We start from the raw sequence: 288,358 nt of genomic DNA, 5'->3' as shown, positions 1-288,358 counted from the left end.
AGTCTTCCCCTGTTCATCCTGCATCCACTGGCCTAAGCAGCCTGTTGCGGGTGAACCCATAACTAGAGTCCAGGGCAGGGGTTGGGAAAGCCAAGGTATGCCTGGCCATAGCTGTGGAGGCAAGTGAGACCCAAGGAGTGTCAGGACCTGGGTAGGGGCATGGTGACATATTAGAGGCGGGGCGCCGTCAGTGGGAGTGGCTAGGTTTGGGCTGGGAATTTGGTGAGGTACCTGGATTAGATTTCTAGCTCCACAGGAACTAACTAGGGCCATAGTGAGATTCTGGGAGGAGAGCATGATCCGGGGGGCGGAGCTGCCGGCCAGCAGGGGCGGGGCGGGTTCCGGCAGCGGCGGTTGCCGGGCTACGGAGCAGAGTGGCAGCAGGGCTGCTCTGGATCCCGGTGCAACCTAGTGCCTGCACCCTGCGCTGCCCCATCCTCGGACTGCAGTCGGGCGCTGCTGGGCAGGACAAGGGGAAGGTAGGTGCCTCTGCAACTGGGACTGCAGCGCTGCGGGGCCCAGCTGGCCTGGGGGGGATCTGAGCCGAGGGGAGGCGGCTGCTTGAGGAAGGAGGGCTCACACGCACGTGCGGGGAGAATCGCCCAGGACAGCCAAGTCACTTGAGGGGGCCAAAGCGTGAGTGACAGGACTTAGCTAGGGTCTAGTCTGTGAAGGATGTGTTTGCAAGGCACATGTGCGTGTGTGTGCAGTTCGCGCCTAGCCCACCCACCCTCTCGCTTGTCCCCCGTCCCCGGGCGGGCACCCGGAGCCCCCAGCTGGCGCCCATGCCCTACTGCGCAACTGCGGCCGGGAGGGCCAAAGGGGAACGTTTAGAAGATCCGTCTGTATGTAGCCCAGAATCATTCTCATTCCGTGCAAAAAAGGATTCTTGAATGCCCGAGTTGCTAGTGCATATGAGCAGAGCATGTCAGGGATCGGAGGAGAGGAGCCAGCTCTCACCGGCAAGTCAGCGCCCCCTTGCCATTTCATGAACTAAGAGTTTAGTTACATTATTTCATTATTTTATTCTGTTATTTCATGGGGGGGGGGGTCTCCTCTTTTAGCTCAGGCTGGGCCCAAACTTTTGGTGCTCAGGCTGGCCTTGAACTGAATCCCCCTGCCTCAGCCTTCCGATACTGGGATTACCGGATGTGTTCTTGGATTTCAAGTTTGGCGGCATCCAAAACCTGTGATCAGTTTGAATAGTAGTAAACTAACCACTAAGCCTATAATAATAGGACGCAGTTGGTAAACAAAGCTATAACCACTGGTGGGTATTTCTCTAAGTGAAACAGTTTAATTCAATTTATTTATGAAGATGCGTTTTTTGTTTGTTTTTTACTTCAGCGACATGTCCTTTGACACACAGGGAATGGGTATTGTTAGACACAGCTTATGTAAACAGAAGAACTTATTTTTGTGTTGTCATTTGATGAGCACTTCTTATATGCACAAGGAGGATTGTATTACATTAGTTTGGGATTTGCTTGGGATATTTTCTGTGGAGGAAGATATGTACCTAGAGGGATGAAGAATTAAGTACTAATGTAGAAGACAGTTTTGAAGTATTCAGAGGGATAGGTAACAAAAACGAATGTTTCTTTGCATGTGGACTTGGTGTGAAAGGAATATCACAAATATAAAGAAATACAAAATATAAAAGTGTGTTGTGAAAATATTGCCTTAGCATTAATGCATGAAGCGTTATCATAAGCTCTGTAAGTTCTTTTTAATCGATGAAAATGTCTTATGACGTCTACTTTATTACCGGCGCTCCATGGCTTTATTGACTTTAGAATTTTCTTTTCCATAGTAAATGTTAACTCTTGAGATGGTATGCTAGTACTTTCTGAGACAATTGTAGAAACTGTTCCTTTGGTGGGAGTGACTAATGACAAGTCCAGGCTAGATTTTAATCTGAAGCCAACAGATATGAACTCTTATGCACTGGAAATGGCAGTAACTACAGTGTAAAATGCCTTTCCCAGGAAAAGACTTGTACAAGGGACATTGCTGATGTGCAAGCAGTGTGTGTGTGTGTGTGTGTGTGTGTGTGTGTGTGTGTGTGTGTGTGTGTGTTAGACATGTGGAGGCCAGGGGACAATTGAATATCTTTATTACCATTTGCTTTTATCCCCTTGGGACATGACCTCTCACTGAACCTGAAGATTGTTCTTTCAGGTAAACTACCAGAGAGCCGTGGTCCACCTGTCTCCGATCCTCACACTGGGTTATAGGGAGTTGTGCCCAGGCTTTGTTTTTTAATGTAGGTGCTAGGAATCCAAACTCAGATCTTCGTGTTTGTGGAGCAAACACTCTTCCCTACTGAGCCATCTCCCAGACTCCTACAAAAAGTTTAAAACTATTTTTAACCTTTACTTTTACTTTATGTATGGGTGTATGGGTGTTTTGCTTGCATGTATGTGTAATATGTGCATGTGGTACCTGCAGAGGCCAGGAAATGCACTGGAGTTACAGATGGTTGAGAGCTGCCATGTGGGTGCTGGGAATTAAACTCTGGTCCTCCAGAAGAGCAACCAGTGCTCTTAAGTGCTCTTAACCACTACTGAGCCTTATTTCTAGCCCCTGAAAAGAGTTTTTAACACCTCAAAACAAAAATCCCAGGAAGTCAATGCAGATGATGAAATGATTCAGAACTTAATTGGTGTATATTTCAGCACAAAGATAATGAATGACTTCGACTGGCATTGTGTGTGATTTGGCATGTTCTTAGTACATTAATGGAATTTACTAGTCCCAGCACTTAGGAAATTGAAAGCGGGTTTGAGACTTTAAAAACTAAAGTGAGGAATTGTGGTAACATTCACGAGAATTTCCTTCTCCTTTACTTATTTAAATCTCTGAACCCGGGCCGACTCTAGTTCAGTTCTCTAGCCCAGTTCCACCCCAAACTTAACCTCAGTCGGAAAGCTCCATGCATCTGTAATCACAAAATTCCAAATTGTTTTAAATCTGACAAACCAGCATTAAAAAATCATGGGTTTAAAATTGTAGACAAAATCAAGTTCCACCAGTGCTGAATCTGGTTGACTAAGAGTGTCCTCCTAGAATAAGGGTACACTCCAAATGAGTCAGCAGCTGCCAGAGAGTGGGCAGAGGCCACAGAACAGTTAAATACATGTGTCCCGCAGCAGGTGACTAGTGGATGTCCATAGGCTTTGTAAAGGAAACTCCAGCAGTAGAAAAAGATAAACAAGGCCATAGGAACAGAATTGCCTCTGGTTAGCAGGCTGAGCATGGAGTTCATTCATCATACTTTATTTGTTGGAAGTGTTTACATTTGAAAGTAAGATGTTTAAACAGGACTGGGTTATCTTCTAGTCCACACATCACAAAGCATATACTTTTTGAACTATAGGATTAAAACCCAAGGTTTAAAAAGAAAAGAGTCATCTATCAGCAGTCATTATTGAGCTTCTCTAAAAAAAAAAAAGTTTGGATGGCTCTCATGAGGAAATTCTGAATGAACGGAGACAGCCTGATGGCCTAGGAAGAAGGGCACTCCAAATGGTATAAAGACGCTTTGGAATCTACCCAGGCTTCCTTCCAAAATAAAAATTTAAACAGCTGTGGCGTAGGGATGGCTGTGTACAGTCCTGAGAGCAACTGTCCTCTGAGCACACATCGTCGATGATGCTGTGATTGTTGTATTGTATCTTAGGATAAACATTCAACACATTTCAGGAAAAGGTCATGATTTACTAACTGCATATTTGTTGGGTGGACATCTTGAGAATTCTGACTTTTCCCTAGAGCGAACATGATTGAGTTTACAACTCAAGAGGTAAAAAGAATTCATTTGAGGAAAGTCTACTGTAGGTTAATTCTGTTAAAAACAAAGCAAACTGAGCTAGAAGCCTGATGGTGCCCCCTGGTTAATTTCAACTTTGTTGTGTTGAAAATGGGCAGAAAATCTTAAGGCGTGTAGAGTGTTTAGTCGCAAACATTTTGTTATTTGGAAGACACACAGTGTGCACACTCCTCTCAACCCTTATGCACCTCTGCAAGCTCCCTAGGCTGCCAGGGATGTCGGCTCCCTTGTGTGAATAAGGAGTTTCTGAATACACTGACGTTGAGGTTCAGAATAGCCACAGGCTGAGGCTTATTGTCCTATTTGAAAATGGTGTCCTAAATTTCTGTTTTTTCTTCTGTTAGCATGTGGGACTCAGTGTTTCTAAGCCACTGCTCCCTGGTCACAATGTAAGCATTTGCATTTATTACATGGGCCTCATTTCCACGGCGATTTTTTTTTTCATTTTTTATTGTTAAGAGATTTTCTATTCATTTTACATACCAACCACAGATTCCCCTCTCCTCCCTCCTCCCACGCTCAGCCTTCCCCCACAACCCACCCCCCCATTCCCACCTCCTCCAAGGCATACTGACTCCATGGGGAGTCAGTAGAGTCTGGTACATTCAGTTGAGGCAGGTCCAGGTCCCTCCTCCCTGCACCAACGCTGTGCAAAGTGTCTCACCATAGGTACTAGGCTCCAAAAAGCCTGCTCATGCACCAAGGACAGGTCCTGATCCCACTGCCTGGGGGCTCCCTAAACAGTTCAAGCTAAACAACTGTCTCGCCTATCCAGAGGGCCTAGTCCAGTACCATGGGGACTCCTCATCTATTGGTCCACAGTTCATGCATTTCCACTAGTTTGGCCGGCCATCTCTATACATTTTCCCATTATGATCCCTTGCTCATAGAATCCCTATTCTTTCTTATCAGTTGGACTCCTGGAGCTTAGCCTGGCACCTTGCTTCTACAGTGATTTTTATTAGCAGTAAACTTGTGGATTTGCTTTATTGTGGTCCTATTTCTTTAGTGTTTTATCTTGTTGCACATTAGAAAAATTCACGGGTTGAACACTGATTTGATACATAATATTGTTATATTTTTACTACATGAAAACTTACCTGTTCTATCCACTTCATCTGTGGGTTAATAAATAGTTTTCAAGAGCTAGAAAAATAGGGACTGAGTGTGGTGGCTTGTACTTACACATTCTGTAATAGGAAGAATGAGGCAGGAGGTTTGCTGTGAGTTTGCCCTACAGAGTGACACTCAATCTCAAAAACCTAAAATAAAATAAAGAAAACTACATGATTTAGTCTGTGAAAGATTATGCAGAGTATTCTAAGCATCTCTAGATTTGTATGCTTTGAAAATTTACCAGATTAAATATAAAGACGGTTCTCTGAAGTGTTACTTATTGTTTGAGCTAAGATGATAAATATCAGCTTTTCCTTCTTAGAGGCTAACTGAGGTTGATCATCCCTAGCCCAGAAATCCAGAATCTGAAATTTGCCAAAATCTTAGCCCTGTATCCAAGAATGAGTTCCTGACCTGGAGTTTGTCTTCCACAGTCACTATATTTCAGTCTTATGTCATATTGCTATATATTTTTCACTTACATTACCTCATCCCTTACAACTCTAAGAGATAAATATTATCACCCAGGTGGTGGTGGCTCACACACATGCCTTTAATCCCAGTACTTGGAAGGCAGAGGCAGGAGAATCTTTGAGTTCCAGCACGGCCAGGGCTATATAGAACAAAGAACAAAAACAAAGAACAAAAACAAAAACAAAGCCCAACAAAATACTATCTCTAATTTATTCTTCATTTAGCATATATCAGGTACATACTCTGTGTGAGTTACAATCCTGCACTGAAATTGATGTCCTGGCCTTTAAGTCTCCAGACCCTGACTGGGGGCAAACACACGTGGCTGGTAGGTGATCGGATATGGGAAGGGATCCCAGCAACACAGTAAAAAGGGGAGATGAGAAAACAGTGTGTTCTGACATGTGAAGGACAACCCATGCTTGGCTCTGGTTCATCTCACCTCAATATGGGCCCAGGCCTGACAGATCGGCTAATGTCAAGTAAGTCCTTCATAACACTGAAAATTACTTTTAAAAACCCAAGCACTGGGCCTGGAGAGGTGCCTCAATACTTAAAAGCATTTGTTGCCCTTGCAGAGGACCTGAATTCAGTTACCAAGCACCCACATGGCAGCTCTTGGAACTGCCAGTAACTCCAGCACCAGGAGATCTAACACCCTCTTCTGACCTCCAAAGGTACCAGGCACACACATGGCACACATCCATGAGTGCAGGTAAAACACTAGCTAACACACATAAAGAATGAGTATTTTTTTAAAAGCCCACGTATTGCCTTACCTAAAGAAAGTGTTTGCTAGAGACCAAGAAAGAGAAGTAAGCAGCTATGAATGCTGGGAGGTTCAGTCCAAGGTACATCACACCAAAGTACCCAGGCTACATTCATGGGGTTTGACAGTTAAGCTGGGGCAGACATTGGTTTAGGAACTGCTCTACAGGTCTGTTCAGCCTGGCAGACTGAGAGTCTCCTGGACATTGCTCTCCTGAGCTGCTGCCTCTAAGGCCCCTTTGCCCATGTACACATGGCACAGGTTTTTTTGTTTTATTTCCAACAAGTGCCAGCGGTGTGCATCTACAGCACCTGTTGTATTTCTGTCCCTGCCAAGCTAGGCCGGTGGGGACATATCTGCATTAGTACCCATTCCCATAAATGAGCAAGCTGAGTGGCTTTGTGTGTAAGAGCCTCTAGAGTGCGGCTGGCGAGATGTGTGCCAGCTCTGCACATTGGATTCCTGTACCTTGGCATTCTGGCCTAGATCTGATACCAGGAGCCTGCTTAGTGTGGCTGCAGTCAGGCATCTGGGCAGGACTGCTTCTTCTGAAGTGCCAGCTAGGGGCAGTTTCTCTGCACCTGTTCTGTAGAAGTGAATGCTGGGTGGTTAGAAGGTGTTTCCAGCATGGACATTTTGATAAACTATAGAATCTTCCGACTTACAGGCTATTATACAGGAACACAGCAACTTGTATTTCTGGAGCTTGATGAGTTGATGTCAGATACACGGAACCCCGAAACATAAATGCAGATTATTTGTCTTTGAGCAGAACCCTGAATGCAAAATTTTGAAAACAATTTCACAAATAGCCTTTTTATTGCCTTGATTTTGTTTTACTTTAAATATTATAAACACTAGTTATTTCATTACAGTTTTCTTTTTTTTAATTTTTTAAATTTATTTTATTTTATTTTACAATACCATTCAGTTCTACATATCAGCCATGGGTTCCCCTATTCTCCCCCCTCCCACCCCCTCCTCTTACTCCCAGCCCACCCCCCATTCCCACCTCCTCCAGGGCAAATCCTCCCCCGAGGACTGCGATCAACCTGGTAGACTTAGTCCAGGCAGGTCCAGTCCCTTCCTCCCAGACTGAACCAAGTGTCCCTGCATAAGCTCCAGGTTTCAAACAGCCAACTCATGCAATGAGCACAGGACTTGGTCCCACTGCCTAGTTGCCTCCCAAACTGATCAAGCCAATCAACTGTCTCACCTATTCAGAGGGCCTGATCCAGCTGGGGGCCCCTCAGCCTTTGGTTCATAGTTCATGTGTTTCCATTCATTTGGCTATTTTTTTTCAATAATTGAGTAAAACCAAAATTTATTATAAGCCACAGTCATCCTAGGGACCGCCATGCTATAAATATAGCCTCCATGATTCTATGGGTTGTGGTCTGATTGTTCTTTATTTTATATCTAGAATCCACTTATGAGTGAGTACATACCATGACTGTCTTTCTGGGTTTGGGTTACCTCACTCAGGATGATTTTTTCTAGTTCCATCCATTTGCCTGCAAATTTCATGCTTTCATTGTTTTTCTCTGCTGAGTAGTACTCCGTTGTGTATATGTACCACATTTTTTTTCATCCATTCTTCCGTTGATGGGCATCTAGGTTGTTTCCAGGTTCTGGCTATTACAAATAGTGCTGCTATGAACATAGCTGAGCATGTATCTTTATAGTATGAATCAGCATTCCTTGGGTATATGCCCAAGAGTGGGATGGCTGGGTCTTGAGGTAGTTCAATTCCTAATTTTCTGAGAAACTGCCATATTGATTTCCACAGTGGTTGTACAAGTTTACATTCTCACCAACAGTGGAGGAGTGTTCCCTTTGCTCCACATCCTCTCCAACATTGACTGTCATTGGTGTTTTTGATCCTAGCCATTCTGACAGGTGTAAGGTGGTATCTCAGAGCCATTTTGATTTGCATTTCTCTGATGATTAAGGATGTTGAGCATTTCTTTAAATGTCTTTCAGTCATTTGTGATTCTTGTTTTGTGAATTCTCTGTTTAGCTCTTTAGCCCATTTTTTAATTGGACTGTTCAGTATTTTGATGTCTAGTTTCCTGAGTTCTTTATATACTGTGGAGATCAATCCTCTGTCAGATGTGGGGTTGGTGAAGATCTTTTCCCATTCTCTTGGCTGTCTTTTTGTCTTATTGACTGTGTCTTTTGCCCTGCAGTTTTCTTTTTTTAAATGAATGCCAAATAATTTTATAAGGGATCTAATTTTACTCCAGGAAATTCATGGTCACACTCTTTACATACCACCAGTGAAACTGTTTTGTTTCTAAAGTGCTCCTTGGCCAGGGTATAAAAGGCACGTAGAGGAAAATGATGCCTACTGAGCTGTGAGCTGCTTCCAAATGTACCAGGCCAGTACCGTCCCCATCCACGGCACCCCATGACTCTTCCCTCAGACTGGGCTGAACAAGTGGAGAAATGATTGACTTTGCTATTTTTCTTACATATCTGTCAGCAGCTTTGTTGAAGCAATTCTACTTTGTTAATCAAAGAGGTCACTGGATGCAGCCACACAAGACTCAAGTATGCAGTGACATGACAGAGTGTCTAAGACCCTGTATGGGGTCACCAGACAGGAACTTGATTTGACCTCCATCAGCTCCAGTAGTTTTGACTTTGGACCTTTTGCTTTCTCTCCCACTGTATGGAGATAGAGACCTACTTTAAAGAGAGAAAAGGGTAGTATGCTTTTTTATAAACACAGGACTTGGCCTTGTGTGAGCTTAGTTCGAACAGTGGACTAGTTCTCACTCCCCACAGGCCACACTGTGATGTCCCACTCAGCAGGTGCTGAGTCTTAAGGAGGATTGTCCCATGTAAAGTAATTTGATGCTCAATAAAAATGTCATAACTTAAGGGGGGAGGGGGGAGGAACACAGAAGTAGCATGAAGAGGGAAGGATATCTAGTGGACAGAGGGATGGGAAGGCTGAGCAGAGGAGGGAGTTGGGTGAGAGATGGCTATAACTAAGGATGCTTGAAAAAGCCATATGGAAGCCTACTATTTTATAAGCCTTCTACACACACACACACACACACACACACACACACACACACACACACACGCACGCATGTGCACACACACACTTAATTGGAGGTAGCCTACACAGAGAATAATGTGCCTCCTAGAAGCTGTAGGTTGCCAAATTAAAAGCTCAGTGCCCGGTGTAGGGCACCCACGTTGAGCTGTTGGTTATGGGTGCCCCGAAGACCCTCACACAAAACTGGTTATTGTCATTGTTCTTAGCTGCCCACCAGAACTTGGAGTAAAGACACAAAGATACCATAGACTTTAGTCATGGCACATGGAGAAATCAAGTAGATGCTGGTCAGGAAACTTCCTTCCTGATGGCTAGCTTTCGTAGTACTGGAGGCACTATGTAGATTGTTGGGAGAAAGTCATCAACCGTCTTACCCAGTTGGGAACCCAGTGAACTCCAGTAACAACTGGTGTGACAAGATATGCCTGTGGGCATCATAGTGCCATGGATGTTATGGAGGTAACCAACAATTATCAAATTATATGCGAGGCCTGCTCCACAACATGAAATGCATGCCTAGTATTGTAAATATGGACCCAGACCCATGGTTGGCAAGTTCATGGACTCAGAGGTAAAATGTACTACTACTATTCATAGTCTAAATGACAGAGTAGCAAACAGCCCTACAAATCCATATCTCTATATCCGTAGATCAGTGCAGCTCTCAGACCTCATTGGAGAAGTTTCTTTGTACAGTAGATGACAGTTAACACAGAAATTGTTAACTTTCTGGCCAAAGCCCAGAGAACAACTATCTATGGAATTTTCAGCCACATTTAGGACATCTGTATCACATACGTTCCTACATGGCTCAGAGACCATCAAGGAAGACAGAATGGAAAGGTTGTAAGAGCCAGAGGTCAGTGAGGACTGAGGTGAAAAAGTGTCGTCTTTTTCAGTCAGACAGGACTGTGATACTAGTGAATCACAACATCTGTGCTGGCCCGTGCAAGACCTGCACAAAATCAAGCCATTCAACATGCTGACATGGGGGAGGGTGTCATAGGCCTCCAGCCTCTAACTGAGCAGCTATTAACACTTAGTAGCTTCTTGGGGAGGGAGAGTCGGTTTTTTTTGATGGTAGGTCCACCATCCAGTGGATGACCGCACACCCATTAGTACATGGGCAGCACACATGAGGTGCAGTAGATTATTTTTAAAAAGACTCGAAGCTGGGAGAGGTAGAGAGTGGGAGTGGATCTGGGAGGAGTTAGGAGAAGGAGTGGTGTGGAAATATGATCAAAATGCATTGTCTGCGTGTATGAAAGTCTCCAAGAATTAAAAAAGACTTTTTTTAAACACCGTGACATGATGGGCAGCAGTTGCTAATACTTTATAGCAGTTGTCATGTTCTAGAAACACTCTGTATCAGTGACCTCTCCCACTGTGCTGGAGGACTCCCTGTCCTGCTGGGACTGTTTGGCCGAGGGGCTTGTTCTTGTTCACACTGTGATGCGCCCTGTTAGCAGTGGGACCGGGAGCTGTGACTGTCATTGACTGAACTTTATCCTGAACTGGGCTTCCTTGAAGCAGACCCCTAATCCCAACTGTGTGGGAGACTGAGGAGATGAGTTCAAGACCTGCCTCGGGCAATTTAGCACAGCCTTATCTCAAAATAAATAGAAAACAAAATCCTCATGGGAGGGTTGGGAAGATGGATTAGTAAGTAATTCACATAAAAAGCCAGGCACGACTGTGCCCACAATAATACCAGTACTGGACGGTGGAGACAGGAGGATCTCTGGGACTTGCTGCCCAGCCAGTCTCAAAAAATAGCCTGCTGGCTGAGCCAGCTCAGTAGCCCTGGGTCTCTGCACTCTGAATTCCCCAGCGCTTCGTACAGCATCCCTGAAAAGCCTTCTGTTGATCATGACCTTCACTGACTCAGGCCATCCGTCTCTTTCTCTCTTATTTGGTCTAAGTGCATTGCTTTTCCAGGTTGGAAATTTGAATTGTTTGGGATGCCAGCAAGCTGGGGGTTCCACCCAATGGAGACTCTCTCTGACACACACAATCATTTAAAACCTTCAGGCTATACGTGTAAGTTGTATATGAAACAAATGTAGTTTGAGTTGACTTGGTCCTCACACCCAGCATGGTATATAGATGGATGTGAGCCACCATGTGGTTGCTGGGAATTGAACTCAAGACCTCTGGAGGAGCAGCCAGTGCTCTTAACCACTGAGCCATCTCACCAGCCCCCCCCCCCTTTTTTTTTAAATGTTTCCAAGACAAAGTATCACTATGTAGCTCTGGCTGTCCTTGAACTCACTCTGCAGATCAGGCTGGCCTTGAACTCCTAGAGATCTACCTGCTTCTGCCTCCTGAATGCTGGGATTAAAGGTATACACCACTATGGCCAACTACTAATTACACCTTATTAGCTTTTAGAGAATCACACATTTTTCACATCTTAGGACCATGTCAAGAGATAACCTGTAGTATATACTTCAGGGAATGCAATGCAATTCATCTCCTTAGCCATCCTCCCACCCGCCTCTGCACAGGCAGGGGAGTCCACGAATAAGTCTGAGGTATGTTGGGGAGAGACATGACCAAGAAGGTGAAAGGTTTGAATTCACCCAAAACTGGTATTTATTCAGAGCACTTGCAGCAATGATGTCTGTCCTGACAGTGTGTGTGTCCCAGGGAGCAGCTAGAGTGACACCTCTGGCTCCCAGCATTCCCGGGGCTGCCTGCCTCAGTTTCAGCTCTAGATAGCCGCTCCCAGACCTGCTAGTCCTGCTGTTTTGCTCAAGCTCTATGGCCCCCGATTCTCATGGTTCTAACTAGTAGATGGCATCGTATCCTATCCTAATTAGCTATGGAAGATTCCATTTTAAAAGAAACCAAACTGCTGTCTCCCTTCCTGATAGATGGAACCACCTGGGGAGGCTTTGCTTAAAATAAAAACAATACCAAACAAACAAACAAACAAAAAAACCCAATCACCACAGATCTCCTTTCCTGACCTTATGAACATCTGAAAAACAAAGCAAACAAACAAAGATAGCTTTGTTTTGTTTCTACATTTAAAAAAAAAATCATTCCTGGTGAAAATCAAGAGTCTGGGTTTATGTTGTATTGAAATGTCGTGTCCCTGCCTCGTTGAATCCCTCGTTTAAGTGACATTTAGATATTTTTATTTTTATTTATTTATTTATTTTTGGTTTTTCGAGACAGAGTTTCTCTGTGTAGCTTTGCGCCTTTCCTAGAACTCACTTGGTAGCCCAGGCTGGCCTCGAACTCACAGAGATCTGCTTGGCTCTGCCTCCCGAGTGCTGGGATTAAAGGCGTACGCCACTACCACCTGGCTACTTAGCCATTTCTGATGCTAAGTTTCCCCAGCTCTAAGGTATGATAGTGTTGACGGTCTAGAACAGTGGTTCTCAACCTTAGGTCTTGACCCCTTTGAGGGTTGATTGAACAACCCTCACACAGGGAAAACGCAGATATTTATATTACAATTCATAACAGTATCAAAATTACAGGTATGAAGTAGCAGTGAGATAATTGTATGGTTGGCGTCGCCATAACATGAGGAGCTGTGTTAAAGGGTCGCAGCGTTAGGAAGGTTGAGAACTCGGACTGCTCTGGAAGGTCTCTGGAGCAAGCAAATTAGCACGCTAGAGACACGCTTGTGCTTAGAAGAGTTGCCGCTCTGTGGCTGTCATTACCCTGTTGGCCCCGCCCACCCATGCAGGGAAACCACACATACACATCAATTAAATAAAATAAAATGGTTCCTTTAAAAGATAAGGAACATTCAGTGCCTTGTGTGTACAGAAAGTGGTGGTCACATCACGGTATAGTAAGTAGAGAGTGGTCCCTAAGACTTGAGTAACTGTGTCTTCCTTCTTATCTTTGACTTGTCCTCAGGGAGAAACCCTCTGATGAGAGCCATGGCTTTAAAGGTCCGGCGTGAGCAAGGGAGAGTGCTCTTCATCACCGTGCTTTTCCTAGGCTATTTGGTAAGTACACTCTTATTTCTTTCATATGAATATGTATAAAGAATTCATACAATGGTCCCAGGATTATGAGTGCTGTAATCTCAGCACTGAGATCTCAGTCTGAGGCCAGAAGATTGCAAGTTCAAGACCAACCTGGGCTGTGTAGCAAGATTCTTTCACAAAACAAACAAAAGTACTACCAAGACTATTTTCTATTTATGAGATCATTTTTTAAAAATTTCTTTCAAACTATGCTTGCTCTCTTTTATATTTAGGTAGTGCTGTTAAGCCAGGAAGTTTGCCACAGGTGTTAAAATTATTTCATTTAAATCTGGGTAAAGTCATAAAGTGAGTTGCCTTGTTACTCTTAGTGTTTGTTATATTAGTATAATGACATTATTTTGGGTTTATAGGCATATTTCTATCACAATACACCCCAGAGAAGTGGTTCTCAACCTTCCTAATGCTGAGACTCTTTACTCCAGTTCCTTGTGTTGTGGTGACCCCCAACCATAAAATTATTTTTGTTGCTACTTCATAACTGCAATTTTGCTACTGTTATGAACAGTACTGTAAATATCTGATATGTAGGCTATCTGATATACCACCCAGTAAAAGGGTCATTCGACACCTCCCCAAGGTGAGAATCCTGACTTAGACTCTAAGAAGACCATAAATTAATTCTAAGTTGGTTTCTAGGGTCTACACAGTTTATGAAGAAATCAGAATAGTTGATTGTTGTTTGGTGGGATTGAATTCAGGGCCTTGTGCATGCTAGGCAAGTATTGTACCACCAAACTACATCGCCATATTTGCATCTACCTTAAGCTCAAAAAGTGTTGAAGACAGAATTTTTAGTGTTTTTGAAAGTGTAATAAAAGGCCTGTGGAGGTAGCTGGTAGAGGAGACATTTATTTAATCTGGAGATATAATAAGGACCTACAACTATAGAGAGAGGTTGTTAACACTGGAGACAGTACCCAAAGACTTGGAAGGTGAAGTCAGTGGACATGAAGTCAGCCTGGAGTCTGAAGCTGTGAGGAAGAAGCTGTGTAGCTGGAAGGAAAACCTCCTTTCCGGCCTTCCAGTTGTCAAACACTGAGCAAATGGCCTGGGACAGAGGTAGAATCTCTTCCTCAAGGAGATTACATTTATTTCTGGCAGAAGGGAAACTTCTCTCTGGAGCTATGGGAGGTAGGGAAAAGGTCTTTTAGACCTCCAGACTTTCTACAGAGGCCTTTCTAGTTCTGAGCCTACCCTGGATTCTCTTTCCCACTGGCCCCGGAGATGGAGGCTTTGACTGTTGGAAGGGCTGGTAGCAATGATGGGAGGGAGCTCTTGCTTCCAGTGGGAAGATTGGTCTGTGGTGTGATGAGTCATTTTGATGTGTGTGACATGTAGATGTAACAGTGGCTGTCCTCACAGGATCTCTAAAGACTTTCAGCTTTAGTTTAGAACAGCAAAATGGTCATCAATTAGGTTAATCACAGTGTTCCTGCCTAGGGTAAAAGGTTGAATGGATTGTTTTCTTCTGAGACACCATTAACAATACTGCTCTAGAGGCTGGAGAGATGGCTCAGAGGTTAAGAACACTGGCTGCTCTTCCAGAGGTCCTGAGTTCAATTCCCAGCAACCACATGGTGGCTCACAACCATCTGTAATGAGATCTGGTGATTTCTGGCGTGCAGGCATATATGCAGATAGAACATTGTATTTGTAACAGATAAATCTTAAAAAAAAACAAAAAAAAAAAACGCACAATACTGCTCTATTCATTACTTCCTAAATTTTTATTCTTAGAACTTCTAAGTAAATAAACAGTAAAAACAAGAAGTTTTCAGCCTTCTTACATCTCAACAGGTATCTGTTGTTTTTGTTATTCTTAGATAGGGTCTCCAGTTGCCTGTGATGGCCTCAAACTTGCTCACAGCAGAGAATGGCCTTGAACTGATCTTCCTGCCTGAGTGCTTGGATTACAAGCACAGACTGTCACACTTACATTACATGATGCTGGGATCAGACTTGGGGCATTGTGAATGCTAAGTAAACACTCCACCATTTGAGCTATATTCCCAGTTTGAGATAATCTTATAAATGTATTTTTAAATTTGTATTGAATTATTTTTCAGTTCTTGTACAGGTTATTATATGTTGAAATCACCCTCCCCTCTGTCCTCCCTGTTTTCACCACTCTCCCTCCCATTTGTCCCCTTTATTACAGTTTCCCTTCTATTTTCATTTTTTCTATAGACACATGATTTTCTGTTACTATGAAAGACAACATTATGTAGCTCAAGTTGGTCTCGAACTCTCTACTCTCTAGCCAAGGATGACCTTGAACTTCTGATCCTCTTCCCTATACCTCTCAAATGCTGCAATTACAGGCATTCACCCCACTGCATAGGCTTCTACGGTGCTGGGGACTGACCCCAGGACTTCATTCATGCTAGGCAAGCACTCTGCCACCTGAGCTACATTCTCTCTTTTAATAGAACATTGTCTGTCAGTAAGCAAGTAAGGGCCAGTGAGGTGGCTCAGTGGATAAGAGCCTGATGACTTGAGATGGACGCCTGGGACCCATACAGGGAGGGAGAGAACCAACTCCCACAAATTGTCCTCTGACCTCCCCAAGTGCTGTTGCATGTGCACTGCATACTCACAGGAATAAATAAGTAAAGAAACAAATGTAAAAAAAAGCAAGTAAGCACATGGTTATAGAAAGACAATAATGTGTTTTTAGTAGGTAAGTAGATGTCACTAAATATTAAGCTAATGAATGGGGGGGTTACTTATTACCTTGTTTTTTGATCACAGGATAATTTTTCTACACAAGGTCTATGCTCTGAGCTAAAGCACACTGTTCAGTCCCAGGAAGGGCTGGATGGTGGTCAGAGAGGATGTGAATTGGGTTCATACAGCACTTTTATTTGGAAGAGTCGGGAGCCGGCCATTGGTCATGTCTGCCACCGCCGCCATCCTTAGGAGGTGGGAGCTCATCGTTGTCAGATAGGGGTTTTCAAAGAGGATCCCCAAGTGAAGGTAGTGCTCCTGGATCTCCACCCACCCAGGTGGCAGCACTTGGGGAGAGGAAGCATGAAGATCTGGAGTTTGAGGCCAGCCTGGGCTACATCTTGAGATCCTGTCTCGAATAAACCAAACCAGATAAATGAACAACAGCAACAACTCTTCACAAATTAAATGCAGGGGTATCTAAAGGATAACCACAAGTCCTTATGGGGGTGTGAATCCACCTCACCTGTGTACTCATTGTTAGAGTTGACTATATTCATATTCCTTTAAGATCACAAAAGGTTGGTTTGTGTTTTAATTCAGAAATTTTTAGGTGGCAAAGGCCTTGGGGTCTCTGAGGGATTTCTCCCTCATCCATCATGTTAGAGACAATCAGAAGAATAACAGGTGGGAGTTATAGGTAAGTCTAGAACAAGGGAGCCCCGGTTATGGGATGAATGAACATTCTCCAGGCTAAGAAGGATTTGTTTTAGATTTTCTTGTCCCATGGACTCATTCAGAAAGTGGCATTTCTTCTTAAAAGTTGAAGTCAATGCCACGCTGAGACAGTCTAGTGTATGTGCATAACACTGAAGACGTCGTTCCTTTCTGGCAAGCAGCCTGAGGAGTGCAGTTGAAGATAACATTTTGGGGACCATTTTTCTTTTTCAGTCATGTAAAGTGATTTGTGAAACTGGAGACTGCAGACAGCAAGAATTCAAGGATCGGTCTGGAAATTGTGTCCTCTGCAAACAGTGTGGGCCTGGCATGGAGTTGTCCAAGGTACATATCAAGTGCACGCTTGTACTTATGTTTGACAAAGCATTCTTTTAAACCAAATTCTTTTAGTTGATTGTTAGCAACACTTCGGGTAACAAGACAGAATTCTTGGCTCATTATGCCACTTTAGCAAGATATTATAGAATTCCCCTTTAATACTTCTAATCCCTGTATCATTTTGAGATAAGTAGATCCTAACAACCAGGATTCTACAAACACCATTGATGTATAGAACTTGGTATTTTGCTGATAGGATATTTTAGGGGTTAATTGTAAAGAACCAATATTCAACTTAAAACTTAAACATTAAAACACAAATAACTAAGGGTGAAATAGTGAAAATAGAAATCCTACCATTTTTCTGGACCTTCTTTTTCTTAGAATGAATGTTACCATTGCTGGTCAGTCGGTCAGTCGTGTTCTGAGCAGGGATGTGATGAGGCAGGCCAGGGTATTGAAGGAAGCAAGCATTGTAATCTCACCACTGTAAGTCACTCCCAAGAGCACTTTGGAATGTGCACTTTAAATCCCCCTCATTAAGAAATCTTCCTCATAGCTGTTCATATTTCACAGTTTCTCCTCCTGGCTTCTTTGAAGCTACAGGCCCATTTGCTTTATTTTTTGATCTTTGGAAGATGTTATTAGTTGTGGGGAACTGGTGTGATGTTTTGTTCTCAATAAAGCATCAAAGCCTTCTGTTAGGAAAGAGACAACGGATTTTCATTTTTATTGAAAACGACTTTTAAAAGGAAAGCCCTCTCTCCTACGGAGCACACTTTTGTAAAACTGAGTCTTAGTTCTTAGATTGTTGATCAATAATCTACAGAGAGCAAACAACAAAGAGTTATGCATCCCACACAAGTCCCGCGCCTACGGGGGGGGGGGGGGGGGAGGACTTTTCTTTCTGGTTGCTGCGTTAAGTAGGTGGAGGCTCAGAGTCCTGACATCTTATCTGGATGGAAATGGCTTCCAGATCTCTGACAGCTGGTTAATTACTGCATCTCACCAGAAAGGTTGCGGTCCCTCTTAACTGTATCAGTGTTTATTTCAGATATAGGTTCCCCCATATTGGGTAGCTAGCAGGGCCAGCAAACAAAATCAAGTCCTGGGGGGGGGGGGCAGGAGGAAAATAGATGAGTCTTCCATCCCCTGAGAGCCTTTGCCTAACACCTTGAAAAGATGAGTGGAACTTCACAGATGCTGAGATGAATAGACCATTTCTGAAAGTTTATTCTCTTCTCTTCATCCTTTGACTGTAGAGAAGAGAAAATAAATATCTAGAGAATCAGGTCAGAAGGTGAAGCTTCAATCGGCTGCAAGTTTTTTAAATGAAAAAAAAAAATCTTTCTGCAGTCTCTGTTTGCACTGACCAGGCGCTTCTCCACAGCTGAACAAACTCAAGGATCAGCGGGCTCTGAGATCTCTCAGAGAAGCGAAGCCTTGGAAGTCAGGCAGATACAAAGTATAATCCACTCACAACCTCCCTCTGGGGCAGGAAGCCGGAACTTTCACTGGCAAATTGTCAAAGCTTTGGTATGGAGAAGTAGGAGAATGCAGAGCTCTGGAGCCCTGTGTGGCGTGGCCTCTCTCCATTTTACCTCCAGGGTATCAAGGAGATTCTCATGATGCATATTAAAGAGAATTCCTCTCTTCCAACAAGGTTGGTTGTGTGGGGGAGGGGAGGCTTCTTGAAAGAGGCCAGAGCAATGTACTCTTGAGAAGAGCACCTTTGGGAGAGATTGGAGGGAAACTTGGAGGGATTACCATAGTCTAAGTGTCAGGGGAGATGGAAAGTCCAGTGCCAACAAACTCCAGCTATCCTGTCTCAGAAGCAACGGGGAGAGAGGGTAAGGGATGGGGTGAGGGTGAGGGGGCAGAGGGAGAGAGAGAGAATGGGTGGATGGATGGATATATGCATGTATGAGTACCTTGAAGGTCGTAGTCCAGGGCACAGGCTCACAGAAAGACAGACATAGTGAAAGGGTCAGGACCTGCTTTCCAGACCTCAGAGCCTTCCCACACTAAAGGGCTATATAGAATAATCCTTCTTACCCAGTTCATCGGGCATGATTTGAAACAAAACACTACGAAGCACACACAAAAAGCGTACTAACAAGCAAAAACTCAATCTGAAGACAGAGCAAGCACAGGAAACAAACACGGCAGAAGAATCAGCATTCTCATAAAGAGAATTTAAAGTCGCTGTGACTGACTGCTGTAGAAGATAAAATGGCATTATTTGAGATAGATGGGCGGGGTGAGCAGAAAGATGGAAATCCTTAAAAAAGAACCTAAATAAAGACGTAAGTAAATAAATAATGACAAATGCTTCTACTGGTCCATTGGTCGACTGGATATCTACCACTAAGGAAAGATTTCGGAGCTTGAAGACTTATCAATGGATACCTCCAAAACCAAAAACCATGGAGGAGAAATACTGAAAGAAAAACAACAGCAGAACAGAATATCTGAGGATTGTGGGACAGGTACAAGACATATAAACTTTCAGAGTGGGAATACAAGAAGAAAAGAGCAGCAGAAATAGTTTGAAGCAATGATGACTTAGAATTTCTCCAAGTCAATGTTAGACACTAAGCCCTGTAGCTGCCATAGAAGCTCACAAGAATAATCAATAAATAAACTAAACTTGGGCAGCCGTTTTTAAACTACAGAAAAATGAAGGGGAAAGGGGAAAGTCTTAAAAAACAAACAAGTGAGAAGTTTTAAAAAGTACCTTCTCTGCAAGGGCGCAGAGATAAGAATGACCTCTGACCCCTCAGAGAGCATGCAAACAAGAGGAAAGTAGAGCGACCATTTTATAGTGTGAAGAGAACAACCCGCCAACCCAGAATCCCGTGCAGTGTGAAGGTGTCCTTCTCAAGTGAGCGAGAATCTGGGCACAGTGGCCCTGGTGTGTGATCCCAGCCCTTGAAAGGCTGAGGCAGCAAGATCCTGAATTTAAAGCCAACTTGTACTGCGTTGTGAGTTCTAGTCTAAAAGAAAAGGGAAGGAGGGTTGGGGATTTAGCTTAGTGGTAGAGCGCTTGCCTAGCAAGCGCAAGGCCCTGGGTTCGATCCTCAGCTCCAAAAAAAAAAAAAAGAAAAGAAAAAGAAAAGGGAAGGGAAGGAGTGGGCAGTGGGCGGTGAGTGAGTGGGAGACTGAGTGATGTGTAAGCAGCAGCAAATCCTCCAGGAGAGTGGGGACGTCAGCACCCCTCTGTTAGAAACCAGCAGAGCCATAGCAGACTCTTAGCAAGGTCATAGCTGATGACAACGCCACTGTCAATCAAACCAGATGTCACTGACATGGAGAGGCACCTTTGTCCAGCACCAGCAGAATATATCTTCTTCTCAAGCTTTCATGAAAGATTTAGCAACCTGGACCGCATGTCAGGTTGTCAGGTCCTTCCTAACACATTTAAAAGGATATTTGTCGTGTAAGTGTGATCTGTCCTTCAACAGACAAACAACAACAGAAACCAGGGACAGGAAGATAGTGCGAGAAGGTCCTCATGTTCTCGGGGATTTAAAAACCACCATGCTAAATAACCCACGGGCCCAAACCAGGAGAAATTTACTTTTCCTAAGAAAATAATAACAGGCTTATAAAAATTTATGGGATGAAATGAAATAGCATTTAGAATAAGTATGTGGAATTAATGCATTTATTAGAAAAGAAAGCTCTAAAGCCACCTAGCTAAGCTTCTGTATTAGCAAACTAAAGAACAAATCAAATCCAAACTGAGAAGAAAATAAATAATAACAGAGAGAGAGAGAGAAATGGATGAAAACAGGAAATCAAAGGGAAAAATTAACAACAAAAAAATCGGTTCTTCAGAAAGTTAGAAAAAAAATCAAACAAACAAAAAAACCCAAAGATAATCCTCTAACCAGGCTAAGTGAGGAACTAGGAAATAGGACACATACTACAAATATCATAAGTGAAGGAGAGTGTCACTGCAGATCATGGACGTGAAAATTTTGACGTCTGTAATCTCACAGATAAAATGTACCAAGTCTGTGAAAGACACGATCTACCAAAACAGGTGAGAGAAAACAGTCTCTGAAGACAGTTACCTACCGAGAAGGTCCACTCTGTCATCATGAGTAAACTGCCAAGCAGACGGTGCCAGGCCAGAACGAGGTCACCAGTTCAGAGTGTTCCCCAGTCTCTCCTGTAATATAGAAGCGGAGGGCACAAAGTCATGCAGTGAGTGTCAGGCTAGCAGCACCTACTATCAAAATCAGACAAAAATAATTTGGGGGAGCGGGGACCTACAGAACAATAGCTCTCATGAACATAGACATGAAGATCTTTGACAAAACAAATTCATGCCAAGAATATTCCACTTTGTCCTGATGCTATCTCACCAGACAGTGTTCTATCATGACTAAGTAGGGCTTGTTCTCACCATGCAAGTCCGGTTTACCATTTGAAATTCAGTGAGTGTAACCCATCACATCAACACAGCAAAGCAGAAAAACCATGTGTCATATCAGTAACCATTTGAAAAAACTTTCAATACCCATTCAAAATGAAGACTCTCAGTAAAGTAGGAAGGGAGGGAAGGAATTTACTCAACCTGCTGAAGAATACCCAACCAGAACAACCCTGAAGTTAGTCCTTATCCAGAGGAGGTTAAAAACCTGTATCTACACAAAATCTGCACAGGGCTGAGTATAGAAGCAGCTTTACTCACCATCACCAAGACCTGCAAGCAATGCAGTTAGTTATCCTTTGGTAGGTGAGTGAGAAAACAGACCAGTCAATGAGATATTATTCTGCACCAAAAACTGATATCAAGCTTTGAAAAGACATGAAGACCTTTATTATTATTATTATTATTAGGTTTTTCAAGACAGGGTTTCTTTGTGTAGCTTTGATGCCTGTCCTGGATCTGTAGACCAGGCTGGCCTTGAACTCAAAGAGAACTGCCTGGCTCTGCCTCCAAGTGCTGGGATTAAAGACGTGTGCCGCCACCACCCGGCTGACATGGAGACCTTTAAATGCATTCTGTGTGACCATTTGGAGATATCAAGAAAGGTTGGCATCTGCCATAAGTCAGGGAAGAGAGGGGGGATAAGTGGGTGGGACACAGGATGTCAATATGGAGTTTTCCACCCCTGTAAAATGTACAGCACCAGGACTGAGCCCCGAGAGAAGTAAGAAGAGGCTTCAGGTCATAGAACAGCAGTCGTAGAGTGAGTGGACTGAAACAAGTGTGTCATTCAGGCATAAGAAGTTGATAATGGAGGAAGCTATGTAGAGGATGGGGGTGTGTGGCTACAGCTGATGTCTCAGAATCCTCCCCCTCAGTTTTACTGTAAGCCTAGAACTAGTCTTTTAAAAAATGAAGTCTTGAGGGATGAAGGGGATGAGTCAGTTGGTAAAGTGTATTGAGTGTAAGCATCAGGGCCTGAGTTTGATCCCTCAGACACCACATGAAAAAGAAATTCCTGGCACTGGGGCATGCACCTGTAATCCCAGGATTGCAGGGACAGGAGGATCCCTGGAGTCAGCTGATTTCTAGTCTAGCCAAACTGGTGAGCTCCAGGTTTAGGATGAGACCCTGTCTCAAAAAAAAAAATAAGTTCCTGAGTAGTAAGAGGAGGATATACTATATTGACTTCTGGCCTCTACACACACATGCACATTTCTCACTCTCGAACATGTACACAACATTGTTTCAAAATATTAACAAAATGAAGTCTTAGTCCAGTGTGGTGGTATATGTCTATAATCCCAGCTATTCAGGAGGTTGAGGAAGGAGAATCATGAATGGAAGCTAGCCTGGGTATCAGATTCCTATTTCAAAAACAGTATCAGATAAGAACAAACAAACAAGAAAAACATGAAGTCTTTATAAGATGAATGCCAATCAATTTTTTGAGACTGTTGTCTAAGAGTTTCTGTATTGAACAGCCACCATAATGAGATACAGGAGTATTTGTCTTCAATGAGTGAGTGAATGAGCAAATATATCCTTCCATTTTCCTAGACTTTCAAAATAATGAACAAGGTTCCCCTGACTGTCCAGAACCACTCCCTTCCCATCCTTCTGCCTTGTTCTCACTCAAGAACCCTACTCTGGTCCCCGTTTTTCCACCCAGCTCATACGATCCTTCACTACAGACCCAGATCTGGACCTTCACAACCTCTGCCCTCCGCCCCTTCCCTAATATCCAATGCTCTTTGCATTCACCTTACGTGATAGGCGTGCTTGGCCTGTTAGAGGAGATGTGCCTTCAGTACCGTACACACATTTGTAGATGGTCTCAAATGCAATGAAAACTGATATGCAGAGCCTACAACCCCGAAGTTAAAGAAGCATATGGGCTGAGGAGCTGTCTCAGTGGAAGAGTACTTGCCTGGTATACACCAGGCTCTGGGTTCAATTCCCACGTATTAATAAAAAGAAAAAATAAAGAAACAACAACAAAAAGAGAATTTCTGTATTTCAATCCCAATGGAATCTGTTTCCCCAATGTGACAATTTGAAGAAGAATTGCCCCATAGGTTCATATGTTTAAATGCTTGGTCCCCAGTTGGTAGAAGTGTCTGGGAAGGATTAGGAGTCATGCTCTTTTTGGAGGAGGTGTCACTGGGGATGACTTTAAGGTTTCAAAAGACTGGTGCCATCACCACTGCTGTCTCTGCCTCCTGTTTGTGGATTAAGATGTGAACTTCCAGCTGTTTCTGCCACCATGCCTTGGTTCTGCCGTCTTGGACTTGAACCCTCTGAAACCGTAAGCCCAATTAAATGCCTTTTATAAGTTGTCTTGGTCATGGTGTTTTGTCACAGTGACTAAGACACCTAGGTAGCAGTAGCAGTTTTCCCTAAGCATAAGCATCAAAGCAGCCAACCAACCATACTATACCCACAATGCCCTTGGAGCAGCACCCACAGCACTCAGGCGTGTGCGATGTTGCATAGATGTTAATGCGTAGACACGTTAGCACATGGCCTGTGGTGTTCCCTTGAGAGTGGCAGCTCCTGTCAGTACAGCTTGGTTGTGTTACTGTCCCAGCCCCCAAACACAGTACATTTGTCCAGGGCTTGAATGAATATACCACCTTGGGTATTCTTTTTAAAAGATACTTAATATCTAACAGTGTGAACATTTATGAATTTATATACAAGTAATATATTTTGTAAAGTCTTTAATCTTGGTTTTTTGCTCAGTGAATAAAATTAATAATAAAAAACCCACCAAACTTCTATTTAAAGAGTAAAATAAAGTTTGTTCTCCCTAGATAAAAGAGCCTCTGGATAACCGCATTATTTTAGACATAACTTAATACTTAGGTCCAGTGTGTGTGTGTGTGTGTGTGTGTGTGTGTGTGTGTGTGTGTGTGTGTGTGTGTTGCTGTGCACTAGACTCAGACTCAGTGTACATCCTAGGTAAGCACTCCAGTACTGAGCCGCATCCCCAACCCTCCTTTTTCCAAGATGAGGTGTCTGTTTGAAGCATCTTACTCCAGGGTCATAATGTGTTTCCCACTGCAAGCGCGTATCCGTGTTTTCAAACTAAAGTTGGAGAAACTTTGGGTAGGCAGGCATAGTATATTTTCCATCTGTGCTTTTATTACTCCTAATTATGATTTTCTTTGTAAGACACTCAACTCTGTTTTTCCTCAAGGTATCTAGGCTCTCCTATTGTTGGTTAGGTTTCCACCATCTTTGATAGGTAATTGGGACCTGCTGGTAGCTGCTGGATTGGTGTTCTGGAGATACTGTGTGCCTTGGCGCACTTGTTGGATGGGACCAGCGGGTCTTAGCCTCCTCCACCTCCTGTCCATTATTAGATAAGAAGTCTGCTTAGAGACCCCTGCTCTGATAAGTTGGCTATTTTGATTGACATACTTCCCTTCTGGGCCACCGCAACTTAGCTATCGGAACCTCTCATGAAACCTGGAGAGTTGAGGTTGCATTGTGTTCTTTTTAAGGACATCTCTTAACAAAATGGACCATTTTTCATGTATGCTTTGTTAGTTTATGTTTTTATACTACTTGTTTTTAATGCTTTGCCTGCATGTATGTCTGTGAACCATGAGTATGCCTGGTGCCCATGGAATTCAGAAGAGTGTATTGGACCCCAGGGGATTGGAGTTACAGATGGTTGTGAGCTGCCATGTGGGTTCTGGGAATTGAACCTGGGTCCTCTGGAACTTCAGTCAGTGCTCTTAACCACTGAGCCGTCTCTCCAGCCTAACTTTGTTTTTCTATAATAGATACCTTGCAGCTGTGATGACAGATGATGTGGCCAAAATAGGTTGGCAAATGTTATCGTGTGACTTTTGGGTACTAACTAATAGACTCTTTGTACTGCATATCCTAAGTAAGGACTCCGATTGTTCCCATCTTAGGGGCGGACAACACTCACTCAGAAGTTGATTGGTTTGTCATTGTGGCTAGTCCACCACACGCCAGGGTCAGGGGTGGTGCAGCTCCCTGGAGTTAAGACCTTTTTCATTTGGATGGTGCTCCCGTGGATTACTGTCTAGTAGGTCTGTGAGTCTGCCCCCCCACTTTGGGACCCACTAGCCACCGGGGCTGTTGAACATTTGAAATGTCTTTTCCCCGTAGCTAGTGCTACTAAGAAAACAGACATTTAGTTTTATCTCATCTGAACATTCTTAAGTTAAGTGAGACCCTTTGAGACCCCGGCTCATGAATTGCAGAGTACAGCTGAGGACTGCTAAGATGTCTTCCAGAAGTTCTGATGGAGGACCACATTCTAAAGCGGGTCTCCAACGCACGCACGCACGCACGCACGCACGCACACGCGCTGACACCAGAGGCGGAGCTGCCTTGCCAGCTACCTGCCTCCCATCTTTCCTCTCCACAAATGTCCTTGACCTTGACCCCACCTCACAGATGAGAACCCCCCAGCTTGCAGCCTCTAACCCCATCCTTTCCCCACACCGGACGATGTTGCGGGTGCCTTGCTGAGCAGTCTCATTTCTTTAGTTCTGTTTGGTTCCCACGCTCCTCTCCTCAAAGTCCAAGGTCTCTCTCTCTGCTGCTTCTGGTTGCCTTCAGTCATGTCGCTTACTCAAGTCCCCAGAACCATACTTTAGGAAAGAATATAGGACAGATAACTGAGCCATTTGGAGTCTGGGGAACTTAAGCTTGCTGAGTTGTATTCTCTCCTCTCTCTCTTCTCTCTCTCTCTCCTCTCTCTCTCTTCTCTCTCTCTCTCTCTCTCTCTCTCTCTCTCTCTCTCTCTGTCTCTCTCTGTCTCTCTCTCTCTCTCTCTCTCACACACACACACACACACACACACACACACACACACACACCCTTATAGATTTCTCTTTGGAAAGTTTCTGACATTGTTGAGAATGTTTTTTCCATGTCAGAGTCAAAACTCCCAAGACTGTTCACATGGCCCCTTGGGTGGTACCTGCCAGGCACATGGGACTGTAAGCGTGATTGAGTGCCACTTGTTTTCAGCATCTTTTAGACTCTTTGAGATACAGGGGAGAGGGCAATTTTTGTTTGCCCAAAGTAACCACACTGGAGTTTTTAATTCCTACTGCCTAGAATTCGCCAGCCCTGGCCTCTCCTCCCCCCAGAGAAAGAGTGCCAACAATGTGCTTTAACATGATCGCCTCACAGCAGGAAATCAGGAAACTAGTTTTTGCATGAACCACTTGAAGCAGGCTTCAAGCCTCTGGCATGGTTTTCAAAGTAAGCTTTTCTAACCAATTATTGGGATGACTTTCGTTAATGTAAAAAAAGGAACTCTTGTAAACAACCCACTTTCCCCACAGGGCGAGTGTCCAGGTTTGGGTTTTAAAAAGATGTCTAATTTTTGAAAATGGTTCTCATCCCTGTGAATAAAGTCACCAAAAATTAATATAATTTTCAACGATACATTTCAAAAAGCCTCGTTTCTGTCTTTTAAGTTGCTCAGTGTTTTCTTTTGCCATTCTCGGGAGCCGGTAGGTACCCAGCTAGCAGCAAGTCACCTCCTGTAATTTTTCTCTAAAACCCCCCAAGTACAGATTTTCGGAGCTCTTTGGTGGTGTTTTAACTGAAGGAAATTAAAAAGCCATGTAAACCAAATTTGACACTTCCATTTTTCATGCCCTTGATCCCCGCCCCCTCCCCGCGCTAGAATAACTTTTTCCCCCCATTTAAATTTGGAATTTAACATTTAAACTTTTAAAGTTCAAAGAACCAAAGCAAATAAATAACTTACTGGCTGTGCAGATACATAGTGCTGTTAGGCCCAGAGGCCCTGGGGAGCCATTCCTGGACACAGAGGGTCTAGGAGGCCGCTGCGGTCTGGGGAACTATCCTTCCTCGGGAGGGGGCACCAGCCTGTGTTTTGTTAAGTGTTGACTTTGCAAAGGCAGAAAAGAGAGAAGGGATTTAGGGACTGTCAACTTTGAGTCATCTTGCTACTGGATAGCCACCAAGTGTGGCTTGAGAATCTTGGGCAGAGAGAGCTGCCAGCTGGGGTGGAAGCAGCTGGGCCGGATCCAGAACCTGGGAAGGAAGTCTTCCAGGCTCATCCCACCCGGCACCCTGCCTTGCCTTCCTTCTTCACACACCCACATCACCTAAGGAGACTCCTGGCTGAGAAGGGAGCCATGGCTGCAGCCCTTGCAGACCTTTCTCCTGAGGCTTGATTTTAACAGGGGATCCTCAGGAAATATTGCTTTGAACAGCATTTGCTCATCCATTGGTTTATTCAGCATGCAATCCCATTTACCTCCCTGCCCTGCTATGGTGGGTGCAAGGATTGAGGAGAACCCATATTAAGGACAGCTTCCTATACAGTTTTAGAGGGAAAATAAGAACCCAAAACATGATCCCTTTCCCGACTGCATTGCTATTTTATCTATGTATATATTTTCTCACTTGAAAAGTTTATTGATAAAACAGTTTGCTTGGGTATTGAAGGAAATGCCAGGTACTCCCTTCAAGCTTTTACGACACCACGTCGTTATTTAAAAAATAAAGATGGTAGGGTATTTTAAAACCAAAAAATTAATTTTGACCCTTGGTATTTATGGTAGAACCTCCCCTAAAAAAGAAGAGAAGTGCAGTTCTAAGTCCAGGCAGGTGATGCTCACCTTCCTCCCCTCCTTCCCTCCACTGGCCCTCCATCCTCTCTTCTATCCTCCCACCCTGGGCAGGGTCAAAGAAGGAGCAGAGCTGGACCACAGAGTGCTAAACCAGATTTCATGTAGGGCCACCCCAGTAAAGAAGGGCCTCAGACGGTGATTGAAATTACCCGTGAGAGCAGTGTAGGAGAAGAGTTTGCACTCACTGTAGAGGGTGGGGTGGGGGGCGGGGGGGGGGGGACGACAAGGCAGGGGTCAAGGGATGGGAAAGGAGAGAAAATGATCAAATGATCGTGGGGATTTTGGTTAAAACTGACCAAGCAGGGTTTTTACTAAGACCATCCAGAATGAACAGGAGCCACCCCAGGAACGGTGCAGGGTGAGGGGCCTGATCAGCTGTGGTAGAGAAATTTGGATGAAACAGATTTGATAGATTCCTTAGACAGCTGAGCTCTTGTAGACAAGGCCCATCAAGGGCGCTCCTCAGAGGAGCCGGCCTAGCGTTTGACCTCGAGGACTCTTGTGGAAAAGCTAAACCCAAACACAGCTTTACTCACCCGCCTGCTGCAGGACAGAGTGGAGCTAGAGAAACTATTCCCTTTTGTTAAGCAGTATAGGGAATAAGATCTGAAGTTGTTTTCATTTGATGTACAATGAGGTGATCTGATCAGCGTACAGGCAGCTGGCCAAATGTGGATTCCTTCTGTGCCCAGTATGTGGGTGCCCTGTGAGTGGACAGCACCAGCCAGGCGCATCCCATGGCATCTACACAGTTGGTGCTCCTGGTCGCTTATGGAGCACTCCCTTAGATATGCCAAGTGTGAAGCAGCAAAGAGCTGTGGAGTGGTGTACCCAGCCTGTGCACAGGAGCAGGTATTTTGGAGAGGTCATCCCCAAACTCATTGCCAGTGTTCCCCTGTGTAGCAGGGATGGAATTTTAGGGACTGAGATAGAAGAAGGCATATTGTGTGAGTTTTTAAAAATATTGTATTTAGTGGGTTTCAATATACAAAGGAAAAGACATGGTCCCAAGCTAGGGAGGGGTACAAGTGTGCAGAGATATGGGTCATGGACCTGCCAGGAGTATGATGGTTGGAGGCTGTGTGGATTGTGATGGGGGGGGGGCTGTGTGGATTCTGATGGTGGGGGGCTGTGTGGATTGTGATGGTGGGGGGCTGTGTGGATTGTGATGGTGGGGGGCTGTGTGGATTGTGATGGTGGGGGGCTGTGTGGATTGTGATGGTGGGGGGCTGTGTGGATTGTGATGTGGATTGTGATGGTGGAGGGCTGTGTGGATTGTGATGGTGGGGGGCTGTGTGGATTGTGATGGTGGGGGGCTGTGTGGATTGTGATGGTGGGGGGCTGTGTGGATTGTGATGGTGGGGGGCTGTGTGGATTGTGATGTGGATTGTGATGGTGGGGGGCTGTGTGGATTGTGATGGTGGGGGGCTGTGTGGATTGTGATGTGGATTGTGATGGTGGGGGGCTGTGTGGATTGTGATGGTGGGGGGCTGTGTGGATTGTGATGGTGGGGGGCTGTGTGGATTGTGATGGTGGGGGGCTGTGTGGATTGTGATGGTGGGGGGCTGTGTGGATTGTGATGTGGATTGTGATGGTGGAGGGCTGTGTGGATTGTGATGGTGGGGGGCTGTGTGGATTGTGATGGTGGGGGGCTGTGTGGATTGTGATGGTGGGGGGCTGTGTGGATTGTGATGGTGGGGGGCTGTGTGGATTGTGATGGTGGGGGGCTGTGTGGATTGTGATGGTGGGGGGCTGTGTGGATTGTGATGGTGGGGGGCTGTGTGGATTGTGATGGTGGGGGGCTGTGTGGATTGTGATGGTGGGGGGCTGTGTGGATTGTGATGGTGGGGGGCTGTGTGGATTGTGATGGTGGGGGGCTGTGTGGATTGTGATGGTGGGGGCTGTGTGGATTGTGATGGTTGGAGGCTGTGTGGATTCTGATGGTGGGGGGCTGTGTGGATTCTGATGGTGGGGGGCTGTGTGGATTGTGATGGTGGGGGGCTGTGTGGTGCTGTCACCTCGTTTCCTCTTGGTCGATCTTTCTTGACCTCTGTGGGGAAGGTTTCAAGGCATTTTAAGCACCTGGTTTCACTGAATGAAATAAAAACATCAAAGCAGACGTGTATATTAGGGGTAATTTAATGTTTATGTGCTGTTTACGGATAGCATGGATTATGACTAATTACAGTGCTCTGTGTTTATGGTGCTTTGGACGTGTGACTGCTCAGAGATGTTGCCACAGCAGACCTCATTTCATTCCTTGGAAACAGGTTCTCTGAATTCCCAGTTAATTCAAAGTTTCTACTTAATTCAATGTGTAGAATTATACACTGAGCTAACACCATTAGTTTATTAGTTTGTCACGAACTACAGCTATTTTATTTTTTGAAAATAACAAGTCTTATAGAAAATACATTTTAAATAAAATTCTCCCCAATAAGTTGATAGAGTTTCCAGTAGTCTATATGATATATATTTCATGAATGTTATTTTATTATTTATATTGGCTGTGGGCTTTCTTTCCTTCCTTCTCTCTCTCTCTCTCTCTCTCTCTCTCTCTCTCTCTCTCTCTCTCTCTCTCTCTCTCTCTCTCTCTCTCTTCAGGATAGGATTTCTTCTTGTATTCCTGGCTGCCTGTAACTTGCTATGTAGTCCAGGCTGGCTTCCAACTCACATAGATGCTCTGGCCTCTGCCTCCCGAGTGCTGGAATTTCGGGTGTGCGTCACAACAGCTGGCATGGATGTAGGTTTTCATTCCCTTAAACACAACCCAGTGAAAATGACTCTTGCGGTCACCTGAATCTGTAAGTTCAAACACAGTAAGTTGGTATCCAGTAAGGAGATCTAAGTGTGAGAATCCGGAGCCTGGTTGCTCCTTTTTGTACAATTAAACTTAGTGTAGAATGGACTATGTATATACATATGCATGTACATACACACATGCATGCACACACACATACATGTATATGCATATTCAAGAAATGCTCATTCTTGATTAATTGGTATATATATGTCACAGAAAACTATATGGCATAAACACATTGGTCAAAATGGTGCTTATGTGGTATAAACTCTAGGTAGTCAGAATGAAAAAAAGTGTAGAAGATCTCCCTATGTTAGAATACCCATTCTTTTTAAAAATGAGCCCCTCAAAGCTCTTATTGATTTTCAGTTACCATTTTGTTTTCTGAGATAGAGTCTTACTACAGAGGCCTGTCCACCCTCCTTTCTTAACCTCTTGAGTGCTGGGATTACAGGCACATGCTCCTCTGGCCACTCTCTTAATGATCTTTCTGTCTAGTTGGATGATTTGCCTGGTTCTTCATGGTGGGAGGGGGTGGGGTGTGGAGGAAATGACCCCAGCAGGAGCCAGGAGTGCCAGTGGGCTGCCTGGCAGGGTCCTGAGGCCAGCATAGACAGCGCTGAGGTACAGCGCTGAGGTGCCCCAGCAGCTGAAGTCCACTGGCACTGAACAGTGGTTGAGATTTATTTTTTTTTCAATGTAGAAAACTTGTAATGCATTCTAGGATATTCTTTCCCCCATAAGATAGGTTAGGTGGAAAGTAGTATGCTTCAGGTAAACTAGAAAAAGTTGGGGTTAGACAACCTAACTGTGTTTCTCAATGGAGCATTATTGTCCCCCCCACCCCCACCCCCTTTTCAGTCCTGGGGATTGAGCCCAGAGTCGTCACATGCTCGATGAGCTCTTGACAAGACAGAATCTCACTATACTGCCCAGGCTGGCCTGCACTCACAACCTCCCTGCCTCCACCATCCAAAATATGTTATTAAACTTGAATCAGGAAAGTTGGTTTATTGGTTTGTAGAAAATCCAAAATAATAATAGCCATCGGTATAATTTGTTTAATGAGTGCCCACTGTGCTTGATTTAGGTTTTATATGTTTTCCCATTTATTCTTCAAAACAACCCCGTAGGGCAGATAGCACTCTTCCCATCTCACTGATGACGAGACTGAGGATCAAAGCGCCCTGAATAATGGAGCCAATAAGCGGCAGAATTGGCACACCAATCGTGCTGTTTTGGAGCCAATGTAGGAAAACACATCCCTTTTGCTTCTTATTTCAGATCCTGGCTTGGAAAGAAAGAGTGAGCCCCATTTCTCTCCAGTTACCACACATTTTCTTCTTCCTCTCCTTTCCCCTCTTTCTGCCTCCCTCCCCTCTCTCCTCCCCGTTCTGTTGTGTTCTAACTTGTACATGGGTCTCTGGCAGTCCTGGCTGCCAGGATCAAAGCCTGACTTTGAAACACTCTGCTCTGGCTGGAGCCTTTGACTAGAAGCTTCTCATGTGAACAATGTGGCACCCGCCCCGCCCCTCCCCCCGAGTGTCACGTGTACAGCGCTTTGATCCCTAGAGACGGTGTGGGGGAGGCCCCTCTGTACTCAGAGAAAGCCTCTGCAAGCTCCTGGTACTCTCAGCAACAGAAGTGCTCAGCAAAAACATGAGTCTGTCCACAGCATAGCCACAAGCCCCATACAAAGCCCTGGAGCCTGAACAATGGCCTCCTGCAAAGACCCCTCACAGTCCAAAGAAATTCCTTCTGAATGCCTATCTTTATGATTGTTCTGATTTCAGGGGGGATAGATGCTTTTGCGAGCACTGAACTATAAATGGTAGAATTATAAAAAAAAAAAAAAAAAAAAAAAAAAATTCAGAACATCACACAACTGGCCAGGAGACAGCCTCTGTTAACATTAAAGAAATTCTAATTTATGAGTTAGTTCTCCAAATCATGTGTGAGGTTTTTGCCTTGTTTTGTCCTGTCTTGTGTTTGGTTCAGGACATCATGTAAGTGAAGCACTCCATATGAAGAGAGCGGTTGACATCCTTAGCCACCCCAACAATGCAAATCAAGACTACTTTGAGATTTCATCTTAAGCCAGTTAGAATGGGTAGATGAAACAACAATAAAATAACAACAAATGCTGGGTGTTGCTGGATGTGGGGGAAGGGAACACCTATTCACTGCTATTGGTTATGCAAACGTGTACAGCTATTATGGAAATCAGTGTGAAGGGTCCTCAAAAAGCTAAAAATAGATCTACCACGTGACCCAGCCACACTACTTTCAGGCATATACCCAAAGGATGCTTCATCCTACTATAGAGACAGACACTTGTTCACCCATGTTCACTGCTGCTGTATTCAGAATAGCCAGAAATTGGAAACAGCCTAAATTTCCATCACCTGATGAATGGATAATGAAAATGTGGTACACTTATGCAATGAAATATTATTCAACTTTTAAGAAAAATGAAATTTGTAGGTAAATGAGTGGAGCTAGAAATGGCCATCCTGAGTGAGGTAGCCCAGATCCAGAAAGACAAACGTCTCAAATTCTCTTTCATATACAGACATTAGCTTTGTATTTTCAGATATGTGTGTTTCATTTGGAATACTGGTAGAGGTTAGGAAACTTAAAGAGGATGTCGGGGAGAGGAGCTTTCAAGGGAGGAAGATACAATGCAATGATATAAAGGGGGAAATAATGGATCATGAAGGATTAAATGGGGTGGGGGATGGGAGGGGAGGGTAAAGGAGGGAACATGGGGAGGGAAAACTAACACTAAAGGCCTTTTGAAAAAGTCATGGAAACTTATTTTTGAAGAAGCTTCCAAAAATATATACATCATATACACATATACATATGTGAGTTTAAATGGCGTTACCCCATAACAGGGACAGTGGATAACCCTATGTTAGAAAATAAAAATCCTAGTGCAAGGATTTTTGGAGTTGTTGGCCAGTTGGTTCCCGTAGACCCCTAAACATCATAGATTATTACCATTGCTCATAATTATCCTCCAGAGCTTGACCATAAGACCCTGTTGTTGGAGACAACACATACTTGAATCAAGAACATTTGGTACTGACTGGGAGCATTCAGCCCTGTGGTGCTATGCATGTATCAGAGGAGAGAAGTAGTCATCCTAGCTTGTGAGATAGAATAAAGAAATGCCTACTGATGCAAGAGCGGCACCCAAGTTATGGAGGGGACCAGGCACTCTTGGATTGGATTTAAGGCCTGTGCCATGAGGTAGAACCAATGCCTGGCCCCATTAGCAGGGCTATGAACCTGAAGCTAGCTAGGTTACAGGCCCTAGGGGAGAATTGGACTACTACTGTTCTGCTAAATGGACATAGTATTGAGTCAACTCCTAGTAACAGCTCTATGCCCACAAACCAGTGCATCTTTGAACTCTCATCAGGGAAGTTTTTTATGCTGTAGATGGAAGTTAATACAGAGACCCACAACCAGTCAACATCCAGAGAATAAGAGGTTGGGGGTGCTCAGCCATAAATGAGCCATCTATAACTTCCCCTCCTTCCCCTCAAGGCTCAGGGATCGTCTTGGAAGAGGAGGTAGAAAGATGGTAAGAGCCAGGGGTAATAGATGACCACAGGGAAACAGAGTGAGTTCAAGGGCAGCCTGAGTGCTTAGTAAGATACTTCCTGAAAACAGACAAACAAATAAACAACAGCAAACCAGCTAACCGTGGGATTAGAGATGGAGCTCAGGGATAAGCGTTTGCTCAGCCTACAGAGGTCCTGGGTTCAGTCTCCAACCCTGGGAAGAGAGAGGCCCATGGACTTTCGACCTTTTTCCTCTCTAAATATCTCTGGAGTGTGTGCAGGATGTATACATTGGAAGGGTGTTGTGGTTCACACTATAATCTCTGCGGGAAGCTGAGGCAGAGGGCTGACTGGCATTAGAAGCCAGTTTGGGCGACAGAGTGAAACTCTTGTCTAAAAACCCAAACAAAAATGCATTTCAAAGAGGCATAAAAAACTGAAAGGACAAAGGTTCTGGGAGGCGTCACTTAGCCCAAAGGGGAAGGTGTTAATTAGTGGATCCTGGGTTGATTTTGCCCATCCTTTATGACTGACTAGCTTCTAGCACAGGCAGTCTGACCTTAGTGTTGGTTCAGGTTTAATTTTTTGTCCAGTAAGTGATTTTATACAAAAATGAGGATGAAACTTTATGGACAAATGGAGATTTTTTTTCACAAGCTGGACCCTATATTCCAGCATTCAGGGCCACAATTGAGAAACTGAAGCTCTAAGGGATCTTGCCTTATCCCTGCTCTGGGGTCCCCCGCCTGTGTCTGTGGCCTTGCTTAAGCGCTCTCTGCAAAGGTGATCGTCTCAGATCTTAAGCTGGTTCTGTGTTTAATGTCACTAACACTGATGGCCAGTGTTCTCGGTTTGCGGTCTCGACCCTGTGGCAAAGCTTTTGGCACAGTGGCTAGGTGAGCCTTCACAGCAGAAGGCAAACACTTCTCTAAAGCGCCTTCCCCCCAGGCATTGCCCACAGGAAGATGTTTCCCTCCCTGGGAGTGAGTGTGGCTTTATGCTTTATAAAATTCTCACGGAGTAAGCACCCAGGAGTGCTAGGACTTTCCTCTTCATAATTAGGATTTTATTGGTTGTATTGAGAATCTGTGCAAAGACACTTCCGTTTGGACACAATTCTTAACAGATGTGCTGAAAGTCTAAAAGCCACGAATCGTGATTCTTTTAACAGACACTCTAGTGATTTTCTGGCTTCAAAGTTAGAGGCAAATTTTCCTTAAGAGGTTACCAAGGACTAGTGTGTTTCCAATAGCTGACAGGCTGGACATGAGTCCACCAACTTGAGTTTTTACCACATAAACCATGTCCCCTGATTCTCAACCTTTCACAGCACATTAACAAAAGGATCAGGAAAACTGGACTTTGAGAACCAAAGATGTTACAGAGTGTGCATGCGTATGTGACCAGGCAATGAGTGCCTCTGGGAAGCAGTTCTCCTGTGAGAAGCAAAGTGGCAAGCGGGTGGGTGATGTTCTCTGTGGAGTCGCGGGTCTAGTTCTCTGCCATACTTACTGTGATGGCTATTCTTGGTTGTCAACTTGACGACATATCTGGAATTAACTAAAACCCCAGCAGCTGGGCACACCTGCAAGGGATTTTTCCCCCTTAATTAAATCATTTAAAGTGGGAAGACCCACTTTTAATCCAGATCTTTTGAGGTGGGAAGCTCCACCTTTAATCTGGGCCACATCATCTTCTGGCAGCCTATAGAAAGGACTTGGAAGAAGGATGTTTTCACTCACCTGCTTGCTCTGCTCTTGCTGGCAAGTCCATCCCTTCACTGGCATTAGAACCGACTTCTTTAGAATTCTGATGTATACTGAAGAACAGCTGAAACATCCAGCTTCATGGACTGAACAACCAACTAACTACTGGATTCTTGGACCTTCTGTTGTAGACAGCCAGTGTTGGACTAGCTGGACCACAGCCTGTAAGCCACTCCAGTCCCATATATATATCCTATAAATTCTATTCCTCTACAGAACCCTGACTAATACTGATTTGGGTACCAGAAGTGATTCTAGAGCAATAGAAGTATACAGATGAATTTTTTAAGTATCTGGAATAAGCGTTTCAATTTGCCAACACCTACAGTTCCTGAGCCTCTCCAGTTCCTGAAGCCTCTCATGAGCTCACAGAGCATTGAAAGCCCATGATGTGTGAACTGTTTTATAAACTCAAGGAGACAAATGTATTTGATTATCCTAATTCACTAATGGTGAGAGGCAACGGGTTTGGTGACTTATAAAACCTTTAACAATGTGTGGGAAAAAATGGTGATGCTGCTTGGTTGCTCCTAGTATTTCTGGATAAATTGGCAAGGGAAAAGAGTGAACTCAGTGATAAAATTAACCGACTTCAAGCATCTCAGAATACAGCGAAGGATGACAGTAAACTCCGGGATAAAGCTGACCAGCTCCAGATGCACATTAGCAGTCTAAAGTGTGTTTAGACCGGGAGAGAATCTTCCCTCCAGCAGCCACAGAGCTCAAGTTGCAGAAAATCAAACTGAAGCCCTCATTATGAGGTTGGCTGAATTACAGAGAAAATTCAAGTCTCAGCCTTGGAGGATGTCAGGAGTTGAAGTAAGGGCATTAATTAGTAAAGAAGAGGACCTGTGATGTGGGATGGAGATGAGTGGGAGGACCCTACCGAGACTCAGATTATCGAGGGTTTATCTTGCCTGAGGAAGTAGTCTGTCCACCCTTAGCAGAAGATGTGCTCCCACCCCAACATCCTGAAATATTCCCTTTTCCACTTTTGACTGAGGAGATTAATCCTTCATTGTCTGCTAAACCAACAGTGACTTTCCTCAAAGGAAATACCTAGCAAACCAATACTGATGCCCCTCAGGGTCTACCAGTAGTCACCTCTGGACATATAGCCAGACTGAAGTCTAAACTGCTTCTAGAGAGGAGATAGAAAGTGTGCTCCACGAGGAGGTGCGCTGAAGATCTTAATGAGTTTGCTAATTCATTCAAGCAGAAGTCTGGAGAATGTATGTGGGAATGGATTTTAAGGGTGTGGGATAATGGGTAGAAGGAACATAAAACTGGATCAGGCTGAATTTATTGATATGGGCCCACTAAGTCGATATTCTAGGTTTAATATGGAAGCTCATACAGTTAAAAAAAAAAAGGGGGGGGGATGTCAAAAGTCTGTTTGAATGGTTGGCTGAAGCATTTATCAAAAGATGGCCTGTTGTTGGAGATGCCCGATATCGCTTGGCTTAGTGTTGATGAGGGATTTAAGGCTCAGGGAAACTGTGATGCTAGAGTGGGCACACTGTGTAAAGTCTAATCCTCCGCAATGGGAAGGCCCAGGAGACACGCCCTTCACTGATCCTATAAGACACAAAATGGTGAGGGGGCACCAGCACATCTGAAGAGCTTTATCGTCACCCTTTTTCTCGTGGCAGACCTTAGGGTTGGAGAGGCTGTTGCTCAGCTGGATGAATTAAATGCAATGGATTTACGTGGGCCCCAAATATCAGGGGCCAGGTGGCAGCACAGACTCGCCCAAGGCAAGTGGATCGTAGTTATTGCGATGGGCAGCACAGACAAAGCAATGTCTAGAATGGCCTGAGCCGTGATGGGCAAAGTGACTTTTACGGGAACATGACTTGTGTGGACCTTGTGTGTATTGGCTGGTCAATCATGGTACTTCCAGCGCTGAAATACATGAGAAGCCTACTGCATTTCTGATGGATCTGTGTAAGCAGAAAAGTTCTCAAATCAATGGAAGAAAGGCCACACTGGATCATGGGAAAAGGGAATCTCAACCTGTAACCAGTTTCCAGATTTGAGTCAGTTTGAAGATTCAGAACTCCTTGATGGAAGAGACATCCAGGTTCTCTTGAGGAAGGACCTTCATAAAACACCTAAGAGTTCTACTGTTAGCCTTTCTCCTCCAGCCTTCCCCAGAGGGACCGATAGCCTTTTATAAGGATAACTGTACACTTAGGGCAAGGAAACAATCAGACTTTCTGGGATTAAAGGCGTGTGCCACCATGCCTAAGATTAGTGGAGTTTTTGGCTGAAATCTGGCTCACAGTAGGTGCAGTGGTCCTCAAACTCATCCAGTGGTTATTTCCCAAGCCCAGAAGGAATAATTGGGAAAGATATACTTAGAAGTTGGCAGGATTCTCACATTGGTTCACTGACCTATGTAGTGAGGGTGATTATGGCTGAAAAGGTTAAAGACTTTGGAGTTGCCTCTGTCTTAGAAACTAGTGAATCAAAAACAGCATCATATCTCTGGAAGAATCACAGAAATGAGTGCCACCATCAAGGACTTGAAAGATACGGGGGTGGGGTTCCCACCACATCTCCCTTTAATTCTCCTATCTGGCCAGTGTAGAAGACAGATGGGTCATGGAGAGTGACAGTTGACTACTGAAAACTCAATCAAGTAGTGACTCCAATTGTAGCTGCTGGACCAGATGTGGCATCTTTACTTGAGCAGATCAGCACATCTCCTGGCATATGGTGTGCAGCTACTGAGGCCTTTTTCTCGGTACCTGTCCTTAAGGACCACCAGAAGCAATTTGCTTCCAGTTGGCCAGGCCAGCAGTATACCTTTACAGTTTTCCCTCAAGGATACCTTAACTCTTCAGTCCATTTAAAAGGGATCTTGATCTGCAAAGATCCACAACCAAGCACCAGGCCAAGCTCCGAGAGTCCAGTTGAAGAGAGGGAAGAGGGATTATGTGAGCAAGGGAGGTCAAGATCATGATGGGGAAACCTACAGAGACAACTGAACCAAGCTCAAAGGAACTCATGAACTTTAGACCAACAGCTTGGGACCTGCATGGGACCGGACTGGACCCTCTGCATATGGGAGACAGTTGTGTAGCTGGGTCTGTTTGAGGGGCCCCTGGCAGTGTGGTCAGGATTTATCCCTGGTTCACTGATTGATGGGCCATAGTCAATGGATTGGCTGGACCATCAGTGACTTGGAAAAAATATGATTGGAAAATTGGTGAGAAAGACATCTGAGGCAGAAATATGTGACTAGATCTCTCCAAATGGGCAAAGGATGTAAAGATACTTGTGTCCCATGTAAATGCCCATCAAAAGGTGACTTCAGCAGAGGAGGAGTTCAGTAATCGAGCAGATAAGGTGACCTGTTCTGTGGACATTCAGCCTCTTTCCCCAGCCATTCCTGTCATTGCCCAATGGACCCATGAACAAAGTGGCCATGGTGGCAGAGGTGGGAGTTGGGCATGGGCTCAACAACATGGACTTCCACTCACCAAAGCTAACCTGTCTACGGCTGCTGTTGAGTGCCAGATCTGCCAACAGCAGAGACCAACACTGAGCCCTAGATATGGCACCATTCCCTGGAGTGACCAACCAGTGACCTGGTGGCAGGTTTACTACATTGGACCACTTCCTCAGTGGAAAGAACAACTTTGTCCTTACTGGAGTAGATTCTTATTCCAGTTATAGATTTGCCTTTCCTACTTCTGCCAAAACTACCATCTGTGGACCTAGAGAATGCCTTCTCCACTGTCGTGGTATTCCACACAGTATTGCTTCTGACCAGGGAACTCACTTCACTGCCAGAGAAGTCCAACAGTAGGCACACAATGAGGGAATCCACTGATCTTACCCTGTTCCCCACTACCCTGAAGCAGCTGGCCTGATAGAGAGATGGAATGGCCTCTTGAAGGCACAGTTACAATGTCAATTAGGTGGCAGGAGCCTGAAGGGCTGGGGCAGGATCTTCCAGAAGGTGGTATATGCTTTGAAACAAGGTCTAACATCTAAACATGATGCAGTTTCTCCCATAGCCAGAAACCACCAGTCCAGGAATCAAGCTGTGGAAAAGGGAATAGTTCCGCTCACTATTACCTCAGTGACCCACTAGGAAAGTTATAGCTTCCTGTTTCCACAGCCTTAAGTTCTGCTGGCCTAGAAGTTTTGGTTCTAGACGGGGTAGTGCCCCTGCCCGGAGCCACAACAAACATTTCACTGAACGGGAAGCTCAGACTTCCCATGGTCACTTTGGGCTTCTGATGCCCTTAAAACAACAGGCTAAGAAAGGAATAACAGTGTTAGGAGGGGTGACTGATCCAGATTACCAAGGGTAAATTGGATTGATTCTCTACAATGGAGGTAAGAAAGATTGTCCGGCATGGAGGAGATCATTTAGGGCGTCTCTTGGTGTTACCATGTCCTGTGATGTTAGTGGGAAACAACCAATCCAGGCAGGATGACAAAAGGCACAGAGCCCTCAGGAATGAAGGTGTGGGTCACTCCTCCAGGAAAAGAGCCTAGACCTGCTGAGGTACTTGCTAATGGTGGAGGAAATGGTAGTAGGGAAAATAGTTACAAATACCAGCTAAGGCCACATGACCACTTGCAGAAATAGTGATTATAGTTGATATGAATGTTTCTGTCATATTTTATTAAGAATGTGTTTATGCCGGGCGGTGGTGGCGCACGCCTTTAATCCCAGCACTCGGGAGGCAGAGGCAGGCGGATCTCTGCGAGTTCGAGGCCAGCCTGGGCTACCAAGTGAGTTCCAGGAAAGGCGCAAAGCTACACAGAGAAACCCTGTCTCAAAAAAACCAAAAAAAAAAAAAAAAAAAAGAATGTGTTTATACAGATATTTGTATTTTCTTTCCTTGTTATCTTTATCATATAATACAACATCAATTAAGAGACCATTAGTGGTTATCATATTTAAGTTTTGAGATACCAAAAGAATGTCCCTCAAGGTACATTGCCACCTATTCTAAAATTTATTATGTGTTTGTGGTTTATGAGGGACAGTTACATCATATTAGGTATAATTATGACCTGATTAAATATATAATGAGTTTGCGATTGTACGTGGAATAGTTCTGTCACGTTAGATGTAATTATGACCTGGTTATTGTTTTCATTTGGAAATTATGCAGGTCATAAGGAGATAAGATTGTGTGTCAAGTTGACAAGGGGTGGACTTGTAATGGCTATTCTTGGTTGATAACTTGACTACATCTGGAATTAGCAAAAAACCAAGAGGCTGGGCACAACCGTCAAGGATTTTTTTCTTATTAGATCATTTGAAGTGGGAAGACCCACTTCTAAACCACATCTTTGGAGATGGGAAGACCCACCTTTAATATGGGCCATACCGTCTGCTAGCAGCCTATGTAAGGACATGGAAGAAGGAAGCTTTGCTCTTTGTCTGCTTGCTCTAGCTCTCACTGGCAAGTCCATTCCTTCACTGGCATCAGAGCCTACTTCTTCAGGATTCTGATGTATACCGAAGACCAGCTGAGACCTCAGCCTCATGTATTGAACAACTAGTCTTGAACACACAGCTGCAACCTGGGTTTTATACTGCGTTACAGTCATATTCTGTGATCGCCCTAGCTTATTTTGCTCTTGAACCTGTGGAAGTAGTCTTCTGGGTGCCAGAGTCTTTTTATTTCATTCATCCTGTAAAGCCAGCTCAGTGTCCCGACAGGCATCACACCTGAGCCTTGAGGCCTTTGGGTGTTTTGTTTCCTTTGCAGTACAAAGGATTGAACCCAGGGCATCCTGTATGCTAGGCAGTCCCTCTACCTCTGAGCCACAGTCCAGGCTCTAGCTTGTGACCCTTAGTACCACTTGAACTCTCTTTGAACAGATCATTAACAACCCTTCCGGTCACAGAAAATGTTCAGCCGGTCAGCATTTTAAGGCTTATGAAATCTCTCACGCAGCTGCCTTTATCTTCTGAGGTTGCACTGCTGATAGTGATGTGCTTATTTTCTGCCTTGATGGGTGAACAAGTGTCTGAATGTTCCACTGGCTTCAGCTTCTGAGCAGTCACATGGCTGACTTAATTAGGAGAGAAGAAAAGTGCCATAATTCTGCCCTAATGCCCCAGTGGGAATCTGGGAGATCTTTTCTTATGCACATGCTCACCACCTCTGGAATAAAGTGGATGGCTAAGGACACTTGGGTAGGTCACAAGAGAGATTATTAGCCAGGGAAGACACATTTGAACTTGCTGAAAGGGCTGCCTTTGTGCCGGGGAAGGCGGGCCTCGGTGGGTCTTCTTTATCCGGCAGCCTTTCCTTTTTCAAGCTTGCAAAGTATGAATAGCTGTCTTTTACCCACTAATCCCCACAGGAATGTGGCTTCGGCTATGGAGAGGATGCACAGTGTGTGCCCTGCAGGCCGCACAGGTTCAAGGAAGACTGGGGCTTCCAGAAGTGCAAGCCATGTGTGGACTGTGCGCTAGTGAATCGCTTTCAGCGGGCCAACTGCTCACACACCAGTGACGCCATCTGTGGGGACTGCTTGCCCGGGTGAGTTGGGCCATTTCTTCTGTTGTTTAATTCGATGTTTTCCCAGGCATGTCTCTGTTCCCTCCAGACTTGAAAGCACAGCGGTAAGAACTTGAGGATGTTTGGGCAACATTTGCAACTCCTTCCTTCTACGGCCTCTGAGCTTGCTCTGTTCCGGGCACTTGTGATAAGACAGAGAGCAGTCACCCTTAAAAGGGATGTGCCCTGAAAACCTAGAGTTCCTACAAACGAGGGGACAGAAGCACGCAGACAAACGGACAAAGGGACTGACAGGCAGCTCACAAGAGGAGCCCCGTGAGCCGCAGCTTTGGGTGTTCCCTCGGTCCCTGCAACAGGTCAGAGGAGAAAGTAGCAGAGATTCTTGACTGTGTGGAGCTTGCCCCCCCCCCCTTTTTAAGGCTTCATCCAGGCCAGTGGAATCGTTCAACAGGTAGGAATGATTGCCACCAAGCCTGCTGATCTGCGTTTGAACCTAGGACCCTCCCAGTGGAAGGAGAAAACTAACTGTCCACAAGCTGTCCTCTAGCATGCATGCCATGCTGTACACCCCCCCCCCAATAAATGTTTGAAAAATACCATCTCACAGTATTTTTAAAAAGAGACAGGGCTAAGGATGTAGCTCAGCAATAGCATGCCTGCCTTGTGTGAGCAAAGCTCTAGGTTTGGTCCCTTACCTCGCACCCCGCAACCTGGAACCCCACCTCTGCAGAGAGGCCCGATGAGTCCCAAGAGGAGAAGAGTGGTGTAGGGTAAGAGTAGAAGAGACAGAAGGTGTGAATGGGGAGAACCTTCCATGAACTCACTGGCATGTATCCTGGGAGGTCCACTTGTGTCTAGGCAAGCACATCTGTTGTGACATGTAGGACTTAACAACATTTCAACCTGTTCTGTAACTGTCTCTTCACTCTCTGGATGGTATCTTTGAGGCCCAAAGTTTTTTAGTTTTGAAGAGATGTGAGACATACCTATTTTTTTTTTTTTCATATGTGTGTTTGGTTTTAGACTGCTACTTTCGCAGCCCCTTAGTTAGGTTCTGGGTCTCTGCAGAGAGAGCTGCCGACTCACTGTGTTCTCATCAAGAATACATGAAGAATTCCTGCAACTCAATAATTCAAAAAAAAAAAAAAAAGACAATTTGAAATAAGAACAAAGGCTTTGAATAGATGCTCTCTAATAATACAAGCTAATGGCAGAGATGCAGTAAAGCTGCTTGCCTATCGGGAGCCGCAGACCCGAACCACATCCACTCATGCCCACTGGAGAACCAGCCATAGATGAGAAGATGGGCAATTACACATGTTTGTAGGCTGTGTGGAAATGGAAACCTTCCTATATGAATGGTGATGGTGGGAATTGGGGGCCACATTAGGAAACGAGCTGACATTTCCTCAAAAAGTTAAATGCATAGATACCATAGACGCAACAGCTCTATGCTTGAGCCTATAATCAAGAGATTTGAAAAGTGTAGTGCATACAAAAATCTGATGTTTGTAGCAGCATTCCACATAATAGCCAGGAATCTGGGACAACCCTGCTATGTATTGAGTTGGTCCCCTCCAGAATTCTGGTGTACATGTGTGTGACAGGTTAGCCTTGGACCTCAAAGCCGTAATTGGGTCCTGACAGGTTCTCTCTCCTGAATTGGCTAAGGAGACTGGCATGGGGAATATGTCCCTTTCTTGCCCTTCTTGCCATGGAAGGACACAGTGTTTCTTCCTTCATGAAGATACAGCAAGAAGGCTGCCTCTTGTGGCCTCTTTCTCTGTCACTTAGACCCTGGGCATCTCACTTCCAGCCCCATGAGAAACGATTTGTTTTTTCTAAGTGACCTACAGCATTCCAGAAGGTGTTCTCTTACAGCACTCCAGAAAGACTTCAGACAAACCCAAATATCCATCAACTGATACGTGGATAAATACCATAGGGTAGATCTAAACAATGAACAATTACTCAGCAATAAAAAGGAAGGAAATGCTGATATCTGCTAACATTGGGGAACCTGGAAGATATTGTGTTCAGTCAAAGAGAACTGTTATTTTAAAAGGCTGCACATCCATCCGGTGGTCACCTTAGTCACATGCCCAGAACAGCAAATCCACAGATATGGAAAACCAGCCCAGGCTGCCTGGACTGAGGGCTGGGGAACACTGTGAAGGATGTGGGGTGATGGTAGTGCTTAGCAGGTTTGTTCCAGGGGTGACAAAGTATTCTAACATCAGTTGTAGAGATAGTCACCCAACTCCATGACTATATCAGCACCACTGGCAGGCAACCCTTTCAGTGGGTGACTTTTATGGTATGTGAATTATGTCTCAACAAATCATGTCATTTAAAAACTGAACTAACAAAAAGTACCATCGTTTCAAAACTCCAAGTAATGAGTATAGATAGCTATGGGGATTGTTCTGTTGCCTTGCTTTGAGACCGGATCTTGCAGTGTAGCTTGGGGTCACCTTGAACTCTCTATTATTCTCTTGCCTCTCTCTCCATACTAGATGACAGGCAGGCAGATCATGCCCTGCTGTTAATAGAGTTTTAATCTTAATGTGCCTGGAACATCTGACATGCCCCTATAGCCCCGTGGTCTACAGTTCTGTGATAATAGCATGTCTGTGTATGTCTTGTCTCCTCATCTGGGAAATGGGGTAAACTGAGGCCCCAGGAATGCAAACCTAGGCTGAGCAACACTAGAGTGACTGGCAGGAAGCCAGGACCTGGGGACTTGGTTTTTCAAAACCATCTCCTGGGATTTTATCAAAACCCCACTGGGCTGGGCTGTGCACATGCGCATGTGTGTCAGGGCTCCTGGACATCTTACTACTTCTGTTCCTCGTGGGTAAGCCCACCCATTGTCACTTGAGTCCAACCCCATACTTCCCATTCATTCTTTAAGCAGATGCTTAGATACTGGAAAGTTATCAATGAATAGACATTTGAATGATGCGTCGCAGTTTATTTCTATGATTCATTTAAAATTACCTCCTTTCTAAGGCAGCATTCATATATGAGCAGGTGATAATTCTACAGTATTTTAAAAGGTTAAAACTCCTATAGTTTGACTAGCTTTCTATGGAGAAGGCAAATAGCTGAAACCTATTTTTGCAGACAGATAAATGAAGGCAAAAGCAAACTGTTTCTTGCGTCAAAGTCAGTGCTGTCACGATTGGGCCAAGGTGGCCATTGTCACTTCTGATGCCACCCCTGCCTGCCTCCTCAGCCTCACTGCTTCAATGAACACAGCTAGTGTGGCAAGGCCACACCCACAGGAACCGTCTGGCCTCCGTGTGTGTGTGTGTGTGTGTGTGTGTGTGTGTGTGTGTGTGTGTGTGTGTGTGTATGTGTGTATGTGTATGTGTGTGTGTATGTGTGTGTGTATGTGTGTGTGTGTGTGTGTAATCCTAGCTCAATGTAGCCTGTGTGATGAACTCCAGGCTAGTGAGAGAAACCGTCTCAGAAAACAGAGGAAGGAATGACCCTGGAGGCTGACCTTTGACCTCAACAGGGTAATGGATAATACAGTAGGAAGCTGTCCAACTTACAGTGGGACCAAATCCAAAACTGGGTAAGTTAGATCAAATCCCGGCTGCATTCAGTGATTGGTCAAACTTCTACCTTGATTTGACTAAGAAAATATGTTCAAATCTGATATAGTGGTTTCCTACCAGATTTTAATAAACGCACTCACTTAAGAGCACAGACAATGTAAACAGAGGAAGCTGAAGAACTCATACTCCCTCTTTTTGAAGCATACCACAAAGCTACAGAAATCAAACATGTGTATGGGCACAAAGACAGACACACAGGCCAGAGGAATACGAAGGGGAGCCTAGAAGTCAGCCCCTGCGGATACAGATTTTGACACAGGTGCTGAGAGCAGAGAGTGAGAAGAGGACAGTTCTCCTGGAGACAGAGTCGAGAAGATGAGATATCTATAAGGGAGCAGTGAATCTGGACTCTACCTAACTCCCTGCACAAAAATCAACCTCAAATGCCTTAAAAATCTGAGAATAAGCCGGGCGGCAGCGGTGGCGCACACCTTTAATCCCAGCACTCGGGAGGCAGCCTGGTCTACAGAGCAAGATCCAGGACAGGCACCAAAACTACACAAAGAAACCATCTCAAAAAAAAAAAAAACCAATAAAAAAAAAAAAAACAGGTCTGAGAATAAGACCTAATGTTACAGAAATACAAGAAAAAACAAAAAACAAAAACAAAAAAAAACAAACAAACAAAAAAAAAAAACATGGGAAAAACCTTATGACACTGGATTTGGAGAAAGTTTCAGGCACCAAAAGTGAAGATGACAGGTCACCCTCAAGATCTCTTGTGCAGCAAATAGGGCCACCGTATGATCCACACGTCAACAGTTGACAGACAGACAGACAGCCTGTGGAATGGAAGAGAACAGCTCTGCCGGGTGCTGGGGAGCTGCCTCAGGTGGTCAAGTCCTGTAAGTACAAAGCCTGAGTTTGAGCCCCAGAACCTGTGTAAACAAGCCAGGAGGAGTGATGCATGCTGCCATCCTAGTGTTGGGGGGGGGATCCTGGGGCTCACTGGTTAGTCAGCCCAGCCTAATTGGCTAGCTCCAGGCCAGTGAGAGACCCTTCTCAAAAAAAAAAAAAAGTGGAAGACAGCTGAAGAATGACACTCAAACTTGACCTCTGGCCTCCTTACACACACACACACACACACACACACACACACACACACACACACACACGGGTACAAAAGTTTTAAAAAAATCACTAAAAATATGTGCTGGTTATAACTCTCTGATAAGGGGTTAATATCCAAATATATAAAGAACTTCTATGACTCAACAACAACCAACATTAAATAACCTGGTTTTAAAAATGGGCAAACAACTCAAGCAGCACTGTGAGAAAGATGATCGGCAATCCTGCAAATGAGCCTTTGAGAAGATGTTCACATCACCAGTCTTCAGGAAGCTGCCAATCAAATCACACGGATTTGTGTGCCTTCATTCTCACTAAGATGGCTACTACCAAGCGAAACAGAGCTAAGGAAAATAAGGATGTCGGGGGGAGTGAAGGGCTGTCCGCTGTGCACTGCTGGGGGACTCTGTGGCCACTGGGGAAGCAGAGTGGCAGTCTTTAAATACTAATAGAGCCACCATACGACCAGCAATCCATCTCCGAGTATGTACCTGAAAAATCTAAAGCAGAGTCCTGAATCGACATCCATACACCCATGTCATTTCGGCACTATACACAGTCTCCAGAAGGAGGAAGAAGCACAATTGCTCACAGACATGGATGAGCACCACATAGAACACACCCATGTTTCCAGGGAACAGGACAGAAGGTTGCTTGGCCCTATGAAAGACATTAGTACTGTTACATGCTCCAACATGGATGATGTGCTCTAGAACAGGCCAATCACAGGCAGACGATGCTATAGCTGCCCTTTAGATGAGGGATGTGGAGTCGTCCAGCTGCAGAAACAGAAGGCAGGGGAATCAGGGAACTACTGAGCATGAAGTAGGGACTAACAGGACCAGAGCCTTAGCCTGGGAAGCCGAGGAAGTCTGGAGCTCTGCTTTACAAGTGCGTGCAGGCAGCGCCGTTCAAGCGCACCCCGCTGTTCAAGCACACCCCTAAAACTGCTTATGATGGGAAACTTGCTGGTGTGCCTTTTTGTCACAACAGAAAAATGTGTATAAAATTTTTAAATAAAGGCAATGGATGCCAAATGTGGTGCATACCTTTCATTTCAACATTCAGGAGGCAGAGACAAGAGGATAGTGATGAGTTTGAGGCCAGTCTGGTCTACCTAGTGGGACCCTGTCTCAAAATGAAAGAAGCAATGGTGTAGGGAGAATTCTTGTTTGTTTGTTTGTTTGTTTGTTTATTTATTTATTTATTTATTTATTTATTTATTTATTTATTTATCTGGAGCTGAGGACCAAACTCAGGACCTTGCACTTGCTAGACAAGCGCTCTACCACTGAGCTAAATCCCCAACCCTGAGATTTCTTACTTAAAATGTGTCTTCTTAAATACTGTAATACATATCGGGGTATGGTGGTGCACACCTTTAATCCTACCACTCAGGAGGCAAAAGGAGATGGATCTCTGAGTTCCAGGACAGCCTGGGCTACATAGACAATCCCTGTCTTAGAAAAACAAAAATAAATGAGTAAATATTATAATATATGTTGATTATTTTTATACTTACAGCCAGAAAATTACCAAATATAATTTAGTTAAATATTGACCAAAAAATTAAATATTGACGGAAAAAATTTTTGTGTAAAAAAAATGAAAAAGTAATATCCAACATTTTCAACAGCAAACACTAAAGGCACAAAATACCTGTTCTAAAACCACTTAAAAATAGAGATAGATCAGGTATTGGAATTGAATGTGGACATTATTTAACATTTTAAAAATAAGAAATTCCCTTTGTGGTAAGACTTATTTTGGTGTCTGTGTTTTCCCTAATAAGAAAAAAAAAGTCCAGTTGCCAAAATAACTTGTTAAAATAGATAATGTATTCAAAAACCAGCGTGCTTGTGAGGGTGGAGGTGAAGAAGTCCTGCTGCGTTTGAATGCCCACTAAAGACTGAGAAGAAGCACTAGCCAGGAAGGGGTGCCTGGGGCACAGTGCACAGGCAAGGCCAGAGGAGCCACAGATGCTGTTGGACAGTCAGGCAGAAATGTCCAGAGCTCGGTCGGCTGCTGTTTTACTCGGTGGCTTACCGAGTTTGGGGTCCTGTCTTGTTTTGAGGGGTCTCTCTGCGTAGTTCTGCCTGGCCTCAGTCTCCTGGGTTTACAGGCATGCCACCACAAGCACACTCAGCTAAGACCTTCTTCCAACTGCTGTCCAGTTTCCAGAGTCACCAGCCTGCTCACAACACACAGGAAACTTAAGGTCACAGGTGCACAGGATAATCACTGAATTACAGTCAAGTGGAAATGACTGAGACGTTGGTTGTAATTTAAAAAGCCAAGATTCAGAAACCAGAGTTAAAGACAGGCTGTGAATATGTGAATACAGTTTAGTAAACCTTAAAGCTTGTCTTCTTTTCTCTCTAGTGTTTCCACTTTTATTTGGTTCTAAGGATGGTACCAGGGCCTCTGTTATCATCGCCCTCCAACCCCCACCCTGTGTGTATGCACTAACCTTTTCCCTGCTTTCCAAATCAAAATGATATATTTCCACATCAATTTGCATTCATTCGCTTATTTAGGAGTTTAAGCATTTAAAACCAATTGAAGCCGGCAGTGGTGTGCACACCTTTAATCTTCACACCCAGGAGGCAGATGCAGACCGATCTCTGGGAGCTTGAGGCCAGCTTGGTCAACAAAGGAAGTTCCAGGACAGCTAGGGATACATAGACGGTTTCCCTTGTCTCAAAAAACCAGAAAAAAAAAATTTTTTTTTTTTTTTCAAGACAGGGTTTCTCTGTGTAGCTTTGCATCTTTCCTGGATCTCGCTATGTAGACCAGGCTGGCCTCGAACTAACAAAGATCCACCTGCCTCTGCCTCTCGAGTGCTGGGATTAAAGGCGTGCACCGCCACCGGCCGGTCAGAAAAAAAATTTAATCCGGAGGGAGAACAGATTCTTGGTCTCTTCTTCAGTTATGGCATCACTTTCCCAGGAATGATTGTATATGATAATGATTGTAAATTTGTCCTTGTAGTTTAATTTATAGGCAGTAAATAATAATAATTTTTAATTTTATGCATCTCATTAGCTATATTGTTTATGCTTTATGTTTTCTTTTAAATAAATTTAATTTATTAATTTATTGATAGAATTTTGAGTGTCTTGAATTCCTACCATCTAGAAGCAACCACAATTAATACTTAGTATGTAACATCCCTACAAACATTTCTAATGAAAATATATGTGTTGTGTTTGGGCTTCTAAATTTCAAATGCTAAATCTAGTACTTTATTTAAGAGGTGTTTGTGGTTTAGGTCACAGCAGAATTGGCAGAGCCCACTGGCTCTGGATTCCCTCTCCAGCGTCCCACCCCAGTTGGGAAGCTTTATGCAGGGAACCAAATCTGTACAGTGTCCACCATCTGGTCAGCTTCTGGGTGCCTCTTACTTCACCAAGAGCTGGTTCTAGAGGCAGCTGGTGACTGGTAATGTGACTGACACCCGGCTGCAACAGTGAGCTTGGACGACACCAATAACCAGGACTCTCTCCTTCCTCTTCCAGATTTTACCGGAAGACCAAACTTGTGGGTTTTCAAGACATGGAGTGTGTGCCCTGCGGAGACCCACCTCCTCCCTACGAACCACACTGTGAGTGATGTGCCAAGTGGCAGCAGGCCCTTCAAATACCTTGTCTCTACCATGGGACCCCTAGTGTGTGCTCTTATCCAGACTTTAGTTGAATCTCATCAACAGTGACTTTTGATTTGCATCCCCCAGGGAAACAGACACTTTGCATTGCTGCTCCCGGTTCCTTTGAACGCTTCCTCTCAGATGCTCAGTGCAGGAGACCTGGCCTCACTGGGCTGTCCAGGTGCTAATCCCCAGATATAGCACGCTGACCCTGATAGGATCACACAGGGGGGTCTGCCTTTCGGAAGTTCCTTCTGGGACTCCCTTGCCCTCCATAATCCAGTCCCTGCACTTCCTGGCTTTTGGTTTTTTTTCTCACCTCTCAAATCAGTGAGGAGAGAGGACTCATTGTACTCGCCCAAGGTGGGGGCAGCAGCACAGGACACACTTGAGTCTTTGTGTTGACATTAGTTTTTGTGACCATTAGTTTTGTGGTTTGTCCCCCGGGCCCCGGGGCCCCCCCCCCCCCGAAACAAGAGCGTTTATTGTGTTCTAAGCCCGCATGGTGGCTGCTCACTGTCAATGCTAAGGAAAGCAGGCTAACAAACACCACAGGCCTTTAGGGGCTCTAGCTAAACTTAGATAGTATAAAAGGGCCTTTGAACACAGAACTCACATGCAACTCTCATGTGTTATGCAGCCTTTGGTCATACAAACTTGGAAAAGACTATCGATTAGTTTAACGTATAGAGGTAGACATTTCTCCATGGGTCAAACTTTCTAGAAAGTAAAGAAAAATATTTCTGAGGCCGGAAGCGCAGTGGGTCTAGTTGAGGACTTGCACATCTCAGATGGAGAGAGCCTGGGGTCTTGGTAAACTTCATCTCTGTCAAAGAAGCTTGCTGTCTTTGGCACCCTCCTTGGGAAGCTGTCCAGAGCTTAACTAATCTCCTCAAAGGAGATCTGGAAGTCTTTGGGGGAAATTATGCATGGCGCCTCCTGTTGTGATTTCTCCTTTTCTGCTTTTCAATTTATCCACAAAGAGCTTCTTCTTCAGCCCCCCTGAGGGGTTCCTGTGCCCTGGAGCGTCCTGGCTGTGGGAAGAAGGCATCCTTCAGGCTGCCTCAAGCCTGCTCAAGCCATGGGGTTTGTTTTAAGGGTGTCTGTGGAAACAGGTTCAGCTGGGGCTTCCAGGCTCAGATAAAGAGTTGTGGTCCCTCACCAGGCGGTGGTGGCGCACACCTTTAATCCCAGCACTCAGAAGGCAGAGGCAGGTGGATCTCTGTGAGTTCGAGGCCAGCCTGGTCTCCAAAGCGAGTTCCAGGAAAGGCGCAAAGCTACACAGAGAAACCTGTGGAGGACCCTGGACCCCGGATATTAGATTTGAGGAGGGTTCCAGGACCTTGCCTTCTCTTCTTCAAAACCAAACCAAACCTGGACTCACACTGCTGTGGGTTTCCAAAGATTGTCAGTTCATGTCTTTTTAAACTTTGTTTTTGTTTTCTTTTAAAAGAATGTTCTCCAGACACTTGATGATCAGATCGCTGAGCACTGCATGTAGAGAGATGGAAGTTTTAGGGTCAACTCAGGCATGGTGACTCGTCTGTAGTCTCAGTGCCGAGGAGGCAGAGGCAGGAGGATGGCTTTGAGTTTGAGGCAAGCCTGGGATATAGAGTAATACCTTATCTCAATGCATCAACAAAAAGCAAAAACAGAACAAGTCCTAGTACCTTTGGACACTCAGGCCCTCAGGAGGGGAGGGGGGTGTCAGTCTTCTGGAATGGAGGGGAGGGGGGTGTCAGTCTTCCGGAATGGAGGGGAGGGGGTGTCAGTCTTCCGGAATGGAGGGGAGGGGGGTGTCAGTCTTCCGGAATGGAGGGGAGGGGGGTGTCAGTCTTCCGGAATGGAGGGGAGGGGGTGTCAGTCTTGCGGAATGGAGGGGAGGGGGGTGTCAGTCTTGCGGAATGGAGGGGAGGGGGGTGTCAGTCTTGCGGAATGGAGGGGAGGGGGTGTCAGTCTTGCGGAATGGAGGGGAGGGGGTGTCAGTCTTGCGGAATGGAGGGGAGGGGGTGTCAGTCTTGCGGAATGGAGGGGAGGGGGTGTCAGTCTTGCGGAATGGGAAAGCCTCCAGCCTACCTGTGCAGAGGAACAGCAACATGGCTACCAGAGACAGCCTTGGTCCAGGTACTTCTGTGACATGATGCTCATCAAAGCTTATGAGTAATATGTAGGAAAAGCCATAACTGAAGTGGGAAAGGGTACAAGTAATGTGCACAGTGCAATCACCTACCCTATTGGGAACAGAACCCAAGGTCTCACACATATACTGCTTTCCCACAGAGCTGTCTCCAGCCCCTACCTACGTCTATCTTTTGAAAACCCGTACAGATAAGAAATAGACTGGAAGCTGGGTGGCGGCGGCTCACGCCTTTAATCCCAGCACTCGGGAGGCAGAGGCAGGTGGATCTCTGTGAGTTCGAAGCCAGCCTGGTCTCCAAAGCGAGTTCCAGGAAAGGCGCAAAGCTACACAGAGAAACCCTGTCTTGAAAAACCAAAAAAAAAAAAAAAAAAAAAAAAAAAAAAAAAAAAAAAAAAATAGACTGGAAAGAACTTCAAAATGCTGCATTTTATGTTTTGCTTGCTGGATTTTATAAAGCTCTGATGTTAGAAATGTGTTGCTGGGGGGTGGGGAATTGGTGTTTCCCCTCTATTTTTTCCCCCTTTAAGCAAACAAAAATGTCCAATAAGTTCAAATTTTTTTAAAATTAATTTTGAAATGACTTTGATTCGTTCTATAAGAAGGCCTTTTAAGTTGCCTTTAGAAAAATAATCACTGTTTAACAGTGTGGCTTACTAGGCATGGACGTGAGGAGCTGGGAGTGTTTTCTGAGGGCCACACCACGCCCAGCCTCCAAGCCGGCAGGTCATCGAAGCTCCAGCTTTTCTTTCTCCCACACGCAGGGATTTATCTGATGGGTATGACTTCAGGTTCACGTGGCTTGTTATACAAAGCCCTGGAGAACAAAGCAAACATCTAGTTTAAACACTTTAAACACAGTTGTACTCTGGTGAAAACCGCTTTGAATCATTTCTAAACCACTTACCTCAACCACATCAGCATTCCAGATTGAATAAACATTACTCAAAAAGAAAAAAAAAAAAAAATCCCACAGATTCTCCATTTCTCATCAGACCCAAGGCAGGATTTAGCTCTAAAATGCCTTGGATGTTTTCTTCTCTCACCTTACTGTCTCAGATGGGTGCACATTTGATACAGTCAGAACAAAGCCTGCAGCTGGAAATTTGACATAAAGTGCCTTTGTCAACAATGCCACCGTCAGCCCCATGTCCCAAGATCAACCAAGCACTACCCCCAATTAGTGCTTAACGACCTGGCAGAGGGGCTGTGGGTGGATGGGAGCCTCACTCTCACAGACCACGCTGCTGTGGAGGTTCTCAGTGTGCCTCTGGTGGGGACCGGGAATGGGAAAAGAAGAAAAAAAAAAAAAAAAAAACCAAGCTGAACTCAGGGCTCCTCAGCTATCAGCATATCCAAGAGTAGACTGCCCCCTTTGTACTGTCCTTTGCTGGGTACCCATATCAGAGGTAGATGTGTCTGGACACTGTCCTAGGAGGAGCCAACTCCTGGACTACCATATTCCCTAAGCGCATGCTCAGGGCAGGAGGAACTAAAGGCAGGAGGCAGGCGAAAGTATAGCCTGAACAAGGCAGACCAGCACAGAGATGGAGGTCCGGAGTCCTAGCTGGGGCTTGCAGCACCACACTGGACACTAGTTCTCTAAGTTATGTGCCAGACCTACTACCTGGGCACTATTCTTCCTGTTGTCTAGGGAGCAAACACAGAGTCAAAGAGAGTGACTGCCCAGGTCACAGCGCCAGGCAGAGCCACAGCTAAAGGACAAAACTCTGCATCCCTTCTACACTCTCTATCACAATACATCCTCCAGACTTCATACAAAAAAATGATGATGGTGATGTCAGTGTTAACAGTCGACTGGCAGGCTCAGCGTTCACCTAGACTTTAAACCTCTAGGCACACTGGTGAGGGTTTTCTTAGTTAGGCTAGCCTCTGGCCATGCCTGTGAGGGATTATCTTGATCTGGTTAATTGGGGTGGGAAGCCCGGCCTGAACACCCTGCCTGCCTGTGTGCTAGGTGTGGCCAGCTGCCTCGGGCTCCTGCCGCGTTTGTTTCCCACCATCGTGGATGGCACCCTCACACTGGGGAAGGAACTAAACCTTTAGTTCCTAAACCCTTCCTTAAGTCGCTTTTACCAGAGTGTTTTGTCACAGCAACAGAAAAGTAACTATGGCAATGGGGGACAGGGCACTTCTTTCTTGTGTTCAGATAAATCACGTTGGGGTGGGGCACAGGCTTTCCCTGTAAAGGAAGAGAATGTCTGTTTATTCATTTATTGTCCGGTGCTGGCACCGAGCCTTGGGATGCCGGGCAGTGCCCTGCCACTTACTTTGTCTGCAATCTCACTGTGTTGCCCAAGCTAGTCTTGAACTCATCTCAAGCGATTCCCTTGTCTCAGCCTGCCAAGTAGCTGGGCATATGGGCATGTGGTCCCCTTTTAGCCTTTCTTCCTTGTACAAGTGAGTTGTGGAGAGATTTGTTCTCTATTGACCAAAATCATCTCCTCCGTCTCCCATCCGGTATTCCTAGTGCACAAAGCTGTTCAGGGCCGCTCTAATTTCGCTAGCGTTCTTAGAACGACGGCCTGCCGGTACTGAACAGCACGCTGCTTGGATAGTCCCCGGTCCCTCTAGGAGACAGCAGCTCTCTAAAGCACCGGGAGAGGAAGCGTGGTAAAGGGTTGGCTGTGCCAGCATGAGGACCTAGTCCAGATCCCCAGCACCCACATACATTCTAGGCATGGTGGTAGAACTGAACCCCAGCACCAGAGCCTAGCGGGGACCAACTGCCTCTAGTCTAGCAATCTGTGGGCTCCAACTCCAATTTTAACGAGAAATTTTGTCACAAAAAATAAGATGGGAAGTGATAGATGAAGACACTGAGCCATCAACCTCTGGCCTTCAACACGTGCATACACGTGCAAGTGTGACTGAATATACACATATCCGATCAGAGAAAAATGGCAATGTACAGATGCAGGAGAGATGCCCATAGAGCAAGGTTCTCCACACTACAGCAGTGTGCGGATGCAGGAGAGATGCCCATGGTGCAAGGTTCTCCCTCCACACTTGCTATGTGTACATGTTGGGGTTTTGTTTCTACAGTAGTTTTTTGGTGAGTTTGCTCATAGTCAGAGGCCAGATTTTCCAGGATGCTTACTGGAACCCCTGCATGATCCACAAAGCCGGTATGCGCTAATGAAGGGCTCGGCTTACTGGGGGTTGTGAAGTTGTCTCTGGTCCCTAGACCAAGTCGCGCTGGTGTCCAGCCAGGTCACTGCTGGAAAGGAGGCTGTTCGTGGAGCCTCACTGTGGTATTGTATGGGAGAACAGCGAAGTAGGGCTGTGTGCCTCCAACAGATACCTTCAGCAAAACATGGAGGAAGCTGCTCCCAGACATGTCTGAATTTAGCTTTCTCCTGCTCAACAGAACCTACGAGAGAGGGAGGATGGAGATGATAGAATCAGAAGAACAGAGCAAAGGAAGCACAGCCCTGGCATGGGGGTGCAGCTTAGAGTGGCAGCCTCCTGACCTGATCTAAGCAGAGACTCCTCACTTCTTCCTTTTTGATGCCACTGCCCATGCGATGCTTGTCTCCAGTTTACCTCTTCTTTCTGCTGCTATTGCATAATTCCATTAATTTATCAGAAAGTAAGCAGAAGTGGTTCTCACAGGTTGCTTAGTTGAAAATGCATCAATGAAGAGGACAACTCCAAACCAAACCTAGACACCTGCACAGCCCCCGTCATTACGGCCCCCTCTGCAGAGGACGCCATTCGAAGGCCTCCCTTGAAATCTACTTTTCTACGCTAGGGATCAAACCCAGGGCCTTTGCACATGGCAGGCAAGTGCCAGACCACTGAGCTATGCTCCCAAGTCTTAGTATTTTGAGACACTGTCTTCCAATATAGCCCAAGCCGGCTTTGACCTTGACATCTTGTCACCTATGTCTCTAGAGCACTGAGATTCCAGTCCTGTGCTATCACCCCAGGCTATGTGCTGGTCTTTTGCTGTAAGAATCACCAAACTGTGAGAGGGAAGGCCCCGGAGAAAGAGAGCTAGTGAACTGGACGCAACCAGAAGGCAGGGACAGACCATCATTAAGGCATCATCAAGCCAGGGCTCTTGATCCCAGAGCAGCCACAGGAACCCAGAGCACACTGTCGTTTTGTGACACTGAGTGCAAGACAAGCAGACTTGGTCATCCTAATGACTGACCCCTGAGGTTTTTCTCTAACGGCATTGAGTACGGTGGTTAGAGGTCTTGTTTTTCTAGATGCTCAAAGGGGAGGGGCAACCAAATGACATTGTGGGAGTCTTCTTCTTCTTCTTCTTCTTCTTCTTCTTCTTCTTCTTCTTCTTCTTCTTCTTCTTCTTCTTCTTCTTCTTCTTCTTTTTTTTTTTTTGAGAGTCTCACTCTATAACCTAGACAGTGGTTCTCAACCTTCCTAATGCTGCAACCCTTTAATATGGTTCCTTATGTTGTGGTGACCCCCAGCCATAAAATAATTTCATTGTTACTTCATACCCGTAATTTTGCTACTGTTATGGATCGTAATGTAAATACCTGACATGCAGGATATCTGATATTGGACCCCCAAAGGGTTGCAACCCGCAGGTCGAGGACCATCCTGGCAGTGTGTGCCAGTCCTTCCTCGGCCTCCCCAGTGCTGGGGCCACAGATGTGAGCCATTGTGCCTTTGTTTGCTGATTTGGGTCCTGGTCATGCTTGGGATCCTGGGTAAGCACTGTACCTGAGCAGCACCCCTCACTGAAGCATTTGCAGGGAAGCTGGAGACTGTGGCAGTTCAGGCCACATGTCCTGGCCTCTTTGGAGAACGGCTGTGCAATTGCTCTGTGTGGTTGTCCAGCTGTCTCAGACTCCTGTCCCTAAATGGCTCCTCGGCTGTGGCCTTCCTCGACTGAAGGAATCAGCACTTCTTCTAAAAGTGTTGTTCTAAACCCACACGTTCTGTAGCCATCCTTTTCTCCCAGTAGAAATTTCTAAATACAAGCCATCAGGTTTCCCTGGTACCCTGGAAGAAGGAGCAGAAAGTTAGGCGTTTTGACTAGATCACACCATCCCTTGAGCCTGGAGCTGCTTTGGTGGGTCCTTGTCTGCCCAAGTCTGGAGAAGGGGATTATCCTTCCGAGAAATGGGCAGTCACTTCTTACCCCCGTCCCCAGCCCATCTGCCTTCTCAGCTTTTACTCTCAGTCCTGCTAGACATTTAAAGCCTATGGGCTGATTTAAATATTTACTCATGGAAAAATAAGCTACATCTGGTTAAAGGACACTGCTAAATTAAATGAATTTTAGATTAGATACAGCTTATTTTAAAGATAATAAATGAGATCGATCAGGCCCATTTCACTAAGCTGTGGAGGTTTTGGGGTTTTTTTTTTTTTGTTTCTTGGTTTTTTTTTTTTCTTTTTTTTTTTTTGCAAATGTACCTGCGATCCTCAAGTGCCCTGGAAACACCGGAAAGACATGAGTGGGAGGGAACGACGGAGAAGCAGAGCTGTCAGTGGGAACATTCAGTGCAGACAAGGGTTCAGGGGCCATACTGTTGGGACTCAGAAGTCAACCTTTCATCCAGAGTGTTTATTCTCAGGAGGTTGTGGTATGTGAGGGGGACCACTCACATTCTAGTGGGGACCAGGTTAGTTGGCCTTTAAACTTGGTGTCTCCGAGGAGGAAACTAAGAAGTTTTATTTTGAGATTCTAATGAAGGAAGAACCAGGAGAGCGCAGCAGAGCAAATCCCTCTTTATTTCAAGAAGGTACCAGAATTCTTACTGGCATTTCTCAGCCTGCTCTGTGTGTTCCTAGTCATGTGGAAGAAGAAAGGTTTTCAGCTGGGGTCTGCCTGACAACGCAGAACTGCCCAGCTCAAGCCTGCTTCTCAAGTGAACTCCCAAATGCCAAGATTAAGAAATTATAAATCACAGTGTGACTAGGAATGTGGTTTAGTACAGTGCTTGCCTAGCACGCGTGAGGCCCAGGTTCTATTCCCAGAACTGTAAAAATAAAAATAAATACACCGTCATGCCTTGGTGTCCCCAGGGGACTGAAATGTTCTAGGGTGAGACTCCCAGCCACAGATGCCAATGACCTTGGATGCTCAAATATCTTGTACCAAACAGTTCGGTATTCACATAAGACCCAGGTACATTTGCATAATTTAAATCAACTCTAGAGTTGAATCAACCTGCATGGATCTACCGAACTATTTCGGGAATAATGACAAGGAGAAGAAGCCTGCACATGTTCAGCACAGATGCATTAGCTTTTCAGATTCTGTAATTAACACAGTGAGAGAACAGTCAACAGTGTAATTGAGTCCCTGCCGAAAAACACTAGGCCAAAATACCCCACAGGCCGACAAGGATATTAGGCAGCCAGAGCTGGCACACGCCTGGCAGCCTCTGCCTGTGATTGCGGCACTCAGGAGACCCTGAACACAGGCCCAGCCCCTCCCTTTAAAAGTAGACACGGGCCGGCCTTTAATCCCAGCACTCGGGAGGCAGAGCCAGGCGGATCTCTGTGAGTTCGAGGCCAGCCTGGGCTACCAAGTGAGCTCCAGGAAAGGCGCAAAGCTACGCAGAGAAACCCTGTCTGGGGGGGGGGGGGGAGTAGACACGGGCTGGAGAGAAGGCTCAGCAGTTAAGAGAACTGGCTGTTCTTCCAGAGGTCCTGAGTTCAATTCTCAGCACCCACATGATGGCTCACAACCATCTGTAATGAGATCTGGCATGCAGGCAGAACACTGTATACATAATACACAATAAATAAATCTTTAAAAGTAGATGCTTGAAGTTGAATTTCAAGTAAGAATTAGTCCAGTTTAAAAGTCTCTCCCTCTGAGCCTTTAAAACATTGTCCTAACTGCCCTGTTTACTTGGAGCATCTCAGAGGAAGTATTTTTAAGAACTAGAAGAGGGGTTTTATTTGTACTGTGATTCATGGCCAGTATCTTCAAACACACGTACATACATGCACACACGAACACAAAATTAAGCCCTGGACAGCTTGCTGGTAGTGACAGGGTTTGTGCTTTTCCTTAAGGTCAATGGCTCTTTAAAATCTTCTAGGGGAGCTGGAGAGATGGCTCAGCCGTTAAAGGCTAGGCTCACAACCAAAAATAAAATCTAGGGGTTGCTGCTTAACACAGGCTGCACATTAGGGAATGCCTTTGAATGCCAGGATGCAAAGTAGTTTATAAAGGTGATAAAATGTGGAGGAAAGCCCAGATATGGAGACCTGAGGACAGAGTCCTACCTACAACAGGCAGAACCCATTCTGCAGAGGCTAGTTCCCCATGTGAGCGGCAGATGGAGTTTGCTCAGGATGAGAAGACTCCTGTGGACAGGGCAGTGTTAGCCACAGCCATGCGGTCGTTGAGAATAGACTTCAGGGGACCAAGGGCTGAAGCAGGGACTTAGTATCCTAATTAAGCAAAATATGTCCAGCTGGTACATAAACACATGTACTTTGAGGAACAGGCTTTCTGCTCCTTTCTCAAGAACTGATAATTTAATTAATGCAATTTAATTAATTTAGCTTAAATAATTGTCATTTGGCTGACTTAATTACTGGTTTTACTCTGAGAACATAATAATCTTAGTTATATAGCCAGCCCTCCGTATCTATGGATTTCACATTTGCAGATTCAACCAATTGGCGTGTCAAAAACATTCTAAAGACATGCTTCTGCACAGAACATGGACAGGCATTTTTGTGTGTGTGTGTCATAGCACTGTATAGCTATCCACTAGCCTGGACATTACAAGTCATGTAGAGGATGCATGTACCTTTCAGGAGGATGTGTGTGGTTCTATGAAATGTTACCTATTTTATGAGAGACTTGAACACCATGGATTTTGAAATCCAGAAGCTAAAGTAAGTCCTAGCAGAACCCCTAAGGACACTAAGGGATAACTACACACCCCACCCCCATCCCTGACATCAATGGAAATGACAAAGAACAACATCTGATTGATTGAGTTTCCCCGCCCCCCCCCCCCCTCAATTCAAGGTGTGGAGAGGTTTAGTGGTAGGCCTTATGAGAAGTGTGCCACTGGGGGCAGGCTTCGAGAGGAAAAAACCAGCTACCTCCATTTGCTCCCTCTGCCTCATGCTCGAGGTTGAGATGTGTGGTCTCAGCTTCCTGCTCCTGCTGCTTCCCCACCACGATGGACCCTTGTCCCTCTGGTACTGTGAGCTGAAATAAATTCTCACATAAGCTGCCTTGGTCATGGTGTTTTATCACAGCAACAGAAAAGTGGCTAATACACTGTTGCTGTGATAAAACGCCCTGACTAGAGCAAGGGTGGAAGAAATTCTTTGACTCACAATTCCAGACTTGTCCATCATTCTGGGGAGGTCACGGGGACAGGAAACTGAAACAGCTAATGTATTCCATCCACAGTCACGAGCAGAGAACAGTGAGTGAACTCCTGCTTATGCTCAGCTCACCGTCTCCTTTTTATTCCGCCCATGGTCCAGCCCATGAAATAGTGCTGCCCACATTCAGGCCCAGTCCTCCCACCTCTATTAACCCAATTAAGAAAAGTCCTACAAGCCTGCCCAGGCCGGCCTGATCTAGACAGTTCTCAGTAAGACTCCCTTCCCCAGGAGAGTGGACCGTCATACTCAGGAAAAACCACACATTGGCAAGAGAATAAGCAGAGTTTCCATCATCCTGTGTGTTTATCATCATCATCATCATCATCATCATCAGCAGCAGCAGCAGCAGCAGCAGCAATGTTTTCTGTGGCTTAGACTCTAGGGATAGAGGTAGATGCCTAAAACTGCACCCAGGAGAAGTCCTTTGTCATCTCTAATGCCACTAGGTGCTGCAGCCTGCCTCTTCACATGTGCACATCATTTGCTCATCCTCAGCCTGCGGCGGCAGAACAGTGCCCATTTGATGTCTTTCTTGGATGGCCGCGTTCCACACTCGCCATGAAAAAGTCTTGATGTTGAGTCCCGGCCCTAACCCCTGACAGACAATTCAATTTTTGTTTTTTTGTTTTTTTGAGACAGGTTGGTACCTGTCCTGGATCTCCCTCCCTCTGTAGACTAGGCTGGGCTCGAACTCACAGAGATCCGCCTGGCTCTGCCTCCCGAGAGCTGGGATTGAAGGCGTGCGCCAATTCGATTTTTGTGCCCCTGTTTTTCATGTACCAGGCGGAGTTCCAATAACTACAGGCAATAACAAGACATGGTTGAATTTTCAAATTCATCTCGTGACTAAGACTCAAAGAACTGCCCTTTCTAACTTACTGCAAACCTCTTCTCTCTTTCATCTGAGCCCTGCTGATTTAAGTCCAGGAGCAGGTTCTGCTGGGGTGGGAGGCGGCGGGAGACACTGTCTATAAGTCTAGATCTTTCTTTTCCTCTAGACCCAGTCAGTAGTTTCAAATTATGCAGAGACACTTGTTTTGGGGGGTGGAAATAAATAAGTATCATCTAATGAGGACCGTCCCACAGCTGCCCTCTCACTTACTGCCCACCTCATTAATTAGGGATCCTAGGAAGATTTCTGGGGCTACAATGTGTCTGTCTCCATATGACCCCCGCTGACCTCCCTCCCCCTCCCCCACAAGGCCCTGCTTTCCAAGGGCTGTGGTGGCACCTGGCACTCCAGGGGTTAAGGAGAATGCACCCTCAAAGCTGGGAGGCAGGGCCCAGGTTTCCCTTGTTTCAGTTCCCAGATGGCAGTCTGGCCCCTGTCCCTTTGAGGTCCTATTTGAGCTTCCTGTCCCTCACCACAGATGTGCAAATCCATCGTAATGTGTTTCTCTTTTATGGCGTCTTTTCTGTTTCTTGGTGCAGAGCTTAAAAGCCTCATTGTTTCTCCGGGCGAATAAACACTAAGAGACTTTCAGGTGGGTGGGTAATAAAAAGAGCAAAACATCCTTGAAAGCAGGAAAAATTCTTCTTTCAACTTTATTGTGTTTGCGAAGAAACGCTGTGGATGATCAGCTGCTGTTCGATGGCTTGTAATTTTTTTCAGTGTTAATTATAGTATTTATGCTAATTAAAGTACCAAATGGAATCCAGCAAGTGCTAAAGAGGAATGTGAAAGGAAGAGCTCTTCTCTGGAACAGACTTCCTTTGAAGGCACAGGACAGTCTCCTCAGACTGTCTCAGTGGATTTAGTCATCACCCAGGGCCCGAAAACCTCCCTGCCCTTCCAGCCACTCTCCTGCAGTGGTCAGCTCTTCCTGACTTCCTTTCTTTCTTCCATTTCTCCTCAGAGACTTGTATGATAATATTTGATTTGTCTAATCCTGGTGCGAAATATATCGCTAGGCCAAGTGATCTGTAAGCCAGGAGAACTGTGGAAACTAAGTCTGTAAATTCCCAAGATGCAGTCTTCCAGTAGCACCATCCTGCCTTGGGTCTCTCCGGTTGTTTTTGTGTCCACATCTTGCTTACACTTCAGGGTCTCACCTCTCTCAGTACCCGCCAAGCCTCCCTGGATGGACACTGTGAGCCAAATACCTTTTGCATCACCCCAGCCCCTGCAAATAACCCTGCCTTGCCCTGCCCCTGGCTACCAGTTCCCTCTAGTTTTATCTCGTTAGCATCTCCAACGTGGACTGTGTGACGAACACATCTTGAAGAATAGAGAACATCTTTATCTTTGTCCATCTATAACTTTCTTATGTCTGCTTGAGAAGAAGCAGGAACCCTATAGCTCACTCTGTGTCAGTCTGTTTCCTAGGGAAAAGCCATCCCAGTCTATGCTAATAAAGCCCAAGTTGGGTTTGAAGAAAATTTTAGAACTCTTGACCACTAGCCACTGACAACAGAGCCAGTGGTGATTTGGAACCAGATAGCCTGGACTGGGTGCTTTTGAGTGAGCGACCCCAGATCTTGTGGGGAAGGACACCTGTGTCACAGTTCCTTCTCCCCCGCTCCCCTGAAAAGCTACCTGGTCCACCATTGTGAGGAGCAAACCACTGAAGGTCATGGTCCTCAGAAGCCATACTTTCTATTTCCCAGGTGGCTTCTGAATCAGTGAAGTTTGGACTAAACAGGCTCCCGTAGCTGATTTAGCTGAGAGAGCAGTGACCTGTGCATGCTGGGTCAGGGTCAGGCAGGAATTTGTGACCACGCACTTGAGAGAGGAGAGGGTAAAGCAAGGACCAAGGCCGTGGCAGGAGGGTATGAAGGAGACTCCTAAGGTTTAGTAATTTGAGTTAAGGGCTATGCTAACAATCTTTCTTTCTTCCTTCCTTCCTTCCTTCCTTCCTTCCTTCCTTCCTTCCTTCCTTCCTTCCTTCCTTCCTTCCTTCCTTCCTTTCTTTCTTTCTTTCTTTCTTTCTTTCTTTCTCTCTCTCTCTCTCTCTCTCTCTTTCTTTCTCTCTTATTTATTTATTTATTTATTTATTTATTTATTTATTTTTAGCAATTGAGATGTAAACTACTTACTATTTCAGTCATAATAAATGATGAGACTGTCTTAATTTTTTATTTTTGGCTTAGGAAAAAGAATAAAACTGGATTGGCCAGAGCACGGTGCTTCGTGCTGAGGCTGTTAATCCTACTGGTTGACTTTATGGTATAGATGGTGTTTACACTCGGTGAATCCACTTGTGTGCTGGTGATCCGTGGTGAGGAGCGGTTGGGGTGCTGCTGTCTTGGAAAGGAGTTTGGCTGCCCGAGACTGTGAAAACCTGCCGTGAGAGGCCAGTTATGTAGCTAGAGGTTCTGCATGGAAAATAATGGTCTTGGTTGGACAAAGAAACACGCTCATGTCTACACTCAGCAAACAGAGACTGGGTTTTGAAACTCAGTTTTAGTGACAATAACAGAAGTCAGAAAACACGGCTAGCTGTGCCCATGAGGCTAACTAGAAACGTCTCCATTTCTACTGCACCCTCCCAGTTCACTGACAAATGTACTGTTGTAACAGTGGTTGTGGGTCAGTTTGCTCTGTTCCGGTGGAAACAGTGACTGAGCCAGGATCAGCCCCTCAGTGTTGGCAGTCTGGAGCACGCCAGTGCCAGAAGCTCATGGGCTAGGCTTTCAGACCCCACGGCCCACAGCATGAGGTCCTAAGAACTGGAGCCTTCCAGCTCCCAGCTTTAAAAGCCAGATACTTACATTCTGGGTGCTCAGGTCAGTGCAAGCTCTTGGATCTCAAAGCAAGAGGCTTATGACTTTGTGCCCCAAGACCACAAACTTGCTTTTCCAAGTTTTCCAAACCAGAAGGTTAAGCATTTGTGTAGATGCTCAGGTCAGAAGCTTACCGCTCTGGGCTTTGAGTATCCGTAGGCAGCACCCAGCTCATGTTATAGGCTCCCAAGCTTCGGGTGTCAGGACCCTAGAGTTTTTAACCATGGTGGCTTTCTGCAACTCTTCCAGTGATCAAGGCCTGTGGCACTCACCGTCTCAATGTCATGGCCTGTTGCCTCCCATCACCCAGGCTCCTCAGTTTTCTGCTTCAGACTTCACTCTGGAGTTTTTCCGTTGCTGAAGAGCACTCATGGCCACTACTGCCATTGCTGGGGTTGAATCCCAAGGTGTTGTCTGCTCTTTGTGAAATTAGCTCTTTCACTCTACTGGTGATAAACACACATAAGCAAATGAAAGGCCACACTCCACTTAGAACCATATTGAGGCCAATGTCACAGCACCAGGTGTGGTGGTCTATTTGAATGCTTCGTCACCAGGGAGTGGAACTGTTTGAATGGATTAGAAGGGCTGGGGGATGTGGCCTGGTGGGAGTAGTTATGACCTTGTTGGAGGAAGTATGTCACTGGGGGTGGGCTTTGAGCTTTCAAAAGCCCATGCCAGATCCAGGTTGTCTGTCTGTCTGTCTGTCTGTCTGTCTCTCTCTCTCTCTCTTTCTCTCTCTCTCTCCTTGCTACCTGAGGATGTAATGTTCTCAGCTACTTCTCCAGCACCATGCCTGCCTGCTGCCCTCCTTCCCTGCCCTGATGATAATGGTCTAAGCTTTGACACTGTAAGCCAGTCCCCAATTAAATGCTTCCTTTTTTGAGAGTTGGGTTGGTCACAGTGTGCCTTCAGAGCAATAGAACAGTGACTAAGACACCAGGGTATAGTCACTCACAGAGAAGCTTCCAGATTGAGAATAGATAGAAAACGGCACAACCTATTGGTGCACAGCCTCCTAATCCCACTAATTTTGAGCTTCAGACGTGCTTCAAGTCAGCTTTTTGCCGAGCCATCAGGGAAGTTCTCTGCCCTGGACCACGATTCGATGAACGGGGTCATCAAAAGGTCACCAAGGCTCATCTTAGCTAAAGTGAAGTCTCTCTAAGCTGCTGCAGGCTGTCTGGAGCAGTCATGAGTGGACCAAGGCCTCCCGAGCAGGGCCATGGCTTCAGCAGCCACAGCTGCAATGGTCTCTGCAGCTAGCACAGCTCCTCAAAACATCCAGGAGGTGTTCAAGCTGTGTCCAGTCACCAAGGGTCAAAGAAGTGGCTGCTTGATTGACAACCAAGGCCACTGGGCACAAGGGAAGGGTCAGCTGTCTGTCAGATGACCTGGTGACTTGGCCATAAGAGCTTCGGTCATCTGAAAGGAGAGGCATCATAGGAAGCTACAACAAAGCTCATGTGGTAGACCTGCTCAGCTGAACTCACAGTGCTGAAGCCCTGGCCATTAAATGCCCTCAGGGAGACTTGATCCCCTCTCAGCTTCTCACCACTTCCTTGATTACTAACTATAGTGTACCCTGCCTTGATCGACAGCTTGATTCTCTCCAGCTAAAATTAAAAGGCATAGTCGAGGAGAAAAGGGAAGCATTGGGTAGAGTGTCCTCACTGCTGGATGTAATTTTCATGTGTTAGCGCTCTTTGAAGTTGTATGTTCTTTGGCCGGGGAATCGTCCGGACCTTCTCTCCGTGTATTTTTTTCCCTTTCCCTCCCAAGTACAAGAGTTTCTCTCCATGTCACTAACCCAGCATATCAGAGATGCTTGGCTAACCATTATCGGTCCCCACTTGTGACCCAATGATCCCATCCACAAAGAGAATTATCATACACTACTTCTTACTGCTGCACCTTTGCGCATGTGAACAGTGAAGCAGACCTGGACAGACACTTGTGTGAGCGATATGGATTTCTTCTCTGCCTACTTTCAGGCTCGAGTCCATCAACCCTGATCCCTTTTCCTTTCATATCCATTCTGCATGTGATTTACATACTGTTCTGTGCTTAATGTTTACATTTCTATTTATTTGTTGTTAATCAGTCCAAACCATTACAAGACAAACCTCTAACAAATCTAGATAGACAGCCTGCTGGATGCTGGCTTGCATCTGTGTTATTTGAGCACTGTTTGATCTCTAGTCTGCTGTGATTGGCTGAGACTCAGAACTTGATGGGAGAGCGGGTTACGGTCCTTGTACACATCAGGTTAGGTTGTAGTTCACTATTACAGAGGCAACCATTAGGCCAGACAGATAGGTGAATCCTGCGTCTCAACTCTCCATCCTTTTTTGTTAAGCCTAAGACCCCAGGCTGTGGAATGCCATGGCCACATTCAGGGTGAGTTTTTCCACGTCAGTTTAACCTCTCTAGAAACATCCTTATAGATGCACCCAGAGAGTACATGTCCCAGGTGACTCTCCATCCCGTCAAGCTGAAGGTGAAGAGTCACGGTAAGAGTCGGTAGCTAGCCTCCCTTGAATGAGAATGTTCACCATCAGGGTTCCCTGAAAGATCTGGCGGGAGGCCCTCACTGAGCTTGTCTGAACAAGCTCTGTAACTGACGATACCTTCAAATGCTCTTTGTTAGCCTGGCAAAGAACTTTCTCTGGAAGCATTTTATTAGTTGTGGCTTTATCATTTCCATTCAGATAATCCTTAAAGATTGATTATTTTGCTAATTGTTATTAAGTATTGCTTAATTGTCACTGGATAACTTTGATAAAGTTCTTTATAGTAGTGTCCATGTCATTTACAGAAAAGGAAATTCCACCTTCAGAGCAAACACTTGCTTTGTTTCCATCATTAGTTTTGCTTCCTAATTTTCCAGGGTTTGGGGATGTGAGGACCCAAGCCCACTCCATCAATTCCAGGATGTAGTCGATGGCCCTGCTTCATATAATCTCACTCCCTGCATGAGTTGTGTTCCCTGTGTTGTTAGTTTCAGTTGAGTTTAAAGGGACCACAGACACCCAACAACACAGTAATTACAACATCAAGTTCCAAACACTGAGGAGAATGCATGGTGAGCTTATGGAGATAGGCTGTGAGTTGGGAACCATGCTGATCCCTTGAGAGCAATGTTCTTCTAGGACCTAGAGTCTAGGTGCCCACAAAAAAAATTCCTACTAACCAGTGACACTTCTTGATTTCATTAATAAGAAAACTGAGGCACGAGGTTATCATTTTCTGGTGATAGCACAGGCAGAAAATGGCAACATTAGGGTTTGAATATAGATTTGGTTGCAAAGCCCTTAACTGTTAAAGCGTACAGCACACACCAGGAAATCTAAAGGCAGAAAAAGCGGAAAGGCTGAAGGAGCAAAGGTTAGCTGATGTCACCTGGAGACCAATGGAGGGAGGCTTCCAGAGAAATCCCTTTAATCTCTGTCCAGCTCATAATTATTATTCATGTTTGTAACGTACCATGAGGTGCCTTGACTTGTGTCTGTTGGGGCCGTCTAAATCATACAGAAAATTCCCTCTGTGTTTTCTGGGGAGCAAATGCTCAGCTTGATTAACAAGCAGTACTTCACATTTTCACAACATCTACCTCCCCCCTTCCCCCCCCCCCCCGCCCCCTATGCCCTGCAGACATACATCCACCTTTAGAAGGTATACACGTTTTCTTCATTAGTAACACCAGGTGCTGTGAGCACAGCTTGAAGATGAGTCTGTAGGAAGTCTTTGCTCCGTCCAACCTGCTCATTCTAGATAAATTAAACGAATCGATCTAGAAAGTCATTGATGGCGCTTTCTGCGTCAGTTCTAAAGAAAACAATGGCTCTTTAGAATTAAAATACTGACATTGTTCCTTTAACCCTTTGCTTCCTGGCAGTGTCCTAGCTAGTTCCGGACCAGCTATGTATCTTATTTCTCTATGCACTTTAGCAAAAATGTGAGTGCAGAGCTAAGGCACCGGCTGAAAACTGCTAGGGTGATACTGCAACCAAAGAAACCTTTCTCCTAACAGCCTCCTGCTGTAAGAAAACCGGCGGCACACTCTGATGAAGGAATTGTGAGGCTTGGACCTTCCCTTCTGGAATCCAGAAGATAGAAAAATGATAAGGGAAATCATCTTTGAATTTCCACTGTGAACATCTCTCTTAAGATGTGTTTTAGGAGAGAGTAGAGTTTATTGCCAATAAATATGTACAACTATTTTTTTTTTTTTGTCAAATAAAAATAAAATGAAGGGCCTGCAAGATGGACCAGTGAGTCAAGATGCATACTACCAAGCCTGACAACTTGAGTTTGATTCCCCAACCCCTAGTAGAGGGAGAGAGCCAGCTCTCACAAGCTGTCCTCTGTCTGGCCTCCATGAGTGCACAATGGTATGCATGCACTCTCCAAAAAATAATAAAAATAAGTTAAACTATAGAAACTTAAATAGCTGCCATCTGGTAACAGTGCCGCTGAGAGGGCCCACTGGTGTCTTTGAAGTCTAGGGTGGATTTCGTATGTTCCAGGCTCTGCCTCTGACCTTACCTATGCTGTTTTTGCCTTCACACATAATGTAATACAGAAACCTAAACTGGGAAATGCAGACACAAAGCTGTACCTGGCTGGCGGGAGTGTCCTGCTCAGAATAAAATACTGAAGAATCGGTCACTGGCTTGACCATTGAAACCAAGACAGCTTGGAGCCATCCGGACTCTGCCTCCGGTCCCTGGCTTCTAAAGCTTGAGAGAGACTGACTGAGAGGGAGAGCGGTGCCTGCCAGAGGGGGTGGGATGGACAGGCAGGCTCCAGAGTTGTGTGTTTGTAAACCCCGCGTTCCTCCTCACAGGAGACGCTCTGGTGGGACTTCTCTGCTTTTGATGTGCACTCGGGTCAGTGCAAAGCTGAGTGAGAACTGGAAACAGCCCCGAGAGCGTGGGACAACAGTGGTCTCATGGGGTGAGATTTGCTTCTACTTCATGCACACAGCTGCTATCTATCCTAGGTACAGATGCTAGAAGCTTGGCTGGCCAGTGCTCCCCAGTCTCAGCTGCTGGTAAGCAGCGACGTCAGCAAACAAAAAACCCCGACAGACAGGCAGGCAGGCAGGCAATGATTTATTAGGGAAAACATGCAAATTCTTCTATAACCTTTTTGTTGTTGTTCACTTGAAAAATGATGCTTTTCTGGTTTGGCTAGCTTTATGGATACAGATGGTAATAACTATTAAAAATTTCCACCTAAGTTTTGTGATATGTTTCCAAATCACGTTTTGGTTCCTTGGGTTCAGGTGCACCAAGTCACCCCCTGGGTTGCCATTTGGTAGGGATTGCAGTCAAATCTGGTCTCACCGAGTTATCTGGTCCTCTGAACAATAAATAGCAAGTCTCCCGATCTCCAAATGTCTTTCTGTGTACTCTGTGCTTTTAAGTGCTTTTAGTGGTATTTTATAGTTTTCACTGTACAAATATTGGAGCCATCGAGGCTCTGCTTCAGGTCCCCGTGTCTAAAGCATGGAAGGAGCAGTGTAGTTCTGAGTTTCTAAGAGCTTTAGTCTTTTTGATGACTGCAGATAGAATTGTGCTCTTCCTTTTTCTTTCTTTGTGGTTGGTTTGTTTTTAAACAGGAACACTCTATGCCTAGCAGGCTGGTCTTGAAAGCACAGACATCTACATGCCCCTGCCTCCCAAGTGCTGGGATTAAAGGCGAGCACCAACACATTTAGCCTTCATTTTCTTTTTTGACTCATTGCTGACACTATATGAAATATAACTGGCTTTGCATATTTATTTGTAACTTGCAAATCTGTTGAATTCTTTTGTTCTTTTCCACCATTTTTAGTAATGCTTATGGTTTTCTGCACTAATGACCATGTCATTTGCAAACAGAGGTGGTTTTAATTCTTCTCTTACAGTTTGGGTGCTAGTTAGTTAGTTAATTTTGTTTTTCTTGGTTAATTCCTCTGGCCAGGTCTCCAAATACTATGCTGGATAGAAATGGTAACAGTAGACGCCCTTGGCTGCTTGATTTTCAAAGAACTCAGTTTTCCTCCCCATATGCGATATCAACTCTGCAATGCTCTGAGTGGGTTTCTAGCATTTTGAGGAAGATCCTGTTGCTTTGTTTTTAATCAGGAAAAGAGGCTGATGAAAGATGTGATTTTTTTTTTTTTTGGCTTTATTGAGATTATTTTGTAGTTCTTTTTTTCTCCTTTATTTTCTTCTTATATTGATTGATTCATTGAGTAATTGATTAATTGGTCAGTTGGCTAATTGCTAACCCTTGCCTTCACGGAACAAATCCTTCTTAGTTGCCTAGTCTGGGGGTCTGCGGTTGTTCCTAGTGTTCTTGTAAAAACTTTTTGCTTCATTTCCTGATCTTAATAGTTTTAGCCCTACCTCTTCTTTTCTCTAGCCCACCCAAAGTTTGTTGATTTTGAAGATTAAAAAAAAAAAACTGTTTTGTTCTATTGATAATGATTTATTTTTTCCTATTCTCTTTCATTGCTCTCAGCTCTAATTCTTCCTTTAGAATGGAAGATTAGATTATGAATTATTCATTTCTCTCTCTTTTTTTTTTACCTCAGTCATTTATTGCTATAAATAGTACAACTGTTGACACATCCTACAGATTTTGGTACATTGTATTTTGATTCATCTCAAGTTATTTTCTAATTCCCTTGCCATTTTTTCTATGACTTATTATTTAGAAATACGTTGTTAACATACCAAGTATTTTGCTCATTTTTCCAACTTCTTTCTTCTGTGATCCCTAATTTTATTCCACTGTGTTTGGAAGATATTTTGCGTGATTCCAGGCGTCTCGGATTTGTTGACACCCCCTTCGTGACCATCCGGGACACACTGGAGACTGCTGTTCCGGTGTTGTTGAGTACTTTCCATTCTCCTTAGAGTAGAGTCCCGATCCCTCACAGAAGTTTGTAAACTCCTCCATGAGCGAGCTCTGCCCAGCAGCTTTGACATCATTTTCTTCAATCCCTAGTTCTCATTCTTGTTCAGGAAGTATTTTTGACTGACTTATACAGATAAGCTTAATTACTATAATTTCAGTAATGGATGTCTTGAGAGGATGTGGAACAATTGCATTGTATGTTTGTGGAAAGTTTTAAAATATCTTGAAAAGGCTTGTATCTGAATGCTCCTGGCAGCATTACCTAAAATAGCTATGAGGATTCAGAACAAAGATCATCAGACAGATGAACAAACCAAATACAGTGTATCAGTTCAGTGAAATATTATTCAGCCGTTAAGAAGGAGTGAATTCTGACGCATCTAACCCTGTGGATGAACCTTGAAGATATTAAGTAACAAAAGCCAGACACAATGGCCACGTACTATTGTGTAATTCCTTTTATGCAGAAACACATGAAAGTAATTGATTTATAGCAACAGAAAGCAGCTGAATGCTTGCCAAGGTCTGGGTAAGGGAGGGATTGCTTAGGGGGTGGGTTTTGGGAGGTATGTTGGCGGTGACCATGTTCTAGAATTAGCCATGCTCGCCACACAATGTGTTGAATATACTCAGTGTCTTTGCCGCAGAACTTTGTGCATATGTTTTTACAGTAAAAAAACAAGGGCCAGTGAAATGGCTCAGTGGAAAAAGGTGCTTGCTGCCAAGCCTGGAGACCAGAGTTCTGAGTTTCCTCCCCACGACCCACACTGGTACTCATGCTCAGACATAATATGGGCAAGGGGCAATAAGATAAATAAAGGTGAAAAGAGCTAAATCAAAGAAAATAAATGTTTACACGGTTTCAATTAAAATAGAATTATATCACTTCCCTCCTTCCCTTTCCTCCCTCCAGAAAAAAATCAATTTCTAAAATATAAATATGGCTATAGATAGAAAAACAAACATAAAAATCTTATTTTGAAATCATGTCTCTATCAGATATTAAAAAAATAAAGATCAAAGTCTGGAGTGAAGAAAATGTGCATGACTAAGGCTTATGTTCATCCATCATCAGAATGCTTGGTATGAAGTAGATGAAACACCCAGCCCTTTCGTTCATTGGCCAGCTGTGGCACATCTGGACTTCACATGCTGACTGTTACCATGGAGTTTTGTTTTCACCGGTTTAGATGAACAAGATAAAGCCTTTGCTCTGGGGCTGTGCCCTTGCCTCGCTAAGAGAGCACGAGCTCTGTGTTAGCAGCTTTCATTATCATTGAAGAGCCTGCCTGGAAAGAGTTCATCATCAGGTTCTAATTGTGCTAAACCTCTATTCAATTTGGATTTTGGTTGTTGGTAATGGTGGAAAGTCACAAAAAGCAGTGGAATGAATTGTATCTTTCTCAAAACAAATCTAAAAGTAAAGCAGATAAAAAATATTCTATTGAGAAATATTGTAAGATGTCTGAATTGTACTTGCATTCCAGGATAATGAATAGAATTGCCTATGCCAAAACGTGGCTGTCAGCAGGGAAGAGTACTGATGCTTCCGACTGTGTTACAGTTTCCAGAGGGCTCATCTCACACAGTACAAACCCAGATTAGCATCTTCGTGTCCCAACACTGAGAACACACAAGGCATTAGTGAGATCCTAACCGTAACATAAAAGGCATTAGTGAGATCCTAACTGTAACATAAAAGGCATTAGTGAGATCCTAACTGTAACATAAAAGGCATTAGTGAGATCCTAACTGTAACATACAAGGCATTAGTGAGATCCTAACTGTTACAGCCCAAGCCTGAAGCATCATTAGTTCATCTATCACTTGTTCTTTCCCGCTGTAGTAGCAAGACTCATCTCATTATGTGATGTGTACTTTAAAAATAGTATGTTAGGACTAGCACTAGAAAAGCCATGTGTTGTTTCTCCTCTTTATTCTTAAAAAAGTATCCTCTTTATTCTTAGGGATAAAGTGAGTTGAACTTGAGAAGCCATATTTGTGTTTGATATTAGGTCAAACCACAATATCTATGTTAGCTGGTTAACTAGAGTTTATCTACTGGTACAAAACTTGACCCAACAATCCCTTACACTATAGTTTGCATATATGTTTTATTTTAAGTGGTTGCAAAGAATTCAACGTAATGTAAAAACACTAGCATGGGCTAGGCCTGGGGAGATGGATTGCCATTTAAATTAGATCCCCAGAACCACGTAGACACTGGGTGGACATGGCAGCCCATCAGTAGTTCTGTACTGGGAAGGGAAAGACAAGGGATCCCTGGAACAAGCTGGAACTATCCATATGGATGAGATCTGAGAGACCTCGCCTCAATGAACAAGGTTGGAGTCCAGGAAGACTTCCTCAGGATTCCTATGTATGCACATGTACATATAAATATTCCCACATATATGTGAGCATACATGTATGTATATAAACCTCGCCTCAATGAACAAGGTTGGAGTCCAGGAAGACTTCCTCAGGACTCCTATGTGTGCACATGTACATATAAATATTCCCACATATATGTGAGCATACATGTATGTATGTATATATATATACACATAGACATGCACAAAAGACATGCATGCTCACCATGTTCACATTGAAAAGGAAGAAAAAGGCTTAAGCTTAAGACTCTGGCAAACCGAGGATTAACTATCTGCCCAACTTACTGTCTATTTACATGAAAAAAAGTCTGTGAATACATGTGGATTTCTTAAGTATAAAACCCTTACTGTGAAGCGTTATGCTAACACTTGGAAAGTGAGAGGTTGGGGGTTGAACAGGTGCTTCTAACTGTACTGGTCTTGATGGGAACTTGGAGAATGCTTTATAGAAGGTGAATGTGGGCTCTGTTGGCAGTTCTCTAACTGATCTGTCATTTCTCTTTACCCCCTACCCCCCACCTACTGTATTAAGGTCGGGATAAATAGATGTTAATATGCCTTATTTGAATAAGCTGATATGAATGCATATTGGTTCCCTTAATAATTATCTTGGCACCACATTAGCTTTGGTTGGACAGGAGACACAACTGCTGGGCATTTCTTGTAGATTAGCTGTCATTTTCTGTGAGTTATTAGTTAGCATCAAATTTGACATCCCCTCCCCCCATGGCTTCATGAGTTGTCATTACTAGGGGAGGTTGAGCTTTTGTTGGGTGTTCATTCTGAGGATGAGGTCATGATCTTCAGGGTTTGCATACTGATCAATGCCCACAGTAAGACTGTACTGAAGCTGCTCTTCGTAAACACAGCAAAGGCCATAAACGAAGCTGCTCGTTGCTCAAGCTGTGTCCACCTGTACTGCCATCAGACAGGAGGTACTCAGGAAACAGTCTCATCTCATTGACCTATAAGGTCTCATAGAATCAATGCTTTGGAGTACTCAGGGGCTAGGGTTTCTTCAACAAATACCCCTTTGCTCCACTGTCCATCAAGAAGCAAGGGTGTGCCAGAATCCCTTGGAGGCATTATAGATAAATAGTAAACAAGCTCAACAAGAGGACTGCTTTGTGTAAGGAATGTAGCTAGCTAGGGAAGAGGCCAGCTGCTCTACTGAAAAGACTCAAAACTATTTCTGCCAAAGTAAAACAGGAGTTTTGTGCCAGCCCAGCCAGCTGGGCCAGGGAGCATTTCTGCTGGGTGAGTTCAGAGGACAGCTTCCCACCCCGGTCCTGGGCCAGCCTTACTGGTATGCCTCACCTGTTGGGTCTCTTGCTTTTCCTACTTCCAGCTCACAGGTCACAGTGGAAGGGATGATTGGAGAGTGATTTGTCCATGAATTGAGATGATTCACACATCTCCACCCATCAACCTCCCCAGTAACTTGACCCTAGACATTGTCATGTCTAGCTGCAAAGGAGGCTGGAAGCATGGCCTCTTTCCAAGCCAGCCTAACTGCAATCGGGAGAATGACAATGAGCCAAAGTGAAGTGTATAGAATATTGGATGACAGCAGTGTCATGGAGGAAAAGAAAGCAGGGGGGAAGGGTGAAACCCTATGGATTGATAGTGCAGCTTTAGTTCCGTGAACAGCACCACTCAACAAACAACAGCTGAGGGAGTGATCTGCCTGGCCATGTGGGAAGAGCAGACAGAGGCAGTGACGGATAGGTGACAAAATGCAGGTTAAAGGAGGCAGTGTTTATTTGGGTTCATGGCAGGGGATACAGTCCATCATGGTGCAGAAGGCATGGCCGTGAGACCAGTTCCTGGCCGTGGCAACATGAGGCTGCTTGTTCACATCTCATTGAATCAGGAAGAGAAAGGGATGCTGGTGCTCAACTGGCTTTCTCCTTTACCCCTTTCAGACCCCCAGCACATGGGATGGTATTGCCCCAAATCAGGGTGGGTCTTCCTTAATCTTCTCTTTAGACTCTCACAGGCAAACCCATGGTTGTGCCTCACTAATGCCCTAGGTGTTTCTTAATTCAGAAACAAAATGGCAGTCCAAATTAGCCATTGCATGAGAGAAATGGATGTTCTTTTAGGAGAAATGGCCATGGTTGCAGTGAGGAGCCTGTCTGGGCCTATTGAGCTCTGGTATAACTCATAACCATGGAGACAGTTAGCAACCATGGTCCGTGTGAACCTGGCGTGTGGGCCACATGAACCTGGGTGCTGTGGGATGTTCTGTATGGCAAATGTGTTGCTCTGATTGGTCAATAAATAAAACACTGATTGGCCAGTGGCTAGGCAGGAAGTATAGGCGGGACTAACAGAGAGGAGAAAAGAAAGAACAGGAAGGCAGAAGGAGTCACTGCCTGCCGCCACCAGGACAAGCAGCATGTGAAGACGCCGGTAAGCCACAAGCCACATGGCAAGGTATAGATTTATGGAAATTGATTAGTTTAAGCTATAAGAACGGTTAGCAAGAAGCCTGCCATGGCCATACAGTTTGTAAGCAATATAAGTCTCTGTGTTTACTTGGTTGGGTCTGAGCGGCTGTGGGACTGACGGGTGACAAAGATTTGTCCTGACTGTGGGCAAGGCAGGAAAACTCTAGCTACACCTGGGGCTCAGAAAAAGCAGCCCACAAGTCAGACAGCTATGGGGTTCAGTGAGCTGCTTCATCTAGGTCTGTGGTGTAAAGGCCAAGTTCCTCTCCATGGGAAGCAAACAGGTCACAGGGTGACCACAGCATCCCCTGCAGCCCAAATGCCTGGACCTGGCTGGTTCCAAACTCCTCGGGAGGAATGTCAAGCCCCTCAACTTCACAGGGGCTCAGGATCTGCAGAAGAAGCCACTCTGTGATCTACCCTGGAGGAAACATACTCAGCAAGGAGAAAGGTTTGTTAGTGCCCGAGTGTAAAGTGGTAGAATTCCCTGGATTTTTGACCCTAGTTCCCTCCTTTCCTGGCCAGCCCTGTCTGAGCAAGGCCCTTTGTTTGGAAGGGTCTCCAAGTTGAAGGAAGGAACTTTTGGGTTGTTTTTGTTTATTTCAAAGTTTTTTTTTTTCATTTTACATACCAACCACAGTTCCCCCTCCCTCCCCTCCTCTCACTCACCCCCACCTTCCTCCCACCTCATCCCTTATCCACTCCTCAGAGAGGGTAAGGCCTCCCATGGGGAGACAGTAAAGTCTGGCATATCAAGTTAGGACAGGACCAAGCCCACCCCCCCACCCCCATATCGAAGCTGAGCAAGGTATCCCTCCATAGGGAATGGGCTCCAAAAAACCAGTTCATGCACTAGGGATAAATCCTGGTCCCTCTGCCAGGGGCCCCACAAACTGCCCAAGCCGCACAACTATCACCCACCTTCAGAGGGCCTAGTTTGGTCTCATGCAAGTTCTCCAGCTATCACTCCAAAGTCAGTGAACTCCAACTAGCTTGGGTCAGCCGTCTCTGTGGGTTTCCCCATCATGATCTTGACCCCTTGCTTATATAATCCCTCCTTCCTCTCTTTGACTGGACTCCAGGAACTTCACCCAGTGCTTAGCTGTGGACCTCTGCATCTGCTTCCATCAGTCACTGAATGAAGGTTGTGATGACAGTTAGGGTAGTCATCGATCTGATTATAGGAGAAGGCCAGTTCAGGCACCATCTCCACTATTGCTAGGAGTCTTAGCTGGGGTCATCCTTTATGGGTCCCTGGGAATTTCCCTAGCACCAGGTTTCTCTCTAACCCCATAATGGCTCCCTCTATCAAGATATCTCTTTCTTTGCTCTCCCTCTCTGTCCCTCCCCCAACTTGACCATCTCAATCCCTCATATTCTCTTGCACCTCCCCTAACCTCCCCCTCCCCACCATGTTCCCAGTTTACTCAGGAGATCTTATCTATTTCCCCTTCCTAGGGGAATCCATGCATGTCTCTCTTATGGTCCTTCTTGATACCTAGTTTCTCTGGGGTTGTGGATTGTAGCCTGGTTACCTTTGCTTTACATCTAATATCCACTTATGAGTGAGTACACCATGTTTGTCTTTTGGGGTCTAGGTTACCTCACTCAGGATGGTTTTTTCTAGTTCCATCCATTTGCCTGCAAATTTCATGATGTCATTGTTTTTACAGCCAAGTAATACTCCATTGTGTATATGTACCACATTTTCTTTATCCATTCTTTGGTTGAGGGGCATCTAGGTTGTTTCCAGGTTCTGGCTGTTATGAATAATGCTGTTATGAACATAGTTGAGCAAGTGTCCTTGTGGTATGATTGAGCATGCCTTGGGTATATGCCCAAGAGTGGTATTATTGGGTCTTGAGGTAGATTGATTCCCAATTTTCTGAGAAACCACCATACTGATTTCCAAAGTGGCTGTACAAGTTTGCACTCCCACCAACAGTAAAGGAGTGTTCCTCTTGCTCCACATCCTCTCCAACATAAGCTGTCATCAGTGTTTTTGATCTTAGCCATTGTGACAGGTGTAAGATGATATTTCAGAGTCATTTTGATTGCATTTCCCTGATGACTAAGGATGTTGAGCAATTCCTTAAATGTCTTTTGGCCATTTGAGATTCTTATGTTGAGAATTCTCTGTTTAGCTCTGTAGTCCATTTTTTTTAATTGGATTGTTTTGATGTCTAGTTTCTTGAGTTCTTTATATATTTTGGAGATCAGCCCTCTGTCAGATGTGGGGTTGGTAAAGATCTTTTCCCATTCTGTAGGTTGTCATTTTGCAGGACAGAACTCTTGTCTGTCCCCAAGGTTCCATCATTAGGACTGAAAAAAGTGGGCACCTTTAGGCATATGAATCTCTTGAATTACCGGACACTTCGATTCCCTGTGCATGTAAATAAATCTGTGCCTTTTCCTCCTTTTAATCTGTGTATTGTCAGCTCATGTCAGCAAACTTTCCACAGGTGGGAGGAGAGAAGGAAAATGTCCACTGTGGTATGCCAAGCCCTGGGACATTCAAGCCCTGAACCTATGGAGGTCAGGATGACCATCCAGCTTTCTGCTTCAGTGGGCCAAGGGCAGGTTTCTGAACCATACCGTGTGTTGAGGGCTGTGTGCTCCCAGTGTTATGGGGGCAGTGGGTGGAGTTCTAGGGTACTTGGGGATACAAAGTGCAGGGGTAACATGAAAAAGGATGGGGTACTTGATCATCTTCAGACCTCTCAAGTTGGTTTTCTCCACTTTTATTTTTATCATGTGAAAGCAATTGCTGATGATTTCCACTAGCTTCAGTGTGTTATGTCCAGGCTGCAACCGCCAGGCTGGGCATAGCCAAGAATAACTATGAATGGGGTTCAACAACAACAACAACAAAAACCCATAAACTTGCTTAGTAACCAGACTACAGGGTTCTGGAATGTGAACGTGGTGGGTGACAACATGGTGTCATAATGAGATAAGGTTGGACAGGCTGGAAGCATTTCAAGTCCAGGCTTGCAAAGGGTGTGCTGACCTGTTCCTTCCTGTCGCTTTCAGGTACCAGCAAGGTGAACCTTGTGAAGATCTCGTCCACAGCCTCCAGCCCTAGGGACACAGCCCTGGCTGCCGTCATCTGCAGCGCTCTGGCCACGGTGCTGCTCGCCCTGCTCATCCTGTGTGTCATCTACTGCAAGAGGCAGTTCATGGAGAAGAAACCCAGCTGTAAGTCTCCCGTCCCCCTGTCTTCCTGTGAAGTGAGCTTCTTAGCATTGCCACACAAGAGTTCACAAGAGACCTAGCTAAGACAAGCACCACCAACTGTTTAGGATACAAGGCACAGGAAAACAGCCCTCTGCAGGAATTTTGGACCATCATTGGGATGCTGACAAGGCTGTCATGTCCCAAGGGTGCAAGGCAAAAATAAAAATTGTCTATACCCCACATTCTTAACAAGCTATTTTAAACTGTGTGTGCCTCTGTATAAGAAGAGATGGGCAGTCCTCAACTTGCCATCATTCAGCTTAACAAGTCTTCAAAGTTATGATGGTGTGACAGCATACCTCTTAAGCCTCTCTGCTTCTCAATTACGTAGGCACTGTTAAGGAACAGGCCAGGCCGTAGCTTGGTGGTAGAGCACTTGCCTAACATATACAAGGCCCTGGGGTTGAATTCCCAGCACACATAAAAGTGTGGAGGTTAGATGCTGGAGAGATGGCTCCGTGGCTGAGCACTGGCTGACCTTTTAGAGAAAGATTCTGTTCCCAGCATCCACAAGGCAGTTTACAAGTGTCTGTAAGTCCAGTCCCAGGGGATCTGATGTCCTCTTCTGACCTCCATGGGTACCAGACATGCATGTAGCGAGCAGATACACATGCAGGCAAAATACCCTTACGTGTGTGTGTATGTGTGCGTGTGTAATGACACAGGCTTTGTATCGATTGATTGGCCCACTGTAGGCTAGCAGAAGTTTATGATCCAGGTTAAGTTATTCTAGACCAAGCACTAATGTTTGGAAGACTGGCATACAGAGTGTCTTTATTTTATAGTGAGTGTCTTAGGGTAAGCAGGAGTCTATAGAATAATGGTGTTGCCTCGTTAAAAACACAAAATGCCAGGCTTCCTATGGAGAAGTGTTGACTGTGGATCTCTCCTTTCCCCTAGGGTCTCTGCGGTCACAGGACATTCAATATAATGGCTCTGAGCTGTCGTGTTTTGACCAGCCTCGGCTCCGCCACTGTGCCCACAGGGCATGCTGTCAATGTCACCGGGACTCAGCCCAGACCTACGGTGAGCTGAGCTATGAAGGGCCCAGAGGAACCAGGAGTGCAGAATGGGACCGCAAAACAGGGCATTGCCAAGTCCAGCTCCTATTCTTCAGAGCGGGTGACAGCGGGTCACAGGCCGATTTCCAGTCACAGCTGCTCCATGTCAGACTCCCCTCTGCCCACTTTTGGTCTGGGTGCTCCAGGTCTCTTCAGTATTAAGAAAACAGGAATCCCCACAGAACTTGCGACCATTTTAGCAGCTGTCCAGGCAACTCGGCCTTTCTCGTTTAGAGTCCGTTTCACTTAGAATCCCTGTGCCTGCTCTGTGGAGGTGGGGCTGACATCCTTGTGTCTTAGTCAGAGTTACTGTTGTGATGAACACCGTGGCCAAGAGCAGCTTGGGAGGGAAGGTTTCATTTGGCTTCCAAGGGAAGTCAGGGCAGGAACTCACACAGGGCAGGAACCTGGAGGCAGGAGCTGATGCAGAGGCCATGGAGGGGTGCTGCTTCCTGGCTTGCTCCCCATGGCTTGCTCAGCCTGCTTTCTTATAGAACTCCCCCCACTACCAGGACCACCAGCCCAGGGGCAGCCCCACCCACAATGGGCTGGGCCCTCCCCCATCAATCACCGATTAAGAGAATGCCTCACAGGCTTGCCCACGGTCTCTTCTTATGGAGACATTTTCTGACGTGAGGCTCCCTCCTCTCTGCTGACTCCAGCTGGGTCAAACTGACATCAAGCTATCCAGCACCTTGGTCGTCTGGCCAGTTCAAACCCAACACTCATGTGACTGGTTTTAATGACACCTGTGAGGAAGAGGGACGTCCACGCCAGGGTCCAGCCACACCTGCCTCTTGGTCTGTTGCTGGAAATAGTCATTAAGGAGAGTTGGCACAGGTGGATATGTGCATCTGACCCAGCCAGGCAAAGGTGACATGACTTTTCTCTGCCCCTGACTGATCGGCATCAACCTGAGGTTTCTACTTCATGTCCAATCCCAGGCCTCAGCAGGTGACCCCCTACACATAAATCCCGCATGGCTAACAGTACTTCTGGTGTCGGTCTGGCCCATAGCCCTCTCTATTGTCCTGAGTTTCTGGCCTGTCTGGGTATAGTGTCTATGACAGCGCCAAGTCATCTCTTAGACGCTGTTATCTGTTTCAAGTTCCTCGTATTCCAGGCTGGCTGGACTGGCCCCTTGGAATCACCCAGTGTCTCTTTGTAATGTTGCAGAATGGACCAGCTCAGTCCCGTGTGTCACACATAGAATGAGATTGTTTCACCCTTATCCCCCCTTCCCTCCATCCTGACAGGTCTCACTGCACAGCCCAGGCTGGCCTAAAGTCCTCTGACCTGCTTCAGTCTTGGCACCCATGTGCAGTGGTGGCTCTGTATTTGAAATTTGCATTCCTCCTTCTGCTAAATAGTCACCCAAACGGGATCTGCTACCTTTCCTAGGGGACCAAGGCTTAGCTGCTATGAACAAGGAAGTTCAGGAGGAAAGGCCTGGGCCTCACGCTTTTCTGCCTTTCTCAGGGCCTGTTCACCTGATTCCATCCGTGTGCTGTGAGGAGGCCCGAAGCTCTGCCCGCGCTGCCCTTGCCTGTGGGCTGCATTCTACGGCTACCCTTCAGGAGAGGTAAGTACTTGCTCTTATAGTCAACAATGCCATACTCCTGTTTGCAAATATGTGTTCTCCTGATGTCCCAGCCTTGTGTTAAACTGTAGAGATCTGCTTCTTAAGCATTACCAATGACTTCTGGGAACCCGAGGGAAGAGATTCCCAAGCAGGGATTGTAGGGCCCAACGCTGCTGGTAACTAGTCCTGTTTCCTGGCACTTTTCTCCTGGCCACTTTATTTGTATATTATGTTCATGACATTCCTCTGTTTTTCCAAGATTTTATTTTAAAGCATAGATGCGTGTTTCTGTGTGTAAATATGTACACACAGTACAGGTGCCCTCAGAGGCTGACAGCGTCATACCCTCTTGGTGCTGGAGTTACAGGTGGCTGTGAATCTCCCGATGTGGGTGCTGGGAACTGAGCTCAGGTCCTCAGGAGCAGTGTGCACACACACGTGCTTAGCTGCAGAGTCGTCTCTCTAGCCTCTATTCCTGACATTTTTGTTATGTCAAAGTATGCTCACTTGTCACACTCTGCTGGCACACTGTTCCAGAATAACAATCCAGAAAACTCAGTTAAGACCTAAGAAAATGCAGATGTTAGACATTGGATATGCTTATAATAATTAGAAATATGTATAAAAGTCACTTTTAAGGTCAACGGAGTAGCTGCAGTTGCTGCACAGAGGAAAATTTTTTGTTTGTTTGTTTTTCAAGACAGGGTTTCTCTGTGTAGCTTTGCACCTTTCCTGGATTCGCTCTGTAGCCCAGGCTGGCCTTTGAACTCACAGAGATCCGCCTGCCTCTGCCTCCCAAGTACTGGGATTAAAGGTGGGCGCCACCACCACCTGGCTACACAGAGGCAAATTTAAAGCAATAGTTAGCACTGGGATTCTCAGCATGTTGCTATTGCAGCCATAGAGTTAAAACTAGCTGAAATGCTGTTTTGTAGTAGCGGTTTGTCACTCACTGTCCAATACTTACAAACCTTCCGGATGTGTGTTCAGAAACGCAGCTTCGGTGGGGGACACAATGCCAGCTTTCTTCGGGTCTGTTTCCCGTTCCATCTGCGGGGAGTTTTCTGATGGCTGGCCTCTGATGCGGAATCCTATGGGCGGCGACATCTCTCTTTGTGACTCTTATCCTGAACTCATTGGAGAAGATATCAACTCCCTCAACCCAGAAAAGGAAAGCTCCACATCTCTGGATTCCAGCAGTGGTCAGGACCTGGCTGGGACAGCTGCTCGGGATTCTTCTGGAAGTTTCACAGAAACTACTGACTCACCTAGAGGTGGTGGTACAGTCTGGGAGCAGACCCTAGCTCAGGATGCTCAAAGGACTGCAAGCCAAGGAGGTTGGGAAGGCAGTGGCAACCTGAACCTAGCCACACCTGCGTCCTTCCAGGTAAGACACTGATGGGTTTCAGAGTAAGCTTGGCTATGGCTTATGCTAGACTGGAGGGATCCAGTCTCTGTTCCCACTGTGAAATCTGGGGAGGTAGAGGAGAGATGGCTGTAATTTATTATTTCTCATACTCTACAGAAGACTGTTTTAAAGTAAATTTCAAGTCCTTTTTCCTCCTAACAAGCAGAACCATTTTATGAGGGCACAAAGGGCCCTCACACTCTTCACTCGTCGTCTGAAATCTGACTGCTGTATGTGGAGTGCCCCTGACAAAGAGGTGGCTAGTGGTGGCGGTACCTGGCCATCAGCCCCCATCTCCGCTGTGGTCAAGGGATGATGGTCTTAGGCTTGACATCCCGGGCATCTATTCATCACCAGCTCACTTAGAATTGAGCTCTCTAACGCCTCTTTGGCTCCTGCGCACAAAGCCACTGTCACCTTATGGATGGCGTTGACTTGGTTCCATAGCGTGGGCCTCGTTTGGAATTCAGAGAGGATCTTATTCTCCCACTGGGAAGCAGCCCCACCCAGCCTTACAGAAGTGGTGGTCTTTGCCTGGTGGGAGGCTGTGCTTTCTGAAGCATGATGACATCGTTTCCTGAACCGGTATTTTTGCACACTGGTGTTCTTGTGGGTGACTTAAGAGCCCCCCCTGGGGGGGGGGGCTGACGGTGATGGTCCCTGTGCAGGATGAGTATGTAAGTGTGAGAGCCACCGTTAGCCTCCACATGTTCGCATCTGTGCAGGGTGAGGGAATGTGGGGTGTTGGTGTTGAGCTACTTGAGGGAGGAAGCGAGCCTGTTTCCTGACAGGAAAAGCTTTCTTGGCGATCTTACAATTTTATCTTTTTGCTATTATTGGGGCAGAGAAGCACATATGGATATCAGGGGACAGTTACAGGAGTCAGTTCTCTCCTTCTACTACCGGTTCTAGGGATTGGACTCCACGCATGGCCGGTGCTTTACCCATGATCTCTGTTGCTGGCCCTCTTGGTACTATCTTTTAATGTCACCAGTGATGCTGCTATTGGGGAGATGGCTCGGCAGGGAACGGCGCTTCCTGCCAAGCCTGATGACCCGAGTTTGATCCTTGGAATCTACATGGGAGAAGGAGAGAGCTGATGCCTGCAAGCTGTTCTCTGACCTTGACGTGCACCAATGGCACAAGCATCCCCCCCCCCCCACACACACACAGGAAACACAAAATAATAAGCAACAAAAACTCAACAGGAAGGAACAGAAGGTTGGAGAGGCTCTGAGAGGGCCTGTAGCACAAATCTTAAATGGTCTTATTAATAAAAAACTCGGGGCCGGTATTGGGGTGAATGCTGAAAGATCAGGGAAACAGAACAAGCCACACCCAACCTCACCTCGCTAACTTCTCAGTTGATCTTGTTTCCTCAAACTGGAAGCCTCTGAGTCCTCATTCAAATGGACTTCAGCTGAACTGCTGCTAAAAAGCCTGAAAGTTTAAAAGCCTCTAGTTCCTGGTCCTCGTACTTTATATATCTTTCTGCTTCCTGCCATCACTTCCTGGGATTAAAGGCGTGTGTCACCATGCTTGACTGTTTCCAGTGTGGCCTTGAACTCACAGAAATCCGGATGGATCTCTGCCTCCAGAAGGCTAGGATTAAAGGCGCGAGCTACCACTGACCTCTATGTTTAATATAGTGGCTGTTCCATTCTCTGACCCCCAGATAAGTTTATCGAGGTGCACAATATTTCAACCACAAGCGCCCCCTAGTTCTCTAGTCTACCCATCTGCTTTTTGAATATGATATGCTTCCGGCAGTAGAGTCAACATGTTGGTACTAGAGCATCACTTGATCAACATATTTGGTAAAAATCGTTTCCCAGTATTCAAACAGACTTCAGACCCACTGGTTTCTAGACAACCTCTTTACCTAGAAATGTTTTCCGTAGGTTTACCTGTGTTGCCAATGCAAATTGCTGATGAACACATTGCCAAAGGGCAGTGCATGAAAGCAGGGTTCTCAGCAGCACTCAGCTGGCCGATGCCTGATCTCTTTTAGAGGGAGGCCATACTTTCTGTGATACTACCCCTTGCTGGGGGTACTCATCTTGAGAACATTGTGTCTGTTCAAGGGAGACCATTAAGAGCCATCCTAGTCTCTCTCTCTTTGCAAACATCTGCAAGGAGTGGGAGACTGAGGTTCTGTGACTCAGTGACAGATAGGGCGGCAGTGTTCAACTGGCCACCTTCGTTTCTGGAGGCCATGAATGACTTACCTCCAGATGTTTTAGGGAGCTCCATACTGAAGCAGAGCCTTCAAATGTTTGGATGAGGTTGATGAACAAAAGAAATGTTTTTTTTTTAAGTCCCTGTGATTATTATGGGTTACATTGTCATCTTTCAAGTACTCAGCACATACTGGTAATTGTGTTGTTGCAAGACTTTCATTACTTTCTCAGAGGACACAGTAAAGGATGCTTGAGTATGTGACACCACCCTTAGTAGGCATGCACAATCAGGTTTAGCAGGACCACGAAGCAGCTTTAATGTAGAAGATACCATTTTTCAAGCCTTTCCTCTGTTGCTGTTTTAGGATGCCTGAAAGCCATCTTCCTGAAGTGGAGGTGTGGGTCTGGACACGCCTGGGTTAAGGCTTACAGACTGAGCAGTCTTTGACCTTCTATGGCTTCTGGAAGCAATAATAAATCTGAACCCAACTGGCAGCATTTCCAGCCTTTCAACCAGTTGCCTCTGAGCCAGACCGGCTGTAAGCTGAAACCCCAGCAAGAATCAAGGAGAGACTGTAGGCGGCCTCAGGACCCGCACATCTTCCCTAAACAAGAACCTCAGCTGAGGGCATTTCGGAGGACCAATGGGTGGAATGTGCTGCCTGCGAAATTGTGGGCACAGCAAGCCCCAGCCTGGCTCCTGCTTACATTCATGGTGAATGTGGTTTCACAAGACCCAGAGTATAAACTTTCATAGACACTCTCTTTCAGAACTAACCCGTTACCCTACGAAAAAGCTATGGCAGATTCCTTACTTAGATTTTAGTTAGAGCTCTGGGGATTTCTATGGAAAAAAAGTCAATTTCTCATCAGCAGAATGGTACATGTCAGTGGTTTGAAGGGGTTTTGTAGCCCTGCCTAAATCGTGGTTTGGTGAAGTTGACTGGCCTATCTGTTATGAGTAGCTCTTTTGGCCTCTTCCCCACGAATGTGTGACAGAGCTGAGAGGAGGCCTGGGTTCTGGACTGTGGCCGTGAATGTGGTTAGAAATGTGGCATGAGGGGGGAGGGGGAAATGGCACTACCCTACTGTTAAACCACCTACTCTGTATATCCTGAAGTGTGGCTATGCGTGCTAGGGCTGGTGACTGTGGAAACGTGTGTTAGGTCTGCCCCTGTGCTGAGCTTACAAAGCCCAGGTCTCTTAGGTAGAAAGGAGATATTTATAAACATAGTAATCTGTGATCTGCATCTGAGCTTAGACAAAAGGCTTCCCTACATCCAGTGTGCTACTGAAGAACCCTTCAGTGAGCATCCAGTGCATATTAGAACGAGACATGGAAAGTGTGGTTGGCAGACAGTTTGGGAGAACAGGCTCCCTGGTGCCATGTACCTAACCTAGGCTCTGTAATACTCATGGTGTTCTCATGTGGGAGTGTTCTGTAAGGCGTTCCATCTTCTTCCATGATGGCATTTGCCTTCCAGAACAGTCTCTAAGGCTAAGGAAGTTTTTCTCTTCATCTTATGCCTTATGACTTCGTTGAGCAGGATTTACTTGGTTTCCAGGTTGAACTTACATCATCAGATCTGACCTCTGCCTTTCAACCCTTTGCTCTTGTTCTGTTACATTTACACTTTGAAAAGAGCATCAGTGTAATAGAATTCACTAGCACATCTGTTCTGAAGATGCCCTGCTTAAACTGGGCTCTTTTACCCAACACTAAACCCAAACATTGAGATGCTATCTTCCTAGACTTTTTTATCTTCTGTTCCCCGCCCCCCCATGATTTTCTCTTTGTAAGACATGAGTAGAATTTAATGAGCCCTCTTACTGTGGCCTCTCTCTATTCATTATTATAGCTTTTGATGTGTGTCTTTGGGCTTGTCCATATCTATTGCTTCACATGGCATCTGTTCTTCTACCAGATGTAGGAAGAACTTACCATAGTGTTCCATGGTAGTCCACATCTGTTTTCATGTCCACATGGTACCTAGTCATAACTGTTTGGCATTTTGTTTGTGTGTCCCCAACCCTGATGAGAATTTGGCTTTAGGAAAGTCATAAAATATTTAGGATTTAACCAGCTGACTTCCATGAGGGTGAAAGCTGCGCTCCCCCAAATGGCATTCTCATAATGCACATGTGTATGCCATTGTTTGCAACCCAATCATCTGTGTTATGACAGAGAGATGATCAAAGCCAGCAGGGTTGTGTTCCTTTGTGTAACCTGAATATATTCCCCACATGCCAAGCCCTGATGGACTTCAAAGACAGACACTGCTGAGGAAAGCCAGACTGATTGGAAGTGAGACTTTGGCCCCAAATCCCGAAACATCACTTTCAATCAGAAGAGAAATGCTGAGGGTTAAAAATTGATTTCATTTGATACTGCATTTGGAAGATCCCGGATTATCATCAAAAAGGAGACTCCTCCCACTGGCCACTCTAGAAAGATGCAATTGTGTTTTACATTTTATACTCTGTAAACAAGGGGGGGGAAGCTGCAACCTGCACTCCATGTTATTGGAACATCTTACAAGGCTGTTTACAAGGAGCTGGAGCGCTGATGCCAGACACTGGGATAGAGAGGCATTCAGGCCTAGGGGGCACTGGTGCCACCTTCACATGGCAGAAGCAAGGACAAGATGGAGAAAAGGATTGTTGGATCAGTCAGGGCAAGTCATGTGTTTTCTATTTTGAATATATGGAATATATTTTGAATTGTGGGGTTTTCTACTTTCAAGTTACTGCTGCTGTTACTTAGGATAAGAACTGCTCTCTGTGTCAGAAGAAAAAGAACAGAAAAGGAAAAAGAAACAATCATTGCTTTTAAGATAGTTTGTATCAGCTTAGATATCATCACAACTGTTTTACATACTGGAATTTACAAATTGTAAGTTATCACTTTCCAATACAAACCTTTTTTAATGCTTTTTAAAAATTGTGAAATAAAATCGATACTTGTCATTCTTAGTTACATGTCATCTGAGTGTTATAAATCATAGAGAGTAACATGCAAGTCACAGTTGAGGGCACACAGAGCCATTGTGGAGGACACATAGTCATTGGTGAGGGTCAAAAAGAGTCATTGTGAAGGTCACACAGTCATGGTGAGGGCACATAAACCACTGTGAAGGTCACAAAAAGTCATTGTGAAGGTTAAGCTTAGTCATTGTGAAGATCACACACAGTCATTGTGAAGATAAGAAGAGTCTTCCTGGGGTTAACATAGAATAATTGCAAAAGCACAGAAGTCTTTATAAGTATACACAAAGTCATTGTGAAGGTCACAGAAAGTCATTGTGAGCATGATAAAGAGTCATTGTAAAGAACATACATTTGTGAGGGCAAAAAATGTCATTGTAAAGAATAGCAGAATCATGTTGGAAGGCACACAGTCACTGTGAAGGCACATAAAGTTATTGTGAAGCACAGTTACTATGAGGGCATACAAAGTCATCTGGAGGGAACACAAAGGATTGTGAGGACATGCAGTCATTGAGAGGCCACAAAAAGTCATTCTGAAAGTCACACAAAGTCATATGAGGACACAAAAAATTATTGTAAAAGTGACAGATTAATTGTGAAGGTACAGAGAGTCATACATATTCATAATAAAGACCAAATATTAATTATGAGTACAAAGTTATTCTGACATCATATGTAGTCATTGCAAGGGCTCAAAAGTCATTGAGAGGATATATAATGTCACTGTGAAGGTTACATGGATTGTGATGGCACACACACATGAGGACATACAAGTGATTGTGAGCTCTCAAAGTCAATGTTTAGGTCATACGGAGACATTGGGATGGAGCACAGAGTCATTGTGAAGTCATTGTGAGGGTCCATAGCATTTTTGAGGACACACAAGTCATTGTGAAGGTCACAAAGAATCTTGTGATGATTACACAGCCTCGTTGTGAGGGCATAAGTCATTGCTTGGATCATACAGAGTCATTGTCAAGGTCACAAAGAGTCAGTGTAGAGGTCATATAGTCATTGTGAAGGTGACAAAGAATCATTGTGAGGACACCCAAAGTCATTGGGAGGATCACACAGAGTCATTGTCAAGGTCATATAGAGACATTGTGATAGTTACACAGTCATTGTGAAAGCCAGACATAATCATTGTAAGGGCATGTGAACTCATTATGAGGGCACACAAAATCATTGTGAGGTCACACAGAGTCACTATGACACCAAACAGTCATTGTCAGAGTCATAGTCAAATTTTAATGTGAGGGTATGATGTCATGATAAAGATCACAGCGAGTCATTGTGAGGTTACAGAGATTCATTATGAGGGCACACAGCCTCATTTTGAGGGCACATAAATCATGAAGTCACAAAAACTCATTGTGAAAGTCATGCACAGTCATTGTGAATATCACACATTGCCATTGTAATGGTGAACAAAGCCATTGTAAAGATAACACAGTGTCTTTGAGAGAGGACACAATGTAATTTTGTGAATCACAGAGTCATTGTAAGGACACACACTCATTGTGAAGTTACACATAGTCATTGTGAGGATACATAAAATCATTGTGAGCATCAATGCATCACTGTTCATCTCACACAAAGTCATTGTTAAGGTCATACAGAATGCATGTGCATGACACAGAGTTATAATCACACAGTTCATTTGAGGGAATAACGGCATCATTAAGGTCACACAGAGTCACTGTGAGACCACACAAAGTCCTTGTGTAAGCACAGAGAGTTGTCATGAGAGCACAGAAGTCATTGTGAGGGCACATGATGTCATTGTAAAGGTCACACAATGTCATTGTGAGTAGCGCATGTAGTCATTCTGATGGACGTACAAGTCATTGTGAAGGTCACACTGAGGCTCTGTGAAAGCACAAAGATTCATGAGGGCACACAAATTGTGAAGACACATTCATGGTGAAGTTAATACAAACAGTAAGAGCACTATGAGTCATTGAGAGGACATACAAAGTTACTGTGAGTGTACACAAGTGATTGTGAAATGCTCACAGAGTAATTGTGAAAGTCACAGAGTAAGTATGAGGGCACACAGTCATTGTGAAGATGCACACAGTCATTGTGAAGACACATAGTAATTATAAAGTCACACACAATCATTAAGAGTACACATAGAATCATTGTGGGGGACACAAACTCATTGTGAGATCACTCAGGAACTTATAAAGGACACAGATCCATTGTGAAAGCACATAAAAATTACTATGAAGGTTACACACAATCATAGTTGGGGCATATAAGTCACCATAAGGCTTACAAAATGTCATATATAATCATTATGAGAACACATACAGTTATTTTCAGGATACATAAGTCACTGTGATGGCACAAAAAGTCATCACAAAAGCCTCACAACATCATTGTAAGGGTCAGAAAGAGTCATTGTCAGGAACCCATAAAGTCATTATGAGGGCACATAAGTCATTGTTAAGATCACAAAGTGTCATTGATTGTCACACAGAGTTATTGTGATGACACACATGATCCCTTGAGGGTACAAAAAGTAATTGTGAAGGCCACACAGAATCATGGGTGCACACAAATTATTCTGAATATAAACAAAGCCATTTTGGGGAGAATACACAAAGTACTGGGAGAGCACACAATGTCATTATGAAAATCACACAGAGTCATTGTGATGGCACAGAGAGTCATTATTAGGGCACAGAAGTCAACGTGATGACCAAAAATGTGAAGGGTATGCAATGTCATTGTGAAGGTCAAAAAGAGTCATTGTGAAGAGTACAAAGTCATTTTGAAGTCATTCAAAGTCATAGTGAAGGTGCACAAGCAAGTAATTATAAAAAGCCACAGGGAGTCATTAGAAATGTACAGAGACATTTTGAGGCCTAACAAAGTCATTTTTAGGATCATACAGAGTTGTGAAGGTCACACAGAGTCATTGTGGAAATAAGGCAATCATTGTGAGAGCACAGAGAGTCATTGTGAGGGAATACAAAGTCATGGTTAAGGTCAAAGAGAGTCATTGTAAGAGCGAGCACACATTCGATGTGAGGGCACACAGACTCTTTATAAGGGCATAAAGGTTATTGTCAATATCATAGACAGTCATTGTGAGGGCACACAAAATCATTGTATCACAATGATTTGTTGTTCATCTCACACACAGTCATTGTGAAGGTACACAAAGTTTTTGTGAGGATTACAAAGAGTCATTGTGAGCATCCAACTGAATCTTTGTGAATGTCCTAGAGTCATTGTGAGGGCACACATAAACATTATAAGGTAAAGTCATTGTGAGGATACATAAAATCATTGTAAACATCACAGTAAGTCATTATTAACATCACACAGAGTCATTATGAGGGCACTGAAGTCATTGTGAAGGTATATAAAGTCACTGTGAAGGTCACATAGTTTTAAGGCACACAGAATCATTGCTTGGACACACAATGTCATATGAGGGTACACAAGTCATTGTGAAGGCATTAAAAGTCATTGTGAATGGCATACAACATCATTGTAAGGTTCACAAAGAGTCATAAAAGTGGACTCAGAGTCATTTTGACTGCATACAAGGCATTTTGATGGCCACAGAGAGAAACTGTGACGATCACATAGCTTGAGGGCAGCAAATATTTGTGAGTGTATACAAAGAAAGTCATTGTGTCGGGAGGCAGAGCCAGGTAGATCTTTGTGAGTTCGAGGTCAGCCTGGTCTACAGAGCAAGATCCAGGAAAGGCGCAAAGCTACACAGAGAAACCCTGTCTTGAAAAAAAAAAAAAAAGAAAGAAAAAAGAAAAAGAAAAAAAAGTCATTGTGGAGATCAGATAGTCAGTGTAAAGGTCAAAGAGGATCATTGTGAATGTCAGAGTTGTTGTGAAGGTCGTAAACCATCATTGTCAAGGTCACATAGAGTCTTGTGAGGACACAGAGAGTCAAGGGGAGGGCATACAGAAACACTGTGAAGGTTATACATGGTCGTTTAGGTCATGTAACGTCATAGTGAGCATCCAAAAGTCACTGTGAAGGCACATCACACCCATGCAACAGCACAAAAAGTCATTGTGTCACAAAGAACCATTGCTAATGTCACATACAGTCATTTTGAAGATCATTGTGAGAGCACAGAGAATCATTGTTAGAAAAGTTATTCATAGTCATTGTGAAGATCAAAGCATTATTATGAGGACTCACAACATCATTGTGAGGGTACAGAAGTCACTGGGAGAATATACACTGTCATTGTGAAAGTCACAAGGTTATTATGAGGGCACACGGAATCATTTTGTGGAAACACAAGTTTTAGTCAGAGAGTACAAAGTCATTGTGAAGGTCACAGTCATTTTGAGGTCATACAGAGACATTGTGAGGGCATAGAGTTATTATGAGGTCATAAAGTCACTGTGGAAGCACAAGAAGTTATTGAGAAGGTCACATGGTCATTGTGAAAGCATGTAAAGTCATTGTGAGGGCATAAAAAGCTATTGTGACAACACCAAGTCACTATGGAATCCCAGAAGTCATTATGAGGGCATATGAAGTCATTCTAAAGATCATACTTCATTGTGAAGGTACTCAAAGTCATTGTGAGCGCACAGAATTGACTGCGATGGCATATATTGTCATTGTGATGGTCACACAAAGTCATTGTTAAGGTCACATAGAATCATTATGATGTCACACTAGTCATTTTGAGGGTATACAAAGTCACTGTTAAGGTTACATAGAGTCATTATGAGGGCAGTGATTATGGGAACACACACAATTGTGAGGGTACACAGATCATTTTTATGCCCCCAAAACCATTGTGAAAGGCACACAAAGTCATTGTGAAAATACAAGTAATTATGAAGGTCACAGTGAGTCATTGTTAAGGTTACACAGAGACATTTTTTGTTGTTGTTTTTGGTTTGTTTGTTTGTTTTTTTTTTTTTTTGAGACAGAGTTTCTCTGTGTAGCTTTGCGCCTCTCCTGGAACTCATTTGGTAGTCCAGGCTGGCCTTGAACTCACAGAGATCCACCTGGCTCTGCCTCCCGAGTGCTGGGATTAAAGGCGTGCGCCACCACCGCCCAGCCATACAGAGACATTTTGTGGGCTCACAAACTCATTGTGTCACAGAGAGTCTTTGTTAGGGTCACAGAGAGTCATGTGATGGTTGCTGTGGATATCGCTCTATATAAATAAAACACTGGCCAGTAACCAGGCAGGAAGTTAGGCGGGACAAGGAGAGAGGAGAATTGAGAGAACAGGAAGAAGGAGGGGGAGACACGGCAGCCACCGCCAGGACAAGCAGCATGTAAAGATGCCGGTAAGCCACAAGCAACGTGGCAAGGTATAGATTTATAGAAATGGGTTAATTTAAGATATAAGAACAGTTAGCAAGAAGCCTGCCACGGCCATACAGTTTATAAGTAATATAAGCGTCTGAGTGATTATTTTATATGTGGATTGTGGGACTGCGGGGCTTGGTGGAACCTAGAGAGAAGCTCTCCAGCAACAGATGGTTATACAGAATCATTGTGAAGGTCAGACAAAATCATTGTGAGGGCACCCAAACTCTTTGTGACAGCACACAAAGTCATTGCGAGGGTCATACATAGTCATTACAAGGACTCATATTTCATTGTGAGGGTATACAGAGTCATTGTGAGGGCATACAAATTCGTTGTGACTTCCTACAGATTCATTTTGAGGACAGAAAAACCTATTGTGGAGGTCACTCAAAGTCATTGTGAATGTCATACAAAGCCATTTTGAGGACCCACAATGTCTTCATGAAGGTCATGGTGATTTATTGTGGGGAACACAATGTCATTTTGAGAGTCATACAGAGTCATCATGAAGGCCGCATACTCTTTGTGAAGGTCACACAGTGTCATTATAAGGCCACCCATACTCATTGTGAGATCACATAAAATCACTGTGAAGGTATATACAATTATTGTGAGCATCACAATGCATCATTGTGAGTGTCACAGAGTCATTGTTATGGTCACACAGAACCAATGTGAATATTATAAAGGCTTGGTAGCAGGGCACACTAGTCATTGTGAGAGTCACAAACAGTCATTGTGAAGGTCACATAGCATCTCTGTGAGAGTACACAAAGCCATTGTGTGAGCACAGAGTCATTATGATGGCATATTGTGAAGGCACAAAATGTTGTGAAAATCATACTAAATCATTGTGATGATCACAAAGATGATGTCATTGTGAAGGAACACTAAGTCATTGTGAAGGGACACAAAGCCATTGTTGAGGTCACACTAAGGCTTTGTGTAGCACAAAGAGTCATTATGGGGACACACAAGTTATGATGAAGGCACAGATTCATTGTGAGTTTCCCAAAATATCACTGTGAAGGCACACTGAATCACTATGAAGTCACACAGTAACCATGAGGACACACACAAGTCATTGTGAAAGACAGAGTGATTGTGAAGGTCAAGTCAAGTCCTGTGAAGGCACATAGTCATTGTGAAGGCTCAGAGAATAATTATGACGGCACAAAAGTCATTATGAGGGCATACGTAATCATTGTGAGGGCACATACTCATTGTAGAACACACAAAGCTATTGTGAAGGACATAATGAGGGTGGTAAGGGCACAAAGAGTAAATGAGAGGGCACAAAAAATTGTGAAGGTGACACATTTATTGTGAGGATACACAATAATCACAGTGAAGGTCACGTACAGTCTTTGTTAGGGTACACTAGTCATGAGGATCACAAGGCATCATTGTGAAAGTCACACAGTCATTTAGAGGGATGACAAACACATCTGTGAGATAATACAACATTATTGTTATGACATGCAGACAAGTAAGTCACAGCCAGTCATTGTCAAGGTCATTTGGAGGGATTATAAATTAATTGTGATGGTCACACAGGGTCATTGTGAAAACAATGGAATGGATACAAACAGTCATAGGTAAAGTCAGACAAAGTCATTGTGAGGGCACATAAAGTCATTTTGAGAGTCATACTCAGTCATTGTGAAGGTCATATAGAGTCATTGTAAGGACAACCAGTTGTACTGAGGGCAGCACTCAAGGTCATTGTAAGGGCAGACAACGTTATCATGAGTGCATATATTCATGGTGAAGGACACACAGAGTCATTCTGAAGGCTACATATAGTATAAGAACATACAAGAGTCACTGTGAGGGCAAACAACTTTCCTGCATAGTCTTACAGATGCTTTGTGAGAGCACACAGAGCCATCATAAGGGTACACAAAAGCATTGTTAGGGTCACACAGAGTCATTGTGAGGTAACACACAGTGTCATTTTTGAGTGTGCACAAGTTATTTTAAGAGCACACAGTCATTGTGAAAGAAATATAGAATCATTGTCAAGGTCATACAAAGTCACTCTGAAAGTACACTACTCACTGCAAGTGTTTACAAGTCATATAAAAAGCACAGAGTCATTGTGAATGTCACACAGTCATTTTGATGGCACATAGTCATTGCAAAGGCACAAAAATTATGAAGAATCACAGAATCATTATGATAACATAAAAGTCATTATGAGAGTTACACTTCATTATGAGAGTAAACAAAGTCATTATGAAGGTCACACAGTTATTTTGAGGACAAACACAATCCTTATGAGAACACAAAAGTCATTGTGAAGGGCACGCAGAATAGTTGTGAAAAGCAGACAAAATCACTTTGCAGCACACAAACACAAAACCTTGGTGAGGGCCACAAAGTCATTGTGAGGGTAAAAAAAGAATCATTGTGAATGATACACAGTCATTGTAAAGCCAGAAAAGTCATTGTGAGGGCATACAGGCCATTGTAACCATCACAAAGTGTCATTGCGATGGTCACACAGCCATTGTGAAGGAATACAAAGTATTATGAAGGTACACAAAGTCGCTGTGACTATCACAGAGTCATTGTGAAGGTCACAGGCATTTTGAGAGCACATTCATCATTGTGAAGGCCACACAGTCATTGGGAAGATCTTATGAAGTCATTATGAAGGTATACAATCTCATTATGAGAGCACACAAAGCCATTCTGAGGACATGAAACATAATTATGGGGGGTCACAAAGAGTAGTTGTGATGGTCACACAGAGTCATTGTGAAGGGTACACAAGTCTCTGGGAGGTAACAAAAAGTCATTGTGAAGGTCACACTACGTCACCATGAGGACACAGAAGTCATTGTGAGGGTATACAAAGTTATTGTGAGGGCATACAATTTTATGATGAAGGTAACTCAGACTCAGTGTGAAAATCATACAGAGTCATTGAGAAAGTCACTCAGAGTCATTTTGAAGGCTTCTAGGATCATTGTGAAGTTCATATTGGGTCATTGTGAGGACCCATACAGTCACAATGAGCATTAAATTAGCTATTGTGAAAGCCACAGAGTCATTATGAGGTCATACTTACTCATTGTTAGGTCACAGAATATTGGGAGCACATCACAAAGATCTTTGCACCCACAGATCTTCAGAGAAATCAGAAATGTTAATCATGCAGGGTTGTCTCTTCAGTGAGGAAGATGTAAAACCTACCTGTTCTTCCATCCCTAAGGCTGGGATTTGGAAGTCATCAATAGGCTGATGCTCTGCATAATGTGTTGGGCCAGGCCATAACAAGTTCCTACAACCAGGACCAGAGGTAGATAATAATCTAAATGACTCCTACAGCTAGTCCCCCTCAACCCAAGCTCCTACAACCAGGACTGGAGATACTTCATAGTTTAAATGACCTTTACATTATCTGTATAGCTAAGGGTTCCACCAAGCTTCCACAACCAGGACCAGAGGCGGCCAATAGCCCAAATGACCTCTACACTATCTGTATGGAAGAAATGCCATGTACCTTGAGTCAAGTTTTGATGTAATTATGCTTCCTTGTGCACTAGGGATTGTATTAAACCAGGAAACTTTTTTTCCAAACTATACAGTGTTTAAGTTTGTTGAGAATAAACTTCCTGGCTTCAGACTCTCTAAAAGGTTTGATTCAAGCTGACGCTGACAAAGTCATTCTAAACCCAAGTTTTCATTCTCAGCTCTCCATGGTTCACTTCTCTGCCTGCTGTGACCACCTGCAGGATCCCCCTCAACAGAAAGTCATTGGGAGGGCACATATATCATTGGGAGCATTATAGTAAGTCATTCTGAACATCATACAGAGCCATTGTGAACAGTATACAGGGTCATTTTCATGCACATGAGTCATTGTGAAGCTTATATACAAAGTCATTGTAAAGATCACACAGATTTGCTGTGAAAGTCACAGAATCATTCTGGTGGTTTAAAAAAATTATGTGAAGGTGACATAAAGTTATTGTGAGTTCATGTAAAATCGTTGTGAAGGCCAGAGTCATTGTGAGGGTACACCAGACATTCTGTGAGCACACAGTGTCATTGTGAGAGCATATAGAATAACTGTGAAGAGACACAGAATCACTCTGCAAAATAGTGATTTTGAGAGCCCACAGAGTAGGTATGAGAGTATGTGAGTTATTGAGAAAGAACACTCTCATTGTGAAGGGAACGAAGAATCATGTCACACAAAGTCACTGTGAAGACTCACAACATATTGTAAGCGTGGACAAAATCATACTGAGTACAACAATTCTTGGAAAGGCACAAATAGGCAAATAGTCATTTTGATGGCATATTAAGGATTTGAGGGCACACAGAGTCATTGTGAGGGCATAAAAATCATTGTGAAGGCCACACAGAGTCATTGTGAAGGCACACAAATCATTTGAAGGGTCACAAAGAGACTTCATGAAGGTCACATAGAGTCATTGTGCTGCCACAATAGTCATTGTGAGGATCACACAAAGTCATTGTGAAGGTTACACCAAGTAATGGTGAGGTCACACAGAGTCACTGTGAGGGCACACATACTCATATGAGGTCAGAAGTAGTCATTATGAGGGCACATAAAAAACATTTTGAGCATCACAATGAGCCATTGTGAGCATTACATTGTGAGCATACAGTCATTATGAGCAGAGACCAGTCATTATGAGACTATATGAAGTCATTGTGAATGTCACACAGAGTCATTGTGAGATCACACATAGTTGTTTTGTGGGCAAAGAGTCATTATGAAGGCATAGAAGTCATTATGTGTACACAAGATGTCATTGTGAAAAATCGGGCGAAGTCATCATAAAGATCACAAAGAGTCATTATGAAGAACGCAAATAATCAGTGTGAGGACACACAAAAGTATTTTATGGGTATCAAAGAATGATTGTGTATGAAATCATTTTAAAGGAAGACAAAATCATGAAAGCCTACAAGTAATGTTAGGGGCCCACAAAGTCATTAGAGTGGTACACACACTCATTGTGAAGGCACACAAGTCATTATGAGGGTCACTATGGTCATTGTGAAATTCTCCTAGAGTCAATTTGAGGGCATATTACTCATTGTGAGGGTCACACAGAGTCAATGTGACAGTCACAAAGTCATTGTGAAAGTGGCTAGTCATTAAGAAATTTACACAGATTTATTGTGAGGGCATCCATACTCCTTGTCAAGGGTCACACTGAGTCATTGCTAGGGAATATAAAGTCATTGTGAGTGTCAAACTGAGTCATAGTGAAGGTCACACAGTGTCAAAGTGAGGTCTCAAACACTCATATCACGTCACTCATAGTCATTATGAGGGCTCTTAGAATTATTGTAAAATCAAAATCAGTCATTATGAGAACACTTATAGTCATTGTAAGGAAACACAATTCATTGTGAGAGTATACAAAGTTGTCAGGGACAAGGATAGAATCTCTAGTTAGTGGAAAAATACAGACCCCCATAAGACAGGGAACTAGATTATTTTACAGTCAGGTTGCCTAGCAATAGGACATTGAGTCAGAGCCCTTGACCCTCTCACCCTGTAAACATCCTATACAAACATCCTGTTAGCTTGCCCCACCTTATGCAGATGACAGCTTCTTGCTTCCCCCCACCCTGCAGGAACTATATAAACCCTCCTGGAGAAAAATAAAGTTGCACATTGATCAGAATCTTGACTTGGTGTATTTCCTTGTATCTCCTGTCCCTACATTCCATCCTTAGGGTGGTCTAGAACCATGCTGAAGCCCTGCTGGCCGGGACACAAAGTCTTTGTAAAGGTCACATAGTCATTGTGAGGGCACAAGAGACACTGTAAGGGCATAAGGAGTCATTATGAAGGTCCATAAGTCATTGAAAAAGCACAAAAAGTCAGTGTGTAGGTCATACAGAGTCATTACGAGGGCCTCCACATCCACTGTGAAGTTTATACTGAGTCATTGTGAAAGGACATAAAGCAAATGTGAGTGTAAAACTGAGTCATTGTGGGTGTCACATAGAGTCGTTGTGGGAGTCACAGAGAGTTGTTATGGGTGTCACAGAGAGTCATTGTGGGTGTCACAGAGAGTCATTGTGAGGGTATTTGTTTTAGTTACTGTTCTATTGCTGTGAGGAAATACCATGACCAAAGCAGCTTATAGAAGAAACCATTTCATTGGGAGCTTACTTACTGTTTCAGAGGTTAGTCCATGATCATCATGGCAGGGAGTGTGACAAAAAACAAGGAGGTGTGGAGCTGGAACAGTAGCTGAGAGCTCACAAGTTCCAGGTTGAGAGAGAGAACAAGATTGAGCCTAATGTAAAAGCCCACCTCCAGTGACACACCTCCTCCAACAAGGCCACACCTCCTAATCCTTCTCAAACAGTTCCAACAACTGTGGAGCCCAAGGTTCAAATATATGAGCCTATGGCAACCAATCCTATCCAAACCACTACAGTATACAAAGTCATTGTGAAGGTTACAAAGAGTCAGTTGTTAGGGGACACAGAGTCATTGTAAGAGCACAAGATGTCATTGAGAGGTCACACAAAGTCATTATGTGCATCACAAGAGGTCATTTTTAAGGACACACAAAGTCATTGTGAGGGCATGCATAGCCATTGTGAGGCTCCAGAAGTCATTTGAAAGCACATTAGTCACTTTGAGAGCCACAAAGAACCATGTCACTGTGAAAAAAGACAATGTCATTGTGAGGGTCACAAAGATTGCAAAGAGCATACAAAGCCATTGTGAAGGTACATATGATGACCATTCTTGGTTGATAACATGATTATATCTGGAATTAATGAAAATCTAAACAGCTGAGCACACCTAGAGAGATTTTTTTTTTTGATTGGGTCATTTGAGGCAGGAAGACCCACCTTAAACCTAGGCAGCCTATTTTATAAAAGATATGGAAGAAGGAAGATGTTGCTTTCTGTCTGCTTACCCTCACCCTCATTGACAGATTCATCTATCCTGTTCCTGAGGCATTCTTTCACTAGCATTACAGCCAACTTCTGTAGGATCCCAATGTATTCTGAAGAGCAGCTGAGATATCAAACTATGTGGACTGTCTTAGTTAGGGTTTCTCTGGCTGTGAAAAGCTGCCATGACCATAGCAACTCTTATAAAGGAAAACATTGCAGGAGTCACAAAGAGTCATTGTGAAGGTCACACAGTCACTGTGAGTGTACATTAAATCATTATAAAGATCAAATAGGTTTTTCTGAGGGCACATAGGGTTAATATAATAGAACATGATTAATTGTGAGGGTATCGAAAGTCAGAGGTAATGTCATAAAAAACCATTGTGATGACACATTGAGTTATAGTGATAAAAACCAAATGATTCAAAATGATGAAAAAAATCACTGTGATGATAAGACAGTCATTGTGAAGGTCACAAAGAGTCATTGTGAGGGCACACAAGTATTTAAGAAATAAAATCACTGTGAAGGTCACACATCATTATGAATTTATACAAAGTCACTGTGAAGGTCTCAAAAACATTGTGAAAGCAAATAAAGCCATGTGGTGGCACACAAAATCATTGTGAAGGCATGTAAGTAATTGTGAACATCACCAAGTCATTATGAAAGATACACAAAGTCACTTTGAGATTCACAAAAACTGATTGTGAAGGGTACACAAAATCATTGTGAAGTCACACAAAGTCATGGGGAGGGCAAAGGAATCATTGTGAGGGTCACACAGAGTCATTGCGAGGCCGCTCATATTTATATGATGTCACACAGTGATCATAAAGGCACATTGAGTATGAGGGCACAGAAGTCATTGCGGGTACGAAAGATGTCATTGTGAAAGTCACAGAAAGTGATTGTGAGCATCAAAATGTGTCATTGTGAGAGCACACAGTCATTTTGAAGGCATAAAGTCATTTCATGAGTCTCAAAGGATCATTGTGAAGGACATGCAAAGTAATTGTGAAGGAACAGGAAGTCATTGTGAGGACACACAAGTCACTTTGAGGGTACACACGTTGTTATGGGGTCACTAGCACCATTCTGAAAGTCATCTAGAGTCATTTTGAGAATACACTCCTTATTGTGAAGGTCACACTGAATCATTGTTATGGCACATAAAGTCATTGTGAGTGTCAAACTGAATCATTGTGAGGATGCTAGAGCCATTGTGAGGCTCACACTAAGTCATAAGAAAGTCACATGGAACCATTATGAAGGTCACACAGTCATTATGAGAGTACACAACATTGTCAGAGTATGCCAATCACTGTTAAGGTCACAAAGAGTCAATGTGAGAGAACACAGAGTCATTATGAGGGTACAGAATGTATTATGAGAACACAAGATGTCATTGTGAGCTCATACAAAGTTATTGTGAAGGTCAGAAAAAAATCATTGTGTAGTTCACCAAGACTAATTATAAAAGTATAATAGTTATTATGAGGATCAAACAATCATTGTGGGGAGAAGCAAACAATTATGAAAACAGCAAAGGTCATTATTTTGGGTCACAGGGTATACAAATCACAGAGTCAGTGTGAGGAAACAGAATCACTGTGTGGATACAATCATCCTAGGGACACAGAAATCATGTGGGAACACACTAAGTTATCGTGAACACCAGAAAAAGTCATTGTGAAGGGTACAAAAATTCCATGTAAAGACACACACCTGTGAAAGCACATAGCATCATTGCAAGGGTACATAATTCATTGTGTGTGCCCACAGAATCATTGTGAAGTCAACAGTCATTGTGAGGGTCACATAACATCATTATAAGGGCACACAATTCATTGCAAAGGTATCTAAATCATTGTGAAGATCATACAGGGTAACGATGAGGATACACAGAGACATTGGTTGGGCAAACAGGTGATTGCGAGTCATTGTAATGTCACAAAGTTATTGTGAAGGTCACATAGAGGCACTTGTGAAAGTCAACAGTCATTGTGGAGGCCACACAAAGTCATAATGAGGACTGGATACTCATTGTGAAGTTCACACTGAGTTATTGTGAGTGCAAAAAAAGACACAGTAAATGTTAAATCGAGTCACTGAATGTCACACAGAGTCATTGTGAAGACACACAGTCATAATTAGTCCATACAGAATCATTATCAGGACACACAATTTACTGTAAGGTCATACAAAATCTTTGTGAAAGTACACACGTCATTGTGAGAGTCACAAAAGTTATTGTGATGGTCATACATGGTAATTGTTAAATAATACCAAGTCACTCCATTCTCTAAGGACTTCACCAACCCTTGGTGTGGACCCAGCCTTGACTCTTCCTGCAGGCCCTCTAAACCAACCCTTCTAATGCATCCCCATTCATTTTTGTCAGCCACAGATACCTAGAAACACTTTCTACTGGGACACCCAGTGGCCACAGCAGGCTGGAACAGAGGTGTTGATTCTCACTATCAACCCTGTCCTCAATCAGTATCTTCCCATTATTATCTCACCCTGTAGCAGCCTGTTTGCAGGTACCTTCTCTTACCTCAACTCTATTCACTAGAGACTCGAACTCATGGTACAGGCTCTTTCATCTCTGCCTCATCTTTGTTCTACTACAACCAACTTGCAGCAGCCCCTCCCTCTACCACACCTGCAACTCTCTTTGCTCTTTGCTGAAGCCTTCCTCAGCCTTATCTCCTAGCCCATGTCAGGTCTTCTCTGCCACCCACAGACCTTCAGGAGCACTCTATACCAGGCTATCCACAGCCACGCATCCCTAAAATACAGAGAGGGCAACAGAAATCAAGGAAGGAAACACCCATCCAACAAAGAAAAGACCAGATATCAACCCCTTGAGTCACCTCAGTCATCATAACTCCAGATGCCTGGACACTCGCCCCAAACCACAAACAATATGCTTCCACCAGAACCCTGTAACCCTGCTGCAGTAGGCCCGAGAAATGCAATACTCTGAATCACAAGGCAAGGACTTCAAAATAGTCCTTATAAACATGTTCAAGGACCTTAAAGAGGATATGAATAAATCCCTTAATGAAGTTTGTAAAAAAAGAGTAGGATGAAATAATAAAAACAGTTTAAGATGTGAAAGTAGAAATAGAATTACTAAAGAAAACCCAAAATGACATTAGATTAGAAATGGAAAACTTAGAAAAATTTCCTAAATTTTCCAACAAAAATCTCAGAGGTAAATTTCACTAACATATTAAAAGGAATGGAAGAGAGAATTTCAGGTCTTGAAGACAAGGCAGAAGAAATGGATACCTCAAAGAAAATATTATATATCTATATACATATGTATGTATACAGAACACCAAATTACAGGACCAGAAAAGAAACCCTCATGTTACACAATAACCCAAATACTAAACATACAGAACAAAGAATAACAGAAGCTGCAAGGGTAAAAGACCATGTAGTGTAATAAAGGCAGGGCCATCAGAATAACATCTGACTTCTCAGTGGAGACTCTGAAAGCCAGAAGTACCTGGACAGATATTCTACAAACTTTAAGTAACTACAGATGCCAGCCCAGACTACTATATCTAGCAAAACAATCCATCATAATAACTGAAGAAAGAAGAATATTTAACAATTAAAAAACAAATTTAATCAGTATTTATCTTCCATTTGAGCTACCTAGAAAGCATTAGAAGAAAAGCTTCACTCTGGGAAGGTTAACCACCCCTAAGAAAACATAAGGAATAAATAATCTCAGGCCACTAAATCAAGTGGGAGGGTTGGGGTAACCACACCCTAAGAATAAAATAACAGGAATCAATAAACACTGGTCATTGATAACTCTCAATATTAATAGTCTCAATTCCCCAATAAATAGATCCATATTTCTGCTGCATTAAAGAAACGTACTTCATCATCAAGTATTAACATCATCTCAGGGTAAAAAGATAGTCCAAACAAATGGACTCAAGAAGAAAGCAGGTGTAGCTATTTTAATATCTGACACATCAGACTTCAAGCCAAAACTAATGAGAAAAGATGGGAGAGGATTAACACATTCTCTTATGGAAAATACCACTAAGAACATATTGCTGTTCTACACATTTCTGCACCAAATGCAAGGATACCCAAGTTCATAAAAGAAACACTACTATAACTAAAATCGCATATTGACGCTCGCACAGTGATAGTGGGTGTGGAAGTTTGTATGAAAATGGCCTTGGCCGGGCGGTGGTGGCGGACGCCTTTAATCCCAGCACTCGGGAGGCAGAGGCAGGCAGATCTCTGTGAGTTCGAGGCCAGCCTGGTCTCCAAAGTGAGTTCCAGGAAAGGCACAAAGCTACACAGAGAAACCCAGTTTCGAAAAAACAAACAAACAAAAAACAAACAAAAAAAAAGAAAAGAAAAAGAAAATGGCCTCCATAGGCTTATATATTTGAATGCTTGGTGTGGTGATTTGAAAGAAAATGACCCCCATAGGCCCATAGGCAGTGGCACTATTAGGAGGGGTGGCCTTTTGGAGTAGGTGTGGCTTTATTGGAGGAAGTGTGTCACTGGGAGTGGGCTTTGAAGACTCAGAAGCTCAAGCCAGTTCACTTCCTGCTAAATGCCAATCCAGATGTAGGACTCTTAGCTTCTTCTCCAGTACCATGTCTGCCTGCACACTGCCATGCTTCCCACCATGACGATACTGGACTATACCTCTGAAACTGTAATCCAATCCTAATGTTTTCCTTTATAAGAAATGCCATGTTCATGGTGTCTCTTCACAGCAACAGAAACCCTAACTAAGACACTTGGTCACTAGAAAGTGACTATTTGAAAGGATTACAAGAATTAGGAGGTGTAGCCTTGGAGTAAGTGTGTCTTGTTGGAAGAAGTGTGTCACTGGGGGTAAACTTTGGAGGTTTCAAAAGAGAGGTTCATCTCTCTCTCTCTCTCTCTCTCTCTCTCTCTCTCTCTCTCTCTCTCTCTCTCTCTCTTCTCTCTCTCTCTGTCTCTCTCTCTCTCTCTCTCTGTCTCCCTCTCCCTGTAGATCAGGGTGTATCTCTCATCTACTGCTCCAGTACCATTCTCCCTGCCATGATGATAATGGACTAAACCTCTGAAACTGTAAGCCAGCCCCCAACTAAATGTTTTCCTTTGTATGAGTTGCCTTGGTCATGGTGTCTCTTCACAGCAATAGAACAGTGACTAAGACAGAAGTTGGTACCAGGGACTGGGGTATTACTGCGACAGGTCTGTTACTGCTTCTTGGCAGAATGTGGACTTTAGGACTTTAGATCAGGAAAATTCAAAAGAGAAGAAAATTAGTAAGTGGTCTAGAGACTGTTCTCATGATGTTTCGGCAAAGGATATGGCTGCTTTCTGCCCTTGTCTAAAAATATTTGCCTGAGGCTAAATTGAAGAGTTTTATATTAATTGCTGTGGCAGAGGAGATTTCAAGACAGCCTAATATTGACTGTGCCCTGTAATTATTAGGAATCACTCTTATGGAGACCTATAATGAAAAGGAATAACCTAGACAAAGACAAATACAAAACTTACATTTTGAGGAGAAAGAATGTACCAGTAAATATAGTGGAGATGAGTACAGTACAGATGTGTGCCACATACCCAGACTGATCTGTTTAGAGATGATTTAGCTAGCACAGACCTACCAGACCTCTCCTTACCTGCGAGATTACTTAAGTCAACAGAAGAGCTATAAAACACCCAATGGCATTTTTAAATTTTTTAATTTATCCTTAATATTCATTATTTTATGCATGTGTGTTCATGATGGATATGTGCTGTGAGTACTTGCACAAAGGCATATGTGTGAAAGTCAGAGGCATCTTTGTGGAGTCAGTTTTCTACTTCAACCTTCACGTGGGTTCTGGGAATTAAAATGAGATTGCCAGGCTTACACAGCCAGCACCATTACCCACTGAGTCACCTTGCATGAGTTCTTGCCTATGATAAAATACCATGACCACAGCAACTTAGAAAAGAAATACTTTAATTTGGTTTATGATTTCAGAGGGTTAGAGAGGCCACAATGGTGGAGCAAAGGAATAGCTGAGAGTTCACATCTTGATCCACACACCATAAGACAGAAAGAAAGAAAAGGAGAAAGGCGGGGAGACTGGGAAATGACATGAGTCTTCTGAAATCTCAATGTCCATTCTGGTAACATACCTCCTTCAACAAGTCCACACCCCTAATACTTCCCAAACAATTCCAATAACTGAGGACAAACTTTCAAATTTATGAGCCTATGGGGTTATTCTCATTCAAATGACCACATTACATTCCCTGGCCTCCACAGACTCTTGGTAATATCATAATGCAAAATGCACTTAATCAAACTTCAAAGTTCCCCTAGTCTTTCATGGTCTCAACATTCTTTCAAAGTCCAAAGTGTCTTCTGAGACAAATGACATCTCTTAACTGTAACCCCCTGGAAAATTAAAAAGCAAATGACATACTTCAAACATGCAATGCACAGAATATACATTGCCATTTGGAAAGGGAGGAAGGGGGCATAGTTAGGAAATACTGGAGAAAAGTAAGACGGAAACCAGCAGGTCAAGACTCCAATCTGGTAGCTCCATGTCTGATGTCAAAACGCTTAGCTGGCTCTGCCTTTCCAGCTCTGCTGACTGCAACACACTTCCCTCTCTTGGGCTGGTCCCACTCCTTGTAAACAGCTCTCCATGGTGGATATCCCATGGCTCGGGCACCTCATGTCTTGGAGTCTCCAGTGCAATCCAGGCCACACTTGCACAGCTTTGTGCAATGGCTTCTCAGAACCTTCATGCAGGGACTCCTCTGCCACACACCTGGCCTCAGTGGCTCTCCTTAACTGCAAAGGAAGATTCCACAACCCTTTTCTTGGTGTGTCCTTCATGACTCTAAAGCTGGTACCACATGGACAATGCTGCCAACTTGGCACCCGTGGATCACATTCATATTCTATTTCTGATCAGACCTCTCTTGAACTTTATCTCTTTCAGCACAAGTCTTGCCTCAAACATTAAATTTTCTGGTACTCTTTTGCTCTTCAAACTGTATACTTTGTATTATCTATTTTGCTCCACTTGCTCATTTTCATTGTAGACAATGCTGGTCCATGTGGATCACTCCTATGCAAAGAGTAATTACTAATAATCATGCAATATGCTGTCTTCAAATCTCCCCTAGCAAGAAAATTAGTCCATTACATTTCAATTTTGCCTCAGGCAGGAAAATTCTTGGAACAAAGGCAAAAGGCAGTTGTATGATTTGCCAAAATATCGCAAGACTGGTCTCTAGACCAGTTGTTAATATTTTCTCCTTTCTGAAACCTCATAGCCCTCATAGCTCTCAGCACTACTGTTTTCCAAGCTCCTGTTAGGAGAGCCCATTAAGCTCTGCCTACAGTATTACAACTGCTTTCCTAGTCCAACATTCTATAGTCTTCCACATTCTGCTAAAAAAAAAAAAAAAAATCACAAGGTCAGTTCAGTCATAGCAATAGTCTACTCTCTGGTACCAACTTTTGTCTTAAGTCACATTTCTGTTTCTCTGAAGAGATACCATAACCAAGGGAATTTATAAAATAGTTTAACTTGCATTGTGGTTTCAGAGGGTTAGAGTCTGTGACAGCAAAGCAAAGGAGCAGCTGAGACCTTGCATCTTGATCATTAACCATGAGGCAGAGGGGGCACACTGGGAATGGCATGAGTCTTATGAAGCCTTAAATCCTACCCACAGTAACACCCCTCCTCCAATAAGACCACACCTCCTAAGCCTTCCCAATCAGTTCCACCATCTAGGGACCAAGTATTCAAATATCTGAGCCTGTGAGGGTGGTTCTCATTCGAACCACCACAGCCCTGCTAGCAATCCTTTAATAGTATGTTGGGGAGGCAGGCTGCCCATGGCCAAGCCACCTCCCTAGAACACACAAAACTAAGGTCATTTCCATTGGAGCCCTAAATGTGAGTCTAATTCTCCGCAGAAAACTCACTCTGATAAAAGGCTACAGATTGTGGCAGGCCCAAAGTCACTCACTCCCTATCTGTTTTTTGGTGGTAGAGCATACTTATTTGTTTCCTGTGGTGGTAAGATAGGCTTAGTGTGGCACACAGTCTCCTTCTGCTGCCTGCAGACCTAGATGTGGAACTCTCAGCTCCTTCTCCAGCACCAGGTCTGCCTGCATGCTGCCATGTTTCCCACCATGATGATAATGGACCAAACCTCTGAACTGTAAACCAGCCCCAATTAAATGTTTTCCTTTATAAGAGTTGCTGCGGTCATGGTGCCTCTTCACAGCCCTAGAAACCCTAACTAAGACAGAAGTTGGTACCAGGAGTGAAGTATTGCTGTGATAGGTCTGACCATGCTTTTGTTTGGAGGAATGTGGATTTGGGGATTTTGGATTAGAAAAGCAGTTGACCACTTTAAGCAGAATTTAATGGGTCATGATAGGACATGGAAGACAATGGTACTGAGGGCAATTTGAACTGTGGGGGGCCTGGCTTAAGACATTTCAGAAAAGAATATTACTATGCGGCCCCAAGCCCATTCCTGTGATATTTTGGCAAAGAATGTGGCTGCTTTTTTCCCTTGTCTGAAAAGTTTGCCTGAGGCTAATTGAAGAGCTTTGTATTAATTGTATTAGCAGAGAAAAATCTCAAAACAGCCTAGTATTGACTCAGTCACGTGGTTATTAGTGCTCACTCTTATGAAAATCTATATGAAAATGCGGCGCGCTCCTCGGTCAGCGAGGAAGAACCACCATGCGAGGATCCGTCTCAGAACACACTTTATTGGAGCGCCTCTTGATTAAGGGAGAGCGGGAGGTGAGGGGCCCCGAGGACTAAACTGCAGCTGCTTATATAGGGAATCAGGCAAACGTGCCGTACTGTGATTGGGTCCCGCCAGAATGCTAGCACAGGGAGCCACGGGATAGGCTGAGGACATAAGGCCAATTACCATACTCGTGCATCATAGCCAAATATGGAGTTGTTTACAGCTAGGCTACCAGGAAGCCAGCGCCATCTTAGAATGGCGGCTCCCTACATCTCCCCCCTCTTTATTAATTAAGCCGCAGGAGAGAGTATAGGTCTGATTTCTGCAACACAAGTATTTCATCCGATCAGGTCCCCACCTCATGATGTGTTGACCGATCGAGGATGAGTTAACGTGCATAATTGCCTGCATACCTTCCCGAGTGCAATGGACCAACCAGTCCCTGGGGTGCAAAGGCTATGCATGTAACAATTGTCCACATACCTTCCCAAGTGCAATGGACTAACCAGTCCTAAGGGTGCAAAGGCTATGTGACTCCATATGCAGTCAGACTTGCTCTCCTTGAAGGAAGGAAAATGTCCTACACTTCAAGTGCAGTGCACGAGCCTGGCATCCTGTGCTTAATACAAGTATTATGTGAGAGCTGTCCACATACCTTCCCGTGTGCAATGGACTGCCAGTCCCAGGGGTGCAAAGGCTATGCGTGCAACAATTGTCCACACACCTTCCTGAGTGCAATGGACTAACCAGTCCTGGGGGTGCAAAGGCTGTGTGGATATTAGGTAAAGCCAGATCTGGGGGGAGGAGCCACACTCCAAAGCGGCTAATGCTTAAGTGATAATGACCTTGTCCTTTTTTGTATGTGCTCGCAAACGGCAGACCAACCACAGACAAAACACGCATCCTCCAAGGCAGCATGCCAAAAATATACCCTACCCCCACCCATTCTAAACAGGGAAAAGGTAGAAGCAATCCAGGAGGACAGTCCCTCTGCCATGCTGAGGTCCACTCGTGTGGAGTTCATGGTCACCACTGCCACTCTCAGTTTCTCCAAGGTCTCTTCAAATTCTCCGGACCAATTTCCTATAAGATAACTGGACAATCGTTTAGACAAATTCACTGCTCGGGAACCATTTTGGAATTGTACACTAGTGACACACAAACCAGGCACCCTCCACTCACAGCCCAATTGGGCCAGCTGCCAAAGGATGTCAACTTGTTCTTGTACCAAGTCAATGCACTGGTTAAGCACCATAAGGCCACCTTTCAACTGTGCATTTAGGGAAGTAGAGGTATGAAGGATGGTTTGGAGCCATTAACTCCTTCCACCTGAAGAGGCTGAAATGGCCAAGCCTGCATCTCTGGAGACAGGGACCAGCTGCAGCAGTTTGAACCTCCACTGCAAAGGTGATGCCTAGCACCTGGCCCCCAGCCAGCACAAGGATTCCCCATAACCTCTCTGAGAATGATTAGAATAACAAGTAATGTGTGAACACCATAATTCCCTCCTTGGAGCATAATTAAAGGAGCTACGTCAGAGCAACTAGCATCCATTCGTGCAGCTTGTGTGGTTGCAAGGACTGCTGCTGCTAGGCCAGCATTACTTAGTGGTCCCCCAATTTCTCGGCAGGCTCTTAGCCAAGCTTCTAATCCCTTTCCTTTCCATGGGGTAATAGCTCTACGACATTCTTTTGTGCTTTGCTCATATACTAATTGTTGAACCAGAGGCATAGCTGTTTCTACATCACCAAATATCTTTCCTGCTGCCTCCATCATTCTAGCTACGAAATCTGAAAAAGGTTCATTCGGTCCCTGAATGATCTTAGTCAAATTCCCTGATACTTCTCCTTTATTTGGTAATGATTTCCAAGCTTTAGAATAAATCTCATTTATCTGTTGATAAACTTCAATAGGATATGCTGTCTGATTTACGGTCCATTGTCCTTGACCCAGTAGCATGTCAGCCGTCCACTGTGGTTGATTATTCTGAAGATTAATTCTAGCTTGTACCTGGGCTCTATCTGTAACTATAGATTTGAAATCCAGATACTGTCCTGTAGTTAAACATGCTCTGGCTATTTCAAACCAATCTGTTGGAGTCATAGCCTGAGTAGTGAGCCTAGTCAATAATGTTAAGGTATAACTGGCTGTTACTCCATAGGCTCGAGCAGCCTCAACCAGGTCTCTTAATTGTTTATAAGGCACAGGTTCATGATATCTGTTGTTTGTTTGCGGATCTTCAAAGACTGGAAACGAGGACGCTAGCCGCGCCCAGGTGTCCCTCCTGATAAAATGACAACCTCCACCTGTTTGCAGGCACGAAGGTGTTGCCGAGGGTGGATGTGGTCCCGAAGGCGCCGTTGGTTCCACATTCACCCCAGCAGAAACATTATAAGGAGGAGGTCGCTGCCGCCCATGTCTCTCTTTTTTATATTCAGCGGCAGCTTCCTCTAAATTTTCCTCCTCATCTGAATCTAATTCATTATCAGATAAATCAAGTTTTGCAAATCTCTCTAGTACTAGATACAAAGGATCCCCTTTCTTTTCTGAATTTTCTTCCTTTTCTTCATTCCTTTCTTTCTTCTTTTTAGGCCTACTTAAGTTCTCCCCTTTAAAGTCTGATTCTGATAGACTATCCTGGTGCTTAATTAATGCCTTGCGTCCCTTTCTAATGATTTCCACATTGCGTTCTTCCTTGAGACATGCATGTACAAAACAGCAAAGAAGAACAACAATTGTCATAAGAATGAACACAAGAGCAAGCACAAACGGATTAATCCCAGCAATCAGCATACCTGGAGAACTTACCGACGTCATCGCCGTTCCTGGCGAACTTACCGACGTCACCGCCGTTCCTGGCGAACTTACCGACGTCACCGTTCCTGGAGAACTTACCGACGTCACCGCTCCGTGTGCTGAGTTCTGAATCCTCTTCGACCCCTCACCTGGTGTCCAAAGTTTCCTTCCCGTCCCGGGTTTCGGCACCAGTTGCGGCGCGCTCCTCGGTCAGCGAGGAAGAACGACCACCATGCGAGGATCCGTCTCAGAACACACTTTATTGGAGCGCCTCTTGCTTAAGGGAGAGCGGGAGGTGAGGGGCCCCGAGGACTAAACTGCAGCTGCTTATATAGGGAATCAGGCAAACGTGCCGTACTGTGATTGGGTCCCGCCAGAATGCTAGCATGGGGAGCCACGGGATAGGCTGAGGACATAAGGCCAATTACCATACTCGTGCATCATAGCCAAATATGGAGTTGTTTACAGCTAGGCTACCAGGAAGCCAGCGCCATCTTAGAATGGCGGCTCCCTACATGAAAAGGAGAAAGCTGAGCAAGAAGAAATACAAAATGTACAGTTCAAGGAAGAAATACAAAATGTACAGTTCAAGGGGAAAAGGGGCATCAGGAAGTGGAATCGAGTTAGATCCTGTGTTCAAGGAGATAAACAGATTAAAGATACTAGATACAATAAAGGGAGTGGCGGCCTCAGGACAAGAGCTGACCCAGATAAGCTTCCAAATTGTGAAGAGGAATTAAAGAATATCTTAGAGTCAGGCAGGGCGGCACATGCCTCTAAGCCCAACACTCAGAAGGCAGAGGCTGGCGGAACTCTAAATTCAAGGCTAGACTGGTCTACAGAGAGAGTTCAGGACAGCCAAGCTTAGGCAGTGAGGAAAACCATTGAAAACAGAAATCTGGTGTAGATGGAATTGAACAAAAGGGCCATGCCCCAGCCCCAGCAAGCAGCAGAACTTGGCAGTTTGGTCACATGGTCCTAGCTTTAGAGTTAAGGATACAAGAAAAGGGTTACGGAATCTCTCTCCATGACTAAGGAAAGTTGCTGAGGCCAGGCATGTGGCAGGGGTGTCCCCGCATGGAGGCCTAGAGAGGCCATTGTGTGAAGCTGTGAAGGTGAAGCCTGGGTTGCCTTGGAGACCCTTTGCTTCCTAAAGATTGATGAGGAAAAGAAAAAAATAAACTGTCAGCAGTGGTAGATGCAGTTACGTCTGAAGAGTAAGGTCTGGGGCTGGTGAGGCGGTGCAGCTGGTACAGGCGCTGGCTGCTGAGACTGATGACCGGAGTCTGACTGCTTGACCCCGCCTGGCGGAAGAAGAAAGCTGACTCCCACCCAGGTTGTTTTTAAAGGTTGGGATAAAGGTGGGGAGCAGTGAGGTGAGCCTGTTGAAGGCCTTCTGGAGTGACTCTGGACAAACACTGTGTGTTTAACCCCCTGCTTTCCTTACACGCGCTAAATGTTTCCACTATACATTAAACATACCAAATGCTTAGAAGGAAAAACGGTCAGGGAATGGGAACCAGGTACTGGGCAACATGACATCCTACTGCAGAGCTGCCGAAGACCTTAACCTGGAGCTGAGGGGATGGGAGGGGTCCTGGGGGCGGGCCTGGCCTCTGCTGCCAGGCTGCTGGCTGAGCAGCACATCTGGGATTCTGTGTAAGCATCACTGGCTGGCCTGGCTCTTGGAAAGACTGATTATAACGCTCAGAGCTGGGGAGATGGTGCTCGCTCTGCAGCTCTGGCCAGTGTTTGCGTGGTCCTGGGGCAGTGCAGCCTGGGAGGGAGAACAGCCAAGGCCAGCTGATCTTCACTCCTCCTTGCCATTAGAGAGCCATAAGCCGTGCTCAGGTTGGGGCACCTCATCTGCATCACTGACTGGCAGCCTGCGGAAACCCAGGCCCTCCTGGTCCAAGAGGTTAGACTGCTGGGCATTTTAGTACAAGCAGGGACCAAAGTAGCAACAGTCTCTACCTTGGGGGAGGACAGAAACTGTGCCAGGGTGCCTTTCCCAGGAGTTTTCCCTACAGAGAGCCCCTGGAAGCTGGGTTCAGGAAGACCCTGTGCAAGGTGTTAAACACAATATTGTTCTTTCTTTTCAGCCTGTCAGCTACTGAGTGGGATAGTTGATCTGATACAGCATGAGGCCAGAGGCAGGGGGGGAAGGAGCAGGGGGCAGAAGAAAGGGGCAGGAGGCAGGGGTAGGGGGCAGAGGAAAGGGGAGGGGGCCGGAGGAAGGCTTGAGGTGCCTCTGCTCTCCTTCCTGGGAAGTACCTTCAAGCCACAGGCTTGGCTACCCCGCCCTCCCTCTCTGCCTCTGCAATGAAGTCTAGATTTTACCTGCAGTACGTCCCATCCTGGACACAGAGCATGCACATTATCATCCCAACAAGGGACCCTTGGAGCAGGCCATAGCTGGCTGCTGCCCTGTCATAGAAGAAAACCTCACAAAGGTGTTCTGTGCAGGTGGGGACAACTTCCCCACAAAGGAACAAATGAACAAAGCCTGAGTGTTCATAAAAGGCGCTGATAAACTTGCTTCTGCCTTCCCAGGACTGTTGTGATAGATGCCTGGGCTAGGACTGGCTGTGGTGTTCTCTGCTTATGTGGGTGCTCATGTACTAGACTCAAAAAGCCCAGGGGAGAGGGAGAAGAGGAAAAATGGGGAGGGCTGTAGGTAGGGAAGGAGATGGGACAGTAGGGCAGAGGAAGAGATGGGAAAACACTAACATTAAGGATGTTTGGAAAGATCTACTATCTCATAAACTTTCTATAACACACACACACACACACATACACACGTACACATGTACACATACACACACATAAATACACATACACACACATACAGACACTGCCTGCTCAGACTGTATAACGTTACTGAATGTTGGCAGGGCTGACCATCTGGTATTGCATAACCAACTGTGAGCTCTTTACCGGAGGAGAGCACCACCCCCCCACCCCCACCCCCCGGCTCTCAGCATCCTTAGCTGCCTGCAGCTCTTTGTGTAGGGCTCAGGCCTTGAGGGCTTTCCCCTCTACTTCAGCGTGTTGTAGTGCTGTTGTTCTTGTTCAGCACATGTATTAGGCAGTCATGTTGGTGAGACTTTATGGGTGTAGTTTCTCACATCCCTAGGAGACACAGTCTCACAGAAAACTCCGTTCCTCTGGCTCATGCAATGCTCTTTTGCAGTGATCCTTGAGCACACACAACTCTTAACCTCTGAGCCATCTCTCCAGCCCAAGCACACACAACTCTTAAAAACTGAAGATTGGGTGGACGGCCAAGTGCCTTAGTTAGCGTTTCTATTCCTGTGATAAAACACCATGACCAAAAGCAACTTGGGGAGGGAAGGGTTTATTTAATCTTACACTTCTGGATAACAGTCGATCACTGAAAGAATTCAGGGCAGGAACTCACACAGGGCAGGAACCTGGAGGCAGGAACCTGGAGGCAGGAACCTGGAGGCAGGAACCTGGAGGCAGGAGCCGATGCAGAGCTCATGGGGGAGCTGCTTCCTGGCTTGCTCCTCGTGGCTTGCTTTCTTATGCCATCCAGGAGCACAGGCCCCGGGTGGTACTGCCCACAGTGGGATGGGCCCTCCCATATCCATCACTAACTAAGAAAATGCACTATAGACTTGCCTACAGCTGATCTTACGGCGGTTTTTTCTTAATCGACAGTCCTTCTTCCCAAATGACTCTAGCTTGTGCCAAGTTGACATAAAACTAGCCAGCACACCAGGATAAGAGGGGGTAAAGGGAAGCATGTGTGGTAAGGTGCAACACGCATCCCCTTGTAACCTCTGATGCACATATGCGCAACCCCAAAGGGCACTCACGGGTGGAGTACTTTGCTGCCTCTACTTACCTCTTGGTCTCTCTTGCATTCTCCTGGCCTGTTACTGCGAGTAAGGTATAGGATAGCCTGTGCCCAGGAGCTCACGTGCTCCCACCCAGGGCACAGGAATGCATTGCACTCCCTCTTGCTTCACAGAGTTTAAAATATCTCAGATCACCATAATTTCAAAAATAAGGAAGGACATGTCTTTCAATTATAGATGCTGCTTCACCCACGGAATTCAGATAGTTCCTGCTTTAGCAAGGGCAGCAGGAAGCAGCTTAGGGATCTAAGAGTTCTTGGAGCTGGAAGAACTTGATGGTGTGACTATAGAAGGGCAAGGCCTGCCAGAGCCATGTTTGCCATGCTCGGGCCTACTAGAGTCCTTCATGGACAGTGCTGATGGTCCCACATCAAGAAAGTGTTTAGCAACCCGGAGCTGTCCACATGACCCTGGGTAAGGCTATACTAAGTGAACGTTACTGCCAAGAAGAAAAATTTAGGACCATCAGTGGTGGGTTGGAGGTGAAGCTAGGTAATATAGTGCTTGTTAGCACACACTGGGTCCTGGGTTCACCCCACCCACCCCTAGAAAAGGAAGTTAGTGGTTTCTTTTTCATGGAAGAGATTTGCTGGGACATTATAGCCATAGTGTAGGGATGACATTCCTAGACCCTGTTTGTTCCATGTCCTGTGATTTCCAGGACAAGGGCTTAAAAAAAATGGCTGGACACTTGGAGTGTTGAGTTCTGGTGAAGGACTTCATGAGTCTTCTGATGTCAGCCGTAGGTGACCAGGTATGGCTTGGTGGCAGCTGTGTGAGGCTGGGCTCCCTCCCCAGCACCACAAACAATATAGCATCCACCCTGTTTTCTTTGATGGCTAATTTTACCATCTTGTGGTGACATATTTTTGTAGAACTCATTTTTTTTTCTCCTCAGCTGTCATAGTGTTGTGCATTTTGTGAGCCAAATAATTAAACTCTGACATTTGTTTTTTTGTTTGTTCTTTTGGCCACAAGTAAACACATGCTTCAGCAATGGCTTCCTTCTGCTATTGAATTATGCAATCTAAAAATACCAGCGGGCTTTCATTTCAGTTTTGCAGACTATGTGATTGCAAAATACTTGCACACACAATGAAGAAAAGTTACAGAACTTTAAGTGGGGAAAGAAGTGTTCTCATTGCCCCCCCCCCCTTGTGTCCTCAGCTGGCCTCCTGCCACCTGGTCCCACTCAAGTCAGAGGACAGAAATGACAACTAATCCCTGGATTCTAAAGGGTACAGTTGGCTCTCGGCATCAAGGGGGACTGGGACAGCCACCAAGTGCACAGGCCTTGAGTTCCTCTCATAAAACGTGGCAGGGTTTGCCTAGAAGCTACAACCAGCCTCCTGTGTGCACAGATCACACCCAGCACGATGCAGACGTGATACAGACACTGTGATGCCCATGTACCTGGTCAGTGCAGAAATGGTTCTTGATGTTCTCCGTCTGCAGCTGGTTGGACCAGCGCATGTGGAATGTGTGTGCAAAGAGACTACCTTTTTGTGCTGTGCCACGCTAACATACAAACCTCATAACCACTTTGGGAGGCATGTACTGCTTTGAGGAACTAGTTTTGTTTTTAAGCACATGGGTGTTTTGCCTGCATAGATGTGTGTCACCACATGTATGCAGTGCCCACAGAGACCAGAACAAGGCATCAGATCACTTGGAACTAGAGTTACAGATGGTTGTGAGCTACCTTGCGGGTGCTGGGAACCAAACCCAGGTCCTTGGGAAGAGCAGCCAGTGCTCTTAACCACTGAGCCATCTCTCCAGCCCCGAGGTACAGATTTTAATCCTATCTATGGATAAGGTAGCTGGGGCCCAGAGAAACCAAGGAGCTTTTGAAGGAGGAGAGGGGCACACAGTTTCCAACTCACTGTGGATCCAGAATCTGTGGATTTCACCCCCATGTTGGATTTCATGTTTTCCTCTGCCTGGGTAGCCTGGGCTACCTGCTCCTTCCTTCTATTAACCTTCCAGTCACTTCAGGGTGGCTGCACTTCTTCTGGGATCAGAGACCTAGAAATCACTCCTTCCCATCACCGCCCCTGTGACCTGCTGAGGTCAATGTCAGTGCAGGAGTTTACACAAAGGGACTCCATCAGGACCAACCTGATGCCAGGAATATTCATTTCTTTCTCTGCAGACCACCTGTAACTGCTGCCCTGGGGCTTGCATCAGCATGGGTACCTGACCTCAGCCTGACTCCTGGGGGTGACCTCAGAATCTGTCTGGCAGGATTTCCTGGCTCCTCCCCCATCTCATCAGGTTCACTGTACCACTCTCCTCTCTGACCCTCCAACTTGCCACCCTGCCTTCTATTGCATTCTGCGCTTCTCCCCACTGTTTGTGGAACCCTAGGTAGGAGATTCATCTCAGGAAGTCATAGGAAGATCAGGTGAACCACGGGTGTTGATGGAAGAAATGGCCCGGATCATAAGTGTCTCCCAGAGGCAGGATCTTGGTGAGTGAGGCTGGGGAGAGAACTGGGGCCCTTGCATTCCCATATAGTGTCGTAACAGTGATAGACATTCTTGGCAGCTACAGCAGCTCCTCCCCTGAAGTTGCCAGCTGCCCAAGTCCCCACCTAAAATGTTCAGCTTTTGACCCCACTTGGGCACAAACCCAGCTTGTGGTGAACATGTCATCATCCCTCTCCTTCAGGCTATATAAGCTCCCTGCTTCAGTTTGGGGGTGTGACTTCTCTAGCCCTGATCTCTGGGGCTGGAGGACTCACTGGGAGTTGATTTGCTCAAATAAACCTGCTCTTTTACTTTTTCAATTTGGCTTGATCTGGCTAACTGCATCAGTGGAGAAACCTATTAAGAATGATCTTAACCATCAGTGTAACCTAGCTGGCAATCACATATCAGATCTCAACTTCTAAGAGCTCTCTGTTCTTTCTGGAGCTCCCCTATAGTTCATGTGCCTCCATAGAAACAGGCCACAATGGGTACTACCTATTGTTAGCTTAAAAGGACCTAGAACCACCAAAAGACAAGCCTCCAGCATATTTGTTTTTTTTTTTTAATGGAATCACTACTAATTCAATTTTTAAAAACCATTAAAAGCACCAAATTTTAACATCTAAGTCAATTTGGGTGTGTGTAGGGGAAACACTATCAAGAACTCTCCAAAACAAAACAATGATGTTCATTCCTCCACATGTCAAAATTGAAGGTCTACTAAAAACCAAAACTAAACCCCAAAACCCCACACAGAGAAAAAAGATAATAAAATCACATTCTAGGGGGTTGGTGCATTTCCTAGTCTTTGCTGTGTGACTTCAAAAATTAACACTGTCATTCTTTAAAATATATATTTTCCCACTGGCCTTTTTTTTTTAAAATAAAAAATACACACACACACAGACACACACGAAGGAATTCACAATTGGTTACTCATTTGATGGCATACACGGCACATGGAGGAGGTCGGGAAGGTGACTTGCAGCACATATCTTCAGGGGATGCTCATCTTGAAAGCATAGCTTTCTTCCAAACAGTATAAAAATCTCACAGTTCCAACTATGAAGGGACACAGACAATCTTTGAGATGTCTACAGGACAGTGCTGGCACCTCAGCTGTTCTTCACTGAGCAGCGGGGCTCTGTTGACACAGTTCCCCTGTGTGAAGCGTTTCGCCTCCTGTTTCAGGACTTTCATTGACAGGCCAAGAATCAGTTTGTGAAACTCCCACTCAGGACAGCTACCAAATCATTAACCATACAACCAAACTCTCTTCCTCCTCTGGTATACCTCTTCAGTACTGGAGTGCAGTCTTCTATGAGAACCCGACAGCAGTCTCCTTTAAGTCTAAGGCATTTCCCCACCCATATTCTTCACATACATTTCTTACATCCATCGGGCACTGGATCGATCGGTCTCTACCACAGGGGCCATCTTTAGTTTCACTTTGACTATTTCACATAACATGCCACACCCTAACCCAACAGCCACCTCTGCCTCTCAGAATCAGCACATCCCAGTCAGTGTAATCTTTTTACCACTGCTTATGATGGCCCAAAAGACCAAATCATCTGCCAAATGAACACCTCTGTAGGGGCAGCTCCAGCCTACCACAGGGGACAGCTAGTATGGTCTGCTCTGTCCCCAAGGGGAGGACTGAGGAATGGGACTTCTGCATGGCTCAGCTCCCAACAACTCCCGACTTCCCTCCTTTTATGCCCAAGAGGCCCCTGGGCCCTGGTTTCCCATGGTTCTGATTATAGCCCAAATATCTTTGTTAACACCATCACTTAAAAGATGTGGCATCTTACTTCTTGGAGAAGGGGGTCTAAGAGGTAAAGAAGCTGATTAACACTGAGCTTGCAGGGGTTTGTCATCGAAAGACTGAGATAAGTCTCCTCTGGCCCCTGGAGTGTCCAGTCATGGGAGGACATGCCCATATTCAGAGGCCGTCAGACACCGCCTCATGCAGATCTGGAAGCTGTCAAGGCTATTAGCTTCTCTAACAGTACCGTCTCCACTTTGTAACTTCTTTGGTCTTGTTGAAAAGGTCTAAAACTGGTAAAGTGGGCAATGACTGAGGTGAAAAAGCACACTGGGAAAAGGGGAGACTGGTAATGCAGAATGTGGTGGTTTGAAAGACAATGGTCCCCAAAGGGAGTGGCACCATTAGGAGGTGTGGTCTTGTTGGAGGAAGTGTGTCACTATGGGGGAGGACTTTGAGGTCTCTTTTTTCTCAAGTTTCACTCAATGTGATAGTCAGGTGACTTCCTGTTGCCTCTGAGTCCAGATGTAGCAGTCTCAGCTCCAGCACCACATCTGCCTGCCTGCTGCCATGCTCCCCCTCCTGGTGATAATGGATTGAACCTCTGAAACTGTAAGCGAGCCACTTCAATTAAATGTTTTTATTTATGTGAGTTGCCATGGTCGTGGTGTCTCTTCACAGCAATAGAAAACCCTAAGACAAGGAATAAACCAAGAGGAAAGGGACTGCAGCAGGGGCAGTTGGGAGGGTCTGGATAAGGTACTGATGGTCCATCAGGGGGTATTAATCTTTCATAGAGCATGTCCAAGCTTCCATAAAGAAAGTTGCCCAACCATTATGGAGACAAAAAAAATCAACCAGACATCTTACAGTGTGCCTATTTCCTCTAGGATGGTGGACTATACCTTAGTTTGGGAGGGGCAGTATGACCCTACCCTGATTCCTTCAATTACTGGGGAGTGCAGCAACTCTGTTTAGCTTTATGAGCTCAAAGCCATTAGTCCCCCAAAGATCAAGCTCCCTACTTTCATCAGTCCTCCAAGAAACAAGAGGGGCTGGCTGGGCGACGTGGCTATGCTAACCACAGGCAGAGGTCCTCTCCTTCCAGGAGGCTGCTTGGAGGGCTGGATTTGTCAGTCATCCAACTAGAGTCCTCCATCGTGATTTTCGGCCAGTTATCTCGATCTTGGGTCGGTCTTCAAATCCTAGTTGAGCCCCCATAGGTGTGGAAATTGTGGGATGAGGGATGATTGGGGTACCAATGTTTGTTCTGTGGGGTGAACACAGAACTGTGTGTAGGCAACACCAAAGCACCGAGAATGTGAATGACAGCCTCAGAGAACCAGGAGGGCTCAGGGGGACATTTTATAGGACCCCAGGGCCCTCCTTTTTCCTCGGTTCCTTCCCTTCCCTCTGACTGGTCCTCCCAGTATCCTCACTTGGGCAGGCTTTCTTCCCATGGTTAGTTAGCAGCTCTAACAGCCCTCTTAAAGCGGCCTAGCCTTGTCTTCCACAATCTGCCTCAACTCCCCAGACTAGTCCATGTTTCCAGTAAAAGTAACGCTGATGAAGACACAGGACTTGGCACCCCAGTGACACCATAGAGCCTGTTACAGCACCTCTTCATATGGCCCTGCAGCTGACAGCAGCTTGATGAATCCCGGGACATTTCCCAGAACAGAGCTGGCATCTGTGAGTGCAAGTCTACAAGGATCAGATCTGTACTCAAATCAGATAAGGAGAACAAACAGGGTGGGATTTGGCTCCACCCCTGCCAGGCATTGGCACTGGAGCCCATTCCATCACCAACACCACCCAACCCATCCTCCTGCTTTGATTACTCCTGGCAGGCTCTAAACAGGCTCCCAGGTGCTTCCTAGGAGGCTCAGACAGGACACTGCCACATCATCCTAGCTATGAGGAAGCTGGCCTCCGAGAGCCAAGCTCTTCCTTTCCCATTAATCCAGATCTGGACGTGCACTTGTAGGCAGGTGAGAAGGGTAGCTAGCACCTTCCTGCAGAGGCTCAGGACAGCAAGTACCAAGGACACCTTTTTGTCTGATGAGCTTGTAGGAAGCTTCTAGAGTCTGAGTGCAGGGAATGTGCCTCAGGTTGGGGACTCTCCTTTCTGCTGTCACCGGCCACTCAGTGAGAAGCTGGAAGAGGTATTCCCAGACAGCATTTTAGAGTGAAGAGCTACACTTAGCTGCTTGACTTTAATGGTGGGGAAAACACTTGACGTCCATGAAACGATTTCTTTCCTCACATTTGTAACATGCAGCAGTCACTGGGCACCCACAGAGAGCTGTGGGTTCTGGGGAATGACCGTCAAGGTTCGAACCGTTTCCTATGTGCTCACTGCTTGACCTTCATATACCTCACTAATGGTCTCTTCCAAGTCAAGGCTGCAAAGCCCGAGTTCAAGTCCTCCCAGTTCTGAGCCCACTGGTTGGCACCTGAACACTAGGAAGGACTGCATGTCAGTGCCAACACCTAGTACGGCTTCTTGGTTGCTGCAGCGGACTGTCCAAGGATAGGTCTCCAGAAAGGGTAGTCTTCCTTTAAAAAGCAGGCGGGATCTTTTTGAGAACTCTTCAAATTGTCCTAACTTGCAACAGTTTAGCTTTCTGCAGAGTTCCTAGTGCACTCAATTAGAGATCAACAGAAAGGCAGCAGTCTGGACACAGCCACCAAGCTGGGAACCCTTGGTACTCTATAATTAGAACTTCTGTGGTTCACAAATAGACTACAAAAATGCTCAAAACTCTGCCAAGCAGGTGAGACACCGTGTAATTCAAACACATTCTTTATTCCAAGTTCCCTCAATTTAAGGCTTGTCAGAAAATATTTCCTCAGTGAACTGAAGTTGGATGGAGCTTTTGGAGTTGTGGGATCTGGTGACACTCTTATCCACATGAGCCATGCTTCTGCTATTGAGAATCCATGAAGAAAGTTTCAAAGTCCAGATTCAAGTCAGAAACGAGGGCATCCACCAAGTCATCAATGGAGGGGCACTTCTGCAGCATGCCTGTAACCAGAGCAACAAGTGTCACGTGAGCACTCGGAGACACCAGGGGCAGGGCAAATCCCTGACACCGTGCCTTGAAAACCAGAGGCTGCTCTACAGCCTCACACGAGAGGACATTACCTAAAAAGTCACAGGCAGCATGTGACCTGCAGCTGTTCATGACTTTAAAGCATTTTAGTCTTTAAGCAACATCTGCCTTAGAGACTTTAGGCCTAAATGCATTTCCCAAGAAATTCTGTTTCTGTAGATACCAGTGTCCACTTGGAATGATGATGTTACCAGATAGAATTTTTGAGTTACTGTTGACCAGGGTAATTTAGAATTTCAGTCAGTTTGATTATTGGTGGGGTTTTAAGTACACCCTATACACTTCAAACCCAATGAGATGTCAGTTCCTTTGCGGAAATCTTGCATCTGAGTCCCTCCAGATTTCTCTCAACACCAGAAGGGAAGACGACTCAGATCTGCAGAAACTCCGATGGTCTCAAGAGCCCACCCCAAGTGAAAGCTGCCTCATCCAGAAGACAGCTAATGCAGTCTGTTATGTGAAGTTTAAAAAGGGTCTCGTGAAAACTGAGTGGTATAGCTGCCTAAGCAACAGGGAATAGGGCATGAGAGAATGTTCTAGAATGATGGTTTTGTTCTCTATCTGGATAATAATTCAAGTTACATTTGTGTGCGCGAGTTAATTGAATAGAACAATGGAGATGGCTAAAAAATTTTACCATTATCTAATACCAAATGGTCAGCCTTGAAAACATACATACAAGTAACATTATACAAATGGAACAGGTTATATTTAGAAATATATATATGTAACAACAATGAAAAAAGATGCCATGAATTGAAAACAGAGCAAGGAGAGATATATGGGAGGGTTTGGAAGGAGGAAATGATGTAATTATAATCTCAAAAAATTAACACAAATAATTAAAAATTACCAATAAAAAAGAACACTTAGTTCAAACTTGTGCCTTTTAGGGGAGAGGCACAATAGTGGGAACCTACAAAAGTGTCTGTTGTCCACTGGCTTGTCTAGGTGTGTAGGGTGAGGCTGGAAGAGCCTTAGGGGGACAACCTGAGGCTCTGAACCAGTGGCAGAGGACCAGAAGAAGAACCCAACTGGGTACAGGAGGAGCAAGACTGCATGGACAACCACAGGCCAATGTGAGTAGCAGAGAAGAGTCGCGTGCCGATGGCTGGGCTGCAGTCATCAGTGAGAAGACCTAGGAAGGCAGGGATGGTTCAGATCTACAGACAGAATGGAGTCACTCTACCATGCACTGGACACGGGGTGAGACGCAGTAAGTAAAACCAGCTCCCAATATGCGGAATCTGCTAACTGGGCTGCTGTGGCTGAGAATGAGCTACAGATGAGAGTGTTTTTATTCTCTTTCACATTCAGATTTAAACAGCTCCATCTTGAGAAAACCCGGACAGAAAATGACACTGTGGTGCCTTTATTTATACAGCTGAAATTCAAAGCTCCATGTTCTTCTTCAGGAAAAACACCCGCATGGATGAAAGTGGCGCTACCCTGGTTGTTCAGCTATGCTGCCAGTGCAGGGTCCTGGGTCTCCAATGGCCACTCCAGCGGCAGGGTCTGTCTGTCCCGTACCTTCCAGATGCAGCTGGTGCTGTAGGTAGATTCCTGACTGGAGAGCAGGGCACATGACTTCCCTGGGTACCAGCTTTCTTGATGCAAAGCCCATTTGTAGGAAATCTTTAAACATGGCTTTCTATCAATTATACATTTTAATATCTGAAACATTTCTATGATTACATAACTGCTTATTTATAATTAAATGGCTGTAATGGTCAGAGGGTAAAAACGTTTATTCAGAGCCAACCTAACAGGTAAGTATGACCATCCTGTGTCTTTGAAGTGGTTCATTTCAACTCAACAATCTGCCAGCATAAATGTGACCTGGTCTCATCCTCGGAACAGAGATACCATCCTGTGCCAACTGCCTATCCTACACCATTCCTGCATCTCAAACAGTGACTGTGGCAACAAGAGAGAAATACAAACAGCTTGGGTTTTCCTCAAAAATTTTTGTGAAGTTTGATGATTTTGTTTGTAATGCGATTGTTAAAGATGAAAGTGTATGAAGAACTTGGGACTTGAAGGATCAGAAAAAGTAGCTGCTGGGCACACAACAGATCCAATCAAAGGATCATATCCACCCCTGAAGTGTTTTACAAGTATCAACATGAACTGACTCTACAGAGAACTAAAGACAAACCCAAGGTTTCAGACAGTTCCACATATAAGAAAAACGAAAGTTGGCCCTCATAGCTATCTGTCCTGGTTAGTTTTTAGTCAACTCAACATAAGCTAGAGTCACCTGGGAAGAGGGAACTTCAACTGGAACATGCCACCACCAGAGTGTCCTGTAGGTCAGTCTGTGGGGGCACTGTCTTGATTAATGATAGGTGTGGGAAAGCCCAGACCACCGTGAGCAGTGCCACCCTGAGAGCTGTAAGAAAGCTGGATGAACGTGAGCCAGAGGAGCAAGTCAGTTCCGTTCTTCCGTGGTCTCTGCTTCAGTTCCTGCCTGGAGTTCCTGCCCTGACTTCCCTCCATGAAGGACTTCAAGCTAAGGGAGAAATAAACTTCCTTCCCTATGTTGTTTTGGTTGGTGTTTCATCACAGCAATAGAAAGCAAACTGAAACAGTGTCTATTTACCTACCTAAAAACCTCTAGGAACACTTGTGTTTGAAAAAAAAAATTGTCAAAAATGTTCCCTTTGTCTTTCAGTCTTAATGTGGAAAGGGCGACAGTAGTCTGTAGTTTCTGGAGACCCGGGGCTGGGCAGTGCCGACAGCACAGTTCTCTGTGGAAATCACCATGGGGGACATGGATGCAAACAAATGAGGACCGTGTTCACAACTGAAAAGAGAAAATGACAATGGCAAGAAAAGAAAGTCCGACTGTGTTCAGGAAACCAGGACACCACCGAGTCTCAAGTACTTGACCATCTTCAGGGTCATGCAATATCCAACGAGCCAGTAAGTAAGAATGTTTCAATTAATTTTTTTTCATTTCACCTGAGAGGCAAATTGGCCAACAAAAGACAGCATAAGCCAGAACACCTGCGTCTTTGCTGGTCTACTTCTAGTACCTTGTTTAACAACCTTGAAACACAGGGCAATGACCCTGGGCCTAACGAAATAAATTATGCTATCAAATGGATTCCAGAACTGACGGTTGAAGCAGCAGGTTTCCATGTTCCACTCTCTACGTGACTGCTGACACTGGACTATAAAGAGTGGAGGCAGAGATGGCTCACAGGGGTAGATGGGCTTGCTAGGGAACAGCCATTCAAATGGAGAGGGTACTGAGTGCCAGGCATGATGTTAAGGGCAATAACCTCCTGGCACACTCTCTCTCTCTCTTTAATGTATTTTATTTTTAATGTTTTTAGTTGAAATAGAATTGCATCATTTCTCCCCCCCTTTCCTCCCTCCAGTTCCCCCCAGTCACCATCCCTCACACCCCTCCCATGTGCGCCCCTCCACTCTCAAGTTGTTAGCCTCTTTTTCTTTGATTATATTTGTTATACACATACATGTGTATCTGTATGCACAAGTACATATTAACAGAACCTCCTGAGTCTGCTGTTGTGTGTCTATGGTTTCAAGGCTGACCACCTACCAGAGACAGACCTTTCAACTAGAGGAGAAGCCATCCAGTTCACATGGTTTCTGTTGGTTTTCTTGAACCCTAGGAGTTTGAATTCAGAACTCATGCTCTTTAGGTACTAGGACACAGTTTTCAGGTTCTCTGATTCTGTGAGACAATATCCATCCTAAAATGGCCATGTTTAGATGATCAGCATCCTTGATGTGATATATATGTGGAGAAACCCTGGATGTTTCCAGTTTCTTGATGTTGCACATGACCCTACGTACAACAAACGCACTGTTCCCAGGCAGAACACCCACGAGGTTTTGGCAGCACGCTGCTGCTCTAGAGGACACTAGGAGCAGTCTACTGTGACTACCTCCAAGGAGACAGAGACAGAACAAACTGGTTTGTGTTGGCAGGGCAGCAGGCTGGTGATGGCCACAATGGAACACTCAGGAGACTAGGATGGACAGTCCACGATCCAAGGCCTCATCCCATCAGGGCACATGCTGAATGCTTGTTTGTGGCTGGGACTGTCTTATACATAGGGGGGTAAAGCACCTACTAATTTGGAGCCTCTGGGTATTTTCTGGGTAGCCTCACGTATCTGTGACAAGTCCTTGCAATAGAAGCCTTATTGGGGGAATGCTACTTAAACATGCACACCAAGAAGAGTCCTTATTCGCTCCAGGATGAGGTATATAGCGTATGTGCAAGCACACGCATGTGCTGTGACTGTACAATACAGTACATATGCGATCTAGCCAGACCTTTAAGACATCAACACAGTGGCGCCTGCAGTCTTTAGTCCCTTGAATGCCCTTCTGGGTACACAGCTAATGCTTCTATTTGCAAACATGGCTGAAAGCAGCTGCCTGGCAGCTGGCATGTGTACGCTTCTGAACCAGTCAGCCCTGCAGAGGCAGAATCTTGCTCTGGCTCCTTTACTAAGTGCCTGGGGTGAAATGGTTTGTGTATGGGTTAGGGAACGCAGGGGATTACCGGCAATTAAAAACATTAGAATTCATTTAAGCCTTGAAAGAGAAGTTAAAGAGTTACATCTCCCCTTTGAATCTAGTTCATAGATTGTTCAACACCAAACAAAGATGTCCAATAAATTCAGTGCAGAAGTTTAGTGGAAGACAAAGGAAGATCAATGAAGAAACTATAGAGAGAGCCTTTGTAAGGGGTTTTCCATCCACTGTTGATTCATTTTTGATATTTATGCCAGAGAATCCAATGTGAACTACAGACTAACAAAGAAATCCCCTACTATAAGGAAGATGTTAAGTCCAGTGACTCTGTCTTATAGGAATAGTGACTTTTAAGAGGTGAGAACAACCTTACTGGTGTCACTCTGGGAACATGTTAGAAATGTAACATTACTTTTTGTTTTTGTAGTCCTGGATAAGTTGAATCCAGGGCCCTTGCATACCAGGCAAGGGATCTCCCATGAGCTACATGCCTAGCTCAAGAAACACAAATGCTTGGTCCTGGGCCCCCAGACCCTGCATCAAAACTAGTGTCCTGGGATCTGCATCTTGCTCCAGTGGACAGAGACCAGAGGACATTAAACCTGAAAATGAGAGGCAGCTGTCCTCAACTGGAGGCTGCCCTTGAAAATGGCTAGGCACGAAAGATGTACACCCATTTAAACCATGAAAGAACTTCCCAAGAATAACAGGAAACAATCACAATCAGAAAAACAAAAAACAAAAAACCAGAATTGTTTGGGACATCAAATGCCAAGTTCCCAGAGCAAGGACAAGGTAGCTGAAAATGCACCTAAAATGGCCAAATGGATTTCTATGAAAATGCCTAAAAATGTGTGCAGGAGTTGGGCAGGCCAGGTCAGAGGGCTCTGGGGAAGGGCTGAACCGTGTTTTTGTTTAGGAAAACAAAGCAGCAGGAGACAGAGCAATGAGCAGGAGCAGGCTGGAGAGCAGTGCTCGGGTGACTTGGGCATGAAAGCTCAGAAACCCTTCTTGCATGGTTCTTTCCTTGTCCACGGGCTTGTTCTGTGTATGTGAGCACTACAAGCACACCTCAGTCCAGGAGCCCGAGTCACCACCCCATGGGAAGGCCTCACTGGTGGGTACACACACTGGGGTCTGGGGAGTGCCATGAGTATTCATGAGTGATGCTCAGTAGAGTGGATGGCTGCTGCATAGGAGTCAGAGTCTCCAGAATTGGGTTTTCTCTGCCCAAACACTAAGTTCATGTACCCTCCCTACCCTTTGGGCTTCCAGAAGGAGCCTGAGCTGAGAAAGGGACTGAGGATGCCTGCAGCTAAGCTGTCCGGGTTGTCCTCGGGCATCTTTGAGAACACTCCAGGGCCCCCACTGCTCACGCCCAGGCCCATCTGCATGTCTCCACTCGCTCTATAGCTTCTTCTGCACAGTTCAACAACACCTGTCTTTCTTTAGGAAGTCAGGAGTTGCCTCTGTCACAAATATTGCCAGCTAATACAAAGTCAGTTCACAAGCTATTTACAAGAGTTGATGAGGCCTAAGGGGCTTGGAGAGTTTCGGGGTAACTGGTGAGCATGGTCTGCATGCAGAAGACAATTTTTACTCAGATGGTGCTGCTTTTCTGTGAGGAGGAAGGTCCAGGTGACAGGTGAGCAAGTTCTGAAGGCTAATCTCTGTTCTCTACCCTCACCTGTGAAGAACCGGTTCTTCGCTTATCAAGTCAGGCGAGAACATTTCTGTTGTGGGCTTTGTGGGTGCAGGAGTAGTTTGTGGGGTGGATGTGCATTCCGGGAGACAGAAGGCCCTGGAGCTCTGATGGTCTGATAACATCAGGAGAGCCAGTGTTCAGAGGCCAAGACAGCGGGACAAACAGCCCGTTGGATCTTTACAATAGCTGCCAAAACACTTCCACCTCAGCTGATTAAATCCCAAAGGACCAGTTCCCACTTATCTATCACTTACTTAGGGACAATCTGGTGAACTGATAGGAGCCTCCAGCTCCAAAAGGAAATGAGCTGTCAGGCCAGCAGGCCAGTTAGGAAGGAAAATCAACCCAGGAACTACCATCTAACTAGGAGCTGCTGGGCAAGCTTGGGTGTGGGGCTGAATGGGACATTACCTGGTTTCACATGGCATTTTGTAACTTAAGATGACAGCCTATTTTTCTTCTTCTATGTGGGCATTTTCTTTTGAAGCACATGAAAGAGGAGCAGGGAGAAAAAAAAAATACATTCTTCCTTTTCTAAGTATACTTTGGAGGTCTCTAACAAAGCAATGTCTTCCAACATTAGAGCGAGCTTCTGGTAAGTGGTTAGCCTTGGCTGATCAACTGGATAAGGGCTTTGGGCCAGGCACCTAATGTCCCTAAGCCTCGGTTCTGCCAGAAGCAACCAAGGAAAAGCAAAAACGCCAGAGTTTAATAGCCTTGACGTTTAGGAAACTGGCTTAAGGTCACCTCTTTTGCTAGACTGTCACACAGATTAAGGTTACGTTTAATGCAGGAAAATGCTTACTAACTGTAACAGTAACCCTCAGCCTCAGGGGTCTGAAAACCTACCTCCCAGTTCAAGAGTTGACGGATGAGGCTGCTCATTATTTTTGCACAAGCTGAATTTCAGGACACGGCTCTATGATTAAGTATTTAGGTTATTACCCCAAAACTTATAATCACAAGGTAATTATCCAGTTCATGAATCATTGCTTATTTTACTTTTTTCTGCTTCTTGCTGTCTGCTCAAAAAAAAAAAAAAAAAAAAAAAAAAAAAAAAAAACTGAGATAGCTAACCACTTAATAAAGTAAACAAAGTAACAAAAAGATGTTACTAAAGTCACCCCAATTGATGACCTGATATAGCTATAATAAGAGATTTCTTAAGAACATATCACTGGGGTGATGAGAAAATTCTAGAAATGGACACTGGGGACATCACACAATCTTGTAAATGCAAACGCTTCTGACCAGTAAGCTGAAATGGTTAAAATGCTGGGTTTGGGGCTGGAAAAATCCTCCGGTGGTACAGGTGTGAGGATACAAGTTCAGGTCTTCAGAGTCCACAGAAAAGCCTGGGACAGAGACAGATGGGTCCCTGGAGCTCACTGGCCGGAATCCAGCCTTTCTGAATTGCGGAATTTCAGGTTTAGTGAGAGACCCTGTCTCAAAAAATGAGATGGACAGTGACAGATGGAGACACCTAATATTGATCTCTGGCCACTGCTCATGTGTGCACCACCCCACAAACACACACAGCCGATTTTCTATTATTTTACTCGACCACAGTTCAAACACTGCAGCACGAGGTTCATCGGATGAAATGCTAACCCAACATTACAGTAGAACAGATTACCTTAAAAAGACTAAGGAACTCAGGAGGAGGTCTCAACAGCCATCCTCAATACCATGACTAATTCTAAAAATCCTCTGTAATGGTTAATGGCTATTTTTTTATGCCAAAATAATTATATGTGCCAAACTCGGTTCAGACCCATTGGGAACTTCAGCTACAAAGGCTGCCTGACGCCTGAGAGCTGTTTAGTGACTTTTATGAGATTGGAATTCCCATTCCAAGTCTGTCTCTCCCAAGCCTGGGGCAAGTGTGTGGCTCACCTTCCCCTCTTTGAAGTTCTTGCTTGCTATAAGGCGGTGGCTACCCACACCTTTGGCTGAAGGTGGATCCCCACTATCTACCATCAGCTCCTGAGGAAATCAGACCATCACCAGCATGTAAACTGCCAGCAAGTCAGGTTCCTCTCTTCCTTTGAACTGAAGAGCTGGCCTGCTCCCTAAGCGGCATTAGCATCTGTCGCTGTTCAAACAGGCTGCATCTCCGTGGGGTTAGGGCTGTGTTCATCTCTCAAAGGAAGCAGGGCCGGCAAGCACAACCCCACACGTGCTGTGAGCACACTAGTCAGGTCTCATTTCATCATCAGATATAATAATTCTACTCACAATTACACTTCTGGGTTACAAAACATTTTGCCTTTTGAAGCTCAATGTCTTCCCCAGGCCAACATGCCCACACATTAAATAAAGACACACCCTCTTAAAAAACTCAGCACCCGGAACAAAAGTGAGGCCTCAGCCTTGAGAACGCAGGTGCTCTCTTTCATTTTTTTTTTCCTTCCACAAAGCTCTCAGCTATTTCTGAGGCTCTGCTGGGTGAAGAACTGAATAAGCAAAAAAGAAGGATTCTATTGACTTGGCTGTTACGCTGGGCTGCCATCTACCTCTATTACCGAAACGGAGCCATAACCCGTGTTCCCAGCTCTAGATCTGGTGTCATGACACGTGTCTTCACTTACTCTTGGGTAAATGCTGTTCAAGAAAAGGAGGGTCCCACCACTGAGCATGCTTCAAGAACCACATCCTGCATTCATACTTGGCAGATCTGAATTTCCTGGAAGGCCATTTCCCTGTAGGTAAAGTGAGAGCGGTGTGTCCTTCTAACTGGTGGACCACTTTGCAGACTGGTCTCGGAGAGCTCAACAGCATCTTTTTCAGTGTCAGTGTATTTCTGATGAGGCAATTCAGTCACCAAAAATTACAAAGGAACAAGGGGAAAATACAGTGGGACATGCAAGCAACTACTTCCAAAGCAAGGACTGCCTGGGATAACTTGAAAAAAGACACTGAAGGAATTACCAGCCCACGCAAGATGAGTCAGTGCTCCAGTCAAATCCAAGTTCTGTCCTTGCTACCAGGTGACCTCAGGCAAATGAGTTACTAAGCAGCCCGGACTGCTCTAAGGATTAAAGAATATATGCAATGCACACAACACTCGGCACGTCAGAGACCCTGAACACGGCTTTCAGCTGTAGTTAGTGCTACTGTTCTCATCACCTTTGCTCCTTTTCTAACTCTCTCCTGCACATTAGACTCTAAAAACAAAGTCAGACTATTAGCTAAGAGCCAACAGAAAGCATTAATGCTTGAAAATCAGTATATAAGGGTATTTATTATTTTAACGGAAACCTCACGTTAGTGTGAAATGTGTGCATGATGTCAATTTTACAACCTAAATTCATTATTATTAAGGTTGTACTACACCCAGAAAAGTTTCCTTTAAGATACTTGAAAAACTCATACACTAGAAGATAGTTTGTAATGATTGCTGGAGGACATTTTCCTTTTCCAATGCTCTGTGGCAATATTCCCAACAGGAAGCAAATGCTAGCTTCAAATTGTTTTAAGAGTCATTTTCTTTTTAATTATGCTTATGTGTGTGTGCACATGCGTTCAGGTGCCTAAGGAGGTCAGAGGTGTTAGGTTCCCTGAGCTGGAGTTACAGGCAGGTGTGAGCCACCTGCCACGAGTGCTGGGAACCTAACTTAGGTTCTCTGCAAGAGCAGTATTCACTCCCAACTGCTGAGCCAGCTCTCCAGATGCCAAGTTCAATTCTTCAGCTACCATCTGCTCTAAGTGCTGAGTACTTTGTTGTAGGCGAGTGTTCCAAGTGTTCTCTTGGTGCATCCCCAGCATCAGTCCACTCAGAAGCTCAAGGCCTCAAGAGTACTGGGCAAGAAAACCGGGACTCCAATCAGAGCGCCTGGCAAATGACACCTGCTCTTCTAATGTTACTGTCCATAATGTAGAGTCACAACCTCATACTAAGAATGACATCTGGGAAGTGGGCACAGTGGTGAACACCTTTAATCCCAGTACTCAGGGGACAGAGGTAGGCAGATTGAGAGAGAGAGAGAGAGAGAGAGAGAGAGAGAGAGAGAGAGAGAGAGAGAGAGAGAGAGAGCCTGTCTCAAATCCCACCTCCCAAAACAATACCATCTGGGGGCTAGAGAGATGCCCCAGGTGGTAAAATGCTTGCCACAAAAGCATGAAGACCCAAGTGTAATCCCCAATAGGGGCATGGGCTTGTAACCCCAGCCCGGGACAGATGGGCACAAGAGGATCCCTGGGCTTGACAGCCAGCCACTTTAGCTGGTTTGTGAAAAGCCCTGACTGTCTCCAAAAATAAGGTGGGGACATGATGAGGGAAGACAGTTGACAATGACCTCTGCAAGCCCCCTCCCATGCACACCCTCACACACTTTTACATTCACGAACATGCATACATACACAGAGAACATCACATATGCATTCTATTGTTAATGCTTTATGATGGTCCCACTAAGAAATCACAGCATTGAAATATATTATCTACATGCTACTTTGAAAATGTACATGCATCTAACCTGTTTTAAACAATGTGTTTACTATTATTGTATGTGTGGTGTGTGCACTATGGCACACATGTAGAGGTCAGAGGATGACTGTGTGAAGTTGGTTCTTTCCTTCCATCTTTATGTGGGTTAAGGGTATTGAACTCAGGTCACCAGGTCTACATGGCAAGTCCTTTACCCACTTGAACCATCTAACCAATCTTACTTATCCTTATATATGAGAGAGAATTTCAGTATGTAGTCTAGGCTGGCCTTGAATCTGCAATATTTTGTCTTAGCCTCTTAAGTGCTGGGATTATAGATGTATACTATAATGTCTTGCACTTTACAGAGGACATAATAAAAATATAGAACCATTGGTATACTTTTCTGGTTGAGTCTGCTTGCCAGAAGCTATATTATTGGGGGTATCTCAGTTTTGAAATAAGCTAAACCCCAGACACTTTTCTGAAATGTTACAATAGAAGGGCTTGGGCAAATGCATACAACAAGTAACAGCTTCTATAATTCAGAAGAAACTACCAAAAGAAGCACCATCAAAAACAGGAAGTGACAAGCAGGCCGAAGAAGACAGGGAGGGATAAGGGTGGAGCTTCAGGAAGGCAGCAGAGGGGTGCTCAGTCAGCCAGTGCTGGGACCACTCCACACCTCAAGGTGAACTCAGTGCCCTGAAGAACTAGGACAGCAATCAGACCTCATCACACCTATTCCGTGACCTATGCAGTAGGATAAGTACCCAGGATGCTGTACACAGTACACTCTGATTACATCATCAGCCTTCCTGTGGAGAGAGCCTGCTTCCCAAGAGTTGCTGCAAACACAGCCCAGGAGGTCTGAAGTCACTTGGGCAGGAGCTTCCGGGGCCCTAGGTTAGTATGAGGTGCTCAACTGTGCTTCAGGAAGCTGAGAGCAGCAGCAGCAGCAATAGCGACCTGTGAGGCTGTGTCTTCACTGTCTCTTCTCCAGGGCTACTTTATAATCAGTCCTGTCCCACTCTGTGGGCCCAGGCACTGCGTGAAAGCACAGACAACAGTTTACAGAGCATTTACAGGTGAGGAAGTTCAAATTCTAGCTGGGCAAAATGGCACATTCATGTAGTCCCATGTGCTTGGAGGGTGAGGCAGGAAGATATCTTGGGCCCACAAGTTCAGAAGCAGCCAGGGAAACATTTTGAGATCCAAGTTCAAAAGAAATGAAGTTAAAATTCTGCCTATTTAAAAGTTACTTTCCCAGGGAATTTTCCTAGTCTTTCCTAGCAAAACAGATGTCAACTGGGTCTATAGTGCAGGCCACTGACATGCTTGCCAGGAAGTGCAAGGCCCCAGGTTCAATTCTCAGCAATGAAGTGAATAAAATTGGCTAACTCCAGTCACTTGACCATTAAAGATCGAGAGGGAGCTACATATACTGGCTCACACCTGCAGTCCCAACCCTGAGAAGCTGAGGAAAGAGACTACAGAATGAAACCCTGTCTCAAAAATGAACAGCTGCTCTTGGTCCTGACTCAGGGTCCCTTAGTTACTCCTGGCGATCTCTTTCAGGCTTTCCAAATTCTGCCCATCTCCACTCCGCTGTGATTCCACCAAGGCACAGAACCTCTACTACAGCTGCTACACCAGGCTGTGACTCAGGCAGGAGACCTCATCCTCCTTCTTGTCCTTCACTTCAGTGTCTCCGTCCCTAACCCATGGGCTGGCCTCAGCCTGCTGGCCCTCCTCCCAGCCTACCTCCATTCTCCTGGGACTTAGGCTCTTAGTGCAAACCCAGGGTTCCCTAGCTCTTTCCTGCTGCTTCTCTCAGCCTTGCCTTCCAGCACATCTCCATCTAGTCACATTTCTTTGTGACTCCTCTCAATGGTCTGCTCTCTACCAGGGACCCCACACCTGCCACGCTTGGCTGGTACCCAGGGACCCTACATCACCACACTTGGCTAGGACTCAGCAACAGCAACCAAAGGATAGAACTCCCACCCAACAAAAGTAAGACTGGCTATTACACCAAGAATCACTTCAAACATCCTAACTCCAGATGCTTAGACCCCAGCACAAATGTCACAAATATGAACAACCAAGACAATAGTCTCCTCCAGAAGGCAAAAATACTATTGTGTTGGGCAGTCAAAAGCAATTTACCTGAAACACAAGACAAGAACTTCAAAACAGCAATTATGAATATGTTCAGGGACCTTAAAGAAAATATGAATAAAGGCTTTCTTTAATGAAGACTGAAAACAAAAACAACTGAATGGAATAATAAAAACACTCCAAGACACGAAAGCAGAATTTAACAAAACAATAAAATCACTAAAGAAAACCCAAGCTGAAATGAAAATGTAAAGGAAAAACTCAGCATGCCACACAAAAGCCTCAGAGGCAAGCCTCACCAACATAGTAGAAGGAATGGAAGAGAAATGTCAGGCGTTGGAGACAAGGTAGAGAACTGAACACCCCAGTCAAAGAAAAATTCAAACTTAAAAAACATCCAATCACAAAATATCCAGAAAACCTGGGACACTATGAAAAGATCAAAGCTACAAATAACAGGAATAGAGGAAGGAGAAGAAACTCAGGTCAAATGCATGGAAAATATTTTATTAACAAAATCATAGAAGACAATTTCTCCAATCTAAAGAAGGAGAAGCCTATCAAGCTACAAGCAGCATAGAGAACACCAAATAGACAGGACCAAAAAAGAAACCCCCGTCTATGACACATAATAATCAAATCACTAAACATACAGGACAAAGAAAAAGCTGCAAGGTAAAAAACCAAGTAACATATAAAGTCAGGCCCATTCAAATAACACCCAACTTGCCAATGGAGCAGTGATTCTCAACCTGGGGGTCGCAACCCCATTGGGGAGTCAATTGGCCCTTTCAGGGGTAGCCTAAGACCATTAGAAAAACAGATATTTACATTATGATTCATAACAGTAGCAAAATTACAGTTATAAAGTAGCGACAGCAATAATTTTAAGGTTGGGAGTCACCATAACATGAGGAACTGTATCAAAGGGTCACAGCAGTAGGGAGGTTGAGAACCACTGCAAGGGAGACTCTGAAAGCCAGAAGGGCCTGGACAGATGTTCCACAAACTTCAAGGAACCACAGATAAGCCAGGTTACTTTACCCAGTATAACTATTGACTGACATTGTGATTCAATAGACAGAGAAAGAAAAACATTCCACAATAAAACCAAATTTAGGCAATTTCTATCTACCAATCCAGATCTACAGAAGGCACTAGACGGAAAACTTCAGTCTGAAGAAAAGATTAGCTGTATTCAAGAAGACACAAGGAATAAACACCCCTAGGACAGTTGGTCAAAAGAAAAAAAAAAAGGAAGGGGGCTGCCATACAGGAACAAAATAACAGAAATCAATAAATACTGCTCATTGGTACATATTAATATTAATGGTCTCAATTACCCAGCAAAAAGACACAGACTAACAGTTTCGATTAGAAAACAGGATCCGTCCTTCTGCTGTATCTAAGAAACACACCTAGTCATCAAAGACAGACATCACAGGGTAAAAGGATGGAAAAGGTATTCTAAGCAAATGGACCCAAGAAGCAAGTATGTATAGCTATTCTAATAGCTGACACAATAGATTTCAAGCCAAAACTAATAGAAGAGATAAGAAAGGAAACTACATACTCATAAAGGAAAAATCCACCAAGAAGATAATCTAATTCTAAACACTTATGCACTAAACACATGGGCACCCAAGTTCCTAAAAGAAACACTACTATAGCTAAAATCATAGATTGACTTTCACACACTGGTAGTGGGTGACTTCAATTCTCCACTGTCACCAACAGACAGGCCATCCAGACAAAAACAAAACAGAGAAATGCTGAAGTTCAACAATGTCATAAATCTAATGGACCTATCAAATACCTACAGACTATTTCACTCAAACACTAAAGTATATAAAGAAAGTATATTTACTTTCTTCTCAGTGGCCCAAAGAACCTTTTCCAAAACTGACCACATATTAGGATGCAAAGCAATTATCAACAAATTATTTTTTAAAAAAGAACAGAAACAACACACTGCATCCTATTAGAATGGCCTTGATCAATAAAACACAGGACAGCACATGCTAGGCAGATGTAAAGAAAGGGAAACATTTATTGTTGATGGGAGTGCAAACTGGTATAGTCCCTATGGAATTCAGTGTGGAAGTTCCTCAAAAATTTGAAAATTGGTCTACCACCAAATCCAGCTATGCTACTTTTGGGCATATAACCAAAAGAATCTATACCCTACCATAGAGATACTGGCTCACCATTGTTCATTGCTGCTCTATTCATAACAGCTAGAAATTGGAAGCAGCCTAGATATCCATCAACTGATAAATGGATACTAAAAATATGGCACATTTACACAATGGAATATTATTCAGTTGTTAAGATAAATGCAATTATGGAATTTGCAGATAAATAGAAACAATCATCCTGAGCAAGGTAACCTAGACCCAAAACAGACAAATATTGCATGTTTTGTCATATATGTGGATGTCAGCTTTTATGCTTTGGATATGTGTTTGATAATCTTAATAACCATGGCAGTTAGGTACCTATTAAGGGACCAGAGGGTAGGGGAAGATCTTCCAAGGAAGGGGAAATAAAGTACAGTGTTATAAAGAAATAAAGGGGAAACTAGAATAGGAAGATTAAATGGGAAGAGGGATGGGAAATCAGGGTAAAAGGGAATGTGGGGAGGGACAATGGACACGAAAGGCCTTTCGAAAAGCCAAACAGACACCAACTACTGTAGAAGCTTCCTAAAAATATAGACATATGTACAAGAAATTTAAGTGAAATCACCATACAAAGGGGAAGACAATGCCCCAACTACACATCTTATGCTACCAACTAAGGCTTCCAGTGCCAGGAACAGTTATATTTTGTTGAGTCATTGGCCAAAGGGGTCCCACAGACTCCCCACCTAAATATTGTAGGTCACTGTCAAGGCTATTGATTATTCTGTATAACATGGTGGTAGGCCTTTCCTGAAGACAGCTTCTTTATGTCATCAACCATGGAGAAATTGAGCTGGTGACAAATCAGAAGCTTCACCCCTACTGACTAGCGTTCATGATGCCAGAAGGTACTTTTTACACTACGGGAGGGAAAAAGTAGTACCAACATCATCCAGCTACCAACTCTGTGACCTACAACAGAGATCTGACTGCCCGATACACTGGTGCAATAGTGGCGTAGATGTTACAGGAGTAACCAACCACTTCCTGATTAGATTTAAGGTCCACTTCATGAGATAGAACCCATTCCTGATACTGCTAAGATTGGCTAAGAACCTGAGAATAGATAGGTCATGGGCCTAGGGGAAAATCTAATACTATTCTGCTAAAAGAACATAGCAATAAAATAAAGTAGATTAGAGAATCACTCAAGCCTTATCAGAGAAGCTACTTCTTGCAATAGATGGTAATTAACAAAGAGACTCACAACTGGTCAATGTGTAGAGAGTGAGAGACTTTGGAACACTCAGTCCTAAATGTCTTCATCAAACCCCTCCCCTCAAGACTCAGGATCTATGTGGAAGAGGAGAAAGAAAGATTGTAAAAGCCAGAGGTAATGGATGATTACAAGGAAAACAGTGTCTTTCAGATACTACAGGACTGACATACATGTGAACTCACAGGGACTGTGACAGTATACAAACAAAAGCCTATACGGGTTCAAACTGGACAAAAACCTCATCACGTAAAAGGGGAAGTGGACACAAAGTCCTACCCCTACTCAAGAATCTATTTGTAATGGATATCTGATGGGAAGAGAAGATCGGTTTTCTCTAGTGGAGTGTCACTGGGTATATCAGGCACACTCCAGTGCAGACCCCATGCTCAGGAACAGCTGACCAATACAAAGCCGAATCCATAATGTTTGTGTACTTCTTGCCTCATTTTATTTTTGTCTTACTGATAAAAAAAAACTTTTTGTCTGTTTTGATTTTCTTTATTTTTGTGTGTGACAAAGAGAGAACATGAAGTTGGGTGGATAGGAAGGGAGGTAGGATCTGGGAGGAGAAAGAATATGATCAAAATCTATTATATAAAATAAAATAAAATAAATCAACCAACCAATCAGCCAACCAATCAGCCAACCAATCAACCAACCTCTCTGTTTAGCTGCTTTTTTGCTGCTGCTAATAAAACAATAACCAAAAGCAACCTGGGGAGTAAAGGGTTTATTTCAGCTTGCAGATTACATTTCATCACTGAAGAAAGATGTGGTAAAAACTCCAGGTAGGAATGCAAAAACAGGAACCAAAAGCGGGGACAATGGGGCAATGTACTTACTGGTTCGATCCTCATGGCTTGCTCAGCTTGCTTTCTTATCCAACTCAGACTTGTGCTGTTCAGGTGTGGCACTGTCCACAGTGGGCTGGACCCTCCCACATCAATTATCAGTCAAGAAAATGCCCCATATACACACCCACAGCCCAGGCCAATGGCAGTAATTCTCAATTGAGGTTCCCTCTTCCCAGGTGACTCCAGTTAGCAAGTTGACAAAAAAATAACCAGCATTCCTCACCACAAACCCCCAGACCCACTACAACAAAACCAAAAAAAGTATCAAGAAGGGGGAAAGTCAAGGGTAGTAGAGGCTCTGGCTAATGGTAGAGAGGTGGCTTTTTTTTTTTTTTTTTTTGTCAAGAGATCAGCACACTGCAGGGCTTTTCTTGCCCTACCCTGTCAAAGCACAAAGCACCCAACAGTTTCTGTGGTGGTAACACAGGTGCTCACTCCCAGCGTGCGTCATCTGGTTGTCCAGTCAGCACAGAACACAAAGAGGGTTGACCCAAGAAGTTGATTAAGCATTAAAACGCCAGTACACATAGGCACCACTTACTCCTGGTGCTCCAGCAGCAAGGATTTAGAGAATAAGAAGCCCAGACCCCAAACAGTCACTCTTTCTGTGAGGGCCTTTCACTTAAAGGAGCCACGTGTTTTCCTTTTTCGTGTATCTGAATCTTTGAAATATCGACTCTATTTTAACTTTCCAACTTTCCGTCTCAAGTCCTATGAGTTCAAGTTCACTTTCTTCTTTCTAAAGTAAGGACAGCATACATGAGCAGCTATTTGAATGGTGGGTGTGTTTGGTCCTTATCCCATGCCACCAGCCCAAAGCAGGCTGCAGGCCCCAAGCTGGGGAGGGAGACTTACAAGAGCTAGTGTCCTCAGACTGTCACCCTCCTGTGCTGCTTCCCCCGGTTGTCCAATCATCACACGGAGCAAGGGTGGCTCCATGAGGGGTCAGGCAGGGCTGAGACCCAGGACTCCCTCTAGAGCAGTACGCACTAGCTGCCACATTTTTGAAATTCACCATAGGGGATCAAGGTGGACTCTTGTTTAGAGTTTTCACTGAATTCTTGAAAGTGACACAGTTGAACCAACACTGGACTGCTGCTCCAGCCTCAGGCTCCTGGGGTGGGGGATGAGAAGTGAGTGTTCCTGGAACCAACACCAAAGGGAACCAGGAGGCAAGGAGGAGCTGCAGACCACAGGCTTCGGGACAACTCAAGCCACACTAGGCCTGTGCTTGCAGTTGGCCTGGTGTCAGTGAAGCTCTGCGAGGGAACTTCCATTACTAACACGTACAGACTATTCCATGCTGCTTAAATCAAGCAGCAGGACTTCTCTGAGCTCCTATGGCATTTTCTACAAATACTTTAATGTTCGTTTCTTTAATAGTTCCACTAAGTTACTAGGATGACTTGGTGGTCTTCCATTAAAAGAATATAAATGTAAAGACTGATCTATTTTACTATGCCTATGGAGCACTGGCTATGTACAACGGAGTAACTATATGTGGCATTCAGAGATCTACAAAGGAAAGAACACACAGCATCTTCAAGAGCCAAATGGCAGCATCTATTTAAGGACTTCACTTTTGATAAAAGTGATCAAAAAGGACAGAATACAGGAAAGGGGCACCAGGGATCCTGACATGGTGTGTGGACTGAAGGGGCTGAGCAGGCGGAAGGAGGTGAAGGCCAGGCTGGTGCCTAACAGAGGAAGGCAGAGAACAGGTGAACCTGAGCACAGAGACTGCTCCCAGCTGACCCAGGCAGCGAGTTCCGGCAGCCTCTTACGTACCCGGGAAAGGCTGTTTGGACCAACCACAGACATGTGTTTGGACCAAAGTCAGTGTTGCCTCTTAGCACCAACCATCATCATCCTTCTTCTCTTAGCCATTCAGGGAAGAGCGTCCCCTCTGGCCTGGCTGGACATGGCGGCAGGGTAAACCAGGATTACAAAAGAGCTAGTACAACCCTTCAAAACAGCCCTGCTGGGGCTGTGCTCTTCCGCAGTCTTCTCAAGGTGTCCACGGACTGTCCACGGCTGTCGCTGTCTGCCTGACAGTTCTTCTACTATAGGCAGAAAGGCAGCAGAGGAGAGGCCAACATTTGTTACTCAGAGAGTCAAACTGCCCAATCCCCGACACGTTTTTCTTGTTTACAGAAAACTAACACTTTCAATACAAACGAAAGAACTTTTCATTAACACTAGCATTGACTTTGAACACACGTTAACACCTTAATAGTGCTCAGTGGATCGGGGAGAGCTGGTGCCCACGCATGGGTGTCAGTTTCCACGGCTCAGTTTGCGGTTGCTTAGCCCCTTGCACTTAGGCAGGACAATGGCAGGAGTGGGGGTGGAGAGCTCTTTACTACAAGGGACAGAAAACAGAAAAGCCAGGGTCTGTGCTAGCCTCCCAAAGAGCGAGCCACTCCCTGTGGTCTGCTTCCTCCAGCTCCCCGAACAGCACCACCAACCAGAGACCTAGCATGCAAACAGGAGCTGTGAGGACATTTCATAGTCAAACCTTAAAGTCACACATTCAACAAATCTCCACTGGAAGACACAGAGCCTTATGAATAAGGCTGTAGATATGACCAGGAACGTGATGCCAGTTCAGAACTCAGAGAACTCAGACCTTACTGAGGGCAGAGACCAAAATAAACCAATGTGGTGAACTAAGACATATTAACATGAAGTGAGAGGTAAACAGGGTAAGGTGGTTCAGAGCTAGGAGAGGCCTCTCTCACTACAGAGAAAGGCAGAACCTATGCAAACTTCTGAACAACCTACCACGAGTCATCAGGATGACTTACTTCCAGCATTAGTCGTGCTTGACATGATAGAATTTTTAAAAAGCACCTCGTCCTAGCCAGGGATGGCAACAGACACCCGCATTCCCAGCACTCAGGAGGCAGGACTGCCTCCAGGCCAACTTAGACTACACACTAAGACCTAGGTAAAAACCCACACCACTATCACTAGAATCATCTTCCTTCTTGTTTAATCTCTCCATGTGAGGGGCTTTCCTACGTCCTCCAGCACACTTCAGGCAGATGCTCAGGAGCCCAGGCCCTGGGCCTCTGAGCATGTTCTGGCATCTGCTGAAGCTTGGCCTCCATCCCTGGGGGCACAGATGCTGGCTCAGACAGGCAGAACTTGTCATGTGTTAATGCTTATCTCTTCTTGAAAATTCCACTTGATTAAAAAATTAAAAAGCAAACAGACATTAAAAAATAAACTTCAGAATAATAACCATCCAAAGGCAGCATATACCTACTGAGCATGCCAGCTTCCTGCCACAATGCCAATATTTGGGGATTAATCAGGCTGCATGACTAAAAGTTTTAACTGCATGTTTTTTTTTTTTTTTTTTTTTTGGTTTTTCGAGACAGGGTTTCTCTGTGTAGCTTTGCGCCTTTCCTGGAACTCACTTGGTAGCCCAGGCTGGCCTCGAACTCACAGAGATCCGCCTGGCTCTGCCTCCCGAGTGCTGGGATTAAAGGCGTGCGCCACCACCGCCCGGCTTAACTGCATGTTTTTAAAACTGGAAATAAGAACTACTAATTTTTAGTGCTAAAAATCATGTAAGTGCCCTTCCTAAATAGCCCCGCATACCTTTTGACAACAGGGAGAAATCAGTCAGGCTGGCGTTGACTATGACTGTTTATTTAGCTTTCCTACTTCAGAGGTCGGCTGTCCTGCTGACAGACAGGTCTTATGGCCCCCTGACTGTCAGCATGCTTGTCTTGTACAAACGACAGCAGCAGCAAAGCCAAACAATAAGGACATTTGGTTAGGTTAGGTTAGGAACTGTATTATCAAACAAAACAAAACCACCACCACCACCAAGTGTATTGACACCTGGATGATGCACTGGTAAGACATCACACTTTTAAAGCAGACTAAACAGTTTGCACCAATTGGAGTAAATGTGCCATCCTGTCAACAGGAGGTGTGTAACTGGGAAAAGGACCCGACTTCTGGAAAAGCAGGCTCCCACCGCCAGCACTGTTTGGGTGGAGGCGGAGTTCTATCTGGGTTCCTTCAGCAGCACAGGGGTTGAACCCTCTAGGCTTGGCGCTCCTTGCTCTGAACTCTACACGGTGACCGAGTGTCTATACATTACACGCTGCGGTCCCAACTGTATCCCACAGTTCTCAGTTGCTATAACAACATGATGATCTCTCTGGGGTTAAAGCCTGGAGCTTAAAAAATAAAAAAATAATAAAAAAATAAAAAAATTCATCACGACATCTCACTCCCTCACTCCAACGTCAAATCCCAGGACACACCGAGTCTATTTCATGAATATTTTTCAGTTTCTTTCTTTCCCTCCAAATGCCCATTCTCCAACAGCCAGCAGTTTATTTAACTTAACCTTACTACTGCCTTCTGCTTGGGCATCTGTCCTTGACAGCCAAGGGATACTGTCAGAAATAAGTCTGCCTTAGAACACCGTGGTTCTTCACAGTCCTGAAATGAATGCCCAAAGTCTCCACAGTGTCTGCAGAGCCCTGCAGAGCTGCTGTCTGCCCTTCCCAGCTGCGTCTGTATCACATCACTCTAATCGAACCTCTGTGCCGCCTCCACTCCCCCGCCCTGCCACAGTGGGAGTGGCTGCCAGGAAGCAGAAGAATGTGGCTCTATATCACAGCTTCAGTCTAATCACGAGTAGGCCATCAATATTTACTAAAATCTGTGATGTTCAGAGCCCCCATATGGTCCAGGGTTAGCTAGTTCCCGGTGGTCAGCATCTTATGCTGTGATGGCAATTTGTTACAACTAAAAGGCCAACACAGAGTATGACTGACGAAACGTGTGCCTTTTTCTCATCATCTGTTTTTATCTAGTGCCTTTTTCTGTCCCAAGTCCCACCCAGAGCACCCTACACTAGTCTTGCCTCTGTAGGCTCCCACAGTCTTATCCTTATCCTTATCCACAACCTTAACCGTTTTGCTCCCAGGCATGAGGCAGAATGATTTCCTAGTGGGTTATCTGATCTACTCATGATCAAACTGAGGGTGTGATTTGGGGACAGAAGTCCTGGAGGCAGCACACCTCTCTTCACCAGGGACACAGTGCCCTCACAGCTTGTCACTGCAGCTATTCCTCACCCTCTGGATGAGATGCCATCTGCCAAACTTGTGAGTGGGTTCACACCACACAGATTGAAGTTGGGGGAGGGGTGGGTGCCATACATGATGAGAATTCCTCTCCATGGGGAATCTGTCTGCTCCGTCCACTCACTCCTTCGCTTGTCTGTATGGACACAGATCCTTATCGGAGACTCTGGTTCTACCTGGGCATGGCACTGTTGACCTAGTGCTTGGGTTCCTGGTTTGGCCACTGGGGGCTCTGTCAGCAAGCTCACTGCTTATGACACACTTGCCATTCCTTGGTGTGCTTTTGGGCACACTCATTTTATGGCACCCAAGATGCTCCTGGATCATTTCCAAGCCTTCCCAGTTCTGGGCCTAGAATCAGCCATTTCCCCAAGGAGCCCTGGTTCCATTTCAGGGAGGATGAAGGGAACCCATGTCTGCATGAATGCTGTCAACCTGTCTCTGGGGGGATGGTGTGACCTGGTGTCTGGGAGGATGGTGTGAACTCATGTCTGTGTGGATGGTGTAAATCTGTCTCTGGGTAAATGGTATGAACCCAAGTCTTGGTGGGTGGTGTGACCCAGTGTCTTGGTGCTGGGAGTCTTCCATGCCTGGTCTTAAGAAGTCTTTTAAAGAAGAGTAAATATCTAAGTTGATTGCTTTTATTAATCTCCTTGGAGTGACCTTTGGGAGTCTAAGCCATAATCCTTTGGTTTGTTTTTGTGAACATAAATACAATCTAATGAGCTAGAAGAGATGATTCAGAATAATTATGGCAAAGTGAATGCACTTTTGTTCCTATAAAGATCTGCGGAAATACTAAGTAGTAAATGAATTTTAATCAGCTTAAGGTCAGGCCTTGCGGGCTTCTAGGCCTTGGTCCTGTGAGTCACTTGGGAAGGGAGTTTCTGTTTCCTGGGAATTGACTCATTTATCTCCTATTTTTTCCTCTTATCTGATCTTTAGAACACAGTATCACTTTGCAAATCACTCTTGGCCATAGAGACACGAAAATAAAGCTGAGCTTGTCTGTAGAAGGGGCTGTAGTTAGAGCACAAGGGTTTGTAGGGCCCAGCGCTTTGGCCAGTCTTTCTTCTAGGGTCACTGTGGTCACTCACCACTGCTACACGTGGTAAGGAAGTGGGAGGCTTTGTCAGGGAGTGGAGAGTGCCCAGAGGAAGCCAGAGGAAGAAGGGGCTGATAGATTCACAACACGCCCCCACGTTGGGCATGACTGCGCAAGCCCAGTGGACCTAGACACTTCCGCCTAGCCATTTCCGGGTCAAAATAGCCATTTCCGGGTCAAAACGTCTCCGTGACCAGGACTCCATGGCTTTGCATGGCTGCGTAAAGTGCAACGCAACCATGGTGATCTACGCACATGCGTGGAGTAGCCACATAAACCTGTCTACACATGAGCGACCCAGCCTTTATAAGCTGGCGCCATATTCCCGGCTTCCTTCTTTATGCATGTATCTCTTTAACAGGCCTGAGCACACCTGTCTTTCTCTCTTATCTTAATAAATCTCTTGTTAGTGGATTCTGTCATGTTTCGTAACATTTCCTCGCAGGGTAAGATCGCTGCCAAATAACTAACATGGTCCCCTATAGATTCAGAGGCCAGAGGGGACTCTAAATGGCAATGGGAATAGTTGGGTGGTAACATTTAAAAAAGCAGATGACACAGACTTGGAGTCCTCACGGCTTATGCCACAGTCCATGATCTATAGATCAATCAGGTCAGAATTCCTGCAGGGAGGCAGCTTTCAAGTGAAAGGGTGTGGACCTCTTTACAGAAACAGAGACCCCTGTTACAGGACACTAAGGGAGGTGACACTCAGAAAAGGACCTGCCATGATGACCTGTCAGTAGTTAGTAAAAACTATGGAAAATTAAGTAAAATTTAAACCCCCAAACTTAGCACGGGCTTGCACGAGGCCTCACCTGTCCCTCACAAACTGCTGACACAGTCTCCACCTCCAGCACTCAGGGCCACTCTTCTTGCTGCTGGGAAACCGTTGGGCTTCCCAGCAAGGACAGATTAGCCCTGGCCGGATACTTACCAGCTCAGGGCTCTTGATCTTTTTAGAAAACTATCCATAATCTAAAATGATAGTAAGGAAACTGAACTCTGGTTCATGCTCACCACAGCACAACTTAAGATTCCAGTATGGATCTTACAGAACAGCAACGTGAATGAAAATGCCACATCTTCGTGTTTTATCTTAGGCAAAGGTACTCAGAAATTCGACACTTAATGTAACACAGAAATTCAGCAGGGTGTAGGAGGCAAAGCCAAAACCTTCCCTCACATTACACAGAGAGGGCGTAGCTTTACCTAGAATGGCAACCAGAAAGTAGGCTTCAGTCAGGCTTTGCCACACCACGTTCAGTTGGGAGCTTCAGCACTAAATAAGGTGCTTGTGACATGTTTCTTTATATGATCTATGAATGCATTTAAAAGTCCACAGAGCCCAACTGTCTAGGAATCTCTGACTCATTACCACATGCACGTGGGCCACCACACATACCCCTCCACAAGACAGCAGAGGCGACGGTATTTCCAAGTCAAATTTCATTTGATCTCACTGAGGGAGACTGACTTTGCCAAGAAACAGTAGCAGATCTAGGAACTGAAAATCCAATTCTGTTCTGCCACACTTCTCCAGTGAGGAAATACTGCTTTGACCATGGTGCATCATCCCTGAGGGGAAAGGCCCAGTCTCAGAGCAGCCTGCTGTCTCCTGTGAGAAACACTAGGTGATGTGCCACCACCTGGCAGCTGGAGCAGCAGAGACATGACTGCCTGGCAGTGGGCTTTCACTGAAGAGCTGGCCAAATGAGAGAGAAAAGAAAGGCACCACTGTGAACTCTTTGGGGTCTCTTAGGTGGGGTGCAACCCACTGAGGTCTGTCTCCTGGGGGGACTGAGTGGTTAAGCAGCTAGATCACTGTGGAGAACTTAAGGATCTCAAGTGCACCTGCTTTTTAGGAGCAGTGTTTATTACTGAGGATCCAAAGCCTTCTCTGAGCTCTCTGAAAATGCCCCACTCGGAGTCCATGAGGCCCCGGGAAATGGTGCAGTGGTCTACTTGAAACTGTCCTTTCCTCAGGGCAGCAAACAAAGGCCGGGCTTGGTAGACAAGTACGGAGTCTGGAGACAGGCATGCTATGTGTCTTCTGTTATCTAAGTCTTCTCATTTAGAAGCTGTTAAATATATATATATATATATATATATATATATATATATATATATATATATATATATATAATACCTAAGAAAACGGAACTTTTCCTAAGTAAGTAAAGCCACCTAGATCAAATATGCTTTGGGGGATTAGTGGCCCCCAACTTTGTTATGGCTGGTAGGCTCAAGCCTTGATGGCAGAGGAGCCACCCAGAGCAGGCTCAGCTACTGAAAACCCTTAGTGCAGCCTCAGCTGAGGCAAACAAACCCCCACCCCACCCCATCCCTATCAGAGCAGGCCCCCAGCTGCACACAGCGGGGAAGCAGGAGGCAGCCTGCAGAGTGCTGCAGTACGCAGGAGCAGCGGAAAGTCCTTATGACCGGCCTTACCTCTGCAACGGCAGAGAGAGACCCATGGACCTGACTGCAGGATTCGGGCAGGTTTTGGCAGGCTCAGGATTTTTTCTCCAGCCGCCAGGTTTGACAGTTCTTCCTTGACTGGTCCTGTTTCTTCATCTTATCTACCTATCAGGACCTACCTTAGCAGCTAGCTGTATAAATTTGGGCAGTTTGAAGCTGGAAAACCAGAGCAGTGGCGGGGGCCAAGTGAGCCGGATTCAGTGCCCAGCTGCCAGCCAGATCCCTCACCAGACAGGAAAGACTTCTCCAGAGTCTCCTCACACCTGAAGCTTCTGCCCCAGGCAGGGAGCTAGAGAGACTGCTTCCAGGACAGGACCAGTGGCTGCAGGCAGAGGGGATTGGTCCCTGCAGTTACTTCTAGGGTCAAGACTGGCAGGAGTCAGGAGACCAGCTGCTCCTGCTACTTCTGAATGTGATCTGCAGACTTGCTCTGGAAAGGACAGATCTTTGCTGGCACCCAGAAGCCCCCGCCACACCCCAAAAAGGCTTTGAGCTTTAACACTTCTTAGGGCTTATCTTATCTAGCATACCACTGCTACTGAGAGTTCAAACCGGTTCCTTTTAAACCCCACCTGGCAATCTGTTTTGTCTTGTCCCATACAAAGCTTGTCAGTCAATACTGAACTGATACAGTAAAGCATCTCCCATTTGTACTCTGGCTATCTACTCACTACACTCTTGGAAGAGGGGTGGACAAGAGCCGGGTGGGTGAAAGAAGATGGTCTCCATCATGTGTTTCACTTGTATAGAACAAAGCTCAGCAACCCTACCAGTTAAACCCAGAAGTCAAGGCCAAATGCCAGCATCTGACATCCTGATTTTCAGTACAGGCTGGTAGCATACAACTGAGTAGTCACTGTGGGTCTTGTCTTATAAATCCAACGCTTAAGTGACAACAGATGTTGTGACCTCTCTGCAGACCTCCCCCATTCATGTAATACATCTTAGGAATCAATAGCAGAAAACATGAAGAGAAATATAAAATAGTATACAAGCAGAGTTACTGTTGGTGCTAACTGGAATCTAAATGTTGCAGCTGTAGCCCAAACCATGGACTTGTTTTTATCTTATGAGAATGGGAATTTGAGTGCAAAAAAATATCTTTTTTTTTTTTTTAGCTCAAAAGTGTTTCAGATAAAGCACAGAATTTGTACAAGGGGGGTGTAGCATGGTCAGGGGAAGAGTAGAAAAATCAGAGCAGTCACGAGAACCATGAACAGAATGAAATTTTGACTTGTGCTGAACAGCATGGAAATTAATATTCATGTGAGGACAGACTTTAGAGCCCAAGGAAGCACAGATGTCACACACAACACAAACTATCACCACGAGCAAGCAGTTTCTCCAATGAAACGGGCTGTCCACATGGGACTGTGTACTACCAATATGCAATCCACTACTAGAGCCTATTCATTTCCCTTCTTGCCTGGAGTCTGTTTCTCGGGCTCCTGAAAAGCTTGGTCTTTGCTGCAGGACCAAGTTTGAATCCTGGCTCTTCTGTTCACTACTCCCAACAGGAGCAGGGGGTCTGGCCTGCTTCATCATCTATAAAATGGAGATGATAATGGTTCATGCCTCAGAGGATTCCTAAGGAGACTCAATTAACTACCATGTGAGAGCCCTTTAAAACAGTTCTAGCAGGCATGTGGTAGTGCATGCCTACAGTACCAGTGATTCTGAAGGCGCCAGGCATGTGGTAGTGCATGCCTACAGTACCAGTGATTCTGAAGGCTGCAGGAAGAGAGTGGCTTCGGTTTAAGAGCCAGAGCAACACAGCCAGACCCTACTGCAAGGAAAAAGCCCCACACAAACCGTTCTAGATGTAGCAGAGATGGAGAAGGGCCAAGAGGGAGCAAGGAGGACACAGAGGCAAGATCAGCATATGCTCTTCATTAAAAGTAGGCAATCTGGAGCTGTTCACTGATGCACCAGGATGCCATCAAGCATTGAGCAGAGGAAGCCCAGACCAGCACCTCAACTACCCAACCAACCCAGATGGGCTGATCAAATGAACGCAAACTCAGAGGAGCACTGTTTGACTGGGCGTCTTCCACTCCTCTACCCCTGGAGCTTACCAGCAGGCCTGGCGCACACTACTACTCACATGCTTGATGAACAGGGCAAGAATCAAAGGCATGGCTCTGGCCTTAGAGTCAACAGTAGGCAAGAGGACACTTTAGAACAGTTACTACCAGGACAATAAAACAGTACTCCCCAAATACTGGGAATCACTTCCTAGCACAATTTCATGAGATAGTCAAAAGGCTTAGCTATAATTATAACTATCAATATATTGAGAGTGTCCAATAAGCACGTCTGCCTATAAATATTTGTGAGGATATTCCATGAAAATTCATGATGGTCACTTCCACCTATAATTAAAATTTCCATAAATTAACATTTGTCAATTATATAGGAAAACAAAAATTTCGATAGTATAAAAAGATGATTTAGGCTTCCTGGGACAGGGCCCCAGGCAATAAGTAGATATCCAAGTGCCACTACAATAAACAAGTATGTGATGGAGAGGTGGGAAAGAGAAAAATGAAGCAGGTCCACAGGATACTCTACAACAGCCTGGAGCTTTCATAGATGCAAACTCAGCCACTGAACCTACTGCCCGGTTGTGGGAGCCCCCTGGCTCTGGGCAATGATGGAGGCCTGAGATGAGGAAATGTTCACCTTCTGGATTAGACCTCCTCAAAGGACCACTGTGGTCTGATATACCAGAGGCCATGTTAGCATAGGTGGTCCATGCTGCTGCCCAGACCTCGGTGAACACTGACATTGGTGATGTCCTCAGGCTTTGCTGCCTCAGGGAGCCAAGCTCATGTGAGTGGCATGTATAACCACCTGAGTCCATGTTGAGGCTTGTGGTTCATGCAGCCACTGAGGGCCACGAGTGGGTCAATGGTCCTGATGTGGCCAAGAACCATTTGATGTCTGTGGCCATTGTTAACCACAGAACCCCTTTCAGATGCCTGTGGTTGGGCTACTGCCTAAATCCATGTTAATGTCCCTGGATTCAGGAGAGCTGGCCCTGACCCTCACCAGCGAACTGGTCCCACAGCTTGGTGGCCCACAGCACTACAGTGCAGGCAGTGGCATGAACATGGGAGAGCTAGCACTGTACTGTTCCAGGCATCACAAGGCTCTCATCAGCTGACGGATTCTGGCATGGATACAGGTAAGAAAGACTCATCCTCCCTTGGGGGTGGATGGCCACTATGAATTTGACTATGCTCCAATGAATACACAGACCACACAAAATGGACTTTTCTTTTTTTTGGTGGTGGTGGTGGGGGTATGGTGATATTTTATTTGTGATCTAACAAATAAAGCTTGCCTGAAGATCAGAGTGTGCAGCTAGGGGCTGGAGAGATGGCTCAGAGGTTAAGAGCACTGACTATCCTTCCAGAGATCCTGAGTTCAATTCCCAGCAACCACATGATGGCTCACAACCATCTGTAATGAGATCAGGCGCCATCTTTTGGCCTGCAGGCATACATGCAGACAGAACACTGTATTACATAATAAATAAATCTTTAAAAAAATCAAAAACCAAAAAAACCGAGTATGCAGCTAAGCCACTAGTTAGCCATAGAGGCCAGGCAGTGGTGGCACACACCTTTAATTCCAGCACTTGGAAGGCAGAGGCAGACGGATCTCTGTGGGTTCAAGGCCACCCTGGGCTACACAAGATTGATCCAGACTAAAAGAGAAACAAAGCCAGACAGCAGTGGAACACACCTTTGATCCCAGCACTTGGGATCTCACACCTTTAATCCTAGGATTAGGGAGGTGGAGACAAGAAGTGATATGGCTGGGCAGAGGGAGGAATGTAAGGCAGGAGGAGGCAGGAGCTCTCATCCCCTTTCAGGTTGAGGAGTTGGCGAGGTAAGAGGTGGCGGCTGTGGTTTGCTCCTTTGTCTCTCTGATCTTTCAGCATTTGCCCCTCTATCTGACTCCAGGGTTTTATTATTAAGACCAATTAGAATTCGTGCTGGGGAGGGGTCACAGGGGAAGGCGGTCAGACATGGGAAGACTGGGAGGTGAGTGGGCTCAGGATACATATGAAATTTTCAAATAACCAATAAAAACATTATAAAAATAGATGCTTTAACTAGGTTCTAATTTTCTTAATATATCAAATTTCTAACCTTAAGCTTTGGATTTCTCAGAAGGGAAAAAAAAGGAATAAATGTATGAATTCTTTAGCTAAAGCAACAACAGCAAAACCCAAACAAAAACAAACCCTCTACTATGACCTGTTAAGAGCTAAAGGCACATTTCCTGAGACTTCTGGCAAGTTAACTATTTTCTACTAGAGAATCACCGACATTCTGAAAGCTGACGCTGTATCACACAACCCATGAAGATGAAAACAAACCCTCAGTCCCGGGAAAGGTGGCAGTGTGGGTTGTCCCTTACCTTGAACCATGAGCATGGGCTTCTTGCCTCCACCGTGGGCTAACATCTCTCTGCGGTAGCGTTCCCCGGCAGCCCTGGGGAAGAGATCCTGTTATTCACACCTGCTCACACAGTCTGTGTGGCTCTATTCATATTGTCTTGAGCTCTGGGAACATTTTATACTTAAAAATAAGGTATTTAGTGTTTTTATATTTTATGCAAAATACAGTACTTTTAACACAACCAACTACACAGTTTAATGAGATTAGGTAACTTTTTTGGCATGGTACTGGCGATTGAACCCAGGGCTTTGTGCATGCTAGATGAGTGTTCTAGCACTGAGCTATACACCCAGCCCTGATATTTTTATTCTACTGGTTCTGGAGTCTTTTTTTGTATAATAGGTAATTCTGTCTCTAAATGGACTTGAGTGTGTGTGTTTATGAAGCACATGTGCGCATAGGTGGCATATGCAAGTGTGTGAGCATGTGGAGGTGAGAGGTCAACTTCAGGCGACTTCCTCAGTGTCTCTCCACCTTACTTTTGAGACAGTATCTCTCACTGACTCTATGGCTCACTGATTCAGCTAGACTGGCTGGCTAGTGAGCTCTGGGATGTGCCTGTTTGTACCTTCCTGGCCCTGGGATTGCAGGCCTATGCCACTACATTTGGTTTTTCACCTGGGTGCTGGGAACCTGCACTTCTAGGCAGCATTACATCACGAATAAAACATGACCATGGTCAGTATCTTAACGTGAACACTAAGGCAAAGCAGGAGAGTCACACAGAAGTAGGGCAAGGTGTGAAGAGGCTTCGGCATCCTCTGGTCTGGTGTGGAGGAGGAGGTATTGTCCCTCCTTCTGGCCATGGGATACAGTACCCTTCCCTCAAATCAAAGCGCTCCTCTGTGACCTCCCCCTGGCACGCCTCTGCTTTGGAGTCCTGTACACCAAGGAGCCCCAGAGTCTGGCTCTTGCTTAGAAGGATTCTTTGGTGCAGACCTGTAAGCCTAACTCTGGAGGCTGAGGAGGGAGAATCCTGAGGTCCAGGGTAACCAACTGCCTCGAAAACAAAACAAAACACCCAAACCAAACACAACAAGAGAAAGAAAAGGACTCTTTGACAGAGTTTAGGAATTTCCTAGTCCAGAAAGTACATTTACAAGCTAACTTTTACATGATCATAAAAGTGTAGCAGCTACGTGTCTAGGCAAGAATTCACATATTACCAACAGGGAAATATTTGGAGATATGTTTTTATTAGCATGTGGTTTTCTATTAAAGTACAGTTCCTTCAAACAGGATGAAATTTTGTCCATTTTATAGAAATCTTCAGTAAAGAGCCACCATCCCTGATTTACTGTAGTCAAGTTGGCTGCAGACCCTTTGGAAACAAAGTCTGGAAACAAAGCAGGCCACATGTCTGCAGTATGCAAGGGGCAGAAGACACAGTAAAATGTTGGTACCAGGCTATAAAAAACAGCCCAAACCCTGTGCCGTCAGATCCCAGTTGCAGAGTCTGGAACTGAATGTGATTATTAACTTCTGAGATATCTGAATCTGTGAAACTGTGGGAAATGCTCAGGGGTGTGGAGGGAGTGTGCAGGGGCAAGGAAGTGGGGTGGGAGACCCACAGAATCCTCTTGGTCCCTTGGCTGGTTGTCACCCATCGCATGAACCCCAGTGTACTCTCACGGAAAAGCCAGCTCTGCCCAGCTGCTGGAAGGCTCCTCGGAGCTGAGAGGCTGTGTGTGAACAGGTAGAGTGCAGAGCCGATAGCCATCTGCTGGAACTGCCTGCGAAGTGTTAGAGATATCTCACTTCGGGGGTGAGGAGATAAAGTGCTCTAAGCGACTATGACATCAGGCTGTAATTACTGGTTTGCTTCCAAAGGAAGCTCCTTCTAAGGAATTCCGAGGCCGCCAGAGCCACAGGTCCTCTAGATTCCTACTGCTGCAAGGTCCTGTGAGGACACAGGAGGAACTCAAACAGACACAACATAAGATGCCCTGCTCTTCTTGACCTGTAGAGGCCCACACCCTCTATACCTATGGCCAGGTCTGACTGTCCTGGGAAGGAGTGGACTTGATGTCCCTCCCACCTTTAAATAGTCACTACAAGGGGTACATTTGCTGCTAATCTATGATATTGTACTCCTGAGAGTGGCCCAAAAAGTCACGTCTTAAAAATTGTATCAAAAGGGTCAGTGTTGGTCTAAGCCACTGGTCATCCTAATGAAGGACATATGGGGCAAGGCTTCACGGGGCCCCTCAGAGGTCAGACAGCAGTGATGTGGGGTGGTGTACTGAGGCACCTGTGCTGCTCAAGGGGCAACGAGTGACCGCCAGGAAAGGACCTGAGTCAAGGTGAACAGGAAAGCAGGCCCCTCCTCGGGACCGCTCACTTTCTATATGGACAATTTCGCCAGAGAAAGAAGGTATTCAAAGCAGGAAGTAAGTCCATTTCCAGAAACAAACTGGCCAGTGCTGCTCCAGCCGAGGAAGAAGGACAAGTTTTGTGGTGGACAGGAGGGAGGAATAAGGGTGTCCCTAGACCTGGAACTCCAGTCACCCAGGCTTTGGCAAGAAAGCTTGGGAACGCACTAGGAAGCATGGGCTGCATGGAAGGCAGCCCAAGACTGCTCTGGGCAGAGGCTGGGGGGCCTCACACAGGGTCCTCTCTCTATCCAAGGATACCAGGCAAGTCCCACAGAAGGCCTCAGAGCCGCAGAGTGAGGGAAAGTTCATGGTCACATCAGGAGGCAGAAGGGCTCATTGGAGGGACAGGCCCAATAAGAGACTGGTCACAGTGTTCCCACCCACTGCCAGGACCACAAGGTTCTAAGCAGCTGACAGTGGATGCAGTGTGTGTGTGTGTGTACTGCATCTTAGGGATTAAGGAGAGGAAGTTTCATAAATTGCCCCCACTCTTGTTACCTGTTAAAAGGATCCTGTAGGAAGCACTCCTTCCAGACCATGGATGCTACAGCCCTGGACATCAGGTATGAGTAATATTTGGCACCATATCCCACGAGGTGGCTGAACCTTAGCTGCCAGGCCTGCCAAACAGAAACCCAACACAGGAGCTGAGAACAGCATCTGAGAGGATGCAATGCAGCATATATACAAAGTTTAAATGTCCCACCCCAGAGTCATGTCATTCACAATATCAACAGTGTCATATCTTTAGACTATCATGGGTTCACTTGTGTATGAACAGACTGAAATTATAAGCCCAAACCTCAGAATGTGGCTGTATCTGAAATTTTTTAAGATTTATTTAATTTTATGTGTGAGTGTTTTGCCTGCATGTATGTGCTCCACATGCATGCCTGGTACCCACGGAGTTTAGAAGAAGGCATCAGATCCTGAGGAACTGGAGTTACAAATGGTTGTAAGCCACCATGTGAGTGTTGGGAATCAAATCTGGATTCTCTGGAAGAACATGTTCTCTTAACCACTGAGCTAGTTTCTCCAGCCCAAAATGTGGCTGTACTTGGAGACTGGTTCCTTAAAGAGGTAAAGTGAAAATGAAGCTGGTGTCCTCAGAAAAGGACATCTGGACAAAGACCCTACAGACATGTACACAGATAACAGATCACAAGGACAGAGAAGGTTCCATTTGCAGTACAAGGGCATGGCCTCAGAAAAAGATAAGCTGACATCCTGGCTTTCAGCCTCAAGGAGTCTGCCACTGCTAATACACTTCTGTTGTTTAGACAACCAGTTTGGAAGTCTTTGTTCTGACAGCCTCAGTGATGAATGCATACTTGAAAACAACTTGGCCTCAGGTGAAAACAACCGTTAGCATAAAAAAATATGTTTTACGGTTTGGTTACATTCTTTTGGTTAATTTCTTTTCACTGATTTTAATTACTGATTACATTTTATTTCATATGATGACCTAGAAAGAAGACAATGTCATGAGTTGACTTCTTAATTATCTGACTGTGGCCACAATTTGCTGTGTGACCTCACTTCTGAGGGGGAGGTTCCAAAAGCTAAATGTCCCATATTTTTATTATGTTACTTTATGGCATTCCATATCATTTTATGACAAAGCTAAAAGGCACAGAGCAGGTGGGGAAAGGAGAGAATTAAGGGCTCTAGGCTACATAAAGAGAACTGAAGAGTGGGACATGGTTTTCTTTCAGAAAAGACATGGTTACAAATCCAAGGTAGTCCGACACTGCAGCCTCTCAGAATGCAGAAGAAAGCCTTGGGTCCTGCCTTCTCAGGAGCAGCTTATCTGCTAGTCCTGAGTAGGCTGAAGCAGCCGGATCGTTATTCTGCATGCAGTTTGTCACCGTGGGGTGTATATAGCAGAAGGTCGGAGGGGACAGCTCAGTGAGAGCAGCAGGAGGGTCAACAGAGGAGCAGCAGCCAGCCCAGTCACGGGCATCTGAAAGAGAGATTTCTGTGGGGACATCTGCTCGAGGGCAGACAAGCAGCTATTTTAAGCTTCGTGGATCCTTTTGGGAAAGACTAACACATGGAGACTTCTTTTCTACCAATACCATGGAATGCACACCCACCGTGGTGTAGTGCAGGGCAGGCACCTAAGCTCCCTAGAAAGCATTTCTAGCCAACAGAAGTGGGTGTGAGTATTGTCCCACAAGGGCACACTTGGGGCTTCAGTTTTCTGACACTTTTTTTTTTAAGCCAGGGTTTCTCTGTGTAGCCCTGGCTGTCCTAGAACTCACTCTGTAGACCTGGCTGGACTCACAGAGATCTGCCTGCCTCCACCTCCTGACTGCTGGGATTAAAGGCATGTGCCACCAGCCCCCCCACCTGGCTTTCTGACACAATTTTATACTTTCTTCAAGCACATATTTTATGTGACCTAAAATACTTTTTTAAATGAAGCCTTTTTTTCCTTGTAGAATAATTCTTTAACAAGTCTTATATCCCCTGAAAAATAAAGTATAAGTAATCTGAAATTCTTGCAACTTTGTAGTTTGCTATGAACTAGACAAGTAAATTCTAGTTAATACATAAAGAAACCAAAATGTCGGAAAGATGGTCCCTTTATCACAGAGGTATGGCAAGTCTCAGGACATTCTGAACCCCAATGCCTAGCTCACAATTTTAAAGCCAAGGTCATGTGCTAGTTACACAATTGCACACATCTTTTGAGGTAATTACTCTGCCTGGAATGGACAAGGTGCTGTCACGGGGAGGTATGCAGAAGTATCCTAACCAGCCTGGGACATAATCCTCAATGTCTACTCTCCACTTTCCACAAAAAGATCCGATCAGAGATAAGGTAGCCACTGAGTGGGCCATGCCTGAGGAGAGGGCCTTGCCTGGTGCCTCCCTGGCAGGATGCTGGGGCCATCCTTGTGGGCAGCATCCAGCAACGAGGCACACAGCCAGTTGGAAGAGGAGCTCTGATGCCTCCTGACCACTACTCAGACTACGCAAGTGCACTTGCTGCCATCCGGGTCGATGTCACAGTGATCAGGCCTGCTCTACCTTGCACAGGCCACTTCCTCCCCCAGGCACAGGTGTAGTCCTTACAACAGCATGTAACAAGAACCACCACTCTTAAGGGGGGCTGCCGGAGTCTGATGGGAGGCCACACTACTGCTGGGAAAAGCACTAGAAACACAGTCCCTCAGCCTCCTGCCACTTACACCCCTTGTAGCAGGGAGGCAAATGGGGGAAGCCTGACTATAGGCCTTGTTCAGACAAAGTGGGGTGAGTGTATGTGTGTGTGTGTGTATGTGTGTGTCTGTGTCTGTCTAAAGTCAAGAAGTCAACATCTGGTGTCTTCTGCAGTTGCAATTTTTGAGGCAGAGTCTCTCACTGGCCTAGAGCTTGCCAAGTAGACTATTGGATCCTCCTGTCACCACTTCCCCATCACTGGGATAACAGACATGTACTGTCACGTGAGCTTTTTAGGTGGGTGTGAATCCTCACACTCACACAGCAACTACTTTACTGACTACACCATCTTCTCTACCCCTACAGTGGTTTTTAAAAGCAAGCCAAGGAGCCCAGGACCATCTGTGGTCAAATTTCAGTACAGCTGACTTTGACTAGCTATAATCTACCAAAAGGGTGGTCCTCTGGAATTCATTTAAAATGCACACAGAGTTCTGCATTGTCCGCCTTAGTTGGGGAGGGGACACTTCATGCTTTTATGGTATGCTGGAATCTTATCTACACTTAGGAGTGTCTCAGAGAGCAATTTGGCTGTGGTGAGACCTTTGGCAGAACGTGGCTTGCTGCTGCAGTGGTGACTCTTCACCAAGACACAGCTCTACATGGTTCTCACAGCACCAGCGGCACAGGGGCCATGGGGCTTTGTCTTCTGTCTTCCTAGTGACCTGCAGAACTAGTGTCACAGTCCCGGAGCAGGGCAGGTGCACAGTGTAGATGCCTGCTGAGTTGCTGAGTACTGGTGTGTTCTAGCTCGAGAGCAAGACACACTTCAATAACAACCTGGCTGAGCTAAGAAATGTCAAGTGCCTTAGTTTCAACTCAGGTGAGCCCCATATAAACCTCACAATAAAAACAAGACCTTTCAGAAAAGGAGGGACAGGGACACGGACACACACACACACACACACACACACACACACACACACACACACACACAGACGTTAGGGCCGTGGGGGCAGCCACCTGCACTGTGGAGTCAGCCTTGCTGCCGTCTCCATCTCTAATTACAGCCTTGAGTTTAGTTCTAAGCCCTTTTTACCTCAAGACATACAAAGAAATTATGCCTACCTGACACCTTTCATCAGAGGTTTGTAAGCTCATGGATAAGACCTGCAATTCCACTGTTTGAACACAATTACTAGATTCCTGCTAATTCAACCTACTATTAAGTTCTTGCTTCTATTTCAGTCTTTCATCTGAAAAAGTGAAAGACATTATTCTTTCTGGAATGGGGCTGCAGTGCTCTGGAATGAGGCCTCATTTCCCCTTTAAATCTTCCTCCTAAGAGGTATTCATCACTGTTTCCAAAACACACAGCACTAACAGTATTGTAGAGCCAGTGACACGGACTTGTGACCGTCACACTGGCCCCAGATGACTCTAACTCTGTGGGTTAGATGACCCAGGATCCCAGCTGCTGGTGAGGCAATGCAGGAGCACGGACACTGCGACCTGCAGTAGAACTTACAGAGCGGAGTCGAGGAGACCTGTGTTTAGCCTTCTCTGACTCTGCAGCCTTCTAGGAACAAAAGCCATCACGGTTATTTACTATCGTCCCCTTTGAACTTGGAAGAGGGACTTGTGCAGCCAGCACCCGTTAACCAAGTGATAAATACTGAATAATGGAACTCATCATCTCTCTTCATTTACTATCAAATAGGGCACACATCATTTCCTTTCCAGATATATATGTGAATGTGTAACCTAAACTAGAGCATAAGACAACCTATCCCTGGAGCATGCCAGGCTGCATGAGGGCTTCTGGTGTGTGCCAGCACTTGCTGTGTCCAGGTCTGGAGTCACACAATCCTGCAGGAGCACAGCAGGAATTTGATGGTAACTGGCTAGACACAATAGGCTTCTCAAACTTCAGTGATAGCCAATGTTATGCAAGAGTGGACTCGGACCCGGATGAGCAACCCTGGAATCATTAAATTCCTATTACAGACAAGAGGATGCTATGGTGCAAAAAACAAATTGGACCCACATAACTTGTTAGCTGTAAAGTTTTGTTGTTGTTTTTGGTTTTTGTTTGCTTGCTTGCTTTTGTTTTACTGAGACAGGCTCTTGTAAATAGCTGAGGGTGGCCTTGAACTCTAGACAAAAAAGGTCTTGTCTAAAAAAAAAAATAAAATAAAATTGGAGCTGGCAAGATGGCTCAAGTGGGTAAAGGTGCCTGATACCAAGCCTGACAACCTGATTTTCAACCTATGGGACCATCACGGTGGAAAAACTGACTTCTGCAAGTTATCCTCTGACCTCTATGTGTGTGCTGTGGCCACCTGGTTAACAGGTGCTGGCTGCACAAGTTCCAAATTCAAAGGGGACGATAATAAATAACCGTGATGGCTTTTGTTCCTAGAAGGCTGTAGAGTCAGAGAAGGCTAAATACGGGTCTCCTCGACTCCGCTCTGTAAGTTCTACTGCAGGTCGCAGTGTTCGTGCTCTTGCATTGCCTCACCAGCAGGTGTGTGCCAACACACACATACACACACACACACACACACACACACACACACACACACACACACACACACACACTCTTTCTCACTCTCTCTCTTTTAAAAGTAATAAAAAAGATTTTCTGACATTTTTCCAAAACTCATGACACAATAGTTCCCAAACTGAAGAATTTCACATTGTAATATGCAATGATTAAATACAGTCAGTCACTCTGGGGACAATCACAGACGGTTCCATCTGTCCATCAATCCCTCTTGAACAGACTTTGTTCCTTGTTTCAGCTGACAGAATTTGGCAATGGTGCTGGATGTCACAGTGATGACTCTGTTACATGGAATGTCCTTCCTAAATCTTCCCTTGCAGATATGATAACATCACACTGCCTCATAGAGCTGTTCTATACACAGACTATCTTTGGATAGCCAGGCCCCAAATAGCCACACAGAGACTTCTTATTAATTATAAAAGTTTGGCTATTAGCTTGGGCTTGTCCCACTAGCTCTTATAACTTAAATTGACCTGCTTTTATTAATCTACATTCTGCCACATGGCTCGGTTACCTCTACTCTGTACCATATGTCTGACCTCTTCACTGTCTCTCTGGTATCTTGCTGGCATAATCTGCACACCCAGATTCCTCTTTCTTTTCCTCCCTGGAAATCCCGCCTATTCTCTCCTGCCTAGCTATCGGCCACTCAGCTAGTTATTAAACCAATCACACTGACACATCTTCACACAGCGTAAAGGAATATTCCGTAACAGTTCTGTACTGGCAGTTTCTGCAGTAAGTATCCACACAGCGGACAATAAGTGTCATAAAGAATCGGATGTAAAGACCTGCTTTTCATACATGATTTACCTATGTCAGTCCAACTCCTGTGTCTAAATCTCCACAATCAGTAAAGTTACAAGGATATCAGGATATAAGCAACATAACTTACCGTATACCCCCCACACCCCACCTCTGAATTTCTTCTACAATGACAAATCAGAACGAATAAAATGCCATTATCTACTTTATTGACTTCACGGCCAGGCTGAGGTACACATGTGGTCCTGAAGGATGCAAGACAGTCCTATAGTCACACTTGAATTCTGAGGCCCGGAGTCTCCAATCATGGCTTCACTGTCCCACATTTAACCTCTTAACCTTCTTTACCTAATAGCTTTAAATGCTGCCTAGAGTTCCCCAGCTGGGGAACCCACAGCTTTCTAGACTTACTATCTAGTTATCCTGGTGAAAGAGCCTCCAAGTCATCTGAACTTAAGCAACCACTATACACTACTGCTGAGGACCAAGCTAGCCGCATGCAACCAGGAGCAGTTCTCCGAGAATCCCGTGCCCTGGTGATGAAACTGAGTTCACTGAATGATAAAAACACCCTCATCCCTGGAACGGTATAGCCATTGCCTCCACCTGTCATCCTAAGAAGGCATTCCAGAAGTTTATTAACTGCGCATTCTCAAGTATCGCCCAGGGCGGCGACAGTCTGTCATCTGCAGATCCTGTTACTACCTGCATCCTGCATGGCAGGGCTGCCAGAAATGAAACACGCGACTGAGCCACTGAAATTACCAGGGCCGCCTGCTTTCTATCATCGCGTCATCAATCCTCCCTGACTGTCTCCTCTGAAGAATGTCCAAAATTCCTGAAGTAATGGCCTGTACAACCCCTTTCCCACAAAAGTAGAAACTGTTATAATTGTGGCTGAAACATAAGAAGCGCCTGAAGTAATGCCCAACAGCACGTTACTGGAATTTTTAAAGAGACGAGGGGACCAGTACTGTTAATTGGAATCAATACACACATACAGCAATGTGCCTAACAGCAGCAGCAGGATTACAATGCTCGACTGTTGTGCTCAGCTCCATGTGGGAGCCGTCTACGAACGCTGGGGTGTTTTCTGTTATGCTTAAATGCAGACGCTCCAGATAAAATCTCCCAAAGGTCAGCAAGTGAGATGGGCATGACATGAACTGACAGCCTTCCATTTCCTTCAAAACTTATTCTACTTAACACTAAGAAGAACACCCCTTGGAAGTACAGTATCTCTGACTTCTGCAGCAATTGGTGTCATTCATGGGAGCAAATTAAGGCCGTCAAGTATGACCCTTGAGAGTTCTCTCTGCTCCAAGTATTATGTCAACACTGACTTTTTATTCCCCCATTTTTGCTGTTTTATTGTCTGATTTTTATCAATAAGGGAAAATAGATTGTTGCAGAGATTAAGAACACAGCACAAGATCGTAAGTGGCACAGCTCGCTTTCAGGCCCTGGCCACTTCATCATCAAGTTATTTATTCCTTCAATGTAGCACTCAACTCCCTATTTCTAGTCAAGGGCATTGTCAAAGTAGCATATTACAGCATCAGAAACAGGAAGAGCACCTGGCTTCAAAGCTGATCCATACCTGCTTAGTGACCGTGATTTTTTTAATTGAAAATAGATTTTTTTTCATACAATATGTTCTAATTGTGGTTTCCCCTCCCCCAACTCCTCCCAGATCCTCTCCACTTCCCAACCCACCCAAATCCACACCCTTTCTTTCTCTCATTAAAATACAAACAAGCATCTAAAATAATAAGTACCAAAGAAAAAGGATAATGAAACACATTTGCACACAGAAAACTCATAAAACAAAATCAGAGACCATACTATGTAAGCAAAAGATCCACAGGTTAAAAAAATGCCCAGACAAAACACTGTGAGAGGAAAAACCTTCAAAATTACTATTGAGTACATTTTGTGTTAGCCATCTACTGCTGGGCATGGAGCCTACCTTAAATGTGGACTCATTAGAGCAAACTAAAACTATTTTTTCCTTTGTGAGCAGTTATCAGTTGGAGGTAGCTTCTGGGTTAGGGATGGGGGCTTGTGTCTACTTCCACTCTCAGTGCTCACTCGGACTCCACTGGCTTGGGTCTGTGCAGGCCCTGTGCATGCTGTCAAAACCTCAGTTTGTTCATATGTGTGTGTGTCAGTTCTGTTAAATCTAGAAGGCCTTGTTTCCTTGATGTCATCCATCCCCTTAGCTGTTAAGATAAGGCTCTTTCCACCTCTTCTTCAGCATAGTTCCCTGAACCCGAGGGATTTGAGGGAGACATCCCATTTAGGACTGAGTGTTCCAAGGTTTCTTACTCTCTGTACATTGTCCATCAGCACTGACTTTTAACTGAGATGAAAGTCATATACCCTGTAATTCATTTTAGAGTGTATAATTCTGTGATTCACACACTCTCACTCTCAAATTAAAAGCATGTCATCAATCACTGAGAGACCCTACATCCATTAGCAGGCAGTCTTCTCCATTCTTCCTCCTCCAGTCTCTGAAAACCACTGAACTATTTTCTGACTCAAAAGAATTAACTTCATCTAGATAGATCTTTTCCTAATCAATCACAACATGGTCTTTTGTGCCTGCCTTCTCTTAATGAATATAGTGTTTTCAAGGATTTCCCATGCTTCATTATCTTCATGATAGACTAATATTCCATTGTGTAGATACATGTAGCACTTAAATTTACCCATGCACATTCTTAATGGATATCTGGATTGCTTCCAACTTTTGGATATCATGGATAATGCTGCTATGAAAACATGCAAAATTTGAGGTGGCCACATTATTTTTGATTCTTTTGAGAAAAACCAATACACACAACAACGCTCCACCTAGGAATGGAATTGCTGGGTCATCTGGCTTGTTTACTTTTTGAGGAACTGCCAGACTGTTTGCCAAAGCTGTTACACATTCTACACTCCCACTGGCAGGGAGGAGAGCTCTAATTTCTCCTTATCCACATCAACACTCCCCCACTTCCATCCTGTATGGCACGAATCTGAATGTCTCTCATAGGCTCACATACTGGAAGTCAGCTGATGGACTTCAGGGAAGTGATGGCTCCTGATGATTCTAACCTAATTCACAGATGAAGCCCTGGGGGGTCACATCAGGAGGACATTACTGGGAGGTGATGAGAAGTACAGGACATGAGGCCAGGTTGGAGAAAGTAGGCCACTGGCAGTGTGCCCTGTAAAGACGTCCCTTGTCTCCAGCCCGTATGTCACGAGGTAGGCTGCTTTGCTCTACACACCTTCTGTACCATCATGTTCGGTCTTACCACAGTTCAGAAACAGTGGAGCCAGCCCATAGACAGAAGCCCTCTGAAACAGAGGCAAAGCAAACCTTTCTTTGTGAATTGTTTATGTCAAGCCTGGTATTCCAATGACATCAACTAACTTACGAGCTAACTAATGCACAGAGGAAGGGTACCTCTGTTGGGTCTTAGATTTGAATTTTCTTAACTAATGACCTTGAGTGTTATGTATTTATTGGCATTCTATTATCTTCCTTGGAGGAGCAGCTCTTGAAATCCTTTGCTCATTTTAAAAAGTGGGTTATTTGCTTCTTAACTGTTGTCAGAGTCTTTGTACAGTCTTCATCAGACACACAGCCTATTCCCTGTGTGCTGTCATTTCACCTTCATGGGAATGCCTTTTGAGTATCACTTCTAAAGTATCAATGAGTCCAAATTATCTGTGCTCTCTGGTTGCTTGCAGGTGTCAATCTAGAAACTATTGTGTAATCCAAGGTGAAGACTATGTAGACCCATGTCTTCCTTCTTCTAGCAATATTTAGTTTTAGCTCCTAAACTGAGTTCTCTACTCTGTTTTACGTAAGTCTTTATATATAAAAATATGCACCATGGTAACGTAGGGTAAGATCTGAGTTAGAAATAATTATGCTCAGATGAAATGTCATTTCTGACTCCGTGAGTACCTGCACTGCCCTCCCATGTCAGAGTTCTCAACACCACATCCCATCATTTCCAGTCACATGTCCTGGCGATGTCTGTCAAAGGACAGAAAACACACGAGGGAAACAGACACGCTGAGACTCAGCATGAGATGTGGTTAGGGTTTCTAAGTAATTCAGGTCGAAAACTGGTCTGTCTGAGAAATGTTTTATGACTTAAGAAACAAAATCACAGGCCAAGACAGTTAACATACAATTTTTCAAATGGCAGGTCATTTTATATTAGTGATAATTTTAAAAATTGTTTGTGAAAACAATACAGGAGGTCATGAGCAGCTCTGAAAGAAAGAGAGAGAAAAGGGTACAGAGTCCAGAGGGCACAGAGACTCTGAGTCCAGAGTCCAGAGGGCACAGAGACTCTTGAGTCCAGAGTCCAGAGGGCACAGAGACTCTTGAGTCCAGAGTCCAGAGGGCACAGAGACTCTGAGTACAGAGACTCTTGAGTCCAGAGTCCAGAGGTCACAGAGACTCTGAGTCCAGAGTCCAGAGGTCACAGAGACTCTGAGTCCAGAGTCCAGAGGTCACAGAGACTCTGAGTCCAGAGTCCAGAGGGCACAGAGACTCTTGAGTCCAGAGTCCAGAGGGCACAGAGACCCTGAGTCCAGAGTCCAGAGGTCACAGAGACCCTGAGTCCAGAGTCCAGAGGTCACAGAGACTCTGAGTCCAGAGTCCAGAGGGGACAGAGACCCTGAGTCCAGAGTCCAGAGGGTCCAGAGACTCTGAGTCCAGAGACCAGAGGTCACAGAGACTCTGAGTCCAGAGGGTCCAGAGGTCACAGAGACTCTGAGTCCAGAGGGTCCAGAGGTCACAGAGACTCTGAGTCCAGAGGGTCCAGAGGTCACAGAGACTCTAAGTCCAGAGACCAGAGGGTACAGAGACTCTTGAGTCCAGAGTCCAGAGGGTCCAGAGACTCTGAGTCCAGAGTCCACAGAGACTCTGAGTCCAGAGTCCAGAGGGTCCCAAGGTCACAGAGACTCTGAGTCCAGAGGTCACAGAGACTCTGCGTCCAGAGTCCAGAGGGTCCAGAGACTCTTGAGTCCAGAGTCCAGAGGGTCCAGAGACTCTGAGTCCAGAGTCCAGAGGGGACAGAGACTCTGAGTCCAGAGTCCAGAGGGCACAGAGACTCTGAGTCCAGAGTCCAGAGGGCACAGAGATCTGAGTCCAGAGGGTTTAGAGGGCACAGAGACTCTGAGTCCAGAGTCCAGAGGGGACAGAGACTCTGAGTCCCGAGTCCAGAGGGCACAGAGACTCTAAGTCCAGAGTCCAGAGGGCACAGAGACTCTGAGTCCAGAGTCCAGAGGGCACAGAGACTCTGAGTCCAGAGTCCAGAGGTCACAGAGACTCTGAGTCCAGAGTCCAGAGGTCACAGAGACCCTGAGTCCAGAGTCCAGAGGGCACAGAGACCCTGAGTCCAGAGTCCAGAGGGCACAGAGACCCTGAGTCCAGAGTCCAGAGGGCACAGAGACTCTGAGTCCAGAGTCCAGAGGGCACAGAGACTCTGAGTCCAGAGTCCAGAGGGTCCAGAGACTGAGTTCAGAATCCAGAGGTCACAGAGACTCTGAGTCCAGAGTCAATGTGACTTTTGATCTATGGCACTTTAGCTTCAGTGTTTGGTCAAAACGCTGAAATAAGAAAAATAATGCTACCAAGGGAGAGAGAGGAAGAGGCCTGAAGAGAGCACCAGGAAGCAGCAAACTGAAATGGGTGCTCTCACAGCCATGACAAGCAGCCCACGGGAAAGGGCCTCCACGGCTCCCTGTACCAGCACCTTCAGGCACCTGTACTTCCTAACACCCCAATGGACACAGACTTTCCATGGCATTCCAAGTCCCTGCCGACCCCCACTCTATTGCTCCTAGGTGCATGCAGTTTTACTCTACCTAAACACAACAAAACCATATTCACTTTTTAAGTTAGTTTTACACTCTCAGCTGTACCATCCTAGAAACAAAAACAGTAAATTTCACAAGTTGTCATGATGAACTAATGTGGACTACTGAGCTGGCAATACCACAGCAAGCTGGGCCTCTTCCTCTGACCACACCCCATGGCGGTGAGGAGTATCACTATGGGAGAAGCTGGGTGAGAGGAACATGGTGCTAGCACGTTATCTCAAGTGAGAAATGACTGGAAGATAGTCTGGAATGCCAGGTGTGGTGGCGCACGCCTTTAATCCCAGCACTTGGGAGGCAGAGCAGGTGGATCTCTGTGAGTTCGAGGCCAGCCAGAGAGAAACCCTGTCTCAAAAAACCAAAAAGATAGTCTGGCTCAAGCATAAGGATTCTGCAGATTTGTGAGAAAGGTCCGTTTGAGATCAGAGCTGTAGTGACGGCCGCTCCTCGGTCAGACACAGCTCTCAGCCGAACAGCTAGACGCACCGGAGCTGGTTCAACAGCATCCAGTGCTGTCCACTTGCTGTCACTGCTGTGACCTTCTGAACTACACCTGGAGCTGCACTCTGCTCTCCAAACTCCTCCCTGTGCTTCTACCTTTACTCAACTCAACACATGACTGGCTCAACTGCTCGGAGCATATACTACATTTCAAGAGGGAAAATGAGCTAGAAGTGGCTTCGAGAATGTAAACTACGCTTGATTTATGGACAGACCTTGCTTCCATTTAAAGGACTCAGTGATGTGAAAGTATTTAGACTGCACTTTGGGTAAGTGGAAAAAAGTTTCTGCTACAATTATATAAATCATTTCAAATGCTATTTCATTCTGGCTTTTAAGTGTCTGAGTGTTTCTACATGTTCCAAGAAAGTTCGGTTCACTTTTCACTCCCCATAAATCAGAGACTATTTCAAAGCTTCCTGGAGACAGAAAAACATACCCATGTGAAAAGAAAGACGGCACCAGTGCTAAGTCAAGCTCTGAAGACAGTGTGGGAAAGCAAGCAAGCGGCCACTCCAGTGCGCCTCTCATCAACCACCACACACCTCACAAGTGGAGCTGTGTCTGAGGTCAGTTACTCTAGCACATGGTCACAGAATGCCATGAGAAGGACAAAGACCTGCCATATAGCCACTTAAACAACTAGATGGGCATTGCAATGGGGACCTCTGGTGGCCTGGCAAGTGGCTACTCTTGAAAAGCAGAGACCACTATCAAATAAATCCCTGAGGACAACAGGCTGAACAGGCTGAATACACAGTGAGATCCCCACTGGAGTCAGTCTACTTTCTGACCCACTCTGTGAGCAACTGATTAATCTATTTTCCCCACACACTATTTCAATCATTTAAATGTCCCTCTCAACCCGTACCTCAATCATTCTACTACCTACAGCGACACTGTCCAACATCTGTCTGCACTGTTTAGACTCTGTCAGCATCACACTGATTTCCTGTTCTATCAGCTGCATGAAAACAAGGAAGGAAAGGTTTATTGTGACTCACAGTTTGGGGGTGCAGTTGGGCACAGTGGGAAAGGCAGGGCAGCAGGAGTGTTGAAGCACTGGCCACCATCACAGTCAGGAAGCAGAGAGAGATAAACTCCACTGGTCAGCTCTTTTCTTTATACGCAATCCAGGACCTTAGCCTATAAGATGGTACTACCCACATTTAGGGTGGCTCTTTTCCCTAAATTAACCCAACCTACAAACTCCCTCACAGATCTGTGCAGAGGTTCATCTCCTAGATCCTGCCAAGCTGACAATCACACATCCCTTCTTCACTCCTGTCTTTGACATTAGAACAAACCACTCTACACTTGGAATCTTCTCTTCCCTCAAATATAGCCACTACTCTTCCAAATTGTAGGTAAAACAAGAAACATCCCATTAAAACCATAAATGTAATAAGGATGATCATCTTTTTTCATTATTACTTAAGCCTTATTTTGAAAGTTTAAGTCATTTGCACCAATCTAGCACAATTAGAAATATGCAAACCTTAGAAAAGACAGCAAAAATATTACTTAGCAAGACCTAGTTCAAAGAAAGAGAAAGTAAATAGATAAACAAATAAATAGATGCCCTGAGCGACATCTAAGAACTTGGTGAATACATGGCAATGTGAGAGGACTAGGCAGGTGGCCAGAACAGTAGAACCAAGGCAGCTGCACTAAAAATGACCTTCAAACACAACCTGCACACATGGTTGTGCATCCAGGCAAGAACCTCCGACATGGCAAGCTCAGAAACAGAACAAACCCTAGTGTAGCTGACAAAGACGACCTTTGCGTACAGCGGATGAGGGATTGGCAAACCAGGGAGAGAAACTAGAGCTGGCTCCAAATCTCAGACCAAAGCTCCTCACATCAAGACCTGAGAGTAAGCGGAGTATCAGAGGAAAGCATGGGCCAATCGTGTCCATTAAGAAGTCTTCTGGCTGAGAGATGGCTCAGCAGTTAGCAGTACTTAACGGGCTAGAGGATCAAGTTTCTCAGCACCCACATTAGGCTGCTTACAACTGCCTGTAACTCTAGCTCCAGGGAACCAATCCACCATCTCCTTTATGGCCTCTATAAGCGCGCACACACACACAAAACCACACACACCAATAATAATAACAACAACTAAAAAGGAAGTCTTTATTTTTGTTTTTCAGACAGAGTTGTGCAATGCCAAGAAGTATTTTTCGAGCATGATAGAGAACCATAAGAAAACTCTGATAGCTCTTACTAGAGCTAACAAGACAAAAAAAATCAATCCAACAAAAATAAAGTTTTTCAAATATTAAGAGAATTATGGAGGAAGCTGAGTCAATATATGTGAAAAATATTTATAAAAAGGATAAGATATTAATGTTCCTATAAAAACCAGTAGGAAAAAGACAACCAATATAAATATGGGAAACTGAGAACTGCTAAGACTCGTCTTGCCCTTTTCTATAAAGACAGGGAACACAGGGAAGGATGTTGGTTTCAATCATAATAAAAGGCTTCAGGTGAAAAGCCCTAAGTTACAGTACTGTTGAAAATTAAAGTCAGTAACTAGGGCCTGCAAGGGAAAACTCTTTTCACGAGAACTGGGCAATGTGGAATACGAGTAGTGTGCACCTTTACCCAGCCGTCCTGTTCTTAAAAGTATAGCAAAGGTTAAAGCAGTAATGTGCACACATGGATCACCTGCAGGTCTTCTAGAACATAAAAGTGAGTCCAAGCCTTGAACAAAGGTTAGAGCCAAGAGAATGGGGTTCTGGGACAGGGTTTGAGCTGAAGTAAAACACTGACCCCATGGAAAGGCAGGGCCTGGGAAACCACAGTGGGGAAGAGAAGGCCACAGCTTTGGTGAGCAGGTAGGTACGTGTTCCACTCCATACAAAACAGTAACATGGTGGGCCTGATGACAGTGTGAAGTTACTCAGAACTGTGTGAAAAACTAATCTGAGCTTTACATCTTAGCTGCCCCGGCTGCCGGAGCAAACCGACATACACTGGCCAGCCTAAGCCATTAGGCACTGCTTCCTGGAGAACCTTGGGACACCAGGCTTCAGTTGCTGGTGGTGTGCATGAGGACTTGCACCTGGCTGATGGATGCTTGTCTTCACATGGCAACTGCAGAGGAGGAGGAAGCTCAACCACTCAAAAGTGCTACAGCTCATGACCTAAGAAGTAAACCCTCCAGGCCTCACCTCCAATACCATCCTCCTGTGGCCAGGGCTTCAGTCACTCGCATTTGTTAATTTCTGTACATTTAATCCAAACCAAACACCTGTCTTTAATGCCTCCAGCAGGGCACTTCTGCACAGTAGCTAGTAATGTGTACTTATTGCCACAGAGGACACTGTCACCTAGAACAAGGCTTTTCTGCAGCAGGAGAACTTCCAGGCTCTTTCAGGAAGAGGACAAGAGCAACACCCCAAGGCCCCAGCTCCAGGGCTGTGCATGCTACATCCAGAACTAAAACAAGCTGAACCCTGTGACAAAGGCCACTTCAAAGAGTTGTTCCCCTCTAATAGCAGAGCGGACAGAGAACAAACTGGGAAGGGTATAGGTGTTCTTACCTTTCTGAGTTTATGGGGACTATATACTCATTAGTGAGAAAATGGGATATTACATTAAAAAATACATAAAAAAGGAAGGGGCCGAGGAGATGGCTCAGTCAATAAAGGACTTGTTATGCGCATGAGGATCTAAATTCAGACTCTGAGTTCCCAGGGAAAGAGTCAGGTGGAGAAGCATGTGCCTATAAACCCAGGAGCACAGAGGCAGAGAAATGAGGCTCCTGGGGCTTGCCAGCCAGCTGGTTCAGGTGCCTGGTGAGCTTCACAGGAGGGGTTCAGTAAGAGATCCTGTTCTAACAAATCAGTGGAGATGGACTGAGGAGGAGGCGCAGCAACTAAGAGTGTGTGTTGTGTAAGTACAAGGATCTGAGTTCAAATCCACAGCACCACATTAACAGCTGGGCATGGGTGTGACCCCAACACTGCAGGGAGGAGGGCACTGACAGGGTGGGGGGCTGGCTGGCTGCTAGGCCAGTTCACTGAGAGACTGTCTCAAAGGAATAATGTAGAGACACAGCAGGACACCCAGTGTTCCTTCTGGTCTCTACACATACGAATTGGCGCATACACCTGCACACATGTAAGTGCATACACTATGTATATGTAAAACATTATACACTGCCAATGGCATCTAGCTACGATGATGAGGAGGAGGAAGAGGAGAGAGGGGGAGAGAGAGGGGGAGAGAGAGTGGGGGAGAGTGGGAGAGAGAGAGAGAGAGAGAGAGAGAGAGAGAGAGAGAGAGAGAGAGAGAGAGAGAGAGAGAGAGAGAACCTACTACCTACCAGGAGAAGAAAGAAAAAAAGCTAAAAGTTAAAGTCCAGCCATGTGCTCTGGCCTGAGCTGTTTCGGGCCTGAGCCCAGGGTCTGCAAACCCACAAGCAGTCTAGCTAAGTGCAGCTCCAGCTGCAGCATCTCGTTTCATCATATGGACCATTAGTCAGGCTATGTCAAGTCAGGACCCAACAACATAAACCCCAAAATGTTTGCTCCAATCAGCAGCTGCTCTTCTCACAGTATCTAGAATGGGCAAAGGGGAGGACACATGGGCAAGATGGTAGCTCTCTGGGCCACTGCCGAGGTGATGCTCTGTATCACTTCTGCTCACACATCACTACTCACAACAGTTACACGGCCACAGCTTCAAGGGACAAGGGGTGAAACTGTACCCCATGCTAGAGAGAGGTGAGCAGCACTGTCATCAAACAGGCCCAAGGACAGCCATGATGGCCCCAATGTATCCTTTCCAATTTGTTCTTGTACATGTGAGGCTTGAGTCTACAGTTTCATTTGTTTTTATTTTATAGTTCTTTCTTCAGCATGAATCCCCCCAAGTAACTACTGGGTTAGGTAGGTATATAACCTCTTTGGGTTACTGATCTTTCCCGCCAAACCTGTGGATGCATTTATGAGCAAATACAAGTGTCCAGTGTGGTGTATCAAAGCTGGTACTCTGTTATTATTGCACAAAGTGGTCACTATCTGATGCACAAGAGCAGCGCTCCTGTTGATCTCCTTGTCCATTCTGAGTGCTAGGGAAACTGATAAATTCTCACATATTTGAAGAACAATTGTATGTAACTGTATATTGTTTACAAAGTATATACAATTAACTTAATAAATACATGACACATATCTGTCTTTCATTACTGGCCCATGCTTTGCCCACTATCTTATGAGAGATGTTTTTATTCTGTTATCTTTGTTTTGGGAAAGTAAACGAGTACAAATGAGAGAACCCCAGTCCAACACTAGTGCATATTTATAGAACACTGCCTGTGACGTCTCAAGTCAGCCATTCAATCCTCATTTTGTGGGTCCCTGTAACACAGCTCTAGTTTGGGACACTCAACACAGAGCTGGATGCACACCTGGCTTCTGTCATTTCTATGGCCCCCTTTCTGACTCCCTGTGTCTGCAGAATGAAAGGTCCTGGGCCCGGCTCACCCGCACTCCATGCACTCTGACATCTCTCCACCAGCCCCTGCTCCAACGTCAGGTAGGCGTTCGGCAGGGATCCCTAACGTCCTGAGCCACTTCTCTCGGTGCTGCTAAGACCCTTGATCTCCCATGAGCCTGTGGTCTTAATCCCCCCCCCCCCAGTCCTCTCTACCTCAGCACGACCTCTTATCCCTCATCACCACTCTCAACGGTCTCTCTCAGGTCCGAATCTGTCATCCAGAAGACAGACAAACAGCCTGCAAACAGAGAACTATCCAGTGACAACCACTGTGAGACCACACTCAGCCTCTAGAGAGGCTGGAATCAGAAGAGCTGACAATATCAAATACTGGGGACGATGCAGAACTAATGTACATCTCCGCATTGCTGGAGACAAGGAACTCGGAGAATCACTCTGCAACAGTGTTGGCCAACACCTTACAGAAACAAAGGCTTATGCTCACCTCACCAGAGACAGAAGAAGAACTCACAGGAATCTGTTCGTTGCTCTAGCATACACCTTTCTGGTATACCACACTTGATATATTTCCATTACTGATAGACATCTGAATAGTTACCGTTAGGGCAGTAGTTCTTAATATGTGCGTCCAGATCCCTTTGGGAGTCAGAAGACACTTTCACAGAGGTCGAATATCAGATGTCCTGCATATCAGATATTTACATGATGATTCATAACAGTAGCAAAATTACAGTTATGAAGTAGCAATGAAAATAACTTTATAGTTGGGGTCACCACAGCATGAGGAACTAACTGTACTAAAGGATGGCAGCATTAGGAAGGCTGAGAACCACTTATTGTGCGCTGCTGGATGAACCTTGGGTGAGAAGAACATGCAAAAACTCCAGCTCAGGAGGATCATGCAGAGGGCTGTAAGGGAAGGTGTCCCTACTGCTGTGTGTACACCTGCTCATTAGGGCAGCCAGCATATCGTCACCAGAATGGGAGGAAAACAGGAAGAGCAGTGGGAAGGCGTCACTAAGAGCTGCAGAGCTGAGGACTTTGTATCTGACATACAGAAACGGTCCCACTCTCACCCAGGCTGCTCTCAGAACAATAGACTTCATGCTGTGGGGGCCTTTCCCAGCTTATGAACTCTTAATCAAGGGCACATCTTACCTTCCCCAAATGCCATTAAAATGCCCAGTTAGAGCACTCAGTCCGAGCCCTTCTTACTATGCCAAGCAGGCAGCTTACAGGCTCTGAGGAAGGCCCAGAGGTCCTTAGGCATTTGTAGGAGCCCCTCTGAATGCCTATTTCTGCATAAGCAATGGATGCCCTGTGTTCTATGCACATCCCTGTGGCTGATACTGTGGTTGACTTTGAAGTCACCAGAATAAAGGCTGCCAGAAATAGAGACACATAAGCTCTTTGAGCATCGCTCAAAGCACAAAGCTTCTAATATTCTGGAGGACAGTTCATTATATCCAAGCTGTAGCAAATTACAGGCCAAAAGGGGGGCAGCACTACTCACAGAAACCAAGACTAAAATGAACACTGGTGACTTGGCTCACAGGACTATTATAAAAACAACCCAGACAACTGCGTGTTTTAAATGGGTGGGATCTAGAGTTGCACTTCTCCCACAAGCTGAAGCCATAGAAGTTTTTAGAAAATGAGTCAATCGTGAGCTTAGTGTTCCAGTTTACAACATGTGTGTGTTTTAGTTCTAAAGCCATAGTAAATCTAGCATGTCAAGCAAGGTAAACAAGCTCTCAGTTGTTTATGTAGCCAAAGAGGAAAGGAATTTAACACACCATTAACCACTTAGGTGTTTCTAGATATGCCCCAGACGGCTCTGGATTGAAGATAAAGAAAGCAAAGACAAGTGAGCATGGTGTTCTTTACTCTAACACTTGCTTAGCGACATCAGATATTCAGAGGTAGTTCTACCCAAGCAAGACCTTCACCCCACTGAGACTGGCCATTTGCAGGGGAGCTGGAACAAAGGGGTGGGAGGAGACAGAACTGTCCCAAGAAAGTGTTTCGAAACAGAATTTTGATTGACTAGTCCCAAGAGGAGAGCAGATATTTGACTTCTCTCACAGTTGTGCGTGTGCGCACACGCACACACGCACACACACACAGAGACAGACAGACAGACAAAGGAGGAAAGAGAGTCACTCTGAGTCCAAGCTGGCCTCTCACTCACAGAACTGCTCCTGCCTCAGCAGTCCAAGTGCTAGGATTACAGGTGAGTCACCAAGGCCAGCTGGCAATCTATTTCACACCCATGTGCAACCTGAGAGCAGCACAGGCGGAAAGCGGGCTTCAGACACCACACGGAGACCTCGTGTGGTCAGGGGTTCTCTCACCACCTTATTTTAAAAACCGTTAGTAAAAAAAATCCAAAAAACCCTTCAATCTAGATGGTAGAGATGATGTCATTAATAACTCTTCCTTATAGTCATGCTTCACCTATAATTTAAAATAAAAACTAAAACAGAAAGAGCCCAGTGTTGCCTGCTGCCAAGTCCACTAAGCAGTGATGGCAGTTCATATTAATATTGGAACTGAACAGTGACGTCGGGGCTGGGGTGGGGCTCATGGCAGAGCGCTCACCTACATGTGGACGCCCTGGGTTCCAGTCCCAGCACCATTAACTTCATTCATTCACTTGTGAAATTGCCTGTGAAAAGCTTTATATATTTAGAACTAAAACTAGAGGGTAATTTTAATATGCTTAAATGAATCAATATCCATTTTCATATAGTTCTCTCTATAGCATATACCAAGGTATAGTATTCTCATGCTTACACAAATAATTCAACAAAAAGCTTATAAAAACTATCAAGTAAACAGGAAAAAATCTCAGAGTGGGTTATTATGGTGGTCCATGTCCACTAAGCCTCACATTCAAAAATCTGAGGCACGTCTGTGAGTCCCAGACCAGCCTAGGCTACATAGCATGTCCCGGCCGTCTCACAAGTCCTTCACACTCCCCATCCCTGGTGGCCCTCAGCTCAGGAGGCTGTGGGACGAGACTCTGGGGCACACACACGTGGAATGTGCACAGCAGCTATGCATCTCCCGTCAGCACTTCTGCTTGTCACCTCCCAACTGGCAAGTGAGCAGCTACTTTCCCTGGAACACACAATCGTAGCCACAGAAATGTCAGTTTAGGAATCTGCTCCCCAAATCAAGCAATTCCAATGTGGGAAGCCTTCGGATCACACAAAAATCGTATGGTGAGCCTTCATTTATTATGTTCTCCTTGGGAATCGGAGACCACATTTCAAAGCAAGCACTCCATAAACAATTTTCAAGCCACCATCTAGCCAATGTAACCCTAGCATAATAAAGAGCAGAACATTATTCTGCTGGGATTGTAGGAGTAGAAGTATAAAGGAAAATAGTATGTTTAAAATTAGGGGTTTTGCTGATACTTGAGAAACAGCTGTCCCCATGAGAAGGTCATGTCCAATCCTGTTGCCTGGGCTAGTGTCCCTCTGACAGACACTCCTGCCCACCAGCAGTATCATCAGTCTATCTTCTGCCCTCAGCTCCCCAGCATGGTCACCCAGAGCTTCTTGTAGATCCCCAGGTGCTAACTCCCCAATCCACAGAGCTCATGTTTTGACCTCTGTCCCGGGACACACATACGGTGACCCAACACCTAGAGAGTCTGTAGTCACGTGGCATCAAACATCACATTCCTGTGCTACATGAAGAAGTCATTCCTCCCCGACTCCAGCTTTCCCTGGCTGATGGCCAGGGTGACAAAGCCGTGCCATTAGAAGCCCCCCTTTCGTCACCAGAGCTGAGCGGGCTCCCGGCATGCTCTCCGGTCCGGCCAGCCTCCCTTTCCCACTTGTTTCGTTTCAGTTCTACTCAGGGAATGCTGGCCTCAGTGACACTTGCAGGCACAGCAGGGAGAGACTGGGCCACTCTTGCTTGGACAAGGACGTGGAAGTCTGCAGACACCTCTTGCAAACCAAAAAGTCACCTCATTTTTCAGGAGCACAGCTGCTCCAAGAAGAGCTGTACCAGAAACACCGCTTTACCTCCCACAGTTCAACAAAGCACTTCAAAGCACCAACTCCAACCAACGCCTACATACCTTCGCACATGGGAGACATGTGTTCATGGTCTATACCTGAAAACACTCACTAGGCCAACTGAGAGGGACAGTTAGAGCAGCTCTCCCAAACTCTCCTAGACCTGATGTCCCTCATCTATTTCAGAGCAAGTGAGAATGCAGAAACACAGACCCAGTCAGTGTGGTAGACGGCACACACCTGGAATCTTGGTCTTTTGGGAGGCTGAGGCAGGCGTGCATGAGCTCCAGGCCAGCCTGCCCTGTCTCAAAACACAACAGCAACAAAGACACAAATCTAGAATCCTAGACCTGTCAAGCTGTAACGCTGTTTACCATCTGGGGTAAAATAGAAGAAATGCACTACCACTTTGAAACAGAAAAGCCTTAGGAGAGCCTTGGTGATTAAAATAGACAACAAGGATGTGGAGACATGGTCAGGGGTTAGGAGTGTGCATTGCCCTTGAAGAGGGCTGCTAACACCTACTCCTTACTGCAGCTCCAGGGGGTCTGAAACCTTCTTCCAGACTCTGATGGTCCCTACACTCACATCACGACACATACACACAGGATTTTAAAATAAAAACATCTTTTTTTAAAAAAGCAACAAAACACCACCCATTAAGAGATGGAAAACAACAGAAAATCAGCCCATGGGACTATGACTTAAAATCACTCTCTAACCTTTTGGATTCCCAGCATCAAACTGCTACACAGAAAAACAAGTCAAGCACAAATGAACTTTCTGTTTTGCACAGAGCTTTAGCACTCTTATAAATATGAATGCAATGCTGACACAATAAGGCTACTTACTCACTTGTAAGTCAGCACCCATATTTCATGAGGAACAAAGACAGTTACAGTAATGTAAACAGTTATAGTTACATGAGTTCACTTTGCCAAGCACATCAATACTAAGGGCTAGCTAGGCAGACAATGATCCGTGAAGACCTCTCTGGCAGGTGGACCCTGTTCTGTGCACTGTTGCTTCTGGAGGGTCTCACGAGAGAGATCTGGGCTTTGAAGCTGGCATGTAATATCTCCCAAAGATGGCTGGGACATTTTATTCCCAAGAAGAGTAACACACACAAAGAATGCTGTAAGATACAGCTGTGATCACTGCCTAAAGGCTGAGACCACATTATAAGAATCCAGATTTTGTATAGATTCTGTAAGCACTGCAAATATTCTCTAGGTTATCATTCAAGTTTTATTTTTCTTTTCTTACTGTTTCATTTCATGGAATGAAACTATTTAAGACAAACAATTCCTAGAAATAAGAATGGGTGTCTCAAAACATACTCTTTATCTTTAACCTATACAGTGGAAACAAAATGACCTTTCAGTAATTTTTAAGATTTTCCTGAATAGCAAGAATACATTTTGATTAATAAAGTGGAATGACCAACCCCCCGCCCCCCCCCCACCACCAATTTAATCCATAAGCACTGCTGCAGTGTGCATGGTTCCTTAGCCAGAGTGGTGCACTACTGCATTGGGTGTGACTCCCGGATTCCCTTTACAGTCCATGGCTGTGAATGTGCTCAGCCACGGTGCTTGGTTTTACATGGCTGTGAACTTTGTATCAAAGTTCTACTTGGTTTGATTCTTAAGAAACTCGCTTATTTTGACTGCAGCTTATGCCTGCTGAGTTCAGCAACTCCATCCCTAATGTCTCCTTCTGTATAGTGCTTTTCACTTCCCTGCTGACAATAACCTGGGCTTTTCACAGAATCTTCCAGATTCAACCCCTCTTCAAAAACATTCACAACCTGTTATAAACCTTCCTGGTTTTAGCTCCTGGAACTGAGAGAATGCCTAGCAGGGAAAACACAGTATGTTGCCTGTGATGAATGGAAGAGATGAATGCTGGCCACAGGAGTGCCCACATCCAGTGTTAGTGGACAACGTCTAACTCTCTCCAAATGGGGGAACCACTCTGCACCCCACCATAGCATCACAGTCCTGTGATGCCACGGCCTTCCTAACTTGTCTGACACACTTTTTACCAAACTGACAAGACTAAAATGGTAACAGGATATGGTTTTAGTCAGCATCTCTTGGTCAATATGGAGGTCGTTTCATGTGGTTTACTACATACTTGTGTCTTGTGTCCTTTCAAAGTGTTTTAAAAATACATCTTTTCTAGCATGTCAAACTTTGTGCTTTTTACAGTAAAAAGGCGGGGGGTGGGGGTGGGGAGCATGGAAATATCTACTTCTACATTTTAGTTTTCCATTTTGTTAAGAGTAGATTGGCTTACTTTATATTAAACTTACTATTTTATCTTTCAATTTAAATGTAGTTAAATTTATCAGTTTTCTGTTTTACATTTAACGCCTTTGAATTGTATATAAGGTGTTCAATTCTATGAAAATAAAAATGCTGTGGGAATGACATCCTTTTGCATCCATACTTCCCACATTTGGGCTCCAACTTACTCAAATGTTTTATGTACAGTGAGACAGAGATCTGATTTCTGGATCTTTTGTATGTGGTATGGGTACTGTTTTATAAGCCATGGACTTCACGGTTCTTCTATGCACAGTAACTGGAATCCAGGCATGTTGAGTCTGTTTTATGATTCCTTGTTGAGCTCCATGGTCACACATCTATCCCCCAGTCAGGGTGACTCTGTGAATCCCTAAAGCTGTTCTTTGTGGTTTGCTCTGTAGTGCTGGGATCAGACCCAGGGCCTTCCACTACTCAGCTACACCCCCCACCCCCTAGAGCTGCATCTGGATCCTGAGTGGACAAGCCTAACACTTCACAGCAGTGAGATGGTTCAGCAGATGGAGGTGCTTGCTGACAACCTACATTTGATCCCCAGGACCCACATGGTGAAGAGGACAACTGACTCCTGAAAGCTGCCCTCTGATTACCATATACATACCATGGCACACACGTGCACACACATACGTAACATACCCACACACTCACTAAATAAATGTATGTTTAAAAATGAAACTTTCTGACTATTCCTGGACCACTGCCCATCCCTATAAACGTGTATAATTAGATCGTTAGACTCAAGTACACAAGCACGTAGAATGATGCCACATGAGACATTTAGATGATGTGGAGAAAATATGACATCTTGGGGACAGTAAATCTTACTTGGGTAAGTCAGCTGTTAAGTTAAATGTTACTTACATGCAAGCCAGCTTTTATCATTCCCTATAGAAAGATAATGCAGGCATTAAAAATACCTTTAATATATACTTTATTTATTTATTTATTTATTTATTTATTTATTTATTTATTTTTTGCTATTCTAATGGACAGTTAAAATTTTTTTCAGTCGGTCATAACTAGAGATAGAATTAATCTTAACACATTGTGTGTGTAAATGTAGTTTGTCCCTCTTACTAATTTTAACGACATGCTTATGTCTACTTTATTTTAACTGCAGCAGTCAATCATCTGCAAATAGTGAGTGCTGTTTCTTCCTTCCCAGCACTTTTCTCTGATGGGTGTTGCACAAAGGAATTCCAAGGAGGGGTGTCTTGGCTTTTCTTATTCTTTGCTTTTATGAAAATTCTTTTATAGGCTTAATAAATGAACAGACAGACAAAAATGTATATGTTTCTAAGTAGGAAAATCTACTAAGTAGTAATATCTGTGTAAATCTAAATAAGCCACAGACATTAAACAACAAAACAAAGAAGCCAAGTCTTAACTGGGTCTTCCAGCTATTCAGGAGGCAGAAGCATGCAGATTGCAAGATCAAGGCCTGCCTGGGTTACAGGATGAATTCACGATCAGCTGGGCATCTGAGCCCAGGTATAAAGAGTGCTGAGCATACAATACCATGGCTGGCACCTGCCTACAGCTAGGTTCAATCTGCAATACAGATGATGACTGACATGAATGTGGGCGATAACCCCAGGGAAGAGGTAAACTTTTAGAAAACAGATGTCTTTTCATCTTCCACAAAAGAAAAAAAGACGTAGAGACTGATCACCAATTTGGGATTTGATTCTCTGCACTTTACACAAGGACACACAGGAGACCCCTGATGGCAAGGAATCTGAGTATTCCTAACAAGTGTAGCAACATCAGAGGGCTGAGCAGTGTCTTCTGACATCCCAGTCTTTATGTTTTCACATCATCTGTTTTAAAACAGAAATTTAATCAATAATAAAAACAGATGAGCTGTGGTGATCTGAATGAGAACGGCCCCTCATAGTCTTAATATATTGTAAAGGTCAAACTCCCTCTCACATGTCTGCTACATATAAATTATTTCTATACATATTTACTAGTGAGAGGACGATGACCTGGTAGCTAGTTACAGTTTAATGATTAATTTAGTCTCCAGATCATCTTCTGATGTTCAATCCTTTAACTTGGCACTGACTTTGACTTCCCACAGTTTATGGAATTCTCTTAACATTAGTTCCTTATTGGACTGACTAGGCTGGAAGGGTAAAATCTCGACCCAGTTGTAGCCTTCCCACTTCCTGGAGGGGAGAAATCAAACGAACCCAGAGAACAACAGCTGAGAGCAGGGAAGAGACACATTCCAGTGATGTTGTGGGTCCAGTCCAGTTAGAACCTGAGGCACCTGCACCTTTCTGATTTGGGACTCCAACATACCCTTTTCTCCTTAAACCAATGACACCAGGTTTTTATCACCTACAACTGGAGAGCCCTGAGGAAGAGTCCACACTGCTGAGCAAATCAGTTGATCCTCTTTTCATAGGAACCTAGGAGTAACTGGAGAAGTCTGAAGTGGCTTTCAATCCCAACACATCACTAACTACCTAATCCTGGGGATGACCCTGAGGAGAGAAGACTACTTAGTAGATTAGGCTAGTTTAAGAGTGAAATTAGAGTTCTTTTTCCAAAGCAGTGAGGTGAAGTCAAGCATCTAGAATTTGGAAACAGCAACAAGACTCCTGTCCTCTAGTCCAACAGAGTACTAAATGAGACAGGATATACAGAATAGAGTACGACCCTTGGTACAATGTAAGGTCCTCAATAAGTGTTAGTTCTTTGTGCAATGAACACTATTAGAGTCTTGTTTTATGTATAAAGACACAGTAGTACTATACAAATTTATATATTATATATATGCATAAAAAAACTAAAGAGAATATTGACTAACATCCACTTTCCTAGGAATCTGATAAGCACTGAGAGAAGAAAGAAAACCATGCATGGAGCATTAGATGAGCCAGGACGCTCCTAACACCTGGCCCATGTGAAACACAACCTCAACACAAATGTAGGGATGTCAAGTCCTCCAAAGGGTATTGATGGCAACCTAGAGAAATAAGCAAAGCCATTCCACAGCATGACAGATTAAAATGCAGACTCACAGTGTCAGGAACATAGGGCAAGCCATAAAACTGCTCTTGTGTTTCCATGAGGATATCTGTGGTTGACTTCCTCAGGGGATGTTGGCCATGGTAGATTTGATCCAGGACGGCATAAAAGACCTAGGCAGACAGAAAGCTCTGTTTAGCTTTGGTAGTTCATCCTGTATTTAAGATGTGGTCAGTCAATGATGTTGTAAGTATACCAGATGGCAATTATGAACCACAGCTGAAAAGACTCACAAACATAAATATGTGTTATTTGAGACACACTCTGTACCACATATATGACCAGTCAAAAGCTTAAAGGGGTACTCTAAAGCCTTCCATGATACAAGTTGTTGTTCAGTTTTGAACCTTATCCATCATTAAATTTGTGGTCATAAAATTGAAATTATGCAGTTAAAAATATGTTTTAAAATTGGAATTATAGGTTGTGGTCCCCTGCATCTAACAAATCCTGTTTGGTTTTTCCCCGGACCCTGGTAGATCATAAATGAGAGGTGTGAAGCGGTCTGAATCCTAGTTTTGTATCTAGAGGTGAAGGTCACTACGTGGACACAGCTGACTAGAAGAAGATGTAAACATTCTAGAACATGTGCTGAGTGTCACAGAAGTGACAAAGTCTGATGCAGCTGCTGTAGGGTTTGGAGCAAAGGCCACAGCACACCTCATATCCACGTCAGGGGAACAAAAGCAGCAGCTGTAGTAGGGAGGATTGGGGAGAAGGACCCCTCCCTCCGACCCCCCAACCCCCAGGAGAGGAGAGCAGCTGTGGAAACGAACTAGAGTAAAGAAGCATCAAGGAAATGTGAGCACAAAACCTGCAGTTCAGAGAGTGCTGAGAACTTAAGTCCCATGGAGAAAAGTTAAAGCCAGGAGAAGGAGGTTTTCACCAGGACATCTGACCCGTGTGCTTGAGTACAGACATGGCATGAATTGACCTCGTAACAAAGATGAAGTGCTTTTTTTAAAGAGAAAAGTTTGGCATCCAGTTACAGCTGAGGTGCATCTTTCTGGTTTAGAAATGGAATCTGCAGAGAATGTGCAGCTGCTGACTTGAAAGAGGTGAGGATTAGTCTGGATAAAAGACAACATGCAAACGACCTCTGGCCGCTGGCTTCACCTACATATACAATTATGTTTGTGAACTACAAAGCTAAGTTAAGCCTTCCCTGGAAAAATACATTTTCTGAATATAAACATTATGTTTCCCTCACTGGTAATCTAAACATACAGCTAAATGCAGCTCTCTCGATTCTGTCATGAGTAACATTGGGTAACAAGAACCAAAGGAACCAGTCCTGATGGATCAAAGGATTAGGAACTGAAACTCAATTCTACCCTGACCTGAGGAGGCACACTTTTGTCCACTCTACAAACAAGCTAGAATTCAAGAGCTTTGCTTCTTTGATTACGCTTTTAAAAATGATACAAATGTCGACTTTTATAAACACTTGGTCCCCAGTTTGGTGGCACTGTTTTAGGAGATTCAGGTGTGGCCTTGTTGGAAGTATGTCACTGGAAGTGGGCTTTGAGAATTTAAAGACTCGTGTCATTTCTAGTTCATTCTTTCTGCTTTGTACTTGCAGTTCAGGATGTGAGCTCTCAGCTTCCTACTCTAGCCGCCATGCCTGCTCCTTGCTGCTGTGAATCTACTCTTACCTCTCTGCAACTGTAAACCAAAATAGACTCTCTTCCTTAGGCTGTCCTTGATCATGGTGTTTCATCACAGCAACAGAAAAGCAACTCAGACACTGCTCATCCAGCAGCTGCATTCCAGGAACCAAAATCCTTAGCACCACACGGAAGCACTCAGCCCATTGGTTAAACAGTACATGACAAAAGGAGTTTCACATTTTCTAAAACACCGCCTACACCACCGCACAACACAAAACAGCCCCCTTCCTTTCTACCTGCTAGTCTGCACAGCTCAGCTTAGAAGCAGGATATAGCACCTGCCTTGTCAGGAATGGCTCCACTCTCTCAAGTTTATTGGCTCCTGGTTTAAAATAAAATCGTTGGAACAGATGCTCAAAGAGAAAGCTCCAAGAGACAAGTAAAAGCAAATCAAAAGGCTTCAGTACCAGGGGTGCACATACATGTAATCTCAGCATTGAAAGGCTGAGGCAGGAGGATCACATTCAAGGCCAGTCTGGGCCATTTACTGAGACCAAGTCTCAAAATCAAAACAAAATTATAAAAGAACTCTCTCCAGGTGATACCACTTAAAAATCATTTTTAATTGTATTCACCCTCATGGCCACCGAATAAAATAAATCAAATGAAAATCCATGGTTGTGTCTGTGTAACTATCCTTCTCCCTGAAGAACTGGGGACTGAAGCCAGGGCCTGTGCCTGCCCTAGCACCACACTACACCTCTAGCTGGAAAACCCACCAAGATACAACAAACACAGAGCTCATTTACTGCTTTCTAGGGACTGGGTTTGTTTTTCAGGGTTTTGATAGGGAATTTTTTAAAAACTAAAAGCAGCTGAAGAAGAGTTTCCATCTGACAGAGTCAACTGGGTCCCTACTGGGCAGTGCTGAGAAGAAAGGCGAGGGTGCACAAACTGTTGACACAACGTGAGATGTAGGACAGCACCCGCCACAGACAGTCTCATAACTGCCAATCCTGAACATCTGCTAACAGAGCTGGCATCCAGATGGCTCATAAAAATCTTCTGTCTTCATCGGGTAACCCAGGAAATTGTCTATAAATATTATCCGAAATCTACTGGTAATTACTGTTTAAACTTCACATGGAGGACCACAATTTGTTTTGAAAGAGAGAAAATGAGTAACAATATATATGGTTGGGTCTGAGCCCTACCTTGGTTCTATAGACCTGTGAGGCTTTGATGAATTCCTTGATAAAAATGGGAAATAACCATATTTCATATTTTATATGTACCTCATACAGATAGTGTGAGAATTTCATGAGTCAATTCTGGCAAGTTCTTTGAACTGAGATGAAAGGTGTTCAGAAGTATAATTATTATAATAAATGTTAGCACTGGCAAGAATTTAAAGTTGTGTGTATATATGGGATAATAATTGGAAAACGTTAGCATGAGGCATGCACACATACCTGAAGCTGCATTTCTGCGGCTGCACAAACCTTCTTAGATTCACAGAGGCGAGACACCATAGCTTTCGGCAGAGGCTTTATAAAACAAAACAATACACACATCAGTAACTACTTAATAAACCACTGCAGCAAGTAAACTTCAGGGTCGGGAATTTAAAAATAGCATCAAATGGGAAAAAAGGAATGGCAGATCTCATTATAGTGTAAAAATATCTTCTGAATATTTTAGTTGACAAGCTAACATGGCTGAAGACATTCCATTTACTTTTAAGAAGGACTAACTGTCAAATAAGGGTTTGCACATGAAAAAACAGGATTAGAGGGAGTGACGGTATTGGCACTGATCTTTCAGATCTATTTAAACCCCAAAGGGAATACTTCTGTTCCTTTGTTTCTAGCAAGTATGTTCAAGTGCTCTCTTAACTTTCAAGTGCACATAATAACTGACAAGGAGCCCAGAAGATTCAAATGCCGAGAGACACTAACTCACGGTGCCAGGCAGTGTCCGAGATGGACTAATACCTGAAAAATCAGTGTGGGGAGGAACTTCAGCTTCTATTTTCCAACCCAGAAGAATTAGGCAGCTTGGCCACAGTATGAAGTCCTGTGTTATTTAAAGCTTTCTCTAGGGACTAATTTGACCTAATCCTATGATACTTATACTAGGGGGGAAAAAATCAAAAAATGTAGTTGAACTAAGTACTTTTTTTTTTTTTTTTTTTTTTTTTGCTATTTACTGAAGAAAATCAAAATCCTTTCTGCAGAGAAACACCCAATCCAAGAATGCAGAGGCAGAAGTAGGCAGTTTAGCTATCAGAGTGTGGGCTCATCCACAGCTGCTACTACCTACATCCCAGAACAGGGTCGGCCACACAGGACTCTGAAAGGCTTTGCTGGTGGAACATACAGACAAGATCCCTCCTAGTGATTCACTGATGTGAAAACTACTGTGGGAATTGACGACCACTCAGACACAAACGTGGAGCCTCTTCTCTCTTTCCACCTCCCCCTAAGAAAAACCAACCAGACTTTGGGTAGGCACTGCCCTTCCTGTGACCCAGTTAAAGAGAAGAACCAGAGTAAGAAAGAACTGATTCTATTCCTAATGAAGAAGAGAGAGCACTGGTAATTCACAAAGATAGTGACAAAAAAGACAGGTGATGCAATGTTTTGAACATGGGAAGTCCCTCGTGCCCTCGTGTGTTTGAGCATCTGGCCTCCACCTGGTGGTACTGTATGGGAAGACTGTGAAGCCCTTAGGAGGTGGAGCCATGCTAGAGGAAGTGCATCACTAGGGACAGACCTTGAGGCTTTATATCCTCATTCTCTGTTTCCTGAGTACAGACACAATGCAACCAACCAGCTTCCTGCTTCTGGTGCCATGTCTTCCCTGCCATGATGGACTACGGCCCTCTGGGACTATAGGCCAAAATGAGCCTTATCACTCTCAAGTTGCAGGATATTTTATCACAGTGACAGAAAAGCAACTAAGATACTCCTAACTGAGAATAACACTGACTTTAATAGCCCCTCATCCTGAGGTCAGTGGGAGCCACCTACCTGTCCTCTGCTGTAGAGTCTACAAGCTCAAGTGTCACCCTCCAGTGGGGAAAGTAAGGCTTAGGAGGTCTTGAAAGTACGAAGACAGGTCCTCTGCCCATGCAGATACCAAGGCTGTGGTTGTTGTCTCCTGTCTGAGTGGTCCTGGGGATTCAGCCCTCTTGAGTAGATTGGTCAATTAAGAGGATCCCCAAATAAAACTGGAAGACAGGGGGCTGGAGAGATGGCTTAGAGGTTAAGAGCACCAACAGCTCTTCCAGAGGTCCTGAGTTCAATTCCCAGCACCCACATGGTGGCTCACAACCATCTATAATGAGATCTGGTGCCCTCTTCTGTATACATAATAAATAAATCAATCTTTAAAAAAAAAAAAAACTGGAAGACAGTCAAACCAACAGATGCACAAAGCACAACCCAGGACCACGCAAGGAACACAGCTGCTTTGGAAGAGACTCCTCAGTGGCTCAATCAAAGATAAGATACTGAAGTGGGCTAAATACTGGGAGAAGACCTCAAGAGTTCAAAAGTCAAAATCACCAGTGACCTGAAAAAGGATACAAGCAAACAGATGAATTCAATTCAAGTCAACCATATAGAGGGAAAAGTCAGGCAAATGCATGAGAAAGTCAGCAATATGGATGAAAAAGCTAGAAACAAGAAAGGAAACTGATTTTGAAGGGAAAAAAGGATAAAATAATTAAAACCCTCAGAAATAAAAACAAAATGAATCAATTAAATAATAGTGGAAAGCATTGTCAATAGACTTAGGAGGTCAAGGTCAAAGAAATACTAGACTCCACACTAAAACAAGGTGTGGGCGGGAGGACAAACTGTAAGCATGACCAGAACACCCAAGAATTTTTGGATCTGATCAAGAGACTAAACCTAAGAATGCACAGGATGAAGAAGGTGCTGAGATAAACGCTAAAGGCATAGAATATCTGTTCAGTGGAATTATAGCAGAAAGCTCAAACACAAGAGGCATTTAGAACCCCACACAGACATAACCAAGGAAGAACTTCTCCACAGTCAAGGTGTCGGAAATAAAAAAAGTAACATTAAGGCTGTAACGGAAGACTGGACTCACCTACAGAGGGAAACTCATCAGGACAGCAACAGCTTTCACAGCAGCACTCCTAAAGGCCGGAAAGCATGCCAAGACATATCGCAAGCTCTGAGTAAGCTGCTGCCAGCCCAAACTGCAGCATCCAGCAAAGCTATCTTTGAAAACAGACAGAGAAAGGACATTTCAAACCAAGCAAAAACTAAGGCAGTTCATGATAAACAAACAAGCCAGCACTGAGGAATATTTAAAGGAATATTTCATAAAGAGGAAGGAAAAAGTTTCAGCTACAAGAATGTGGAAAAAAATTTCATGAGCAGGAGAAATGAAAGGAGAGGTGGAAAAAAAACCCATCATGTCCAACACAGTTATCAGCAAACTAGTAGAAAAGAAAGAAACAACTCAGAGAAGCAACAAAGTCTTAGATTAGCAAAATCTCTCAATAGCTTTAATGTAAGTGGCGTCTACTTATCAAAGAGATACAGACTGGTTGACTGGACAAAAGATCAAGATCCAAGTGGGTTTTGTCTTCAAGAAATATACCTCGCAAGCACAGACTGAGAACCAAAAGTCACTCTATCCAGCAAACAGAAGGCACACCAAGCTGGCATAGACAGCTCTTCTTCTGTCTAACAAAGCAGACTTCAAACTCAAGTTAGTAGAGATAAAGAAGCCCAGCACATTACTAAATTAATTAGTGGGACAAGAATTCATCAAGAAGCTCTAACAACTGTAAATATCCATGCACCAAGCTGGGGCTCCTTATTTCAAAAAACTAACACTAATAGACCTAAAATACAAGAGGGACCCTGGTACTACAACTGGAGGTGACTTCAATGCACACCCATATCTTCACCCAGGCCATGTGACTGAAAAGTCACAGTTGAAGCAGTAGAGTCAAATGGAATTCATTTTTACCTATAGAATATTCCACCCACAGATGTAAAGGCAATACTTAGCAACCCATTGAACTCCCTCTAAAACAATCCACAATTTAAACCAGAAATTAAGTCTCAGCAATATAAAAGAATCAAAACAATTTCATGTATCTTTTCAGAGCATAGTGGAATAAAACCAGAACTCAATAACAAAAAACTAAAACCCACATAAGTACCTGAGGAGTAAGTCCAAACAGTACACTCCTGAATGATGACCGTGTTACTAAAGAAATTACACAGTGCCTACTGACAAGCGAAAATGAACATAACTTACCAGAAGCTTTGGGATACAACTAAGTCATTTCTAAAAGGAAAGTTCACATCGGTGAGCACTCACTTAAAACACACACACACACACACACACACACACACACACACACACACACACACACACACACACAGAGAGTCAGAAAGATTTCAAATGTCCTAATCATGCATGCCAAGGTCTTAGAAAAAGAAGAACAAGTCAAACTCAAAGGTAGTGGGTAGCACCAAACCATGAAGATAAGAAATTAGTGAAACAGAGACTAAAGGACAATGCATAGACCAATTCTACCAGTGAACATAGACAGAAAAATTCCCAGTAAGATATCTGAAAACTGAATTTACGAGTACATTAAGAAGATCACACACCATGGCCAGTTTGTTTCATTTATGGATGGAAGGCTAGCTCTATATGTGCAAATCACAAGTAAAGAGAGAAATCACATAATCATCTCAAACAGATGCAAAAAAGGCCTTTGACAAAATTTTATATTCCTTCACAATAAAAGCTCTAAGGAACCTAGGAATAGAAGTAACACATCTCAATCTGTTGCAAACACACTAAATGAGAAAACTGAAAAGCATTGGAGCTACAATCAGGAGATAAAGGAACGCAACTCTCACTGTTCTTACTTGGAATAATGATCAAAGTCTTAGAACATAGGACAAGAGGAAGAAAATAGGAAAGGAAGGTATCAAATCATCCCTATTTGCAAATGACACGCTCCTATCCTTTTATTTTTATTTTTTCTTTTGATTTTTTTGAGACAGGGTTTCTCTGGGTAACTGTCCTGGCTGTCCTAGAACTCGCTTTGTAGACTAGGCTGGCCTTGAACTCACAGAGATTCACCTGCCTCTGCCTCCCGAGTGCTGGGATTAAAGGTGTGCGCCACCACCGCCTGGCTATGTTCCTATCCTTAAAGACCCTCAAGGGTCCATCAGGAAACTCTTAAGACTTCACTTTCAGCCATACAGCAGGATACAAAATCAACACATAGGAATCAGCAGCTTCCATGTTGGGCACATGTCCGAGCGCGTAAATTGCTTGCCTCTCAAACATGAAAACCTGAGTGATAATTTTTTTGCACCCTGAAGGCCTCTCCACTAACGCAGCAAACCGAATCAGACCGAATTGGAAAAGCCCAAGTTTAAGCCCTTCAGAGAGGAGACCAGGATGAGAGACTGGAAGAACCACATGTCTCTTTTCTGAGCCTCTCTGGGGGAGGAGCTGTGTTTGGTGGGCTTTGAAGGGGCGGGGTTAGGGAAAGAGATAGGGGAGGGGAGTTGAGGCGGATCTTCTACCAGAACATTCCAGACTCATTGGGTATGGGGATGCCAGGGTACCAGGGATTGAGGTGGAGCTCCCACCCAAACACTGAATTCAGACCTACAGCATTCATGTGTAAAGCTGGGTTTGGCAGCACACACCGAAATCCCAGTTTAGCCAATCAGTGAGTTCAGTGATGACTCTATCTCAAAAAATAAGGTAGAGAACAATGGAACACACCATACAACGTCTGTCCTCCACACACCTATACACCCACATACATGTGCATTTGCACACAGAGAGACACTACATGCACAAACCAGAGGAAGAGAGGGAGGTCACATGCACACACCAAGTAGGGAGGAAGGCCACATGCATACACCACGGTGCGTGTGTAGGGGCAAGTGTCAGCAGGTTTTCTATATACCAATAATGAACTTGCTGAGAATGAAATCAGGGGAAATTATCCCTTTTACGATAACTTCACTCATACATACTCATACACACACACACACACACACACACACACACACACACACACACACACACACACAATTTCACACCTGGCTTTCCTCTCAGGTAGAAAATGACAGAGCACTGTCACCTGTGCTCTCCATGGTAGGCTGGTCTGCATCCTTAAACTCAGACACTACAAGGTCCCTTGGCTCAGGAAGAGCTGGAATGTTAGCTGCCTCTTCCTGCAGCAATGCTGGCAGGGAACCCACTGAGCTTTCTATGTGGTTGGAGGATAGGACACACCCAGTGGGTCAGTGTTATAAAAAAGGCATTCTTGACAGGAAAGCAGCAAAGCCTGAGAAAGAATCAGCAGACCCAATTATTAAAGGCACGCATGTAGACTCCTGCAATGCCTCAGCATGTATAATAAGACAGGGTGTGCGTCAGAACCACAACCCAGACTCGTGGCTTTGGCCTAGAGATAGTTCACTGGACAAGTATCTGCTGACAGTCTGCCCTTCCTCTGACTGGTACAGTTGTCCGGTCAAGAAGAAAAGACAGCTCTCAGTTCTCCAGGAACTTACACTCTAGCCCATCTTGATATTAAAAAAATACTACTGAAAAACCAAACAGACAGTTTTTATTATTTCAGTTCCCTCAGGCTCAAGGATCAAGCATGGGGCTTAACCCCAATTTCCTGTAGAAAGTAAGCATCTGGCCTTTAAGTCAACTGCACTAATCACAACGATTCTCACACGCAAACTTCATCCCTGCAAGCACATTTGTGAACTTCTGCACCTGTTTGATTAGCAGCCAATGGACAATAAATGAGTGAGCATTAGATGACAAACGTTTTTAAAACTTCAAGGAAAAATAAAATGATAAAATGCAAAAAATAGAAGTATGCTAAAGGTACCAGCCAACTTTTCACCCATTCATCCAATCAACTGGTAGTATAAGGTACTACTGTGGTTAGCTAGGGGAAGACAAGGGTTCTCTCTTCTCAGCTCAAGCTCTGTCTGAATGTAAGTTTCCATGTTAATTAGGCACTGTCCACTTTTAGAAGAATCCTGCTTAATCAATGTGCTACTGTTTTCTGTTGCAACAAAAAGGTCTCTGAGGCTGGGTGTTTTATAAACAAAGAATTTATTTGGGTCACACTTTTAGAAACTAGCGTCCAAGAATAGATGGTCCTAACAGTGAGAGTCTCCTGGCAGATGGTGAAAGAGGGTGGGAACATGTACAGAGATCACATGGAGACACAGGCAGAGGAGATCACATGCAGACACAGAAAGAGGAGATCACATGGAGACACAGGCAGAGGAGATCACATGGAGACACGGGCAGAGGAGATCACATGGAGACACAGAAAGAGGAGATCACATGGAGACACAGGCAGAGGAGATCACAGGGAGACACAGGCAGAGGAGATCACATGGAGACACAGGCAGAGGAGATCACATGGGAGACACAGGCAGAGGAGATCACATGGAGACACAGGCAGAGGAGATCACATGGAGACACAGAAAGAGGAGATCACATGGAGACACAGGCAGAGGAGATCACATGGAGACACAGAAAGAGGAGATCACATGCAGACACAGGCAGAGGAGATCACATGGAGACACAGGCAGAGGAGATCACATGCAGACACAGAAAGAGGAGATCACATGCAGACACAGGCAGAGGAGATCACATGGAGACACAGGCAGAGGAGATCACATGCAGACACAGAAAGAGGAGATCACATGGAGACACAGGCAGAGGAGATCACATGGAGACACAAGCAGAGATCACATGGAGACACAGAAAGAGGAGATCACATGCAGACACAGAAAGAGGAGATCACATGGAGACACGGGCAGAGGAGATCACATGCAGACACAAGCAGAGGAGATCACATGCAGACACAGAAAGAGGAGATCACATGGAGACACAGGCAGAGGAGATCACATGCAGACACAAGCAGAGGAGATCACATGGAGACACAGAAAGAGGAGATCACATGGAGACACAGGCAGAGGAGATCACATGCAGACACAGAAAGAGGAGATCACATGCAGACACAGGCAGAGGAGATCACATGGAGACACAGGCAGAGGAGATCACATGGAGACACAGAAAGAGGAGATCACATGCAGACACAGGCAGAGGAGATCACATGCAGACACAGAAAGAGGAGATCACATGCAGACACAGGCAGAGGAGATCACATGCAGACACAGGCAGAGGAGATCACATGGAGACACAGGCAGAGGAGATCACAGGGAGACACAGAAAGAGGAGATCACATGGAGACACAGGCAGAGGAGATCACATGGAGACACAGAAGAAGATCACATGGAGACACAGGCAGAGGAGATCACATGCAGACACAGAAAGAGGAGATCACATGCAGACACAGAAGGAGATCACATGGAGACACAGGCAGAGGAGATCACATGCAGACACAAGCAGAGGAGATCACATGCAGACACAAGCAGAGGAGATCACATGCAGACACAAGCAGAGGAGATCACATGGAGACACAGGCAGAGGAGATCACATGCAGACACAGGCAGAGGAGATCACATGGAGACACAGAAAGAGGAGATCACAGGGAGACACAGGCAGAGGAGATCACATGCAGACACAGAAAGAGGAGATCACATGCAGACACAGAAAGAGGAGATCACATGGAGACACAGGCAGAGGAGATCACATGGAGACACAGAAAGAGGAGATCACATGGAGACACAGAAAGAGGAGATCACATGCAGACACAGAAAGAGGAGATCACATGCAGACACAGAAAGAGGAGATCACATGGAGACACAGGCAGAGGAGATCACATGGAGACACAGGCAGAGGAGATCACATGGAGACACAGAAAGAGGAGATCACATGGAGACACAGGCAGAGGAGATCACATGCAGACACAGGCAGAGGAGATCACATGGAGACACGGGCAGAGGAGATCACATGGAGACACAGAAAGAGGAGATCACATGCAGACACAAGCAGAGGAGATCACATGGAGACACAGAAAGAGGAGATCACATGGAGACACAGGCAGAGGAGATCACATGGAGACACAGAAAGAGGAGATCACATGCAGACACAGGCAGAGGAGATCACATGGAGACACAGGCAGAGGAGATCACATGCAGACACAGAAAGAGGAGATCACATGCAGACACAGAAAGAGGAGATCACATGGAGACACAGGCAGAGGAGATCACATGGAGACACAGGCAGAGGAGATCACATGGAGACACAGAAAGAGGAGATCACATGCAGACACAGGCAGAGGAGATCACATGCAGACACAAGCAGAGGAGATCACATGGAGACACAGAAAGAGGAGATCACATGGAGACACAGAAAGAGGAGATCACATGCAGACACAAGCAGAGGAGATCACATGCAGACACAAGCAGAGGAGATCACATGGAGACACAGGCAGAGGAGATCACATGCAGACACAGGCAGAGGAGATCACATGGAGACACAGAAAGAGGAGATCACATGGAGACACAGGCAGAGGAGATCACATGGAGACACAGGCAGAGGAGATCACATGCAGACACAGGACAGAGGCCTGTTCACTTCTAACAACCTGCCACAGGAATTAATCAGGATCCTCAGGAACTGTAGTCATTTTTTCTAGGGTGGTAGCATTACCCCAACACTGCTACACTGGGGACCAACCTTCCAGCAAATATACATTTGGGACACAATCCATTTCCAAATCACAGCAGACAATCTAGCCAGAGTCCCCATCCTTAAGACTGGATCTTTAAGACTCCCTCATCAGCACCATCTACCAAGTGGCGCCTGGCCATCAAAGTCCATCTTCACCAAACATTCTGTAGGTCTGATTATTTCCTGCTTCCCAATGTTTTATCCACCAAAGTCCCTGACCTAGCCCTCTACCATACTCAAACCCATGTCCTCCTGTATCTGGAGGGGAGATGAGCAGAATCTCTCTCCTACTGTAAAATTCTATTGCAGTTGGACCCTCTGAACAAAGTTTGCCTTACTGAGACTGTACCTTTTTTTTCTTTAAAATATCAGATAAAAAAAAAAAAACCATAATCCTGCCATCTGGATCACATGGCGGTGAAGATGTGGAGAGGGTGGCAGCTGTGCCATTTCAAAATCCAACCCCACAATCAAAGCATCCTGCGACTCAATGACAAGGCCATTCCCATACAAAGTTTGTTTTTATTTTTTCAAATTAATGTCCCAACAAGTTCTCCCCAAAAGTGTTAGAAGTAGTAATACAAAACACAGTGATTATAATTATGCATTCAAATACACAATTATCATATAATTAATGGATGGCAAGGTGAGAGTATGGAAAAATGTCAGCAGGAAAATCAAATGAGGCCAGAATTGAAGATGGCACATAAAGACACATTTCTCTCCATTCCCACACTTTTCACAATAAACTGAGCTCTAAGCAAGCCAGCAGTCTAGAAAGCTGAACTCCCAGAGGCACCATGAATAGACCAGACCGTTCCTGGAAGACTCCAGCAAGGCCTGAAGACCGAAGCTCATCAAGTCACACAAACAGGTCTGAGAGCAAAACTTGACCTGGACAGAGTGAGAGCTGTGAATTGATTATCTTCTTAAAATACTCACCACACTTCATGGACGTGTGGATACAGGAATGTGCTTAAGTAAAGTGCATTTGGCCAGCACTCACAAAGTTTGTTTTAAAACTAAAAAGTCTACAGTATTTAAAGCATTTTAATTTCTAACCACCCAGAAAATTCTGATCTTCAAAACATGTAATTCCAACATTCCAGATCAACAACTATAAATTTCTACATGGCATATATTTTATCTGAGATAAGGAGTATATTTTCCACTCTTTTTGGAAAACCAAAAGAAAAGACAAATGTAGTAAGAAGTTAAATCCTAGGGGCCAGTGAGATGGCTATGCAGATAGAAGCACCTACTGCTGAATCTGATAACCTGAACTTGACCCCTGGGACCCACAGTGGAAGGAGAGAACTCACTCTTGCAGGTTGACCTCTGACCTCTACATAAGCATGTACACATACATGCACACACTAAATCTAAGAATTTCAATTCTAAGTGTTCCATAAACAGCACATTGTGTACTCTTCCTAAAGGGCCTTACATGTGTCATTTGGAAAAGTGCATTAGATAGTGGACGGTAGACTTGGAAGAGTTGGGAGAGAAGGGCACTTGTGAATATGATCAAAATGCATTACATGCATGTATAAAATTCTGGAAACCTCATTTTTAAAAATGTGAAGTGTGACTTAACCTTTCATCCATCCTTTCAACTGTGCAATGGTAGAATCCAGGGAGCTCTCTGTTCCTGGCGTTAGCCTGGGGCCCACTGACTTTCAGGCATCCTGTCTGGCCACTGCTCCATGGTGGAAGAAAAGGCAGCCAGAGCAGGTCCAGCTCATCAGCAGGTTCACTCAAGTCCCTCTGCTGAAGATTCCCTGTCATCCTGGCTCAGGAACAAAGACTTGCTGCAGGGGTATGCCTATGCTCCAAGAGGACTTAAGGCCCTTTCCCTCAGCCTTATCCACATTTTGAAAACACAAGTGATTCAAAGCATTGACTTGGAAATGATTAAAGCAATTAAATGTGCACTTCTACCAAGAGAAGAAAATGCTCTAGTACAGAAACCTCCTTAAAGAAACAAGGGCACCAGGGAACTCAGCAAGGGCACCCAGGTGCACTGAGGAAAGGGCTGTGCCCTGCCCTTGTCATACCACAGGTGTCCAGAGCTCCCTGCCGGCCCCTTCGGAGCTGAGTCCACACCACACAGCTAGCTCCCAGGTGAGTGGCTCATGCTGTCAACTACCAAGTAACGCCACAGAGGGCCCACACTGCCCTCCCAAAAACTTGTCTACACAGTACACAGGCGAGTTTCCATTCTGCAATTTTCGGTAACATTAGTATAAATATTCTTCTGATGGAGGTGTTTCATTTAAACAAAACAGTCATTCTAGCAATATCCTTACCAAAGCAGCTTAGTTTCAGAAAGGATTTTTTCCATCTGTCAGTCCTGACAGACTACCCTGAATGTAGTTTCAGAATATACATGGCTAAACTTTATCCTTCAGAGTCTATTAGGAAAAAGCACACAGGTACTCTCTCTAAAACTCCCCAGGTCTGATGCTACCCTGTTTCCCAGTAGGTTTCCCCTGTGTTGAGTGAATGAAGATCGTGTCTTAGGAGAAGACAGTAAAAAAGGCTGAGCAAAGACAGAGCAGGGAGACCCCAAGCTCTGTCCTCAACTGTGCTTTATCACAGTGTCCAAGGCAGCCTACCAAGCAGTGGAGAGAAACATGCACGCAGGTGATCTTCCCTAGGAGGAGAAAAGCAGCTGTACAGGGAAGCATGTAGGAGACGGTAACCAATGTGCAATGCCTGCAGAAGCATCCCACCAGAATGCTGTACAAGCAGTGGAGAGAGACATGAATGCAGGTGATCTTCCCCAGGAGGAGAAAAGCAGCTGTACAGGGAAGCATGTAGGAGACAGTATCCAATGTGCAATGCCTGCAGAAGCATCCCACCAGAATGCTGTACAAGCAGTGGAGAGAGACATGAATGCAGGTGATTTCCCAGGAGGAGAAAAGCAGCTGTACAGGGAAGCATGTAGGAGACGGTAACCAATGTGCAATGCCTGCAGAAGCATCCCACCAGGATGCTGTACTAGCAGCACTGTGCTAGTAAGTTTCAAATTCAAGGATCAGCTTTGAAATAGACAATAAACAAACAAACAAATAAAAATGAGGAGGGATTCCCCCACTCCAGTTTTTGCCATTGATAAATAGGAACATGGTAGACATGTTATTTTAACAATTAAAAGGTACCATGCCAATAACTATAGTCACTTCATTTGCTTATTATGGTCATTCAACTTGAATTTTTCTATGGTTATCATTTTTTATTTAAAAATAAAAATGTTTATGCTTCTTTCTGATAATTGAGACCAGCTTTCAATGACTCAATGACAAAAACACTAAAGCTGACTATAAACTTAGGAGCTATGCATCTTGTGCTGGTGGTGACTACCCAGCCCAAATGCCCATGGCTTTGCCAGGCATCCAACACAAAGTCCCGTTCTAATATTTAATTAATGTATCCATCCCATAATCATTCATGTGTTTATGTGAAGCCAATAGCTTCAATTTAAATTTCTGCAACCTCAATCTCTGAGGCCTAGTCAGGCGCCTTGGGTGAAAGGGTCCCCACAGCTCTCCAGCAGTACAGGGTACCCTCTATGCACCTAAAGCACATAGCTTTGCTAGAACTGACTCCCAGCGCTTATTCAGTCATGATTTCTCCTCCTCAATGTCAGACATGGTTACAGTCCCAAAGGGGAAAAAATTGTAGGACTGTCCTTCTTTCGTGTCAGGAATGGGCAGCATTAAAGGCATTAGTCTAAATATGAATCATAGGATGATGATTATGCAACTTTAAGGAGCCTAAAGAAAGTAGAGACCAGCAAGATGATCACATCTGGGGCATCTTAGAAAGACCTTGACCATGCTCCACATTATGAAATTTTAAGCAGAGAGCATTCAAATAAATGTCTAAACAATTAGCTAAATATCATCTTAGGAAATCAGGGAAGCTGAGCATGATGGCACACGCCTTTAATTCCAGCACTTGGGAGGCAGAGACAGGTTGATCTCAATGAGTTCAAGGCCAGCCTGGCATACATAGTGAGTCTAAAGGCTAACCAAGGCTATGTAATGAGATCCTATTAAAAAAAAGACGGCCGGGCGGTGGTGGTGCACGCCTTTAATCCCAGCACTCAAGAGGCAGAGGCAGGCGGATCTCTATGAGTTCGAGGCCAGCCTGGACTACCAAGTGAGTCCCAGGAAAGGCGCAAAGCTACACAGAGAAACCCTGTCTCAAAAAACCCAAAAAAAAAAAAAAAAGGAGAAGAAGAAGAAAATGAAAAGAAATCAGGGAAGTTGATAGAACAAGAAAGGAAGAGAAGAAAGAATAACAACAAAGCAAAAAGTAATCAGTGAACTCAAACCAAACAGAGAAGACTCAGCATTTGCTCTTTGAAACACTAATAAGACAGACACCTGCCAAGAGTAATAAAGGAAAAAAGGGAGAAAAATAATACTAAGTATGTGAAAAGGGATATAATTACAGATGAAGCTGAAAATGAAAGATAAAAGAATACTATAAATAACTATGCCAATAAACTTAAGAACTTGGGTTAAATTTCTCGAAAATTACAACTTAGCGAAGCTTACTAAGAAGACATCCAGTCCAAGGAGCTCAGTGACTACTGAAGAATCAAATCACTCTCTACAATCTTCCCACAGAGAAAGTAAGTCACAAAGGGCGTTAGAGATGAACTTTGACAAAGCCTTATGAAACAGATGATTATAGCTTTATTAAACACACACAGACACAGACACACAGGCACTCACACACAGGATCAAGGCAAGTCATATTCATATACAGCTTTTACTCAAAAAATGGAATGAGGCAAGAAAAAGAAACGAGATATGTGGACTGGAAAGAAAACAAAACACACTCTCAGCAGAAGTAACTGATGATGAGGCTTTCTTAGTTAGGGTTTCTATTGCTGTGAAGAGACATCACGACCATGGCAACTCTTGTAAGAAAAACATTTGAGGGTGGCTAACTTACAGTTTTAGAGGTTCAGTCCATTAACATCATGGCAGGGAGCATGGCAGTGTGCAGACAGACGTGGCACTGTATGTAGCTAGAGTTTTTCTGGTCCTGCCTGGCCCACAGTCAGGACAAATCTCTCTCACCCGCCAGTCCCACAGCCACTCAGACCCAACTGAGCAAACACACAGACTTATATTATTTATAAACTGTATGGCCATGGCAGGCTTCTAGCTAGCTGTTCTTATATCTTAAATAACCCATTTCTATTCATCTATAAGCTGCCACATGGCTTGTGGCTTACCAGTATCTTACATCTTGCTTTTCATAGGGGCGGCTGGCAGCGTCTCTCTGCCTCAGCCTTCCACTTCCCAGAATTCTCCTCCTCCTTGTCCCGCCTACCCTATCCTTCCTGCCTGGCTACTGGCCAATCAGCACTTTATTTATTAACCAATCACAGCAATACATTCACAGCATACACAGCATAGAGAACATTCCACAGCAACTGTAGTAGTAGCTGAGAGTCCTACTTGCAGGCAACAGGAAGTGGACTGATAGACTAGGCGGTATCCTGAGCATAGAAACCTCAAGCCCGCCCCCACAGTTACACACTTCCTCCAACAAGGCCATACCCACTCCAACAAAGCCATATCTCCTAACAGTGCCACTCCCTATGAAATTATGGGGGCCAATTACAGTCAAACTACCACAGAGGCCTTTCAAAGTCTACAGGCAGGTTATCACAACCAGTGACACTTTTGTAAAGTTGCTAAGAATACTCACAGCAGAACTAAGTCTGGCAAAAGTTGACCAAGACCTTAGGGAAAAAAACATGAAAACTTTATTCCAAGACTTTTAAGAGATCTGATAAATGGAGGGCTATGCCATAGTCATGAATTTGAAGACTCAATCCTGACACTGGTATATGGCACAGATACACCATATCCACCGATATACTGGTGCACACATAGAAATACTGAATTCTTATACTTTTCAAAACAAAACAAAACAAAAAAAACAGGTAACTTGATTCTACAATGTCTAGGAAAACACACAAGGGCCCAAGAATAGACAAAATTTTTGAGGAACAAATTGAGGAGAACTGGTCCTATGGTATTGAGCTTATTATAAAGCTATAGTATCAGAGAGCATGTGGAAATGCTACCAGGACAACTTACAGGTAAGACAGAGCACACTGCACTGACTGTCAATTAGGTGACAGGTGACTGGAGGAAGGGGGAACCGCCCTGCTCCGAGCAAGGCAGTTTGAATGCCAATGCTAATATAAGCTGCAAACTAAAATTCTGGAAACAGGGAAGGTTACTATTACACACGGGCAGAGTTTACAGCAGCTATCTGGTCTACTTAGGAGCTTGGCCACTTCAATTCAGCTAAGAGTCCTGGTTAAAAATCTATTCTGAAAAAGTAGAATGGGGACAGAACCTCAGAACAAAGGAAACCATAACCCTAACCACTACCTTTGGGCTCAATTTTAAAATTTTACCTAAAGCCTGATGTGAAAAGATTACAACCCCTAAAATGGTACAGAGTGATCATTCCTCTTAGGAATCAGTATCCAAGGTCAGTGAGAGAAAGAAAAAGAAAGCTCTGGGCACACCTCACTCCTAGGAAGGTATTTCGGGAGGAGGTCAGAGGTCAGGAATCAAGCCTGGAGATGCTTAACATTTTTAATGTTGGGAGTAGAAGCTAAGACTATCTTCTTGATTCTAAGAACCTAGTAATTATGAAGTCTGCCTGTGATTTTATGATGGGTTTGGGATTAGGGAGACACAATGTGCTATTAAATACAAATGGGTAAACAACAAAGACTGCAGTTTTCAGAAGCAGGGATGTTGCCTATTAGAAAGGTTTACAGAAGGTAAAGAGCAGCCTGCAGAAGCATGGCTACCTCTAGATGATTTATACTCTCTCAGAGCAAGTGTGAAGTTCCAAAGGCTGGAACCAATAAGCAGAGAGGAGAGGGACATAGGACATACAGGCTTCCAGTACCACAGGTCCCAGTGTGGTCCACAAGGCGATGAATTCGTGGGGACACTGTCAAATGAACATCTCCAGTGTTCGTCACCTGACCTGTGCACAGCCCCTGTGAGTCACAAAAGCCAACTTCTAACTCTTCCAACTTAAAGAACTCACTGGCTGCACTCTCATCTAGCCACAGTTAGGAGGTTCCTGACAGATTATCATGGACTCTGTAAGCTTTCTAGAATATACTTCATAGGAGGGGTATATTTCCTTCCCTGAAAGCAACTGGACAGGAAATTAACCATGAAGACACTGCCCTGGGCTCATCTGCCATTTATTTATAAAGACTTGGATTTAGTAATTAACTGAATTCTTAAGGCTAGAACTGCCCTTAAAATAAAGGGAGGTGGGAAATCAAACCACGGGATGTCTTAATTAGAACAAGAAGAGGCGAGCCCTCTGAGGATCTTAGAACGTTTATTTATGTCTCTTGCCTGTGGGCATGCTCTGTGTTCTCCATGAAATCATAAAATTATTTTAAATTCCTTAGACTGTGTCTGCAAGTCCTGAAGGGCACTGGACATGACTTCTGAGTCTGAGTGTGAAATTAATCCAAAGCAGCTTAATGCTTCCCTGAGGCATGTCTATCTTGGCATGCATTTGGGGTCTACTGCTGGTTTTTTGCAACTATATTTTTCAAGGGGACTTTTTTTTTTTTCTGAGATAGGGTCTCCAGGCTGGCCTTGAAACTCCCAATATCCCTGACTCTACCTCCCAAGTGCTGGAATTACAGCATGCTTAGCTTCTGAAAGGGCTCTTCTTCCTGAAGGAACCCCTCTCCTTTACTGAATATTCCCCCATCCTCTGTGCAGTGGCACCTCTCCATTTCTCTGCCGGTTCTTTACAGGGATGCTCACCTTTTAAAATTGACATTCGTACCAATCATGAATTTGAACCCAAGATTTAACACACACACACACACACACACACACACACACACACACACACACACACACACACACACACAAGCCACAAAAAAACACTGTGACTATGAAAGCTTCATGTCCTTCTACAGCTACTCTTGGGGACCCTTGTCCTCAGTCCTGTGTCCCTGAATTGCTTCCTTAAAGTATCCCCTGCTTTCCCTTCCACTGGTGACTACTAATTTCCCTTCCTACAGTCATCATTTTGCCATTGATCCCAAATACTAGAAGGGCCCATTTAACTTCTAGATTTTAAGTTTGTATTGCTATTGCCTTTTGGACAACAATGTCATCCACTAATACATCCAAATAAGAACCTGGCAACTTCTCTTTCAAACTGAGCCTTACAGAATTCTCTGACATGAAATGTCTACCTTTGACCCCACCCCCAACTATCTAAAGTAGTCTCCATGACTAGTTCCTCTCTCCCCCTTCTCCCCATTCTCCATCCATCCCTGCTACCCCCTTCTCCCCTATTCTCTGGACATCCCTGCTACCCCCTTCTCCCCTATTCTCCATCCCTGCTACCCTCTTCTCCCCTATTCTCCATCCCTCCTACCCTCTTCTCCCCTATTCTCCATCCCTGCTACCCCCTTCTCCCCTATTCTCCATCCCTCCTACCCTCTTCTCCCCTATTCTCTGGCCATTCTGCTACCCACTTCTCCCCTATTCTCTGGCCATTCTGCTACCCCCTTCTCCCCTATTCTCTGGACATCCCTCCTACCCTCTTCTCCCCTATTCTCTGGCCATTCTGCTACCCGCTTCTCCCCTATTCTCCATCCCTGCTACCCTCTTCTCCCCTATTCTCTGGCCATTCTGCTACCCTCTTCTCCCCTATTCTCTGGCCATTCTGCTACCCCCTTCTCCCCTATTCTCTGGCCATTCTGCTACCCACTTCTCCCCTATTCTCTGGACATCCCTGCTACCCTCTTCTCCCCTATTCTCTGGCCATTCTGCTACCCCCTTCTCCCCTATTCTCCAGCCATTCCTGCTACTCCCCTAAGTCCTTCACAAACCCTTGTGAGGACTTTCCAGGACTTTTGAGGGCTTATCTTCCTAGCAAATACCACAAGACTGCCCTACTCCACATGGCCACCCCTAAGCTGGCAAGCAGGGGTCAGAGTCACCCTCATCACCTGCCGATAGACTTAAAGCCCTCACTGCTAAGGACTGAACATGGCCACAGTTCAAAGGTGGCATCTGGGGAAGCCAGCAAGAGGAACAGAGCTGTAGAGAAGTCAGTGGCCAGGAGCAGCAAGCACCCAGGAAGGGAGGCAGCAAAGTCCAGTGCCAACAGTGTCCGGGAAACTCTCTGCAGGGAGTGCACTGGGCTGAGGTGTATGTGAAGAGCATGCACACACCGGAGCAGCTTTCAGACAAGCACAGGCAGGCCAGTGGGGAGACAGATGAGCTGGGGCTGCTCACGGGCAGCTCATACAAAACGCCCTCAGAAATGCAATATTCCCAGCCTGTTCCTCAGGACTCTGTACAGCTCACTAAGTCAAGTGTTGCCCTTAGACTCTGGCCCAATCATTCCCACCTGTCTCCTCTGGATGCCAGGGACACTTGAAAATAATGATTTGTTCATGTCATTCCCCTCCTAAGACCCTTTCATTACTTCCTCCCTTACTGTTCCTTCTGCTTACAGAGCCTTTCACCACAGGTCTCTCCCTGACTACTCCTCTCTTCCCCTTCTCCCCCATTCTCTGCCCATTCCTGCTACTCCCAGGAAAGGACTTTCCAGGTCTTTGGGTGGCTTTTCCTTCTAGCCAAAATGGCCCACCTTGTCTTGGCCTTGGGAACTGAAGACATAAGCCTTGGGATAACGCCTGACTTTTGCTTGTAACTGTGAGACATGGAGACTGGCATGAAGCATAACTCAACAGGAACTTTTGGGCTGGGGACTTCATATCCTTAGCATGCCTCAGTAAGTGCCAGTATGCTTTAACCAAATAGACAGGGCTACTGAGAGCTGGTGGAGAGCCTACTTCCTACAGCCTTTTCCAAGACCTCATGTATTCTCTACCCTCTTCTAGCTACTCCTTGCACCCTTAGGCAGCCGGCAGCCTGAGCGGGCTTTTCCAGGCCATCCTGGGTATGGGGCATATGGCTCTACTCCATTGGCCTCATGCAGAAAGCAATTACAAAATTCCTATCCCTCCCAAACGCCAAGATGCAGCTATGGATGGCTGCACTACTTTTTGCAGGGGTATGTGCTGCCACACCACTGACCATGCCTACATAATCCCCAAACAACTCTTCACAATAGTTCATTTAATTTTGCTATTTTAATAACTAAACTAGATTATAATGAAGATTCACTCAGATTAGCCACCTAGGAACACATCTACTATTCTAGAATTGATGAAAATAGAATCAAGCCCTCAAAGGACAAGCAAGCCACATTCCACATTTGGAGACAGTCAGAAAGAGACCGAAACAAAGGTGGGGTCAGTCCTTTGTTTTCTCCTAATTCAATGAATTCCTTCAAGTTTCACTTTTCTCCCACTCCTGCACTAGGCAAAAGTCTAGAGCCAAGAGATGCAAATAGTAATGTAAAGCAGGGTACACTATGATGGGAAATGTTCAGAGGGCAAGAGTGTATTTTCCAATGAGCACGGGACAGTTGGGTAGGGATGTCACTTAGTAGCTGATCATGCAGCTAACAGATGCAATGCTGTGGGCTAGATCCCCAGTACCACAGGACAACAACAACAACAACAAAACAAAACAAAAACACACATTTGGGCCATTAAAGGGCAACATACCATCAGTTACACTCACAGGAACTATTTTGTACTATCACTCTCATGTTAATTTGGAAGTGTTTAAAACTGCAATGCACATACACACATACACACAAAATACACACACAGAAAAAAACTTGAATTAAGGAATTTTCAAACTTCACATCATTCAGATAATAAAGTTGCTAAGAAAACAATTCAAGCAAAGAGAACAAATGTCCAGAAGCAAAGCTCTTTGCAGTGAGACAAGCTTGAATGCTCAACCAGTACACAGCAGGGAAAAGTAGGGACATAGTGCCTTCCTTTGACAATGAAGACAGGAACAATGAGAGTCGATTATCTGGCATCAGATAAAGGGCAGCTGTTTTTCTGTACATGACCATGTGCTGGGAATTATAAGATTTGACAGCTTGAGGGGTGGTGTCTGCGAGACCAAAAGAAATAAGCACAAAATGTTCAACATTATTCAGGAAGCCATAAAAAGCCAATCATGGCAACCCAATGTACAATATGGTAGCCTGGGTGAGAACCCCTTATCCAAAATGCCTGCGACCAGAACTACTAGTTCAGATTTTGAGTGTTTTCAGGTTGGGGGTATTTGCACACACACAGCTAACACAGCTTAGGAATAGGAGCCCACTCTTAACAGGAATTCACTGTTAATCAGACCTGTTACCTTACAAATACACACGGTGGCCAGCCACTTGATGTGGTATTTTGTTTTGTGTATTGTGGTTTGACTATGACCTGTCTGTTGCATGAGGTCAGGTCTGCGATTGTCTACTTGTGAAACTGTGTCAGTGTTCAATGTTGAATTCTGAACTTCTAGAGTGGGAATGACTAGCCTTTATTAGTGGTTCCTACCTGCCCAGTCTGATAATGCCTGGCAAACTGGTTGACTACTCGGTAATCATTTGAAAAGTACTCCATCAGAATAGATGGAACTTCAGCAAAGTCAGTTGGGCACCGGGTCCCTAAAATGGGGAGAGGAAAAATAGGAGTTAAATCAACATGTTTGTCTTTCATATTATGTACAGTTTTCAAACCTCTATTTGTACTTCTGATGAACTCTGATAAGCTTTAATTCACTGAATCAATATTTTACTTCTATAAAATATTTGTACATATTTGCAGGAAAGTTTATTCTAATCTTATATATTTTTCTTATATTAAGGTAAAACACAATATTTGCACAGCTGCTGAAACACCTCCCGCAGCGACAGCTCACACCCTCTGCACACAGCTTGTCTGCTGATGCACTGGCTTGACATGAAATACAAATTAAAACCCTCTTACAACAATTAAGGCATTTGTATAATTCAATGAATTCCATTACCAAATGCTTTTAGCCTTCATTTGTTTTCAAAGGACTTTATTTAAGCAATATACTGCTTTGTTACAAAGTCAATCCTTGGTAAGGAAAAAAATCAATATTTTAAATCCTAAGTTCCTTAAGGCAACAAATCCTCTAAGAACCTCTTACTGACACTGTATTGTTCCAGTCAACCCACCCACACTCTTTTCAAACATCTTTTCCTTGCCCAAGTTCTGTGTGTTCAGAGTGAGCTAATCAGCAATGGAGGCAACACCTTACTAGGTGATCAAATGCTGACCACTGCTGGCAGTAAGCTGGAGACTTCAGATGAAGGAGAGCCAGGGGTGGTGGGGCACACCTCCAATCCCAGTACCTGGGAGGTGGAGATAGAAAGATGACGAGGAGCTCAAGTCCAGTCAGAGTTATACAGTGAGTTCAAAGCCAGCCTGGGTTACTAGAGACCTTGTCTCAAAAAAACAAAAACAAAACAAAAATCAACTTAGAGACAAGAAAGCTAAGAATTAAATCTTGAATGTAATTAGGCATCATTAAAATTCATAAAGTAGAATTATAATATTGTGAAGAAGTAGTACAGGTAAAAATACTTCACCATACTTTTAAGAAATAAAGCCGGGCGGTGGTGGCGCACGCCTTTAATCCCAGCACTAGGGAGGCAGAGCCAGGTGGATCTCTGTGAGTTCGAGGCCAGCCTGGGCTACCAAGTGAGTTCCAGGAAAGGCACAAAGCTACACAGAGAAACCCTGTCTCGAAAAACCAAAAAAAAAAAAAAAAAGAAATAATTTATTTTGTTTTGTAATAAAATACATGGAGTTTTATTTTAAATGAAAAAAAAATTCACTTGTAATGGTGCCAGGGACTGAGGAGACACACCCCTATTCTTGCAAACATAAACAAATATAAGTTCCCTGTGACATCATAAAATATAAATGTGGACAACTTCAAGATTGACAGCTGAGACGTCCTCCTATCTAGGAAGAAGAGCAGGAAAGGACCTAGGAACTCTGAGATGAAAGTCTTAGGAAGCAATGGCAGACACTAGAAATCACCACAGATCCCCAAAACAAGCCTCCCTCACCAGTGACATGTTGGTAGCGAGTTCGTCCGAGCATGGAATGCATGGCATGTCCCATTTCATGGAAGAGATTTTCCATCATCCCAGGCGTTAGTAAGGTGGGGGCGTTCCTGGAAGGGTGGGGAAGGTTCAGCATGAGAACAACGACCGGGAGCTGGTAGCTTCCATCCTCCTTCAGCCTGCCCCCTCGGATGGTGAAGTGGCAATCCTTTGGGGAGGAGAGAAACGGAGACACGGGTGTTAGACACTCTAAAGAACAAGTCTAGATATAAAACTCTATAGAAATGTGTAAGTTCGCACTTAGAACTTACTCAGTTTTTATCCTGTATATTTACTTCATTTTCCCCTAAAACTTCAATTTTTAAACCACTAAAATGTATTAATGAATTCATTCAGCTACTCCAAAACCATGCACTGACCTGACGTGTCCAGTGCTGGGAACAAAGGCACTGAAGAACCGAGACCCACACTCCAAGTGTCAACAGTGAGTGGGAAGAGGCACTCATGTCCCTGCTGTGTGTCAGGCAACCAACAGAAAGCCTTTCAGTCTGCTCTCCTCGTTCCTGAGTAGCCAAAGCCTGAACTATCTAAGTAGAGTCTGGAGCAAACAGACTGCCACTCCTTCACAATGACATGAGGAAAGACAACTGAAACTGAGCCTTGAAAATGTCACGTGTTGCATTCAAACACACTAGCTGTATGTGCTGCCTCTCGGGTTTGAACCCAGCTGATTGTCAGAGGCCAGGGCTGGGAATTCTCCAGCTGTCACTCACTAAGGAAAGAGGGAAAAGCTGGGACCCCGAGCCAGCTGACTTGCCCTCTGGTCCTCTTTTTGATTCCTGCTGGCCAAATCACCAATGACCTCCATAAGCCTGATCTGCAGAATGTAGACTAAGCCCATCTCCTGTGCTCACTTCTGTTCTGTGGATCACTATTAAATGACAGGTGTAGCTAGAGTTTTCCTGTCTTGCCCACAGTCAGGACAAATCTTTGTCACCCGCCAGTCCCACGGCCGCTCAGACCCAACCAAGTAAACACAGAGACTTATTTTGCTTACAAACTGTATGGCCGTGGCAGGCTTCTTGCTAACTTTCTGCTTGGCCTGGCGGGGCGGCTGGCCGTGACTCCTGCCTTCCTGTTCTTTTATTTCTCCTCTCTGTTAGTCCTGCCTATACTTCCTGCCTAGCCACAGGCCAATCAGTGTTTTATTTATTGACCAATCAGAGCAACTTGACATACAGACCATCCCCAGCACAGCCAAGTGCAGACCATCTCAGACACCTGCACTCAGGCCCGTGGTCCTAATCATCCTCTATGCGGACCTGCTGGGTAAAGCCATGAGGAACCCGAGAACGGGCTCCCACAGGACATACAGAACATCCCACAGCAGACAGGCACCATTTTTTTCCTGTTATAACTGGTAACCTGAAGTCTTGGCATTTCCCAGTGAGTTGCATGAAAATGCTTAAGGTGACCTATGTGCAAATCTAGCGTGCAGCAAAAGGAAAGAAGCAAGCTCCCTATTTCCCACGCCACGAACTAACTGGGAGCACAACAGCTTCTATGGGCCCAGCCAGTTGGGGAAGGAAAAGGTTTACTTGGCTTACACTTCCAGATCATAGTCTGTCACTGAGGGAAGTCAGGACAGGGACTGAAGCAGAAAAACCATGGAGTAACAGTGCTTGCTAGCTTACTCTCTCATGCTTTTGTATAGAGCCCAAGACCACCTGGCTAGCAATGGTACCAACCACAGTGGGTTGAGCCCTCCTATTTCAATTAGCAATCAAGACAATCCCTCACAGACATGTCCACAGATAAATCTGGTAAAGAAGACACTCAACTGAGACTCTTCTAGGCTGTGTCAAGATGACAGTGCTAAGTAGGACAACTGTCTGTCATGGGGCTGGGGCTCTAGACAGAATGTTTAGGGTGAAGACCTAAGAACGTCTATCTGTGTCCTGGGCAAGTGTATAACCTCACTGCCTTAGTTTCCTTGTTGTATTAAAGCCTAGTTCAAAAGGCTGGGGTGAACATTAAAAGGTGTGAATATATAAAGGGCTTATGTGCTGGTTTCCCAAAATAAGAGCTTGTAAAATGTCACCAATCATTATTATTAGTTTAATATCACATTCCAGATTCAAGTAGTAGATATGGGTCCATGCAGTTCTTCTCATGACCTTTATTACTTTCAAATTCTATCCTATCCTCACATTTACACAGTTAGTAGATCTTGGTACCTTTAGATATTATGGAACCATAAAAATGACATGTAACATTCACATTCATACTGATAAACTGCTGGTCACTTCCAGACAAGGCAGCTTGTACAGGATGGCTTACCTGATGTGGCTTGTTTGCTCGCTGGAAAAAATCACAGTAAATGTACCCCAGCAACCCTTCAGATTCATGAACAACAGCCTAGAATACAAGTTCAGATTCAGTGGTCAATGACACCTCAGCAAAATCCCCAAACAGGACACAAGACCCTGTATAGTAAATACTCATAGACATAGCCATGAGCATTTTAAGTACATTTACATCCCAAGTTTCTCAAGCTATTCACCTATTTTTGCCCACCTCTGGGACATTTGACTTGAGAATCCTGTATTCAGGAGAAGACATTCTCCTTGGGGTCTTATGTCCTACCTGCCCTTCCTCTACATTAACTGAGCAACCACAGCTCGTCACAGAAGGCTTTTCTCAAAACAACCCAAAAGATCTGGGAAGAAAGGCTGGCTTGACAACTTAAGCGGGAAAATCATTTTCCTTCCCTATCTTACGCAATTGATGCACGCCCTCGAATCCAGAACCGACAAGCACAACTCTGTTCCCTACGCAGTCATTAAGCTCTTTCTTGCCTGTTTTTCTGAACCTGGGGATTCTGTGCGAGTGAGATCCAATTTGCTGTTCTAAATTTTCCAGCAAGTGTACCCACTCACCCACTCACTTGGCAAGCACCTAGAGAGTGTCTCCTGGGTGCCCGAAGTGATTCAAGACACCCAGGATATGGCAATGAACACCATGGACCTGGTGCTACCCCAGACGGCCCAGGCTGCCACCTGCCTCTGTCCTCTAGCCTGTTAACTGGCTTTTCTTTTTACTACATCCTGACTTTTCCCTAACCTGTACCATCCAGGAAGTTAGTAATATGATGGGGTATTTTGTGGGTAACTACAGAGATGGTGTGCTCTCCTAGCTTGAACTGCTTCATACCTATTCCATGCTCAAAGCATGGCCAAGGGGCAGCAAGGCAGCTGACATGACTGGGCACACAGTGAAGTAAGCACAGCCAGCATGCAATCAAGAGATAGATGGCATTGCCCCATGAAACCTAAGGGATACGTTAGTATGGGGCCAAGAAAGCCATAAGAAGACCTTTGGAGGAAAAATTTTAAATATTCACACCCTAAGTAGAGTGGGTCTTAATAGAAGAAAGGCGAAACTCCAGGATTGAAGTTGTCATCAAAGTCAAATAAATCAGACACAGGATAAAATTATGTCTGACGCAAAGACCACTGCAAACACATGGAAGAGACTGACGAGAAGGGGAGCGATGCGTGTGGGAACTACAAAGGGACAGGGCATTGACATTATATAATGAGGAATAACAGACTTTTTTACAAGTACAATTCATTACTATATCCAAGTACGTAAGTGAAAATCAGTGTTTTACCAGGTTTCCTAAAAACACTTGTTTTGGAAAACTAACTCTGCTGTTCCATAATCAGGTCCTTTATGCAAGGTCCTAAATCAGAAGTGGTGCTTGAAATTTTTATGCAAAAGAAATGAGCTGGGGCGGCCTGTCAGAATACAATTAACTCAAAGGAGAAACTGCTGAGGACTTGCTAACGGCCAGGGGGCTCTGGGTGGTGCCACACAGCCAGGGGAGGCTTACCAGCTTCCGGACATCATCACACCACACCTCTCCTTTTGCAGGCTGCTCTGCATATAAGGTGATGCCCAAAAGTTTGTTAAATAAGATGTTCAGGCCTTCCATGCAAGCTCCAAGGGAGAAAAATGGGCAATATAAACTGGGCTCAATATTATACCTAGGAGAAGGAAGAGGAGGTCAACAGCGTTTCTTCAATTTATTTTCAAATAACTGTTCATCTATACTTAGGACAAGAGTAGCAAAAAAGGATTCCCAGAAGGAGGGTACAGTTGGCAGTCTGTACATAGTCTCAGGTTCTACATCTAGCCATTCAAACAACTGCAGCAGAAAACATGTGGGTAGGTGGGGAGTAGAGGATATGTCTGCTGTATGGGCTGGTTTTGTTGTTAACTTGTTTGAGTCCCATCCTGGCATGGCTTGGATTCTGGAACCTTGACTAGGGCAATGAGAAAATGAAGAAAGGACAGACACACATACAGAAAATCTGGGTCAGAAGGTCTGGGCTCTCTGATGGAGCTCAGTGTAGTATTATAGACAGTTGAACAGGAAGACGGGGTTATTGCATACAGCTGAACAAGGAGGTGGGGTTATTAGATACAGACAAGGAGGCAGGATTATTGTACACACTTGAACACGGAGACAGACTTAGCTGATCTCAGTAGGAACAGTCTCTGTATTAGAGCAGTCTTCAGGCCATAAATATCCCACAGAGCAGAAGCTATGGTGGACATTTCTGCACACACTGCTGACATCCCTTTGAGCCTCACCTGGGGAAGCCTTTGCCACTCTCATGGGGCTGGTCCTTGACATGCATGCCCATGTCAAACAATACACATTCACTCAGAATGTCACTTATTTCCTACATGCATGAACCATTTTGTTATTGCTCTTCTTTTCTCCTTATCCCACAAACAACTGAGGATAATGACCACTGAATCAGGTACTATAAGAGAGACAGTTAAAGTCTCTGGGAGGCTGTGCTGGGGGCCCATGCAAACAAGAGGCCATTCTACTACTGGATGTGCACATCCACAAGGAGCCATGAAGCCACCCCCCTCCCGTGTCACCAAGGGACCATCATATTTCTATCATTTGAGGGCTATCCAACTCTCTTTTCTCAAGAAGGATGAGAATCTTCTGTCTCTAGCATCATTAGTATTATAGTAATCAGGGTAGATGTATTCCCTCTATTAACTGTATTTATTCTTCGAGTGTGTGATATATGTATGTTTTTTGTAAGGTAGGGAGAAAAGGAAGGAGGGAGAAGAGAGAGAGAACACAAGAGAGAGCATGTAAGAGAGTGCCACAGCATGCCAGTCGAGGTCAGAGGACAACTTTTAAGAGTTGGTTCTTTCCTTCCACTGTGGGCTCTAGGGATTGAACTCCTGTCAGGCTTGCACAGCAAGCTCCTTTATCTACTGAGCCACCCAACTGGCCCACACTCCTTAATCTCGACCTCTTTTATGTTTAAGCTTTCACTGACCTCATTAAGCATTCAGCCTCAATGATCCAACAACACACACATTCTTTAATACATACTTATATACAAAATGTGAACAGTGTCAATCATAAGGGCTTCACTTTATAAAATATACCACTTAAAAAGGATAAGTTGTATACACAAATATTTAAAAACTGAATAAAATTTAAAGTATGCTAAGTCATTTTAAAGTTCTCATCTGGTAAAGTATGTATTTATGGAAAAAATACCTGAGATATAATCAGATTTTAATGCATATATTCTGTGTCTATATACATCTTATAAACAGCATAACTAGTAAGCATGGTTACTTTCATCCCTGAATAATATCTTCTATGCTCTATGTATTCCAACATAACCAAGCAGATGCAAATACATCATTCAAATGTTTATTTCTGAGCCATTATTTTAGGCCAAAATTTATAGCCACAGCCAAAAATAATGGCTCTAGGAAAAGATGTAGATGCTCATTATGTTTCTATTTTCTCACTCTAACTATATATTTTATACAAAATATAAACATATGTATATATCTAACTATATATAATTTTATATAAAATATAGACAATAAAAATTATTACATGGAATCTGGATACATGAGTAAATTTAAATTGCATCAAAGAGATTTGGTAATGAAATTCAAATGTACAACATGATTTCTGATCATCTTCCATGGAAGCAGAATCTGGGTGTTCAAAGTGATACTGGAGTTGAGTTCTCACTCAAGGCTGCTGTCCACACGGTAGGAGCAGGAAGGAAGAGCTACAAGAGTATGTCCTGAATCTGGAGCAGCAAGCTTTGAGCTGGTGCTCAACAGACAGCGGAACAGATGATGGACAAGCAGTGCACAGAGTGAGAAGGGGATCTGCTTGCAGAGTATAGGGAGAACTAGGGAGGGCTTCCCATTCAGGAGTGGAGGAAGAAGGGACCCTAGGCTGAAGCAGCAGTGTAACTAAAATATGATGGCACAAAACTGGCAGGTAACTTCCACAAAGTATGTGCCTAAACATGGCATATTCACAATGCAGGGAGAAACAGAAAAAGGTGTGAAGACCTCATGAAGCAAGGAGGTGGGGGTGGAAAGCAGAGGCCTGAGAGAATGCTGGCAAGTAGGCATGCATTCGCCAAGGGGTGGCGCAAAAGACCTCCTCCCCCAGCACAGCCAAGTGCAGACCATCTCAGACACCTGCACTCAGGCCCATGGTCCTGATCATCCTCTATTCGGACCTGCTGGGTAAAGACACAAGGAACCCGAGAACGGGCTCCCACATACACCACACTAAAAAACAAAAGAAGTTGTTTGTAAGTTGAGATGTGGAATGACTCATCCCTAACAGGGTTGAGGGCCAGCTGACCCAAACCAGTAATAAGATACTTTCTGAGAGCCAACCTGGGTTTGCCTAAGGGCCTTAGCAACAGCAGCTGAAACATGATCTGGAGATAACCTGGACCAATGAGAGGCAGCCATGTCACACCAGCAGATGTATATTCATCAGACCTTCCCCTGGGGTGGGTGGAGGGTATATAAGGCTTGCCTCTTCCTGATAAACTGAGCTTGTTTCAACATTCTCCCAGAGTCTGTGTCATTGACTCTGCACCTACTTGGCCCCGCCTCCCACAAAGGGAACAACAGCACAGGACACTCCCACACTGAGATAAAGATGAATACATGTAAACAGAAGTTGTAGCACTTCACATTCATGTTTCAGGAACTGCCTGTGATGGAGTTAGGATGGGGCTCCTGGCTAAGGCACTGATGTTTCCTAGAATGGTGCACGTTGAACAACGTGGATAACAGGTTATATGAGAGGCAGGGAGAGTAGAGAGGGCTCCTTCGGTGCTTCAAGTAATGAGGGGCTGAAGTGCTAGGTGACATCTGGGATGAGAAAGACGTGTTAGTTTTTCCTCCTTTGACATGCAGAGGAAGCGGGACTGTATGAGTGAGGCAGTGGGGAAGAAATGAGAACCAGACTGTCTAGGATACATACAACCATGCAAAGAGGAAAAGACAAGTTTGCCCTGGATGCTGGAGAAGACAGTCTGTGGGAGGAGGACAGAGCCGCACAAATTTGAAGACACAACTTTGAAGCAGCCATGAAACCGTAGGCTTTCAGGACCAACAAGGAGGTGTTGCTGCAGCTGCGAGAGAAGGCCCCGCAGAGGACACAGCCAGGTGATCACCATCTGATCAAGGGCAGACCCCAGGACTTGTAGAGGAGGGGGTGGAAGGAGGCAGCACAGATAGAGCCACCACTGCTTAGAGAGGAACACCGTGAGACCAGGAGAACAGATGGTGAACAGGAAGGAAGGGAAGCGAAAGGCTTCTGGTCACACACGCGAGAAGCCTAAATAAAGGTCACCACCATATTTTCCAGCAAGAGCTGAACAAATCAAACAGCAGCAGGGTCCAGCAGCATCCAGGATATACAGCAAACCACTTCCCCCAAAACTGGAGAAACGGGTAGAGAGCCACAACTCCTTAGTCTTGAACAGCAACCCACATTTGCTTGAGTTTACTTCTAGAAATCCTACAGTTCCCAAAGCTAAGATAGAGGGAAAATGCTTCCTGCCGGTAGTGGGAGAAAAAAAAAAGAACCATTCTGAAATATTGCCAGAACCTTCTGCTCTTACTGTGGCCTGCCCTCAAAAGAAACTACTTAACCAAAACCCAAGTGAAGAGCAGGGAGTTGAGGGGTCGCAGTGATGTAGAAATACCCAAACCAAGCACTGTTCAGCCTCCACTCATCCCAGAGGCTGAGTGACATTGTGGAGGTCACCCAAGGACACAAGCCACTCACAGACTTCCAAGCTCAGATGCTGTTTTCTCAATGCCCTCACCAGGTGCTCAAAGCAATGGAGTGCCCAATCTTGAGCTGGAACCTGCTAAACTGTTAAGTTTCTCTTTACAGGTTAAGTTGGTTTGCTGTAGTAAAGAGACAGAGGGTCCTGATCCATTTGCAGTATGAGGTGTACTTGGAGCTCATCAGTCATGAGGTAAGCATGCCTTCGCTGGTGGCTGCTGCCACTTGTCTCAGATGTCTCAGAGCAGGAGTCACAGGCAGCCTGCTATGTGACCAAGCCCCCATCAGAAAAGGGGCAGTCTTAAACCCTAAATTACTCATCAGATAGAGCATTTTGTCCTAAATGAGTAAAATGGGTAATCTGGGGAAGGAGACGAGTCCTGGCTTACAGAAGGGGAAGCCAGAGATTTCCTGTATGGGGGACAACTATAAAAGCCATCATCACACCAGCCCTTTCCACCTTTCCTCTATGCTAGTTCCCTTTCTGCAGAATGGAATATTAAAAACTGCCTCGTTTTCATTAGTCTTTCCAATTCGTTATTTATTCACAACAGTGAAAGAAGAGACAAAGCAATCCTAGAACCTGTCTCTGATACAGCAGGGATGTAGACATGAACAGACCGGACGTGAAACAGTTACACTGAACATCTTAGGGTCTCTAGAAGAAAAAGTAGAGACTGTCACAAGAACAGATGGGTAATGTATACAGAAAGAAGGAACTTCAGAATCAAAAGAATATGGCAGAATCTAAACACATTGTGACTGACTTGAAAGAGCTCACAGACTTAGAACCATGGAGAAAGAATCAGAGCTAGAAGCAATGTCATTAGAAGCATTTCAAAACTGAAATGCCAGGGTCTGGGGCTGTATTCTGGAAGCAGAGGCAGGGGAGTATAAGTTGTGGGAGGCAAGCCTGGGCCATACAGTGAGACTCTGACTTAGGGGGAAAACAAAAGAGAAATACAGAGAGAGGCAAAAGAATGAAAAGTAGATAAGACTCTCCAAGATTTTCAGGATAACTACAATGTGGTGAAGCATTAATAATGAGAACATTAGAAGAAGAAAGTGAAAGAAAAAAAGCTTTGTAACAATGACTGACAAGTTTCCAAATGAAAACAAACACTAGCTGATGGCATGTGTACTCCCACCCCTAAGGCTGGCGCAAGAGGACCTAAGTTCCAGGGCAGCATGGACTATACAGTGAGGTGTCCCCAAAACAAGAAAAACCTAAACAAAGTAGCAAACAAAAAAACTACCAGACACCAAAACAGAGAAATAGAAAGAACAGGGAATATCAATGGGTAGACCTATCCCCTACCAAATTGAATACTGTAGCATATTTAACTGTAGAAAATCAAAGGCACACCTTTCTTTTAAAAACAGAGGGGGAAATTACCTTTCCTACAGAGAAACAAGGATGAGAATTACAATGAACTACTCAGCAACCATGTAGTTAGAAAATGGAGATAGAAATACTAAAAATGTCAACAGAAAAAAAAAAAACCCACTAACCAAGAATTCTATATTGAATAAAGTTATCCTTCAAAACTGGTGAAACAAAGGATTCTTCAGACAAACAACAAATATGGACATTTTTCTCCTGTAGGTCTGCCACATAATAGCTCACCCTGAGATCATCAAAGCCTAGTTAAGAGATGGGCAGGGCTACACCAGATCAGAGAGAACAAGCCTCCAGCAGACTCCTGGTGGGGAGAAGTTTGCCAGGAAAGAAAGGGAGAGGACCACAAGCTCTCCAGGACAGAAAGGGAGAGAGAGAGGACCACAAGCTCCCCAGGTCACAAACGGGAGACAACCATAAGCTCTACAGGACACAACTGGGAGAGGACCACAAGCTCTATAGGACACAACTGGGAGAGGACCACAAGCTCTACAGGACCTGAGGGAAGGACTTAAGATGAGGGATGCCACAGAAGGTTCACAGGCAAAGAGGCAGAAATTGACCAAAAGGAAGACACTGGTTATGATCAAGTCAGAACCACTGGAAATGGCCCTGTGGTAGTCTGACATTACCACACCCCATCATGGTACCTTGAATCCAGGGGGCATTTTCTCTTATTCCTCACCTAATCTCATGACACAGATGGGACAAGAATTACACCCAAGGAAACAAAGGCCCAAAGAAACTGGTGACAACAGAAAGAAGAGCCCTGCCCTAGTCACTGTTCTATTGCTGGGAAGAGACACCATGACCAAGGCAACTTACAGAAGAAAGCATTCCAGTGTGGGCTTGCTTACAGTTTTGAGGGTTAGTCCATGATCACCATGCTGGGGAGCACAGCAGTAGGCAGGCAGGCATGGAGTGTGGGCAGTAGCTGAGAGCTTAGATCTGATCTGCAGAGAGTGAGCCTGGGCCTAGAGTAACCCGGGTTTTTGAAGTTCAAAGACCCCCCACCCCAATGACACCTCCTCCAACAAGGCCACACCTCCTGATCCTTCCTAAACAATTCCACCAACTATGGACAAACCATTCAAATATAAGAGATCACGGGGGCTATTCTCATTCAAACTACCACAAGCCCTAAGCTTGAAATTAGAACATGGGTTCCTTCTGACTCTGTACTTTGGGCTTCTGGGGTCTTGACATTCACACCAGGAAAATGGAAAACACTCCCCAGACTCCTTACAGAGTTTTCTTTCACTGTGGCAAGGTTAGCCACTGGGCAAAGAATGTGTTCTTGCCTTTGATTGCTGACAAACAACAAAAGTTAGCCAGAGTGGAGCACCTACAGAAAGCTTGCTCTGCAGATGCTGCATGGGGTGGGGGTGTTCAATTTGCAACAAATCAACATAGTTCAAAAGTATAAATATAATTTCACCTTTATTAGAACAATAGAATTTGAGGTTGGTGTGGCTCAGCTGGTACAGTCTACATCCAGCATGCCCAAGCACATGGGTGGAATCCCAGCACCACAACAAAACCAACAGAATTTAGCAGCACATCAAAGCCCCCTCAAGGACACTCTGACTAAAGAAGCACAGAAGAGACATTCAACTGAAAAGCTCTTCATTATAATTTGAGTTTTTTTTAAAGATTTATTTATTTATTATGTATACAGTGTTCTGCCTGCAGGCCAGAAGAGGGCACCAGACTGCATTATAGATGGTTGTAAGCCACCATGTAGTTGCTGGGAATTGAACTCAGAACCTCTGGAAGAGCAGCCAGTGCTCTTAACCTTTGAGCCATCTCTCCAGGCCCTAATATGAGTATTTAAAAAAAAAAAATGAATCAAGGGAAGGGAGAGGGAGCAGAAAGAGAAAAGAGGGAAGAATGAAAGGAGAATACAGAGCACTTGAATATTTCAAAAATCTTGGCATTGAATTTACTGAGAGTGTGGTCCATGAGCCTGGGCTGAAACCTCAGCTAAGCAAAGACTTGCGTGTTGCTGCTTTCACACAATGAAGAGCAAGGGTGATACACAACAGGCCTACGCAGCACAGACTCACGGAGGCTCTCTTCAGAACCACCAAGGTGGCCCAAGAGGATTCGGGTGCTAGAAAAATGCACACTTGAAAAGAACAGCTTACAACACAGCATTGTCCAGGGAATGATAGCTAACTTTACAAGAGTGCAGCAGGGTGATTTGACATCAGGAGTGGCTGAGCATGGTGACAATCACAGCTGATGGTTTTTGAGCTCTGCAGCAGGAAACGCCACACCAAGAGCGGTCATTTTCTCTAGTTAACTACAGAAGGATCAGTGGAGAAACTGTCATGCCAGGACTGCTTGCTTCTCAGTTAACACATAACACTGAAAATGACACGACCAGTCCCTCCCTCTGCTGTGTGAGGGCACCAGCACCATCTAGCCCCACTCTGACTTCTGAAGCCACCACTGGGCCACCAGGACCATCTAGCCCCACTCTGACTTCCGAAGCCACCACTGGGCCACCAGGGCCATCTAGCCCCACTCTGACTTCCGAAGCCACCACTGGGCCACCAGGGCCATCTAGCCCCACTCTGACTTCCGAAGCCACCACTGGGCCACCAGGGCCATCTAGCCCCACTCTGACTTCAGAAGGCACCACTGGGCTACTCTATCACTGAGCTAAATCCCCAACCCCATCATTTTTAAAAAATTTTAAACTACAAAGGTCACTACATCTCCACCAACAAAGATAAGATTTCACACACTAAACAGAAGTCCTTCTGTGACAGTCTAACGTTTTCTGCGTAATTTTATGTAAAACCCACTTATTTTATTATGTGACCACTTTTGAGATTTTTGAGGCTTAGCACGATGTAGCTAATAGGAAACTACCCTTTCTGAGGACATCTTGATGCGAAGCAGCTCCAGCACACGTCCAGGTCACGGAAGCCCACTGCGAGCATGAAAAGAGATAACGCCTGCCAGGGCATGAAGAGGAAAACCCAAGCGCTGACAGGGCCAACAACCCGAGAAAACGGCCCTGAGGCGCAGGGCAGGGATGGGCCAAGGCTTCCTGATGAGCATCCTTTTACCATTGTTCTGGTGTTTAAACCATATAGATGTACTGCCTATTCAAAAATAAACTTTAATTTCAAATAAAACTATTTCAGATATTTTTCCTCCCTCTTCAAACTTGAAAGACTTAATTTCTCCGAAGAACCTAATTGAAAAAGCAAACGGCAGTTGCTCCTTGAGATGAAGCCACAGTCCTTCCTCCCGCTGCCATCTCCCCATCATTCCTGGGCAGTCCTAACACACACTAATTCTCTACTTACTTCTAAACAGATTGTTTTTCTTCTTTAGGCAGCTAAATGAGAAATCTGAAACACAAATACATCTGAAGTCTTAACATAAAGCAAGTCAGCCCGCGGTTAGCTTGAAGAAGAGCTGATTGCAAAGAAAGTCACTTTTGCTCTCCACTCCCTGTAAACCACACAGCTCAGTGTGTTCAAAGTGGGCCACTTGAACAAGGCTTTAGACCTCTTCATTTTGTCCCATTCTCCTAACCTCAAATCCAAACCACAGTGTCCTCTTCCTTTCTCATCCATTACCTGTACCTCTGTGTTTACTCACACTATTGAGACTTCAGCCTAAGATCAACCCTGTAAACCATTAAAACAGATGGCATGAGGACGGACGACACCATATAAACCTTTCTGAAATACTTCCCCATCCTTTCCTGCTTCTTTTGCTGAGTTAACAGTCAGACAAACAAGCCAGAGCTCCTCTACTCTCAGGCAGGTACCACTGTCCCCAGCCGAGCTGAGCTGGAAAACTGGGCATGCATGTATAACCCAAACCCCTGAAGGTCACACTGCATTAAACAAATCTGCCAGACTGCAGGCGGTGGTGGCGCGCGCCTTTAATCCCAGCACTCGGGAGGCGGAAACAGGCAGATCTCTGAGTTCAAGGCCAGCCTGGGCTACAGAGCTAGTTCCAGGAAAGCAGAGTTACACAGAGAAACCCTGTCTCAAGGAATAAAACAAACAAACAAACAAAACAAATCTGCCAGATTAAACCAAGAGCCATTTAGGGTTGGCAAACTAGTTCAGCAGGTAAAAACACTCACCATGGGTTCAATCACAAGGAGAGAAAAGACTCCTTCAAGTTGTCCTCTGACCCCCACACATGTGCCAAGGCATGTGCATGAACACACTCAAATAAATATAAACAAATACGTAAGTGGTAAAAACTCTTTGAATGTCATTCAAAACATTAGGACATTCTCTTCCCCAAATTCTCATTGTAGAACTACTTTTATCTAGTGTCGACATGGGCTTGAAGAGCTAATGAGGAATTCATGGCTCCTGAGAACTCAGTGTGTGTGTTCCTCAGAGCTTTAAAGTAGGGGTGGCATGCTGGGCGGTGGTGGTGCACGCCTTTAATCCCAGCACTCGGGAGGCAGAGCCAGGCGGATCTCTGTGAGTTCGAGGCCAGCCTGGACTACCAAGTGAGTTCCAGGAGAGGCGCAAAGCTACACAGAGAAACCCTGTCTCAAAAAACCAAAAAAAAAAAAAAAAAAAAAAAAAAGTAGGGGTGGCAGGCCAGCAGGATGGCCCACTGAGTGCAGGTGCCTGTGGCCAGGTCTGAGTTCAATCCCCAGGCCCACACAGTGGGGAACACTGACGCCTGCAAGTTGTCCTCTGACCATCCCATGTGCTGTGGCTGCATGCCCTTCCCATATCCACACATGCAAACAAATTAATCAACTACTAAACAAGTGTGTTCTGAATGGAGTTAGAGACAGTCACACTCAGGAGACAGCAGTGCCCAGTGAATTAAGGACATGGCACGAGGATGGACCTGCAACTGAGACGACAGCTCCGCCATCAGAGAAGGCAGGTGTGTGCTGTGGGCACCCGAGCAGCTGTATCACTAATGTGCAAAGTGCTCAGTGCATTAACTCCCGTCCCCCTTCTCACAGGGGTCCTTCTGGGAAAGCTTACCTCTCAGCACGAATCACACCACTGTAATAGGGGGGGTCCCAAGGCATTAGCTCCTGGAAGGGAAAGGTTCACTGTCAGCATTTGATCAGAAACTTGGCCAGCTTATAAAAGATAAACCAGTTATTTTTAACATATATGAGAAAACAATATTTAAAAACCATGGCATGGCATGATTTGACTTCTCTGTAACCAATACATAGAGGGGTACAAATAAGGCATAATCCTAGAATCTGGGACAAAGGTAAATGACATTCTAAAGTATAATCAACAAAAGTCAACATGAACGGGTTAAATCAGCCAGAATCAAAGTTTTCTCAAAGCATAGCCCACATATGAATCCACACACTACAGGCAGTAACGTGAGATAACTGTTGGAATTCTCAGCCACTCCTCCAGATACATGACCGCACATGTGCAGTTCAGTAACCAAGTAAGGAGCCTTACGTCCTACGTGCACTGAGTGATCGCATAATTTGCGTACAACGTGATCACATGCATGCATAGCTCCGTAAGCCCATATGCGCATGTGCAGGGGAATCCATAAGAAGTGGGACACAGACCCCTCCCCACTTTTCTTCTTCTTCTTCCTCCTCCTCCTCCTTCTACCTCCTCTTCTTCCTCCTCCTCCCCCACTCTCTCTCTCCATGCACATGTCTTCCACAGGCCTGGTCAAGCTCTCTTCTGTCCCTCCCTTCTCCTAATAAAACTCTGCTCTGATAATGGGTTTTGTCATGCCTCATGACTTTTCCTCACAGAGTAAAAGTGCTGCATTAAACCAGCAATAACCATGCTTTGTGAAACTAAACAAGAACTAAACAATAATTTGAACTGTAGCTGAGGCAGAATCAACTCCAATCTCGGCAAAGAAAATACGTCTTAAGAAGGTAGTAAAGAACAGAGCATGGTGGCTCAGGCTTACAATCCCAGTCCTTGTTGGAGGCCCTGAGCTAAAGAGCCCAATCCTGTCTCCAAACAAACAGGAACGGAAGCACTAGCAGTTACGTGGCAGCCAGTGCAGCATGCTGAAAGCAGGCCTGGGCACTTGAATGACACAGTCCTGCCCACCAGGGGTCAAATTACCAGACTGCATGTGCACAAGCGTGAGGACTCTGCCTGTGTTCTTGCACACTGGTCCTGCCTCGCAGAGCCTGCTGCATGGCAGCTACTCACTGAGTCAACAGCACCTCCCACCCAGGCACAACACCTGGCTCTGAGTAAGGGTCAGCATGCCAGCTGTCCTGTGGCCCTCACCCTTCCAAGTTTCGGCTCAGCACAATCCCCTGAGGAAGTAGGTGCCCCTTCCCACATGGCACGACTGCACTTTGAGCACAGTATGTGTGGCAATGTAAGAGCGCGAACTCATGGTCTCTCTCCCATGAACACCTGAAGGGTAGGGATGGTATCCCTGAACCTCCACCTCCTGGAGCTCAGTTCCCAGCTCCCAGCTCCTCCAGCTGATAACTAGGTACCATCTCATAAGCAGACATCAGCTTTAGAAGAGCTGATGGTGTAGGAAAGCAAAGTGACTTAACGAGAGAGCAGTATATCACACGATGGGGACAGACGAGCTCGGGAATGAAGTGTTTGCTGTGCAAGAATGCGGACCTGAATTCAACCCCCAGAGCAAACATAAAAAGCCGAGTGTGGTAGTGCATGCTGTGGGGCGTTTACCCACCACCCCCACAGCTTCCCAGAGTTTTCTTGAGTGCGAGCAGCAGGAAATATTAGATAGAAGGATTTATAGCGGAGAATCTTGCGGAGATAAACAGATAGAAAATAAAGGATAGCCTCGAGAGGGCCTGGAACCTATTCCAACGGGCCCCGACTGTCTCTGGTCCAGGGTTTTTATAGAGACGCCAAGGGGTGGAGCAAAAGACCTCCTCCCCCAGCACAGCCAAGTGCAGGCCATCTCAGACACCTGCACTCAGGCCCGTGGTCCTGATCATCCTCTATTCGGCCTGCTGGGTAAAACCACGAGGAACCCCAGAACGGGCTCCCACAGGTCCCCCCTTCTTAATATATAAAAAAATAACTATTAATGGCTTACAGCAATCTCCATAGCTGTTACACCTCCCAGTATGGGAGTAGAGGATGATATAGATGGCATTTCTCTTTTGAATTAGGTCCAAGGTGACCATAGCAGTCTTAGCTGCCTCAAGCCCTTTCTAAACCAAAACTCTTAAGGCGACTACAAACTTAAAGAATCCCTTAGCTTCATCATTACCATTAACAGGTTAACAAATATTGTTATACATAATCACAATTCTCTTAATCTTACAACTCAAAGCAAACTCTTAACAGAACCATTTGAATTAGCATATATGGTGCTATATATAGTTAACAATTTTCTCCGTCTTACAACTTTAACTCAATCATTTGAATTTTCTTGTTAACATAGGAAAAACTTCGATGTATTTACATCAAACTTAAATATTTTCTTAACTCCACAAAACCAGGGTGCATTAATATCAATAGGTTTCTGCGAACATAATTCAATCTCATAACTCCTCCTTTTCTTTATAATTTTTTAAACAAAGTCTCAAACCTAGTTAGAGGAACCCAAACTTCTGTTTGAACAGTTCCATTTGTAACACAAAACCAGTTCCATAAGTAATTCCATTTTTACATAAACAGTTCCACAAAACAATTCATAAATCTCCAGTTAATAAAGCATATACGCATACACAAAATTGCATCTTGATTCTAAGTAGAAATACATTTCTTCATTTAAACAGTTTCATTTTTAACCCAATTCCAGAAAACCGTTCCTAGGTCATTACTATAAGTAAGCTCAAAATTGTCCCATTGCAATGAAATCGCTATTGTTCATTTCATTTAAGTACCAAAATTCAAATGATAAATATTGGTACTAGTCTTCCAAATTTGAAGAAATCCATAACCAAAATGTTTTTGTAATTTTATCTCATTTTAAGTTCAAAAAGTTTAAATAAGAAATAAATTTTGGTATCAGGCTTTTACTTCCAAATATGAAGAGACTTTTTTAACCAAAACTTTTTGCAGTTAATAATTTTTGTTCAAACAAGCGTCTCTGCAACTTTTGTTCTCACAGACAGACCTTTTTAGTTATAGTAAGATTTTAAACCGCACCGTTTTTGCTGTTAGCTCAGGTTTTTCTGTGCTGCGTTGATATTCCACGGATCTCAGCTGCGGATGCCTTGTGCTGGTTCTGGCGTCCGCCATTCTTGGCTTCTTAGCGGCTTCTGGAGCTTTTGAAATCATTTAGACTGCCTACTTTGCAGTCTATTAGGACACTATCTCCTATGTCTCAGGTGTTTTCACCATTTACATTAATAGACTCACACTTAACATTTACACTTTTTCACAAACTCACATATAACATTTTTTTGCCTTGCAAAGCATTTAGACTCATTCAACATTTACACGTTTTTACAAACTCACATACAACATATTAACATCTACTTATTTATACTTTATAGAACTACTTTAGCAAATATATTTCCTATTAATTCTTATATACTTATCTTATTTCTTATTTAAACTTACATTTACAACTAGCATCTTACAAGCTTATTACTACATGTCTTAAGACTACCTTAGATACTTCTTACAAGCTTATATTCTTAAAGGAACTCTATTGATCTATTTTACAAACTTATATAGGCTACCATTAGCATATATCTAACTTAGCAAACACCTAAAGATTTCTTAACACAGATCTAACAAGACAGAATTTCTACAAACTCACATCTTATTTTCATTTTTCTACTTCTTACTCTTAATTATTATCACTATCTCTATTATAAAGATTCTCTTAACTAGACAGGAAGTGTGTACATCATTTCTAAAGTTTACAGTTTATAGTTAGCTTTGTTATAAAGCACTGGGATTTAGTGAGTGTTATTATAGAGTTGTGGTACTTGTTGTTAGGGGATTGTAACATTCTCGGGACGAAGCCACACTCTAAAGTTGCCAGTTCTCTCAGCCGTTCCAGACCGGCAGAGATGCACTGTCAGCGGTAGATAGTTTTTAACTAGAGGCTGTCCCTTCACCCAAATTCATACTAGTTCCCCTAAGAACTTCAATTCAAACAAACGTTTCTATCACAGCAGTACTTTTCGTTCTACCGAAAAACTTCACACTGAGGGTGAAATTACCACATTTAGCTTCTGTAAAGCTCGTCACCAATACTGCACAGCTATTAGGTGATATAAGGTATTTTTCTAAAGGAGCTAGTAAAGCCAAAAGCGGCACAGCTCAGAACTCTTATTTCCTCACTGTTTGCATTAACCAGTGACAAAAACCTCATAAATACTAATCGAGCCACTTTCATTTTGGTTCCTTTATAGGAACATCATTGGATCTGACCTTTCTTAGTTCCACGCTCCTTTCCAGATGCTCCGGTAACCACTGAGCTTCATTCTCCTCTTGTGAAAAAAACACAAACATGTCCTCTACCCCATATTAACACAGGATCGGGACCCTTCCATAATCCCGAGCAGGGATCTTTCCATTTCATTTGAGTTTCAGGATTTAGTCTTTTCACTTCGTTAGCTTTAACTCCTGATGTTATTAGCAGCGGTGATATTTAGCATTGATTTCTTATAAGGAACTTTCAGGTGAAGCAACTCTTTTGTAAGACAGCTAGATTTTTTGAAGTTTGTTTCCCATCTATAAAGCAGTCATTTCTTTTTTGAATGCCTGTTTCCTTGTCTCCTTATTAGATTTGCAAAGGAATTACTCATTGCAGGCAGTTCGTTCAAGGCAAAGAACTTTTAATTTCAACATAAGTTTCTTCATATCTAAGGCAACGTTCAGTGTATAAACTGCTTTCCCTTGTTTTAAGGATTTTAAAGTGGCTTGTTTGCTCTTAAAAGTAGCTTGTTGTCATCCAACTACCGTAAAAACTTTGCACAGCTATTAGGGTAAATAAGGCATTTTACCAACGGAGCCCCAAACTGCGGAGCGCCTAGTTCCGTATCCTTTCAATTTTTCATTGGAACTGACACTTATACCCTTAGATGATTTTCCTCCTTATTTTTAAAAGCTGTATTTTAAGCTTAGAGCTGACAAAAGTGTTTCAGGGCAATGTCGCCATCTTTAGCAGAAAAACTACCTTTCCCAGAATGCATTTCCCTTATATCAGTCCATAATAATATCAGTCCCATATCAGTCCCTTATATCATTTCCCATAGTTCTTTTTGGGTCTGAGAGTCAAAACTGGTTCTCTTTTATCAGACTTGCTTACAAATTCTTGCCCGGGAGGTTTGAACAAAGTTTTTTTGCTTTTGCAACGGGAGATTTGAACAAGCATTTTACATTTTCAGCTATGGCTCATTGGGAGGTTTCTATTCTCTCCTCAACTGGCTTTAACAGGTGTCTCTCCTTCATCAGACACTGGCCCCCGAATCAGAACCACACCTGCCTCGTTAGCGTGCGTTGAGGCTGGCATTTCTGATAGCAACTTTCCTCAGGGCTTGTGTTTGTTTTAGCCAGTCAGTGAAAAACAAGATCATTTACAACAGCTTTTCCATAGCTCCTTCAGAGATTTTTTCTCCCACTGATTTATCTCATTTTGCTTGCTCCTTCCTTCCCCAGATGCAGAGCTTCAGGTATCTGCGGCTCTGTACCTCGGCTAGCTGCCTTTGGAGGTAGGGGCTTTTTTTCTCCCCCCGAATCTGCCTCAAACTCTAGCAGCTTTTGTCAGGTCATGCATTTTCTGGGGAGGAATCTGTCCCCTCTTTCTTCAGAGTTTTTCTCCCTGACAGTATCCAGTTTGGTCTCAGTTTATCCCCTCTACCTCAGAAACAGTTTCCAACACTACAGTGGCGGCTTTCCCTGCTACTGAAGGTAGGGTTTTTTTGTCCGTTTGTTTTCGGGGTCTGTGTGGTTTGCGTACAGACTGAAAAATTTAACAAGGGAGGTTTTTGCCATTTCTAAACTCCCATTAGGACAGGTGTTTTGCCTCATCAGGCCTTCACCTGGCCCAGTCCCCCAATGGGTTGTCTTTGCTTGTCTGGGTGCTCAAGGACAGAGCTTATGCCAGAGGCAATCACCCCTCAGGGCTACACTCCCTCATCTCATAGGGAGTCAGTTGAAACAAAGCTTTTCTCAAAGAGGTGCTTTCTCTGACAGAAAAGAAAGCTTTACTCCTGGATAGTTCTGTTCTGCCCTGGCTGGGCTCTTTCCCCAGACAGCGTTCTGACTTGGCAGCACGACTGCTTCAGACACAGTTCAGCTTTACTGTTTTCCCAGAAAGGTCCTTTCTCTGATAGGAAAGCTTTTCTCAGATTCCTTTTTGCATTTGTGGACCTATCAACCCCGGGACTTGTAGGAAAGCGTGCAACTGTGCCGTTCCCACCGGCTTTAGCTTTGCTTGTTCATTAGCAATCTTCCCCTGGGTCCTGCACCTTCCTGCCTCAACTTTGTGCTCCAGGAAGTTTACAACTGCAGGAACCCTAGTATCCCCAAAATGCACTCCAACTCAGAGACGCTGGCCAGTCACCTCTGGGTTTTTGCTTAGAAGCGAGGATACAATGCTAACAGTTTCAGGGAATCTTTGCATAGGACATTAGGAGCACCTTTTCATTCTGAAACGCTCAAAACCTTTGTTGCCTCAGCTCGGCTGTAACTGTGAAACTTGGCTTTTTTCTTTTCTCAGGTAAAGTTTGCTGCCCTTTTGGGCTCTCTGTAGCTGTTCACCCTTGCTCTCCCCAAGCGTTTCCCTCAGGGTACTCTGACCCACTGTCTTTTACTAGCTTGAAGAGACAGAGCTTAGAAGAGGTTTTTAGGAACTTGTCCCTGCCTCCTGCATTGCAGGGAGGATTTTTAAAGCTTGAAAGAGAACTTAGAGGTTTTGCTGTCTTAAGTTTGTTGTTTTCTCTTAGAGCTAATCACAGGTGGTCCCCATACTAATATCTTCAGGTGATTCTAATTTTTGTCCTCTCAGAAAGTTAAAGGCTTTAGTTTTTAAGTTTAAGAGAGCTTTTGAGAAAGATTAAGGCTTTTTAGAGAGATTTTTCCCCCAAAATTTTCCAAGAAAAGCTTTAGAGTTTAAGAGAAAGGTTTTTTTCCCCCCAGGAGAAAGACCAACTTTTCCCAAAACTTCCCAACTTTAAACTTTGACTTCTTACACCCCCATTTTTGCCTCAGGGAGAAATTACTTTCTCCTGCCGCTTGGACTTAGCATTTCAGCTGTCCCCAGGTCAAAAGCTTCCATAGGAAACTTTTTCTTCCCCATAAGCTCCAAGAAGAGCTTTTTTACTACCCGAAAAGCCCAAAGAAAGATTTTTTCCCCAGTTTGCTTTCAAAGCCCCCAAAGTTAGAAAATTAAGTTTTTCTGTCTAGTTGCCTTACTTATTTTTTCCTACATAATCTTATACTTCTAAGTTTTTCCTAAACTATATTACTACCCTATATCTTATACTTATCACAGATAGAAATTGAGAAAGGGATAGAAGATAGAAAATTTTGACAGAAGAGAATTTCGCTGCAGCATCGGACATCCTTCCAGTCCGCTTTCCTTTTCTCTCGAGGATAAAATGCCTGCCTTCCCAAAAAATATATATAAAAATATATATATATTCCATAACACCGGCATGCCTTTCCACTGGCAGGGCTAACTCAGCACTTTCACCAAAAACTCTGTAATAAAACTATTATTTTCCTTTATCTTTAGTCCCTATTACTTTGTCTTAAGTCCCTGTTCATTTGTCTTTAGTCCCCCCTTATTTTGTCCCTTTTTTCTTTGGTCCCTTTTTTTCTTTAGTCCCTGTTCACGGCGCCATTCTGTGGGGCGTTTACCCACCACCCCCACAGCTTCCCAGAGTTTTCTTGAGTGCGAGCAGCAGGAAATATTAGATAGAAGGATTTATAGCGGAGAATCTTGCGGAGATAAACAGATAGAAAATAAAGGATAGCCTCGAGAGGGCCTGGAACCTATTCCAACGGGCCCCGACTGTCTCTGGTCCAGGGTTTTTATAGAGACGCCAAGGGGTGGAGCAAAAGACCTCCTCCCCCAGCACAGCCAAGTGCAGGCCATCTCAGACACCTGCACTCAGGCCCGTGGTCCTGATCATCCTCTATTCGGCCTGCTGGGTAAAACCACGAGGAACCCCAGAACGGGCTCCCACAGCATGCTTGTAATCCCAGCAGGAAAGAGAAGGCAGGAAGATGGTGCCTACGGCTCACTGGCTGGCCAGCAGGCTAAATCGGAGTGCGACGCTAAAGAAATGACATGTATGTGGCTTCCACACACATACATGTGCACCCTTCCACACAGCTCACCCAAAACCATGAGAAAGGTATTTTTTTAAACCAACAAACAAACAACAATGAAACCTACAAAATCTATTAATGCCTATGGCACAAGCATCAACTCTAAATCAAAGTGTGGGTTCAGGCTCTTTGGGAGGAAGAAAAGCCCAAAGTAAGCTCTGAGAGATGGCAGCAGTTAACGGAGGTGAGAAAGAAGAGGCCTTCCTGCAGCACTCGGGTGACTGGAAGCTCCTACCAGTGCATGTTTAAGAGACTGTCACACAATGGCCCAAGAGCTGAAGAACAAGAAGTGGAAGAGAGTAAGGAAAGTCACACCATTCCGGGTCTGGGAGAGAACAGTAGCTCTGAGCAGGCCGAGGCGGGCAGGCGGGCCAGACCCTGAGTGGCTGGGGAAGATGCAAGGCCGGACCCTGAGTGTCTGGGAGGATGCAAGGCCGGACCCTGAGTGTCTGGGGAAGATGCAAGGCCAGACCCTGAGTGGCTGGGAAGATGCAAGGCCGGACCCTGAGTGGCTGGGGAAGATGCAAGGCCGGACCCTGAGTGTCTGGGGAAGATGCAAGGCCGGACCCTGAGTGGCTGGGGAAGATGATGCAAGGCCGGACCCCGAGTGGCTGGGGAAGATGCAAGGCCATCAGCAGTGCAATGACAAGAGCAGCAGTTAATGAAGGATTTTAAACAGTGACAAGACCAGATCTGTGCTGTAGGGACACTCTCTGATGGCAATCTATTCACATACTGATTCATTTACTCATAGGTCACATATATGCAAAGTACCTGCTCTGCCCACACTAGGCTGGGCACATCACTAAGCATTCTGAATCCAGTATTGTGGTGGTTTGAAAGAAAACAGCCTCCAGAGAGTGGCACTATTAGGATGTGGCCTTGTGGGAGTAGGCGTGGTCTTGCTGGTGGAAGTGTGTCACTGTGGAAGTGGGTTTTGAGGTCTCCTATATGTTCAAGCCACAGCCATTTTGACAGACCACCTCTTGTTGCCTGAGTCAAGATGTAAGGACTCTCGGCTCCAGTATCACGTCAGCCTGAATGCCGCCATGTCTCACCATAATGATAATGGACTAAACCTCTGAAAACGTGAGCTACCTCAATTAAATGTTTTCCTTTATAAGAGTTGCCATGGCCGTGGTGTCTCTTCACAGCAATAGAAACCCTAACTAAAACAAGTATGCTTTCAAGGGGAGTAGGAACTTAAAGCTAGGAAACCAATTAAGCAACTCCAATTAGGTGAAAACTGTGATGAGCTAGGCAAGGCTGTGGTCACAGCATGGAAAGGGAGGATAGGGTTCTTGAGGTCAGCTGCAGGGACAATAGGAGTGGGGACCATCTGCAGGGCACAATGAAACTCAAGAACAGGCCTCAACCCAGAGGTTAGATGGGTATGTAGGGCTGAGTCCCCCGGCGATGCTATTGCTTCAGGTCAGGAACCACACTTCAAGAAGGAGTGGTAAGTGCAGCTCTGGCTAGAGCAACAGGGTGAGCGGCGGCACCACTGACCAGGACAGAGCCTCGTGAGAAGATCAGGCCTTCACCAATATTTGCACAGCTACCTGCACCCATCAGTCATACAAAAATGTGGGGAGGGAAGGTGCAAAGTGTATCAGCTTTGGCTGAATTAGCTTCCTGAAACATACTTTTAACTTTTTGGTCCACCCAACTAAATTCTGATTTATACCTGATATCTTATGAGGATGGGCCCACCACTGCAAAGGATGTGGATGACTCACAATAGCTATCAGGCCAGATACAGCTACAGCAAGGTCCAGATTGGCATGCTACTCTAATCCTATCCAGTCCAGCAGTGCATCACCTATTTCTTAGTGGGCGGGTCTGGGAAACTGGCATAGTTTCCAAATCTGCAAGGCTCCTTTCTTTATATTTCCCTGTGCCTACAGCTCTGACAGGTGCTATCAAATCAGCAATCACCAACAACGGCACCTACAAAGGAATGGTGTAGACAGCCACAGAAAGCCTGTGGTACTTTTGAGCCACACTGAAACAAGGCTCCTAATGTCTGCAATCCCATCACTTCAGAACATCCCAAGTGCCTGGGCAGCATTCTGGTCACAAAGACACTTGGTCTAGACTATAGGATCATATGATCTCATGACTGAAAACAACACATATAAGTAATGGTAAATTAACTCTCCAACCCTATTTCATAACTTACTTCTTGGTCATCTGTCTCTTCCACAAAATATCACACTGATCCACTATATTGATGACATTCTGCTGATTGGTCCAAGTGAGCAAGAGGTAGCAACCACTCTGGGCTTGTTGGTAATGCATATGCACATCAGAGGATGGGAAATAAACCCAACCAAAATTCAAGAGCCTTCTACCTCAGTAAAATTCTTAGGAACCCAGTAGTGTGGGGCATGCAGAGATATTCCTTCCAAGGTGAATGATAAATTACTGTACCTGGCACCTCCTACAAAGCTTAATGGGCCTATTTGGATTCTGGAGACAACACATTGCTCACCTGAGTATGTTACTCTGACCCATATATCAAGTGACTCAAAAACCTGCTAGCTTTGAGTAGGGCCTGGAGAAGGCTCTTAGACGGGTCCATGCCAATGTGCAGGCTGCCCTACCACTTGGACCATATGATCCAGCAAATACTGGAGGTATAAATTGCGAGGTTAACATTAAGGTTCAAACTGCTACCTGCTAATCAGGCCTCCATTTAGCTTCATCAAAGGCTACCTTGAAATGGAAAGCTGATTTTCTATAGAATAGAAGTGCTTCATAAATACATTTTCTGTTAATATACATTTGTAAATGTACAAACACACCAACTAATTGATTAAAATGCTGGGTTTCATCAGGTGGTGGTGGTGCACATCTTTAAGCCCAGCACTCGGGAGGCAGAGGCAGGCCGATCTCTGTGAGTTCAAGGCCAGCCTGGTCTACAAAGCAAGTTCCAGGACAGCCAAGGCTATTACACAGAGAAACCCTGTCTCAAAAAACAAACAAAAATGCTGTGTTTCCAGGCGGCCTCAAATTCAGACCTATGTATCATATATTTCAATACCAAATTCACTAAGACCAAACATTAAAAAGACTACAGAGACTACCAGGAAATCCTAAGAAGTCCTAGAATCAACAATATGTAGCCACTCATGTAATAGTAGCATGACTATTATGGGAGTAACAGAATGCTTTCTGATTGGATTTGAGGCCATGCTACAGGAGCGCATATCTGGTATTGTAAACCTAACTAGAAGCCATGGCTGCAGAAGTCATAGGCCCTATGGCAGACTACTATGGTTACTTTGCTAAGCAGAAATAATATCAAACTGCATTCTACACATTATGTTTATACCGCTCTCAGAAATTTCTGCTTGTAGAGGCTGATAATTATTGCAGAAACTCTTAAGTGCCTAAAGTGCTGAGAATAAGTGACTGTTGAATGTTCAGCCTCAAATAGGACATCTATACTACCCCTTCTCCAAGGCTTTGGACATCGTGGAAGAGGGCTGGTTGGAAAGAATGTAAAAGCTAGAGGATAGGAAGAAGTGCTGTAAAACTGCCTTCTGGACATGACTGGTTGTTGCATCCATGAACTCATACCAACAGTGGCTTCCTGCTCAAGACCTGCCCAAGACTGGGCTCGTCCATATTCCTTCATATTGATGAGGGATGACTCAGGGCTAATAAGGCCCCACCTCTCCCTAAAGGGCTACAGGCAATTAATGGTTGCTGGGGAAGGGGAGGAGTCATATTACCCTGATAAGTTGCCCTTGCTGAAGTAAATAAATAACCCACCACCCACGCTCATATAGGCACCCTAGTCAAAATCAAGGAAACACACATACATAAAGGACATGAGGGGGACTTGATGGGAAAAGGAAGGGGTTTGGTGAGAAGGAATAAGAGACTATGGGAGAGGGAAATATGATCAAATACTTATACATGTGTATGAAACTGTAAGAACAAATTAAAAATTAAAACAAAGTTCTAGAATCAAGAAATAATACTTTAGTTAAAATAGTGTTCATATTATTTGAACTTACAGAGTTTTGAGGGTTTAGTTTCATTTTCATTCCTCTCATCATCTCAAAATCTTTTGCAGTTCTGAAAAACAAGCCCATCATTACTTAAGAAAAAAATGCAGTAATTCAGTAAGAATAAACTTTATAATCTTTCCAACAGTCATGATAAAATTAGATATGTCTTTTACTACAAAAGCAAACTGTGATTAATCCAACTTTTACTAAAATGTCACGTGAAACTACATAGGTCATAAAGTCAATACAAATTCTACCTCATGCACAATGTAGATGCATGCCTTGAAAGTACTAGAGCTTGGGAAGCAGAACCGAGTAAAGCTTCACCAGTGGACTGCAGGAAACTAACAAGTTCCTTCCTCTCTATAAAACATCCATACGGATTATATTTACAACTGCTATTCATCACTTTCCCCTACAGAAAAACTCTGGGCAATAACAGGAAGTGTCTTTTAGAATTAACACACACACATGTATACACACGCATAAAACTACAAACTTATGAAGGTACATTTGCTGAAAATATACTCTACAGGTACAGATAAACGGAGATAGATACAATCTATAGCTATACATAAATGGAGAACCCTTCAAGCAAAAGTGAGTAAACTAGAAACTTCAAATCAACCTTCCCTCTTCACTGTATCAGAGACAGTGGTTCACTGATATTAAAAGACTGAAGAAGGGACAAACATGAGCCAAATTAGAAAGAGATTCAAAAGCACAAGTTTAAAATCCCAAACAGATGGGATTGGAGAAATGGCCCCGGGGTTAAGAGCATGGAGGACTTGGGTTCAGTTCCCAGTACCCAATAGCTGCTCACAACTTTCTGTTAACTCCAGTCCCAGGAGATCTGGTGCCCTCTTCTGGCCTTCACAGACACCAGGCATGCACAGAGTGCACACACATACATGCAGAGCAGACAAAACACTCAATACATAAAATTTAAAAAAAAAAAATCTTTAAAAAAAAAATCCCCAACAGATATCTAAGCACACACAATGTGCCTCTGTGGTCAAAAATGGCAAAGGAAACTACATTGCTTTGTGAGGCAGATAAGAGGACACCTTTGCCTCGGTTTCCAAACCATGGCACACCTCTCCCTGGAACCCCGGCTAAAACAGGGCAAGGTGGCCTCCCCTTTTTCCAGTGCTGGAAGAGAGCCCACTGAGGGCAAGGACTGCAGGTAAGGGACTGGAAGGAAAGGCAGAGACAGCAGCAAGGTACAAACAGGACCGCCACCGGGTGTGGGGCAGAAGGGGGCACACAGCTTGGCCTTACAAACACCAAAGGGGAGAATCCTTAGAACAAACCAAATCCAGGAGATCCTCTACATCCAAGCTCTCCTGTATTTAGCACCAAAAGAGACATGCTACTTTATGAGTCTGTTATAATTAGTGATACAGTTTAAAATAAATGGTTTCGAGAACATTTCAGAAAGGTGGTTAAGTGGATATAAATGAGGTTGTTAAAGACAGTGGGTCAACCAGGAGAACTAGCTAAATTGTTGAGACTGGTATCTTAGGGAGGCTGCTTTCAACATCTTCTCAAGGAGATAACCTCTTGCCAACAGGTCTGACTAACATTTAAGCTTACACTGTTAGTAAATTATTTCTTAATTTTTGAAACAAATCTAACTGCAGAAACTGCAGAGATCTTAGAAGGTGCACAAGTGTGAGGGGCAGAGTTCGGATCCCCAGGACCCATGCACATGCCAGGCGGGCACTTAAGAAGAGGAGCTAAGGTATCCCCGGAGCAAGCTGGTGGCTAGACTACCTGACCTGGGAAGCCCTGGGCTCAGGTGAGAGAACCTGTCTCAATAGACAAGGTAGAGAGTGACAGAGGAGGGCACCTGCCATCGACTTCAAGCCTCCACATGTACGTGTGCATGTGTGCCTGCATACATACTTGGACGTGCACACATACAAACATACATGTACTCACATCACACTCACAAGCTGACTGCACAACTAAAATAGTAAATAGAATACCAACCAACCTTTCAGAGAGTTTGTCAGAGAGTTTCTCAAGGAACTGCATGACAGTCTCTAAAGACAAAATTCAAAAGAAAATACCTTCAATTATGTGAAGTAACATGGGCATGCATGTTAAAATTGTAGTGTGAGAGTCATTACACATCTAGTCTCCTCTAAAGTGATGATTTTCAAAGGCAAGCAGGGTAGTCTCATGTGCTTGGGATTATTTCTAGACACTGGTTATCTCCTATGAAAAAACAAATTAAACTTACAGAGTGCTAATCCAAAGCCTTAGATTACATCCAATGTTAAGAGCATTAATGGAAAACAAAAGGAAAAAAATCCAAAATTGCCATCCAAATGTATGAAAAATAAACATCATAGATATATCTAATTATTCCTAAATTTCAGGATGGCTAGATGCTGGCTTGATTCTGAAAATCAGTGCATACAGTAATCTCAGCACATGGGACACTGTGGCAGGAGTCAAGGCCAGCGCAGTCCAGCTCCAAAGGGAAACCTTGTCTCAAGATTGCTCAATAACCCTAGTCATCAGGGAAATGCAAATCCACACTGAAATTCCATCCCCACTCTAATCAGAATAGCTGTTACTGGAAAAACAAACACAAAAACCCAACATATTCTGGCAAGGATGGGCAGAGAGGACTCCCTATCCACTGCTAATGGTAATATAATGTACAGCCACTACAGGAGTCAGCAGTGGAGGGACCTCAAAACCCAGAAGAACCACCTTCAGGTCCAGCCACACTAGTCTGTGTGCTACCCAAAGGACTCGGTCAGTGTGCCCCAGCAATCAGTGCTCATCCACTCACAGCAGCCAAATAACAGAAACAGTCTAGACGTCCGTCAGCAGACGAAACAATAAAGTAAGATGCCCCTGTAGGTGTGTGATGAAGCTTGACTCGGCTACAAACAATTAAGTTATGTCGTTTTCAGGAAACAGGATGGAACTGGAGACTGTGATTTAAAATTTTTAACTTATTCTTTGAGAATTTCACACAAGTTTACAGTGTATTTGGATCATAGCCAAGAGTAAGGGGACTCACGGTAGGGGAGAGGGACAGGAGAAGATAATGGGGAATGGATAAGGTCAAAGTTCATGACATATTTAAACAAAATAAGATTCTGAAACCCACCACCTTACATAATATACACTAGTAAAAATATAAATAATATCTGTCCAGTTTAGAAAGATGGTTCACCAAAAATTCAGCTTTAAAAGGCAGTCTCCCTGGGTCACTTCTGTTACTTACAGACAACTGTAAGTGACCTACTCAGTATCAACTCCAAGCAGAACTACCGACACGAGGTCTCGTCATTGGACTTTGGTGCTAACTGCAGCTCTTCAGCCAGAGTCTGCACCAGTGAGGCCCATGAGGGCAAGAGCAGAACCCCGTCGTTCCCACGGAAAGTGTCCCATGGTGCCTTCTGCCCCACACGCCTTCCAGTGCTTTTATGTGTGTTTCAGTGGCCACAAACATCGCCTTTATATTTTCCAGATGATCTTTTCTATGGATTTAATTTCTTGCCCTCTCTTTAAGCTATCTCCTTTCTGAGTGAAATGAAACGCTAGGCAGGGACTGGGGTTAACCTAAACCACAGGCGCAGCTCCTTGCCCCTATCATCTTTAGAAAGCCTCGGACTCAGGCCTGTGTGCCAAGTGAACTGCGTCAGAACTGAAAGGAGACAAAAGCCTGCGTTTGAAGCCCTTCCCATGACTCTGGCTCCCACAGACAGCAGTTCCAAGTAAATCTCGACGTAGGCATTGATTCCCACACAGCCACACTTTATTCAGGCGCCCATTTTGTTTTGTTGGTGATATGCAAAGAATCTGGAAAGAGTATACTAAAAAGACTGACTAGGAGAAGGAGATGAAGTCAGTCAAGTGCTTGCCATGTGGGCATGAAGACCAGGGTTCCAGCCTCCAAAACCCACAAGGAAAAAAACAAATAGGTGTAGCTACACTCTCCCGCAGCCCCAACACTGGGAAGGTGGAGACATGAGGTTCTGGGGCTTGCTGGCCACCGTCCAACCCAATTGGTGAGGCCTAGGCTCAGGGAGAGATCATGTCTCAAAAAATAAGGTGGAAAACAAAGGAAGGTACCCAACATCTATCTCATACCTACACATACACATGCACAGGCACACATACAAACACATATGCACATTCACACACACACCACTGAAGGTGAAAGTCCCTAAAAATAAGCCCAGTACTCGCTCACTCCAGGGCTGTCTCTAATTCAGCTACCAAACGGACGCCCAGCGTAACCTCGCTTCTCTCCTCTGCCCTGCTCTCTGTGAAGACTCACCACCATTCCGTCAATGTCATCTCCTTTCTAGAACTCACAAGCATCTAATCCGTTGACAAACACCCACCTGCTAAAATCCCACAGCACTGCTGTCTGTACTAGTCACTTGGCAGTAATCTTTTAAGTCCTGAAGGACACAGGTCACATCTCATATGACTGTGTACAGTAGTCTCTCTCCAAAATGTCACTATGCCAACCACTGGCTTGCCACTGATGGAGTCCAGTGAACCACTGTGACTCCAGTGAACTCTAATAAGCCCAACTGGGCCAATGGTCAGGTCCAGCCCTCTCTACACTGACTGCTACAGTATCCAAGTCAGGGCATCCCTCTGCTCTCTTTAGGCCACTCCTAGTGGCTTCCTGAAGGACACATTCTGCTTCCTTTTCTTCTTACTCACTGTTCACTACTCCTCAAAGCACTTGTGGCTCTTCCTCACAGCCTGAACTCAGAGCAGCCCAGACCAGTTCTTGGCTTTCGGTTCCTTACCGTGTACTCCCTTAGTGAACTCATATAGCCCCAAGCCTTTAAGTAAGTATTTCAACTTAATCATCTCAGAGCCCCGACCCACAGCCATGTCTCTACAGTAGTTGCTTTCAACACAACAGCATCTTGACCTCATCTTGAACCAAACCAGGCTCCTGGACCCCACTGTAGTGACGTAACTGTCTTTGTAGCTGCTTAGGTAAAGCTCTTCCTTCAAAACACCATGTATCTAGAAGCTGTCGCCCACAGACCGGCTGCATCCTGCATCCTGGTCAAATCATTTCTCCTCATGAGTATCACAAAACACCTTCCAGATGCTCCCCTCTCTCCTCTGATTGCAGCCCCCTTGCCATCAGTAGCATCTGTCATTACAGTGTAAGTCAGATCACTTCCCCTTTCTCACCAAATCCTGCAAAGCCCTCATCTCATGCAAGAGAGGTCTTCCTTCATGTAGCCCCTCAACCTCTCTCTTCTCATCAAGTACCCACTCTGGCTTTTCCTCAGATGTATCTGGCACATTTCTGCCTTGAGACCTTGGCACATGGTTGCACCGTCTTCCAAGGGACTGAAGTGTAGCTGGACGGTTTCTCAGATCCCACCCAGCCCTGCGGACCTGCAGCTGCTTATAAAATAATCACTCAGAGGTTTAATATTATTTCCAAACTGTATGGTCTATGGCAGGCTTCTTGCTAGCCAGCTCTTATAACTTGACCCATTTCTATTAATCTCTAAGTTGCCACGTAGCCATGGCTTACTGATATTTTCACATCTTCCTTCTCCTGGTGGTGCTGGCGTCTCCTCTGCCTCTGCCTTTCTTCTTCCTGTCTCTCTCTTGGATTTCCTGCCTGGCTATAACCTGACTCACCACAGGCCAGAACAGCTTTTTTATTAACCAATCACAGCAACACACATTCACAGCATACAGAAAGACATCCCGCAGCACTGAAGATTCATTCTGGCAACCTGCCAGGCCTATCCCAGAGCATGCCATATCCTGCAAGTGTATCACATTTCTACACAAGCCTCCCTGGCAAAGGCAGTACCATGGCACTTAATGCTATGCTCCATCCCTGCTTCACCTTTCCACAGCAAGACAACTGCATGAAGGAGCCAGTCTCTTCTCCCTGCCACACTGACATGTTCCTAGAGCCCAAGAGAGTACCTGATAGACCCCCTGGTTCCCGCTATGAGAACCAAGAAGATTCAGAGATGTGTGCAAATTCCTGCTATGCCATGTTTTAGCAATACCCTGTGGTGGTTTGGAAGAAATTGCCTCCCCAAAGGAATTGGTACTGTTAGGAGGTGTGACTTTGTTGGAGGAGGTGTGTCACTGTGGGGTGGGGCTTTGAGGTCTCCTTTGCTTAAGCTACACTCAGTGTGGTAGACGGTTCATTTCCTGTCGCTTGCAGATCAAGACATAGAACTGTCAGCTCCTTCTCCGGCATCATATCTGCCTGTACACCACCATGTCCCACTATGGACTAAATCTCTGAAACTGTAAGCCACCCCAATTATATGTTTTCCTTTAAAAGAGCTGCTGTGGTCATGGTGTCTCTTCACAGTAAAAGGAACCCTAACTAAGACACCACTAACCTTAGATTCCTTCTGTGTTTCATAAACCAAACCCTACTTCACAGGGCGGTGTGGCATTAAATAACATATAACGATACAGTAGCACTAAGTAACATTCTAATAATGTTATTTTATATAGTATAAAAATACTGTATTTTAACCCCCCTGATATTAATAGTAACTACAGAAAAACACAAGATAAAACTGAGCATTGTAGCACACTCCTACAATCTGGCACTAGATAGGTGGAGGCTAGAGAATCAGGAGTTCAAGGTCATCCTCAACAGTTTGCAATACATGATTCTCAAAAACACAAAACAAAAACACAAAACAAATATATATGTAATATATACATATAATTCATATAACATCAATTTAGGAATTAAGTTATATGAAACTAATTTTAAGAGCTGACTTGAGAGGAGCATGTGTGAGGCCCTGGGTTCTATAGAGGGCATAAAAATAAATAAGTAAATAAAAATAAAAGTAAGTGTTCTGAAGGTTTAAGGACAAAGTCCAAGGAAGGCAGAAAGAGCGCACCAATGGAAATTTATCAGGGAAGAGGTGGGTTCAGGACTCAGGCCTGAAAGCTGCAACCTGAGCAAGGAGCCCCAGCTAGGAGGAGTGTAACAGGTTGAGGGAAGCGGCTGTGTGGGGAAGAGTGTGAAAGATGTGAGGGAACTTTGAGGAACAAAGGAGCATGTGGAAAAAGAGGGGATACACAAAGGAGCAACAAAGACAGGAGGAAGGCTGGAACTCCTCCTCACAGTCCTTCCCAGTGCTCCCTCTTCTACAACAGCATGTGTGAGTGCTCTGCAAGACACTGCACTGTCCACTCCTCCCTCTCCACCAACGCCTCCACAGCACACCTAGAATCTCAGCACTCCACCATCCTCACCCACTGCTGACTCACTGCCTCGATTACCAAAGGCTAAAACGCCCCTGCAAAGCTCACCTGCATTTCCATTTCCCACTGTGCATGGCATTGTCTCCTGGGTACCCTGACCCACCCAGCCCAGCCCAAGGCCAGTTTGTCTAATCCCACTTCCCCTGCCCACTTAGCACAGATCTCCCCACACAGGACTGTGCTCGGCTATGACCTCACCACCCTGGCTCAGCAAAAACATCACCCTTCATCCTCTCACTCTACATCCATCGGAGGACACTGGGCTGAGTCAGAATGAAATTGATTTAAATTAATAACAAGTGAAAACTTAGATTTGACTTGCTCTCAGCACATACAAACAATATAGGTCAAATTACTAACTCTTCTATTAAAAGATACCAAAAGTAGCAACAAATGGCTCTCTAAATATATTAAAAACAAGACCCTATTGGACATGGTAGCTCATGCTATAATCCCAGCATCCAGGAAGCTCATGCAAGAAGATCGTAAGTTCAAAGATAGGCTGGGCTATAAGGCAAATGTCTTTTTATTTTTTTTAATAGGTATTTAAAATCAGAACTTCTGGGCTGGGAGCACAGTCCTCGGGGGTGGCTCTCCAGCACTGTCAATCCACACACCCACTCACTAGAAATGCTGTTTGCTCACAGTCCTGTTTGTTTTAGAAGCTGGATAAACGGGCTTACCTGGAGTCTGAGCTATGGTTCCCTGGAGGGCTCTGTGGGAAAATGTAGAGTAACCTACTAAGTTTGCCAGAAGATCTCTGCTGCTCAGCAATTCTTCTAAGCATCTCAACTGACCAGCACTGGGATAAAGGAAAACTTTATAAGCAGCTTCCCGAACCTGCAGAGGGTGAGAGAGAAAGAAGAGAAAGTCAAAGATCTAACGTCATGGCTCAAAATCCTCCGCAAACCACCCAGGCCAATGCTCTCGCTGTCCACAGCTAGCCATGGCTTCCCAAGAAGAGCCCACTGGTCTACAGCGCTTTACAGGACACACTGTACATGGGACAGTGCTCTGGGAGGTCAATTTGCCAATGCTTCTGTCTCTATGCCAAACAGCATTTCTTGCACTCAAAGTCACGATGTGACCTTAAAAGTCAATGACTAGTAACTCCAAAAACAAAGTCCTTGAGAGACATGAATTTAACTATCTTCCTTATTCAAAGCATTTGTGGAATTAACTGTGCCACAAATTAAATTTTCAGAACTTAGTAATGCAACAGGATCTTTAAGGCTATAATACCATGTTAGTGATGATTTGGGGGTAAAACAGGAGTAATACACATCCATTGGTGTTCAGATGGGAGCTGAACACCAAGCAATGGAGAACTCCTACCAAGTCATCTGAGGCTTCTGCATGTAGACCATCAATGACTGCATAACTCCCATCACGGGCAAAGTGGTGCTGAATGTGCTCTGGTAAGAGATGCTTCTGTATCTTGTTGGGAAAGTTGGTTCCCATAAGAAAAGTACTGCTCAAATCCAGGATCTTAACATTGAGGTCCACTGCTCTTCTGCGCTACAAGTGGGAGAAAGGTATTTAAAAGCAATATAAATTAGCATTTCACAATAGACAAGTCTACAGCGGTGGGAAATCAACATCTGAATTGCTGATGTAGAACACTTGAGTGTAATCCTCTGTCCCCCACACCTTCATTAAGTCAGTCAACAAGGGGGCTGGTTACACCTGTTTGGTAGCACTTTTATAGTATTTCTGAAGTAAGAAAAATAAAGTATTTGAAGAGTAGCTTACAAAGATGTTGAATCTTACAAGACTAGACTAAAAGCCAAAGGGGGAAGGGAATGAGAAGCACAATTCTGCACAAACCAGTAGTGAACACCCAGGAGGTTCAGTTCAGAGGCTCTGGTTCACACACAATCCTACAGAATGAGAGCAACAAAGCCCTTAACAGCAGACTCAAGCGGGGTACAGGGCATGTACTTGCTAAGTTAGACTCAGGACGCTATGGCAGGAGAACTCAGGGTCATTCAGATCCTGCCTCAAAAATAGTATGAATAAATAAATAGAGGAGGGAGGGAGGGAGGGAGGGAGGGAGGAAAGGAAGGAAGGAAGGAAGGAAGGAAGGAAGGAAGGAAGGAAGGAAGGAAGGAAGGAAGGAAAGGAAGGGAAGGGAAAAGGAGAAAGGAAGGAAAGAAGAGGCAGAGACCTGTGGGGCAGAACTGCACTCTACACTACGTCCCACGTGCGTGGTCCATGGACCAGTTCCTCACAGTCAAGTACAATGAGGCGGGTGCTGGCACTGGCACGCAAGCGTTAGCTTCTGTCACACCTCCAGAGCACAGTCTCCTTGGAGAAGGAGTTTTTGGAGGTCCATGGTCAAAGAAGCCACCTCAAAAAAAAAAAATTTTTTTTTGAGACAGTCTCATGCAGCCCAGACTGGCTCTACAGCGGAGGATGATCTTAAGCTTCGGACCCTCCTGCTTCCTCCATCCTCAGATCCCAATCCCACTGAATGATGGGATTACAGGCCGTACACAGTCATGCTTGTTTGATGCAGTGCTGAGGACTGAACCCAGGGCCTCATGCATGCTAGGCAAGCACTCTACCTCCTGAGACTCTTTCCCAGCATACACCACAAAAATAAACTGTACCCCATGTAATCTCTGAGGTCCATTAGGGAACTAGGTGTGTACGTTCAGTTATCCATCGGGAAAAACAAGTCAGGACTCCAAATGGCTTGTGGTGGGCTTCGGGTAATCTTGTAGCCTGTGTTTAAAAAATATTAGCAACACTAGTTTTTTCAGACACATATGTAAGATGTATGTATGTACACATATGTATTTGACAAGAAGCTGAGAAGGACTGGGTGATGTAGTTCAGCTGAGTGCTTGTCTACCATGCACAAAACCCTGAACTTGGTCCTCAGCACTGTACAAACTGGATGTGTGCAATCCCAGTACACAGAAAATGGACTCAGGCATTTGGAAGTTCAATGTCAGCCTCAGCAACATAGTGATTCCATGCCACTCGGGGCCACATGAGACCCTGCCTCAGAAAAAGAATGCTGAAAAATATAAATAAGCCAGGTATGGTGATACACATAAATAATCCCAGCACTGGGAAATGCTGAGACAGGCATTTTGAATGTTCAAAGTCAGTCTGAACCACACTGCAAGTTTAATCCCAGCCCTGGTTATATAATAAGACTCCTGTCTCATAAAAAGTAAATATAAAATAATAACCTAAAGTTTCCAATATAGAAAAGCCAAACTTTACTAGGAAATATTGGTTTCCAGCACCTCCAATGTCTTTTTAGTCCAGACTTCTCTTGTAGCAATGTATTGCCACCTAGTGGTAATCAGTGGAATAACAAAAATGATGAACGCCATCTAAAAATTATAGCTCTAAAATGTTTCCCAAAGCTTTTTTATGAAAAAATTAAAGCACACTATAATAAAATTAGTCATCCCCCAAATTTTATGAAGTGTTAAAACCTCTGGAAAAATAACTTTCTGACTCCAGTGATCTTCTGGGCATATCATTTCATCATTCCAAAACCATCCCTGGTGCAAGGATCAGGACTCTAAACACCTTTGAAACCACTAGAAACACTCCCTGTCGCTACTCAGGGGAAACTAGAGCAGGAGAAGTTCAAAACCAGCTCACACAAGTGATCCCAGCACTCAGGAGGCTGAAGCAAGAGGATCATCCAACAAGTTCAAGGCCAGTCTGGGCTACAAAATGGAAACAGTGTCTCAAAAAACAAAATTAAGAGAGGAGAGACAGACAGAAAGATGAAGACCTATTTATCTGATCTGGCATTGGTATTGCCTGAGGTTGGGCACCCCAACCTCAGACAGCAATATCCACACATGGTCAGTCCATCTGCATGGAACCTCTGCACCTCCTTCCACCAACTTTAGAACATCTCAGTCACTAGGAACATAAATCAACGTAAAGGCCAGGTGAGAGCACAAAAGGTATTGTTTAAAAAAGTCTTCTCTTAGCTCAATGCAGACACATTTTTTTTCTGAATGTTTTTAATCTGCAGTTGGTTGATCCAGATAGAGAGGTCTCAGGCACGGAAGTCTGGTTGCACATGGTCAAGAATGCCACTTACTTCCCAAGACATCCTGATAAATCAACTTCTGTTCCTAGATAAATGGCTTCATTTCACTGCATTTATTAGGATGGACAGAGCTATCTTTAAAAACTAATAATAATTAGACAGTTGGCGAGCAGATGGGGCCATGGGGGGGGGGGGCACTCATGATGGCATCCAGTCACTCCTCTACCCCAACACTGAGCTGCTACCCACACCAGGGACTCAGCCTAGCAGAGCATCATATTCTGAGGGCAGCAGCAGCCAGTGTAAGAACTCCTGGCACTAAAGCTGAGAGCCTAAGCAAGTTCCTTTGCTTCTACATCTATAAAACAAGAGGTGCAGACAATGTGCCAGGCCCTCTAGCCAGAGTGAATCCTGTAGGTCACATGACGCCGCTGCTGTCATAGCAAGTGTGTGGACCCACCAGGCACAAACAGTGCCCACAGTTTGTTAATAGCCCCCTTACTCTCCATCTCAGCCTCATTCCATGATACCTAACACTCGAGCTGTGTTATTGCTTCATTCTGGATTATCAGGGGTGATGGGCTAGCTTCCAGAGAGCACTACATGTAGACACCACCTACAGAAGAACTTTACAAGTGAAAAAAGTCCTAAGAGTTTACCCAGTCAAGTGATACACACGGGTTCTCACAACTAAATGTTAGTAACAACACTGGTCAAAACAGCTGAAAGCCTGGTCTGGTGACACATGCCTGTAATCCTAGCAGGAGGTGAAGACAGGAAGGTCAGGAATTCAAGGCAGCCTTGGCTACACGGAAAGCTCAAGGCCAACTTGGTCAACACATAACCCTGTCTTCAAAAAAAGAAAAAAGACCAGGCGGTTGTAGGGCACACCTTTAATCCCAGCACTCCAGAGGCAGGTGGATCTCTGTAATTTCGAGTGAGTTCCAGGAAAGGTGCAATGCTACACAGAGAAACCCTGTCTCAAAAAACAAAATAAAACAAAACAGAAAAAAGAGCTGAGGATGGAGCTCAGCTAGTAAAGTGCTAGCCCTGGCACACATGAGGCCCTGAGTTCAATCTCCAGCACTGAGCCTGGTGAAAGATCAGAAGTTCAAGTTCATACTCAACTACATAGCAAGATCAAAGCTAACCTGGGCTACAAAAGACTGATCTCAAAACAAATAAATAAATAAATAAATAAATAAATAAATAAATAAATAAATAAATAAATAAATAAATAAATAGATAGATAGATGGATGGATGGATGGATGGATGGATGGATGGATGGATGGATGGATGGATGGATGGATGGATGAATAATAAATAAATATATGGATGGATGAATGAATAGATAAATGAATGAATGAATGAATGTGAGGAAGAGTGAGTTTGAGGCCAGCCTAGTCTACAAGGCAAGTTCCAGGCCAGCTGAGGCTAAATAGATCCTGTTTCAAGAAAGAAAAGATGGGGATAGAGAGATGGTTCAAAGGTTAAGAGCACTGGTTTCTCTTGCAGAGGAGCAGGGATTGATTCCCAGCACCTACATGGTGGTTCACAACCACCTGTAACTGCAGTGCCAGGGGCTCTGAAACCCCCTTCTCCTCTCCAAGGCCATGCACATGGTACACACACATAAATACAGGCCAACCCACACACATATGATAAATAAATTTAAAAGCATATTTTGAAAAGAAAAGTATTTACCTTTTCTTCATCTAGATGGATTCCACTGATTTCAAAATCAAACATAAATAGTTCAGCCACTCGCCTAAAATAAAGGAAGCACGAGTTTCAGGCGTTCATTAAAATTACAAACAAAAATCAGTCTTCATGTTCAAATCAGGACTTCTGAAATTTACTATAAAAACTTTTGCAACACACATAGGTGATGAGCATACCCACAATTTGTTTATTTATCTGAAACGAGGAGCTCAGTATCTCAGAAACAGGTACAATCCCAGTTGACAGAGAGTTCCTACTAACTTATTATGTAAGAGCTTATTACATGTTAGCTGGGAAAGCTAACATAATTATTTCAGCTCCATCCAAGCCCGAGTAACTAGAAACAAGACCAGTTCCCACTTGGATAGCTTCTCAAGGCCCCTGCATGCATTTCCTGTCTTTCCTCCAGCTGGTGCGGCTGGCCAACACCTCTCTCATGCATGCTGTGCCAGAGGAGAACTTGGGCTCTTTGTAGTCTGCCTTCAGGCTTGAGGCCAATTAACAACTTTCCTATCAACGACATGGTTGTTTGTTCCTCTGTTTGTTTGAAATTGCTTCTGTTTCTAGTGGTAGACTAATGGAGCATTTGATATATTCTTCTGGCTATGACTTCTCAAAATGAATATATTTATTTTCCCAATTACTCTATAATACATCTACATCTGGCACCCAACGTTCGTGTTACGAATTCATGAAAAAGCTGTTTGTCTGTGGCCTTGTGGGCCCCAGCTCAGGCCCAAGCTACATTCAGCCGGTTGTGGTGGCGCATGCCGGTAGGATTTGCTGAAGGAGGCAGAGGCAGTAGGATCCCGAGTTTGAGGCCGGCCTAGGAGGCTTGGGAGAAGCTTTGGCCCGGACTGAACCACAAACAGTGGTGGGACCATGGAAGCAGTGGCTACTGCTCCACGTTGCCAGCTCCTTCTTATCGTGTTGGTGACTGCGGTGATGCTGCTACCTGGGACGAAGGATTTACTGCTGCTGGTTCAGAGAAGAATTGCCAGGGCCATCGTGTTACAAGAAAGCATCGGCAAAGGTCAGTTTGGAAAAGTTTGGCAAGACAAATGGTGGGGAGAAATTGTTGTGCAGATTTTCTGTTCTAGGGAAGAATGTTTATGGTTCTGAGAGACAGACATTTATCAGACTGTGATTGCTCCAAACCACAGAAGAGGCACAAAAAAAAAAAAGTCTGCATGGAACCATGACCACACCTAACAGCAACTTTGAAATCTTCAAAAGGACTATGGTAAAGCCATTAAGCTGATTAACACCACGGAAAGATCTGCTTTGGACTACAAACTGCTTAGGACAATTTTGAGATGGCTAGCTGAGATGATCCAGCCTGACAGACTACTCAAACATGGACTTGAAACAAGCCCTGAATTTTCCTTTTATGCAGAGACTGGACAAATGATACAGGACTTGACAATTAACCCAAAAATTTTCTTTTCAAGATTCCCTAAAGATATCTTCACCCCTAGAAAGCAAAAAGAAAAAGAGAATAAGATATGAGATAGATCATTGAATCTACTCTGAGAAAAAAGATAAAGAAATAATAGTATAAATAGGTAGATCATTGAATCTACACTGAAGAAAAAGGGGAAGATATAAAAATGACAAAAGGTAGACTACTGAATGTATTATGAAAAGAAAAAAGAGAGAATATGGATATGATAAGATAAAAAGGGAGATCATGGAATCTACTTTTAAAAAGGAACTACCTGTTTTAAATAAGATAAGTAACGAAAATTTTTTGGTCTGAGTTTATCAGATGTTACTGGACTGGACATTGTTAATATATATAATGGAGTTTTTAATCTGAATCTGTCAAATGTTAATGGACTAGACATCATTAATGTAATTTTTGGCTGTATATATTGTATATACTTATTGGGTAGTTTTTCTTGTATTAGTTATAAGCTTTCTTTAATTTTAGACAAAAAGAGAGGAAATGTGGTGGTATTGTGTTCCCCAAAATATTGTGTACCTTAATAAACTTATCTGGGGTCAATAAACAGAAAAGCCACTAGTTAGGCAGTGATAGCACACGCCTTTAATCCTAGCATTCCAGAGGCAGAAATCCATCTGGGATCTCTGTGAGTTCAAGGCCACATTGGAAACAGACAGGCATGGTGACTCACACCTTTAATCCCAGGAAGCAAGCCTTTAATCCTAGGGAGTGATGGTAGAAAGCAGAAAGGTATATAAGGCATGAGGACCAGAAACGAGAAGCATGTGGCTGGTTAAGCATTTGGCTGGTTAAGCATGTGGCTGGTTAAGCTTTCAGGCTTTGAAGCAGCAGTTCAGCTGAGAGCCATTGGGATGAGGACACAGAAGCTTCCAGTCTGAGGAAACAGGACCAGCTGAGGAATTGGCAAGGTTAGATAGCTGTGGCTTGTTCTATCTCTCTGACCTTCCAGTATTCACCCCAATAACTGGCCTTGGGTTTGATTTTATCAATAAGAACTTTTAAGATTCATGCTACACAATTACTTAGTAATTTATTGCTATTTTTGTTTTATAAGGTAGGATCTTGCTAGACAGCCCAAGCTAGCTTCGAACTTGTGATCCTCCTGCCTCAGCCTCGGCAGTGCTGGGATCGTGGGTGAGCACCACCACACCCGGCTCGCGGAATGAACAGAATTAACATTATTCTAACCATCTTCCCCATGGTGCTGGGGTCACACCCAGGGCCTTGCATACACCAGGCTGGTTCTCTAGCAGTGAGCTGTACTCAGCCCAAGATCTAAAATTCTAAAACTTCGGGGGCCTTGAGAGCATCCGGAAAGCCTGTAGCTCCAGGACTTGGGAAAGAGAGACAGGAAGATTACAAGCTGGAGCCATACTGGACTAACAAGGAGTTCTAGCGCCTGTCTCAAAATAAATAAGTAAACAGATCCCATTAACAATTCAGTCACCAATATGCTTTCTTTTTTTTTTTTTTTTTTTTTTTGGTTTTTCGAGACAGGGTTTCTCTGTGTAGCTTTGCGCCTTTTCCTGGAACTCACTTGGTAGCCCAGGCTGGCCTCGAACTCACAGAGATCCGCCTGGCTCTGCCTCCCGAGTGCTGGGATTAAAGGCGTGCGCCACTACCGCCCGGCACCAATATGCTTTCTTAAACAATGCAGAATGCTTCAAAGGAGCCCTAACTGGTCTTGTTATCCACCTCACACCATCTCCCTTTCCTAACACAGTAAAAACACACAACTCTCTTCTTAATCAAAGGTGGTTTAAGCAAAAATATGTCATGGTATTGCTTTACTGTAGAAAGTTATGGAGTTGATTTTTTCTCAGACTACTATATCACAAACACTGAATATCTCCCCCCCCCCCAGCTGAGGACCGAACCCAGGGCCTTGTGCTTGCTAGCCAAGCACTCTACCACTGAGCTAAATCCCCAACCCTGAATATCTTCTTATAATTAAATACTCTTCCAAACTATAACTTTTAAATCAATACATTCTTTGATAATTCCATCCATGAAAGAATACAACTTCATGTTTGGGTTGGGTTCTGCTATACAGATCAGACAGTTTCTATTTTCACCACTCTCCTAACTGCTGTAATCTTTAAAAACTTACATGCAGCTGGGCATGGTGGTGCACACCTGTAACCTCACACTTTAGGAGCAGAGGCAGGCATAAGCAGTTCAAACCCAGCATGAGTACCTGAGACCCTGTCTCAAAATCCAACCAAACAAAACTATCAAAAAACAAAAATTTATATGCATTTCTTTACCTTTGTTTTCTTAAGATAAATTCCAAGATGTTAAACTGATCAAAAAGTATTCGTATATCAATATACATTCTCTAGCGGTCCTCCCTACAAGTTTGTAGTTAATTAGAGTTAACGAATCCATTATTCCAAATCAGTAACAACCATTCCTATGCTGTTTCATCTGTGTTGACTACTGGGTGTTCTCTGCCTTATTTCACTTTTTAATGGTAGCACATCCAATCTAGGGGTTCAGTGCTGAACAAAACACCTTACATGAATTACCTCATCTAAATGCCATTTAGTTGTAATCCTTTTTACAAAGGGAACTAGGGCTCAGCAAACTATGGCTCCAAGGGCCAGCCCTGGAGGCTAATTCTAGAGCCACATCTTCCAACTACCACAAGCCCAGTATTTAACTACAACTAGCAGTGTAAATTTTATGGGCATCTGTTCCTTTTCCTTATCTTGTGAAATGAGACTTTCACAAAAATAAATTCTGTCCCCACTTCTGCATATATATATATACAGAGAAGGAGTATTCTCTCTATACATTTTCCAAGTCATGTATAAGAAGATCTCTTAACATGGTAAATATACTAACCCTTTGTCATGTAGCTAATGTGTCTCATTTGTGTGTTCTGACTTTCTACATGGAAGAGTTTGGCCACAAAAAGTCCATAATTCTTACGTAATCAAATCAATCTTTCCTTTTGGTATCATCTCAAGAAAGACCTTCCACATCCCAAGAGAACATGCTTTTATGATTTTTCTTTTTTAAACTATTGATAGAGATGGCTGATTGACTGGCTAGGGCCTGCATTTAGAGCTTGCACACACTAAGCAACAACTCACTATTGACCAGGCCTGGTTTTGTTGTTGCAAGTGTTTCTTTTTATTTTGTGACAGGGTCTTACAAGTTAGCAAGGTTGGCCTTGAACTCACTCTGCAGCTGAGGGAGCCCTTAAGCTTGGTCCTCCTGCCTTAGCCTCCTGAGTACTTGGGATCATAATCCTAAAACACCATGTGTAACTTTTAAAAAATATTCAATCTTTGATTAAACAATTCTCTTTTCCAAGAAAGGCCACTGGCCCAGCATCATTTGCTAAAAATCAGGTTTTCCCCACTGATGTGAAATGACTCATCTACCACATACTGAGGAGTTATAACTACATCTGCAATTTCTCCATTCCTCCACTAGCTAACAGAATATTCCAACTTAAGTATAAAGCACTTCGAAAAACAGGATGTTTATATGTATGCTTGAAAAGTCTGGTTCAAGACCTTTTGTTACTTTACCAGATTTTTTCCAGCCTAGTCTGGAGTCTTCTGTACAGCTTCACAATCACTCTAAGTCCAACAGAAACCCTTGGTAGACACAGACAGGAGAGCCATGAAGCCACTTCAGCCACTCTTCATGCTTCCTAGAGGCTGCATGTGTGCATTCAGGTTCTGCATATGTGCTCTCCAGAGTCTACTCAAAGGGTGTAACAGGGCCTTTTTATACTGTTTAGAGAATGTGTTGTCATGATATTTACACACATACAACAGAGAAAACCTGAAGTAAAAATAAAAAGGAGGTCTCTTTATGGATGGATTTGTTAAAGACTCGAAGCCACTAAATTTCAAAGAAGGGAAGAAATAATGTAATAGATTCCCAAACATACAGACCAGTGGGACCCTTCTGACAAAATTTTGAACAGCTCATTTCTTAGTTTCTTTCCTGCTTAGCTCACAGACAAGGGGTGGAGTTGTGATAGTTAGTTTCAATTGTCAACTTGACACAACTTGTCAACAACTGACACAATCTTGACACCTGAGAAGGTAGTCACAACAAGGGATTGTCTGAATTAGATGGGTCTGTGGGCACGTCTGTGAGGGGATTATCTTAATTATGTTACTGAGGTGGAAGATTTGCTCACTATGGGTGGTACCAGTCCCTAAGCAGGAGATCCTAAACTGTGCAACCCTGGAGAAAGCAAGTTGGGCACCAGCATGCATGCATTCATTCTTTGCTCTCTGTTCCTTACAGATGTCAGAGGATCAATTCCCTCACATTCCTGCTGCTGTGACTTTCTCTCAATGATGGTTTAAGATGCAGTTCCTGCAGGATGCCTAACAACACTCTCAATGATATCTAAGTATCACAATGTTTCATATGCTATTATTTCAAATCCCAGTTTTATCCCACACTGAAAGCTCTCCTTTCTGGACCAGTTTTCACCCCGCTTATTCTTCCCAATGGATGTTTCATTTTGTTCTTCAAAAGCTCTTATTGGCATTTCTAGAAACACCTAGAAATATGGAATGTATCCACAAGTTAGCCAACTATAAGTTGTACACAGTCAACATTAAAAACGCCATTTCTTAAAGCCAGGTCCTAAATAAGCTGTAGACAATACTTTATATTGTTATAGTAAACTAGTGTGAAGTGAGTACTCATCTGGGATGATGCATACGCACTGAAGCTTAACTAGCTTTGCTAATGAAGACAATACAACCCAAGCCTAATATCACAATCAAACACCTACCCAGATGACACAGCTAGCTCCACTCAGATCCTGAGCTTCCAAAGCAATGGGGAGAAACAAGACCAGGTCCCTGCACACCTGCTGGCGGGTGAGGTTAAGTCCCAGCACTCATCCCACAGTGTGCACAATGTCTGGAACTCATATCTGAACTGCAGCAAGGTCCCACTCCCAACTGAGCTTTAGCTGGGGTGACAAGCCATATATAGAGAGAGACAAGGAGACGGAAGCAGGAAGAGGGAAATGAGGCAGGTAAAGAATAAAGTATCTCATAAACAAAAAGGATAAACAGGTGAAGAAAATAATTTCTATTTATACACCAATATCATAGGCAAGTAAATGATGAGGCTTTCTATGCTTCTAGGCCAGTATTCTCAGAAATACTTGTTCTCTGAGAGTGTTAATTTTTTTTCTGTTGCTGTGATACAATACAAAAGCAGCCCTAAGCATATGCATGCATGAATGGGTATCGGTGTATATGTATCCGTGTGTATATCCATGCATGTGTGTGTGTGTGTGTGTGTGTGTGTGTGTGTGTGTGTGTATGTACACACCTGCTGTGGCATGAGCAGGGAGGTCAGAGAACAACCTCCAGGAGTCAGCTTTTCCTCCCACCATGTGGACCCCAGGGCCTGAACTCAGACCACTGGGCTTACCGGCAGACCCTTTCACTTACTGGGCTCCCACCGGTGCCACATTCACCCTATAGAAAGATTTCAGCAAAGAAACAAGGTTCTAAGGTCCTCCTGTGTGATGAGTTAGCACCGGGCCTCTAATTATGATGAATAATTGTACTCCAATGAGCCAGAGCTTATCATTTTAAGGATCTGGAGAGCCACCCAGCAAATAAATCAACTTGCTGCTATCTCCTGATAGTGCTATTGTGGAACTATAAGCATAGAGATGGTGTGATTATGAGCGGTTTAACAGGAGGCTACCACTGGTCATTCATCTTGCAGCAATGAATAAAACAGACTGAGAAACAGCCTTGTAGAGCTCAGCCAGTGAGGCAGAGAGATGAAAACAAATGACCAAGGCAACAAGTAAGATGTTGGTGGTGACTATGGGTAAGAGGATGGAGCCAGACAGACACAGTGTAAAGAGAAAAGGTGTGTGGCTGAGTCTCCAAGAAAGTGCAGAAGCCTCAGGTACTGAGAGAAGAACATTCCAACCCAGAGACCACAGGGCTCTCTAGCCTGGCCTGCAGTCAGTCATAAGGAAATGAATGAATGGTGAGTACCTGGTTTCTGCATCAAGGGAATCCATAAGCTTCTTATCATCTAGTAATTTCTGCAGACTCTGATACAATTCCACATTCGTATTCAACCTAGAAAGATCATGAATGAAAGCATGTGATGTTCTAATTCATTTTTAAAAATTTTACTCTACATCAAGAGAAAGGTAGCCAGGCGGTGGTGGCGCACACCTTTAATCCCAGCACTTGGGAGGCAGAGCCAGGCGGATCTCTGTGAGTTTGAGACCAGCCTGGGCTACAGAGTGAGTTCCAGGAAAGGTGCAAAGCTACAGAGAAACCCTGTCTCAAAAAACCAAAAAGAGAAAGGCATTAGATGATTAAATACACATGTCCAGATCCCAAAACTGGGGAGTAATTTTTTGTATCTTCTTTTGAGCCAGAAACAATAGCCATACTTAGAAACTGTTCAGTACAGGAAAAGGCAATCCATTAAGAAAATGTCAAAGGTCCTAACCACCCTGGTGAAGGTAAATTTAAACTGGGTAGGCAGCTGGAGCAGGAAGGACAGAAAAGAGGTAGGGGTGATGGCTTTGGTCATGGAGATCTTTCCCATTAGCAATGTGCAGGCAGCTTCTAGGTTTTTTTTTTTTTTTTTTTTGATTTGATTTATTTATTTATATAGTATTGTCTGCATGTATGCCTACTCGCCAGAAGAGGGCTCCAGATCTCATTATAGATGGTTGTGAACTACCATCTACACCATGGGAATTGAACTCAAGACCTGTGGAAGAGCAGCCAGCAATCAGTGCTCTTAACCTCTGAGGCTCCCACCTCTCCAGCCCCAGCTTCTCTGTTTTTAAGAAGTAGAAAGATGTAAGGAGGGAAGGAAGGCTGAGCCAACAGCAAGGTTTCCTTAGGACCTCAGCTTAGCACCTGGAACTCAGGCTAGCTGTGCTTATGTGGATGAGAGGAGCAGGCCCACCCTGGACAGGACAGCTCAGGACACAGGGTGCAGCCAGACTCCCATGCAGTTGGTCAACTGTGGCACTATAATCTTAGGCTGCCATAAGGACTGAATTAGACCATAAGTACATTCCTCACTAACAAACCAGTGCAGCCACCGGCTCCAGGCAGAAACTGGGAGCAAAGAGCCATGACCCATACACCAATGTCAGTCCAACCTGGAGTACCACTGTCCTCTCCCTAGGTGCCCAAGGCCCTGTCACCCTCAAGGCCAGCCTTAGGATCAGTCCTAGACTGGAATACACTCCCACATAGTGGATCCTGGGGGAGGGGTAATATCTCTCACACCATCCAGTCTACCATTCTTACCTAGGAACTCAAGGATGGGCTAGTTCACCAGGCCATTCATAATTAAAGAACTCAAGAGTCTTGTGAATGGAGGGTTTCTTTTGGCACCCCTCCCATGGATCCTCCCAAATGTAAAGGGGACCAAGGCAGTTACTGTCAATCAAAAGATGCTCAGCAGGAATACACATCTCCTCACTTAATTCTCTGGCACAGCTCCCGGGTGTCAGGAGGAAGCACCTACGGCCTACTGACCTGTTGACATAAAGGACACCAGTTCAGAGATATCTGCACCATGGCCCCTGCTGACATGTATGGACATCTCCTACAGTGCTTAGAGGGAAGATCCTGAGATGAAGTCTATAGTTTACATTTGCCATTCATTATCAACTGCACCAATTAAAACCTTTCTCCACTCCCAGAAAATAAGTCAGTTCCCCTGGGTATCTGAGGTTAGCCTGGGCAACTAAAGAAGTTAGCTATGCTTCAGTTAGACCAAAGTGGAAAATGAGTCACAGTGAGTACTTGGGAGAAAGATTGAAGCAAAACTCTGGGCAAGGTAATAAAAGCACTTTTTAGAGCCGGGCAGTGGTGGTACACACCTTTCATCCCAGCACTCAGGAGGCAGAGGCAGGCAGATCTCTGTGAGTTCTGGTCTACAGAGCGAGTTCCAGGACAGCCAGGGCTACATAGAGAAACTCTGTCTTGAAAAACAAAACCAGAAACAAAGCTATTTTAGGACCTTTTCAACAGACTGAACCACTCTCCATGGAGAGGTAAAGATTACAGTCATACTACACAGCTCACCACCAAGCATGGATCTCCACTGGTCTCCCACAAAACTAAGAGTGCTTGTGCTTAAAACAGCTTTGTCTAAATTCAGCGGGACACAGCCGTCCTGGCATCCCAGACAGGTGGCCTGGCCATGCTGCCTTCTTCCCTGTGCTGCCCCTAATAGAAAGCAGTATTCTCCAGAGTCCCTTGTTCCAGTCCTTCTTGCAGCACAAGATCAAGTGGCCAGGTGTGGCAGGGACTGGTTTATCCTCACAGCACACATCGATGACTATAAACGTAATGTTTACTGTGTCTGAGTGGACAACATTACTCAATGAGAGAGGACAGCCATACCTCCTAAGATAGAGGGTCTTCCAGAAAGTCTGTCCAACTAGGGAAGCCACCGACTCTCCAACTTCTGGTTTCTAAAACCGTCTCGAGGTGTTGCCTGGCTCCTCTTTTCCCGTCATAAACCCAGGCTTGGCGAGCTCTGACACTCTCCCCAGCCTCAGATGCTGTCTGACTTAGTCACACACTATGCTTCAAACATAGCACTGTCCACAGTGACTTGAACAATCTCTTTGGATTATTCTTAAAAGGCTTTCAAACACTTCAGATTACCCCCAAACCACTTGAGAGTAAACTGTTTCCTGGTGGCCTCCTCCTACAGCCTTCCTTCGCTCTCTCCGAGTGTTGAGACACTCCTGACCCCTATAGCAGCTGCAGTCTATACAGCTACTTCACGTAAATACATATTCTGGCTCCCCACCCTGTGGCCCAGTCCTATATGCAACAGCAAGCGGCTCACAGTGGACCCCAGGAGCCCCAAACAGCCCCAGAGACACTCAGAGGCCCTCACTCACTGCCCTAGTTAGCCTTCTGTTGCTGTGAGAAGACCACAGTCAAGAGCAGTGTGGGGAGGAAAGGGGTCATTTGGTTTACGTGTCCCATATCATAATCCACTGCGGGATACCAAGGTAGGAACCTGGAGGCAGAACTGAAACAGAATCCATGGAGGAGTGCTGCTCACACCCCATGGCTTATACAGCCTGTTTTCTTTTTTAAAAAAACATAACCTTTTTATTGATTCTTTGGGAATTTCACATCATGCACCCCAGTCCCTCTATATCTGCCCCTCACCCCTGTAGCATTCCCCACAAAAGAAAATTTTAAAAAATATTAAAAACAAAACAAAATCGGGAGCTGGAGAGATGGCTCAGAGGTTAAGAGCACTGACTGTTCTTCTAGAGGTCCTGAGTTCAATTCCCAGCAGCCACATGGTGGTTCACAACCATCTGTAATGAGATCTGGTGCCCTCTTCTAGCTTTTAGGTGTATATGCAGACAGAACATTGCATGCATAATAAATAAAAACAAAACAAAATAAAAAACCAAAGCACTTGGCTCTTCCTTCTTTCCCGCCTCTCTAACATCCCTTCATTGGTCTCAGTGGCACTGGAGCCAAGGTGTGTCACATGGTATACCTTTGGTCCACTCTGCTTTACTTGCGAGTGTTCAACGCAATGAGTTGTCGGTCTGGTTCAAGGCCTCTGGCTTCTGCTACACCATCAATACTTGACCCTCACCGAAACTCCTCTCGGATATCCTGCTGTTGCGCCAAGTCATAGAGACCAGTCTCTTCACATGCTCCAGCAGATGAGGTAGATGCTGGGATGGGCCAACTCAAAGCCCTGGATGTGTGGGTCTGGGTGGTAGCTGTTTTGGTCAGTCCAGACCGCCCCGCCTCAGGCTAGGGGTAGAGCCAGCTCTTCTCCGCCCATGCCACCAGGGCCAGCTTTTCTACACCTGTGGTAGGGGGGCATCTCTCCCATGAGGGGCAGGACCAGCTCTTCTACTGTAGTAGCCAGTGAGGGGAAGAACCAGCTCTCCCAGGGCCAGCAAAGGACCATGCCAGCACACAGGGACATATGGTAATATTTGTCATCATTATTATTGATAGTAGGCAATTCCTCAGTTGAAGTTCTCTACATAAACCAACCAGCACCGTTACCACCACCACTAATGATGACAAACATTACCATATGCCCCTGTGTGCCTGACACCTTTTAAGCACCTCACATTTACCTCCTTTCATGTTCACACACAGCAGCCCTAACAGTCGACTCAATTATCCAATTACAGACAAAGGAAGAGAGAGGACAGGTCAATAACCCCAGCAGCAGGGCTGAAAGGGGACCTGACCCAGCTCTCCCACCCCACCTTCCTGGGCTGCCAGATATCTCTCTCTCTCTCTCTCTCTCTCTCTCTCTCTCACACACACACACACACACACACACACACACACACACACACACACACACGCTCCCACCCGCCCGAGGAGTGACAAGCGTGTACACAACGCCACCGTGGCGTGGAGGAAACTTACTTTTCCACCATGGTGCCGATGCTCCTGCAGGCCTCTTCCGCAGCCTCTCTGAAGGCGGGCTCGGGGTGTCCGATTTTCACAAAGTCTGCCTAACAAGGGAAAAGACAAAACCAAAAGGATGTTGATGGAACTAGAGTCGAAGACCAAGGGTACAAACAAAGCCAGATTTAGGATGTGCCACTCGGCTCCACCCATGAATTTCCTCACTGGATTTGCCAGAGCAAATATTTTCATGAACTTCATTTTACAAGTTTTCCACCTTCCAATGAATAACCAGAAAATCCTCTCTATCCTACAATTCCAGTAAGCAGACCTTGGTCTTGAACATTTTAAAACTTTGAAACTCAAAGTACAGTGTGGCATTCCCATGCTGACCCAGCACCAGAGAGCCCCTTAGGGGCACATTTTTAGAATGACACCTAATTTCAAAATCATAACATCCTAAACATTCTCTTTATGGGCCTTTTATAAGAGGGAAATATGAATTCCTGGTCCTCATCTAGAACAGTATACAACCATTCTGTTTCTGCTATGACAACAGGATAATTTAATCAAGGATTTAAAAAAAAAAAAACATAGGAAATCATATAAAGCAAGCATTCATGTTAATTGCAGTACACTGCAAAAGAAAAAACCAACAGGTGAGTAAGAAATGCAGGGAAACTATGAAGTACTTCCCATCTTCTTTATCCTCGACGTATGAAGAATGACTATGGCTACAACATGAAATAAAGCCAACCCAAGGGAGTCAGGCATGGTGGAACATACCCGTAACCCCAGCACTCAGGAGGCCAGGCAGAAGGATCAAAAGTTCCAGGCCAGCTTTCACTAAATAGTGAGACTTTATCTTAAAATGACAAACAAAAACCATCACAAAGTAAAATTTCCTAATTTTATTATTAAATAATATTCAATGCAAAAGCATTTAAATCCCTAGTTTGGCACACTTGGTACATTATAAGGCACCCAAAAAATGAGCTGTGTAGCACGTACAATTTATTTTACAAATTGTCCTTCCACATGCTACCGAAGTTACGATGTGGAAAGTCCAAACGTTAGCATGTCTGTGTGTGTGTGTGAATGTCCCTGGATCTGTGCATATGCACTGCAGCCAAAGTCCATAGCAGATCTCTTCCTCAGTTCTTCTCTAGCTCGCTTCAGAGACAGTGTCTCTCCCTGAGCCAGGAGCAATCAATCCTCCTGTCTCTACCTCCCTAGTGCTGGGGCGGCGGGTGTATTCACCACACTGGCTCCTCACACAGGGCTGGAGAGCAAGTCAGGCCCTCGTGCTAGTGGGAAAAATACTTTAACCTTGCTGACTGCTCCATCAATGAAGCCCAATTGGCATAAAAGCTTATTTGTAAAGGTAACGAAGAAAATACTCCTATTTCATAAAAACTACATGAGAAGAAGGAAACAAAACAAACTGTCCATTTCCTGACAGTTTATGAAATTCTTGCCTTACAATGGTACTGATCATAGAGGCAGGAAATACCTTAAAAATTAAAAAAGAAAAGACATTCTTGGAATTATTTACCCAGAGAATTATACATATAAATTACATTATAATTTGTTTGGGTTTCTTTTTATAGTTGGCTGTTGTGAGACAGTATTTCACTATGTGGCCCAGGGTGAACTCAATCTCACGATCTGCCTGCCTCAGGTTCCCAAGTGCCGGCATTTGGGCATGTAAGACTGCACCTGGCTAGAAAGCGGTTTTTAAATGTTATACTTCATTAATAGTTGTAAAGCTCAAAACAGAAGACACAAAGAGCAAAATAAACAAAGTGGGGAAAATTCTCGACCACCACAGCCTAACTAGGATGCAGACTAAGACAACACATCAGGGTCTCAGACTAGAGTGGCTGTCCAGGTAGACTGTGGACTGAGTGAGACACGCCCACTGATGACACAGGAAGATGGCAGAGCACAGGACTTCCTGAGCAGGGCACATCCATGATGTCTCCACCACTGAGGAAGCAGGTCCCATGAACAGCACAAAGACCCAGTGAAAGCTGGGGCCCAAACATCACACCAGAGAAAACCCTTTACACCACAACAGTTTTACCATTTCCCTATACATCTCGGGATACCAGAGTGAATGCATTATCATGTGAAATTTGTTACTGTTCAATCAACTCAAGGAAAAAAATAGTCTACATAATGGAAATGAACAATCTGGTCTCAAATGCATATCTGATCCTAGACATTCTAGAAAGACAGAACTGAGCGACTGTCCAAGTGGATCCTGGACTGTGCCAGGCACTACAGACCCAGCACTTGGAAGGCTAGGGGGACTGAATGAGTTAAGGCCAGCTTGAACCACATAGTGAGTTCTAGGACAGCCTAGATGACACAGTGAGACCCTACCTACATACATACACAGAGAGAGAGAGAGAGAGAGAGACAGACAGACAGACAGACAGACAGACAGACAGACAGACAGACATGTGTGGCTACCAAAGTAAGGTAGATAAAGATAGGCAGAAGGGATTAAACCAGTTAATCCAGATGACATACCATTGAGGCACTACCTAACTCTTCTAAAAACCAATGAACTCCAGGACATTGTCTAACTCAGGCAAAGCTGATGGTTTTTAACTCATCCTGGTGATGAGGACAATGTTTTGTACTCAGCAACCTCAACACTGAATGAACATTGAGGGAAATTCCACATAGGTCAGAACTACATCAGATTCTGAACAATCCTATTTTGGACTCTATGTGCCAGAAATCACCTTCACTGATACAAGTAATCAAGTTTGGACCCTTTTCTGGCAAGATGGCTCAGCAAGTAGGAGGTCTGGCTTACAGGCCTGGTGACCTAAGTTTCAGCCATGGATTCTACTTATAAGGTGGCAAGAAAGGACAGATTCATGAGTTGTCCTTTGTCCTTGACCCATGCATCAGGGGCATGCATGTGCCTGCACTCACCCATGCATCAGGGGCATGCACGTGCCTGCACTCACCCATGCATCAGTGGCATGCATGTGCCTGCACTCACACACACCCCTGTTTGTGCTTAAGTCTCACCAAGTCGGCCACTCTGCACAGGCAATCCGAGAGCTCATCAAAGATGAGGACTGTCTGCGGCCCTGGGGGTGTGGAACATGCCCGCTCCACCAGCTGCTCCGTCTTCCTCAAGGCCTCCTTCTGGGCAACATGGAATCCTTCGGGGCTGCTGAGCTCAGGAACTCCAAAAAGACCCTAAAAGTCCAAAACAACATTTCCAATTTATAGCCAAAAGTACAGGTTTGTCTTTTTCCCTAGAACTACTTTTGCATGAAGCCCTGATTTTAGTTGGTATATCTGGACTACCCACATCTGTGCAATGGGAATAGTGTCGCTCTTTCTGTTACACTACACAGAACTACACTAAAACATGTTTGAAATTTTATGTTTTCTTCAAGCCTTCCTTCTTTTTCAAAAGGAAGCAAATGGTATAGGTCCAGCTGTCAGTACTGAGGCTCCACGAGAAAATGGCTGGGAGGATTACATGAAGATTCAAAGGTTTAAAACAAAACTTACAACAGTGCCTGGCATGCAGACAGCACGTAACAGATGTTAACGATAACCATAATCCACGTGCAGCCTTGGTCGCAGATCATCCCTCCCAGGCCTCAGTTTTCTCAGCAGGTATGTCGAGGCTGGCGGCACACCTCTGACAGCATGGGAACAAACTAAAGCAGCAAGCATGTGTGGAGGGCCCAGGACCATGCCTCTCACAGAGCGAGTCTCCACACATAACACCCACCTGTTCTCTACTACAAAACAGAGGCCAGTCGACGCACAAGCAGACTCCACATACTAACCCTAGTCCCTGGCTAAAACCAAGGCATTTCAGTATTTTAATAAAGAAAAAAAAAATCACTAATCTAATGGGAACACCCATTTTAAAAAGTCTTTTTAAAGCAGTTCAAGCACGAATCTGAGAGCCCTCCAGGAAAGCAGGAGAAAGCTGACATTTAATGACATGTGCCAAAGTGTGCTACTTTACAAAGGTTCTCTCATCCAAATCACACAGTTCTCTAACAAGCCGTACATTCTCCTTTTACAGACATGGAAATGTGCTTTAAAGTTCTTTCTGTTTCCTGTGACAGAAGCCTGGGACCTCAGTTCCTCCTGCCTAAGCACCCAAAATGCCAAGATTATATGTGGGTGCCACCACCACAGCCACCCAGAAACATGCTTTAAGAGAAAACGTTTGGGGTATAAGGACACACAACTGAATTCTGGCACTTGACAAATCCCAGGACAGCCAGAGATATACCAGCAAGTCCCTAACCTCAAAAAACCAAACCAAACAAATGGTTCAGTGGATAAAGGCCGTGGTCACCAAGCATGACGGACAAGGCTAAAGTCATAATCTTATTGCCCCAGAAACACAGGATGCAAAAAAAAGAGCCTACGCCTGGAAGTCCTATGACCTCCATATGTGCATAGACACATGAACACACATGAACACACATGAACACACACACACACACACATACACACACACACACACACACACACACACACGACACACAGGGTGGAAAATAAATTTAATAAAAAATTTTTTTTAATTCCCCAACTTGAAACCTACTGTACTTATCCATGCAAAAACAAACAAACAAACAAAAACTATGCCAAGGGGGCTGGGAGGGTTGGTTCAGTGAGTAAATGCACTCAATTTGCAAGCTGAGCACCTGAGTCCAATTCCCCCAACCCACGTAAGAAAGTGATTCAGAGGCCGTCTAGATGGCTCAATGGGTGAAAAAAAATGCTTGCCTCCAATCCAAGCCTGGAACCTACATGGTGCAAGGAGAGAACCAACTCCTCAAAGTTGTCCCTGAACTCCACACACATACAGGCACCCATACACACAAACCAAAAAAATGTAATTAAAACACAATGTGGGAGGAAGGACTGGACAGATGGCTCAGTGGTTAAGAGTACTCACTGCTCTTGCAGAGGACCTGGGTTCTATTCCCAGCATCCACATGGCAGTTTGCAACCTGTCTATAACTTCAGTGGCAGGGGATCGAACACCCTCTTCTTGGCTCCACGTGCGCATGGATGGCACTGCACACATGTGGTGCATTTACATACATTTGGGCAAAACACATATAAAATAAATAACTTTAAAGCTGAATTTTTGTGGCATGCAACTATAATCCCAGCAATCCTACTCCAAGATAGAAACAAGAAAATACCCAGAAGCCCAAGGACCAGATTGAAGAGAGTAAGATAACCTGGAGTATACAGTCCATTAGTAAAAACAAGAGAGACCCTGCCTCCACAAAGTAAAAGGCAACAGACCCCTAAAAATTGCCCTCTGGCCTGCACCAGCCACACTTGCACTCATTCACATCTGCATGCACACACAATAAAAATTTTTTTTAAATATGGCTGGAATCAGTTATATCTCATCCACTCAAAACCAGGCTTACCTTTCACATCTTCCTGCTCAGTACTAATAGGCAGTTCTACCACCGACTCCATTAATACCAGCATCATCTACCCTTATGGGTCTTGGAGGGAATTTTATATAGAAAGAACTTTCAAATAGACAAAGCTAAACACGGAGATGCTCACACCATGAAATGCAATGCAACTACATCGCAGATTCGTCTTTAGAGAAAGCTGCCCCACAGTGAAAAGCTAAAAGGCAAAAACAACCCTTAAAGGCAAATGCAAAATAAAGGGATTCATTGGGCAAACCATTCCCAATCTCCCCTGCCTTTCCCTCATTCATTTTCAAGTGTCCAATACCACCACAGGCAGGGTGGAAATAGCCAAGCAATTCTGTCTAGTTAAGCTATCAACTCCAAGGCACGCTAGGAAGCCTAATTATTCTCGATAGGGTTCTGTTGTTGCTTTTTATTTTATTTTATTTTTTATTTTTTTGAAATGCAGGTCCTTATGTAACTCAGGCTAGTCTCAAACTCGGTTTGGAGCCAAAAGGACTGCCCTTTGAACTCTCTTGCCTTTACCTATCAAGAGTCTTACAAACAGGAGTTTCAAAGCAGCTCGAGATGGACAATTAAGGTGTGATGGAGTTTTCGACGGAAGAGTGTCGTTACAAAGCCAAGTGTGAACTCTTGAAAAGCCAGAAGAAAAAAAAAAAAAGCGAACTTCAGTAGGGGAAGGGCTGAGCAGGAAGCCAGTGGGACCCTGGTGCGCACTGATCCTGGCACAGTGCCCTTGGAGCAAGAGGCAGAGGCCGCGCTGCCCAGACCCCCGGCACGCTCGCTCACCCGGCGCTCTCCCAGCAGGTCCCACAGGCGGCCCTGGGGCTTGACGTTGAAGGCGGCGCCCACCGGCGACCAGCTGGTGCTGACTCCCCGGGCGCGACCCCAGCTGCGCAGGCCGCTCCGGCCTGCGGGTCCCCGCAGAGCCGCTCCGGCTCCCAGGCCACACAGCCTGCGGGCGTACCGCATCCCGTCCACCAGCAGCATCCTCCCCGGTCCCCGGCTCCTTCAAGTTCAGGAAGCGCGCGCCCCGCGTTTCCAAGGCAGCGGCCCACGCCGCGGCACGTGACGCTCGCGCTGCCCTGTGGGCGCCCCGGCGCAGGCCCGGACTTGAGCACCGTTGACTCTCCAAGCAAGAGCGTCGCCTCGACGCCTTCTGAGCGACCGGAGTTCCGCAGCGCCCTCGTGTGTCTGGAGGAAGAAACGTCCTGAGTTTGCCTTTTCCCTCCCTGTGTTTCTGGGGCGCAGGAAGTCTTGTTGGGAATTGGAGTTCTTAAGAGGTGCCAGGAATGAATGTGAGAAGTCAGATGAGTTCTTGATGCCTTCTCAGAGGAGACCCAGTGACAGCGCGTGGAAGGACCCAGGAGAAGCCACATGCAGTCGGAATCCAAGGAACCTGTCAGCTCCAAAAGGGATCGAAATCACACCTACGTTTGCGCGCACGCATGTCAGCTGTGGTTGTGTGTAACCACGTGAATTAACTATAGAGAATCTTCATTTATTTTGGCTTTTGGAACTATTGATACCGTCTAGGGGTCTTGAGATGATACAGTCCATAAGGTCTTGATCGGATCTGTTGTCTCTTGCCAGTCGAAAAGGCAGGAAAAAAATTAAAAGTCAAGAAAAATATGAAGCGCAATACGCAGCCTCGGAGAAATCTCAAGCATCGCAGACAGAATAGCAGTTGATGAAAGGTGTTTACTGGGGGTGAGGAAACACACAGGCAACAGGCACACAGAGAAAAAGAACCTCTGCCAAGCAGAGGGGGGACTTGGAAGGCGAAAATCGGGTCTCTTCTCAAGGGCTGGTTTTTAAAGCCTCTGAAGGGTTTCCCTTCCCTAATTTAAAGTTGGTCAGTTTAGAGAAAGCTAGGGTGGTTGGTTGGTTGGCCCAGAACTGTGGTGTGACAAGTCATGACCTAGTCTTGACTTGAGCCCGTCCATCAGCAGGGGGCCTGCTGGTGGGAGATAAAAGGTGAAGGTTGAGAAGCTGGTGGTCTTGGCGATTCACCACCACCATTACCTAGGCATGGCCCCTCTCCCTGTCTGTCTGCCTACTGGCATCTATCTAACACCTAGTCTTACATCGTAATAGCCTAAAATCTAAATTAGTACAGACAGGACCTCCTCAAATATCAGTCAGACTGCAGAAATGAGAGGGCAGAGGCTGGGGGTGGGGAGGGGGTGGCATTAGATAACTGGGAGCCATGGCTGGGAAGGAAGGAATGATGCTACAGACTTGGGAAGGCTTGAGGAAGTCTCTTGACAGCCCTAGCCTTCTCCAAGAAAGACAGCCACACCACGGTGGGTCAGGGTGCTGGTTCTGCCAGGACCAGAGCTTTTCTTCCTAAGGTGCAGTCATCTCCCTGCACAAGATGACTATGGGATGACTGCCATGTCTGCTTTATAGAGCTTGGCAGGGAAGAAAGGAAAAGGTGGAAGGTTCTGTGTGTGTTTGACTGGTTTGTAGACAGGCTCTCACTTTGAATTCCAGACTGGCCTGGAACTCACCATGCATCCCAGGCTGACCTCAAACTGGTAGTTCACCTGCCTCAGCATCCTGAGTGCCAGGACTCCAGGCAGGGCTGCCCAGAAGGAAGGATTTTGTTATCAGGAACTTGATTTTTCTTTGAGAGATCGCTGTGGGTAGAGCTGGGGAGCCAGTGGCTAGAAGAGGGGTTGGAGAGGGGGCTGGAGAGATGGCTTGGAGGTTGAGAGCACTGATTGCTCTTTCAGAGGACCTGGGTTTGAATCCTAGCACCCACATAGCAGCTCACAACTGTCTGTAACTCCAAGATATGACACCTGCACACAGACATACAAGCAGGCAAAACACCAATGCATATAAAATAAAAATAAATAAGATATAAAAAAAGAATAAAAGGGATTAGGGGTATCCCAGTCTTTGGGAGGTAGAGTTAGAAGGATCAGAAGTTAAAAATTCACACACACACACACACACACACACACACAGAGGCATGCACACATACATACACATACACACACACAGTGGAAGCAAGAGTAGCTTACAGTGGTGATAGCATGATTTTCCCCACAATGGGGAAGACAGAAAGCAGAGAAAGATGAGTGCTGGTACTCAGTTTACCACTTCCTTTATTCCTTTTTCTTCAGTCTGAGACCCCAGCACGTGGAATGGCATCACCCTCCTTCAGGGCAGGTCATTTCTCTCCAATTAAACCTTTCTGGGAAAGCCTTCACAGTCACGCCCAGAGGTGTGTGTCCTGAGAGCTTCTAAATTCAGTCAGGTTGACAATGATGGTTAACTCTCACAGCCAGGGTTTTGAGACCAGCATGAGAAGCACGTGTGTTCCAATGAGCATATGAGTTGTGGGTACATGCGGACAATTCACCATCACTGCCAGGTACCCATGTGGGCAGAAAGAGCCCTGCAGTAAGATCACAATAAAGAACTGAAGTGTTGTGCCAAGATGGATTATTTCAAACACTAGTATTTTCCCTGCTGGGTTTCAGAATCACTTGAAAGCCCTTTTTGCCTTTTCTTATCTCCCTTTAATGGGCATCTTATGACTATTCCACCACTGTACTTTGGAAGCCAATAACTTGTCTGACTGAAGACTTCCATCTGGCTAGATTTTGTCATCACACAATAGGTCTCTCCTGTTGATGATTTAAATGGCTTAAACAATGACATTTTGGGCAAAAATGATGATGATGAAATTGAGGATGTTAGGGTAGGGCCTATTGACCTATAGGACAGAAAAAGGACCTCAACTTGGAGGCAAGTCTAGAGGGCAGACTATTGTGGGGAGAACTGTGTCTCCTTATAAGACATTTAAAGTACTAATCTTTGGTGCCTGCAACTCTGACCTTATTTGGGTAGGATCTTTACAGACGTAATCAGATTGAGATGGGCCTGAATCCAATATGACTGATGTTCTCTTTAGAAGAGGAAAACATTGCAGTTACAGAGTGAAACCAATGTGGAACTACAGGCAGAGACCCTGAAGTGACGTGTTTCAAGCCAAGGGACACCAGGGGCTGCTAGAAGCTGGAAGTGGCAGGAAAGGATCATCTTTCAGTGACTTGGTCTCAATCTTGCTGACTCATGGACATTGAACTTCTGTTTCCAGAACTGTGACAGGGTACATTCTGATGTCTTAAGCCACCCACCTTGGTTATGAAAGTCCTAGAAAGCTAATATAGATTCATTCCAACTGTTCCTCGAGTTGTGTGGCATAAACACCTAAGTTAGAAAATAAAGTATCCATAATTGTATTGGGTAACCTCCTGGGGTGTCTCACTGACACCAGCTAGTCATGAAATGGAATAAGTATGTTTTTTTGCAATGCTGAAAATGGAACCCATGCATACTAATACAAATGTTATCCCCACTCAGCCATAATCCCATCTCATTTTTCTTTACTTTCTCCTAATATCAGAAATCATAACATGGCCTTCAGAGCAGGAAAGTGACACCAGAACTCCTCTAGAACTCTCCCACCACAAACACACAGGCAAAGGATGCCTCGGGCGAGGGAATGGTGATGTGTTAAAGACACTGTTACAAGCAGGCTGGGGACAGGGCTCTGTGGCAGGGCACTTGTCTAGCATGCACAAACCCTGGGTTCTAAGCTGGGTGTGGTGGTGCACATCTTTAATACCATCTTTAATACTCATGAGGCAGAGGCAGGGGCAGGCAGATCTCTGAGTTCAAGGCCACCCTGGTCTGCAGAGCAAGTTCCAGGACATCTGGGCCTACATAGAGAGACCCTGTCTTGAAAAAAAAAAAAAAACAGAGAGAGAGATTGAGATCCTAAGTTACATACAACTGTACCAATGCATTATGATTACATTATTGTGGTGGTTTGAAGGAGACTGGCCCCCTTAGGCTCATATGTTTGAATGCCTAATCCCCAGTTGGTGGAACTATTTGGGAAGGATCAAGAGATGTGGCCTTGTTGGAGGGAGCATGTCACTGGGAGTGGGCTTTGAGATTTCAAAAACCCATTTCAGGTCCAGTCAGTCTCTCTCTCTCTCCCCTCTCTTTCTCTCTGTCTGCTTAATAGTGTTTATTTATTATCTGGGTCAGTTGGGAGCAATTGGAATCAATGACTTAATCCTTTGTAAAATTCTATTAAAGGTTTCTATAAAGGATCGTTCATTCCTTTCTCCATGTGATGCTTTTTTTTTCTATTCAATAAGACAAAGAGCAAAGCCCTCTGCTGGGGACGGAGACAGATACAGGGACAGATTCACAAGACAGCCTTCAGGCAGACACAGATTCAGACTCATACAACAGACAGACAGGAAGACCTATAAAACATGATGTAGAGAATTCAAATCTGCACTCGCTCTTGGTTAAATGACACCAAGGGGAAGTGCCTTGATTTTTCACCTTAATGAGACACTGATGCATTGTTGGTGTCTCTGAGTTTATTATTAATGTGTTCAAATGGCTGGATTTGTAGGACTAGCTTCCCACCTCTACATTTTGGAATTGATGCAATAATTGGAGGAATGGACACAATCGCACCCCACCTTCACTGAGCTAGGTCTGTGGGCACCATGTCTACCATGAGAGCCTTCCATGAGGCCAATGTGCAGAGTCCTTTGTGTCAAGAGCTGCTGAACAGAAGGAAGCCGGTGAATGTGGTATCATCATCCTCATCTGCAAACAAGCCATTAAACCTCTCGCCTCCCATCACCTGCATCCACACCTCATCCCCGAGCTTCAGCTCCAGCACAATGCCACCAGAGGCCTGGTCCTCAGAGCTCATATAACCATCCTTGGTGTGCAGGACTTTTACCCCATTTTTGACCAAAGAGACCTGCACGTTCCTGGAAAAAACAGTGATGTGGTAGGTGAAGTAATAGACACCAGCCACATGGCAGGTGAATTTCCCCGTCGCTACATTGTAATGGTTCAGTTCATTGTACAGGATCTTATCGAATTTGATGGGTGCATCAGGAGGCGGGAACTTGCTGATCACCGTGAGCCCCACAGTGAAAGCACTCTTGGGCAAGATGGGAGCCTCACCGACCTTCCCTTTCTCTCCTCGATCGCCTTTCCAGCCTCTTATTCCTCTGACTCCTGGCTCCCCCTGGGGGCCCATGGGTCCAGCTTCACCTCTAGGACCTGGTTTGCCAATGGGGCCCACTGGGCCAGGTAAGCCCTTGGGGCCCAAAGGACCAGTACTGCCCATTAGTCCTTCTGGACCAGTGGGGCCCACATCGCCTTTATCTCCCTTCTGCCCCTGAGGGCCAGTCTCTCCTGGCAGCCCTTGCTCTCCTGTAGGACCAGTGGAGCCCTTTGGGCCATGCTTCCCTGGGGATCCTCTGGAGCCTGGATCTCCTTTGATGCCTTTTGCTTCAACTCTTCCATCTGCTCCTGGATAGAGGAAGATAACGAAGACAGGGTTAAGGAATCCCTCATGCACAATGTTGGAGTTTCTATCACTGAGCATTTAATTGAGACAAAGTAGGGTGTAGGTTCGCAATCTGCTCAGAGCCTGAAAATTCACAAACTCCCAAATTGCATGCAGGGAAATGTACATGTAAGCACACACACAAACCCTCTTTTTTTTAAAGGGTCTCACGTAGCCCAGGATGGCTTCAGACTCACTATAGCCAAGGATGGCGGGATGATCTTAAACTTCTAATCCTCTTGCCTATAGTTCCTGAGTTCTGGGACTATAGCTGTATTTCATCACTCCCAGGTTATGCAGTGCCGGGAAGAGAACCCAGGGCTCTGTGCAGGCTAAGTAAGCACTCTACCAACTGAGCCACATCTCCAGCCTCCAAAAGTATTCTTTAGTCAGTACCAGGGCTCGTACGAGTAGTGACAACTGTACCACCAAAGTATCCCATGATGACCCAGAAACAAGGCCACCCTTGGGAGAAGCACACATCGAAGGAAAACATGACAAGGAGCAGATCAATCCAGGATGAGGAGTAACAGGGCCTCAGTCCTAGGCAAGTGACAGCCCCTCAAGGAGTGGACCTGAAATCAGCTCTTCACTGTGGCCCACATGCCTGCCAACTGTCCAGTCCTTTCCACGCCGGCTTTCCTCAGTCTACATGAACACTCCACACTGTTCACTTCTGCCTCGATTGGGAGGCAATGGTGCTTAGGAGCAAAGAGCCCGGGCTTCCCTCAGAGTATTATCTAGCCTTTCTTCAACCCCGGCGCACGCAGATAGTGAACCCCATCACATTTTTCCCCCTCATCTATAGAGCTGGAACAGTAATGCTACCTAATTTATAGAACTCTTCTATTTTCATAAAAAGCCTTAGATTAATGCCCAGAATGAGTTCATGTATTTGACATTACAGTCATCTCTCTCCCCATTGGTTACGCCCCACCCTTCAGGTTGCAATTCCTTCTGGGAAAGTGCCAGCCACTGAGCTATCCCTCCAGCCCAGGGCCCTACTTGAGTGCCACTTTCTCCCTGAAGTGGGGTGACATGCACTGAGTGGAGCAGAATCTTCCTCCTTGGCGCTCATCCACTAAGCCAGGGGCCAACACACTGTGGCCTGCTGCCTGAATCTGCCCTCTGACCTGGTTTTGCATAGCCCGTAAGCTAAGACTAGTTTATGTGTTAAAATGAGCACAGCTAACATCCCATCATGGTGTGGTGGCCACACGCCCTCCAGCTCAGCTACTCAGAGGGTTGACAAGGAGGACAGATCTATAGAGGAAGGCCCAGGCCCGCCTCAGTGACTCCATGATACTCTGTCTCAAACTCAAAAGTTACAATAGAGAGGTGTTGAGAAGAAATAACTATTGAAATCTTAGCCCAAAATGGGACATCTCTGTCATCTCCTTCACGACTGGGAGAACATCATGAACAAGGGCGTGGAGAGAATGTAGGAGCCAAAAGAAGGAGTACAGAATATTCTAGAACACTGAATTCCAGGCATGATATGGTTGTTGTACTCTTGAACTTACTGCAGCTGTGGTTACCTGCACACGATGAGGCACCTCAACACTCTGCCGTGGAAGAGAAAGGAGCTCCTGAGACTCCACACTTCCCCGAGGATTTACATGCAGTCAATGTGTGATGTGGAGGGAGATACATTTTCTTCAGTGGTTAGCTGTTAGTAAGGGTCACCTGCTCCTACAAGCATACTCTCACCCATGCGCCTATAAATACTCTAATGAAACTCACTGGGTCACACATACAAGAAAAGAGGAAAGAGAGGAGAAGAGAAACATCAGCAGAAGAATGGGACTGGCCAAGAAAGGGTAACAGGATGAATGTGATTGAAACATTATGCACAAGTATGAAATTGTCACAGTAGACTCCATTATCTAAAATTAACATATGTCAGTGCATGTTTTTAAAAAGAAGGCTGTGGCACAGTATTTTCTTAGCATGCATGAATTTCAGGGTTTAATCCCCAGTACTGGGGTTGGGGGAAAAGTAAGACTCTATACTATGCAAAAAGTATATAAAACAAAAATATTGGTCTTTCAGTCACAGCTCCCTCAGAACATGGCAACACTTGTTTGTGGCTGCCTTTTGGTGCATGGGCAGAGCCCAGGGCCCACAAAGCTGAAACAAATTTTCATTTGGACCTTCCAGGAAGAGTTTGCTTATCTACGCATTCACCTATATCTCTTGAAGAGAGAGAATGTTGGTGGCTGTGACTAATCTTGATTATCAATTTGACTACATCTAGAATCAACTAAAACCCAAACATCTGGGCACACCTGTGACTAATTTTTCTTTATCTTCCTTCCTTCCTTCCTTCCTTCCTTCCTTCCTTCCTTCCTTCCTTCCTTCCTTCCTTCCTTCCTTCCTTCCTTTCTTGTTTGTTTTTTGAGACAGGGTTACTCTGTGTGGCCTTGGCTATGGAACTCACTCTGTAGACCAGGCTGGCCTCAAACTCACAGAGAAATGCCTACTTCTGCCTCCTGGGTGCTGGGATCAAAGGTATTCACCACCATACCCAGTGAAGGATTTCCTTAATTGGATCATTTGAGGTGGGAAGACCTGCTCTAAATTTGGGCCACGCCTTCTGTCTTGAAGCCCATGAAAGGATGTGGCAGATGGAAGCTTTTGCTTTTTTGCCTGCTTGTCCTTGTCCTAACTGGCAAATCTAGATATCCTGTTGCTGGGCCATTCCTTTGCTGGTATTAAAATCTACCTTTTCATGATTCCAACATAGACTGAAGACCAGCAGCTCTTTAGGAATTCCCCAGGACTCTAGAACCAGATTGGGACTGCTGAAACATCCAGGTTCTCAAATAAACAACTAACAGTTTCTTGGCCTTCCTATTGGGAGACAGTCATTGTTGGACTACCCAGACCACAGCTTCTAATCCACCCAATCCCCACCCCATGTATGTATGTGTGTGTTTATATTTATAGCCAATCATTCTACCAGTTCTGTTCCTGTAAAGAACCTTGACTAATATGGCTCATCCTGGGAGCCACAGACAGGTCAGTTCACAGCAGTGTCAAACAGCATCATGTTAGAGCACTGTGGATGGGTAAATGCAAAGCCAGCGCTGACCTGGTTCTCCTTTCTCCCCACGAATTCCATCCTTCCCTGGGCCACCGGGATGTCCTGGTTCTCCTAGGTGAAAGGGGAGAAAGCAGACAAGAGCTGAGATTCCAATTCCAATTTCCTGGCTCTGAGTCTCTAGGGGTGATTGATATGGAAAGTCTTAGGGTGCCCCAGCCCGCCTCTTTTCCCATCAGTGCAGGTGGAGGTAGCAGCTATTAGTGAGTATCCAGGGGGTTGAGTCATGTAGAATGAGAAGGTTATGAAATGCATTGGTGACTTCCCGAGCACCCGGCGGTGGGGTGCCCAAGGAGCACGAGGCAAGGCAAACTAACACACTGAGGGCCAAGCTGTAAGTTTGTCTCTGGATGAGGACTTGGAAGTGATCTGAATGTGGGAGGTGATAGGCATATCTCTCATTCTGATCCCTTTCCACCAGTCATTCAGAAAGTGGAATGGAAGTCTCACCAGATTCCATGAAACATCAGGGACCTCCACGATATGACTGTTGGGGCAGGAAAGGCATTGTAGACAAGAGGCAAAAGCCACCACACAAGCTGTGGGGGGACACTGGGCTCTGCTAGTCATACACTAGTCCTAAGTCTGGGAGCAGGTCACCAAGCAATGGCCAGACTGTGGTGACAGAAGAGCTCGTAAGGCCACAGTTTTCTCCAGGTTCTGTCTCACTCAAGTCAGTCAGGACCCCAAAACTTCAACCCTACCATTCTGGTTGTGGGGTGACCAGCAGCTGGGACAGCCTTCAGCTCTCAGGACTGGAGAGTGACACAGGTTGATTTGCATCCATCATAATGCCTGGTGTTACCCCAAGAAATCCCAGGGTCCCATTGAACCACCAAGTGGGAGGTATCTCCAAACCAGCCTCCTCTCCAGTACCACCCACTCCTTCTCTGCACCACCCCGGAAGCCTGAGCCTTCCTCCCCAAACTTCTTTCTCCCTGCTTGGTTCCCAGGTCTTGTCTTCTGTAGCACTATCTCAAAGCTTTCATGACCATACAGGTCAGAGCATGAACATCTACTAGAACAACTGTGGAGGTACGTCATGGACATTGTGCTAACTGTGTGTTGATTATATAAAATACACAGCGCATCCTCAGAGGACCAGGTAAAGAAGCAGCAGATTTTCCTGACGAGCAGTACAGGTTAACGTCATTCTCCTAAGAAAAAGCACATTGTGTGTGTGTGTGTGTGTGTGTGTGTGTGTGTGTGTGTGTGTGTGTGTGTGTGTGTACAACTGAAAGGAAAAAATAGAGAATAGATGCTTTGATATGTTTTTGTTTGTTTTGGAGACAGGATCTATTATGTAGCTCTGCCTGTCCTGGAACTCAATATATAGACCAGGCTGGCCTTGAACTCACGCAGATCCACCTGCTTCTGCCTCTTGAGTGCTGGGATTAAAGGCATGTGCCACCATACCTGACCCAGAAAACATGTGCTTTTAAGAAATCTGTTTTGACAGAGCTGGGGAGGTAGCTCAATGGCAAAGAGAAAGAATGAGGACCTGAGTTCAAATCCCTAGCACCCATGTAAAAAGCCAAGTATGGCTGTCTGAACTTGGAAGGAGGACTGGAGACATGGGCGGGGGAGACACAACAGGGTGATCCTGAGGATCTGCTAGTTGGACAGCCTGGTCAACATGGCAACATGGCAAGCCTCAGGTTTTGCTAAAGACCCTGCCCCCTGTAAAGCTGAGCAGAATAGAAGATACCTGACAATGATGTGTACACACACACACACACACACACACACACACACACACACACACACTACAGAGAGAGGGAGAAAGGAAGAGACATTGGTAGATTGATTGATTGACTGATTGATTGATTGGTTTTGAGCTGGGCACAGTGGTACATGCCTATAATCCCAGCACTCAAGAGGTAAAGGCAGAAGCCAGGTGGTGGTGGCACATGCCTTTGATCTCAGCACTCAGGAGGCATAGCCAGGCAGATCTCTGTGAGTTCAAGGCCAGACTGGTCTATAGAGCGAGATCCAGGACAGGCACCAAAACTATACACAGAGAAACCCTGTCTCGAAACAAAACAAAACAACACAACAACAAAAAAGAGGTAGAGGCAGGAGGATGAAGAGTTCAAGTTCATCCTTGAGTACACAGCAACTTTGAGGCCAACCTGGAATACATGAGACACTGCCAATAAAAAAGAAGAGTTGGGCTGGAGAGGTTGCTCAGTGGTTAGAGCACTGGCTGTGCTTCCAGGAGACCCAGGTTCGATTCCCTGTCCCAGATGACTCAATGTCCTCTCCTGACCTCTGTGGGCACTACATATACATGGTGCCTAGACACAAATGCAGACAAAACATCCATATACATAAAAAAATTAAATGCCTAAAAAACAAAAAGCCTTTTTAAAGGGGAAGATCACACCAAGAAAGATGGAGAAAGATTGGCAAAGGGAGAGGTAAACCAATTCGGCATTACATGTATGAGAGTATTACTCTTGATTTATCTAGTAATCATCCCTCCTCTTCATGTGTACAAAATGTCCGCTAATAAACATTAAAACTTCATATATTCAAAAATAAACACAGATCTAGACATGGTGGTACATGTCTACGGTCACAGAACTGGGGAAGCTACATGTGACCTTCTCATCAATCACTTTGAAGCCATCTCAGTTATTAGAATGGCTGTTACAGACTCAAAATGCTATGGCTACAAAACTCTAAACTTACTTAATAAAATTCCCTAAATGTAAGATCACTGATGCTGGTAACTTTATTATAGGAAAGTGTAAAACTTAATCTATTTTTATTATTAATGACTATTTATTCCGTACCTAGTTTAGACATTAAACTTTATCATAGGTCATGTATGTATGGGGGGAAACACAATATCAACAGGATTCTGTTGTAGAATATTATTTTAAGATGTGCTACATTTGTTTATACTGTGGAATATTTATTTTTTCAGATTTCTTTATTATTATGTATACAGAAGAGGGTGCCAGATCTCATTACAGATGGCTGTGAGCCACCATGTGGCTGCTGGGAATTGAACTCAGCACCTCTGGAAGAGCAGTCGGTGCTCTTAACCTCTGAGCCATCTATCTCTCCAGCCCGGAATATTTATTTTAAGGATGCAAAGATGCGTTGCATTCTTTTATGTTGCATTTGTTTAACTCTGTGAAGCTGTGTTATTTTGCCTGTCTAAAACACCTGATGGTCTAATAAACAGCTGAACAGTCAATAGCAAGGCAGGAGAAAGAATTGGTGGGGCTGGCAGGCAGAGAGAATAAATAGAGGGAGAAATCTGGAGGAGAGAGAAGAAAGAGTAAGAGAATAAGGAGAGGAGGATGCTAGTGAAAGTAAGATATACAGAAGTAAGAAAAGGAAAAAGCCCAGAGGCAAAAGGTAGGTGGGATAATTTAAAGTTAAGAAAAGCTGGGAAGAAAGCCAAGCTAAGGCTGAATGTTTATAATTAAGAATAATCCTCTGTGCGTGATCTATTTGAGGCAGGCCCCCCAAAAGAGCAAAAGCAACCAACAACAGAATTATGTGTTTTCTATGGCCTTAGGCATCCACCATTGGCCTTCACCCTGTGGATGGGTGTTGCTACTATACTTAGCCATCAGATTACTCCATTGGCCTCATGATACTATTGACCCAGTACACCCATAGTATCCTACTCAAATGCCCTATGGTTGCAGAAACACTTGCTAACAGCCATCTCCAGTGGATGAGAAGCCTGTGAGGACAGGGTGCTATTGGCCTTGTCCCACACTCCATTCAGCACCTAGAATATTGACATGGCAGAGCCTGTCTTTGAAAAGTGCCTGCAGGACACATTGGTGGGTGAGGGCTCAGTGGACAAGTGGATCAGGACACCAGTGGCAAGTGAGTGGCCGAGGCAGTAAGAAGCCACAAATGTCAAGTACCTGTGTCTCCTTTGTCACCCTTGGAACCATCTCGTCCATCTCTTCCCGGTAGGCCATTGTGACCTGGATTCCCAGGGATGCCAGAGTGCCCCTGCCGGCAGGTGTCCTGGGAGTACACACTCCTTGCACATGTGCCCATAACCAACAGGAGCCACCAAATCCTCATGGTCAGACGACAGGGATTGGACTGAAAGAGGGAAACAGAAACTGAAAAATGCGTGGTCGCTGGGTGTAGGTATAGTTGCTGGTCATGGACACAGCCTCTCATCTCTGCAGTGGGACCGGCCTTGGTCTTTGGGCATGGACACAGTTGCTGGGGCATGACCTGGCCTTTTCTCTCTGCACTGACAAAGGCTTGAACATGATCTTATGTGTTCGATATTCAGAGCAGGGAAAACAGAAACCAGGCAGTTGACCAAACTGTCACCAAGCCTGCACAGTGGCACATGCCTGTAATCCTAGCACTAGGAAGACTGAGAAAAAAAAAACAAACATAAGTTCTAGGTCAGCCTGAGCTATATAGTGAGACTCTATTGTTGAGAGAGAGGGAGCGGGGTGGGGGAGGCACATTATCCTCAGGTGGTAACACACACTCAAGACCACTTTTAATGGTCAATAAATGTGGAAGCCAAGTTTTGAGGTCCGGAGAGTCTTTTATTTATTGTTTCAATTTGAGCAAGCCACTTTTTTTAGCTAGAGCAAAATGTTTTCTTATCTCATGGAGCAGATATAAAGACCAAATTTGACCATAAGATACATGGAAAGGCACACTAAAAATAATAAGACCCACATAGAATTACCATCTGAGCCAGCAATTCTATTCCTGGGAATAGAGCCAAACAAAAACAAAACAACAACAAAAACAGACTTGAACAAGCCCTGTGCTATGGAATAATTAATCCCTTTGTACACTGTGAAGATTTGTCACTGTGATTGATTTAATAAACAAGCTGACTGGCCAGTATCTGAACAGAGTAAGGTTAGGTGGGAAAGCCAAACTGAGAATGCTGGGCAAGAGAAGGGCAGAGTCAGGAGTCACCAGCAGAGAGACAGAGAGAAGCAAGAATGGCATGCCATACTGAGAAAAGGTACCAAGCCATGTGGCAGAGGGTAGATAAGGAAATATGGGTTAATTTAAAGTGTAAGAGTTACTAGTAACAAGCCTGAGCTATTGGCTGAGCATTTATAATTAATATTAAGCCTCTGTGTTTATTTGGGAGCTGCCAGCAGGACAGAAACTCCCACCTACAGCTTTGTTCCTGGCAGCAATGTCCACAGAGGCCACAAGGGGGAGAGCAGCCCATGTGGCCATTAGTGGATGAGTTATAGAATATATATATATATATATATATATATATATATGTATGTATATGTATATGTATATGTATATGTATGTATGTATATAAATACAGTGGAATGCCATTTGGCCCTCAGAAAGTCAGGAAATCCCAAACTCATGCTACCTCATGGATGAACCTTGAGGATATTAGGCAATGACAAAATCTGGGACTGAAAGATTGATCTGTGTGAGTCTTATTTAAAGTATGCAAAGTGGTCCAACCCATGGAGAAAGCAATACAGCCCGTGCCAGGAGCTGAAGGGGTGTGGGTGCTGTTCAGTGAAAGATGAAACTTCTCCAGATATATGTTGGTGAAGGTTGCAGGATGATGTGAACATACTTATTGCTACTCAGTCATACACTTAAGATGGCTCAAACTGGTAAGTTTGAATTTATATATGTATTTTATCACAATAAAAGACAAGAAAACATTAAAGCTGAGGATGTGACTCAATTGTAGAAAGGCTGCCTCGCACACACGGGGCCCTGAGTTCCATCCCAGTACCATACACATGTAACAGAAATTACGTGGCATTAACAGCAATGTACCAAACATCTGCGTTTGGGCTGTGGCTTCAGCTCAGTGCTAGAATATGAGTCCTTGGTTTTAACCCCCAGCGCAACACAAAGAGACACTTGAGCCTGCTGTGACAGGGCATTCCTGAGCACACAGCAGGTTGAGGCAGAGGCCGGTGCACACACCACCAGAGTTTGGGAGAAGCACATTCCCAACTCCTTTGCTCTGAGGACACTGGCCCTTTCCCTTGGGTTCTTGCCTGTTCCTATTTGTTTCTTTTTGTAATCTGCCTTCAGCCTCAGGTTGGGGCTGAGATCTGGGGGAGAGGGGAAGATGGATTGGCAGGTTGTTCCCCACGACAGGATTGGCATGCAAGCTCCCACAGGGGCTTGAGTTCTTGAGATGTGGATGAGTGGGATTCCAGATCAAGGTGAGGAACCCTGTGAGTGTGCAAAGTGTCACACCCCCTCTCCCCCAGGACCTGCCTGGCAGGGGTTCTGGTCATGGAACTCAAAGGCTCATCTGACTGTATTTTCAGCATTCTGTCTCCGGTCCCCATATGAAGAGTATAGAGGAGCAGGTTGAGCAGTCATGGTCGAAGGCAAGGGCTGTGTGGTGGCAGCTCTTTGAAGATTTAAGGAACAAAACAAAACAGCATAAAAGAACACATAGGTTAATGCAACCCATCAGACCCCAGATCCTTATGTACCTTCCACAGCAACGTAGATGTTCATAAACCTTTGTAAAGGGAAAAAAAAAAAAAACAGGGTGTCTATCTCTTTGATCCAGGAGTGCTATTTCTAAAATTATTCATAATAAAGCAAGATCTGTGTGCCAAAGGTAACTACGGCATTATCTGTTAAGGTGGGAGAGGACACATTACGTAATGCCTAACAATAGACGTAGAGGGTGGGACAAAACACTGTAAGAGTTATAAAGGTTGGTGTCCTATGTAAAACATGCCTAGAGGCCGAAGGGTGACGAGTTCATGATCAGCTGGCATATGGATGAGATTCTGTCTCAAAAGACCCACCCAAACATAAAGGACTAAAGTGGGAGCTGGAGAGAGAGCTCGGCAGTTAAGTTCTCTTGCTGAGGACTGGAGTTCGGCTCCCAGCACCCACAGTGGGTAGCTCACAATTGCCTATAACTTCAGCTCCAGGGGATCTGAGTCCTCTTTCAGGCCTCTGAGGGTATCCACACAACACGCATATGTACTACACAAGCATACACAAAAATAAAATAAAGGTTTAAAATTTTTTAAAGTGACTTTTAGAAAGACTAAAATATCAGGCACATTATGAAGATATTGATGTATGTATATTATCAAATACTAGAAGTAAATATATGCAAATAACCAAACATGTTAATGTTTAGACTGATGTTGTAAGAGGCTTTCCCGTGGAAAACATCTTTGTAGTGTTAGTTACACATTTGTAGCTATTTTATTATTTTTAATTGTGTGTGTGCATGCACAGGTACATGAGTACACACACATGAATGTAAAGACCCTTGGAGGTCAGAGCATCAGACACCCAAGGAGCTGGCATTACAGACCACCAGATGTGGGTGCTGAGAACTATTTGCAGTGCTCCTAACCTCTGACCCATCTTCCCAGCCCCTTTGTATCTAGACGCTGACAACCAAAAACTGGGTCGTTCTCTAGTGGAAGCTGCTGAGCATTACGGGATACAGAAAGTGTTTTTGGAAGAGGAAATCCAGCTGTTTCCCTCTCAGTCACAAACTCACTCCACTTCAGGAAGCTGAGTTTCCTTGGAGCCAAATCCCTGAGTTTTCTAAAGCGGCTTCTGCTGCTGAACTTAGAAGTGACTGGAGATTCTAGGTTGACTCCTCTGTGTTTCACTTCCCAGCCTCTATAAAAAGCCATCTGGTGCCAGGCAGTGGTGGTGCATGCCTTTAATCCCAGCACTCAGGAGGCAGAGGCAGGCGGATCTCTGAGTTCGAGGACAGCCTGGTCTACAGAGTGACTTCCAGGACAGGCACCAAAACTACACAGAGAAACCCTGTCTTGAAAAACAAAACAAAACAAAACAAAAAAAAAGCCATCTGGCAGGGTGGAGAGACGGCTCAATGATTAAGAGCTTGGGTTAAATCCCCAGCACCTACATGACTGCTCACAACCATCTAAACTCGGGTTCCAAGGGGGTACAGAGAGACAGTGCTGGCATAACACCCATGCACACATTTTTTAAAAAAAGTCACTTTTGGTGCCTCTTCTGATTAATTTTCTCTAATTCATAGTCAAGAGTAAGCAGATTCCCAAACATTTCAGATGCCTTATGACCCCTCAAACACTTCAAAGTCCTTACAAAGCCCCAAACACTAACATTTAACAGAAATCAGAGAACAACCTTATTTTTTCCAGACAGGATATTTCTATGCCACTCAGGCCAGCTTAGAATTCATGGTCCTTCTGCCTCAGCATTCCAAATGCTGGGATGGCAGGTGTGCTGCACCAGGCCAGCTTGGATAAAACATGAGAGATGACATCATGACATCCCTCCACACCAAGCTGGCTTTATTTATTTCTCCCATATATTCAATACAATGTCACAGTATGTGTCTTTTCCTCAACACATATTGAGGGTTTTTTTTTATAGACCATATAAATTAGTATAGACATAACTATTAAAAACAGACTCATTAAAACATGTGTCTGATAATCTGACTGCATTTCTAGAAAGGCCCATTATTCTTGTGATTTATCCTGTTGTTTTTTTTTTGTCTTCTCCCAGTCCAGTATTGCAGAATTCTAGCAAATGCTTTTCTCTCTTGTTTAGAGCCACACCACCCCTCGTGTGTGGTGTGTGTGTGTGTGTGTGTGTGTGTGTGTGTGTGTGTGTGTGAGAGAGAGAGAGAGAGAGAGAGAGACAGAGAGAGAGAGAGAGAGACAGAGACAGAGAGAGAGGGAGGGAGGGAGGGAGGGAGGGAGGGAGGGAGGGAGACTGTAGCCCAGGCTGGCTCACTCCCTAGCCTTCTGTGTCAGCCTCTCCAGTGTGACATTACAAGTATGAGCCACCACACTTGCTTCCCTCTGTTCTTACCCAGAGCTTTATAAGACACCTGGCTACCTCAGAACCCAGATGCCTTCAGCTGAAGATGAAAAAAAAAAAAAAAAAATCCTTTCCAGCGCTCTTACCTGGACCCTGGAGTTGCAGGCTGGACAGGGACACGGTGCGAATAGGGAACCCCCACAGTGTAAATAAAACCCTGCCTTCCTGCCATGGAACTCCCCAGTGCACATAACCTCAAAATAGCAGGAAGGGGAGGGACAGGGGGAGGCACAAGAAGTCTTGGACGAGCTTCAAAAGCCGCAGCAGCACTGGGGGTGGGTAGCATCTCTTTGGAGCACCCCTGGGTGTGTGGAAAACTTGTCCCTTTCTTCTGTCCTCTGAAATCAAAACTCCAGGAGTGCCAGCAGGTGGAGTGTGGGAGAAGGGACCCTCACCGCAGACTTCTTTCCTTAATGGGAAACAGCTTTCTCACTGGCCTTGAGTCCATCGTATCCTGGGGTCACAGGTACAAAATAACAAAGATGACTGGGACAGTAACTGGATGGGTCACAGACCATTAGGATTGCTCTTGTTTACTTGGAGCCTTCAAATGATTAGTTACTGTTGCCTGTGACTTTCACCAAGGGCAAAACCAAATTCAAGGGCAACCTACCATTCAGTTAACCCTCCCAATGGCTGGCATTCACATCTCTGCAGGGCACTTTGACAGCCAGGAGGAAAAGGCCTACAGTTGTGCTTTTGGGGCTAGTATGTTCCAGAGGTAGCTCTGAGCCCTCGTGACTTCTCAGGCTCTGGATAAGGCCCGACACTCCCAGTGACTCCGCTCAGTCCCTTTAAATATACTAAACTGTAAAATAAAGTTATTTTCTTCCAGCTGGGTATTTAGCTCAGCGGTAGACCACTCGCCTAGCAAACACAAGGCCCTGGGTTCAGTCCTCAGTTCAAAAAAAAAAAAAAAAAAAAAGCTGGCAGTAGGCATGCACACCTTTAATCCCAGCACTCAGGAGGCAGAGGCAGGCAGATCTCTGTTGAGTTTGGGGCCAGCCTGGGCTACAGAGGAAGTTCCATGTAGATAGAGACTGAAGGAGTCTAGAGGCTAGCATGGGTTTTGATGTGTAACCACAGGCATATGCCAAAGGAAGTGGCCCTTTCTGGCAAGCAGAAACCCCGTTCATGAGTTCCTGAGGAATACTGCTCCCGTTATAGCCCAGAGCCCAGCCTGAGCTGAGCAAACACTGCTTTGGGGGGAACTGAGGTTCCCTTTGGACCTGACAATTGCTCTTCTCTTTCAGGAAATCCAAGCTTCAGCTTTCGGTGCACCGGATGCTGCAAGTTACCATAACCCAACCAGATCCTTCCAACATCTGTGTAGTTAGTTTAGACCAGGCACAGAGCAGATAGAGGACTGTGTCCATCCCTTCACCCACCTTCACCCACCTCCAGCCCACCGAGGTGCACACTGCAGCTCTGCCATGGGTTGCGTCTTGCAATCATTTCCCTTCAGCTTTCTCCTGAGAAATGTCAAAACATTCACGCAAAAGCACAAGTTTCCAGAGCATAAAAGGACTATATTCTGTTCTGAGATGGGCAGGAGTCTTAGTGGCCAGCTGGGGACGGGGTATGCAGATGCTGGGAAGCCTCACCCTAGCACAGCTAACCACGGCCCACATACCCTCACCAGCACAGCAGGCAGCCCCAGCAGAGTTCCCAGGAGGAGGTGGGATTGGACCCTCATCAGCACAGCAGGCAGCCCCAGCGGAGTACCCAGGAGGAGGTGGGATTGGATTCGGCAGCATCCATTAAGCTAGGTAGCATCCACTGAGCTAGGTCTGGCCTCTTTAGGCCTGACTGCTACAGCCAGGACCCCAAGTGCCTTCATGTGTAGCTAGTGCAACTGGTTGCTGGAGGTATGTCTGTGGCCACTCAGCTGCAGGCTGCCTAGGTCCCCTCTGCTCCCCTGACCAATAGGAATCCTCACCAGCTGTATTCCTAGCCCTGGCGGGAATCGGGTTTGACAGGGTGCCTGGCCCACTGTTTACACCACTCTCTCTTCTGCCTGTGGGTGGTACCCCTACTCATTCTTTGCATAAGGAGGGGACTTGGTCACCAGTGTCCCTCCCCTCCCCCACGACCTGCTGGGATCCCCGTGAAGCCCGCTAGGCTGTCTCCCGGGGCATTCCTCTGCTTCTGATTTAAGATTTCTCTTCTCACTGCAACCTATGTAGGCAATACGGGCTACAGCTGGCCTTGAGTTATTTGGCCACATTAGGGAATGCCACATGCCACCAGTGGCACACAGGGTCTGGGTCATCTGTTAACATCCAGCTCCACAGAGACCTCATGGTCCCAGTCTAACCCAGCAGAGGCACTGTGTTTATCCACAGGATCCTGCAGGGGCCTTGGGCCTCTGCAAAGTCCTTAGGAGTCCAGTCGTGGCCTGGACGTTTGTCAGGGACAGGACGCCATTCTAGGAGCTGCCGTGCGCCTACCTCACATCTCTGCTGCTACTGATGCC

The 288,358-nt window shown here is 44.8% G+C and overlaps 3 protein-coding genes and 1 pseudogene across 6 annotated transcripts in view; 1 reads left to right on the top strand and 3 right to left on the bottom strand.

The window, feature by feature from the left end:
* Nucleotides 1-89,517, top strand: part of Tnfrsf19 (TNF receptor superfamily member 19) — a 99,109-nt gene extending 9,592 nt beyond the window's left edge. For 2 of the 3 annotated variants that reach the window (XM_006986326.4, XM_016004919.3), the window contains exons 2-10: nt 13,141-13,232; nt 16,893-17,003; nt 42,587-42,765; nt 50,960-51,045; nt 80,109-80,273; nt 81,213-81,338; nt 82,853-82,955; nt 83,946-84,342; nt 86,909-89,517. In XM_006986326.4, coding sequence (XP_006986388.1) covers nt 13,155-13,232; nt 16,893-17,003; nt 42,587-42,765; nt 50,960-51,045; nt 80,109-80,273; nt 81,213-81,338; nt 82,853-82,955; nt 83,946-84,342; nt 86,909-86,917 — 1,254 coding nt within the window. In that variant the 5' untranslated portion in view covers nt 13,141-13,154 and the 3' untranslated portion in view covers nt 86,918-89,517. Of the gene's footprint in view, nt 1-352; nt 480-13,140; nt 13,233-16,892; nt 17,004-42,586; nt 42,766-50,959; nt 51,046-80,108; nt 80,274-81,212; nt 81,339-82,852; nt 82,956-83,945; nt 84,343-86,908 lie in introns of those variants that run through there. The other variant, XM_016004918.3, reaches the window with a different exon arrangement.
* Nucleotides 89,518-120,248: 30,731 nt separating this feature from the next.
* On the bottom strand, nt 120,249-122,683 carry LOC121832434 (spermine synthase pseudogene; annotated as a pseudogene).
* Nucleotides 122,684-124,252: 1,569 nt separating this feature from the next.
* On the bottom strand, nt 124,253-272,301 carry Mipep (mitochondrial intermediate peptidase). 2 transcript variants are annotated; one of them, XM_006986327.4, is made up of 19 exons: nt 268,334-272,301; nt 265,128-265,301; nt 262,095-262,183; nt 257,673-257,759; nt 250,176-250,239; nt 245,776-245,958; nt 245,124-245,280; nt 239,168-239,216; nt 237,175-237,235; nt 224,891-224,943; nt 214,220-214,373; nt 212,665-212,742; nt 210,328-210,532; nt 208,781-208,890; nt 188,019-188,093; nt 184,930-185,049; nt 157,656-157,777; nt 154,742-154,815; nt 124,253-124,490 (listed from the first exon to the last, which is right to left on the bottom strand). In XM_006986327.4, exons 1-19 carry the CDS (start codon nt 268,532-268,534, stop codon nt 124,393-124,395), a joined length of 2,154 nt encoding a protein of 717 aa, XP_006986389.2. In that variant the 5' UTR covers nt 268,535-272,301; the 3' UTR covers nt 124,253-124,392. The 2 variants fall into 2 exon arrangements, with proteins under 2 accessions (XP_006986389.2, XP_076401255.1); XM_076545140.1 differs by lacking the exon at nt 124,253-124,490 and adding an exon at nt 125,508-127,384.
* Nucleotides 272,302-272,943: 642 nt separating this feature from the next.
* C1qtnf9 (C1q and TNF related 9) lies at nt 272,944-286,126 on the bottom strand. Its single transcript, XM_042284973.2, has 4 exons — nt 285,969-286,126; nt 280,953-281,139; nt 277,048-277,110; nt 272,944-273,916 (listed from the first exon to the last, which is right to left on the bottom strand). The coding sequence occupies exons 1-4, from the start codon at nt 286,071-286,073 to the stop codon at nt 273,144-273,146; spliced, it is 1,128 nt and encodes a 375-aa protein (XP_042140907.1). The 5' UTR covers nt 286,074-286,126; the 3' UTR covers nt 272,944-273,143.
* Between the last annotated feature and the right edge of the window lie 2,232 nt (nt 286,127-288,358).

Source organism: Peromyscus maniculatus, chromosome 9 (assembly GCF_049852395.1).
Source record: "Peromyscus maniculatus bairdii isolate BWxNUB_F1_BW_parent chromosome 9, HU_Pman_BW_mat_3.1, whole genome shotgun sequence".
Taxonomy (NCBI): Eukaryota; Metazoa; Chordata; class Mammalia; order Rodentia; family Cricetidae; genus Peromyscus; species Peromyscus maniculatus.
The sequence above is the reverse complement of the archived record's forward strand: the minus strand, read 5'-3'. Positions and strand labels throughout refer to the sequence as shown.

Excerpts from the sequence above, each read along its gene's own strand:
- Mipep (XM_006986327.4), bottom strand. The coding sequence starts at position 268,534 with ATGCTGCTGGTGGACGGGATGCGGTACGCCCGCAGGCTGTGTGGCCTG. Across the intron at positions 257,760-262,094 it reads ATCGGCACCATGGTGGAAAA|GTTGAATACGAATGTGGAAT; the intron begins GTAAGTTTCCTC and ends TGATCTTTCTAG. Across the intron at positions 245,959-250,175 it reads TCCATCTAGATGAAGAAAAG|CGCAGAAGAGCAGTGGACCT; the intron begins GTAAATACTTTT and ends TCCCACTTGTAG.
- C1qtnf9 (XM_042284973.2), bottom strand. The coding sequence starts at position 286,073 with ATGTGCACTGGGGAGTTCCATGGCAGGAAGGCAGGGTTTTATTTACAC. Across the intron at positions 277,111-280,952 it reads GGGTGACAAAGGAGACACAG|GAGAACCAGGACATCCCGGT; the intron begins GTACTTGACATT and ends CCTTTCACCTAG. Across the intron at positions 273,917-277,047 it reads TGGGGAGAAAGGAGAACCAG|GAGCAGATGGAAGAGTTGAA; the intron begins GTCAGCGCTGGC and ends TCCTCTATCCAG.